This window comes from Crinia signifera, chromosome 7, assembly GCF_055691185.1.
Source record: "Crinia signifera chromosome 7, ASM5569118v1, whole genome shotgun sequence".
NCBI classification, from domain to species: Eukaryota; Metazoa; Chordata; class Amphibia; order Anura; family Myobatrachidae; genus Crinia; species Crinia signifera.
The window spans coordinates 146,059,912-146,279,787 of NC_139223.1; the positions used below are offsets into that span (position 1 = coordinate 146,059,912).

The following is a 219,876-nucleotide window of genomic DNA, read 5'->3' on the forward strand; positions in this document are numbered from 1 at the left end:
GTTTAAATCCCGGCGTTCAGAATCCCGACGCCGGAATCCCGACCGCCGAAATCTCGACAGTTTCTCCCTCCGTGGGTGTCCACGACACCCCTGGAGGGAGAATAAATTAGCGTGCTGAGCGTAGCGAGGCACTGGGCCCGCTGCGTGGCGAGCACAGCGAGCCCGCAAGGGGGGGCGATCCACATCCTCCCCTTGTCGGGATTCCGGCGGTCGGGATTCCGGCGTCGGGATTTTGAACGCCGGGATTTCATACTGAATCCCTTAAAAATGCTTAGGATGAGTCACATTTTTGACAATATACATGTTATATATGTTGCCATTCAAAATGTTGACACCAAAAAAGTCATCATGCACGAGGACGACATTGACAAAAGGTTGATAGAAGCAAAATGTTGACATGGCAATTGTCGACATGCTTTTTTTTGTGATTTTTTTATCTAATTTTTGGGACTTTTTCATACTTGAACATCAATGTTGACTCTGATTGGTAATGGTAAAATGTGCTGAGTCTTGTGGTTTTGAGGCACCTAATCCAAAGCATGGCAAGCGAACCGCCACACGAGGGTCTGCACTAATTGGGGGTCCGTGTGCTCAGGTATCAACATTCACACTAAGAAAAGTGAAAAAAAAAACATGTCAACATTTTCCTCGTGGACCTTGTGCATGTCAATCTTTTGTCAATGTCAACTTTGTGGATCCATGAAAGGAAACAATTAGATATTAGGAGAATGCACACAGGAATGGAAGGTGTTGGTGGGCACCCATTCAAAAATTGTAAGAATGTATTGTGACTTATTGGATTAGTGTTTGTTACAATCTTTGCATAAATGAATAATAGTTGCTGACTTCTTCCATCTATGTTGAATGAATAAAGACTGGACTATAGTATATACACAAATATAATGTATGCGTATGGGAGCACTCACTGCTGCTCAGTGTAGTGAGGCGGCCGCCGTCTTCCTGGCCGGCACTTCCGGGTTGCCCACCTGTGTGTCAGGTAAGGGCGTTGGGCAGGTGAGGTAGAACCGCGCATGCGTCCCGGTGACCTCGCCTTGGCTACGTTGCAGACCCGTCTCACCTGCAGCTGGGTCCAGCACAGCGGAAGTAGGATCAGCAGCGACTTCTCCTGAGCTGTCACCATCATCACCTGTCCCGCTGCCCAGCATCCCGGAGGGGAGTCCCAGCAGCGGCAGCCAGGCATCAGGACGCGGCCGGGGCGGGGAGGAGCCCTCTCTCAGCCTCCCCATCACTGTAAGTAGGAAACTTCCTAAACTCTCTTCCTCTAATGCAGTGTGTCAGTCCCATCCGGGAGATGAGCAGCATAGAGGGTAATGTACATTGCATGGGCAATCACGCAGTAGGAGAGCCTCCAGGGAGGTGTGTGTGAGGATGTGACAGTACAGGACGATCCTGTCTACCTGGCTGTGCAGGGCACTCACTGCAGGCTCTCCCTGCGTCTCTATAGATTCACTCTATATTAACTCTTCCTGTGTCCCCTTCTGAGATCACATAGATTACATAGCACATTGCACTGACTATACTGTATATACTATATAGAACAATGCATTATACTGTATATACTATATATATATATACTACAGAATATAACACATTGCAGTATACTGTATATACTATATAGCACATAATGGTATACTGTATATATTATATAGAACATTGCAGTATACTGTATATAATCTATACCACACTGCATAATACTGTATATACTTTATATATATTCATTGACTTTTCATTAATAAAAAATTATATAAAAGAAAATATTGTATATACTATATAGCACATTGTGGTATACTGTATACACTATATAGCACTTTACGGTATACAGTATATACTATATAGCACATTGTGGTATACTGTATATATAATATACCACACTACATAATACTGTATATACTATATAGCACATTGTGTATACTGTATATACTATATACTACACAATACTGTATATACTATATAGCACATTGCAGTATACTGTATATTTTATCTACCACACTACATAATACTGTATATACTATATAGCACATTGTGGTATACTCTATATACTATATACTACAGTACACTAAATAATACTGTATATACTATATAGCACATTGCGGTATATTGTATATACTATGGAGCACATTGCATTATACTTATAGCACATTATGGTGTACTGTACATACTATATAGCACATTGTGGTATACTGTATATACTATATACTACAGTACACTACACAATACTGCATATACTATATAGCACATTGCGGTATATTGTATATACTATGGAGCACATTGCATTATACTTATAGCACATTATGGTGTACTGTACATACTATATAGCACATTATGGTATACTTGATATACTATATATAGCACATTACATTATATTGTGTATATGCTATATAGCACACTACATTATATTGTGTATATGCTATATAGCACACTACATTATATTGTGTATATGCTATGTAGCACATTATGGGATACTATATAGCACATTACGGTATACTTGATATACCATATATAGCACATTACATTATATTGTGTATACACTATATATAGCACACTACATTATATTGTGTATATACACTATATAGCACGTTACTGTATACTATATGTATCATATTGTCTCCTTGACAGATACAATTTTTATTTATTTTTTTAAAGTGAACGATTAAAAGTGAAATTGAGCCACAGGTTTATTAGCTGCCAATTTCTGTAAGTGGCCAACATCTCTTCTTTTATCTCAGCAATAGAATTAAATGTAACAGTTTTGTGGTTTCTTTTTTTTGCACACTATTAATAATTAATAAAGCACCACATATTAATAGTCAGTATCAAGTATTTATGTAATTTACCTCCTTATGGTTAATGTGGATCATGAACTTTGGCTTCTAAATTGGTGGCAGGTTTTCTCGCTCGCCATTGCGGTGTTGCAGAGATTTGGCAGTTAATCATATTAGTTTTCGGAGCCTGCAGGCATTGTTGTAGAATTATTTGGGCTTTATCTGCGATGAAGAAAACATCCATTGTTATTTGTCTGGTCAGTGTGCCCCAGTGATATCTTCACATTGACATTGAAGACCTGCTTTTGACAATAGGGCTCCTATGGTCTGTCAGGGGTTTTCCATAATGGAGCACCATAGTAGATCTGGAGTGATTCAGGTTTTGCAGGATTTTTTATATACAATATTTTATTAATTATTCCATTTTCTTTTAAAGGCCCTAAAAATAGACAGATCGTATTCACCCAGTACAGAATCTCGGAGTGCCGCTTTATTTCTCTACCTATATCCAGGAGCACTCTGAGGGCACTGGAGCAAGTTTTTATTCTTACACATTAAGTCCTGAGTGACTGGTCCACCCCCCAGATATAGATATAGATATATAGTCTAGTGTCCGTGTGACTCTGACACACTGCCGTCTGTTGTCAGCAAGTGAAACTACATCTACTAGCTTTCAAAGCATTTGCTTGGAGCGGGCTTACAGTACCATCTGTATTGCTTGGAGAAATTTGTTATATCAAAATGATTTAAACAATTTGGGGGAGATTCTCTAAAGCAAGAATGCGGTAAAAACCCTGCTATCTGTGTTTTTTACCGCATTTTGATATGCAGAAAAACCCTCGCTGTGAGGAGTATCACCAGCAAAAGCTGGCAATACCCCATAGAAGCCTATGGGCTTCTTAACGTTACCCACGCCGCCCCGAACGGACCCCCGCCACCTCGCGCCGACCCCCTCACCTGCTGTGTCCAGGCAGCACAGTGTGTGCTGACTGGACCTGTGACCTCCTCCCTGCACTGTATCCTATTCCGGGTGCAGGGAGGAGGAGGAGAGGCCACCTGGCAGCAGCAGCAGCCCCACGTAATGGAGGGAGGGGGGAGCCGCCAGGACCCGCAGCACATCACCGGAAAGATCGCAAAGGACAGCTCTTAACGCAAGAGCTGTCCTTTGCCATAATTATGGCATATGTTACAGCATATGCGATAATTAGGTCTGCGGTAGCCGGCGATGTGCGGCGGACAGGAGGCGCGGATGCTACAGCATCCCGCCCTTTGTCTGACTGACCATTGTCTGTTTTCCAGCATTTGGGAGTAAATTTTTGACTGTCATTTGCTCCCATACATTTCCAGTTTTTTGTAACTACCACAGATTGGACAGATAAATCTGAAGGTGTGTACCCAGCTTTAGACAAGATATCGATGATGGCCTTGGGGATTGCTGGAATAAATTGATCAATTACATGCAAATTCGTTTTAATACAAGCACATTGAATGTTTTTTCTTGCAAGATTATATGTTAAAATGTAAAACCACTTGGTTATTTGTGGTAGGAAGAAGGCTATTACACACAATAAGTGGGAAGAGGCAGTTTGTAATTATTGCGTTACTTCCTTTGTAACTGTAGAAAGAAATGTTATGTTACTGTGTGCTAGTCATCTGCCTTTGTCACTCTGTCGGTTGCAGAAACAAAGTTGCTTGAACAGAGTTCCGTGTAGCCTCAAATAACCTTCATGCACCCCCTCAAGATAGGATTCCAAAATAAAGAGATTTAAAAACAGAGATTTTTTCCTTGCTAGTTTTTGTACTATTGCCGCCAGTTGGCATAATTGAAATAGGAGTCAAATTAAGTCTTATGTGAGAGCTTTCAGAATTAAAAGGATTTTGCAGAAGTCATTTGATCTATTCATACATATTCTTAGAAAAAAAAAAAAACACTTTAAAATAAGAAAAGCAAATTCAACACTAATAATATGGTTATCACTCAACATTAAAACTATAAGGGCGGGATGTATTAATATACATCGCCGCCCAGCCGCCATGATGCTACCGCATATGTACTAACATATGCGGCTAGCATCGGGGTGCAGTGACGGAGGCCCCCGCGATACCTGTTATGTGGTTTGCGGGGGTGTCCGTCACATCCCAGAGGCTGTCAGTGTCCCCGGCTCCTCCTTCCTGTAGCCGGATGTCCTCCCGGCTGTGACACCTGCTGGGGGAGGAGGAGATCGATGGAGGACGGGAGGGGGGGCTCACGCGGACGGCGGGCGGCGATAGAAGCCCATAGGCTTCTATAGGGTATACCATGTCCGGCGGATGGGTAATGGTACATAGGAAAATGTGGTAAAACCCCAGTTTTACCGCATTTTCCCTTTAGTACATCCCGCAGTTAATGCTCAATTTTGGGTGGTAATTTGTACTAGTGTCCCCCAACCTTTTTATATTTTGATTTGGTAGACTTTCATAACCCATATGTTTGTACATTACATGTCCAAACTATTACCACTTTAGTATACAACTGATTGGGCCCTTGGGACTATTATTATTACTGTTCAGAGAATAATTGGCCATTCACATCATTACACGCCCCAGTGGAGCTTATAATCTAGATTCCTTATCTCGGGTGCCTGATGACGCTCCGACAGTCAGGATTCCAATGGTCATACTCCAACATCGGAATCCTGACTGTTAAATGCCCGACAGTTGGGATCCTGACTGACAGTAGCTTTTCTCTCTCGTGGAGGTCCATGACCCCTATAGAGGGAGAATAGAACGTGTGGTGAGCACAGGGAGACACAGCCCACAGCGTGGCGAACGCAGCTATCTCGTAAGGGGCGCCTTAGCACTCGCCCTCCCCTGTCGGGATTCCGATGTATGACTAATGACCATCCCAAATGTCTGAGGATCATACCACACCCACTTATCTCGCATGCATACACGTATTGAAACTACAAATCATCTATTATATACAAACTATTTGGTGCACAGTGTATAGTGTGTGCAACAAACCAGAAGGTCCGATTTAGTCTCTGAGGATGTTGCCTCCTTTCCAGTGATCATTCTAGCAGTGATGCGGTCGATAGGTCGACAAACAAAAGGTTAAGTGTCAATAGGTCGACCACTAATGACTAATTGTTGACACATGGAAACGGTTGACATGAGTTTTTCGTGTGTTGTGTTTTTTATTTTTTTAAACAGACTTGTTCATACTTTACCATCCCAGCATAGAGGGAGAATGTAGATGACTTAATATAATGTTACATATGGAAAGCAGAAGTAGTATAAATTTGTCTCTCTTATGAAGCTGGTATTTGTAACTTAATCTCTATTTTGTCTTTAATGTCGAGTTAATGTGCAGTATCACAGATCAAACATAGACTAGATTACTTGTTGTATCTATTAGATTGATAGGAAGAAGTCTTCAAGGAATTTGAGTGTACCCATTGCTATGGAAACCTCCATCTCTAGGGATGAATGCTACAGAGCATATATTTGGTTTTTTTTAAGACATGGAACTCGCTATACTGTATTATTTTTAAGCTAAACAATAAATTATATTGCTTCACATTTTTGTAAGTGGAATCTTAATACAATGTTTGATGTGATAGCAGATGCGGTACTCTTTACCTAGATGGACGCCAGCGATTGAAATCGCGGGCGTCGGGGGTAAAAATCGCGGGCATCGCGGGTAAATCGGGATGCCCGCGATGACAGCGATTTTCCCATAGGGAACAATGTTAAAAAGGCTGATTGACCGCGATTTTACTGTTAAATGCCTCAATGGACCCGATTTGGCCATAGGAATCAATGTTAAATGGGCCACAGAGCCCAAATAGGCACAATTAACCCTTAAATGTCCCCCCCAATTTTTAACGCCACCCCACGATCCACGCCAACCCGAAGCGTGGCGAGCGCAGCGAGCCCGCGAGGGGCGGCGGTACGCGTCCTCCGACCTTTTCATGCCCTACTATCCACTAGGGCGTGGAGTGAGAATAGAATAGTGTGGCGAGCGCAGCGAGCCACCGAGCCCGAAGCGTGGCGAGGGGACGCGGATACCTTCACAGTTATACGCGTCCCCTCGCGGGCTTCACAGGTGTCCGTGGCGACGCGGACACCTGTGAAGCCCGCGAGGGGACGCGTCTACCTGTGAAGGTATCCGCGTCCCCTCGCGGGGCTCGCCACGCTTCGGGCTCGGTGGCTCGCTGCGCTCGCCACACTATTCTATTCTCACTCCACGCCCTAGTGGATAGTAGGGCATGAAAAGGTCGGAGGACGCGTACCGCCGCCCCTCGCGGGCTCGCTGCGCTCGCCACGCTTCGGGTTGGCGTGGATCGTGGGGTGGCGTTAAAAATTGGGGGGGACATTTAAGGGTTAATTGTGCTTATTTGGGCTCTGTGGCCCATTTAACATTGATTCCTATGGGCAAATCGGGTCCATTGAGGCATTTAACAGTAAAATCGTGTCCATCGGGCCTTTTAACATTGATTCCTATGGCAAATCGGGAGCGTCGCGGGCATCGCGGGTACATTTATGGCCGGCCGCGACGCGACCGACACGATTTCCATGTTTAACATGGGTTTCAATGGGAAATCGCGGGCATCGCGTCGGTCGCGTCGCGGCCAGACATAAATGTACCCGCGATGCCCGCGACGGGCGCCCAACTAAGTAAAGAGTACCGCAGATGCTTGGTGGACTTAGCATGCATCAGACACATTGTGCATGTGCCTATATACCAGTGTTTTTCAACTGCTTAGCCATGGCACACTAGTGTGCCTTGAACTGTTCTCAAGTGTGCCCCCAGATCTAGAGATGCCCAAATCAGCATTTACAGCCACCACCAGTTCAACTGTTATTCACTGGTCTCTTCTTTTCATGTAAAGAGCCACTGTATTTTATTTTTGTTACCTGTGGGGACCAGTGTGATTGTTTTTTTTTATATGGGGGCCAATAGGTTTGGGTTTTTTCCTGTGGGGGCCGATGCGTTTTGTCCTGTTGGGATCTCATGGTGTGCCTTGGCAATTTTAAAATCGTATTTATTGTGTCGCAAGGTGAAAAGGTTGAAAATCACTGCTATATACTGTACAGCTGCAATTACTTATTGAAAGTGGTTGCATATAGGACACACAATTGCTCACTTTGAAGGCCATACTCAGATGGATAATCTGCCCCTAGCATAAGGCTGGTGAAATTTATAATGGTGCTACCGATGGTGGCATCTAAAGAAGCTCATGGCATGATTGTAATGTCTTGGGTGGGGTCTTAATCAATTAACTTAGAAACAGCTTTTAGTATTTAGTGAGAATACTAGGCTGACACAGCCTGGCTGACTATTGAAAGCTGACTATTGATATTTTGTCAGCTTTTAAAGTAGGAAGATTTTAAGTAGGGAAAAAAAGTTACATAGATTAAAGATTGGACTTATTCTGGACTTAAACTGGACAGAAACTGCCAACCAACTTAACATCTTGAAATCAAAGTGATTCAGAAAAACAGAAACTACAGCAACTCAGAAAACCAAGGGACTGCTTTGAGTGAGCTCACTTCATACTCACAACATACTACTCCTGGCTATCTGACTGTTCATCCAGCTTATCACCATTTCTGCAACTGCTAAAACTTTGAGTATCACTGTTAATGCTTGTATTTGCACTGTCTGTTTTGAAAATGCCCAGCTGTACCTCTAATGACTTCACCACTTCTGCTCTTCCATTGATAGTAGGTGTCCCCCATAATTTTATTCTTGGTCCTCTTCTTCTCTATCTCTATATGTCCTCTCTGGGTGAGCTTATTTGCTCACTTAACTTCCACTACCACCTCTATGCTGATAATACTAAAATCTACCGCTCCTTTCCTGATCTCTCTCCTTCCATCCTCACTCATATCTCTAACTGTCTCTCTGCTGTCTACTCCTGGATGACCCAGCTCTTTTTTAGACTTAAAATATCAAAGACTAAGCTGACCTCTTCCCACCCTCCAGCATAAAACCTGACCATCTCTCATCCTAACCTACTGTTTATGCCCACTTCTTTCCCCTTTGTGTCACCCCTGTCTGTCTATCCCTCCCCTTTTAGAATGTAAGCTCTCACGGGCAGGGCCCTCTCTCCTCTTGTGCCTTTCTTAGAATATATAAACCTCTGCCACCCTGATGATTGCTTCAGTGTCCTGTCCACTGATGCAACTATCCATATTAACCATGTACTTGTCCTAAACTGTCTTGTACTGTAATTTGATATATGTTTTTGCTCCTAATTATGCTTTGTAAAGCGCTGCGGAATCTGTGTGCGCTATATAAGAAACTGTTAATAATAATAATAATAATAAATTTGGATGTACACCAGGAAAGGCCATTGTAGTGGCATTAGCATAAAGCCGCAGATGCCACTACAACAAAAAATGCAATGAAGGTCACATCTTCCTCCAACTCAAAATTAGGCCCTATGAGAGTGCGATTCGGTCCCCAGTGATAGATCACACACCCTTAACAGACCCCGCCCAATTATCACTACTTTTAGAAATTTCAGGTTTTTCCATCCCAATCTGCCCCTGCTCAATTCTTTACCATCCATTTTACCCTTTCAGTCTACATATTTTTGGGCTTCTAGGACTTTCTTTTGACTGTAAATTGAAAGAATACGGTATGTGTTCTCGAAGTGTAGTCCTATAGATTGTAACAAATAATATTGCAATAAAAGAAAACCTACTTCACAGAATGAGTTGAGACTTCATTTACCCGTATTAGAGTTCCATAGCCATATGGCTTAATAAATCAACATCTCGGCAGAGTTACAACTTACAAAAGCAAATGGCAATGTTCTTTAAACCAATATATAGAATATTATTTGGCGTGGCGTGAGGTTTGACTGCAATAACTTTTTTTTCCAGTGGAAACTTATTTTTCAAAGTAATGAGATGTTTTTATTATCAGTAATTGGTTGTTGTAATTTAATCAAAACGACTTCATTTTTAAATGAAAATGTACATTGTTTTTTTTTTTTTTTTTTTGCTTTCACCTCCTAAAGTAACATTTAGAACCTCACAGTTGTAATTAGAACACATTTATAGAGAATTAAGAAAATGACATGTTCCTGCAAGCAGAACTTGTTGTCAGCACATAATATGGGCGTTAGTATTACAACAGTCGGACAGTATTAAATTAATAAAGTGTCACTGTGATGGCTCTTTTAATGCAACAAGAATTGAAAAGACAAAGCAAGCCAGGTAATTCTGAAATGGTCCGACTAGTACAGGGCACAAAGATGTTTGGTAGTAGAGACTGGAAGTTTTCTTGGACTTTCAGTGGTTTTTATTTGCCTACTTAAAGTAAGTGCAAGCAACACTGATAGCCTTCTGAGACTATTCCTGATAACACAGGGCTGTATAAACAGCCAGCGAGGAATAGGAGATCCGGGATTACGTTTAAACAAGAAAAACACGGATGCTCATATAATACTGGGGCAGATGTTGACTAATGGCTAAACTAATCAGAGACTTGTCACAAGATTACTTGTCTCTCATTGTTCTGACATTTGATTGGGTGCTGTGGCTTATCCTGTACAGAGGATATTTGTGACATTTCTGTCTATTGGTCTGCATATTTTGTTCATGGAGCTGATTGGTTGATGGTTTATCACTCTCCATTTTATCCCTTTTCAAGGCTTAGTACATCTCACCCTCAAACACCTGCCCGCTTATGTTCGGAATCCCAGCTGTCATGATTCCGGCACAAACATCCTCATTGATGTTGGATTTCCGCCAACTGTCTCCTGGTAGTAGTTGGGATGCCAGTGCAGGTATTTGAAACGCCAGGATGCTGAATGCATCTCATGTTTAGACTCCTTATTAAATTGATAGGCGCAAACAAATCCTTGTTTCAATTCAGCAATTGCACAAAGTGTTTTAGACCTTTAAAACATTCAACATGATAGTTCTTGTCAAACATCTGTGATGGTCACACCTGTTTAACCAACATACTCAGTTTGTACATACAGTAATAGACTTTAAAGTGTCTGTCACACAGGAAACTGTGGTTAGTCTTCTTTTTATTTATTTTGTAAAGTGAATCACTAAAAGTAAAACATTTCCAAGGAAAATTACTTAGAATGTGGAATTGTGACTTAGCCCATTCAAGGTTAGGTATCTTTGTTAAATCATACAAATAATAACAGCTATTTATATAGATATTTGAATCCAATTGCTTTTACTACTGTAAAACTATTCCTACAAATTTTATTTTGGACTGTTGTGCTTATTCTTGGTATCAGAATCAGAATCTTTATTTGTCATAAAATGGCCACATGCAGTGAACATTAAACGAAAATAAAAGAGCATACAGCACATATATACAACAAAAGCATAAAAAAGACAGTGATAGCAGACAACCAAATCGTACATGCCTACATTATTCAACCCCAGGATTTACAGTTATTTAAAATCCGAACAGCTATTGGAAAAAAACTCTCTCTAAATCTCTTTGTCTTACATAAAACTGAACGATAACACCTATGAGATGGTAATAAGGAGAAAAAGTCATTATATGGGTGGGTAAAATCACTCAGAATACATTTTGTCTTCAAAGAAAGTCGACTCAGAAAGATGTCATGCAGGTTTGGCAGAACAACACCCACTGCCCTACCCGCAGTTGACACAACCCTCTGAAGGGACTTTCGATCCGCAGCCGAGCAGGGACCAAACCAGGCCAATAACCCATAAGTGAGGATGCTCTCAATTTCACAAGAATAAAAATTAGTCAGGGTCTTCTCACTCAGACCAGCCAGTCGCAGTTTCCTCAGGAAATACATGCGCTGGTTGGCCTTCTTAATAATGATGTTAATATGGGTATTCCATGAAAGGTCATTAGCAATATTGATACCCAGAAACTTGAAGGTATCAACAATCTCCACCGGTTGACCATTTAAAACCAACGGACAACACATAGTCTTTTTGTACCTCCTAAAATCTAAAATCATTTCTTTTGTCTTGCTCACGTTAAGGATCAAACAATTCCCACTGCTCCAGGACTCTAATTTCAAAACTTCTGATCTGTAAGCCGACTCATCATCATTGGTGATAAGACCCACAATGGCGATGTCGTCTGCAAATTTAATAAGACGGACGGAATCTGAGCTGGAGAAACAGTCAAACGTAAATAATGAATACAATAAGGGGCTCAAAACACACCCCTGAGGGACTCCAGTATTAACTACAAGTGTAGTGGAAACCTGGTCACCTATCTTGACGGCCTGAGGCCTATCAGACAGACGAAGACATGCCTCACAGAAGCAATTTATAAGTAGATTGCTACAAGTATCAGTTTAGCTGCAAAAGTCAGCATGTGCTGGTCATCATATTGCAATGTCAACAGCACAAGTGCCGATGCCGTAATGTTGAATGTCACAATGCCACAATATTGCCAATATAATTTTTAGGGGTTAAGCCTCATACATACTAAACAATATTTCAAACGAAATCTCTCATTTTGGCTCTTCTGAGCTATATAATATCGTAAACAATGCACGCTATCGATATTGTTTGCACGCTCATAATCGTTAACAATGCACGCTGTTAATGAACCCCCATTGTCTGTATATGCAGTTTAACCTTGACTGTGGTCAATGACTACATGTTCGGCAGGGGAACAGATAATGCCACTGAACAATATTGCAATATCGTTCAGTGTGTATGCAGTATATAATTTGTTGGGGAGTTCAAGGGAAATTGTTAACAATTGATATTGGCATTTGAAATCTGTGGCTCTCCAGCTGTACAGTTTTAGAATTCTGTAATAGCAAACCTCTAGCAAGGCATGCTGGGACCTGTAGTTTCACAAAAACTGGGGCTTTAGGGTTAATATTGGTTATCAACATTTTTAAAATGTTTCCATTGCGTCTGTCAACCTTGTATACCTGTCTAATATAATGACTGTTGACAGTGTGATCATTTACTTGTTTTCCTTTTCTTTTTTTAAACAATTGCCTTTGAATACAGTGCATATAATGCTGTACAACTCATTGTGAGGCAAATGTTACATGCTGAAACTGTAGAACTGATGTGACAACTCATGAATAGCCAGTTTGGTTGTTTCTGGCCAAAATTACTTTGTTGCTATGCATAAGGAATCGTATCTGTTTTATGGAACCATGGTGGGAGTTGATTAGTAAGATTATAGATATGGTTGTTCGTTAATAATCTGTGTGTGTGTGTGTGTGTGTGTGTGTGTGTGTGTGTGTGTGTGTGTGTGTGTGGATAATGTCATTAATCAGCTAGACTTTGTTCACATACTGTAGTTATTTTACTGGCTGACTTATTTTTTTTTTCTCTGGACTTTTCATACTGTATGTAGTTAAATTGGTTCGTCTCATCGGTACTTATATGTTAGTTGGGCGCGCACTAAGCTATTTGCTTAGTTTTCCACATCCCCTCGCGGGGCTTGCCACGCTTCGGGCTCAGTGGCTCGCTGCACTCGCCACACTATATAAAATCCCCTCCATGCCGACATGGATAGTGGGGGTATGAGCACACTAACTATAGTGGGCACCCAACTAACATATAAGTACCGTCTCATCATATGGCAACTGTGCCACCCAGTGCATCAGGACATAGATAATCATCCTAAAATGAACCTGTCACCAACATAGACTGAAACGTGGATAAGATCTGACTCATTGGTCATTATTTTTCATATGAAGTCCTGTGAGTGCCGCAATTCTTTCCACTACTGTACAACGGGATTTCCCTGGAGGGCACCTGGGCAATTAAAAAGTATTTTATTGTGAAGTGCCAACACACAACATCTATATTGTAAAATGCCCCAATTACCAGGATCCCATTGCATTCGTTTTTTCATTGGACAAATATGTAGATTATAATTGTATTAGGATGATATTGTGCACTTTGCTGTGCGTAGTTTTTATTGTTTCCCATAAAACAATTGTATAGGTAGGTTAATTGGCTCCCAACAATTGTGTGTAAAGCTGGGCACACACTAGAATATTTATCAATAGGACAAACTAAATGGTTCTTACAGTATCCAGAATACTAGTCCCTTGCTTATGGGGGATATTCAATCCTGGGCCACGACTGTCGGGTTGGCCCAACAGCTGTGACTCTGTCCATTCTCAGCCTGCTCAATGAGAAATTGGCGGGCGGGATTTAATGTCCCGCCTTCCAAACGCCGAAAAGGGGGCGTGGCCACGAGATACGGCCATGGATTGTTGAGCTGCGGTTGGGAACTCGACAATTCCTACTGTTCTCGGCAGAACAGACTAAAATTGGGCCCGTTCTGCCGGGATCCTTTTTTCAATGCTGCCAGGAAAGACATCATTGAATAGAGCCCCGCCGCTATTTTGCCCCGTCCCCCTAAGTCTTTTAGTAGCCAGCAGTCCTGTTGCTTTTACACTTTTGCTGTATATTTGAAAATCATTAACCCTCTGTGCTGACTTTGAAATTCATGTTTTACTAGTGTGTTAGCAGCCATAAAAGAATTCACATTTTTATGGAAATTGAACCCACTGGGCAAAAATACCGCTTTAAAAAAAAAAAATTTCAGATAACCTTATTAACAATTATCCATTACGGCTGTATTCTCATGCTAAGTAACTTTGTTTTCCAGATTTTGGACGATGCTACAATAAGCAAAATGGAATATTTTCCATAGGTACATTTGGGTTTCGTTTGGCTGAGACGCTTCTTTACCAACATGACAAACTTTAAAAGGCTGGTCTTAGGCCAGCGGTTTATACACTGGAAACTTGGGGCAGTGACTCTTATTTTTATGGGTTTTGTGTTTTTAATACAAAAAGAAGTAGTGGACAGAGAGATGGACGAGCTTGCGGCACAGGGAGGTTCATACGTGAAGAGAAAAAAAATGTTGGACATGGTGATGGAGGCTGTAAATAATATTAAAGACGCTGTGCCAAAAATGCAGATTAATGCACCAGAAAGACAGCTTGATGATAAAGATGAGAGACGGTGTTTGCCAGGATATTATACTGCCGCCGAACTAAAGCCTTATCTTGATCGGCCACCTCTGGACCCTAATGCACCAGGAGCATCTGGGAAACCATTTAAAGTGGACAAGCTGACACCTGAGGAGGAGAAAGAGAGAGAAGAAGGAGAAAGGAAACATTGTTTTAATGTTTTTGCTAGTGATAGAATTTCGTTACACCGAGACCTTGGACCTGATACAAGGCCCCCAGAGTACGTATATATCTTGGTTTTGTTACATAGTTAAACACCATAATCTTCCATTGTCAGACTAGGGGATAAACATGACAAAGTAATGGAACAACTAACAATCTACCAATTGCTTGCCATCGGTCATTCCTATACAAGACAGATGTAATATCTATCTACACACCTGTAAGAATACAAAAACATTGCTAGACTTGTCTGTTCCTTTTAATGTGGTAATATTTTCTTTTTGCAATCCGACTTCTGCCCATAGATTTTACAGATTAACCCTCAGTGTGCCAATGCTGCTGTGAGCGGCCCTCAATAACTCCTAAAAATACCAACGTCACTCACATCGACTTTTCTTCTTTTAGTATGAATAAATACAAATGCAGCAGCAGCATAAATACAAATACAGCCAAGTCCATTAATTGAAGATTAGTTAAATAAAGAACAAAAAAGAACAGTCGCTGTGAGCGGCGCTGGCATTTTTAAAGGATATTTTGAGGATCTCCCACAGCAACGTTGGTACTCCAAGGGTTAATAAACAGGTTTGCTTGGTCATTTTCAAACCAAATGTTGACAAAGTTCCATGGCAATCAAATGGCTAAAAATAGAGCCCAGATCATATTTGTTTTTTTTTCTTTTTATATGTATCTTTAGATGTTTTGCCCATTGTCTTTTTACTGAAGATTTTCTTTAAAATGTAAAGTTTGCAGTTTGTAGCTATCTAAAACAATAGAACTATACAGTTTTTAATGCACCTCAAAGGAACACTACATCAATGGCATATCATTTCTTTATATAGAGATCAGGGAGGTAGGGCAGCTTTTTGGGATGATTGCCTACATCACCTAGATAACTCCGTGACTACGGGAGATGGCCGCTCCTGTGGTCGCTGGCGACGGTGGCTTGGTTTAATCTGCTGACATCTCCTGTTTATTGGGTATATTCAATGCTTTTTGCGAGCTGTGACAGCGAGCAGTGCTGACTGCTCACTGTCACAGTTTGCACGGTCAGTATACAACTGACCCTTCATTGCACACGCTGTCTTCACCTCGCTCGGGCATTAAGCGGCGAGTGTTGCTTGTTTTTGGTGATACCCGCCGTTTAACCCCCTCGCCGGCCGTGTTATATACTGCCCAATGTTACTGAGAAGGCTTCATAAAACAAAAGCCTGGAAGAATGGCCAAATGATGATCTATGTAAAACACAGAGGTTGGAAATGATTTCTCTATGGGGGGTAGTTGGGTTCAGTAATGGGACAGCAGGTAAGTTGTGGACACATCACCTTGGTTTGTTCACAAAATCTACGGCAAGTGTTATGTGTTCCCTTTTATTCCCTCCATTAAAATACAGAAAAGGTTCAGTTAATGTCCCTTTGGCCAAAAGTCACCCATAGTTCAGAGAATCTGTCCCTGAGTCAATTTATTTTTACTATGTTACGTTATTTATGTGAGGGCCAGGTGAATGATCATACTGCCACCTGAAAACACAGATTCCCTGGTAGTATTATCCAAAATGGCATTTTACGGTATAGATCAAATTTTCAGTGTTTTTCTGCAAAAACATTTTTATGTATAGGTCTGTGTCATTTATGCCCATTCTTTTTTTCCAGGTGCATTGAACAAAAATTTAAGCGGTGCCCACCTCTGCCCACAACCAGCATCATAACTGTGTTCCACAATGAAGCCTGGTCTACTCTGCTCCGCACTGTATACAGCGTCATGTACACCTCTCCTGCCATCCTCCTCAAGGAGATCATTATGGTGGACGATGCCAGTACAGATGGTAAAATGGGGAATATAAGGAGTCGAGTTTAATGATATACAGTATTGTAAAAATAAAAAGGGGCGTTGAAAGGGTTAATGCAATTGCAGTTTTATGTGTTGCTGCCAATGGAAAGTTTGTATATGAGCAGGCCTCCAAAGGTAAACAGTAGCTGCACTTACCTGCAGGGATGCTTTTTATACAGCATTAAATGTTGAACTTCTTCCAAACATATGTACTTACACCTTTGTAACCAGCAGAAGGCTTAGGTGTCTTTTCAGATGGAAATCATTCTGTTTCACAATGATCTACAGTACTCCATTAGTAGAATGGTAGAACTCTTGTGGCTGCACCTGACATAGGCTCTTATTCTGGTTCACTCGCAAAAGGCAAATTCCTTCTCAAATGGACAAAACCATGTACACTGCAAGGGGAGCTGATGGAACGTGCAGAGAGAGTTAGATATGGGTGAGGTCTCTATTGCAGTGTAAAAATAAAGCAGTCCATATTTTCTCTGCACAGAAACAAAATAACTTACCCAAATCTAACTCTCTATGCACAAGTTACATCTGCCCCACTTGCAGTGCACATGGTTTTGTCCATTTGAGAAGGTATTTGTCTTTGCGAGTGAACAAGAATAAGGGCCATAGAGTATGAGCTGTGCAGGGTCCCATCATGAGGTGTATTCAATGCCACGGCGAGGATCTTATTTTCGGAGAGGAAAAGCCATCCTCGCCATCCAACCCCCTCGCCATATTCAATGTTTTGCCAGAATCTTCACCCTCAGAGGACGGCGAGGCTCCCCTTAAAGCGAGTCTGCTGCATTTTGTGGCGAGCCCCGACCTTTTGATGGCCACACTCGCTGTCTCCACCTCACTGAAAAGAAAATGCGAAGGGGAGGCAGTCGAATAGTCTGACGACGAGCTATCGGCACTGCTCGCCGTCATAGCTTGCCGTTAGAGCATTGATTACCCCCCATGTGAACTTCATTGGCTTCCATATTTCCTCACAGACAGGCTTTTTTTTTTTTTTTTTTTTACTCCCTCGGCCTTCATTTTGCAAACCAAATAACTGAATTTCCTAAAAACACAGGCAGAGTTCATGTCGTAGTCTCTTCTCCAGTTCAATTGGTGTCCATATAATAAACAAGTACAAGCGTTCTACGTTCTTTACGCATTTGGCACATGACATTAACCCATACAGCTTGAAAACACTAGCACAGTATAATAACCCGTAACATCACTTGGCATGATACAATGACACTTTCTCTCATACTGTATAATTACAATGCAGTAGGCAGTAAGTACAATGTCACTGACCGTTTACAGGAAACACTTGGTTCTTTTATCGGCAGAGTATTTGAAGGATAAACTAGATGACTACGTGAAACAGTTTGGGATCGTGAAAGTGGTCCGACAGAAAGAGAGAAAAGGACTTATTGCTGCTCGCTTAGCCGGAGCCTCTGTAGCAACAGGAGACACACTGACTTTTTTAGATGCGCACTGTAAGTACAAAATCACAGTTACACTTATTGGCCTAGGTATAATTCTCCCATTGATTAACTAATTCCATTGTCTGTATATGAAGCTTTGTTACAATAAGTTTCTGCTACTTGTACTTCTATGGCTGGGTTAAAACTAGAAATGTGCAGGTCCGGAATTACACAGATCTTATTGGCTATCGGCTGTCACATGTTTTGGCTCCAAAACATGTGACAGCCGGATAGCCAATAAGATCCTGCTAGAGATCCGGGTAAATACGAACCTGCACATCTCTAGTTAAAACACAGCATACTGACTGACGCTGCACTAAATCACAGCATATACGTGTGTGACCTCTTCGGGAATCGCATTTCGGAACACACACTATTATATAGATGGGTTAAAAAAGCATTTACACACACACAAGTTTGCTTTATAAACGTTTCAGACACTTGAATGCTGCTTCTTTCATCGGGATATCATTATAGAGAGCAAGTTATGCTAGGCTTGGCACTTTTATATCTCATAAAAGTGCATTTTGAACACAAGGCACTAATTATGTATATTTAATAATCCTAATACACACCACTTACCTGAGAGCGTACCTTGCTCAGAGAAGGAAAGATATGTGAGCATGCATTATTTTGTATGTAACCTGTACTAATTCTCCATGTTTTAGGTGAGTGTTACTATGGATGGCTGGAGCCCTTACTGGCGAGAATTGCTGAGAATCACACAGCGGTAGTGAGCCCTGACATCGTCACCATTGAACTCAACACTTTTGAGTTTAGCAACCCTTCTCCATACGGCAATAACCGTAACCGAGGGAACTTTGACTGGGGGTTAGCATTTGGATGGGAGACTGTTCCTGTTTTAGAAAACAAGAAAAGGAAAGATGAAACCTATCCAATAAAGTAAGTAGAGAAAATAACATGCATTATTGGGAAATTGTAAGAATTAAATCAATGAATAATTGTAATAATTAGTGGTTCCTAAACTGAGGGGTAGATGTATGAAGCGGTGATAAGGGAGGAGAAGTGAGCCTGGGGAGAAGTGGCCCATGGCAACCAATCGCCAATGAAGTTACATCTATATTTGCATAATATAAAATAATACAGAGCATTTGAGTGGTTGCCAGGGGCCACTTCTCCTCCCTTATCACTGCTTCATACATCTGCCCCAGATTACCTAGGCATATTTATGGTCAAAGTGATAGGCAACACCTGTTCTAGTGGCTTCCAATATGTGCACAATCTCAAGCACAACTATACACCATCACTGAACCTAAGGATGACGGGTAGAAACAATGTACCTAATTTAATAATTTATCATTAAAAAAACCAGCAAAAAAAAAATAACCGGTTACTCTAGGGCACCTTGATTCAAGAAATTTTGGGAACAACTGTATTTATGCATGTGAGGTATCTTATACGAAATCTACATAGTGTTCATTCTAGCACCCGCTATCCTTGAAAACCCATGCAGTTCCTCTTCCCTGCCTGGGTTGTCACTTTGCTTCTTAATTATCTATTCAATCCACTTGGACAATATAATATGTGTGGAAAAGGAATATGCAAAAGAACACAATCAAAATAACATGCAGATTTTTTAGCTGCATACAGTATGGCAATTGTAAATCTCTGCCTACACATAAAGGGCGGTATTAGAGCCCAGCCACTACTTCCGTCGGGGGGGTTGGGGAATATAGTCTTTTGCCTATTCAATGCTGCCGTTACTGACAGCATTGAAGGCCATTTCCGACAAAGCAGATCTGACGTTAGAGCAAGTCAAATCTGTTTTGGCGGAGACGGCTGCAGATAGTCGAATTCACGGACGTTTTGGACAATCCGCGGCTATTTACGCTGATTTGTATACTAACTGTCTGGTTTCTGTCGGAAGGAATTAAAAATGGCCCATATTCCGACTGTCGTGGTATAACATGCAAAAAGGTTATGTCATGAACTCAAAGTCCCAATTAATTGGCAACAAATCCTAAATATAAAATACTATAGTTTTATTAAAACAATAAAAAATGTGTCCTATATGGTTTTTTAAGTGTTTGAATCATAATTTTAATTATAGATTTATCTGTGTGTTATGATTAATGACAAAGGTTTGCTAATTTTAATCACAGACTTAGAATTCATATGTTGAGATTAACCCCTTGGGTGGTATGCGAGGATATTTTCGTGGCAGGCTCGTGGATGTTCGGGGCGGCTTGGGGGGACTCGGGAGAGTTCAGGGGCCAGAGTCCTCCCGAGCCTCCGCGCGCGAAACAACACCGAGCCTGCCGCCTGTCTGGTCAGTGATGACTGACAGGCGGCAGGGAAACTTTGGCGACAGGGAAGCTCCAGCGTACTAATGCCAGAGGTGAGGGGGGGGGGCCTCCTGTGATCTGTGGTGGGTTTTGGGTTTTGCTGGGGCAGGACAAAGCTGCTCTGGTAGGTTTGTCCTGCCCCAGCAAAACCCCCCACTCAAGGGGTTAAAGCAATAGACTATTTTGATGTTTCATAAAGGAGATCATAAGGCCCATTATTGGTTACATATGCGCTTTATGATCCTTAACTTTTTTTTACCTAAGCAGTTGCTGACCACTAAGTTGCGGTTTCTATACTGTTACGAAATGACTGACTACGTAGTGTGAAGGAGGTTACTGAGTTCTAGAGGTTCCCAGGATCTGCTTTAGCTGCGGTAGGAGAAAATGAGTGTCTCAGGGTCTGTGGAGCCTGTGCTGCCTGTTTCTTCCATACATACTAATAAGCTATTCGCGACAGCAAAAGCTATTCAGGTTTTTCTTTTTTTTCTTTTTTTGTGTAGGATGTTGTTTACTGTACAGGTTACTTAACCCTTCGAGTGCCAACATCTCTGTGAGAGATAAATACAAATAAAAAACGTTGTGTACAAAAATATATATATTTCCTATATAAGGTAAAGATTACAGGTCATTATGATGACTACATTTTTTTTCAAATTTACTTGGCACTCAAAGGGTTAATATCTGTAGCTACATCATACCATTACCCTTGTATTATAAGCTTACCACAATTATTAGTGGAAGTTATCTACGGACAAAATTTTAATATGCAGCAATCCAATATTCAGTTTTAGGGGGGTATCCAACCCGGGATTCTGACTGGTGGAACATCCCAACAGTCGGAATCCCGAGCCATTTTTTTTCGTTCTTCCACCTATAACAGAAGCGGATTTGACAATCCATGTCCGTTTCTGACAATACAGACTCGCTTCCATAGGGAGGCATGTCTGTAGCAGGCGTATTAGGATTGATTACTAAAATACCAATATTTGCCCTGTCGCAAATATCAGCCGTGATTGAATATCCCCCTTATTCTGTATACTGCTCAGTAGTTTCAAACCTTCTTGAATCACTGTGCCCTAGCGTAGAAGCTTTTTTTTGGCACGGAACCCCTAAGATAACAGTTTTTATTGATACCATTCGAAAAAAAATATTAAATTTAAGTGAATTTTGCTTACCTGTCATAATTTAGTTCATTTGTGTGGTGGTGCACAGTTGTCCTTCTGATTATTCACATGTTTTGATTGGCAGCTACTAACACTAGTTTTGCTGATCACTTCTAACAATAAACGCTCTATGTAGACAAGTGATACCCCTGTGCAAGTGAAATGGTATGCTCCTGCAGCAGATGTGTTCATGAAGGTATAAAACTTTTGCTCAGATGGATGTGTTTGGGGTTGGGGATTGGCAGGAGAACATACTGTATGATGCCAAAGTGTACAGTAGATACAGTAAAGCATGGAGGTGGTGGAGCATCAGTGTAACAGTTCAGTAGTGCAAACAGGTGGGGATTCTGAGTACCCAAAATCCCCCCTGACAGAAGAGAGAAGGCAAGCAGCGCCATACACTCACAGAGAAAATAAGATGAGATTTCATTAGAGTTGTCATTTTATGGGGATTATTAATATCAAAAATTTTGTTTGGAAACTCAACCGAGAAAACTCCTGCGTTTGCCCCAGCGTTGGTCACTGTACTAAACACAAAACGGAAAAACAGATCACCTTCTGTTGTCCTGGAACTTGTGGTCAGTTTGCCAAGAAGGGTGTCTGCCGTAAACAGTGCTGACGTCCATAAAATCTTGTACTGTCGATCTATTTGCTGTCAGTGTACAATCCCTTTTGTCTTCACATTGTAATTTGATTTAATCCTGGACCACCAACCCAAGGCATGCTTGCACAAGCCTAGTGCCACACCATTTCGGAACCAGTAGATTAGGTCAATTTATTTAACTCGCTTGGCCCTAATACTTATCCAGAGTATTGTATAGTCAATGGCACTGTACAACTTTGCAATCTGTATTTTAGATTAAATGATCCTTTTCTGCTTTGAAAGTAAAAATAGTTGAAAGTGAATATATCAAGTTGACTACAACTGCATAGTAACATTTTAAAATCAATCACACTACAACAGACCCCAAAATCATATATTTTTTCGGTACTCTTTACTTATCACGGCGGGCATTGAATGCACTAAAAAATCTGGTGCGACGCGACCGACGCGATGCCCGCGATTTCCCATAGGGAACAATGTTAAATGTCTCAATTTACCTGATTTTTCTGTTCAATGCCTCAATTGACCCGATTTTTCCATAGGAAACAATGTTAAATGGCCCACAGAGGCCAAATAGGCACCCTGAAGTGTGAAATGGCCCCCACAATTGTTAACGCCACCCCACGATCAACGTGAACCCGAAGCGTGGCGAGCGCAGCGGTACGCGTCCTATGACCTTTTCATTCCCCCACTATCCACGTCGGCGTGGAGTTGAGAATATAATAGTGTGGCGAGCGCAGCGAGCCACCGAGCCCGAAGCTTGGCGAGCGGACGCGGATACCTGTGAAGCCCGCAAAGGGACGTGTTTACCTGTGAAGGTATCCGTGTCCCCTCGCTGCGCTCGCCACGCTTGTGGCTCGCTGCACTCGCCACACTATTCTATTCTCAATTCCACGCCAACGTGGATAGTGGGGGTATGAAAAGGTCGTAGGACGCGTACCGCCGCCCCTCGCGGGCTCGCTGCGCTCGCCACGCTTCGGGTTCACGTTCATCGTGGGGTGGCGTTAACAATTGTGGGGGCCATTTCACACTTCAGGGTGGCTATTTGGCCTCTGTGGGCCATTTAACATTGTTTCTATGGAAAAATTGGGTCAATTGAGGCATTGAACATGAAAATCGGGTCAATTGAGACATTTAACATTGTTCCCTATGGGAAATCGCGGGCATCGCGTCGGTCGCGTCGCACCCGATTTTTAGTGCATTCAATGCCCGCGATGCCCGCAATTTTTTTACCTGCGATGCCCACGATCAAAATCGTGGGCGCCGTGCTAGGTAAAGAGTACCAGTTTTTCAAATGTGGAACGCTGTCTGACCACTTAGGCAACCGCCTGTAATGTCAAGTTTATTGAGTTTGATTGTATCTTTAGCATTTTTGATAATTTCTTAATTGCAGAAAATAATATTAAATGGTACAAAGCTCTTACTGTATAACATTCAGTAGCATTTCCTTTAAAAAAAAAGTGTGATGCTAATGAGTGACATGCAGTTCCCTATGCAGAAATTTACTTGGTTGATTAGGGAGGGCACCCTGGGCAGGCCCCTCTTCTTATACACATGACATTGCACAGAGGGATTGGTGTAACCAGTACCTTTATGTACAGCATCCAGAGGACACTAAAGACCATCCTGCCTGGGGTGCCCACAGGATGCTTCAGGCATCACTGCAGCAGCTTTACTGCCTGAAGGGTGCAGTACCAGGCACTGTGCCAGCCAGAAGTGGGGTCCATGGGACAGCAACTGTGCCATCCCCAGAGCCCAAAATTCTGTCACCACTCACACAGCCCTAGTTATGACCCTGGGGTAGGGTACTAAATCTGTCAGAGCTATTTCAAATTTGTGTGGCCAAATTATGGATTTTTATCTTCTATTATTATTATTTTTTTTAAATAAATAAACATAGTTGCTGCAATTTGCTGAATTTTTTTTTAAGCTTGAATGAAATGGTGAGGTTATTTTTAGTACCCATTACAATAATTATTAATTTTTTTTTTTTCAGTTTCAATGCTTTTAACCTTTTGGTACTGTATAAAGGAAATGTAGAACACCATTACTCTTGGTGAAAATTTGGAACTTTCCCCTGCAAATGTAATAGGAGTCTAAGAATAATGGAGTGGAGTGGAGAATGAACAAACACTGATGGTGCTTTGTGTAATGGCATGAGTTTGTAACATTATCTCTAAAGCAAAAGTAATAGGAACCACCAGAGTGTTATGTACACTACTGTAATAGGACCCTGAGTGATATTCTGGTTCTGACACTGTGGGCCAGATTCTCTAAGCTTCAAAAGTAATAAACAGCCAGCCAATCAGCTCCTGTTTGACATTTTTCAAACACAGTCTGTGACATGGCAGGTAGGAGCTGATTGGCTGGCTGTTTATCACTCTCCATTTTATCACTTTTGAAGTTTAGAGAATCTGGCCCTGTGTCTTTTTAACATTAGTCAGACCAGTTTGTATTTAGCTGGTATTTGTTACAGAAGTGCTTTATGGATATGTTTATACCTAATTTGTTTCAGATATTTCTATACAAATAACATAGTGAAAAAATAAAGTGTATTTAGTCAAAGCTGGAGGAGATTATTAGGTGTATTCAATGCTCCGGCGAGCACGGCACAGTGTTCACCATTTTTCCTTCGCTGTGCATTCTCCATATTTTCTACCCCTCACCATGCCTCCCGTTCAACGTGTCAGCTGTTCAGCGCCACTGACGGCGAGCATTGACCAATGCAGCGTATGAGGAGTCATTCACTCCATTTGTAGGCAGTGTTCAAATTTCGCAGCTCTATGGAGATAAACGCAAATTAGCCTTAAAAAAACTATTCCAACGCAGATGATTGTGTGAAAAGCTGTGTATCTCCTCAAGTCCAAACTAAGGAGTGAGGAAGAAGAGGTGAATCATGGGTACTAACTGAGGTGAATCATGGGTAGAATATACAGTGAGAAAAAAATGCATCATGGGAAGGGGAGAATTACCACAAAAAAGCCAAAATATATATTAATGTAGCTCTACTAAAGAAACAAAATAGACTTGTAGACACCAAAAAGAAAAGAAAATATATATATTTTTTTAAATACGTAAGTTCAGTTCACCTAAAAAAGATGCAGAGAGCAAAACGGAGAGGCAAGCCAAGAAAAAAGGTGAGCAGCGTTCTCCGTTTTTGCATTGAATACACACATAGCGAGGTACACCAAAAAGAAAGCAATGCGAACAACAGTGATGACCAAGCAGCGAACAGGGCAAAGCTCTCTGTTTTTTTGTGGCAAACTGGGAGCATTGAATAGGGCAAGAAACATTTTTGGAGTGAGTACTGGTCTTCTCGCCCCCCACAAAAAAGCGAACCTCTCCAGAAAAAAAAAAAAGCGAAATGAAAGAGCAACAATCATGGCTGTCTCCTGCAGGGGGAGTGGCTGCATCACAGTTGGTACAGCAAAACCAATATGCTTGATGGGATCCAGACTTTGGATTAATGTGTATTAGGTTGACCACTATTAAGAGTCATGTCGACATGGACAATAGGTAGTCAAAAACAAAAGTTAGTCATGGTCGGCACTTTAAAAGGTTGACATGAGTTATCTTGACTTTTTTTTTTTACCTTTTCAAACTTAACCCTCCATGCGGACCACGATTAGGAATGGAAAAGTATACCATGCACAGAAGTAGGCACCTGGCCCACAGCATGGTGAGTGAAGTGAACCATGCAAGGGCATTGGAGTACACTAATTGGGGGTCCACGTGCTCCAATTTGCACACTGAAACAAAAAAACATGAGTCACGTCAACCTTTTTCCCACATTGACCTTGTGCATGTTGACCATTTGCAGTCAACCTAATTACTGTCAACCCTATTATCCACACTCCAGTGGGATAGATCACTACTATTAGGATGGTTGGGAGGTATGTATCAAGCTGAAAGACAACTTTTTAACTTTTTGGGCATTTATTATACTTAGTTTGCCTTGTGAAAATCTTTTATTAGTCCTAACAAAAATGTATTCTTATTCTTTGCACAGGACACCAACATTTGCAGGAGGCCTGTTCTCCATTTCTAAGAGATACTTTGAGTACATTGGAACTTATGATGAGGAAATGGAAATATGGGGTGGTGAGAATATTGAAATGTCCTTTAGAGTAAGTATATTCATGTACTTTATTGGTGTATTTCATGTTTAACAACTTAACTGTAGATGATTCTTTAGCTACTGCTTATCTGGAGTGATAAAGGGCCTTATTCTGATCGGTGCGGATATTCCCGCATGCGGACGGACCGCCGATGTTGATCGTCTGCGCATGTGCAGAGGTCACTCTGCGCATGTGCAGGCGATTTCGCCGCACGGATTCTTTATACGCCGCACAGGGGGCGTAGAGGGGCGTGAGGGGCTACTTAGCCTCATTACCCTATGCATACGCCCCGCGTTTCATGGGCGTTCCCATGCAAACGCGGGGCGTATGCATGGTAATGAGGCCGTGACGCGTGGGTACGGGGCGGGCATCTGACATCGCCGGATGTCAGCTGCCCGCCCCCATACATGATTTCACACGGACAAGTGTCCGTGTGGTCTTGTGTTGCGGGACCTGGTGGAGCGTGCGGCCCTGCATTCGATGTTCGGCGACTATCGAATGCAGGGGCTGCTCCCAAGACGGAGGAGGCGTATCCCCATCCAATTTCATGCGGATCGCCACATATCCGAGTACGGACGGCAGGTGGCGATCCGTATGGAAGGCGGGGATTCGCCTGCACGGTTGCGGCCGCATATTCTGATCGGGCCGCACCGATCAGAATAAGGCCCAAAGTTACATAATAGTTAAGGCTGTATAAAGACTTGCGTCCATCGAGTTCAACCTTGGTTAGCGTGTATGTTCTATTAGCTTCATCCTTATTATATGTAGTGTATTCTGATATATTTAAAGAAAGATTATGATTATTACCCAATATATATATATATATATATATATATATATATATATATATCTATATCTATATATATATCCCTATTTTAAACTTATTTATTGTGTCTGCCGACACCAACTCTCCAGGAAGAGAGTTCCGCAATGTAACTACCTTGACCGTAAAAATTGGTTTTCCTTCTAAGGGAACAACATCTTCTTTCCTCTAATCTAAACTCATGTCCACATGTCCTAAAGTCCTTCTGTACATAAAAATGGGTGCCTGACAGTTCGTAATTTTGCCCCTGATATATTTGTACATGTTAAGCCTGTCTCCCCTTAAACGTCTCTTCTCTAGCGTAAACAATCCCAATTTGTTCAGTCTGTCTAAACAGCTTAAATTCTCCATTCCCTTTATTAGCTTTGTTGCTCTTCTTTGGACTTTTTCCAGTTCTATCATGTTTTTTTTTTTTTAGTGCGGGTAGTGTTCTGTGATGATCTGATTCACTATATATAATGTGGCAAGAAGTCTCTTCACCCACTCTCTTCATTGGGAAAGTAGTAGGATTGCAGGAGGGCAGCCTATTCACCTAGGAGACTCTGATATTTAAGAGTATCAAGAGTATCCCAGATGCAATATTTTGTAGAAACATTTGTTTAGTCTCCGTAAACTGCTGTGTTTTTATGTTTTATTATCTTAATCCATGGTGTCAAACAAAAATATGCTGAAGTATTTATGAAGTTCTTTGTAATGAGTAACCATGGAAGTTGAATTAGTGCATTGTTAGCAGTTATGGGACAAAACGCATGCAAAAACAGAACTTGTGACAGCCACCTCTGTCATGCTTAAACAATAGTTATGAAAAGAATGTCTTAATCCAGTGACTAGTGAGGCCACACCTGTCCCTTGTTTGATCATTATAAGACTCATTACAAATATGTGGAGACATGTTGGGATATGTACGTAGCAATATCCAATTTAAGAAAAAAAAAAAAGTTAAAGGCATATTTTGATTCGCTTACTGGAAAAGAAAAAAATAAACATCTGATGTTCCTAGTTATGCACACCACAGCAAACTGTCATGGGGTTAGGCTGATCCACTGCAGACAGATTTACAACAATAAAGGCTTGGCTATAGTGAAAAGTGCTATGCAATTAGGGTGGCCAATCTTGGAATCGGGATCGGCAGAATCCTGGGATTTGGCCCCAAAATTGCCGGGATTAGAATCCTGGGATTAGAGTTTCAGATCCCGGGATTTGGGGATTAGACTGCGCATGCCGGGCAGCATCTGAGCACTCACTCAGATGCTGCCCGGCCGCTCCCATCTCGGCTATTCAGCTCTATGCAGCGTGATGTCGTCAGAGGTCACATTGCGTAACCCTCCGGCCGTACTGCCACTCTCAAGTTCCTGCCTCGCCACTCCCACCTGCCTTTTCTCTGCCGCACTTCCCTGTATGTCACTCTTGTGCTCCCGGCACTGCTCTGCCGGGATTGAGCATTTTTCAATCCCAATGCAGCATTACTATAGCAGTATTTAATTGCATTTTAAAATTTGTATAGATTTACCTCTTTGATATTAAAGCATAATGAAATAAGCAGCATAGAGGCATCCGTTAATGATATATTCCTTGTAATTGTCCCAGAATTGGTGCAGTTATATTAAACTAGAAGATTAACTAAAAGCGGGACATTTGGGGAGATTTGCATGTATGATAAGCAGAGATTGTCTCTGTCAGTGACACAACAGTTGCCACGGAGGCTTTTCCCCTTACTTTCTGCCCAGGTACCTCCTTTTTTTTTTCTCCAACTGACTATAATTGTAATCAAACAATAACATTTTGATTCTTAATTGGTTTGCGATCTAACTAGTTGGAGGGCTTTCAGAAACTGAATAGTTTGTATATGTTAGTATCAAATGTTAGTGAACGCTAAAGCAAATTTAATTATATGCCAAAAAGTGAATTGACTCTTAATTTGTAAGGCGGTTGTAATAATAATATGTATTTTGGACCAGGTGTGGCAGTGTGGTGGACAGCTAGAGATCCTGCCGTGTGCCGTTGTTGGCCATGTGTTCCGCAGTAAGAGTCCTCACACCTTTCCTAAAGGTACCCAAGTGATCATCCGGAACCAGGTCCGCCTGGCTGAGGTGTGGATGGATGATTACAAAGAAATATTCTATCGGAGGAATCGTGAAGCGGCAAACATTGTGCAACAGGTAGATGTAACCATTTGTGCTTTTTTCTTTCTTCCCTTTTGTAGGTGTGTAGTTTAGATGTGTTTATGTAATGTGCAGTATATTTAAATTGAATGCATATGTTCTAAGTAGTATAGAAGATGGGGTAATGCTTAAGTTTCCAATTGTGTCTTCCTCTAATCTATCTTCATTCCTATATCATTCTGTTCTCTCTTGTTGTAGCACAAACCTTTTATCCATTCAGTCAGCTACAGTACCTGGCTGTTAGTAAATGGTGAAAAAGCTTGTTTAGTGGTAGAATTACGGGATATATATATACTGTGTGTATATATATATATATATATATATATATATATATATATATATATATATATATATATATATATATATATATATATATATATATATATATATATATATATATATATATATATATATATATATATATATATTCTGTAAGCAAGGACAGTACTTTTACCCAGAATACCTCTAATGGGCAACTCCTTTCCTTGGGTGTATTTGGCGGCAACATGTTTGCAACCAAGTTCAAATCCTTATAAATTATAATACCAAGTTCAAATCCTGCCACTTAGTAAATTTATTTTAGAATAAATCTTGATTGACTTCTTTCATCTCAAATTTGCAGTTTGTAAACTCCTAATTTTCAGTTTGTTTAAAGTGACGTGTAATGGTTACCCATATCGGGATGTTGAGTGCCGGCATATGGACTACATCCATTCTATATAACTAATGTTCACTCTAGCTTCCTTTCATAACCCATGCAGGGTGCTAGAATGAAAGTTAACCACACACACACCATTACAGCTAGACCTGGCGCTCCAGTTCCAAACATAATGATGTTCTGCAAATTAGATTTTATAAAAAAATGTATGGCCATTTTGAGCAGTGGTTCCAGTTGATAGATCTACAGTTTCCAGATAGACAGTCAATATATCTGACAATAGATTGTCTTTGATACTGAGGCCAAACCCATAAGCGCATTTAGCTTTATATTATTTCAAATATTTTGCAGCGTTTTTGTTTGTGATAAGGAAACCATGATGCTCTATTTGAATGCATATTCATTAAAAATGATTATGTTTTGAAACTGTATTTATATTAAGGACATTTTTCTGCGATTTAAGGGACCCCACAAAAATAGTTTTTTTTTCTTCTTTTTCCTCGTCTCCTCTCTTGGCTCTAATAACAATAGATCTTGTTATTTGTTATTTTTAATTATGTGGGAACAAAATCATGACATACTATTTGTATTTACATATGGAAATTGTTATTGTTGTTTTGACAGAAATCTTATGGAGATTTATCTAAGAGATTCAGCTTGCGTAAAAACCTCCAGTGCAAGAACTTTACATGGTACCTGAAAAATGTCTATCCTGAAATATATGTACCAGACCTTAACCCACTCATCTATGGTGATGTAAGTTCTAAGACTCTTATAAATCCATTCAATAAAACAGAATTGTCTCCACATTATACTAAGAAGTCATCAGCCGTTGCCATGCGTTTTTTATGCCATGCATAGTCTTGCAATAGTCATTGATAAAAAATATATATTTTGCTTAATAATAAAGACTGATACACTTAGGAGGCATACACATGGGTGATTTTAGCCCAATTAAGCATGGATCGCTCCATGTCTATGTCCCTGAGGGATAGCGATGCGTGGTCCCGCAGGTGGCTATCACCTACACTATATTCACATGTTAATCTTTTTTTTTTTTCACGCTTCGGGCTCGCCACACTATTTAAAATCAACTCCACGCCGACGTGGATAGTGGGGGTATGAAAAGTCGGAGGACGCGTACCGCTGTGCTCACCACTCTTTGGGTTTGCGCTTTGCCTTTGCATTGATAGTAGGGGTGGCGTGGGGGGTGCATTTAACATTGTAAGCACCCATCAGGGTGCTTGTACAATTACAAAACGCATTGCATCGTATGCGGCTATATGGCATGCGATGCACTGGCGTACGATGGACATCGGGGGCGCAGTGCTAGGAAACAAGTACCTTAAGTTCCTTCATTTTGACAGTCTTGGTAAAAAGTTTATGTAATAGCTAAGATACACTAAGGACTCGCCTTGCAGAGTCTATGCCAATTCAGGCTGTTTTGGCCAAAGGGTGGGTCCTACCCAGTATTTAAACGATTCTAGCCAGTACGTAGTTACCCTATAACATCTCAAGATCATTATGTGGGAGGTTTTTTCTGCATTGACTCACACTGTTATGATTAATATAATGACAGAGTAAGAATGTATTTTCATGCAGCCTACAACAGACATATATTCATTGTCTACTTTTTCTCTTCCTTGCAGATACAAAATATAGGCAAAGGATGGTGTTTGGATGCTGGAGGAGATAATAGCCAGGGGGACAAGCCTCCAATATTGTACAGTTGTCATGGACTTGGGGGTAACCAGGTAAGATATCTATATTAATCTGTTTTTTTTTTCTTCGTTTTCATGTGCAAAATTTAATTTTGGATATTTTTTTTAAATGTGTTTTTAAATCCGAAATAAAGAAAAGGGAGTGGAGGTTGTCATAGAGTTAGGGAGGGTAGAAGCAAATTAACCCCTTCAGTGTTGTTTTTTTGTTTAGGGAGCGCTCCCCACTGGGCGAGTTTTTTCTGGTGAGCACTCCCTATAAAAAAAGACCCCATCACTACAACCCCAGAACTGTCCATTAGCCGCTGTCCGACCCCGCCCCCGGAAACCTGGCTTTGTACGGTGTGAAGATACAAGGTCACGCCACACACAGCTGGGGGATGGAGGCAGGGCTGGTCAGCCGCTGAAGCTGAGTGCGGCACTTTATCTCTGTGCTCAGCTCAGCGGCGCTACCCAGCAAGAGGGCACGCAGGCAGCGGCACTCCCAAAAATTTTCCAGGTTTGCCAGTCTGCGCACTGGTGCAAACCCCGGAAAATTCTCGGAAGTGCCACTGAAGGGGTTAAGACAGGGTTACATACCGGTCACAGTCAATAAATATGAAAAATATGAAGAAATTTCAGGTTTCAGATCATTTTTAACATACATTATGTTGTGTGAATTTTGCACCCATGTTATGGATGGACAAGCAGCTGGCACTTTCAGTACACCCCAGTGCCATATCTATAATGGGAGAAGGGTGTGCGTTGCACAGATCACTGGAAAAATGTTGTCGGACATTTCTGGGGAAAATGGCTGCCACACCGTTTGCCAAGAGATCTTCGCAAAACTCTATCTTGTGCTCATTCATTAAGGTACATAGGAAGGGGCCCGAATGGAGACTGCACATTCATCCTCTCCTCTCAATACCCCTGTGGTGCACCCATAGCTTTAAACTTTGATTAGTAGTTTTATTCTGTTTTCTCTGGGTAACTTAACCAAATGTATCAGTTGGTATATGACATGTTGGTTTCTTTAAATAAAAAATAATATTTAATAGTCATGCTATATTTCTAAACCAGTAAAATGGCCCATGGTTTCCTTAGCCTGTGCCTCAGTAGCTATGGGATATATTACTCCTGCAATGAAGTATGAACATATAGACCCTCCTTCACATGATTGTTTATGAACAATGGCATAACTATCATAACATAATCAGATCATGTAATACTTAAAGGTTTCATAGGCTATGGCAGTGGTTCCCAAACTGTGTGCAGTGGCACCCTGGGGTGCCTTGAAGGACCTGCAGGGGTGCCCTGGATTGGTGGTCCATTAACAATATCAATTATTTATGACCAAAGGTAATAGGAAAATTGTGGACAAACAGAAGTGAATCATGTCCATTACTACATAACTGACCCTAAGGATGAGATATAAAAACAATTGACTTAATTTAATATTTTTTTTGTGATCTTCTCAATGAGAAACCTTTGCACTAGGGGTGATGTGAAATAACATTCTGATAGGCGCTATGATTCAATAAAGTTTGGGAACCACTGGGCTATGGCATGATTTAATTAGCCCCCCCCCCCCCCCCCCCCCATTTGTTTAATTTTGTAAACACATTCAATTTTTGTAGGAGGTATAGATAAAGGAAAGAAAGGCAAGGTAATGCTGCACAGTCAGTGGATTATACATTCCATGTTAAACCAGTAAATAGATTCAGGCACCAATAGACATCTGACCAAAGCATAAATAGACCCAAGTGCTGACATTCAGGATCCCGGCGGTCACCATCCTTACGCCGAAATCTTGACTGCTGCCATTACCGCCAGCCAGAATCCTGATGCACAGGGTCTATTCATCCATGACCCTCAAAGAGTGGGAATAGAACCTTGTCGCCAGTGAAGCGAGCCACCGTGCCCGCAAGGGGCGTCTGTGTGCCCCCCCTTCCCATCCGGCGGCCAGGATACTGCTGCTTGGATTGTGACTGCCAAGATCCCGGTTGCCGGCAAATTATACTAAACCCTGTCAACGTTCCCTATTAAAGAGAAGCTGGTGAGTTGTATAAACATTACTTAGGTCTATAAGTAAGAGGACAGGCCAGTTATTATCATGGTTGGGGTACATGACTTCTCTACTTTTTGTGTAATTGTATGTGTTCAGCACTTAGGAAATGTGCAATCAATGTATGAAATGTTAATGTAAATAGTGTGAATACACCTGTTTTACTTCTTGCACTAGCCAGTATCTAGCACAGGGTTGCCGACTCTCCCGGAATGTCCGTGAGACTCCCAAAATCCTGGGACATCTCACGAACTCCCGGAAGAGCACCCCTTTCTCCCGCAGCTTCCGCGTGTGTGCTCACTAGGTAGCGGATGCGATGACTGAGGCAGATGATGCCACCGGCGGCAGAGGCAGGAAGAAGCGGGGAGTGACATTCCCCTGCCGTGCACAGGGCGAGATCCTCAGCTGTCACTGGAGACAAGTTAGCGCTGACCAGTGACTCTGCCTCATCTGGAGGCTGCGGGGCTGGGATGGAGGCTGCTTTCTGTCTGGTGTGGGCTGCTGGGCGGTGGCTGCTCCCTGCTGGCTGGCAGGTACGTGACGCACAGCAGAGCTACTGTATGCATATGCTATGCGACCAACAGTAGTGTCCCATGCATTGTCCATTGGGTTGTGGGTTGCCGCCTGTGGGTTGCTCTATGCCTACTTTATGGTAAAGTATGCAAATTACATATTATGTCATGTTATGTATGTACCAAACATGTAGCCAGCCAGTTCCCCCATAAAACATCAGATATTTAGCAGGTAAATGCTGGAGGTTTGCCAGAAGGGGGATCTGATTTTCCAGGAGCCTCCCACACCATAGAGTAGACAAGTATGCCTGTAAGTGCCTCAAGCCAACTTAAGGAGCCTGGGCACAACATTTGGGAACCACTGTCCTAAGGGCAAGAGAGTTTTGACATGTGAAAGAAGTGCAGATAAAATTATACAGGTTGAGTAACCCTTATCCGAAATGCTCGGGACTACGAGCATTTTGGATAAGGGAGTTGTTCATATATTTTTTTCATACTTACCTGGTCCCCCTTGCGACACAAGGCCCGCCCCCTGCCGACGCAGGGCCTTCCCCCTGGCTGTTACCTTTCTCCCTGAAATGACTTTTCAAAAGTAGGCAACCCTGATCTAGCATGCCACTAATAATATGGTAGCCAGTGGTATAGTAGGCCTCCAGTCCTATGTTGGCTCATGGTATAGCAGGCTTCCAATTTTTAGCTGGTCAGTCTCTATTAGGCCTTCATTCCTCTGCTGACCCATGGTACAGCAGACCTCTACTCCACTGCTGACCCGTGGTATAGCAGGCCACCAGTCTTTTCTCTATTAATCCTTTAATAGTCTGCTTTCAATTTTGATTATGATATATTGAGTTGGTGTTTTCCTTTTCTTTTTGTGTTTCTGCAGTATTTTGAATATACATCAAATCATGAAATTCGGCATAATATCCAAAAGGAACTATGTCTTTGGGCTAGTAAGGGACCAGTGATGCTCAAAAAGTGTACCTACAAAGGCAGAGGCACATCTGTTCAACCAGAGGAAAAGTGGGAGTTTCGAAAGGTCTGTTTATTTGTTTTCTTGTTTGTTTGTTGCCCTCAACAAATCATCATGGTGCTTTTTCTGTCATTGACAAAAACGCGCAGCTACGTTCTATTAAGACCTCCTGCTAAGGTTGTTTATAACAGGCAAGTATGAAATCTGAAGTACAACAGCTATTTAAATCACACAAAGATGCCACTCATGTTGGTAAGGGTTGATTCTGAGTTACAAGCCTCTCCAATTTGTTGACAGTTGTAAGGACCAGGGTAGGATTCCTGGGAAAATTTACCCTTTTTTTTTTTTTTCCAGTACACCTTTTGCACCAACGATGACCCGGGTCCACGAGGCAAAAACCCGGGTTTTTGCCTTGGTGTAAATGGGGTATTAGAAAGACACTTTATCGCTGAATGGTCACTAAAATGTGCAGTAAAGATGGTGACCATGCTGGCATCACTACTACCCAGTCAATCCAAATTTTAATTAAATTTCCTAACTGCAAGCTGTAACACCTGGGGCTTTTATATAAGAGACACTTTTTCCTGTTTGTTAAATTAAACTGGTTTCAGTCATTAACTCTTTGAATCTGGGATAAGTTCTGGGATTGCAGCACTATCGCATTGGGGGACCTGAAAAAAGTCCCTTTTTAAGTTCTGCTTTCGGGACTAATTGAATATCCACAGGGGTACTACTAGCCCGCGGTAAATTACTGTGGCCAAATTTCCACTTTTGTCTCTTCTGCTGTGCAACAGTATAAAATTTATCTCAACAGCCCCAAGCCTGTTTTCCTCCTGGATAGAACAGAATACGTTTATCAATACACTGCACCTAGACAGGACCATACCAGAATATTATATATGTAAACATTTTAGAACATGATTCTGGCTTGCTGTTGCTTTTTGCAGTTTGAAACTGTATTTCTATGTTTGACATATGATCCCTTGAATATGCAAAGCCCTTCCCAAAGCTTGCAAATAACACTATTGGCCAAATGTAATAGGGTGTGAGAATCAGAAAGTGAGAGTTTCCCCCTTTTTTTTTTTTTTAAAGCAGCAATCATTTAGACTGAAAACAGGTTGTTTATGCCATGTAAATGATTGCCGCTTTAACAAAAAAAAGGGAATTCTCTCCTTTCTAATTATTACACTCTAAATATTGAAAGTAGGTGTGGAGACCTCCTAAAAATTCTTCAGCGGAGGTAATGAGCAAAGTATGGTTTGGTCTTAAAGTGGAATATATAGATGGAGCGCCTCTCATTCAGCGGTGGGGATCGCCAGCAGAGAGGCGCTCCATCTGACTGGGAAGCATGAGCATCTCACAAGCATGCGTGTCCCGTTTTTTGGGCTGGCGGGGGACGGAAACCCTGCCCATCTCTACATCGGAGAGATGGGCAAGGTTGGGGGGTGCAGGGGGCTGCGAGCTCCTACAGGGGCATTCATTTGTCTAGGAAGGTTATGTGTATGAAACATTAATCTATAAAGAAAAAATTATTTTTAAAGAAAAAATTATTTTTAAAGAGTGACTGTTCCATTTCAATAAGAGCAGAATAGTAGTGCTCTACACTGCACACAATGGCCAAGAGTGGTACTAAATTAGCTTTTCTCTGATAGGCTTCAGGAAATGATCACAGCTCATCATTTGCATATGTCTCTGCCTCCATCTCTCCTTAATGCTCCTTTTCATCTGCTTCCATGAGTCATCCATGATATATGAAATTCTTTGCCATGAGTGCCTCTGCATCCCCTCCCCATGAGTGCCTCAACCTCCTGTCTCCCAATTTGCACCTATCATCTCCCCTCCACCTATATACATCTGCCTGTTGTCTCACCATGTATGTCTCTGATTCCCCCATGAATAGGTCTCCTAACTCTCCATGTGCACCTATCATATCCCACAGTACACCTATCATATACCACAGTACACCTATCATATACCATAGTACATCTGCACCAATCCCATGAATGACCCCGACCTATCTTCCCAGTTGTGTCCCCTATCCCTCTCCGCAGGAGTACCTCTCGCTTCTACCTCCCCTTGTATGCCTATGATCTCCACTCCTCCATATGTGCATCTGACCAATGCTGGATTAAACCCTGTGAGCACTGACTTTTTTTGCACATTTTTTGTGGTGATTTAATACACTATTCACTTTTGGAGAGTGCAGTCTCCTGTTTTCCTTTGGTGACATTCTGAAACCATTTTGTAGTTCCCACTATACTTGACTACATCACCTACAACTGCAATAAAAGTAAAGAGTAGTTAATGTATGACTTTCCTTTTGTTCCTTTTTCCAGGATGAGGCACTCTACAATCCTGCATATAATATGTGCCTGACGGGAAATGGCGAGAATCCAAGCCTTATACCATGCAACCCCTCTGACCCTTTTCAACAATGGGTGTTCCGACAAAGCATATAAGAAACCAATGAATTTATCTTTTTAACACTGTGATATAAAAAAAAAAAAAACATGGAAAACACTAAAATCTTATGCAATAAGTAATACTGAATACTTAAACAAAAGCAGAGACTGTTGTTACTTTAGTAATGCTCTGAATATTATAACAACTCCAGATGCCAAAGAATGTTTTAAATCTGTTTTTATTATCTTTGTGTTTACATTATAGTTGTTTTTAGGTTAGATTGAGGTGATAGGGTTTATAATAATATTGTACCCTGAGGTAAAGTGGGTGATTCCAATTTAATCGCTCCCCCACGCATTCCACGGGGGACTCATTTTTTGCTACTCCGCTTGTGCATAGTCATTTATGCGCATGTGCAGCCGCTGTGTGCGAGCGGCCAAGGCAAATAGAATATTTGCCGGGCGCTCGCACACAACAGTGGGCGGCAGGCCGTGGGATTTGCTCATGAGAACGCCCAGCGTTTCAAGGGCATTCCCAGGAAAACGCTGGGCGTTCTCATAGTAATTTACAGATGACGTGGGGGGGGGGCGGGCAGCTGACATCAGAGGATCTGTCCCCCGCTTCCCACACAGGGTACCTGCAAATCTGAGATACTGTACCACAGAGATGTCTCAGATCTGCGAGCGCTGGAGAAATCATTAGGTGGTTGCCGAGCATCAAATTATTTTTTCCCCTGGACCCAAGGCTGCGAATGAATGTTTATGCAAAACATTACGGGGATCACGACGTGCCGGGGAAGGGGGGGGGGGGGGGCGGACAGTGTCTGGTGGACAAGCAAGGCCTTGTGAGCCAACCAGAATAACCTCCAAAGTAAAATAGGGAGTTTTAGTCCTCTGCACACATGGGCCCTTATTCTGATCGGTGCGGTCGGAGCCGATTATGCGGCCAGGACCGTGCGTGCGAAACCCCGCCTTCCATACGGATCGCCAACTCCGTCCGTATGCGGTAAGAAGCTGTCCGAACGGACCGCACGTGTATTTTTCACGGAATACGCCTCCTCCATCTAAGGGAACCTCCCCCATCATTCGATGGTCGCAGACCATCGAATGCAGGACCGAGTGCTCCACCAGCACCCGCAACCTCAGACCACACGGACATTTTTCCGTGCAAAAGCAGAGATCTGGGCGGGCAGCTGACATCCGGCGATGTCATATGTCCGCCCCCTACACGTGCGTCACGGCCGCATTACCATACGTACGCCCAGCGTTTTCATGGGAACTCCCATGAAACGCGGGGCGTATGCATATGGTAATGAGCCCAAATAGCCCTTCACGCCCCTCTCCACCCCCTGTTCGGAGTGTTCACATATCATGCGGAATTTGGCCGTACGCCCCGCTCGCACATGCGCAGAGACGCCTCTGCACATGCGCAGACACAAAACATTGGCGGGCCGAACGCACGCGGATATATCCGCACCGATCAGAATAAGGGCCATGGAGTAGCAGGGCTATCTAATTATGCTTGGCAGCTTGTATATTTAAAAGCAAACTTTGGCAACAGGAGAAAATGAAGGATGTTTTCCTTCAAATGCAATAATCTAGAAGTTGCGCTGATGTGTTGGGATAATTGATAATGTACTCCTGAAAGTACAATTATATTTATTTTATTTTGAAGCCTCTGTTTTACTACTGGTATGAATTTAAGTGTGATTCAGATAGGAGGCAGTTATAATATCATCCTACTGTATATTTATTTATTGGGAGGTATTCGCTTGACTCAAGCAGAGTGCAAAGTATTTTGTTTGCCATAGCTAGATTGTATCCATTGGTTTTGTGCTGTTTATTCAAAAGGCAAGTGTACATTAATCCAGGATATTTGTGCCCAAATCTTGCCCTACAGTGCTGAAGGCAGGTATTGCCTTATAAAGATACTTATCTGCACTACTGCTGGTTTTACCCACATATTGGTACAAATTATTTTTACACATAGTCCTCATACTTATCTAAAGCTGGCCATACACCTGTGTGACATCTGATGGGAGAAATTGCACACAATCCCCCTTGATATTGTTTATACTGTTAACTTGGTACCCTCCTTGCTGCTGCACAGAAAACCGAAAACAAATTCCTAGTATACCTGGCCAATAAAGCCGTTTGCGTTTCTGATTGAACCACCTGGCAGCTTCCCGGGTGGCAGGATTGCATAGGATACCTCATATGCGGTCCTTTTTGCATAGGATGTATTGTATGCGATCCCAGCCAAGCCTGCCTGGCTTGGCTGTGATGTGACCCATCCTACGTGCAGCACTTGCGACCCAGTAGCTCTGATGCATTGTGCACAGGACCATGCATCGCATCGGACCTGATGTCCAAAACGTGCATTTTATGCGATTTTATCACAGCAATCGCATAATATGTGACCAAAGCGCATACATATCGCCCTACTGTATGGGCACCTTTAGTATTATTTTCAACAGTACACCAAGGCATCTATCCCGCTTACCAGAAATCCATGTCAAGCACTTGAAGCCATGACCTGACGGCTTGCTGTATCTCACCCTCCATTGTGAATTGCCTTCAACCTGGGTTCTTATTCAGAGACTTCAAGTCAGGGCTGTAGGTTAGGGTCCCGATTGTAGATTTGCTCTTCTTGAACATCTATTCTGTCATTATCAAAAGCAGTGCAACAAACCCAAACCAGTTTCCGTGATGTTACACCTCATCAAGTTGCCGATAAATATCAACTGCTCATGTGCCCTTAAGACACAGAAATTGGATCACACTACGCCCCTCAATGTTTGAACATGTTTTTTACCAGCCCCGCCATCTTACAGCTGATGTTGGGACAGTATGACTATGAGGCTAATGGTCATGGGAAGCCGTGGTCTACCTGCTATGGTGGGAAATTAGAATTAAATAGATAACATAACACACATGAGAGGTATTGTTACCTTACTTATTATAATACCCTTGTACCTCTGTGACAAAAATGTGGATATACAGGTTCATTATACATTAAATATTGTGCTAATAGCAATCTAGGTTGGGAAAAATGGATGTCGTATGGTGGGTCAATAGTTATCATGTTGACCGACTACATTTCTCATGGCGACATTTTAGGCATCGACATTGTGAACAAGTTGACATTTTGTAGATGTCCGCATGATGCATAACACCACAGGGCCTCAATGAAGTGACTATTTACTAGGAAACTGATAGACTTCATTCTCATTAGTAACCATTTCTATACTTTAAAAGCTTTAAAGGAGTCTAAATGAGGGTTTAGAGAAAGGTTTGTCAGTCGCACAGAGGTAGATTTATTGTAACAAACGGGTGGACCCTCATAGCATAATTGATTAATTGAATATATGTAAATGCGAGGGTGTGCTACCAGAGGCACAGACAGGATATTTTAAGGAGGACAGAAAAGAGTGCCTTTTCTTGGTGCACCTAGAGAAATAATACTTAGTAAAACATCACTTTTATTGAGTTCATTTAAAATAGTTGCGAAGATATAAAAAGGACTGGACAACACGTAAGACAACAAATAGTGATTTTTAAAAAGGATAAGAATCCTCACCTAGCAGGACCCCACTACCCGTTATCACCGTTATTATTTATAATAGATATAGTGTGGCACGGAAGACTTGTTTATATTACCAAAGTCATGTAATGTGGATAAGTCAGGTTTGTAACTTTATCATATACAATGTATCACAATAGTCCTGAGGCTCACTTAGTGCAGCCACCAGCACGTGCTTGAACACGGATGTGATGCCGTTTCAGCGCTGCTGTTAGGCTTGCTGGAGCCAGTAGTTCCACAACCTGCGTTCCAACCGCAGAGCTGAGTCTGAGGTGTGCCTGTGTGCACTCCCTCGCTCATGTGGATCTAGAACAGGCAGGGACACACACGGCTCTGGCGCCAGAGACCGTGTCAGTGTACTGATTGGGGACCGTGTCCAACGGAAACCCCAATGTAGCCAACAACAAATATATATACAGTTTGTAAGTGGGGAGGGGAAAGTGGGGTATTAGACACACTAGGTGTGTAGTTAGTCGAGCGTACGCTTTCGCAAAAAAGCTTCCTCAGGACCACTGGGCAAGCAGCCGGAAGCTCCTTAAGTACCAGTTCCTCCATGCATATTCATGATATGCAAATGAGGGGCAATGATACGCTTGAAGTCCCATTTTAGTAAGAGCGTCTTGAATCTGGCTATGCACTCGTAAAGATATGTTTTCAGATGGATTTTGTACACCAAGGATTGAGCAACAGCACACTGAGGTCTATGAAGCAAACTGTGTGCAATTATACAAAGGGCATTGATTTTTTTGATTTGTCAATAGGGAAACCAAATCAAACAATTTAACCCACAAGGTGTGGGAGGTGTATGTGGGTGTATATATATAATTTGTTTGCATCAATAAAAATTAACATTTTACAATTTTAAATTTCTTTATCTGTTTTTTAATTTTTTTATTTCATTTATTTCTCCTGGTTTGAAATACTTAATAAAGGGCTATAGCTAAGGCACAGGGATTTTCGTATCTTGTATAATGAGAGAATTATGAAGTCTTATTCTATGGTATTGTACTGTATCTGATTTTATTTTTATATTTATAATGTGCTAGGTCTTTTCTATACTGCTGTATAATTTTTTTTTTGTTAATTGTACATGACTAAAGGACTGGATACCTTTTCTACATCTACTAATGAAAATATCTGTTACATTTGTTTATTGACAATTGTGTTTGCAAAACTGAATGTTGAAACAAAAGGGCAGTGGCGTTTTTTGTATGAATTTTACTGGAAACATTTATTTTACATTTGTGGTTTTGAAGAATATTTTAATGGTCACATTGGCCTAATAATCATGTATTTTTAATTTCATATTTTTCACCTTCACCTTTTTTACTGCTAATCTTCAGCTTTATCTTATCATTTTAAACTAGCAAAATATTCTAAGTCAAGCTGGCTTAGCGTTGATTCCTGTTGGTGTTTTAAAACTATTAGTCAAAGCTGCAGATGATTGGCAGTTTTGAAAAACTAACATTTAGTAAATCTATGCCTGACTTTTTAGAATGAATCTATTGTATATGGGGTTTATTTTCCTGCTGTGTATGATAGATTGGTGGAGTAAAGCTTAAAAATGTACAGATTTACAATAAATCATTGTTTCTTTGTGTCTTTATTATGGTGTGTTGTAATTTAAGTGCATAGTGATGAAGTGAAAAGTATTTCTATTTTAAATTTAATAAGTTAGTCTACAATGCCACATCAAAGAATTTCGGCACTGAAAATGTCAACAGGAGGATGACTTGGTTGGTACTAACAGCTGGAGATATTTCTATTTTTGCCAAAGGGGACTCTGTGGGGTGGCACTTTTCAATGGAAACAGTATCTTTGCATACTTGTAGACAAGAGGGTATATATGTATAAATATATAGTGGGCCAGCAGAGTCACTGTTATATTTTTCTGAAAGTCAGAGTCAGAAACAAACAAAAAAGCAAATAAGTTTGTAGAGACTGAGATGTTGTCACTCGCTCAGTACCCCCAAATCTCACATGATGAAAAGTTTGGACCCCCCCAAAAAAAAATTATTTTACAGTTTATTAACTTACAGAATTATCAGCATGTGTACATATATAGTACAAGGGAGGTGTGCCACCACCACACAAAATTTTTTAAATTGAACACGTTTCAAGAAAGAAAAAAGTTGTCAGTAGTGAGGTGCACCTAGAGGATATACAAATAAGTTTGTAACCCGAACATTGATTGTCATATTCAGGTTGGTCACTACTATTGGTCGGTGGAAATATAATGAAATCTGTTTTTTAAATATTTAGCTTGAGGTGACGAGATGACATCCAAGATAAAAAATTCGAAAGGCATTCAGTGACATGGGCCAATACAGGTGGAGACAGGTATGGGGAGGATATATACATTTGAGTATCATCCGCATACAGCTGATTCTGAAATCAAAAAGCTAATTAGATTGCCAAGAGATGTGGTATAGATTTAGAACAGCAGAGGACCTAAGACTGATCCCTGGGGTACAGTGCTCCAACTGATAGAGGTAGCGAAGAGGACATGGAATCAAAGAAATAAACACTGAAACCAACATTTAGATAGGTAGGATGAGAACAAAGAAAGGACTATGTCTTGTAGACTTAATGATTGTAGTGTTTGTATGAGTAGAATATGGTCAACAGTGTCAAAAGCAGTAGCAAGATCTAGAACAATCAGTAGTGAGTAACGGCCTTTACTGAATTAGGATATGGTCATTAGGTCTACAAGCATTGGGTCGACACTACAAGGTCGACATGCAGCAAGGTCAACATGGGTCAAGGTCGACATGACATTAGGTTGACACAAGCATTAGGTCAACATGGGCTAGGTCAACAGTCAAAAGGTCGACATGTGGTTTTCACTGTTTTTCGAGCCGATATGTGCCGACAGGTGGTATTATGCCCTACCATCCAGTAGGGCGTGGTGGGAGAATAAAATAGTGTGCCAAACGTAGCAAGTCACCGTGCCCGAAGCATAGCAAGCAATGCAAGGGGATGCGGTGCACTTCAAACTGTGTCCATGTCGACTGTGTCGACATTTGGGTCAAAAAACAGTGGAAAACACCATGTCGTCCTTTTTAATGTGGCGACCTAGCCCATGTCGACCTAATGTTTGTGTCAACCTAATGTCATGTCGACCTAGATACATGTTGACCTAGAGCCAAGTCCCATGTTGACCTTGCTGCATGTCGACCTAGTGGTGTCGACCCAATGCTTGTTGACCTAGTTGTGGTCAACCCAACGATCCCAACCCACTGAATTAACTAGTCACTGCTAAGTCTACTTTAGTCAGTCTCTGGAGTGTTGTGAAAGAAAGCCTGACTAATGGGGGCCCAGTAAGTTTTGTGTAGGCAAGTCTCTCAAGTAGCTTGGAGGTGCATGAAAGCTGAGAGATGGGATGGTAGTTTGAGAGAAAGATTGGGTCAGAATTGTTTTTTTTTTTTCAGAATTGGAGTAATAACTGCATGTTTGAACAATGAAGGAAATATGCCAGTAGAGAGAGAGAGAGAGAGAGAGAGATTAAATATTTTAGATAAGGTTGAGATGAGCACAGAAGACAGAGCTTTACTTATTTGTGAGGGTAAAGGGTCAAGATGAGAGGTAGTAGAGTTAGGTGGAAGGGAAAAGTGCAGGGGTGTGGTATATTTGCCTGACAGTCAGGGTTCCGACAGTCATTAGTCAGACGTCGGAATCCCGACTGCACAGCGGGGGGAGCGCAATGAAGCCCCTTGCGGGCTCGCTACGCTCGCCATGCTGTGGGCACGGTGGCGAGCTGCGCTCGCCACCTATTTTATTCTCCCTCTATGGGGGTCGTGGACCTCCACGAGGGAGCAGTCGGGATTCTGACGTCGGAGTAATGACTGTCGGAATCCCGACTGTCGGGGCGCCGTCCGGCACCCAAGTGCAGCTACTTCCTCTTCATTTGTGGGATCAAATGAAGTAAATGTGCCAGAGGGCTCAGGAAGGGAGTTGAGCAGATCACTGACAGGAGGAGCATACCATTTCATCTCGGATCTGGTCAATCTTTTCCCTGAAGTAGGAAACAAGATCTTATGCACAGATAGTGACTGGTAGCATGGGTGAGGAAGGGTTAGGAAGTGATTTAAATTTGTTAAAAAGACGTTTGGGGTTAGAAGCTTGAGCAGAGATGAGAGTTAGGAAATATGTATGTTTGCCAGTTTCCAGGGCAATACTATAAGACTAGTAGATAGCCTTATATGTGAGGAAGTCCATTGGACTGCGAGATTTACTGTATGCCATTTACGTTCAACTTTCAGTGAGATATGTTGGAATGCCACGGTTGTCCTCTAGGTCTACGTGGGGTGTGATGGGTAGCTGGAGCCACTTCATCAAGGGCCAGTATAAGAGTTTGTTTAGTGAGTTGTGGATGGATTTGCATCTGGGCAATGATCAGCAATATTTTCGCATGCCATTTGCAGACCTGCGTAGGGCAGGATTTCACTCTGTCGAGGTGGCGTCTATCTGATTGCAATTAAAACTAACAACAAATGAGTGGTTCCAAAAGCTCTGTCCCCTTCTCTAATTCTGATGCCGTTTCAGTATGGTATCCAACAATTAAGTTTATTTGAATGCCATGCATTGGCATTTCTATAATGAATGCAGTGTGAACACGGCCCAAGGGGGTTAACACCCTGCACCCATGTTTTATTACTCTTCAGGAGTTCCACATTAGAGCTGCAGCCACAGTAAAAAATCACAAGCAAAATGGCCACCACTCTTGTGCAGAAGGGATTTTGTCTCCGGAACATAGCATGTTTCCAGAGACCTGCGCATTTGTATAGGCTTTGGCACAATGCCAGCGTCTGCTGCACCGCAAAGAGGAGTCTGCACATGGGCTGCCTCCTCTGGTAAAATGACCCATGGTCGCTGGGACTTGTGATTTCAGACTGTGCTGTATGGCTAAATGCCCATGAGCATGTATCTGATTTTACCAGCTGATACACAACAAAAATACATGGATAAAATATCCTAAAAGAATAATACAAAAAGATTTAATACATAAAAAAAACATGTATTTCTGTGCATTTGTCACTTTATAAGCAGCTCTTTCCTGGTTGAGTTATTTCCTCTCACATCACTCCTTTATGCCCCTTTCAGACCGCACTTTTTACATGTTATTTTGCAGTTTTTTTACCATTTTAAAATGGGAATTTGTGCAGTCTGAATGGTGCAGAGTGAATTTACCGGTTCTATTGAACTGGTATTTCTAAACGGTAGTCCTACCCGTTTCAGACCTGTTTTTTTTTTCATCCACTGTTTTCTATGATTTAAAACAGGTTCAGTGTTGTGAAGGAACAAAAACTGCATTGAAATACCGTTTAAAGACATGCGGTGTGAAAGGGGCTTTAGCTGGCAGCCCCGTTTTTAGAAACGTTTTAAAATACCTGGTCAAAGCCAGTTTTGCGGTCTGAAAGCAGCACAAGTGTCTTTGGCTCAAATAGAACAGTATCTGATTCTGGCATGATTCCAGTGATATAGTTGCTAGATTTAACGAGACAATTGGTTCTAATGCAAAGTCATGGTTTTTTTTTAGTCTGTTATGTTTGAGCTCCAATATCTGTTGGGTTAAATGGCTTTGTTCTTGGAGTTTTTTTTATTTTATTATTATTTATTGTAAAAAAGACCTGAAATATGTCTGTTTTCCTAAAAATTATAGAATAATGAAAATTAAGATCACACTGTAACATATTGAAAATTAGGTACTAGGAGTGTGGCCGGAGAGATTAGACTGCACTGCATTGCAAGCACTGTGTCATTTACATTCTGAGCAAGATATACTATCACATCATATACAGCCTCCCCCAAATAGTAAAATCTTTTATGTTGTTTTTTCTTCTTTGTAATAAAATTGCACTCTGTGGGTGCATTACTCAACCTATTGGGAATATTTTTAACTTCAGGCAAAATTTAAAAAAACCTCAACTGGTGGTTAATGATAGATCTATGCCGTCCGACTATGTTTGAAGTCTACTCCTCTCTCACAGTGACCAGACAGATTTGGCAGCTGTCTTGTGGTTTTCCCACTTTTGTAGCTGGCCACTTCCTCAGACCCTCAGAAACTATTACCACTTTACTCCAAAACATTTGTAACCCTGAAAACAAGTCAAATGTGGAACAGAAGATGCTCAAATTAGAAGTTGGAGATGTTGAAATGTTATGTTTTTGATTTCCTACCACAAAACTAAGTTGGCGAAAATTGTCAGCTTGTGTCTGCTCAGTTAAACCTTTTTCCATCTAACATTTCTTTTTAACCTCAATAAAATAAATATATTGGGGAAAACTATTCTGTATATGTTTGGGTTCATATTAGCAGTATGTTTTCAATTAGTGCTTTCTACTATGTGTTCTATCTAGACAGACAGACAGATAAAACCTTGCAGGAGAAATAATTATATTAATAATAGCATATAGAGCTTCCAACATATACCCACTTTTTTTTTATTTCATATAAGCTTCCTCATCTGTGCCCTCCCCATCCCCTCCTTTTTGGCACCTTTGTCTGTATAGTGGTGAGCGGTGAAATGGTGTTGGGATACCCAGGCCAGAATCTTACTTAGGGCCCTATTATCTATATATCTACCCCTGTCTATCAGACACTCCACCTCCCTACAAAACTTTAAACGGCCTCTCAAGACCCACTTCTTCATTAAACCCAGCCATCTCTCATCCTAACCTTCTGCATCACTCCTGTCGGTCTGCCCCTCTCCTTTAGAATGTAAGCTCTCACAAGCAGTGCCCTCTCTCGTCATGTGCTTTCCTTAGAATATATTTATCTCTTCCACAAACATTGCTTTAGTGTCCTGGCCCCTGGTGCAACTCTTTACTTGTCTTATGTACTTGTCTTAAATTGTCTTGTACTGTAATCATTATTTTTTTTGTGCTCATTTATTGTTAGGTGCTGCTGGACCCTTGTGGCGCCATGTAAATCAATGATAATAATAATAATAATTCACACTGCTTGATGAATGCAAATACAATGTAAGCAGCAGATTCCTGGGTTTCTGCAAGTTGATTTCAGGTAATTTATATGGCAGGTTTCCCCTTTATGAGCATCACATTGACTTATGCGGATATATTGATATTCTACAATCTTAGCACCTGTATATTGTATTATATTACTGTATCAGTCACTGTCAGAAAATGTTGGTAGGTGATGTATCTGATTATAGTCCTTAAATACAATTTCTCATATAAAGGATGGTCCATACGTCTGGAAACAACCTTATAAAAAGGATTTGCATAAGGAATATTCATCCATTGTAGACACATGATACGGAAGTGGGGGGAAATTTTTGTATGGCAACCATCTTGAAGTCAGCCATCTTAGATTCAATTTAGAAGGTAGTCATGGGGCATACTCAAGAATGATTAAAGAAATGTTAAAATGAACACAATTTTTTTGTCTTGTGAAATTCTGCATCTATTTTATATTTCATATGACTACCTTCCTTATTCATAAATTTGAGTTGCATAAGAGATTTCAAGATGACTGCCATACTGGTGACTGACATACCTTAAAAAGTTTTCCTCCAATCCCATGTTATGTGTGTAGACACTGGTTTAATAATGATTTACTCATTTCCTTTTTATAAGGGTGTCTCTACACTTATGGACCTCTATGTATTTCATTACACATTTAAACTGCATCCCATTAGTTAAAGCAATCAGTGTTTTTGCCATGTCCATTTTGCTGTTGCCCTGTGTTGATCGAAAAGTCAGGGCCACTTGATTACATTTGTTTCCCCAGAATAAAAGTTCTGGCACATGCCACGCATTACAAATTAACTGTAGTTCCAATATTGGACCAAACCAATGAAATCAGCATATGCATGTATTTAACGTAATGCTGTGTTACCAACTAGAATGAATTGGCATCCTCCATGCCCAAGTGGCATGGAAATTGATCCACAAAATTTTTATTCCCCCAGGGCACCATAGATGGGCTCACCGGGGCCATCTTAATGTATGGGCTTGCTGGACAGCTGCTCTAGAACCCCACAATTCTAGGGGCCTTCAAGCAGGTTTCTCCAGAGTTTCTCAGAGGCTAACAGAGATTGCTGCTAGCTGCTTTGATTGTGAATTACACATAATCAGAGCTGCTGGGAAACTTTATTTTCCAGCCTGCAGCCGAATAGCTAATGGCTGTGTGCATGATTTTTGCTGAATGGCTGTTAGCAGGTCAGAGACATGTTTTTTTTTTTTTTTAACTTAAGTAAGGGCACCGATGCATTGCCTTGTCTTGGGCCCACAACGCTGTCTCACAGCCCTTGACAAAAATCAGGACTGTCTGATCTTCCAGACTAGGCTAATCAGGCCTCCAGTAGTCTGTAGCTTCTGACTGGTCCCTCTGGTTACAAACCTTCTTCTGCAGCTACAACTTTAGATGATAATGCAGCGTCAAGAGCCTTAAGCGTGCATCTGTAGTCTGACACGTTACATCTCTGTTAGGAGAAACATAATTATCTTCTATCCCGCTGCTATATTCAGGTTTCTGAATGTTCAATCTACATTGAAACAACACTCTGCTATATTTAGTAACAAAATAGATGAAGCTGTAAGTTGAAGTTGCTGAAAAGTCTAAATAGATGGTGTTTATTAAATTGTAAGAAAATTGAACTTGATGCAGTACCTTGGTGCTAGTCATTTTACTTAACTTTAAAAGATAAACTTAATTTATGTATACAGTATGTATAATAAGACATTTTTTTTTTTCAAATTATTTGCGCTGTTGTGATTCAAATAATCCGATGAAGGTAGGTATCCCACATGTAACAATCCAACTGATTTTAGATCATTTACCATTTAAATCACCAATAAATATTGCTATTTTTTTATTTCTGCAATTATTTTAAATTGTTGCAGTTACAGGGGGTATATTCAATCTGGGATTCCGACTGTCGGGACGTGCCGATAGTCAGAATCCAGGCTGTTTTAGTTTCTCTCGACTGCAAGTCGACAGTCGAAATTCAATGTTCCAGCTGTCGAGTGTCAGAAAGTATGGGGAAAGGCAAAAACAGCCACGAATTGGCAAAAAAAAACAGCTGTGTATTCGACAATCCAGGGCTGTGGATCTGTTTTGTCGAAAATTGCCTTCAATGCCAGCGGAAATAGTAGCCGGGATTGAATAGCCCCACAGCAGTGGCGTAACTACCTATTTTGCGCCCCCCCCGCCGCATATTTTTTTCGCATGCCATTTTTCTATGTAATGTATTCAATGCTCTCTGTCAGTGAATACATTACAAAAATCGCGTCCGATAAAAAATCGCATCGTTTGCCATTATTCTAAGGCATGCGATGCGATCAGATTTCCGATTTGACATATAATAATGGCATTTAATGTGCTATACAATTAAATGACATACACACTATATAAAATCCACTCCACGCCGACGTGGATAGTGGGGGTATAGTGGGGGTATGAAAAGCTGCGCTCGCCATGCTTCGGGATGACGTGGATACTAGGGGGCGTAAATAAATGACATTACATGTAATTTAATGGTATAGTACATTAAATGCCATTATAACAGGCAAAATCGCATCTCATCGCATCGCATGCCATACAATAATGGCATGCGATGCGATTTCACAACGTTTGCGCACGTAGTAAAATCGGGCGCTGTGCTAGGAAACAAGTACCGGCCAGCCTTATATAACCCTTTGTACAGAGTTGCAGATTGGGGTGGGTACAAGGAATCATGGCCTGTCAAATGGTCACAGTTACAACTCATAGATGGTGTGCCCTTAGTATGTACAGAAGGGCCAGATATTAAGAAAAAGGTTGTTGCCACACCCCCTCATACTTGGCTTAGGGACTGGTTGTAATGAGAAGAATTTCCTATGTGGAACTTGATATTTTTTGGTATTTACAATACTCTTTTTATTTAAAGCTAATGTTATTAAATCCTAGTTTTACGACTACAATAAAGGGACTAGTATTTATCGGCGTATAACACGCACAGGCGTATAACACGCACCTTCATTTTAAAAGGGAAATCTCAGGAAAAAAAGTAAAATTTCTAAATAAAAACTTTGAAGGCCCATGGGAAGAGCTGCTCTGGGCATGCTCAGCAGCACTCCTTAAGGACCGGCAGCCATCTTAGACACTGGCAGCCAGCCTCCTCGCATAAGTACCGTACAGGCTGCACAGAATCCCGGTAAATATGAGCGCTGGAGCGGGTGCCTTCGGGGGGGCGGGCGGCAGGACTCTGCACATGATGTGCTGGTGTGGCGCTGGAGCGGGTGCCTTCGGGGGGGGGCGGGCGGCAGGACGCTGCACATGATGTGCTGGTGTGGTGCTGGAGCGGGTGCATGCGGGGGGACAGGCGGCTGGACGCTGCACAGCGTCCGGCTGCCTGTCCCTCTGCATGTGCCCGCTCCAGTGTTGCACCAGCGTATTTATTGTGTGCGGCGTCCTGCCGCCTGTCCCTCTGGGGGTGCCCGCTCCGGCGCTCCCTCGCTATATCGACGTATAACACGCACATATCGGCGTATAACACGCACCCATCTTTTCCCCCTATTTTCAGGGGGAAAAAAGTGCGTGTTATACGCCGATAAATACGGTACATCCAAACTACAGAATATGAAAAATGACTCCATACAGTTGGATGTTATGGAAGCACATGGACGCATCTATAACAACCTCAAAATTCACCTGGAAATTAGGTAAGCACAGTTGATAACTGTGACTGAGATTAAATACTTGAAAAACAAAAATAGAATTTTGTCTTCTTCATATGCTGGGCATACACATGATGCTTATATGGCCGATCTGCCCAAGATCTGCGAATCGGCCAGAACTTCCTCCACTTTATCGCTATCCAAGATTTGCTATATAAGCCCCATAAGATCTGAGTGGTTATTTTGTGATACATACATCAGGCCCTTCATGTAATATGTGCATCAAACAAAAGTGTTAGGAGTATAACACGTTATTATAAACAGTACTTTACATTTATTCAGCTATTTCTATTTCAGTCTGTCTCTATATAACTATACAGTGATGCAACTGACTTATAAATGAAACTTGAAATAAATAGAATTTATCTCATTATATGTTATTTATGTGCACCCACAGATACCAGAAAATGAATTTTTGTTTCATAGGAGGAAAACAAAAGGCTTAAATTGGCCACCAGGGGGACCTCTTTCTAAAGCAATTCAACTATTTTAGAAAAAAAGTCTGCATTAAAACAAACAAAAAGTAAGGTCATTATTTACTTCTCTATACATTATTCATATGTCATTGATTCTGTCATTTCTAAAAATCCATTCATACCAGCTCATTACGACAGATCGTCCATGACCATATAAACAATTAATTGTAAATTCAATTTATAATTAATGTCTAAATTATATGCTATATCTTTAACGAATCAATTCTAATCAGGAGTCCTGAGTTGAGGGGAGCAAGTTCTAATTACCAATGCCTAGGCCAGGCACAAATTGGTGTAGGCTAACTCACGTGCTGTGGCTAATTAAACCCAGGGGAGATGCAGGCTATAGGATAAAAAAAAAAAATATAGTGTATAATGGGAATAATTTATAATTTACTTCATACTAAAGAAAACTAAATGATGTTATGGTTCACTGACCTGTATAAAAGCACTTGTTCTTATGTATCAGTGGTTTTCAAACTGTTGGTCCTGACCCCAAAGTCAGGCTGATGACTTTTGTAATCTCAGTCAGGGATTCAAGGATTTTGAAAAATCTGTTGAATTGTCTATTACTTTAGACATTTTGTGCCTCCACAATGCTGCCATGTATGTGCTGCCTGCTGACTACACATGTGATGTGATGACCTTCTGCAGTAACTTGCTGGGGGTCCTGTAATTATTTTAATTGTCTGATGGGGTCCCAGAGCAAAACAGTTTGAGGACCCCTGCTATATATGGATACAACATTCCTCCCTGTCCTTATTGTTTGCTGTGTTTTAGATGGTTTCCCAAAATTCACAATGTGTCCCTTTTTAATCTTTAAAAAGTGAAGCATTAGTTTTGATCTCCTTATGTCAAACCTTCTTTCCTAATCCAATTGAAAGCTTAATAACCACCATCCCCCAGTGTAATACAATAGGTCCCCATTGTTACAAACTCCTTGACTGGCCACACTGACAGGTAGAATTTTTAACAAATTAAAAAATGCCCCAGTTAGCTATATTTCCTAAATTGGTGAATTACACCCCACCCACACCCCAAGATAGTTTCCTTGTCCCTATGGCAATTTCTTACTCCTCCCCCCACCCCTTGGAGGTACCCCCTCACATGCAGAGTACAACAGGGTGTGCCAAATGTTCTCAGAAGGAGACTATGATCCACTGATTACCATTTTGTCTCCAGAATGTTGTCAGAAAGGAATTCTAGGTGATTTTGGCAGTTATGTCAGTGGTTGCAGACTACTACATCACTGCATGAGGAAGGTGGAAGGTGGATCAGGGAGGGTCAGGGAGTCAGAGGAGAGCAGAGGGACACAGCTGGATGGTGTGCTTGCATGAGCTTTTAAACATAACAATTGAAGATTAGCTGGCTTTAGTCACATCCAGTGCAACCATACCATAAAAGTGGTTAATGAATAATGTAGCAGAAATGCACCTTGCAATATTCACTACGGGCTATTTTCTCACTCCATTGAATTTAAGGTCTTAGCCCAACGCTTGATAAGGACATGGACCATGATGAACTTCTATACCTGGCCACATTTCATCACCTCTAGGAGATACAACATTGATCACATTTTCTAGATTTTCTTAGTAAATTTACCCCTAGGAAGGTAACATTAGGTGTAACTTTGGTTTATAATTGCCAGTAACCATTGGTTTACAGACTATTATAGTTGTCAGTTCTACACAATATTAATAATCAGGGAGAACTTATGATAAAGCAGTATATATTTTGAAGAAGGCAACTCTAGCACCGTGCACTTTGCACTGCTCTCTTGGACAACAAGAATGTATACATATGTTATCCAATGTTTTTGATTTTTTAGCACAATAAGCAAATTCATTTCTGTTGCACAAATCTTGCGTCCAATTGTGTATGCCTATATGCCCTTGTATTTTTGTGTATCAAAGAGTGTAACAATAAACATGGAAAATACAAAATGAAGACAAAAAACTCAAAGAAAACAACTTCTACATGGAAGGTTATTTTCAAAAAGAACAACATTTTATCTCAATTGTTTATTACTGTCCATAATTCAGCACACAGCTGTATTAACTTACAATACCAGTCTCCAGAGAGGTGGCCATCTTCATTTGCTTCATTATATCCAAAAAAACAAAAGTTTCCATATGACAGTATAAAAGATGAGCAGATGCAGTCATTTTTTTAACAGCAAGGCAATTCTACATTTTCAAACCAACATATACATAACATATACTTCATATCGATATAAAGACAACAAAATACTGAAACAGATTAAGAGGTTTCATATTGCATTAAAAATGTATATACCCTTGGGAACCGTAGTATGCGGCCATTCGCTTATCATATTTAAAAACCACTTCTTTGAAGTTAAAAAAAGGAATATGAGGTAACGTAAAATGCATTAAGTGCACATTTCAAAATATAATCAAAATTCTACCTATCGGCACATTTCAATTTGCATTTATCCAATTGCTCTTTCACAGTTCTTTCACTGAGGGGAAAATATAGAGTGTGCAAGCAGATATAAGGTATAGTATGGACAGAGGAGGAAGGCATGGGCTGCAGAATCCTTATACAATGCAACATACAGTAGCTGTAGAGTGCCATTGCAGTGAAGTCATACCTCCAAGTAATACATGCTATTATTTAATAAAATAAATAAATTGGAAATAAATAAAACATGCATTTCAAAAGAGAAATGCTTATTATTTAGTTAGTGTATCCAAACTTATTGCACCACTCAACTCAACTAATTCACTAGGACAATGAGTCTAATTCGTGTTTGTAAGTAAAGTTTCAACAAAAAAAAATAGTTTCTGGAACACACCATGAGGAGCAAATACATTTACAGTATATTGTTTCTGTGCAGGGTAAATACTGGCTGCTTTTTTATGTAGCCCACAAATGCTTTATTTGTACACTGCAATCTAGATTTTAGTGTGCACACACCCCAGCCAAATCTAAAGCTCTCTGCATGTTACATCGGCCCCACCTGCAGTGCAGAATGGTTTTGCCCAGATGCATGATATTTCGCTTTAGTTACAAACACGATTTAAGTTCAAGCTCAGCCATCATGGAACCATAACAGTGTGAGTTTTCAAGGTATCCTCAGGAATAATTAGTAACACCTATAGATGTGATACTGTGTTAGTCAATTAACCAGCAAGATGGTCTAGAAAACATGCTCTGTTAGGGTTCCATGAGGGTAGGTCAAGGTGGACTATGTATATGTTACCTTGAATCATTGGAAAACCCTAGTGTGATATACAGTACTGCAGAGTTTCAATGGGGAATGTAATTTGCTTTAATGACATGAATGGTTCCTAGTTCAGTACCAGAAATGCAATAGTGGTACAGTCAACACAATGGCTGTCCTTACAGGTGAAAGCTATTGTTTGTTTCAAATTAGATTTATGTGAAGTGTTTTAATGACGACAAACACATACAGGTTTAATAACTGTCTGATTTCCGTTCCCAGAAAAAGCACACGGCATACAGTATTTCTAACACTGAGGTCATGAGTTTAAATTCTGACCAGAACCTTATGATTTTAGAACAATTTAAAATTGATTTTATTTTATGTTGGACTTTAATCTTAAATCGAATAAATTGATTTAGTAGCTATACCCCTAAGCCTCAAGGGGCAGTGACTGCAGTGAATACAAATATTAAAATAATTGGTGGCACTATATAAATAAACAATAATAATTCTGGAATACTGTTACACATTTTTTACTAAATAGAAGTGCTGATAAATGGCCACTTTGTGCCAGTCTAACTGTTATATTATGGCTGTGCCACAAGCGGGTCTCATCTAGTTGAGTTAAATAACTCGAGTTAAAAAAAACCCACTTGAAACATTTGTTGCCATGACACCAAAATTCTGACTATGTTTTAAAGTTGTATTTCATTTGCATTTCTTCTTACTTTCGATTTATAGCTAAAAAACAGAACTATAGCTTAGGATCCTATAGGGCTGTGACTACAATATTAGTGATCAGTGGAACATTGGCAAGATTGCCACTTACATTTGTTAGTTTGGCCGCGTAATGTGACATGTCACACATTTATTTATTAACCCATTGAGTGCCAAGTGAATTTGCGAAAATAAGTGTGAAAATTGTCAAAGCAAACATTTTTATTCATCATGATGACCTGTAATGTCTACCTTTTATATAGGAAATATAATCTATTTTTACGCAACATTTGTTATTTGAATTTCTATAACGAATGTGAGCGATGCTGGAATTCTTAGCGGATATTTTGAACATCTCTCACAGAGATGTTGACATTCAAAGGGTTGATGGCTATAGTGCCAGATAAAACTCATTCAGGGGTGAATTTATGAAGCTTGGAGAAGTGTTATCTATCCCCATAAAGAACGTTATGTGCAAGGTGATAATGATTCAGCCAATCAGCTACAATATGTAAATTGACAGGTAAGAGCTGATTGGCTGAACCATTATCACCTTGCTCATAACGTTCTTTATGGGGATAGATAACACTTCTCCAAGCTTCATAAATTCACCCCTCAGAGAGATCAATGTGTTTAATCAGGTGTTAGGGAATGTTCAAATCAATATAAACCCTGCCATGTAATCACTGTCTTCCTTATTTTAAAATTTTTACGTTTCATTTACTATAAAGTTGTAGAAGCCAAGATTGCATACTAAACACATACAGTGATGTACCTCATATGTTTTCTTGCGTGTCTGCATTTCATTTTATTCTTTATGTTAGCACATTGTCATCAAACATCTAAAATAGCCAACTCTGTATAGAATTATATTCAGATCCTGGTCTTCCTATGGGCCTAATTCAGAGATGTAAGCTAATGCGGTGTCATTTGCAAATCTGTACTCGCCAGCTGTGAAAAAATATGCAAATGTCACAGCCGCCAGGATTTGCATTGAGACACACACATGAGGCATCTTTAAAAAAACGCTTGCATACATATAACCTACCATCAGATGCACATTGGTCAAACTTGGACCTTCTGAGTAACCCTATGGTCAAGCAACATGGCTGCTGGAAGAAAGACACCAGTGCCATAGTAACTACATAGGAGATACAGTTACAAGCTGTGAAACACCTTTGAAATGGTCACAACATGCCTTTACTTCAGTAGCCATTCCCCCAAACAGTTGCTTATTGTATGGTCAATCATATTGTTAATAAATCCATTCTGATGCTATTGGAATACAATTGAGGCACATGCGCAGTGCGACTTAGATGCACGTGCAGTAAAAATGAATTGCCCTACTGTGTACAACATCATCATTGCGCTCGTCTCTGAATCAGGCCCATTGGTAGAATCAAACACTACAGAGAGTAAAGTGCATAACAGTCAGTAGGACAGAACCGTACTCCATTCTAGAATCAACATGGCTTGAGTAGAGGAACCAGCTAGTGGCAGCTGAGTAGAGGAACTAGCTATTGACATCCTAATTGTTAAAGTTGTCTAAGTATATTAAGGAAGAACTCATTTGAAAAAATGGCAATTTTCAATTTGAAGTTGTTTCTCTTTGAAAATGTATATTCTAGATCTTCCAACCAGGACAAAAACAGATTACGAGGTCTGATGATAACTGCATGGAATGCAATGTGAGTAAACGGGTCTGAAAAAAGTGCAGGCCTGAGAACGCCCTTCTCCAAAGGCTGCTTAAATGCTGAAGGTGTTTTACAGTATCAATATCAACTTTCCACTTATAAAAGTAATTTCACTTCCTTATGTGTCAGCTCTTCTGTAAACATCTAAGAATGTTAGCTGTATTAGGCAGGTTCTGCTATATATTGTATGTAACATATTTGTATCACGTATCATACCGCACTAAATAAAATGTTGACGTTTTAGGAAAAAAATGATGAAATCATAAATTGTGGATTAGAGTAAAACTGAAATTGCACATGCACAATCTTATGGCATTTTGCTCTAATCGATGGATTACAATACGGCTCATGTGAATAGTGGAAATATGTAGGAATCACTAACAAGTTGAGTCCTCCTCCTGAAAATTTATTTTGTCCCAATTTCTCACAAGGCAAATTGGTCAGAGCTTTGTGGTTTGAGGTCTTTCAACAACTTGAGAGTGACATTGGTTTTATGAGGAAGTATCTGGCCAAAACGTGAGTGTAGTCATGTCAGTGGCGTAACAGTAGGGTGGCCAGACTGACAAATGTCCAGGGACCCGCAATGTCAAGGGGTCTACCCTGAAATCAGTCACTTAATACTGTAGACTGCATATGTTATTTGGCAATTATGTGTGTTAAGTACTATCAGTACAATTAGAGTTGTGACTTCTAATTAAATGATACGATGGCCTGGAGGATTGTTCGCGCTGTGTGTTTCACTTAGCTTCTCCTTCCTGTATAAGCCCGTCCCAAGAGCTGTAACAAGCCTATGTGACTTAGGTAACTGGCTCATACAAGAAGGAGAAGTGAAGCTGCAGCTTGCTGGCCCCAGGGGGTCAGGCAGCACTCACACATATTACATGTAAAATTAAACATATGTTATAGATATGTCTATGTATTTAACCAACCCGCCTTCCCTGGGCTAGCAACATCGACTGATAATGAAGCCAACACTGAAAATGACTAGTAGCATGGTACTTCTCTACTTCTAATATGCAAATTATTTTGGTATGATAAAACACGTAGACAGGGCCGCCAATAGGGGGGTGCTGTGGGTACAGATGTCCCAGGTCCCGGCCTCTGGAAGGACCTGGGCAGCTCATTTTGCCCACTGCAACCCCCTCCCCCCAACTGCCTCCGCTGTGCTACCTGCACTGCTCTCAGTGCACTGAAGAAAGCACAGGCTTCTTCAATGCAGGACTTTTCAGGCAATCAGAGTTTGTGTACCATTAGCCAATCAGAGCGGCTGCCTGGAGAAAATGCGCTGATTGGCTCACCAGCCGGTGCTGTATTTTAATTGGCCGCAGATGTCCTGCATTTAAGAAGCCTGTGTGCTTCAGGACCTGCTGCGTTCAGCAGGAGGGAATGAGGGAGCAGGAGTCGGGTGGTAATTGAATGGAGAGGGGGAGATGAGGGGGAGGGTGGAGGGTACTGGACTGGAAATTAGTCCCGGGCCCCAAAATTCCTAGTGACACCCCTGCATATAGACCTATGTTTTTAGAGAAATCAAATTGAAGTCCCACCTTGAAGATTTGTCAGGGGCATCCAAGCTTTTAGTTATGCCACTGAATCTGAGTACAGAGCAAATGGGCTTAGTTTTAATTTAGTTTGCTTTATGTAGATACTCATTGGAGTGCTACTAATGTGTTGAACACACGTTTAAAGTGGCATTAAAGGGATGCCGTTAAAGGAATGTACTGTCAACTTTAAATTGTTTAAAGGGGCAATTTAATTGCATGCAATGTTGGACCATGATGTGTAGATGTACACATTATAGTAGCACAACAGCCTTAATTTGATGCACACATATATGGGGTACATGGCAAAATCAGTGATGATGATGATGGGGAAACAGCTGTTTTATGGGTCTACAGCCTATCTATTCTATAGCGACTACTGACATCACAGAGGTATGGATATACTGTATTTGCTGGCGTATAAGACTACTTTTTCCCCTGAAAAACATGCCTCCAAGTGGGAGGGTTGTCTTATACGCCGGGTGCACTTATATAACAAACTCTATATTTTGAATGGAAATGTTGGGGGGTCGTCTTATACGCCGGCAAATACGGTAAATTCCTTTTCATACAGTCTCATGGCATAATGCCTCATTCCTCTATGATGGCACTTGATCATAGTTGCAACACCAGGCTGCATGTTAATTGATATTAAGGAATATTGGGTCAGTCACAAAATGACAGATATATGACGGAACACTGTAAAAAAACATCTGCATGTAAAAAAACAAAATGTTTTCCAATGTCTCAGACCATAATGGTTCCTTATACATAAAGTGCATCAGTATGTGTAAGTTTTGAAAAGTGCTTTGCACATTTACACCACTCAACGGTCCCTAAAATGCTAATTTAATACTCAATAAAAAATTCACCAGTAACATTTTGAATGTTTTTAATGGTGTTCATTCAGCCCCTAATTTACGGCCTAATAAATACAAAAAGATTCTGTGCAGTCAGCAAGATTACTGGCTAGGTTTGAACAATGACAATTAGGAGCTGATTGACTTGTGCATTATCATCGGGCAATTTATCACTTCACCAGGCTTCATAAATCTGCCCCTGAGTACCTGCAGAGACACAAGTGACTGGATATACCAGTCACCTTACGTAGCCTTGCAATGTCGGCTCTCCAAGCTGATCTGCCAATATATAAATGTAACTACCCTGAATCTGATAGAAATTTGTTTGGTTGATCCGCAATCTCTCAGTTATGGCCCTGCAAGTGTGTGGCTGTATTGGCTATGTATGGCCGGATTCAGAGAAGGATGCCATGCTCATCGCTGCTGCTCATCTTTGAATTCAGCAGCAATAAGACAATATCCTGATGCTGTAGGTGGTGTCAACATGTAAGGCGCTTACAATGGTTGAGTAAACGCTGCCATGGCTGTCTTGCCCTCAAACATCGGTAGCATGTCAATCATGCTGCGACTTTGTGGCACTCTATGCGAGCTTGGCAGGACCCATTCTGTGCATGCACAAAATGTGTCCTGCATGTGTACATGCATAGACCCTCCACCATCTGACTTTTATGAAAACCATTGTGTTTCCATACAAATCCGAATAAGGCCCATAGTAACTAGGCACTTTTATTGATAAAATTGGATAAACCGGCTACAAACCAGCTTGCTATGCAATTTGATTTGTAGGTGACTTAAGGTGCATACAAACTGTACGATTTTTTTTACCAATATTGTTCATTTTGGCCCTTCTGAACAATATTGGTCACAAATATCTTTCAGTGTGTAGGCTACGAACGTTGATGCAAGTACCCGCTGGTTGTTCGTTGACTGTGCAGGCAGCTCAAGTTGGATATCTACAGACTGTAGCTAGATCGTTCCTTCGTCTTTTGTCAAATTGCTCAGGGTGTATGCACCTCATCTTTCGTCCAAGACAATGGGGTAGTTCAAGGGACATTGGTCATCAATGTTTTTCAGTGCATACATTGTCCAGTGTGTATGCACCTTTAGATTTTACCACAGGGGTGAAAAGACTACTTGGCAATAATTAAGAAATGACAAATGTCTTATTAAATGTCTTAAGTCATCTTCAGTTAAATTTAAACTTGTTATACAGTAGAGCAGGCATGTCCAAACTATGGCCCTCCAACTGTGACACTACAAGTCCCATCATGCCTTGCCACAGTTGTGCTACTAGGGAATGCTAAAGCTGTGGCAAGGCATGCTGGGATATGTAGTTTCACAACAGCTGGAGGGCCACAGTTTGAAAAAGCCTGCAGTAGAGGTTACATAATAGGTAATTACAGAAATTGCACATGAGTGAACCTTATGTACTTAAAAGTATGATTTATGTTGGTCTGATAGTGAAAACCTATAAAATGTCAACTTCGCATGGTAGGATTATATCACATACTGTAAGGTAAACTTGCAATTTTCTGTATTATCCAACTATAATCTGATCTGCAATCTCTTGCATTAACCCTGCTAGACTGTTTAAATAAATCATTTAAATATCTGAGTTTGTCATACCCCCAAATGCACTGATTCATTTGTGGTCATGCTGCCCTCTGAGTCACTCTCTCCTTATGAACAGCCTGTCCATCTGTCTTATACCCCCGCCCCCCTCCAACAAAAAATTCCCCAAAGCACAGAATAACAATATGCCACTTTCATAAATAAATCACAGATAAGTATATTATTTTTTATCACAATATCACATGAAGTCTTTTTTTTTTTTTATAAATTTAAGACAGGCTTAGCAGGCATAGCAACCTATGTTTTTCAAGTTGTGGCTAGACTAAAAATCCCCATTAGCAGGTTACACTGGTACTTGTAGTTAAACAACAAGATTGAAAGCCATAGGTTTTCTTGCCCTGACAAAGAATCGTACAGCAATCTTGCACAGACCCGTTAATCAATATAGAAAGTCTTGATTGTGTTGGTTTGGCAGGTGTCACCTTTTCAGCAGAAGGCTACTTTGAATATACAAAGATTAACATATTTAAATTAACATTTCCTAATAAATTTGTTTAAATACTTTTTTTTGTTAAGCATCGTTGTGCAGTGCCATAGTGATCTTGACATAAAATGTAAAACGTAATCAAATAGAATTAGGAGAAAATCGCTTTCCCCTCGATATGGTCAGTGGTTAAAAATTGTTGGGTTTTTTTGTTTGTTTTTTTCCAGTAAATCAATGAATCACAAATAAAGAAGATCATTGAGTTCATGATTTGTCAAGTATTCCTCATTAAACAGGTACGGTCTCAACAACCGGGGACTTCATGCAATCCTCGTGAAGTTTGCCTGTCTCCGAGAGCCCTATAGCATTTTCATTAAGTAGTTCTGGTACATGGTGGCTAACACCATTTAAACTTGATACATATCCTTCAGATGATGGGCTTTTTAAATACGAGCGGAACCCTACCGGTGGGAGACTTGATCGATGATCTGTGTACAAAGAGTTGCAATGGCTGTTGTTGTCGTTTTCTGAAGCACAGCAAACAATCACCGATGGGCTTGTCGTTGGGTAGTGAGAATTGGTGTATCCCTCGCCAGATTGCCTTGAATAGTCCACAAACTGGTCAGGTCTCATGTTGTAAGGCACCAAACTCTGAGAACCATTTTTCACTGCATCTCGTTCCGTATAGCCCTCTGGATTTTGATTTGTGGTGCCAGAATTATGGTGGTCTATTTGATAATACAGCGTTGAGGGATTGGCATAATATGCAGCATTTTTTAAATGATTTTCATGCATTACATTGGTATCAGAATAGCAGAGCACTGAGGGTACTGGTAGATTATCTTCATGGGGTACATCATTAAAATCATCTGATTTGTCACCATCCTCTTCATCCTCTTCATCCTCATCATCTTCAGCATCTTCATCTGACTCACTCTGTGCTAAACTCTGTGTGCTAGAATCAGTCACTCCACTGCAGTAGCTGCTCCCATCATCTTCTTCCTCATCTTCACCATTGTAGTCCAAGTGCTCTGAAGTCTGAAAGTGCATCATTGCAGACTGGGGGTCAGTTTCAATTTCAAAATTCTCTGCAATAGAATATTCTACAGGGTGGCCCGGTTGAACCATAGAGTTGGCAATTGACCCGGCTTCCCCATGGCAACCATTTGCTGCAGCAACCTGCTGTTCTCTGTTCTTCTCTAACTCCAGCTTCATTATAGTGTGCAAAAAGTGTGTCCTTACACGTATAGGGTTAAACTCGATTCGTCCAGCTGTATTACTGCATCCTTCTTTGGAACACCCGCAAGGAAAAGACATACGATCCACCTTTTGGGAAGAAAAAAACAGCAAAAAGTTACATTTACACACATATATTTAATGACCAGTTACACGCTATATCTAATTTCATATATTCTGCTTTGCCAAACCTCCTAAAAACTCTGACTGTAGTTCTTGACTCCTTTTATATAAAATGTTATAAGCATGGTCATTAAATTACCTCATTAGTACACAAGGGAAGAGAGTATAAGGGCCTTGTCAAATACTGGGGGCGAGCCCATAAAAATGGTGGGCATAAATAAAAAGCAGGCTTGTCGATGCCTGCGCAGGAAGGCGGCTGAGTGCTCGCCCTGAATTTGGCAATCTCCAGCAAAGATAAGTCAGTCTAGACTGACTTTTATCTGTGAAGGAAAAAATAATAATTTGATGGTCAGTGTACACATCCTCTCGCATGCAAATGTGAGGATTCATGCAGTGGAGGTAGATGGTGCTCATATGTTGGCTAGGCTGCGAACATACGCAACCTAGCCAACAGATCTGAATCAGGCCCACTATTTGAAGCTAAGGTTATGTGTTCAGAAGCTGAATTTTAAACTATTGTGAGCAGGGTCCTCTTTACACTCTATCTGCACCTTCTCCATTACTATTGTATACCCTTCTTTGTCTGTTTGTTTTTAAGGATTTCTTATGCTAACATTCCATCGCTGTATTGTTTTGTGGTGCCTTATAAGCAGTACTATTTTTCTGGAGAGATAGGTCCAGGAACTCCAGTTCTGGGGGGGGATCAAATAAATAAATAAATAAATATATATATATATATATATATATATATATATATATATATATATATATATATATATACAGGATGCAAATAAGCGGCACTCGGAGGCTCAAGTACAGGTGAAGAGGTGGAAGTTTTATTCCATGTGTCCAAAAGAACTTTTTGGAATAAAACTTCTACCTCTTTACCTGTACTTGAGCCTCCGAGTGCCTCTTATTTGCATCCTGTATATATCCAGAGGATCCACTCCCTCTAGTCTGAGGGCACCGGAGCAAGGATTCCCAGGCTTACATTTGCTAAAGACCAGAGTGCCGGTCATATTGGATTGTATTATATATATATATATATATATATATATATATATATATATATATATATATATATATATATATATATATAATAGAGAGAGGGAGGGAGAGATAGATGTATTTATTGTATTTAGAAACAAAAGCACTCACAGGTGACTTTAAAAACTTATCGGTACTTGTGGAGTATCACGGCTCCCATCGTATGGCATCGTATGCCATATGTAGTGGCATACGATGCGATGCGATGTTTTACCGATTTTTGAGCATTTTTGCTCAAAAATCGTATGCCATCGCATGGCATCGTATGCCATATGTAGTGGCATACGATGTCATACGACTCGATACGATGTTTTACCGATTTTTTAGCAAAAATGGTCAAAAATCGGTAAAACATCGCATGGCATCGTATGCCATATGTAATGGCATTCGATGTCATATGATGCGATACGATATTTTACCGATTTTTGAGCAAAAATGGTGAAAAATCGGTAAAACATCGCATGGCATCGTATGCCATATGTAGTGGCATACGATGTCATACGATGCAATACGATGTTTTACCGATTTTTGAGCATTTTAGCTCAAAAATCGTATGCGATCGCATCGGATGCCATACGATGGCATCCGATTTTGCACTGAAATGCATCAGAATGCATTGAAATGTGTATTAAAGTAGTGAAATGACCCCAAATGGCATTTTTCATAGTGCACCACCCCCACTATCAACGTCAACCCGAAGCGTGGCGAGCGCAGCGGTACGCGCCCTACGACCTTTTCATACCCCCACTATCCACGTCGGCGTGGAGTTGAGAATAGAATAGTGTGGCGAGCGCGAAGCGTGGCGAGCGGACGCGGATACCTGTGAAGCCCGCGAGGGGACGCGTATAGCTGTGAAGGTATCCGCGTCCCCTCGCGGGGCTCGCTGCGCTCGCCACGCTTCCGGCTCGGTGGCTCGCTGCGCTCGCCACACTATTCTATTCTCAACTCCACGCCGACGTGGATAGTGGGGGTATGAAAAGGTCGTAGGACGCGTACCGCCGCCCCACGCGGGCTCGCTGCGCTCGCCACGCTTCGGGTTGACGTTGATAGTGGGGGTGGTGCACTATGAAAAATGGCATTTGGGGGCATTTCACTACTTTAATACACATTTCAATGCATTCTGATGCATTTCAGTCCAAAATCGGGTGCCATCGCATCGCATGCCATCGTATGGCATCCGATGCGATCGCATACGATTTTTGAGCTAAAATGCTCAAAAATCGGTAAAACATCGTATCGCATCGTATGACATCGTATGCCACTACATATGGCATACGATGCCATGCGATGTTTTACCGATTTTTCACCATTTTTGCTCAAAAAATCGGTAAAACATCGTATCGCATCGTATGACATCGTATGCCACTACATATGGCATACGATGTTATGCGATGGCATACGATTTTTGAGCAAAAATGGTCAAAAATCGGTAAAACATCGTATCGCATCGTATGCCATCGTATGCCACATGCGATGCGATGCGATGCGATTTTTAGCATACGATCTGCATACGATGCAGGTCGTGGGAGCCGTGATACTCCACAAGTACCAACTTATCTTATGGAAAGTACACTTTCAGTTCCTGATGATGTCATATTTAATTAGAGGTTCAGGAACTGAGTTCCTGCTGGTTCCTGCTGAAAAATAGCCCTGCTTATAAGTAAATATTTGTGAGGATACTTCAGGGTTATTTAACTGGTGGGTCCATAACCTGGCACAATTATTGAAGCCAACAACCAGCAGCAGCCAATAAGAATCAGACTGATTATATTGCGTTGCTGCTGTAAAACCGCAGTAGGCTAAATCAGTGGTTGTACCAATTGGCTGTTATGTATGACAGCAATAACCAGTATTGGTAGAGGCTATTACATTTAACAGCATTTATTACTGGCACCAGTATTACTAGGGTTCACGCTAGGCATGTGTGCACATTTGGGGTTTGACAATGGAACTTCAAACTATGGCTTTGTAGTCTTTGTAGTTAGCAGTTGCAGTGTATCCTACAACAGTAAAATGTACACATTTGAGGTCATCCTACTTTCAAGGTAAACTGTGAAAGGGGGCATAGCTGTGTGGCATAATGTGTATGAGAGGTTTTACTGAGGCATTATTAAAAGGCACAACAGTTTGATATAATATAAATAAGGAGCTCTTCTGTGCATACTATCAATAATGGGCATTACTATTGCATAATGCATATAAGAGACAGCACTCTGTCATAATGTAAAAAAGAGGCAATATAGTATGGCATAATATGATCAAGAGGCACTGCTATGCATAATGTGAATAAGGGGCACTCCTTTGTGGCATAATGTGAATAATTTAAACTACTCTGTGGTATAATGTGAATAATAGGCACTACTGTGTAGCATAATGGGAATACATGGATCTACTTTGTGGGGCACGTCTGTCATTAGTTGAAAATATGTGACAAGCTGGAGAGTATGGGGACATATGTGACAAATGCTGATGTCCTGTGAAGGAGTCTGATGGTATATAAAGAGACATGTGTGGCTCTGATGTCATATGGCTAGTGTTATATATATTTATTTTACTTATGTTCTTATAATGTGGCTCAAATGTTCAGCCACACAAATCTCCTCAAAGTTTCAGAATGGCCAAGGGGCACTCCTTTGTGGCATAATGTGAATAATTTAAACTACTCTGTGGTATAATGTGAATAATAGGCACTACTGTGTAGCATAATGGGAATACATGGATCTACTTTGTGGGGCACGTCTGTCATTAGTTGAAAATATGTGACAAGCTGGAGAGTATGGGGACATATGTGACAAATGCTGATGTCCTGTGAAGGAGTCTGATGGTATATAAAGAGACATGTGTGGCTCTGATGTCATATGGCTAGTGTTATATATATTTATTTTACTTATGTTCTTATAATGTGGCTCAAATGTTTATGCTGGCCATACATCAGACCAACTTTCCTCCAACCATCCAACTAGTTGGTTGGTTGGACTGAAAATCTGGTACTGTGTGGGGGCAAATGCCAATAAGCAAATTGCTCACAAACTCAGGAGAATAAACAAAAACAATGAAATTGTTTACATCAAATAGGTCCAACTACAGTACATTGTCTGAATGACAGTTGTCCATTTTTGATTTGGGAAAAAAAAATGACATTTGATCCTATCCAGTACCAGGTTTTTATTCCATCCAACCAACTAGTTGGATGGTTGGAGGAAAGTTGGTCTGATGTGTGGCCAGCGTTAGTTGAATAGCCCTGCCCCATGGGAATGAATGCCATAAAATGAAGTTTTGCAGGAGAACTACATGTTACATCATTGGATTATATGTAGGACAGGTGTTGGAATATGTGGGCTAGCAGAGACAAACCCTGTTCCTGCCAGCATTCACTTTTCCCCAACATCAGTCTCCTGTGGTCATCCCAACCTTAACTAATATCAGGAATCTCTCTCTCTCTCTCTTTCCTTCATTGTTAAAACATGCAGTTATTACTCCCATTCAAAAAAAAAACCTAAATTTTGATCCAAGCTACAGTACCATCCAATCTCTCAGCTCCCATGGCCCTCCAAGCTACTTGAGAGACTTGTTTACACATGCCTCACACACTTTCTTAAATCATACAGCTTATTGGACCCACTTCAGTCCGGCTTTTGTTCCCAACGCACTGAATAAAGAAGTGAATAATCTGGTTACTGTGAAGCCTAAAGGCCTTTACTCACTACTTGTTCTGCTAGATCTCCCTGCCACTTTTGACATTGTTGACCATATCATTCTCATACAAACATTAGAATCCCTAGGTCATGCGTAGGCAACCTCTGGTTCTCTAGCTATTGTGAAACTACGGGGTAAATTTGCTAAGATAAGAGTTGTATTTCATATGGGATGTTGCTATGGACAACCAATCAGATTCTACTTCTTATTTATTTAACATTAGATAGTGTCTGATCCCATGTGAAATAGAACTCACATCTTAGTGGATTTATTCCCACAAGTTGTAACATGCAGTGCCACACTTTTAGCACTTCCTAATAGAAAAACAGTAGCAATGCATGCTGCGATGCTTGGCAAACTAATAAGCTCTTTTGGATTTCAGTATCATCTGCACAACTATAACTTACATAAGGCAATAAAAAAATAAACTACACCAACATATCTCCTATATATTTGGCTACATCTGTCACTCAAAGTGGGTGTCTGTGTCTATAACGCTCTGTTCCTGGACTTTCCTCTTAATGTGTGATTGCCTTCATCTGTGCTGAACACCTTTCTGAGAAATTAACCTGTTTAAAACAGGTGATGGCAATCATACATTAAGGGGAAGTCTAGAAACAGAGCATTGTGTCCCTCCTGGAGAGGGTCATGTTGGGAGGTATGTGACAGAGAACCAGCCCAGTGAGCCCACAGACAGTGCCAGACACCCTCTGCCTTCCCATGTTGCCCAGCACTGCTACTCCACAGCCACCAGGTGAGCGCCCCCCTCCCGCGATTTGCGGCAAAACCTCCCCTCCCGCGCGCCCTCCCCCCTCCCGCGGCAAAAACACCCGCTCCCCCGCGACCCCCCCTACCGCGATTCGCAGCAAAAACACCCCCGCGACCCCCCCTCCCGCGATTCGCTGCAAAAAGAACCCCCCCACGACCCCTCCCGCAATTCGCGGCATAACCACCACCCCGCGACCCCCCCCCCCTCTCGCGAATCGCGGCAAACCCTCCCCCGTGACCCCCCTCGATTCGCGGAAACCCCCCCCCCCGCGACCTCCCTCCCGCGATTCGCGGCAAAAAGAACCCCCCCGCGACCCCCCCTTGCACGATTGGCGGCACCCCCCTGCGACCCCCCTCCCGCGATTCGCGGCACACACCCCCCCCCGCAATTCGCAGCAGCCCCAGGATTAAATGGCACATGCAAAACACTGACATGGCTATGGTCGACAATGAAAAAGGTTGACATGAGTTTTTGAAGATTTTTTTTTAATTTTTTCATATTCATTGTCATGTGTCGACATGGACACCAATGAAGTGGCACACTTATGTCAACATTTACATGTGTTGACCTTTCTGTGTTGATTTTTTCTTGTGGCGATTTGCGTCACACCCCCCCGCAACCCCCCCTCCCGCGATTCGCGGCACCCCCCCGTGACCCCCCACCTCCCGCAATTCGCGGCAACCCCCCACCGGAACCCCTGTGAACCCCGCCCTCCCGCGATTCGCGGCACTCACCCCCGCGACCCCCCCTCCCGCAATTCGCGGCACCCCCCCGTGATTCGCGGCAGCTCCAGAATTAAATTGCACATGGAAAACACTGACATGGCTATGGTCGACAATGAAAAAGGTTGACATAAGTTTTTGTCATTTTTTTGTCATTTTTTGAATATTTTCATATTCATTCTCATGTGTCGACATGGACACCAATGAAGTGCCACACTTATGTCAACATTTACATGTGTTGACCTTTCTGTGTTGATTTTTTTCTTGTGGCGATTCGCGTCACACCCCCCGCAACCCCCCCTCCGGCGATTCGCGGCACCCCGGCACCCCCCCGCAATTCGCGGCAACCCCCCGCCGGAACCCCCATGAACCCCGCTCTCCCGCGATTCGCGGCACCCACCCCCCGCAACCCCCCCCCTCCCGCAAATCGCTGCACCCCCCGCGATTCGCGGCAGCCCCAGGATTAAATGGCACATGCAAAACACTGGCACGGCTATGGTCGACAATAAAAAAGGTTGACATGAGTTTTTGAAGATTTATTTAATTTTTTGAATGTTTTCATATTCATTGTCATGTGTCAACATGGACACCAATGAAGTGGCGGTACTTGTGAGTTATCTGGACGCCCGATTTTTTGATTGTATGCCTTAAGTTAAGGCATACAATCAGATGCGATGCGATGCGATATCGCATCGCATCGCATCGCATCGCATGCGACCATCGGATGCGATGACCCGATTTTTCCATAGGAATCAATGTTAAAATGATTCCTATGGAAAAAGGGGTCCTTTTCATACCCCTACTATCCAAGTGGGCATGGAGTTGGATATAAACCTGTGGCGAGCGTAGCGAGCCACCGAGCCCGAAGCGTGGCGAGCGAAGCGAGCCCCGCGAGGGGACGGTATTCCGTGTCCCCTCGCGGGGCTCGCTACGCTCGCCACGCTTCGGGCTCGGTGGCTCGCTACGCTCGCCACAGGTTTATATCCAACTCCATGCCCACTTGGATAGTAGGGGTATGAAAAGGACCCCTTTTTCCCATTGAATTCCATGTTAAAATGGACTCAGTCCATTTTAACATTGATTCCTATGGAAAAATCGGGTCATCGCATCGCATCGCATCGCATCCGATGGTCGCATGCGATGCGATGCGATGTGCCCGATCCGACCCGATTTTGAAATCGGGCGTCCGGATAACTCACAAGTACCGAAGTGGCACACTTATGTCAACATTTACATGTGTTGACCTTTCTGTGTTGATTTTTTCTTGTGGCGATTCGCGTCACAACCCCCCCCCCCCCCCCCGCGATTCGCGGCACCCCCCGTGACCCCCCACCTCCCGCAATTCGCGGCAACCCCCCACCGGAACCCCTGTGAACCCCGCCCTCCCGCGATTTGCGGCACCCAACCCCGCGACCCCCCCCTCCCGCAATTCGCGGCACCCCCCGTGATTCGCGGCAGCTCCAGAATTAAATTGCACATGGAAAACACTGACATGGCTATGGTCGACAATGAAAAAGGTTGACATGAGTTTTTGAAGTTTTTTTTTTTCATTTTTTGAATATTTTCATATTCATTCTCATGTGTCGACATGGACACCAATGAAGTGCCACACATGTCAACATTTACATGTGTTGACCTTTCTGTGTTGATTTTTTCTTGTGGCGATTTGCGTCACACACCCCCCCCCCCCCCCACAACCCCCACTCCAGCGATTCACGGCACACACACACACACCTCCCCCGCGATTCTCGGCACCCCACCCCGTGACCCCCCCTCCCGTGATTCACGGCACACCCCCGCGACCCCCCCTCCCATGATTCGCCGCAACCCCCGCCCCGTAACCCCCCCTCCCGCGATTCGCGGCACCCACCCCCGCGACCCCCCCTCCCGCAATTCGCGGCACCCCCCCGCGATTCGCGGCAGCTCCAGAATTAAATTGCACATGGAAAACACTGACATGGCTATGGTCGACAATGAAAAAGGTTGACATGAGTTTTTGAAGTTTTTTTTTTCATTTTTTGAATGTTTTCATATTCATTCTCATGTGTCGACATGGACACCAATGAAGTGCCACACTTATGTCAACATTTACATGTGTTGACCTTTCTGTGTTGATTTTTTCTTGTGGCGATTCGCGTCACACCCCCCCCCCACCCCCCCGCAACCCCCACTCCCGCGATTCACGGCACACACACCCCCCCCCGCGATTCTCGGCACCCCACCCAGTGACCCCCCCTCCCGTGATTCACGGCACACCCCCTGCGACCCCCCCTACCAGGATTCGCCGCAACCCCCACCCCCGTAACCCCCCTCCCGCGATTTGCGGCAACCCACCCCGCGACCCCCCTCCCGCGATTCTCTGCAATCCCTCCCCTCCCGCGATTCGCAGCATCCACCCCCCCACAACCCCCCCCTCCTGCAATTCGCGGCACCCCCGCGACCCCCCCTCCTGCAATTCGCGGCACCCTCCGCGACCCCCCCTCCCGCGATTCGCAGACACCTAAGTTGCAATACAGGGCATCTTTCATACAATTCTAACCATATTTCTCATATACAAACGTTCACAAATTAAGGGGGCGCAGCCCCTTACGACGGTGTGAAGAGCGCCCGTAGGGCGCGATAAATCACCTAGTCTGAAAATATCTCCCAACTCAATTGCTCTGCTCCTCACAAGATCTATGTTTCTAAGCCACACACAATATTTCCTCCCATTCACAACTGGACTTTCTTCGGTTTGCATCCATTCTGTGAAATGCCCACCCAGGCACAAGGATCTCCTCTAGTTTCCAAACCTTCAAGCGTTCACTGAAAATTCACATATTCAGGCAAGCGTATCAGATTCCAGAACAATTCACATAGCCTTCATAAACCTCTCCTATCACATTCCTAATGTACAGTACAAACGTATCCTCACTTACTTTCTCTTTTCATCCTCTTGACCACTGGCCAACAGAAGCGGTACATCTGTCAGAACAGACTTAGGTCTACAGTCATTAGGTCGACCCCGGAAGGTCGACTGTCCCCAAGGTCGACAGGGTTAAAGGTCAACATGGCTCAAGGTCGACATGACTTAAGGTCGACATGGGCCAATGTCGACATGGTTTTAGGTCGACAGTCATTAGGTTGACATGAGTTTTTCACTGTTTTTTACCCGAATGTCGACACAGTCGACATGGACACAGTTGGAGTTGAACCGCAGCCCCTCGCTTCGCTCGCGATGCTTCGGGCACGGTTCCTCGCTGCGCTCGGCACACTATTTTATTCTCCCACCATGCCCTAGTGGATGGTAGGGCATGAAATACCGCCTGTCGGCACATGTCGGCTCAAAAAACAGTGAAAAACTCACGTCGACCTAATGACTGTCAACCTAAAATCATGTCGACCTTGGCCCATGTCGTCCTTAAATCATGTCGACCTTGAGTCAAGTCGACCTTAAACCCTGTCGACCTTGGGGACAGTCGACCTCCGGGGTCGACCTAATGACTGTCTACCTAAGTCTGGTCTGACAGATGACCATTTCCCTGGCCAACATTGCAGGGTCACCATATCACAGCCCACCAATAACCTTTGCAATCTGGTGGACTTTGTGTATCATTGCCTATTTCCATATGGAACAAATTTGCTGAGCTATATAACATACTGTTAATAAATAATTCAATCTCTTCACGTTTCTTTCCATCATGCTCCATACAGATATCAGCCTGTCCAATTGCTTACTGGTAATTGCTGCTCTATCATTAACTAAATGCAGTAGCTGAAGGAATTTTGTGATGGGCAGGAAAAATCACTTTCAGCTAAAAGGCTGATAATGGCTTGAGGCCCTAGAGTGAGAAGTCACGTCATGGAATGTTAAGGCAAAGTCAGCACAATGGTCAGTAAGTTCCAATACTATGGGGCCTTATTTCGGTTCATTCTTTCTGACAAAATCCTTCTTAGATGGGCAAAACCATGTGAACTGCAGGGGGGGCAGATGTAACATGTGCAGAGAGAATTAGATTTGGGTGGGGTTTTACTTCAAAGTGAGATCTATATTGCAGTGTAAAAATAAAGCAGCCAGTATTTACCCTGCACAGAAACAAAATTACTCGCCCAAATCTAATTCTCTCTGCACATGTTACATCTGCCCCCCTGCAGTGCACATGGTTTTGTCCATCTAAGAAGGATTTTGTCAGAAAGAATGAACCAAAATAAGGCCCTATATGCCAGGTATTGCCCCTCCTGATACCTTACTCCTAGTTTTAGATGAACTGGAACTATTAAGACTGTGTGGGGTATATTTTCTAAAAGGTCGGTTTTATCAATTACAAATCAACTAAACCACAATTTTTTTTAAATGTTAGTAAATGTGTGTTTTAGCCCTGGAGCCCAACATCGATAAAGATTGACTTTAAGTGAACTAAAATCAATGCAAATCCAACAAAACACAGTATGATATAATCGCAGTTTAAGAGGAACATCAAAACCATCAGTCGCGATGCCCATTTGCGACTTCAGCCTGAGTACATCTCACCTTACTCAGGCTGCCTGTCTCAGGGTGGGTTGTAAGGCCAAGGAAACTGCCTTGCAGCACAGTTCTTGGCCTGGCCGCTCTCGAAATGCCGGCTTCCTTTGCCCCCCCCCCGCAAACGCCTCTACCTGCCAATCAGGTAGAGGCAATTGCTTTTTTGCTAAACGATCGCAGGACTTGTCCTGCACATTCATGGTCCTACACAGCTTCCCAACCATTAGAAAAACTGCGCTGTGGATCAAATTAATGATCACTAGTGAGTGACCTGCAGCAGGAAAAGATGCCATCTTATCCCTCATCTGAAGAGAGGGATATGACATAAAATAAATGTATATATATAGCCACAAATACACATTATTTTTATGAATGTACATGAGGAAGTGTTGTGGTGACACCCAGTTATTTACTATGGTCTCCTTTTTCAATATACTGTGCATAATATTTTTGTCCTTTTTTTGTTTACATATCTCCTATGGTAACATAGTTTGAGGTTTGTTTTGAAGGGTAAATCAAAAAAATTCTACAACCGGTTTGGCCTAGCCGCTCACCTGGCATTTTATGCCTGCCAGGCTGCATGTGCATGTTTCTGGATCACAAAATATTCTGCAGTCACAACCACAGTCTTCTCTAGAAAGGCGGATTGCTCGCAGCTCATGTTTCTCTTCCACATCGATCTTCTTTACCCCAGATGCCCGCAACAAGGCTCTCCGCTTCTTTGTTGGCAGAGGTTGTAGAAAGAAATACTCATCTACTTCAGTGTTATCCAAATCAATGTCATCATCTGAAATATCGTCCAGTGTAAGAATGTTGGCTTCTTCAGATTCTATTGTGCCATTTTTAGTTATCTGAAAAAAAAAGCAGAATATAAAATGTTTAAAATATTTAATTCAAATGCTGGAACAGTAAAATGTCTTCAAATATCCTCATTGGTTAAACCATACAGACGTACTGGCTGAGCTCTCTACTCTCTGGGAGAAGTCTATAGAGGAGATGCTTTTGCTGCACCACTTTGAGCAAAGTTGGACTTTCCTGTCATTAGTAACCACCGCCAGCTATTCAAAATGCCTCAATTTGAAAGTCTTTGGGAGTTGTTAAAATGATGATTCTCATAATTTAGTACTGGCGGCTTCTTCCAACACTGTGATTCCTGTGATAAACTCCCAATGCAGCCTGATACACTAAGAAATGTGTGGGATACATGAGATACGCTATATGTCTTGGAGGTATAGGGGACTACCCGAAAAATAAGGAGCGTCCCGCATTTTTCAGGAGAGTAGACAAGTATGCGTACAGGATATGATCTCCGTTATCTCTTATATATTGGGCTACATCTGTCACTCAAAATGTGTGTGTGTCCATAACGCTGGGTGGAGCCTCTGACTCCACCCACACACACTCTCATAGTGACAGAGAACCAGCCCAGTGAGCCCACAGTGCCAGACACCCTCTGCCTCACCATGCTGCCAGGCAAAGACACTGCGGTACTCTTTACCTAGAAGGGCGCCCATCACGGCCATCGCGGGCATCGCATGTACCAAAAAATCGCATGCGATGCGACCGACGCGATTACCGCGATTTCCCATAGGGACCAATGTTAAATGTCCCAATTGACCCGATTTTCCATAGGGAACAATGTTAAATGGCCCACAGAGGCCAAATAGGCACCCTGAAGTGTGAAATGGCCCCCCCAATTGTTAAAGCCACCCCACAATCAACGTCAACCCGAAGCGTGGCGAGCGCAGCGAGCCCGCGCAGGGCGGCAGTACGCGTCCTCCGACCTTTTCATACCCCCACTATCCACGTCGGCGTGGAGTTGAGAATAGAAAGTGTGGCAAGCCCGAAGCGTGGCGAGGGGACGCGGACACCTGTGAAGCCCGCGAGGGGACGTGTATACCTGTGAAGGTGTCCGCGTCCCCTTGCGGGGCTCGCTGTGCTCGCCACGCTTCGGGCTCGGTGGCTCGCTGCGCTCGCCACACTTTCTATTCTCAACTCTACGCCGACGTGGATAGTGGGGGTATGAAAAGGTCGTAGGACGCGTACCGCCGCCGCTCGCCACGCTTCGGGTTGACGTTGATCGTGGGGTGGCGTTAACAATTGGGGGGCCCATTTCACACTTCAGGGTGCCTATTTGGCCTCTGTGGGCCATTTAACATTGTTCCCTATGGAAAATCGGGTCAATTGGGACATTTAACATTGTTCCCTATGGGTAATCGCGTCGGTCGCATCGCCTGCGATTTTTTGGTCGCATGCGATGCGACCGACGCAATTTTTTTTCCTTACGATGCCCAGGATCAAAATTGTGGGCGCCCTTCTAGGTAAAGAATACTGACACTGCTACTCCACAGCCATCAGGTGAGCGCCCCCCCCACGCGCGCGATTCGCAGCACCCCTCCCCCCTGCGACCCCCCCTCCCGTGATTCGCGACACCCCCCACCTATTGCTACTCCACAGCCACCAGGTGAGTGCCCCCCCCGCGATTTGAGGCAACCCCCCCCACGACCCCCCCAACCACGATTCGCGGTAACCCCCCGTGACCCCCCTCCCGCGATTCGCGGCAAAACCCCCCCGCGACCCCCCCTCCCCTGATTCGCGGCACACACACCGCGACCCCCCTCCCGCGATTCGCGGCGCCCCCCCCCTCCTGCGATTCGCGGACCCCCTGCAATTCGCGGCACCCCCCGTGACCCCCCCCTCCCGCAATTCAAGCCACCCCCCCTCCCGGACACCTGAGCGCCTCCTCACACAATTCTGCCCCCCCTGCGCCCCCTCCCTTGATCATGGCACCCCCGCGCCCCTCCCGCGATTCACGCCACCCTCGCACCCCCTCCTGCGATTCACGGACCCCCGCAACCCCCCTCCCACAATTCACTGACCCCCACAACCCTCCTCCCGCAATTTGCAGCCCCCCCCTTCCCGCGACTCACCCCCCCCTCCCGCGATTTGCAGACCCCCGCACCCTCCCGCAATTTGCAGACCCCCTTCCGGCAATTCCACCCCCCAGCGGACCCCCGCACCCACATTTCACGTACCCCATGAGAATGGGGGATCCCGTACCGCCACAGGCAGGTGCCGCCCCAATGTGTGATATCTGGCCCTGGCTGCCGTGCTGCAGGTTCCCCCACTGCCAGAAGTGTCCACACGGTCCTCTGCACCAGCGCCATAACTTTTATCAATGTCTTGCCCACATACCACTATTATACAGCCTCCTGCTCTCATGCACCCCCTTACTCCCTCCCAATGGGAGGAGACGCTCACCCACTGCCAGGAGCTGCATACTGTCACCCATCCTCCTCCAGTTCTAGGGATGCCCATCGACCATCAATGATTTCAAATCATTGATGGTTTATGGCCGACCAGATGGTTTCCCTACATCGATGGCAAAGGAGAACCGATCAAGTTTCACATTTTTTATGGTGCCGGGACATGGAGCATAGCACTGCCCCCCCACACCCGACAGTCCCATAACCGAGTTCTGATTATCCCACGGCCTATTCAGTCAGATATAATGGATGACCATCGATAGCTACAACAATCGATGGTTATCCAAGTAATATTTTACTATTATCGATGGCAGGGTGCAAAATCGCCATCAATGCCAACCATCGATGGCGTCTGCACCAATGCCCATCCCTACTCTGCAACAGGCAAAAACCTTTACTACCCCTCATGCCCACACACCTCTATCACTGCCCTGCCTCCTGTTCTCCTGCCCCGTAACTTCCTCCAGTGGGGACCAGCTCATCCTGTGTGGCCATCATTTCCCTATCATGCTTTACCACCCAGCCTCCTGCTCTCATGCACCCTACCTCCCACCCAGTAGGAGGAGACACTGACTCTAGTCCCCCGTATGCCCACACAACCCTATCAATACCCAGCTTCCTGCTCTCCTGAACCGTAACTTACACTACTGGTGAGTCGCTGACGATGTGTTGCCCACATACCCCTATCATGCCTCATAGCCCAGCCTCCTGCTCTCATGCATCCTAACTCCCACCCAGTAGGAGGAGATGCTGACTCAGGGCCACCGTCCTGTGCTGCCACGCTGGACCCTCACCCACTGGCAGAAGCTGCACAGTGTCCCCCACCCTCTTTAGTCCCCCGTATGCCCACACACCCCTATCACTACCCAGCCTCCTGCTCTCCTGAACCGTAACTTCCACCACTGGGGAGTAGCTGACGCTGTGTTGCCCACATACCCCTATCATGCCTCATAGCCCAGCCTCCTGCTCTCATGCACCCTAACTCCCACCCAGTAGGAGGAGATGCTGACTCAGGGCCACCATCCTTTACTGCCACGCTGGACCCTCACCCACTGGCAGAAGCTGCACAGTGTCCCCCACCCTCCTCTTTAGTCCCTCTTATGCCCACACACCCCTATCACTACCCAGCCTCCTGTTTTCCTGTGTCGTGACCTCCGCCAGTGGGGAGCCGCTGACTCAAAAACACCCTACTATACTATTGCACATACACCTAAACAACACGCACCCCCCCCCACACACACACACACACACACACACACACACCCACAAATGTCACTGTACCCTCCACACTATCAATGTACATTTTACTCTGAAAACTCTTTTTAATTAAACAAAACAATACACACCCCCTTCCACATCATATGCTCTCTATTTAACACATTTCACCTATAACTCAAGTTGCAATACAGGCCATCTTTCATACAATTCTAACCATATTTCTCACAATACAAACGTTCACAAATTAAGGGGGTGCAGACCCTTACGCCGGTGTGAAGAGCGCCCGTAGGGCGCGATGAATCACCTAGTAATGCAATAAATATAGTTTCAATAAGATAAAAAAACACACTCACTTTCTGATTATCACACACTATTACATTTGGCCCCTTGTATTGTCATTATTGTGATACTAGTATTGACCGCTAGCAGTGTTGTGTTTTTTTATTTAAATGTCTATTAAATTTGTAGCACTGATTATTCACTGTATGCATTGTACAGTATTTGGGACAAAGAGCCAATTCAGTTTACACAGTGTCTGCACAGCATCTGGGGCCAACAATTGTTTAAATTTCATCAGTGCTGATGAGTAGATTTCATGTCATAAATATAGGGGTTATTAAGACCTGATCGCAGCCCTGCAATTTTACAAGGCGGGCGATTATCGATAGACATGTGCAAGGTCATTCAGTGGAAAAAAATCCAATTTTTTCTGATTGCAAGCTGTTCGCAAGTTGATTGACAGGAAGCCAACATTTGTGGGTGGTATCCGGCTCTTTTCTGGGTGTGTCAGGCAGGGCCGGCAACAGAAATATTTGGGCCCCATACATATATTTCTGAGGGTACCCCACCCCTTTAAATGCTATCAACCCCCTCCTATGCTGGAACTTAAACTGGAAGCGCTCCCTCACCCCATGGGATGCGGTCATTTAGTCTACAGCATTATGGTCGACAGTCATCAGGTCGACACCATTAGGTCGACCATAATGCTGTAGACCAAATGATTCCAACCCCACGGCCTGCACTATATAACACTGACCCTCACCCTGGGGACTGCGTTCTATTATGCTAACACAATCCCTCACCTTGCGGCCTGCACTAGATCACACTAATGCACTCCCTCGACCTGCAGCTCTATCACACTGATGCACTCCCTCACCCGCGGCCTGTGCTCTATCATACTGATGTGCTCCCTCACCCTGCAGCCTGCGCTCTATCATACTGACGCACTCCCTCATCCCGAGGCCTGCGCTCTTACACTGACATGCTCCCCCTGTGGCCTGCACTATATCACACCAACGCACTCCCTTGCTCTGCTGTTTGTGCTCTATCACACTGATGCGCTCCCTCACCCTGCAGCCTGTGCTATATCACACTAGCGCACTTCCTCGCCATGCGGCTTCTGCTCTATCACACTGATGTACTCCATCAGCCAATGGCCTGGGCTCTAAGACACTGATGCGCACCCTCACCCTGCGACTTGCACTCCATGCAGGCTTTAGCCAAATATGGCTGGAAAATTAGGAGTATCTTCCAGTCATATTTTCTGCTAAATTACAGGATGAATTCAGCAGTATGAATGATAGTAAATGAGCACACCACTATCAAAATCATGGCCATATATGGCCAAGTTGTATCGATGGTGTATTCAGTCGTAAACCAGAACTCAGCTGAGATTGCAGTATAGAAATATGGCAAATCAGCCAAATTCAACATCGAATGGGTATTAATACTTTAATTTGTAAATCTTAAAAAATGTCTTAGATCTTAGTACATTTTCCCCAAAGAAACAAGTGGAAACAAAACTGACCCAGGAAGGTGAGTGCCCAAAATCAGTATGTACTGTATTAATTAGCATGGACTGTATAGTCTTATGTATGACTATGACATGCAATATGACAGAGGATACAGATTCTATATACTAAGCATTGGTGAGAAATAAAGTGGACAGTACCATAAAGGATAAAGTACCAACCAGTTTCTGTCCCTTTTTAAACCGGTAAGGCTTGGGCCACACATTGGATTTTGCCAGTATGCACCTTTTTGTGTTCATGCAATGCATTTTACCAGGATGTCGTTTTTCGCAGTATTGAATTAGCATCGGGCTCTTTTTTTTTCTTTTCCAGTGTCTCACAACGTCGCCGCCAATGAGGGGGGCTCGTACTGCCGCCTCTGGGGGTGCAGACCTCCACCCCCGCTGGAGGACGACAAGGATCAATAACACAAGTTCCTCCTCTGCCGACCATATCTCAAGGGGAACACAATGCTGCACTGCGTGTTTGCCTTGAGATCCGATTATCCTGCCATCTGGTCTGACTCCTACCACAGAATCCTTTGGCTGCGGCCCCGCCACATATGTGTGGCTGGCACATAGGAGCCTGCGTTTTGACTCCTTATGGTGCAGCAGCGGGTCCCGATGAACAGGATCTGTTGCTTCACTATGGGTGGCACCAGCCTAACATGGCAGTTAGGAGCTGACTGGCTGATATTTTATCTCAATCCACTTTTTATTTTTCCAGGGCTTAGTACATACACCCCCAAATATGAGAAACGCAATTGTGCGGTTTGCTGATATTATTTACAACTTACAAGCAGTATCAGATTCTGAAACCTTCAGACTTCTTGTGGAACGCAACTGTATTTGTATTTTCTAAAGTGTTATTTTGTAGTTGCTCTTCTATCTCATTGTAAATTCATATCTCACTCAATGTTTCAAAAGCTATTCGTGGATCTCTTAGGAGCTGACACATATTAATAATAATGAGCCTATTTGCATATGATTGGCCAAAGCTTTTCAACTTCTAATAATGCTGCAATCTGCCTGTTAATGTATTTCCTGAAAATGGTATATCCTCTTTGCCGAGCTGCCACCTCTTTCAATATGAAGTATACTGCAAAACACATTTGGGAATTAATACAAATTTAAAATTAGAATAATGAATGCTTATCTCTGCATAAATCCTTCCATTCATTGGCAAAATCCCTACAATATGTAATGGGAATTCACAAGAATTATAGAAACTCATGTGAACCAGCATTTTATCTTCCTTGATCATTGAGTATGTATGATTTTATAATTTTACCCATGGCCAGATTAACAATGGGGTGGATAGAACTACAGCTCCAGGTGTGTGGGGAGGCACACACACAGTATGCCTCCCCAGTCTGCTCTTTTGAAAACCTTAAAAGTCCTGCTGAATTGGAACCTTCATTTTGGACATACACCTGAAACCTTTGAACTAAGTGTATGTTTGTTATCCACCTACTACTTCCCATGTTTCTCTGCACTACCTTATCACCTGATCCATATCACAGAACAACATTGAGGATAGATTGGAGTGAAGAGAGGGGTTTGACATGGAGGCCAGAAAGTAGGAGATTACAGTAGACCAATCTGGAGATGATTAGTGAGTGGTTGAGGGCCTTTGTAACATCCTGGGTGAGATAGGGCCTGATCCTTGAAATATTTTTGAGGTGGAATGGACAGGACTTTGAGAGGTGTTGAATGTGTGGTTTAAAGGAGAGAGAGGAGTCAAGAATAATTCCATGGCAGCCTACATGGTGGCTAGGGGAGATAGCTGTTCCATCAATAGATAGTGAGATTAACTCCCCTCTCTCAGCAAGTGGCTGTTTATTGGATATTATGATAAATGTCACATAAATATCTAATTTATATTTTGTGCATAACTATTATGTTTTCTAATACTTTCCTCTACTTACCGCCTTAATATTTAAATAGAGACATAAAGTTATTCGGACATTTGTTAATATATCATAAGTGATATAGCAATCTGTTTTGAGATTACAGATTGCTCCCTTTAAACAAGCTGTAAGATCACACACACAATCTATTATTGTCACACAAAGTCAATATAAGAAAAATAATATTACTACCTTCTGTTTTAGAGAATTCAGCTTTTCTTCTCTAAGATGGTCTCTCAACATCTCTTTATGTAACCGATCTTGTTCTACAGCAAACTCTCCCAGAGTGTACTGACGAATATTGTTGTGACGGCTAGACATGCCCAGTGTGCTTCCCCCTTGACTGGGCACACTTGTGAACCCTTGTCTCCTGGTGAAGTAATATACTGTGACGCAGTTGAATCGTACATTCTTGTCTCTCAGTCGTTTCTCTCTCTTCAAAATTGATGATGCTGAAAAAAAAAGGATTTAGGGGTTATTTCATAGGTCAGTCCACCTACAGTTGAACAAAACATGAAGTAATTAAAATGCATCCGTAAGACCTTCAACTCATTTATCAGTTGAGGTTTTGGAGCTTGTATTTGTTATAAATAAATATCAGCCGCATGACAATACCAGTGTTTAGTAGGGCAGAGCTGACCAGGGTTTATTATTTCCAACAAATGTCATTCGAATTTTCTCCAAACATGCATCATGCGATTTTTAACAGAAATGCATCCAAATGCATTGAAATTAGTATCAAACATGTTCAATGGCCCCAAAAGTCATTTTTGAGGCTGTACCACCCCCACTATCAACGCGAACCCGAAGCATGGCGAGCGGCGACGGTACGCGTCCCACAACCTTTTCATACCCCCACTATCCACGTCGGCGTGGAGTTGAGAATACAAAGTGTGATTTGGCACTACTGGGTAAAATCCAGCTTTTTCCAGGACACCAATCACGATAAATAAGGAAATGGCCTCACATGATAGTTAGACACCTTGTTCTTTCTCCTTTCGTTTTTTTTTTTTTCTCTCTCTTTTCCTTTTTCGTCTTCCTTATCTCTTTTCTTTTCACCCCTATTTACCAAGCGCCTTTATGCGCCCAAAGTCATTGATACTTGTGCACTATTATTATTCATACTTATAGTTTTTATTTTCGGACACATAATATAGATAAACACGGAGATGCACAAACCGATTATACTTGAGAACTGCTAACACCCTGTCGATTAGAAAGATACACTTAGTCAGAGGCAATAAGTTGCCAACTCACTTGCACTACGTACGTTACCACTATATGAGAACTGTCTACAAAGTATTGACGGATAAATTCCAGTAAGCGATCAACAATAATCAGGGATAGACCGGGGAAATTTTTTCCCTTTTTTTTTTTTCTTAAAAACGATGGACAACGACAATCCCCGCTCTGGACGGAGCCCACTCTTAATTTCTTCTTTTTCCTTTCTTTTGTAACCCCCACAACTTATGATCCCGGGTCCGGCCCCAATCCTTGCCACCTAAAATCGTGCCTACCCCGGCGCTGAGCAGTACAGTCCACTTTTAGTAAGCCTTTGTTTCCCTCCTTGTTGAGGAATTGGATCGCAAAAATTGTGTAAAGTTATATTATGAATTGTACCATTACATGTCGTATGTTTATACGTATAAGTTTTGCTGGTATAAGCATTGTAATTTGTAAAGTTATATTATGAATTGCACCATTACATGTTGTATGTTTGTTCGTATAATGTTTTGTAACTTTTTTGGGGAAAAAAAAAAGAAAGAAACCAAATAAAGATTTGAAGTAAAAAAAAAAAAATCGCATGCGATCGTATCTCATGCGATGCGATCGCATGCGATTTAAAAAAAATTGCATAAAAACTGCAAAACTCGCATCCCATCGCATGCCATCGCATGCCACCGCATGCCACTACATTCGGCATGCGATGGCATGCGATGGGAGCCATGAAAGTACACAAGTACCGCATGGTGTACTGTATGATAAAAAAAACTAGAATCTAAAAATGTTGTTGTGCTACATGATTCCTCCTGCCAATATTAAAGTAGAAAACCAGAAGCTTCTAGCAGAAGGACCCATAATACACCCTTATGTGCAAGTACTGAATTCAGACTAAATAAAACTGATCATTATGTTAAGGTTCTAATTAAAGTAGTTTACACTAAAGGCCCACATTCCTCTGCAATCAATTGCAGATAAATGTCCCAAGACATTGCAGATGTATGGGGCTTACCAATTGGCAATTCCAATCAAAAAGTAGCTAATCTGGACTTTTCAGTAATAACGTTTGGCGCAGATTTTTTTTCTGATAGGCCACAATCTCTAATTTGTTCTATCAATTGTTATGGGCGGGTCCAATCAAGCATCTACTGTAATGGCAGCGCTGGATCCAGAGGGGTCGATTTGATGTATAGGTTAGAAGTTATAGGTTGATATTTTAGCAAAAAAGATGCGATTTAGAAAATTGGGAATTTACTAAAGGCAGTATTCAATGACATTTATCGGCATGTGCAGAGAATCCTGTTTAGGATTCGCTGCACTGTCGCCGTGTTCCGGAAGGCCGGAGCCTTCGCTGCCACCCCTCGCTGTCACACTATTCAATGTCGCAGGGACTCGCAGCCCCTGACGTCGATTCTCCGCAGGGTGCCGGGGGACGGCGGCAGGCAGGGAGATGGAAGTCTCCCTGCCTGCCCCAGAATGTATGTGGGGGGGAGGATGGCTCCCCGGGACCCAGGCAGAGCTAGCAGGGGACTGGGTAGGGAGCCGCTAGCACTACTCCCGATCGTGCATATGTAATGATTGGGAGCAGTGAATATGTAATGAGCAGCTCTCGGCTCCTGGCCCCCTGCTGACTGTTATGTGTAAAAATATATATATATATTTTTAAATTAAATATATATTCATGTGCTGTAAGCACATGAATAAAAATAGCATGCCCCTTCAGATAATAAAATTCCTGATTTTTTTACACCAAATTTAAAAAAAAAAAAAAGTTTATTTAAAAATCTTTAGTGGTATCATCATGCATTTTGTTCAATGTGTACCCACTATATCATTAACAATGCAAGCTCCTGTGAGATCGTGTCAATGAGAAGCCAGCATTTGCTGCTGTATTCCAGGTGGGGTGTTTGTGTATGTGTCTACTGTTGACAGTCATTTTTGTTAGTGGGGGCCCCTACAACATTGTGTTGCCCATGGTCCCCCATTGGCCCTCCTGCTTGGCAGATACAAAAGTAATTATAAGCAACACATAATTGCAGCCGTATATAATATGCAGTTACACCTAGGCATTTTTGTCTGCTTTTATCAGAAAGTCTCCTAACTTTTTGTTGCAGTTTGTTAATAAATAAAATACTTTTTTTTCTCCATAATAGTTATCCAAATTTCATGTGCATAGTAAGTCAGAGATGCTAAACCAGATGCCTTGGGTGCTATGGGTTACAGAACATTTGTGCTTTTTGAAGTTAACCAAGGCTAAGGCTGGGGCACATTGCAATTTTTGGGCAAAAATACCCTTTTTATGTCAATTCAATGTGGAGTTTGTGTATTCTCCCCGTGCTTGCGTGGGTTTACTCCGATACTCCAGCTTACTCCCACAATCCCAATATATAGGTTAATGGCTCCCAAAAAAAATTAACCCTGGAATGTCTGTGTGTGCATGTACATGTGGTAGGGAATATAGATTGTAAGCTCCACTGGGGCAGGAACTGGTGTGAATGTCCAAATAATCTCTGTAAAGTACTGCGGAATATGTGTGCGATATATAAAAAAACTGTTAATAAAATTAATTAAGCATTTAATTCTATTAATGTATTACAGGTCGAGTATCCCGTATCCGAATATCCGTTATCCGAATTATTCCGAAAACCATACATTCCAGAAAGTGAAAAAAAATTTTTTTATAAAAACTCACTGGGGACATTTGTAACAGCATCACTGGGGACATGATATGTAACTGGCACTATATATGTGCAAGACAATGATTGCTTGGCATTCAAATTCAGTGCTGAGATAGTACACACATTTTGTTTCACGTTTTGAAACCTTGTTTTTTGAACAAATAAAATATATTTGTGTGTATTTTATGTGGTAATAAAATATATTTGTGTGTATATTGTGTTTATACAGCATAAATGCAAGATACTTCAAAATACATCATTGAAATATTAAAATATTCCGAAATACGGAATAATCCGTTATCCAAAATTCTCCTGGTCCCGAGCATTTTGGATAAGGGATACTCAACCTGTATAATATTGGAAAAGTTAAGTAGGGTCACAGTGACAAGGTGGAGCTTTCACCGGAGAAAACTGGCATCACTCTCTTTCCTGGCAATAGTCTATAATAGAGAGGAGCGTTATCTTTTTACCAAAACACCCGGAGATAGGGATTTCCTCTAGTTTACAAATAGGCCAGATAAAGACTTTGCAATGTAATTAGATATTACAAAATTAAAGAATAGTTAATAAAGCAATCTCTTGATGATCATTTTAATTTTAAAAACAGTAATTAGTTTCTGAGTTACCTTGAAGTAATTTGATGACTTAATTTCCCTATCTCAAACTGGATATCCCAAAGCAGGTTAAGACAAAACACAGAAAATGAATATTTAATTTGCTGATTCATACAGTATTGCCCTGTTACTAGCTACTATGAGCTCCATGTGTGATAAAGTGATGTAGAAAAGCCTAAATGTAAACAGTTTGTTTTAATCTCTCACAATGTGCTATTCACAGAACATCTGGAGGTAATAAAGCGTTCAACCATTTTTAAGCCTCTTGTTTCACATGGGTGACTGGATGACTGAAGAGGAAAAAGAAATGTGCACAAAATATAGGCCCTTATTCAGATCGGTGCGGATATTCCCGCATTCTTACGGAGCGGTCCGCACGCCACGGTGTTTTGCCGCATGCGGCCATCGTCCGTAGAAACGCCCACGTGTACTCCGCATTCGGACGGACTCACTCGTTAAGAACAGGGCGTGTTTACGGACGACATACAAAGCATGCGTGTGCGGGAGAAACACTCCGATTCGGCACGGTATCACAGAGTATTACAGAGTATGCTCGGGAATACCGCATCCGAACGGGAGCCAAGCGGTGCTACCGCACGTAAGCGGAGTATTTACGCCAAAAAACCCACTATGAACTATCTTCTGCAAAACATCACATGACCCACTTATTCAATTACCTAGCCTCATAAAAAACAGCTTATTTGGAATTGGAATCAATTAGATTCCAATATATCCTTACAAGCATGCCTAACACATGCATAGCCCACATTAACCCTTACAGCAATGTAAGTGCAATGGTTTCAATTAAAGCACTGACAAGCGTCCTATTAGTGAGTAATGAGTAAAGGAGTAGATTGTATTGGGTTCAGGTGTTAATGGTTGTAGTCATTAGGCGTACGTTCGCCTACCGCATGAACGAGTGGTGTCCGCAAAGCAATAGTACACTTGTGGACACCGCACATTTCAGCCCTTTTTGCTCGCGTGCATTCGGAGTGGTTTCCGAATGTACGCCCCCCAACATAAGTGTACTCCCCCGTGTCCGCCCATGTTTCCGCCCCGTTTTGCCCACTTTGAAACTACGCCCATGTGTCATTCCGCATGACGCCCATAATACGCCCCTATTTCCCGACTGATTGCGGTGACCAGTTTTGGACGGTCTTTGTCCGAACTGGTACCGAGTCAAGGCGTGGCACATGCGCGTAGCGTTCTACACGCATGCGCAGACGCCGTAAAGACGCAATCCGTAAGAACGCGGTAAAGTCCGCATCAATCAGAATAAGGGCCATAGTAAGGTCAAAGCAGGAATCCCGGGAGCAGTAGAATAATCATTCTTGCATAAAAGCGGTTTCATTAATAGACCCAATTAACATTTTTTTCTTTTGCAGACAACATAAAGACACCCTTCAAGAACCACACAGAAGCGATAAGAGGGAGGTAATTAGTGGCCTTGTAGAATGGGATGCTGTTGGCAATGATTGGCTAGGTTTTCCGGAAAGATATTTTTGAAAGTAAAATAGTGCAGACATGTGACTTTAAAGCCCCAAACAGATTCCTGGCACTATTACTTGAAAGCATTAACAGAGCTTCAGAGAGAGAGAGAGAGAGAGAGAGAGAGTGCGAGAGAGAGCAAGGGGGGGGGGGGGTTATAGAAAGAAAGTCTCGAGTGAAGAGATGAATGTAATTAGTTTGCAGAGAATTAAGCACACTGCAAGCAGATCAGCTGAGTTTATTTAAAGCATGTGAGGATGATATGCGTAACATTTGTTTCGGCTGCAGCATAAAAATTTAAACAGATATAAAAAGAATAAATAAGGAATTTTAAAAAATAAAGATGATTAATGCTTCTAGCAACATGTATAAAGGAGTTGAGGATTTCTGAAGACCTAAAAATAATCTGAATACAGCATAACGCTCAAAGCTCTTGAATCTGTGTACCAATGTTTGATCGTTTGGTATTCCTCCCAACTGTCTTTAGGCCTGGCACTCTTGATAATGGATGACTAGGGTGACTGGGAGTAATTGCACTGCGGCACACTGTCAAGTGCGGAGTCTACAAAGCATGTAGCATTGTGGGAACTGACCACGCTTTCAATTTGTCGCAACCATGGTCCCTGACTTGCTGTTGAGATCTCTGAGCTATTCTATAAGGGTTATTTTCTAATACTGTAGCAGCTACAGCAATAATCAGAAGTAATTTCTTGAATCACGAGGCCGTAGAGAAATTTTTATTGAAACATTTTAAATTGTGCCTAGCTGTCATTCCTAGGTTCAGTTATGTAGTGCACAGTTTTACTTTCTGCCGGTTGTCTACGTGTGATTGGCATTCACTTGCACTGGTTTTTCCCTCTTCTGTAAAAAATTTGATTTGGCCACCAACCCGAAGCACCACTGCAAGAGCCTCGTGGATACCCAGGGTGCCTAGGCACCTAGTTTGGAAGCCACTGACCTAATCCAATGAGTTATTTTCTCTGAGGCTCTATTTCTCTTCCAAAAACACAATGACATTGCTGCACACAGCAATGTGGTGAGGTTGCAGCACCCACTAACTAGATCTTTGTTCTACAGAACAGCAGTGAGTGAGACATGATGTCCAGTGCTCCAATTGGCAACTGCAAAACAAGTCTTTGAGATTGAGATATCCTATGGCAATCCAAGGGGTCTGTCCCTCAGGTCATTCCTATTACCTGTGCAGGTACAGACAAAACTGGTACATCATCTATGAAGAAACATCTATTCACCTTTTTAGGGACTATACTATGCACGTTTACTGTTGGATGCCATGGAACATTCATACCACTCTGTATAATTATTTCCTGGCACACATGAGTTAAGTCAGGAAGCCTGGCGCATCATGGCGCATTATAAACTGTGTTAAGGACGTTTTATTTGCACGGAAATGACTGAGAAGATGTCAAACCAGAACTGTCAAAGGTTGATCCCACAGCATGCTAAAATAATATTCCATCATGGACATTCCTGAAGAACAAGACAATTAAACCACCCTTTTTCTTCTTATCTCCCTATGTTCAAACAAAACTAGGAACTGTGACCCCACCCCTTTTTTCTGCTTATTAACCAATCAGCCTATAGCAACATCCCATGCAACTTTGATGAGTGGAATTTTGAATACTTGTTGAAAAGCCAAACAGATTATGTATGAAAATTGTTATATTACTGAATGACAAACTTATAAAATAAATAAGACTATTTGGAAAAGCATTATTGCCTTTTGTTTAAATTGTGCTGATATTTCAACCTTAAAAAGTAAATTGGTCGGTGTATTCCCAGATGGCTCAATTTACCTATTGACTCAAATCACCTTATCCCCAATCTGAGGCAAGACCAGATATAAGACTTTCTTTTTGAAACATCATATTGTCCCAGCCCTTTTTTATAGTTGCATTTTGATTGACAGAAATCATTCTAAAATAAAATTAGATGTTGTCGTTTTAAATTTGTCTAATTTTTTACTTACCAAGAGACAACTTAAGTAAAAAACTGGCTCATCTTACCCCAGTGGCCCTTATACAGCTTACCCTACTCTCCCCTATACCGGTGGCATCCTAAGGCAGGTGCGGGTGTCACCCACCGAGTAATGACAATAAAATGCTGTCTCCTGCTCAGTGACAAGAGGCAGGTGCTGCAATGTAACATTACATGCAGCACAGGGCTCCTATCACCATGTAGGAGCTGGCCCTGCAGACAAGGCAGTGTCTTGGGGAAACTGCATCTCCTGGACCGCCTGGAGTGATCTAAATGGGGGATGGTATGCTTAGCCATGCCCCCTTATGCTTAGCCACTCTGATGAAATCACACCCCTTATAGCAGCTGCAACGTTGATTGTTGGGGCAAGTGACACCACTGCCCTATACGGAAGCTTATGAAGGTATAGCAGAAAATTCATTATAAAGCTACTGTATTTCATGTTCAAAAGAGGCATGATTACGTACTTATGACTTCCTAACATCGCATAGTTTAGAACAGTGTCATAACAGCTCATATTCTTCATACTCTATGCTAAAGCATGGGTCTATTTATAATAAAATCCTTACATACAGTAAATACAATTATTATTATCAAATATTCAATTATTATGGAGTGACATTTTTTTTTTTAAACACAGGTGGTACTAATTTTTTCAATTCCCGGCCATTCTCGGCAGAACATGCCGGACTGCTTGTGAAGTCGAACACGTTCTGCCGAGATCCCTGTTTAATGCTGTCGGGGAAGACAGCATTGAATAGGGTCCTGCTGCTATTTCCTGCGTCGGGAATAGCGGCAGGAGATTGAATATCCCCCAATATATTGAGTTTAGAGACCATCAAGAACACGTTGTTCTGACTATTTTTAGTGTGTAAACCTAATAAATTAAAGACATCTCCTACATATATATTCCATCGGTTGTGCTTACACGGCAAATGCAATATATCTGAAAGAAATGTTGTCAATAATGTGCAGTGTGTGCGGAAGCTTTGAGAGTGTAAACAGAGATACGATTGGTGGCTCATGATTATTTGAACTGACATTCTTTTGATAGGACCAATGATTGTTTAGTGTGTATGTACTAGAGATGTGCATGGACCACTGTGTTTTGGTTTTAGATCAAAATTATCATTGTGTTTTGGTTTTGGCAAAACAACCCTCAAGTGTCTTGGTTCAGATCTAATTCTTATAAAAATCGATAAAAAAACGCTAAAATGATGTAACTTTTAAATCACAAAACCTGACAATATGATTTAAAATCTGAATTCCAAACCGTGGGAAGATCCCAGCAGGGCTTGGTTCAGATGGGTTCTCCTCTAGAGCTTTGGGCCAGAGTTTGGTTCACTTGGAGATCTGGACCAGGTTTTGGTTTGATTCCACAAAATTCTTGTGTATTCAGATTTCTGGAGAGCTGAACCACACATCTCTAGTATGTACAATACTTTAGGTTCTCAAATGTTAGAAAACTCATTAGATAGGTCTGAAGTTACATTGTTTAAGTGGGCACCCTACAGGTAGGGAATACTGGTTTAGAGTAATGTGAAACAAATTGTTCTGCTATGTGTTCCCCAAGATAGCTTTATTTCTTCTAAGCTACCAAACCTCAACTATACTGAACATTCGGAATGCTCTTTGCTACATCTGATAAAAATCCAAGTTAACATCTTGTCACATGCATTAGCTTCAGAAAAAAACCTTTGGGAGAGTAAACTAAAGGTTTAAATCCATTGAGACAAAAATATAGAATCTTGTTAGACAAGTTAGTAATTTGATATAATTTAAGATGTGTGAAGTACTCTTTGAGTACGATCTGAAGACTCCTCTGCAGCTTCCTTTTTTCTATTATTCTGATCATATTTATTAGCCTATTTCTAATCTTTGCAAATGACACAGATATTTGATAAGACTCAGAATCTGCTTTATTGGTCAGGTTTACTTGCGTATACTAGGAATTCGATTTGGATTGCAGTGCAACAGCCAGTTAGGTAACAAATAAACAGTGACAGTACAGATATACGTGTTTATTAAAAAATGTGTCCGTTTTTGTACATTTTCATCTTAAGCAGATTCGATTTTATAACATTATTATACTTACAGTAATTGCTTTGAATTTATTCAATAAGCCCAAACAGATGTGTTATAAAATATGCATTGATTCTAAGGAGAATCTACATCTACACTGGAGGCACTCACATGTTTGTATAACCCAAACATAGTAAAAGCCACATACTGGAGATAAAAATAGAAGTTGTATCACAGCCATTGCTAATTACAATCTGGAATGAGATAGTTTCATTTGATGATAGATGGTATAAAGGGATGGGTATGGAATTCCGGCAGGCAAAATGCTGACCCCAGCACCCTGTCTGCCTAAAATCCAGAAAGGTGCAAACTAAACTAACCCTAACCCTCCTACAGCCTAACCCTAATCCTCCTCTCCTGCAGCCTAATTCTAAACCGATCCTCCCTGCAGGCTAACACCTAACCCTCCTGCCCCGCAGCCTAATCCTACCCATCCCCCCTCCCTCCCACAGCCTTTCCCTAACCTTCCCCTGCATACTCGACAGGTGTCATGATTCTGGCACCGGTATTCTGACCACCAGGATCCTGTCCTTGAGAATGCCAACTCCATCTTTGCATAAATTCCCCCTCAGCTAACTGAAGAAGTCTTGATGAGTAAATGATATGCAATGGGGCTTGTGATTTGGACACCTTTATTTAAAATGGGTTCTCCCATGTTCCACAAGATAGATGGTTTTTATTCATTTTTGATACACGTTAAATGGCTTATGTTTTTTATGGAATAAATCCTTTTTAAAATATACTAGTACAGTATTTTCTTTTCCTCATTTTCATTCTGTTTTTACCCCTTTCCTTCTGCTACCAATTGTTCTTTTCCCTTTCCTCCAATCTCCCGCTGTTCTTTTCCCTGCTCATCCTTTATCTCAAATGTATTTCCTGCTTTCATCCCATCTCCCCATGTTCTCCCCCATTTCCTCCCATGCAAGTGGTGGTAGCAATTGGTGGCGTAGGTCAACTTTTTCTTCTGGTAAAGTGAGAGTGGGCTGTGTCTTGCATCTGCTCTATTGTTTTGCCCAAGTATTGTTCTTCTCTGTCCCTGCAGACCTGCAGGAGGAGGAAATCCAGAGGAGAGAAGACAATACACATTCAGGGGATGACTGCTGAAGTTGAAGGGGAGACCAACAGATGGACGCGATCAACTACCTGAATGAGGAGGTGAAGAGCAATGGATGCCTTTTTGTTTTGGTGGGAGACTGGAGGTGGGTAGACAGGCTGACACATTTGGAGAAGCTGTATCTGAGTAGCTGCTAGTGAAAGCTGTGCGGAGTAGGGGGGACCTCCCAAAAGCTGTCTACTATGCAACTGCTAGACACATGCTTAGCAGTATTACATTATAGATTACAATTTGTATCAAGAACACTTCTGTATCAAGCAATTTATGTAATTTTGTTACTTGTGTAGTTTCACGGCGGCAGCCCAATCTACGTTGTCAGCATAGCCCAATGGTTGTCTAGCATAGTAAGCGTACTGCAACCCTGCGTAGTGGGTTGGGGATTTTTCAGAAAATCACACAAGACTACATATTGCCCACTGGTTTTAAATGGTCAACAGGTGGAGACTGTTGATACTTTTACATTTTTGGGTGTTAATATATCTAAATATCTCTCATGGAGCACTCATATTAATATTGTCATCAAAAAGGCCCACCAGCATATGTTTTTTCTTAGGAAATTGCGCTTGGCTGGTATTAGTAAGAGAACTTTGGTGAACTTTTACTCATGTGTGATTGAGAGTGTTCTTACTTACAGTATTGTGGCATGGTTTGGTCCCTGCTCGGCAGCTGACCGTAAGTCCCTTCAGAGGGTAGTGTCAACTGCAGGTAAAACGATTGGAGTTGTCTTACCAAGTTTACAAGACATTTTTAAAGAGCGGCTTCTCTCAAAGACTAATAGTATCTTGAGGGATCCCACCCATCCGAATAATGATTTATTTTCTTTACTTCCTTCAAATAGTCGATATCGTTCAGTTTTATGCAAAACTAAACAATATAAGGAGAGTTTCTTTCCAGTGGCAATTCACACTTTAAATATTTTAAATGCTTAGGGTTAATCTATGCACAAATCCTGTAGTCAAGTGTTACCTTTTTTTTTAATGTCTCTGTTTGTATATTTGTATTGTTTACAATTTATTTTTGTTTAATGTTCATTGTATGTGGGCATTTTATGATAAATAAAGATTCTATTCTATTCTTAGTGTAGTCACCGTACTGTCCCCGGGAGCTGCAGCTCTGTCCCTGGCAAGCTTAGTGAGCGACTCTCACACAGTGCCGGTAACCGCCAGATCACCTGCGCTGGTGGACGCCGGCGGAGAGGGGATCATGCGGGCACCGGTGGAGAGGCGCTCCACCTGTATGAGACGCTTGTGCGTCTCAGTTCTTGTTCTTGTTCGTCTCAGTTAGTGTTGCCAACATAACAAGTGAAGAACATTCTATTGCTTGATGAGGCCAAGATTGAATTATTTCCAAAGGCCCATATACTCTAGACGATACCAGCCGTGGATGATATTGTGCATACACACTGAAAAGATATCGGTAAACTATATAACTTAGTTCAGTAATGTCACCAGGCCCGCTGATCATTCCAAATTGACCTGCACAGTATGTTCTTAAGACAATCATATTTAATGACGTGCGAGAGCACACATCGATAACGATATTGAGTGTACACACTAGATAAACCCCTTTTTGAGTGATATCTTTCACAATATCCTCTAGTGTGTATGGGGCTTTAGTCTATTGTTATTAAAGTTACTCTGCTGTTTGATGGATACTCCATATGGATCTGCACTCAACTTTGTTAAGTGCATTGTGAGTATACGCTTCATTTTATTTGTTACTGGTTTACCAGTACTGAATTATTTTCTTAATTCATGAAAATGCTAAATATTACATTTGGAGAAGTTCATTTATACCGCACATTTTTATCACTGTAATAAAATGGGAGTTACTGTATGATTGTTTTTACTGAAATTATTGTAAACAAAACACAGGTTCATACTGTACTTGTCCTTTTTGTTTTACATTTTTTTAATGAACAATCATTATCCTAATGATATCTAATGATTACCAGAAACAAAAGTTTTTATTGACTCAAAATCACTTAGAAGTGTTGCACTAACTACTCTATTACTTATCAGAAATTCAAAGCGCTCACATAACAATGGTAGTCCACTGTCTGCACAGCCTACCTGTGAAGGCAGGCAGCAGGCCACCATTTTCCAGCTCCCAACAGATTCGTGAGACATCACGCAGTTGCTGTTAACCACCCTGAAAACAGGCTGGACATGTGCCTCCACGCATTGTTGCCCACCCGGTGCCACATTGACACCCCCGCCGCCACTCAGACTGCAGTTCCATTTTCGAGAAAGCGACTGCAGTTTGAGGCCTCGCGCATGTGCCCCGAGGCATGCACTCATGTGCAGAATAGCGAAAATCTAAAATAGCGATAAATGACTTTCATTATCAAGCGTTGGCTTGGTGTCTCTGCTCCTTTACATGAATGTCCCAATGCTTCCTAAAACTAAACTTTTCTATAACAGAGCATCAACTTCTCTCTCCTCCACCTAACCCTCAAATATAGTTTATTTGTAATAACTCTTGGTGTCACCAACACATTAATTCCCTCTACCATTCAAGTCAAATCCCACCAAGAAATTATGGGGCAGATGTATTAAGCCTGGAGAAGAGATAAACTGGAAATAAAGTGGAGATAAGGTAAAAGGAGATAAAGCACAGCCAATGAACTGTGTTTGAAAATGACAGTTGGGAGTTGATTGGCTGGTGCTTTATCTCCTGTTACCGTAGCTCCAGTTTATCTCTTCTCCAGGCTTAATACATCTGCCCCATTGCTTCCTATCTGTCATCCATATATTTTAGCTTCCATTCATCTTCACAGCAAGACTGATCCTCCTCTTTCACAACACCACATATTTTGCTCCACTTTCAAAATCCCTACTTTGGTTTCTTGAGTCTTTTAAAATCATTACACACAAAGCTCTCAACTCATCCCAATGTCACAAATTTCATCTCAAAAGAATCTCAGTCTAGTTCTCAACTCTGATGAGCACGTCTCACTCCTTACTCCAACACTTCTATGCTGCTACCTACTTATGGAATTTTATATCATGCCCAATTAGACTTTCTCATATATATATCAAATATTTAAACACTCCCAGAAAGTATGTCTTTTTCAAAGCTTAGCCTACTTCCACGTATGCTACACATACTGATAAAACACCTTCAAAGTATTGCAAAATCCTATCCGGACCACACTTGCACTAGCTATACTGTACCAACATCCAAATAAAATGAATGCTTTTTTCATGAGCAGCTCTGTCAAGACACAGGTACTAGTGGACATGAAGGGTTTGGGGGGGGGGGGGTGACACAGGTACTGGTGGACATGAATTGTTGGGGGGGGGGGTTGACACAGGTATTAGTGGACATGATAGTGCTCAATCCTGGTGTAAACGTGAATTGTGTCTAGCAACACTTGGAGGGGGGGGGGGGTGTTTATTGCTTCCATGGGTGTATGGTTATGTGTACCAAAGGAATACAGTGCGGGAGTGGCACATTTACCTTGACTTTTGCTCATATGCTCAATGTGCAAAGCAGTACCTACAGTTTGTTTAAAATGTTGCTTGTTTTCCCAGTTTTATACTGTGATGTGTTCCAGACTGCCCAATGCTGTGGCTCCTTCCACAAACAAAAAAACAAAAATAAAACCAACAAATATTTAATGGCTGAATGCATCATATCCTATGCTCAGGTGTAGAATTTTTTGAAAATTACTGTATTTTTCACTCTATAAGACGCACATGAGCATAAGATGAACCTAGTTTAGAGAAGGAAAACAGGAAAAAAAATATTCTGAACCAAATAGTGTAATGCCTGCTCCTCCCCTCCCCTGGTACTTGTATGCCCGCTGCCTGCTCCCCCCCTCCCTGGTACTTGTATGTCCGCTGCTCGCCACCTCCCCTTCCCCTGGTACTTGTCAGCAGCTCACAGAGGTCCGGGTAGCGGGGATCATGCAGTGTGATGTGTGGTTTGTTCGGCGAATGGGATATCACCAGCTGGGTCCCTGCGGCCGCTGGGAACTACTAGTTCCCAGCGGCCGCAGGGACCCCACCGATGATATCCCATTAGCCGAACAGACGCCACAGCACACTGCATGATCCCCGCTGCCCGGACCTCTGTAAGCTGCTGACAAGTACCAGGGGAGGGGGGGATTGGGAAGCGGGCATAAAAGCAGGGCAGGCGACAGGGGGGGTCAAAGGGGACAACTGTACCGGGCCCCAAGCTTGTGAGGGGCCCCAAAATTTTGAGGGGCTCATGGGCTGTAAGCATTGCTGTGACAGTGCAGTGCCTAGCAATGGTTTATAAAGGCACCCGCCTGGATTTCTGTAAGAGTACTTACCCGGTCCCCCCTCCAGTATTAGTGATTATAACTTATGTTTCTTTTGTAACAATAAAAAAAAACACAATTAATATGCAGTATACTAAAATGTTCTACTCAAGGGCATGTGGTTGGGGGGGGGGGGGGGGCAGAGATATCAGTGTACCGGGCCCCAAGATTTCTGTGTACTGGGCCCCAAGATTTCTGTTGCCAGCCCTGCATGCAAGTACCAGGAGAGGATGTGCCAGCATCCTAAGATGCTGGCACAGCAGCAGCATCCAGGAGTTTTCTGCACGTTTTTTTTTTTTTTTTTGCAGTATTCGCTCCATAAAATGCACACACTCCCCACCCCACCCTTTTTTTGGAAGAAAAACTGTGTCTTATGGTGCGAAAAATACGGTATTGTTTACCAACAGTATCCATGCAAAAGAATGCTATTTGAGTTGTATAGCTATAATTATTTTTAAGGAAAATATTGTGAGAATACTTATAAATGAACTGTGTTGTTTTTATTATTATTATTCTTATTATTATGATTTTAATTATTATGATGTATAGCTTTATTTGAATATACACAATATATTGTGTTTATTGGTAGTCTAGTAACTCTAAATTAATCTGTTTGCATTACATAAAGTAAGAAATCAATACAAAAAATACTGCCAGAGTGTCTTATAGGGGTTTATTCTAGTTCATTCTTTCTGACAAAATCCTTCTTAGATGGACAAAACCATGTGCACTGCAGGGGGGCAGATGTAACATGTGCAGAGAGAATTAGATTTGGGTGAGTTATTTTGTTTCTGTGCAGGGAAAATACTGACTGCATGATTTTACACTTCAATATAGATTTCACTTTGAAGAAAAACCTTACCCAAATCTAATTCTCTCTGCACAAGTTACATCTGCCCCACCCGCAGTGCACATGGTTTTGTCCATCTAAGAAGGATTTTGTCAGAAAGAATGGACTAGAATAACCCCCATAGAGACACACATTGTTCAGAACACATTCCTGGTTCTCAGGTGTGTTATACTGTACTAGAGTGGCTAATTGATATGGCTTAACATAGATTTAATAAAAGATGAAAATGTACAGATGCAAATCATTGAATGTTGCTGTAAATAAAATGTGTATGTCAAAGTTCCTTGGAATCTCCTATAAAATTGGATTACCACTCTTTGTGCTCTAAAGCAGTGCTAGGTTATTGTAAGTGTCTGCTATGACTTGTCATCCCTGTCAAATAACCTCATATTTGCTTTATTCCTCAGGCAAAATGGTGCTATTAACATTCTATTGAAGGCTACAATTACTCCTTTGTGAATGCAGTGCTATTGCAACCAAATCTATGGGCTCATTGATCCCAATGTAAATGAATCAAAGAATGGAAAGGCGACACCAAAAAGCTGCATTCTGTTTTCTAAAAAAACTGTGTACATTGGACACCCATTTACATAGAGATCAAGGGTCCTAAAGTAGCACAGCATGTGTACAAAACCTTGGACTTTTATGCTCTAAAATTTGATTTGCATCTTAACATGTCAATCACGTGTAAAAATGTATATCTGTCAAACAGTAGTTGCTGTTCAGCAGAATACTGGACAATTCTCCATCTGCCTCAATTAATTTATCTGCATTAAAAACATTGGGAAATTAATAGCTTTAAAAAAAAAATAGAGGCTAAATTTGCAAAAAAAAATTGTTTCAAATAAAAGCCAATCCCTATTTCAAAATGTTTTAATACAAATTACAGTATATAATAAACATTAAATTCACATTTTACAGCCAATACTGTGAAACTAAATATTCTACCTTCTGCCACCTTCATAAATAAAAAGATCTTTTATTGTGGCTTTAGTATAAATGTATAATTGAAAATATCCCTGTAAATACAAATTTATGAAGCCTTGTTATGTTTAAAACTAAAAAATAAGCTAATTTATTAAAATAATTAGATTCTGCACCCTCTTAATCAAATACATAAAAGTAGTAGTCTCTCTTTTTGTTAAAAAAAGGAAATCAATAGTTCCCTAACTCATCCCGTATCTTTTCTTTTTCTTGAATATAATAATATAGTCCATTGGGAATTGTAAAAAAATCAATAAACAAATAAAAAACCCACAAAGCACTATAAATAGTAAAAAAAAGTGTCTGGCCAATCAGGAACTGTGTCTTTTCTTCAAGATAAGATAAAATCAGGGGATTATACTTACAGTATAAAAAAATTTAAAAAATTTGGAAGATCTGCATGTGCACAAACATGTGCAGCTTCTTCTTTTTTTTGTGTGTGGACATACCCAGAACAAATATGCATATATTACACTACCCAACTGGGTGTGCATCCAACTTTGGCATCAGGCCCACTGTTTTTGTTTTGTTTGGAATCCTAAAAATATAACTCTTTTTATTAGACTGATCATTTTAAAGACTAGGCGGTAAACTGTGTGTAGTCAGTTAAGTGCTGTTAGTTTAATAACATGTTCACGGGGTCAGCTGTAGCAAAATCAAACTGTTATTATACAGTAATAATCCATAAACTTTGTCCATATTAGCGCTAAATATTTTTGGGGGCTTATATGATGGCACAACTACTGAATGAATGCACAAACACTGCTCAGAAAAATTATATAATATTAATACTTTCTAACAATGCCTAAAAACAAAGGCAGACCTTGAGATTTGAAGAACTGTGCAAACCCTGTTTTTATAATTAGTTTTTTTATTATTCTGTTTTTGGACAGATAAGGCAAGCTATATTTATATACTCATATGGAGAGGCTTTTCTCCAAGAAATTGCTGGCTTATAATACAGAGACTGAGACTATCTGCATGAGCCAAGCTGTAGCGGATGCCAAATGCTGCTTGGCGATTGGCAGGCTGCCACTAAGCTCCGCAGAGAGTAAACTGCCTCACTTGCATTTATAGAAATATTGCTTTGTACATTGCATGTTCCGTGTGAAAGAACAACACCCAGAATCAAATTTTTACCCATTGCAGAGATTAAGAATTTCATATACACAAAAAAGAAACACCTTTAACAATAAAATGGCTCTACGATAGTTGGTCACAGGCCTTCTATTTTAGAAGAGAAAATAAGATATTTTAGATAGACTCATTGGGATACAAAATAAAATAAGTCAATTATTATACAATATTTAAAAAAAAATTGGTTGTATTTTGTCAATAGGCTTAGTGCTCAGACACTGCGGTTGTTGTGGCCTCACAAAGATGCACTATGCCATCTCTGATTTTAATGAGCATGTGATTGAATTGGATGAGGGCACTGTCCATTTATTTGCCAAATTAATGAAAAAGAACACTTTATTGGGGAACCCCTTTAAATGCATGCAAAACTAACCCTTTGGTCAGTATACAATACTGGGGTGCGCTGTGACAGCGAGCAGGGCTGCCTGCTCACTGTCACAGCTCGTAGGGTCAGTATTCAGCTGACCCCCTGCATACATTGTTTCCCCCTTGCTCTGTTTTTGGAGGGTGTGGTATAGGGGTCCGACAGTTGGGATCCTGACAGGCATTATCCCGACTGGCCGGACCCAGACAGCATGGCGAGCGCAACAAAGCCCCTTGCGGGCTCGCTGCACTCGCCATGCTGCGGGCACCTATTCTGTTCTCCCTTTGGACCCCCACGAGGGATAAATAGCCAACGGTCATCGGGAACCCGGCTGTCGGTGTTTTGACAGTCGGGTTCCCGACGTCGGGTGAATGCTGTTGGGACCCCGTCCGGCACCCGTTTTTGAGCAAGGGGGAAACAGCGTATGTGGCTGCTAAAACAGCAAGAATTGCGGCTAAATGCAGCGGGCTCCTTGCAAGCCCGCTGCATTTAGCTGTTTGGGGTAATCCTCCCTGTCCTCTCACAGCAAGGATTCCCCGGAACATTGAATAGGGTGAACGGCCACTGCGGGGGTTAAATAGCGAGGATCGCTTGTTTTCAGCGGTCCCTGCCTTTAACCCCCTCACCGGCCGCATTGAATATACCCTTGTCTTTTGAAGACAACTTATATATTAACAACCATGTTTATTAATTATGAAATATTGATGTAGACAACAAAATTGCTGCCTACACTATGTAAAGAAAACCCTATTGGGGTTCCTCTCGTAATGATCCAATATGCATTCATCTACTTTGAATAAGGAACATTATATGACTATTAGAGGACAAAGCAAAACCCCACATACGTGTAAAATGACTGGAGTTGGATGGATTGACGCTGTCACTGCTGTCTGCACTTTCACTGCTGGAAATGTCATCATCTGATTCTTGGACAGAAGAACACGGTGATGATCCATCTACTTCTTCAAACTTCCTCTTTAAAATTCCACTCATAGCTGCAACACTATCACATCTACCTGGAAAGAGAGGATGCAGATTCTTGTTTTATTGACATATTTTTACCAGACTCATTCAAACATATTTGGCTGCTATGATTAAGGGAATTGATCATATAAACGTATTAAGCAATGCTGTTAAAATTGTTATGTAGAAACAGGCTCGGACTGGCCTGGGGGGGAACCGGGGGATTCCCCGGTGGGCCCCTGTCATCTAAGACCCCGCCCACTTTTACAGTGGGGCGGGGCCTAACGCTTCCTATGCCGCCGGGTAGTCAATAGCTAGCGGATGACTTACCCGGCGGCGGGCAGGCAGCTGGAGGCGGAGGGTGGGGGGCGTGCAGCTGGAGGCGGAGGGTGGGGGGCGTGCAGCTGGAGGCAGCGGGGCGGGCAGCTGGAGGCGGAGGGTGCGGGCAGTGAGACGTGCTGCTGCCAAGTAAAATTCACGTCTCACGCTGGACCGCTAGCCAATGGGCGCTTGCGGTCCAGCAGCCAATCAACTGGTGGCTGCTGGACCGCAAGTGCCTATTGGCTAGCGGTCCAGCGGGAGATGTGAATTTTGCATAGCAGCAGCACGTCTCTCCCTGTCAGTCTTTCCCAGACACAGCAGGGAGCGGGGGACTCAGGGGCCGGGCCCAGCACGCAGCACGCAACACAGGCAGGGGGAGAGGTGAAGTGAGCAGCTAACCGGCGGCTGGCTCACCCACTCACCCTGCTGCAAGCTGCACCCACCCACCCTGCTGCAAGCTGCACCCACCCTGCTCCAAGCTGCACCCACCCACCTACCCACCCTGCACCCATCCACCTACCCACCCTGCTGCACCTACCACAATTAGAGATAGAAGATCTCCCATCCACTCAAATTATTACTAGATCTTCCATATCTTTAAGATAGACCATGTTCTTTAGATTAAAAAAAAAACTTAAATTATAACCAAATCCAGATTGTTTGCACAATTTCAAGATAAAAACCCCACAACGATCCATGTTTTAAAGGGACCATGGACCTTATTCAGGTCCATACACTCCCATGCGAGTTCGCACAGGAGCGTGATGTTTCCTTAAAGCGCATGCGCATTTATGTGCATGTGCTATGTGTGAGTGGCCATGGCTAACAGTCTTTGCTGGGCACTTGCACACAACAGTGCGGGTGGGGGGTGGGGGGCTGCGGGCCGGGGGTTGAGCCCATGGGAATGCCCAGTGTTTTATGGGCGTTCCCATGAAAATGCTGGTCATTCTCATGCTTATGCACCAGTGACGTGGGTGCCGGGGCAGGCAGCTGACATCAGAGGATGTTATTAGTTTTCACATCATTCCACATCATTCGATGGTTGGCTGAATCGCCCTGCAAAAGGGGGGGGGGCAGCCTGTGCGAGCGGCAGACGGGCTTAAAAAGACGTGTAGCGATGCGAAATTCACACCAGAATAACCTCCCATATCCAGGCCACTAACTAGCATCAGTTTTATAGTCTCTGGTCTTTCCGAACAATGATACTAGAGACATTAGGACTATTTACAAAGTACACTGTGCAATATGTACTACTTAATGCTTTAAGTAAGCATTTGTTGGGTCTCATTCGTTAAATTGGTATGTTGGGGAATTTTATATAAACATTACAGTGTCCAGTAAATAATGTCTGAATGCTTCTCTCAGAAGACAAAGAAGTTCTGACATTCATGACAAAGCAAGTTAATGCAACACCCTCTATAACCAGTGCCAAATTAAATACTTTTGAAGTCCCCAGGCAGTCAAAATCTCGGGCCTCGTTAGCAAATTATTAACTCAGCCCCCCCCCCCCCCACACACACACAAAATATTTCCTTATAAGTTTTTAATTTTTCCAACCAAAAGTGTATGATCTACAAACAGAAATGTTAATAGTCTATGGTTTATGTACTTTGAGTTGTTAATGGGTACATTACACTAATACAGTATTATTCCTACAGAGTCTTTAAAGATCAATCAATATTATTTTGATCCCTTGTCCCTGGGTCCCTAAAAGATGCGGGGCTCATAGGCCAGTGCCTACTCCGTTCATTTGGTAAACCACGCACTGGCTAGAACATCAACAATACTAGAATACTTGCTTCAGACTTAATAGTTTCTTGGGGAAAAAAGCAAAATCAACTCATTCACCGCTTAACACGATCCACCAACTTGTAGCTGTCTACAGCTTAAATGAATCAACTATGATACTCCTACTACATAGAATATACAGTGCAGTGGTCATTTTTTATTTAGTTGTTTAATAAGATGTGAGGACCAAGGGCCACTCATTACAATGTCTCCCTGTCTTTCTATCCTGTTGGTTCATAGAAACTCTTCATGTATCGGGAGGATATGTTGACACCATATGGTTGACATGGTCAAAAGGTCAACATGGTTAAATGGTTGACATGACAACGGTCAACACATGAAAAGTTTAGCATGAGTTTTTTAGAATTTTTTTCTATTTAAACTTTTTCATAATTTATCATCCACATGACTCCCATTGGGAATGGTGAACCATGCCCGAAGTATGGCGAACAAAGTAAGCCATGCAATACATTAAATTAGGGTTCATGTACTGAATTTTACAAATTTACACCCCAAAAAACCACATCGACCATTTTGATGTCAATCTTTTGATTATGTAGATCTTTTGTCTATATGGAGCTTGTGTCTGTCAACCTTTTGGGGTCAACTTAGACACTGTCGACCTATTATACCACACCCTATTCTACAGACTGACCTTTAACCCATAGCATCACCCACCTCACCATCTCCTTACCCTTTTCTCACCACTCCCTACATAAGAGCACATGAAATAAATTTCCCGGGTTATCGACTAATTCAGTCTACTTGCGATATCCTTTTTGTGTCCTTGTTATCTACACTTTTTGTATGTAAGTGTATAATCATTATCATGTGCATTAGTTTGATCTTGGACATTTTAACCCCCCCCCCCCCCCCCCCCCAGAAAATGCCAAACAAATATATTCATAACTGCATTAGATAGCAGCTTAAAGTGCTGCACCTGACATTAAAGGGGATAGAAACATGATTGGGTGGTACAGTAGGATCAATTGCAGCAGAAACATCATGTGGCCAGTGAATGTGAGCTGGTCACATGATGTTTCTTCTGGTCCTCATGCCAACTGTTACACAATTTGATGTAGCCAGGGTTTTCTCATCATCTCATCCAAATACAAAAAAAAAAATACAAAAAATTCAATTTCCATGTATTTTGTGTGTAATTAGAGGTAACGGTAATGGTTAGGCCGCAATTAGTGTTAAAGTTAATTTTAGAACAAAAATTGTGGATTTCAATGATGTCAAAATATTTTTTGACATCCTTCATCCTTAATGACATTTTGTGTTGATACAGTGAATGCTGACATATAGGGGGAAATTTAATAGGATAAAAAATTCAGAAAGTGAGAGATTTGGCAAGAAATCTCCAGATTTTTTAAAGCGGCAATCAAACCAGTTTGATTTTGCAGTGTAAATGATTGCTGCTTTAAAAAAAAAAATCTGGAGATTTCTTACCAAATCTCTCACTTTCTGAATTTCCCATCCTATTGAATTTCACGCATTATGTCACACCCAATACCAATCTGAAGGCCCTGATCTAACCCGTGGACTGGTTTGCCTCATGCCGTGAATGATGGAAATGCCCTTGTTATTGCTGCTTATAGCAAAGACTGTGTGAACTGGTGTTCTGATTTGTAGTGAGGTGGTAAAAGGAAGTCTATAGGCCCCCATACACTAGTACAATATTGCCATTTTTCACATGAATTTGACCCATCGGACTGATAAATCTTGTGAAAACTGCCATATCGTATGTGATGAACCTCCAATTCTGATCCGATGCATGGTCCAGTGTGCATCGGATCTGATTCGGAGAAAGTCATGGCTGCCGCAAGAATTTGTTGTATCCTGCAGCCATGACTTGGATCACATACAATACATCATATGCGATACCTCTGCGTAGTGTATGGTACCTACTCTTGGGACCTACTCTCACAAGGTATCTAAATACAAAAAAAGCCAGAGGTTTTCTCACACTCCAGCCAATCAGCAGCAAGTCACTGTGAATGAGTATTCACTTACATCTCAGTTCATTAGGATAAATATTTTTATGAAGCCATTTGAAATTAGAAACTGGTTTCTTTTGTGTTGGTAAACAAATAGCAGAATTGCACTGGTGATTCCTTCAACTATCTGTCCGCTATAAAGTCCATCTACAGGCACCTAATTTATGGCTCTTATTCTGGTTCACTGACAAAGGCAAATTCCTTCTCAGATGGACAAAACCATGTGCACTGCAGGTGGGGCAGATGTAACATGTGCAGAGAGAGAGAGTTACATTTGGGCGAGTTACTTGGTTTATGTGCAGAGTAAATAGTGGCTGCTTTATTTTTACACTGCAAGTAACCCCCCCCCCCCCCCCCCAAATCTAATTTTCTCTGCACGTTACATTCCCCCACCTGCAGTGTACATGGTTTTGTCCATTTGAGAAGGAATTTGCCTTTGCGAGTGAACCAGAATAAGGGCCTAGGTCTATTTCACTTTTGCTGATAAGGCAGATGTTGGAGAATACAGTATATACCAAGATCTGGTATATACCTGCATCCATATATACCAGACACAATTCCACTCTATAATATATGATTCATTGACATTTCATAGCTTGTGCTTACAAAAAAAATGATTGGACTGAAAAAGCAAATCCACTGTATTTCCTTTGTATGATAAAACAGATGCAGGATGCCCTAGAGGAAAGCACTCAGTAACATATGGCACACCTCCTGGTTGGTCTTCTTTCCATAAGCATGTTTCTGTTCGCTGTTTATGGGTCAGTGTCCTTCAGATGGGCTTTTCAGCAATTTTTGATTCTAAAATTTGTTCAAATGAGTTTATATGGGATAAATCTCCTATTGCTGTACATCATAAAAATATTAGAAGTTACAAACTGTGACCAAATAGAAAGCAGCAGACCAAATGGTGGTTTATGGTGTCAACATTTAGACTGTCAACCTTTTGTCAATGCTGACAGTTTGACTGCTGACCTTTTGACTGTCTACCTAGACATTGTCTATGAGCTATACCACACCCACAAATAAGATGTGGGTTATATGTAAACTTATTTTTAAGAACACAATATGGATGACATATGGAACACAAGGCGGTTCTCACAGTTTTTGTTGTAAAGCAAATTAAGTGCCCCTTACACTTGTGAGATTTTGTCGGATTTGACCCAATTCAGGTGTATTGGGCCAATTTATCTGCCAAAATCTGATGTGCCTGATGTGTAGGACCCAATGCACAATCCCGTGCCATTGGGTATAACCAAGAGATTGCAAGAGATTGATCCTCCTGCACATAGGATAAATCTCGAGTCAATCAGGTCCAACTTGTTGGACAATAAGTTGGACAAGTGTAAGGGGGCCTTTAATTGTACTAGCAGATAAAGCCCATCATGTAAGCAAATGGTCAAAACAATGTGTGACATTTTCGGGGCTGCCTTGCACTTTAGTCAAGATCACAAATATACTAATATAGTGTAACAAGTGTGTGTGAGTGTATGTATATACCACCACTAGTACTTTTTATTTTTAGTATTCAGTCCATAGGTCGACAGAGTTGAGGTCCACAGTCAATAGGTCAACCATTGTTGGTCACAGGCAAAACTTAGACACATGAAAAAGGTTTACATGGTCTAAGTCGACATTGACAAAAAGTCAACAAAAGCAAAAGGTCGACAAACTTTTCATGATTTTGCTTTTAAACCGATGTTCTTACTTCAAGTGGGCACAGAGGGATTATATAATAGAGTGGATCGCACAGCAAGGCACCGTGCCCAAAGCATGGGGATGCAGTACATTATTGCAGTGACCATGTTGACAAATATTGACATAGACAACCCAAAAATTGTTTTAGAGAGAAAGAAGCTAAGTACCACTTGTGTGTGTCTCCTCTCGGATATCAAGGAAAGATCTAAAAGTCCACAGTTAGCTCAATAAAAATCAGTCAAATTGTGTAAAAAAAATTGTGTAAAAACACTCCCTTTTATATTGTTACGGTATAGATGGTAGACAACATATAGGTCAACCACTAAGGGTCGACAGTGACTAGGTCGACACCGACATAGGCAAGGTCAACAGTCAAAAGATCTACATGAGTTTTTAAAAAAATATATATATATTTTACATGGATACCGTATATATGTACTGCGTCCCATCACATTGCATGCTTCGGGCACACTATTATATTGCCACTCTATGCCCACTTGGATAGTAAAGTATGAAAAAGCACCTTTTTGAAAAAAAATCATGAAAAACTCATGTCTACCTTTTGACTGTCGACCCTTGCCTATGTCAAACATAGGCTTGTGTCCACCTTTTCTTAGTGTCTTTTTAGGTGTAGACCTAGTCACCGTTGACCATTAGTGGCCAACCTAGGGGGTGCCGGACGGGTTCCCGACAGTCGGGATCCCGACAGTCGTTTACCCGACGTTGAGAAACGTCAAAACGCTGACAGCCGGGTGCCCGACGGCCACCCGCTATTTTCCCTAATGGGGGTCGACGACCCCCATAGAGGGAGAATAGAATAGGTGGCTTGCAAGGGGCTTTTTTGCGCTCGCCATGCTGTCTGACTCCGGGCAGTCGGGATAATGACTGTCGGGATCCCGACAGTCAGAGTCCCGTACCACACCCCAACCTAGGGACTGTCAACTTAGACATTGTCTATCCACTGACCTTTTATATAGGGTGTCAGCTATACCTAAGTATGGGTGTGGTATAGGGTACCGACAGTCGGGATCCCGACAGTCATTAGCCCGACGCTAAGACAGCATGGTGAGTGCAACAAAGCACCTTGCGGGATCGCTGCGCTCGCCATGCTGTGGGCGCGGTGACTCTCTACGCTTGCCACCTATTCTATTCTCCCTCTATGGAGGTCGTGGACCCCCACGAGGGAGAGTAGCCGTTGTCCGTCGGGCACCCGTCTATCAGAGTTTTGACAGTTGCGACCCCAATGTCGGGTAAATGACTGTCAGGATCCCGACTGTCGGGACCGCGTCCGGCACCCCCTAAGTATGAGGTCTAGGTAATGTACTTGTATATACTGACATAGACACCCAAACATTTTTTTTAAAAAGAATATGTGAACGTGAATAGGGTTTCAGTGACCACTGATGTCATACACTTATATTCTATAAATGTACTACAAGCTTATCAATGAACCAGATAAATGCATTTTAAAACTGACCATATTTATTATCAGAAGAATATGTGGACAGACGTTTAAACATCAATAACATAACAGATAAAACAAGATAACAGAGACTGATTTTTAGCTTTAAAAAGTGCAGATATAATAAATAATATAAATAAGATAACTAGAAGGTAGCTTATCTCAGAGGCAGCACCCAACGCGCTTCATCAAAAGACTTCATCATATAATGAAATCTTTTGATGAAATTTGTTGGATGGTGCCTCTAACCTCCTCCAACAGAGATAAGCTACCTCCTAGTAATTTTATTTATTTTATTTCTTAAATCTGCACTTTAAGCTAAAATCAGTCTCCCATCTTGTTTTATCTACAATATTATTTACGTTTAAACGTCTGTCCACATATTATTGTGATAATAAATCTGGTCATTTTTAAAATGCATTTATCTGGTTCATTGATAAGCTTGTAGAACATTTATATAATATAAAAAGTATAACATCAGCGGTTGCTGAACCCCTATTCACATTCATATACACAACCAAAACACCTGTGAAACCTTGGGGGTTATTCTAGTCCATTCTTTCTGACAAAATCCTTCTTAGATGGACAAAACCATGTGCACTGCGGGTGGGGCAGATGTAACTTGTGCAGAGAGAATTAGATTTGGGTGGGGTTTTTCTTCAAAGTGAGATCTATATTGAAGTGTAAAATCATGCAGTCAGTATTTTCCCTGCACAGAAACAAAATAACTCACCCAAATCTAATTCTCTCTGCACATGTTACATCTGCCCCCCTGCAGTGCACATGGTTTTGTCCATCTAAGAAGGATTTTGTCAGAAAGAATGAACTAGAATAAACCCCCTTGTGTCGCCCTGCCCCTCAACAATTTCCTTTTCAACCTTTTGCTTGTGTCAACCTTTTTGTCAATGTCTGTCAAGAGTCAACCTTTTTCATGCATCAAACTATTGCATCTCAACCAATAATGGTCATCCTATTGTAGAGATGTGCAGGCTCTGATTTACTCTGATTTTAAAGCAGGATCTTATTGGATATCAACTGTCAACAACTGTCATGTGATTAGGGATAGCCAATAAGATCCTACTTTGAAATCAGAGTAAATCAGAGTAAATCAGAGCCTGCACATCTCTACCCTATTGACTGTTGTCCTAGACACTGTTGACCTATTAATCCACACCCTTATTTCATTACCTTTATACATTTCTACATCTCTGTTCACGCAACCTTTCACAATCATATGCATAAAAGTAACTTTAATTCCATTACTTTTGCATCAGAATTCTTCAGCCAATAACTGCTTTCCACTAACCAGATTTTTGCAATTTTGCTGCATATAGGAATTCTACCACCTTGCCCCATCATCCATGGTCTACAGACCAAGGTTGCATCAACCCATTCAACTTACATAGACCACAGTGATAATCACTAACAAGCAAAACTCCAAAGCAATAGTTATATAAGCATTACTTTATTTTATTTGTTTACTATATCAATCACAAACATACACATATATATACTCTTTAATATCTATAATAATGTTTCAATGTGGTACTAAGAGAATGAGTCAGAATTCTAAAAAAGCTATTTAGTATTGCAAAGTCCAGTAGAACCAATTATACACTATAAAATGGACACATGGGGATCTACACAATGCCATCTTGAGATAGGCATTCTAGTGGATGTTATAAAAATATATTTAACTTTATGTGGCAGAAGAACATAACTTGGTTTTATTTTTGTGAAAATAACTAACCATGTGAATGCATAATCAAATGCTAACCAGTAATCGCAAGTTGGTGGAGCAAAAATACTCAAGCAACGTATTCAATCTATGTAGAAGATAAGGCAAACCTCCCAACATGATCCATTCCAGGAGGGGCAAGATGCTCAGTTCCAGCTGCAGCTGCTGCCAGTGGCAGTTGCAGAGTTGCAGGGCTGCAGCACAGTCCAAAATTCAGATAGGGGAACCACACCAACTACCACCTCAAACACTACAGTACAGAACTCACTGACAGGTGTGGCTTCTCTATTTGAACTTTGCCAGTGGTGCAGTCCTACCTCCGCAACTGCCACTGACACGCAAGTCAAGGAGCAGGGCATTTTGTCCCTCCTAGAATGGGTCATGTAGGGAGGTATGTATAAGGGTTAGACATTGATGAGGCTCGATTTGTTTAACAGAGAAGTCTAAGAGAATGAGTATGAGGAACTGACTCTTTGGGGTACATTTACTTAGGCTGTGTTCCAAGCAGTGGTGCAAGTAGATTTTTTTTCTTGGTGGTACTGATAGCCTCCACCAAAAATGGGGGTGGCTATGTGTCATGAGGGGGCGTGGTCACACAAAGCTAGAGGAGTGACTAAATGACAATAGTGGCGTGGCATCAGGAGACAGGGAATGAGAAGCAGGGAATGACTAGGGGTGGGTTGGCTCTTGCTTGGGGGAGAGCCAGGCAGCTTCTGCTTACAATTGTGGAGCCTGCTCTTCATGCTGCCGGCGCCGCTGATGCCTATCAATGTGACAGGCTAAATCAGCAGTAGCCGGTAGCTGCATACAGCACCAATCATAACGCTGGGTAGGCGGGCTGCGGATGCATTATATTTAGACTTAAAATAAAAATAAAATTGACAGTGGGTCAGGAGGTAAGTGGTACTGCGTACCTGCAACATATTTCTTACAGGTACTCCGTACCACGCCGTACCCCCTTACTTGCAACACTGGTTCCAAGGTGGAAGGTGGGTGGCTGGGTGCTCTGTGTCTGCTGCCTCCCTGCATGCTGCTGGGGCTGAGATCCAACTCTGGAAGTCAGCATGTAACCCCTGGCAGAACATGTACTGTAACTCCATGACAACGAGCATGTTAACCCCTGGCAAAGCATGTAACCCATGGCAGAGCATGTAAATCCATGGCAACGAGCATGTTAACCCCTGGCAGAGCATGTAACTCCTGGCAGAGCAGGTTAATCCCATGGCAACGAGAATGCTAACCCCCTAATATGCAATGAGCATTACGGTGTGTGGAATAACGTGTAATGGGCATTATGGCATGATGTAAAATATGTAATAGGTAATACGATGTATGGCATAATGTGTACTGGCCAACTACGGTGTGTGGCATAACATCTAATGAGCATTATGGCATGTGGTATAATATGTAATGGGTGTGTGACGTGTAATAGGCATTACGATGTAAATTTTTGTCCCTGTATCCACCTTGGAAGCAGTGGTGTAACAACGGGTCCGAGGGGAGTTTCGTCCGTGGGGGCCCCAGGAAGTTGTTGTACCGGAGCCCAGGATTTCTCTTGGCGGCCCTGTACACATATAGCTCAGTACAATATAAGCTAGTTTGTAGCTTATGTTTTACTAGAACATTCGGTTAGAGATTAATCTACTAAATTTATGACCAGCTATATGCAAAGTCTGCGCACAATGATTTATCTTTTATATCTTTTAGTGTATGGACTGGAAAATACAATTATACTTTCTGTTCTGTTTTTTTTTTTTGCTTTTTATATACTTTTTTATGTAGTGATTGATTAACAAAGGGAAGGAAAAGAAAGGAGAACAGCTTCATAAAGTATATTGCATTAAGAAATCTTGTAAAACTGCTGAAACAGATGACCCCCAGTTAGTTACAGTAGACCTGATTACAACACATTTTACAAGAGTATAAACGTTGCTTTAATGTATTAGTCCAGTACATTTATTGGCAATAAAACTGACGGTCAATGCTGCCAGTATAATGGGGCTATCTAGTCCTGCCGTTATTTGAAATATTTTTTTGTATTTAAGTTATTCCAGCAAATGCAACTAGTATTGGCTTTGCATTGTATGGTCATGACCCTGGGGGTTATTCAGACCTGATCGCAAAACTGCAGGTGAGGCAAAAGTAACATGTGCAGAGGAGAGTTAGATTTGGGTGAGTTATTTTGTTTCTGTGCAGGGTAAATACTAGCCGCTTTATTCTTACACTGCAATTTATATTTTAGTTTGAACACACCCCACCCAAATCTAACTCTCTCTGCACATGTTACATTTGCCTCACCTGCAGTGCAGCATGATTTTGTCCATCGGGCCTGAATAACCCCATTGTCTCAGTAATTACTATTGCAACTGCTTACAGTAATATGTGCTTTTTTTATATTGATTTAACAAAGTGATTGATTTAGCAAACTTGATTTAACTAATTGATTTAACATACTATCTAAAGAGGAAAAGCGGAAGTAATCAATCAGATTCTATCATTTTACATATTGTAAATGTCTTCCTTAGTAAATGGAAATAGGGTACAGATCAACTTCATAATACATGAAGCTATTCAAGATGGTGATACAAAGGACATATTTTGATTGTCATGAAGTTTTATTCCAGATGTTTTTATGGTATATGTGACCAGAAAATATTACATACTTATGGATAATCAAACATACCATGCTCTAAAAATGTGATGGGCAACTGGGTATTTGTCGGGGTCCCATTGGGAATCCCTATATCCTTCAAAAGAGCCTCACAGCACCCTTATTCTCAGTCATAAGTTTAAACGACACATTTAAGAACAAAGACACATAAATGTAATAATAAAACAGCAGGCATTTTAATAAAGCGTTACATGGTATACAGTAAGAAACAAATCTGATAAAAAAAGCAGGTTAATTATCAGAGGACGGTGTGTGGCCCTAATACTGCTTGTTCTTTATAATTATTAAACTCATTTCATGTTATAAACAACAACATTTTTTTTACCAAATACAGCAAATGTCTTGAATGAGTATTGGGGTGCTAAAGGTAGTTTTCCATTGAAAGTTTGGTACTTATGTATTATCTGGGCTCCCATGTTAAATGCACCCCATTTTTTCATACCCCTACTATCCAACTACGCATGGAGTGGATTTTATATAGTATGGCGAGCGCAGCGAGCCACCGTGCCCGAAGCGTGGCGAGGGGACGCGGTCTCATAAGAAAAACGGGAGCCCAGATATTACATAAGTACCGAAAGTTTTTATTATTTTGCTTCCTAAAAGCTAGCACATGTCAAACACCAGTAACAAGTAAAATAATAAAATAATTAAAAAGAACTATCACAGACTATCACAAGAAACAAAACTGTTGTTAATGTTGGTAAAGGAATAAATGCAATTTTCATGGATATTATATCAATTGTGGTAACTGGCAATAACTGATTTAACTGGTTTTGACTGGTTTTAAAGGATACACTTAGATTGAAAGTTGGGGGGGCACCATCACCCCACCCTCATATAGCTGAACAAAACATACCCAGGGGCTATTTGTATCTTGGGGGCATATGTAATAATATAATAATATCTGAATTCGCCAGAGGTGCGGTATGTCAGCTGAACTCTACTTTTTTTAAAGCGGCAATCATTTACAAGACAAAACCATTCCTTGTAATTGACTGACACTTTAAAAAATGGCTGAGATTATGCGGCAACCTGCACCTCCAGTAAACTCAGGCGCTATTACATATGCCCCTTGCAGAGAGATAAAATTGAGCAGATACCCAGTGCAACAATTCACTTTTGTCATTTCCCTATACCATTTTTTTAAATGACCGTTGCAAGCTGATTGGTTGCTTTAGCCAACTACTCTACTTTCTTTCTCTACTGCTTAATACCGCCCACCCTCTCCCATTCCCCATCAATCCCAATTGTTTAGGATATACTTATATTCAATTAGTCCTTGATGCAACATTAAAACAGGTCAAATATAATAGATGCTGAATTATCTAAGCCAATCAAAGCTTATTCAATGGGCAATAAGGACTATTCTATGAAAAGAACATTTCTTATTACACATTATATTTTAATATATAGAAATTAGTCCTCATACACCTTTACTTAATTTGGCACAAAATGCTTAATTACGGGTAAGACTCTCAACCATGAATAGGGATTGGATGGATTCACTTTTTTTCTGCCACAAAATAATTTGTGTAAAGTAGCAGATTAAAACAGCATATCTTAAGAAAAATCACAAGGTTTAGCTACGTATGGGTAAATTCACCATACAGCTTGAATGGGGAAATGTGTATGTGGACAAATCTGTAATTCCTTTCCAGATGCCCCACGGAAATATTTAAATAAATGGGAAATGTTTTACATAACATTAACTGTTCCCATTTAATACTCAGGATTGCTCCTTCTGCATACTGTACATTTTTCAATTGCTTTAAAAGCAACATTACACAATATCACAAAATACGGTATTACAAGTGCAGTCATACCTGTATTCTATTGTCTCAAATGGTAACACAAAGTACACAGAAATATAATTGCATGCTATAGTCTGCAATAAGGAGGCTATATAAAATCTTAAGGCTACTTTTACAACTGCAAATCAGCATATTATCAGTATATCAGTGTGTGCATTTTTCATTCTTTGTTCGGTGTCAAAAAATAGATATCTACTGTATGCCCTTTTTCCCAATTAGCAAGGGAGCTTTTTTGAAGTGGCCCATTATATTCCCTGGCACATTGAAGGTAACCATGTGGATTTTTGGACAATATCTGATTTTGAGCACAGTAGGAGTTTAGCCCTGTAGATGAACTGGGACATTTCAGTGCGGAGTATCCAATGGGAACACAACAGAGATATTAATGGGCAAATAATACCTACTGAGGCATGTTTAGGTCAACCCAAAATTCTAATAAATAGAATGTGATTGCAGGGTACACAGAAAATAAAGTAGGGTTATCTTATCATAATAAAAACAATAATAATAATAATTATTATTATTATTAATATTATTAATATCATAAATACAGAGATATGTATTGAACACAGGCAATTTTAGCGCAATATACTGTAATTTTCATCTAACAGTTATTTTGTCCAATGAACAAAAGAATAGTAGATAGAGGCATTGTAGCAAGAGGTCAAATTTGTCTGAATGTCTGAAGTTCTATGGCATGATCATGTAAATACATGGGGAATTATGTATGATTGTTATGTTGGTCAATTATATTTGAATTCTACGGCTACTAATGTGAATATATTATTACCATGGGCTTGCAAAAAATATTGTGCAAAAAATAATTCCAATCCCTGTTTTGATATATTGCCTTTTACATAATATCTCTCATGTCCACTGTAAATTAGCAGATCATGCATAAATCATTTTTTGTTCTATTTTAAATGGATGATATTCTAACAGACAACAGATATCAGAACAGCTAGATTCAATGGTGTCATGCATGGATGATAAATGCAGCACATCATTATTGTGCAAGTCATAGAGAACAAGCCAAAACTCTGCATCTCTCTCCATTTTAAATTGTACATTTCAGGTGTCTGGTTGCAAAGCTTAGGTCCATGGGAAAGGGTTTTTTATGCCAGATGTTTAAATCTCGTAATTCAATCTAAGGCAATAAGCACCTACTGTATGCGTAATTATAAAAAAAAAGAAAAGCAAAAGAGACAGACGTAGCATGTGATCTAGAACCAAGAGAAAACCGAATGCACATGGAAACATGAATAAAATTACAGAGCATTATTCGGACAAGATTTATTTTCTTGCATCCAGATCTATACGTTGTAATCTATTGATTCACTTAACAATCAATCACCCCACAGGGACCATAACATTATTGATTATTTTATCAGCCTAAAATAGCTCATCTCTTTGTATAGTACATCATTATTGTTCTGCAAGATTTACTATGTAGTACTGATGAAAAACATATTTTTAATAATACAATAACATATTAAGATAATGGGTTATAACATATGTATTATGGATAAAAAATCTCTTTGTTTTGCATTTGTCAGACATGGGAGCAGCCTATGCTTAGAATTTGCTGCTGCGTTAGTGATGGCTAATTAAGGCCCAAGATCTTTCAGTCTACAGCTATAGTACTTCAAGGCAATGTGCACACTCCCTTTTCAGCAGACATTGCAGTAACTTCCAGCATTTTTTCCCCTATTCAGCTTTTCATTAGTACAATGACCTTTGATCTCAAAGTCCCGCCCCCCGTCTCTGCAGCTAAGCCTACTGTTATCTAATTTACATAATGCTAGGACAGTCCCAAATAGCTGAAAGGAATATGATGTTTTAGGATGATAATAAAGGAAACAAATATTGTAGTCATAATCAAATAACAAAATTGCAACCATACAATACTATCTTGTTCTTGGCAATTGGAGAAAAAAAACCACACTGTAGAATTATAATATTTCTGAATGCTAGTTCTGTAATTATGGACACTTGTTTTAGTCAACGGAATAAATGTACAAAAACATGGTTGTCTATTTATTTCAAGATATTTTAACACTTCTAATGTGTTGTTTCCATGCATCTTTGCAGTTGACAAAAAAAATCATTTCCAATTTACATAAATGTTTTAGATTTTAATTATTTTTAAATTGCAAACACAATTAAAAGGAATTGTGAAGTTTAGACCTAAATACAGCTTTACTGATTTCCTCTCACTTTGAATAAATTTGTGTAGTCAGCAATTGTCATGGAAATCCTCACCGAGACAAAGGCGCTTTAATTGAAAGCTGAAAGCCTAATATATAAAATTGAAGCTTTGCATGTGTTTGTGTAGATGATAATGAACTAGTTAAAACTACAATGTCTTGGAAGTCCAGTTCCTGAATTCTAATGACAGTATAAGCAGGGTTTATACAAGCAGAAAATGATGCAGATGGATTAGGATAAAAAGGCAACATTAAACGATGAAAGGAACAATTAAAAAAAAACACAAAAAAACACTTTTAATGAAATAACTTTGCACCAATAATGGAATTGACATTTAAGATTTAAATGTTAAAAATATGCACAATATATGGTTTTGAAATATCTGCATAATTGTAAAAAAAAAAAAAAATCTATTTACAAAAAATCTAAATTTATGAATGGATTGTTTTGAATGGTTTTGAATCTAATATTCTAAATATAAATAAATAGATGTCAATTTCATCACTAGCATATATTTCCCATAATCGGTTAGGCATTATATATATATTTTACAGGCCATTCAAACATAAATGAACATATATCAACATACTACTATAAAACTAGGATTATGTTCCCGTGCAGAATATCCAAATGAGCATAACCACAACAAAATTGATAGAATGAAATCCTCTACCGTACAATATGTATACCATATAAACCAATAGATCCCAGAAAGAACTGACCTGCTCAGCCTCAAACTGCAGTTTGCCAATCCATGCACTCTTGATATCCAGCAATCCTAATTAAAATCCATGGAATGTTGATTACTGAGATTTAAAACACAACACAGTCAAGGTTATTTGTCGTCTTCTGTGTTTGAATAATGCTTTTTTTTCTAATTTCCCAAAGCTGTGTTTTATAGCTGCTAGCATACGTTTTATTGTTCAGCGTTAAGAGCTCCAGTCTGCACAAAGACTCGTTACCTACTGCCTGTAGAACTGCTCCCGTCTCACTGAGCCTGCCTGTATGCTGATCACATGGGAGTCTTGTCTGCAAAAGCCAGGCAATGCATCCACTGCTTTCACTGTCTACAGATATTTTTATCAGCTGCTGAATCCTAGCAAGAGGAAAGTCTAGCAAATCAGCCAAGCTGTTTGAAGTCATTAATCCACTACAAATCATGGAAAATCCTCAAACAACATGTTTTTCAGCAAAGAAAAAAAATAACGGGATCATTGGTGTCGTGAAATCAAGTCTTGTAAATGAACAAAACATCCTTATAAAATATTTTTATGGGCATTTTGTACAAATGGACAATACAGGGTCAATCATTCACATGAAATATAATTTTTTATTTTTTTTGTATCCGTTAAATGGATCTGTAAATGTACCGATGCTAATAGACATGTGTGAGAAATGTATTTTTTGTATAATCAATAAGGGTACTGAAAATTCTAAGTCATTCATTTGTAGATATAATGGGTGAAATTTAATAGGATGAGCGTTTCAGAAAGTGAGAGATTTGGTAAGAAATCTCCAGGGTTTTTTAAAGCGGCAATCATTTACACTGCAAAATCAAACTGGTTTTGCAGTGTGAAGGATTGCCGCTTTAAAAAAACTGGAGATTTCTTACCAAATCTCTCATGTTCTGAATCTCTCATCCTATTAAATCTTCCCCAAGGTATAATACTGTACATAAACAGAAGCAGTGCAAAGAAAAACAACAGAAAAGAACTGAAGACTTACAGTATGTACAATGAAGAAAATGTATAAAAGCGCTATTACCACTGACACAAATGCAGTCATAATGCCACCAAAAGCAGTGTTGGCTGAACCCAGGAGTTCAGTGACGTTGATGGCAATAGGGATGAGATGATGGTAAAAAGCAAAGCATGGAAAACATGTGAAGGAAAAGGGTATTTACTTTAGTAAATACCATTAGAACATGAGTATGCTTTAGAGTATATAGCACAATCAATCTAAAAATGATGAATAAATAATATAATTCCTACAGTATTTGGTTTGATCAGTCATGAAGCACTATTTCCTAGTTGCTACTATATGTTTATTGGTTTAGTCCATAAAATGGCTGCCCCAATCTGTTTAGGTGACAGGAACACTTTAAGGAGATCATTTAATTTAGAGATGTGTGCGGACCCAAGTGTTTTGGTTCTAATTAATCAGTTTTTGTTTTTGGAAAAACTGCCCTTAATGTAAGTGTTTTGGTTCTGATTAGATTTTTGGTTCAATTAAAAATTCAATAAAAATTGCTAATTAGTGATTTAAACACATAGCAGCACAGTCGGTGTAATAGTTAGCATTACTGCCTCGCACTGCTGAGGTCATGGGTTCAATTCCCACCATGGCCCCAACTGTGCGGAGTTTGTATACTCTCCCTGTGCTTGCGTGGGTTTCCTACGGGTACTCCGGTTTCCTCACACAATCCAAAAATATTGTAAGATTGTAAGATCCACTGGAGCAGGGCCTGATGTGAATGTTCAAATATTCTATCTGTAAAAGCACTAGAGAATATGTATGCACTATATAAAATAACTGATAATAAACTGATTATAATGACATATTTGTAATCCAAACTAATTCCAAATCATGGGATGATTCGAACTGGGACTTGGTTTGGATCAGCTCATGGAGATCCAGGCCAGGTTTTCGTTCTGTTTATATCCACAAAGTTAAGGTGGCTTCGTATTTCCGGAGAACTGAACCCACATCTCTAATTTAATCCAGTAAAGTTCTGCCATAACAATTTTGATGTAGGCACTCCGTGACCAAAATCATTGCAAATTTTTCCTCATAACCCAACAAGGTCACAGAAAAGGGAGCCTCATTCCGCTGCTGCTGTGCTCTGCACATTATACCGCTCCCATTCGGATTCCATGTGGATGGTGAAAGGTCCTAAAAATTGGGAAAAATCATGAAAAACTCAGGTGGCAATCATTGCCATGTCCACCTTTTGCGTCTGTAGACCTTTTGGTCACTTCTTGACCTAATGCATTTCAACCTTTTGTCAATGTCAAACTAGTGCGTGTTGACCTTTTGATGTAGACCTATTGACGGTCTACCTAGAAAATGTCTGTGAGCCATCCGGATACGGAAAATATCATTAGTCATTTGCGTGTGGGTGCTCAACGTTGTGGGTGCCATCTCATAGAGTACATGGGAGTTAAAACACAAAACATGTTACAGTGTAGATAAAATCTTGTACTTTGTTTGAACAGAGCATCTGGAATGTGTTCTCCAATCCATTCCCAGGCATATTTACTATATCCTTAATGAGAATTGCAATATAAATCGATTATATTTGACAGAGTGGGGACAGCGCAGGCAATGTCTAAGCTTGACGCAAAGCATCACCATTACTTCACCAATCAGCATTCACATAAGACAAGCAGGCTTTGAGAAAGCACATTGAACCCTTAAAATTAAAATCCATGCTTCTTTGCATCCCAATCACGTTTCAAACAGCCATCGAACGCTTTAGAAAAAAAAAAAAGAAGCTTGTCTGCATAAGCCCTTTCTCTGACCCGGATATTTTTTTTCCTTATGAAAGCTTCTGCTTTCTATTAGATTAATTGCATATACTACAGTATACTAATGATGGGCGCACTCGGCTCGTACATTAATATATGTAGCTCATTCATTTAGAAGGCTGTGGTCCATGTAACATTCACAGTCATGTCTCAGATGAGTACAAATGAACAGCTGATTCAATGTCATATTCCTTATTATACAGAAGATATGTGGGAGGAATTTCTTGCAGAGAAGAAAAAACTTTGAACTGTGTATATACACAATGTATGCATTACTAAAAGCTTTAATAGATCATTTTTATGCATACAAAACAATGCGATACAGAGGTTTATGTCTGTATTTTGTTTCCTTGCTTCAAAAAGGCTTATTTATGGAATGGTTCATTTTACCAGCACAGAAGAACCATCCCGTTCTACGATTTAAGCAAATTTATTTTTCGTTATAATATACTACATACATCCGAGTATGCGGGAGGTGCGTGGTGTTGGATGAACTTTGACATTTGTTTAAAGCGGCAATCATTTACAAGGCATTGTTTTTCTTTGTGAATGATTGCCGATTTAAAAAGATGGTGCAGAGGAGGAATGACGTGCTTACTGGAGCCGGGGGGAAGGGGGGGTTCTAGGGGAAGCAGGCATGGACCCCGTCAGGCCTTTCCAACAAGCCTGGGCCCTGGTAATTAGTACCTGTCCCCCACCCCCCTCTCTCAGCAGGACTGGGGGCTTCAGACTGTGAAATAGTGTGACCGTATTGAAAAGCTAGAAGTAAAATAATTGCATTATTAATCGCTTTTCTTTTACACATCGCAGGCACAGTTCCCTTGACATTTTTGCTATACATTTGGGGTGATACCTTAAAATTATTGCTGCAATAAACAGTGATAAATTTGGAATCATTCAAATTCCTAAAACCCTAAAATCTTGTTTTTGCAGAGGGATGCACACACCATACAATGGCAGTAGTGGGTTCAGGTATTAGAAACGTGAGCAGGTAGTTCAACCATTTATATTACCTGCAGTGGCGGCTCTTATCTGATCGGGGGAGGGGGGCTGCCTCTGGCCGCAAACATCTGTACTGTGCATGCAACCAGCTTCTATGGGCTGCATCGGCAACAGCCAATAGAAGGATCTATGGTCCCGGCGCCTGTAGAATACAAATGACAGGAACCGGGACCAGCGCGTGCCCAGTACCTATATAGGTACTGCGCATGCGCATCTGCCATTTTTGCATGGCAGCCCGCAGCAAGGCGTCCCGGAGAACACCTCCAAATTGGACTGCCTTGGTGACTGGCAGGTTGGACTTCCAATAGGAAGTCACTGCCAGTCACAGTGAAGCCAGTGCAGTCTCACAGACTGCATATGGCTTCACTACAGTGGCAGATTTTACCTGGGGCATGGGGGGGGGGGGGTTGCAGCCCATAGGTAAAAACCGCCACTGATTACCTGAGATTAAACAAAGTGAAGGCCAAATGGGGCTTAACCACACACTTTCAGAAGAACAAAGACTGCAGGAGAATGGATCATGTCATAGGCTATCCAGATACATTCTTATGAGGTCCAGAGATGTAGGGGTACATTTACTAAGATGGGGGTTCTATTGATGATGGGAAGTTGCCCATAGCAACTAATCAAATTCTACTTATTTATTTAGCACCCTTTAGAAGATCCGAGATAGAATCTGATTGGTTGCTATGGGCAACATCCCATCTTCGATAGAACTCCCATCTTAGTAAATTGACCTCATAGTGTTCTACCCTTAGGCACACTCATGCACCTAATCCACACAGCCCTCACTTCTCCCACTGGAGGTTTCACACTTTTGCACGTGAGCAGGACTGAAAGGCATTTTATTTGCACCTAATTAATTAACAGCAATGGGAATTCATGAACAAAACAACAGACAACTCGGTTAAATGCATTGTGAGTGATACAAGACCGTGAACAAATAAAAATGAAAGGTGTAATAATATGTTAGATTTTTGGAGGGGGCTATACAGATTGGTTCCGTTTTATTAGTCTTTGCGTCACTATTTTCTAGCACAAATGCATTATTGATGTATCAAGTGATGATCGGCATACTATATGAACAACAGAAAATAAAGTAAAACAATGCTCGCCATATACAGAAAGAAATATATACAGATTCATACTTCCATTAAAAAAATACACAGCCCCATCCCATGCCACCAAACAACGCAGTAATAATAGTCTCATGTTAAAATATATAGGTTGAGTATCCCTTATCCAGATATCTGTTATCCAAATTATTCCAAAAACCATAGTTTCCAAAATGTACTTTTAATTTTTATTTTTTTGCTTAAAACCTACTGGGGACATCTGTAACTGGCACCACCGGGGACATGATTTGTAGCTGGCACTACTTAGAATTCAAATTCAGTGCCTGAGATACTATACAAACTTTGTTTCATGTTTTAAAGCCTTGTTTCATGCACAAATAATATATATATATATATGTGTGTATTTCATGTGTTTGATACCACATAAATGCAAGATAAATCATTGAAATCCAAAAATATTCAGAAATACGGAATAATCCGGTATCCAAAATGCTTCTGGTCCTGACTCCCGAGCATTTTGGATAAGGGATACTTAACCTGTATAAATAAAAAGGACCAAACAGCATCTGATATGGCACATGCTCCAGTCTTCTGAAAATAATTAGAGACAATGGAGGCGGAGCATTGTGCACCAATGGAATTGGTCAAGTTAAAGGTCTTTACAATAATAATAGCAACTATTGGTGCTAGCACTATTCAATCGCTGATATTAAGCGGAAACATAATGCTCAGTTCATCATTTTGGTATACAATAGGTCCTAGAGAAAATAGTACTATTGCTCAGGTAAGAGGATGTATTTTTATACAGAATATAAGCTTTACGATTTATTTATACTGCTAACTCAGACTGGTACATTTAAATGTAAAATCTGTTAGTAAATTCACTTTAAAAATGAAATGGGCGTTATTTCCTAGAAATTGCATAGATTGTCTATGAAATAAGCTTTTGCTTAGGTCAATCAACATTTGGAGATTAGCTGATATGAGTTCCATAAATAATAAAGAAGAAATTCCACTGGAACACTGTAGAGATGAGAAACTATAAAATGTAGCATTTGTAGAATTGGGCTTATGGGTAAAAGTACGTAAAGTGGGTAAAAAGAACAAATGTGCAGCTGATACCCACAGCAGTCAATTAAATTCTGGCTAATTTTTTAAACAATGTGGAAAACAAACAAAGAAAATACTAGCCCTTGAATAATCTTGAATTAACCATTGGATCAATTGGAAAAATAATTCATCCTAATTTATTAATACCGTACACAGATAAAATAGAATAAAGATAAAAACCTGCAATATTGACACAATGAGGAATATAAATGCATAGGCTCCCTGTTATGGAGATTAGCATCCTGCTTGTTCCTATGCTGCTTAGTCCTCTCTGGGGACAATTGGCTGTAAAGAGAACTCTAAAATGACCTTAGTCCACTGTAGGTGGATTATACACCACCACTCAAGTTGCAAACCAGGTGTCACCTCTGGAGGGTAGTTTATGCTCCGTGTGGTCAAGGGCACCTCACCAGAAGGTCGTTTCTTTGGTCCAAATACTGGTAAATGTGATGTATATTTATATATATATATATATATATATATATATATATATATATATATAGCAAGGTGTGTGTTGACCTGGCACTCCCCCAGCTGGTCAGGGACCCAGGTGCCTTCTGGGACAGTTATATATATATATATATATATATATATATATATATATATAAATGTGCACATATACAGTATATATATATATATATATATATATTATTATTATTATTATTATTATTATTATTATTATTATTTTTTATGCAGGGCTGAACATCCAGTGTTTTTGCACTGCTTCTGTACTGGACAAACACAACATATATAATATGTCAACTGCATCTCCTCTTGCAACCACAAATTCATAAATGGGCTTCAATAAGGTGTTATATATGAATGCTATACCAATTGTCTGAATATGCTACATGTTATTTATTTCTATTTTCTAAGCACCGTGTATGCCTAATTTGCCTTGTTCGAAATACTGCTGTGAAATAAATGCTTGCTTACTTTAAGCATACTGTACATCTACTGTCAGGATATAGAACAAAACATTCACTCCTGTAAGGTTGGGGTGGGGCGACATTGTGATAATTAATGCAGAAATCCCCTTAGTGTGAGAGGTATGGCTTTTGTGGTCATTACTTCAGCAATTCTCAGTCTCCCAAGACATGACATTTTAAAATCATCCATTCCTGTGAGAGCAAAAATTGGCCTCCAATGAGCCAATTATTATCAGTGATGTCAGGAAGATGTGGCTTAAGGCTGAATAACCCAGACAAAGTGAGAATAGAATGTTATTTACATACATACGGTATATACACACCATGAGTGTGATAATGGGATCAATGTAGTCAAAAGTACTACCTACTGTAATGTTATTATGCATTTCTTTAACTGTAATATTTGCTTGTCATCTTTAAGGTGTGAGTCCTCACTATGGGCCAGATGTACCAAGCTTCAAAAAGTGATAAAATGGAGAGTGATAACCAGCCAATCGGGTCATACCTGTCATTTTTCAAACACAGCCTGTAACATGGCAGCTGGTTGGCTGGCTGTTTATCCCTCTCCATTTTATCACTTTTTGAAGCTTGATCTGGCCCATAGTGAGGACACCTTAATACTACTTTCAGACCGCAAATGCCGTTTAGCACACGGGATTAGCACACGGGTCCCATCCCCAGAGCAACACGGCATATGCGGTCTGAAAGTTCCGACACCGACACAGCATATTGCCGAGTTGGTGACGTCACATGAGGCGGAGCTGGGCGGCGGCGCGTCATCGGGGGCTTGGGAGGAGGCAGTACTTGGAGCTGACAGTGCTGCCTCCTCCATACTGTGAACGGGACACGGGTCGCTTGACCCAGGCACCCGTTCACACTGCACTTGACACGGGTCATAGCCGTGTTCAACCCTAGTCATTACCAGGGTTGAACACCTATGTTGCTCTACCCGTGGTGGCCTTTTCAGACCGCACCTTGACCCGTGTTGGGGCCGCAAGAACACGGCAATAACCTGGGTCTAGAGTGCGGTCTGAAAGCGGTATTAGAGATGATGAGCAAACATTACAGTTAAAGAAATGCATAATAACATAAACTCCACACAGTCATAGGCATTCATCCACACTTACACCACTTATCTATGAAATAATGACGCGTACAACTGAATTGGGCTTAAAGGGGACGGCTTATTTATTTTGAGCAGGGGCGGCCTATTTGAAACTAACTGAAATTTACGTCCCTGCTCTAACTAAGGTGGCGGGCAAAGAACGGCATGGCAATAAAACACATCAGCTGGTAAAATAAAAAAGTAATGAAAATAATAAACTCCGGATCCAAGGGCCTCCTGCCCTTTTGCCTAGGACCGGCCAACTGCCAGCGTCCTTGGCAACAGACAACTTTATATGCAGACTTTTCCCAAAGGGCCATCTGCCCTTAAGGCCAGGGGTTGACCTTCTGCCTCTGCCCCTGACCTCGCATATATCACTAAGGCAGAGCTCACCACTCTGCCCGAGCCAGAAAAATTGGGCCACCTGCCCTGACACACAAACTGTCCGCAAAAATTTTGCCTATCCGAAGTAAATGATTGTTAAGGTCCAGATGTGGGCCCACCTGGATCGGTGATGCCCACATCTCGACACCAACCACCAGCTAAATGTAAATACCGCTAGAATTTAAACTACCGTTCTTTCCGCCATATCAGTTTGTCTACAAACTGACCCGCCACCACAATACTTCAAAGCTCCTCTAACACTAACCATCTAAACTTCTCAGAACGTCCATCATATCCTTGAAGAAACAAATCCATTCACCATCAAAGGAGAGATGCAGTCCATCCGACCGATACAGGGTCTCGTTCCTAAAGGAAATGGCCTCAAGCCTGTTGACCATCCCACCTTCCACAACGATTGCCCTGCCGACCACGGAGTTAATCCGTCTCCGTACAAGATCAATGGCCCCTGGACTAACCGCATCTCTCCAGATCCTCCTAGGTATAATCTTTGACCAAAAGAATCTACAGAAAACGCCACTCTCTAATTAAATCCAGCATTAAATTCCTAATCTCAAAACGAATATTGAGACCGGAATTATGCGTGAGGTCGTTGCCCCCCAGGTGAAAGTGTATAATTAATAAAAATGGGGAAAATTTCCCGGGAATTCCCTTAATGGTGATTTTAGCCTTCTATATTAAATTGAAGATGACTAATAGGAAGGTGATTCAGGTGACTTATTTGAACCTAATTTTGGACCCCTTAAATTATTGAAATTCTAATCTAAAGTTATAATTTGGGAGGGGAGAAGGGGGTGGGTCGCCCGATTTGACTTGAGGCAAAAACACAAATCTTTTACCAGCTGGCAACAGCCAAATTTAAGACTGGTGATAACACAAAAATTCCTCAAGGCCCCCCAAACGCTAAAGCGCGTTTGAGCGAGCGGCTACTCCTCAAATGGGCTCACTGGACGATGTCGGCCTGATGTAACGCCTAAACGCACCAGACCGCCATCTCCCAAGTGCTCGTATGTCGACCTGGGACTAACCCGCCGCAGCAGCAGCCGAGGTGGCGCCGATACAGAATGAGTATGTCCCGAAGTCGGCCGGAGAAAGACCCAGATGCAAAATACAGAGCCCGAAGACCGACCAAACTGAACTTTATTAAGGGGTGACCCGTCAATGTGCATTAACCAGGCACCTGGCAATTAGGGTCATAAATCCAAATAAGCCACAGCCGCCACCAGACAAATCCGGCGGCCGCACCCACTGACCCCTGCCCGTTATGTCAGTCTTGGAGCGCTGGATCCCGCACCATATACCGTCGTGGAGCACATAGACATTACGGAATATCATGGGAGATGCTGCCGTCATGGTTGGGGACACCAGTTCTCCCACTCCAAACGCCCCATGGAATCCCATGGCGAACGCCAGCCTAAAAAGCCGAACCTCGTAATCCGATGAGCAAATAATTCTAAATGATCTTGAGGTTCGACGCAATAGACCGGCGTCAATTGGCCGTTTCCTGTCCGGCAAAACTGGACGAGTTCGGGCCCACCCCTTCAGCATCCTGGAAAGGACAAAAGACTTCGGAATGCCTCCTGTCCCCCAAGACGCAAATAGCATGAAAATACCTGTCAAGGAGCGCCCAACAAAACTTCGGGATTTTCCCTCCAAGTACAGGTTCCAAACGAAGGCAATAATAAGCTTCTTGGTGCTCTTGCCCTCGTCCCTGTGTTCAAGGACAAATTCATCCCGGCGCTGCCATGAGGCCAGAAACGCCCTGAATATCCCCAGTGCCAAGGATCGCAGAGCCAACTCTTCTACCCCTCCAGTGCCATGCCATAAAAAAGATGGTCACTGCTCACCATACTTCTGGGCGAAAGGCACAAACTGCCTAAAACGCTCCCATTCAAAAGAGACAGTGCACCTGCTACCTCATTAAGCACCCCGGCGCGCTTGGCTCGCAACGTAAAGTTGTTTGCCAAGCATAGCATCACTATCCAAGCTAAAATGCGCAAAACCGGCAAGGAAGTTGCTTTTGGCGACCAATAGCGTGCACCACTCCTAGGTTGTTGCACCAAAAGACAACCTCCCTGTTACTCAATTCCCCGGCCCAAAGTTCCAAGGCTACCACTATTGGAAATATCTCCAACAACAGCATGTTTTTAACTAAACCGCCTTGAACCCACTGCTCCGACCAGGCATCCGCGCACCAACGCTCCGCATGGAATGCTCCAACACCCGTGGAACCCGCTGCGTCCGTGTATAATTCTAACACGGCATTTGCAATGGCTGGTGCTCGCCATATGCAGATACCGATAAAATTGGGCAGAAAAAATAAATAAATAAATAAATAAAAATTCACACACCTTCATATCTCTCTTCATTTCTGAAGACAAGCGAAGGAAATGATGCGGCTTACGTAAGCCCACAGTCGCTCTCTGAAGTTTATGATAATATATTTTACCCATGGTTATCACTCTACATGCAAAGTTAAACAGGCCCAATAAAGATTGGGCCTGTCTAAGCGCTAACTTGGCCGCCGCCGTTGCATAAAGTATCCTGTCATGTAGACGACACACCCTATCCAACGGGAGTCTGCATACACCGGCCTCGGAATCAATTTCGATCCCTAGGTAAACCAGGCGCGTAGTAGGGCCTACGGTTTTTTCCCTCCGCTACAGGAACTCCAAAACCCCCAAACAATTTAAGAGCAGATTCTAACGACCGGAAGCATAAGTCAGAATCTGAAGGACCTACCAAACGAAAGTCATCCAAATAATGAGTGATGCTAGACGCTCCCTTCACTTCCCGCAAACACCATTGCAAGAAAGTGCTGAACGCTCAAATATGCACCATATATAGAGCAACCCATGGGAAAACACTTAGCTATATAAAAAACCCCTTCCAATTTAAATCTCATGTATGTGAAGGCAGCCTTATTCAATGGTAACAGTCTAAAAGCTGATTCAACATCCAACTTGCACATGAGGGCACTATTACCAAAACTCAGAACAATCGTCAGAGCGTCTTCAAATAATAGGTAATTAATTGTGCATAAATCATCAGCGATGGCATCATTAACTGAAGTCCCTCTAGGACATGAGAGTTGCTGAATCAGCCTAAACTTCCCCTGAACTTTATAGGTACCACCTCAACGGGGGACAAAATCAGTCCCTCCACTGGCGGTGTGGGGAACGGGCCGGCCATGCGACCCAACCTAACTTTGGCCTCTACCTTTTGTTTTATTGCATCAGGATGCCCCATGGCAGAACGCAAATTACCCCTAGACCCCGTGTTAATAGGGCCAGAAACGGGAAATTTAAAACCTACTAAAACCCGGACTGCAGAAATTCTGCTGTCTCCCTATCTGGGTTACGTTCCAGCCATGTCAACACCCTGTCCAACAATATTGGGGTTGGGGCTCTATCCAACGACAGGTGCCGCTAGACCGTGGGTTTGCTTTGGATCGAGCCCCACCCCCATCCCCAGTTGGTGGCTTTGACCAATCCTTGCTTACATGCGTGCCTCCGCATCCAAGACAAAGGTGCCGAAAACGACACCGATCTCCCAGATTACATTGCCATTGTTACATGCAAAATATTTTCCGTGGCCAGACTTGTTCTTTATTCCCCTATTATCATTATTAATAGGCCTATTTCCATATTGTCGAAAACCATCCTTTTCCCTCGGAAGCCTTGAAGGGAGTAACTGATTCAGTAACTTCGAAATAAAGTTCTACGTCTTTTTACCAAAATCATATACCTCCCAGCCATGTTACTTCCTTCTAAATTCCTCGCCATAGTTACGCCATCTGAAACCCATGTACGAGGTGTATAATTTGTGTATTAGAAACTGGTATCTCACCAGGTTCATGTACTCATCGGGATGGCTCTCCAGATAACAGGCCGCAAAATAAGCATGCCCCTTATCCAATTATTATATGTTCGAAAAGCTTCCTCATTAGAGGCGCCCATCTTCCTAGCCCCAATTAGAGCACACCTATCTTTGCTTATTAAAGCAAAATTATCGACATAACGGCCTTTTCGAATCCTATCCCGAGCCCTAGGCCGCAAACCCCGCTTCACAGCGGTGTTTGCGTAATGTAATGCATCGGATTCCACCGATACATTAGAGGAGCCCACGCTATGTGACCAATAAGCCCTACGCCTCTTCCGCTTTGAACGCTGCATGCCCCCATCGGAAGATGACATATCCTCCGATGGTACTTATGTAACACCCGGACTCCCGTTTTTCTTATGAGACCGCGTCCCCTCGCAGGGCTTGCTGCGCTCACCACGCTTCGAGCACGGTGGCTCGCTGCGCTCACCACACTATAATAAAATCAACTCCATGCGTAGTTGGATAGTAGGGGTATGAAAAAATGGGGCCATATAACATGGGAGTCCAGATAATACATAAGCACCCTTCCGATTAAGTGTACGCCAATGAGGAATCATAATCCCTACGCCTGTGCCTACTTTTTCTGGATTTTGGGGACTTAGCCCGTTTCCCTGGATCTGATGACGTCGGACCCCTTGATCCATCATTATTTGACCCTTCAACACTATTGCTGGCCCAATCAGGATCGTTAGAAGACTCACCAGAACCTTACCGCACCAGCGTATGATCTACTCGGCCGAACCCCGGCCCGAGTTGTGACCGCAACATCCGACTGGGCCCCGACCCTAGCCAATCTCCTTCTATCCCAGCGCCTGCCTATTTGCGTTATCCTTGACAGGACCCGCGAAGACGCTATTAACGGCCGAATTGCCCTCAGGTGTGCTATTTTGAAGTTCGGTGCCCCGCAAGTAAGGTGCTGAGCCCATCACCTGACCACTGCGCGACACCTGAACCTCGGTCTGTCGACCACCGCTTGGTGAACTATCCCCGGATATACTATACTCGCTGGACTGTGATTCCCCAGTGGATTACTGTTTGACTGGTCACTCCACATAATGGTGTCAAGGCCCAGTAATTCCCTTTCCCTTTGGGATAGCTTGCTCCTAATGCTGTCAATCATTTGTACCATATAAGCCTGCTGTCTCCTCTGCCACCAGGTGGCGCTGCAGCCTGATTTTTACCAGCAGCACCTCGACTTAACATATCCTGGTGTCATAGGCTGACTACAGCCTACCGCATCCCTTATGCCACAAGATGGCACCACAGGTCGACCCTTGCCTGTGGCACCATTCTTTGCCCTCTCAGCTCTCACGACCCCTGCGGCGGTCCCCTCTAACGGTAGCCGCCGCAACATTGGCCTCAGTGCTCATCGGCACTGCACCCCCCAAGTTATGAGAATGGCGGGCAGCTCGGGACCTTCTGGCCCGCTGCCCGCTGCCCGCCGCTAGCTACAGCCCGCCTAGAAGAGCGTGCAGGAGGCGCCCCGGAGTAAGCCCCGGCGTCCTCCTCCTGCACGCGATCCCATAAAACACTGCTGCCGGGCGCCGCAGCGTGATGCCTGCGGCGCCCGCTAATGACACGGATGGGGACGGGGGACCCGTCCGCCCGCTCCGGCTCTGCTGCCTGAGCTCCGGGACTCCGTCCCCGCCGCACGGGGTTCAGGCGACGCCCTCCATCATCCCCGGACCTGCTAAGGTACTGGCTCCCCAGATTAACCCCGCAACGCCCGTGGAAAGCCCGGGGGGGGGGGGGGTATGTGAAAGGGAGCACATAAGCAAACCCGCGGGAGGTGCGGCAAGGGGCGGCCTAGGTGAGAAAGAAAGTCCCAGCTCACCACCTCTGCTCTGCGGCCTGGCCCTGGCCCTAATTTCCGTGGCAGGCGCCTCACCATGCCCCGCATATCTGGCGGGGGCCCCCGCCGACCGTTTAGGCCTGACCCCAGACATATTAAGATAAAGTAGAAGGGTTTAGATGTGAAAAGAATACAGTGATAAAGTATTAAGTTTTGTTGAAAAGAAAGAGGATAGGTAGTAAAGGAAAAGCTGAGGAATAGGACAGAGATAAGGAAAACGGAGAGAATATATCACATTAAATGCTTTACAATGTCTTTGAAAACCTTAGAACTCAACAGTCCAACGGTTCCAGAAGAAAGAGGAAGAATTTTCTGGAAGCAGGATCATCTATCCATCAATCCACGCCTCTGACTTCAAACCAGCCTATCAATGATCTACATGCAAATCAGCCACCTGCCAATCAAGCAAGCCAAGCCCCCCAGCCCGACTCCAGTGTGCAAGCTAAGGATTCCTGCCATAGCCTGGTGAGTTTATGCTGCTTTCAGTCAGACAAGCTGTCTTCTACAGTCTTTACAGTAGGTAGTAATTTTGACTACATTGATCCCGTTATAATAAATCTTGATAAATCTGGCCCTATATTTTGTTAAAAACATAAAGAATCTATTTACGCATAGTTGAGGCTCAGATATTTTTTTAGTGCCACGTATTGGAACCATAGCAAAACTTTTTATGACCATGTGACTTACAAAATTACACTGAGGAATAATTAGCTCCCGCCGGGATACTGACTGGCATCTGTAAGAGTTCTCTAACTGCTTTGATGGACAGTCATGGACTGGTCCTGTCTGCACATACAGCCTAGCGAACAGGTCAGCGACATCCGCCACACCGCCGAATGCCTCCCCCCCCCCGTATCCCCTTGCTAGCATGCAAGGGGAATTGTATGAGAGCACAGCCCCTCACATGCGGCCAAAGGGGAGAGAATTAATTTGATGGTCACCGACCAGTGCCGCAGGGATCTCTTTATGACCCCAGGTACCCCGGCGCCGCACGGACCCCCCTGCACCCACAAGGAGGGGGAGTAAGCCCCGCCATCGCCGGGGCTGCAGCGCTACAGTTATGCCATTGGATATGACTGATGTTTACTGCTTCACACATGCCTCGCCATGTACAGATGGAGCAGCTCTCATTAGAGCCTCCTGGTAATTCTATCGCCAATCACCACTGCTTGCCATCTGCCAGAAGGGGGCTTGTATGCACCATTCTGAGGTGGCTGCCATTCTCCGCCGCTCCCCCCGCCCGCAGCACCGCACTCCCTGAAGTGAAGACGGGCAGGGAATTTGTCAATATAGGTGTAAAAAATTACCAAGCAAACATTTTTATCCATCATAATGATCTGTAATGTGTAGCTTATATTGGAAATAATATTTATTTACACAACATTTTTTTATTTGAATTTATATAACAAATGTGAGCGACGCAGCCGTTTTTTTGTGTGGATATTTTGCACATCTCTCAGAGAGTAGTTGGCACTCAAAGGGTTAAGTGGAATCTCAAATCTGTGTTTCCACTTACAGAACATTAAACAGTCTTTTATTAGTATGCATTGGGTAGTGGCTGTATAAAGAGATCCCAGCAGGGAGAAATCAAGGATGGCTAGGAGACCAAGAAGCACAGCAGCAGCCAGAGGACTAACAGGCTTGTGGCTAGGAAATGAATGACTATACAGAAACAGGAGACAAAGCAGGTCACGGACTGGAAGCAGTGCAAGCTACAGAGGATGGCTAATGTAAACTGAATGAACTATACACTTAATATGCCTGTGCAGAATTCAATGTAAAACAAGAAATCCAGAAATATATAAATACTATACCATACAGTCTTATTTTCCCAAAATATCCAGGAAACTCCTGGAATTGAGAGTTCTCCTGGACTCCCAATAGAGTAAGGCATCATCCTGGATCCACCTACAGTAGAAGTGGGAGGTCCAGTGGCTCATTGTGATCCCCAAGCTGCACAATACCACAAATGAGGGCGTGGTACAGAAAAAGCTGCAATGACATGATTTACAGCACCTTCTCCACTTCCTGCCTGAGCCTTCCCCTATATAATCTCCTGGTGGCCACTATGGAATATACTGTACACAACCTCAGTATACTGAATACAAGCTAGGTTACAGGAACACTGGATCCAGTATCAGGAATACAAAATACTGATAAGCAGCAGCAAGTATTACAGAGAGCAGGGCCAGCATGAGGCTGGATAATGGGAACTACAAACATGTAGCAGAATACGCAGCATGGAGTGTAATAATGGGGCATTGATTGCAGAGAGAGACAGACTCTTAATGGTCAGGCAACAGGTGCAGCTTCTAAGAAGCAGGGCTCATTAACTATAGAGCTACTAGAGAAGCAAACAAAATGAGAGCACTTCTGGTTAGACTGTGGCTGTACAATCAAAAGATGTAAAATTGGTAGAAATCAGAAGTTCAATTCTTGACAACTTCCAATTAGGAGATTGGACTAAAATACAGCATTTGCTATTATTAATACTGAGCAATGACAACTGTTCCTGAGCTATGTCCCTGCTGTCTTAGCTGCAATAACTACAGTATATAAACCAGTGGCGTAACTACGAACATAGCGCCCAGGGTACAGAGGTGGCGGCAAGCGGCAATGGGGGTTAGGCATGCAGCAGCGCAACAATAGCTCCCGCAGACACCCGGAGCCCACACTTTACTCAGCGTCTCCCTGCCACCACGGGGCCTGTAGGACTATTGTTACGCCACTGGTATATACTACTCACACTTAGCACTACTCATACTTAAGGTGCACCATGCGTTTTGAACCAGATCGCATTGCATCTAGTTCAAAATGCATGCTATGTGATAAAGCAGCGCACATTTTGAAATATGGCCCTTATTCTGGTTCTCTTGCAAAGACAATTTTTTTTCTCAAATGGACAAAACCATGTGCACTGCAGGTGGGGAAGATGTAACTTGTGCAGAGAAAATTAGATTTGGGTGGGGTCTATATTACAGAGTAAAAATAAAGCAGTCAGTATTTTCCCTGCACAGAAATAAACAAACCCACCAAATCTAAATCTCTATGCACATGTTACATCTGCCCCCCCTACCCCCCTTGCAGTGCACATGGTTTTGTCCATTTTTTTGTGTGTTCAGAATAACCCATGCTTATTAGAACATATATAATTAAATAGGCTGAATATAACCAGCTCTAAACAAGAAGGTGCTGTTTAATTTCCCTTTAAATGGTTTCCTAATTTCTTCCCAGGAGTCTCAGTCAGTCGTCCTACCTCTGGTGACCTTCACCCTACACTATGACTATGAAGAAAAGGGTGACGGGAAACAATCTCTAGGGCAGATTCCAATTACCTTTCACAATAGAAATGTTAAGACCCATACAAAGGTCGTGGCAGAGGTGTCCTGCTGTGCAGTACAACACAATGGCTCAATACTCAAGTAGGAACAACAAAAACATGACCAAGAGATTTCACACCCACATTTATTCCTAGCCAATAAGTGGCTATACAGTATATAATGCAGTGCCAATGGCAGTTCTGCTTACAAACTTTATAAGTTGGAAATTAAAATGTGGATAACTTTAAAAAATAAAGCCAACACAATGCAATTAAGTAAATGCAAATAATTATAAGTGAAAATATAAGTACAATATGTAACTTAATTAACATAAGAGGGGGTATTTTGTTTTATCCTATGCGATCCTTACTAAATGAGGCCCAATGTTATTAAATATGGCACACACATAAGATAACCATATCACCATGCTTGCACACACTCATGAATTGAGTATTATATAAATGTCTAAAATTAGCAATACTTTAAAAGGAAAGCTTATTGTTGACAAGTGTGGTACTAAAGGGGTAGAAATTTGGAAAATCAGGGCCTAATTCAGGTTAGCTTGCTAAGCAGCGCATCATTGCGGCTTAGTGAGCGCCTTCAGCCCCCCGGGACACCCAAATCCCTTCACTGACATTGGAGGGGAGGTGTTTGCTAACACCTCCCCTCGCATGCAGTCGCTAGCAGGAGAGTCATTCGATGGACGCCGACTAGCCAATGATTTCTCCTACCTTTGGAAGTAAAAGTCAATCTAAATGGACTTTTATTTCCTCCGCAGATCCCTGAAGACGGGGTGGGTGCTGACGTCATGTGACATCAGCTGCCAGGCCTGAGCAGGCATTGGTCCGTCTGCGTTCCCAGGGGAATGCTTAGTGTTTTCATGGGGACACCCACACCCCCGGGCCTCCATCTCCACAGTGAACAGCCCGGTGAGTGTGTAACCCACCAAAGCTGTTCGTTGCTAGGGTTTGCATATGCGCGCAAAATGCAATCCGAGCCAGAGTGGACGTCAGCAGTCCTCCCTTCCAATGGCCGGGATCCGCCTGCATTCTCAGAAAACGGCGGGGTGCCACCTACAAACGCCAGCCATCTCTCACTCAGGGCGAGATGTTCAAAGCCATGAAAATTGATCAAATGGAGAGTGATAAACCACCAACCAATCAGCTCCTACCTGTCATTTTTCAATGTGACATGGCAGGTAGGAGCTGATTGGCTGGTGGTTTATCACTATCCATTTAATCACTTTTGAAGCTTAGTACATCTGGCCTTCAACCTGCATGTGGCCGGCGATGAAAAGCCATCGCTGGCTTTCATCATGTACAGTACTGTAGTTCGATTATCGCTACAGCTGCGAATTCTCAGCCAAGCAATAGGGTCTGAATTAGGCCCATAGTGTACAGCAAATGAGCATTTGATATAGAGGATGAAGAAACACATTATTTGGAACTGGTGAAAAAGTGTTGACTGTTACTGAAATTCATTGACATACATTTACTGTAGACTGAGCTGAGCCCACTAGAGACACTGAAAAATGTAAATTCAAATAAGATTAAAAGCTAATAGAATGCATAAGCAATGGGGCAAATAGGCTTCCAAGAATATTATTAAAGTCTGTGCCACTAGCTGTTTCAGCTTTTTAATAATTCTGTTTTAAATCAGAAGAGATCATTCCTAAAATCCAAATCCAGAGACTCAGTCGAACATGGAAAGTTTACTCTGCAAACAGAGGTCCATTCTTAGCTGCAGTCCACCCCTGTGTCTCCTGGATACTATTGGAAAGTCGGCTTAAATATTATCACATTGGCAACACCTCTGTTCTAATCCTGTTTTAATTGAATCTTTTCATTCACTGTATTTATTTTGGTTCATAAGATACAAGCAAAAGGTATTTCTTTCTACAACACATTTGTTTAATTAGTGTGATTTCTACTGTTAATACAAGAAAAAACTGGTGCATACTTTATTATTAAATGTAATTAGTCTATTTTATTTCTTTTCTAGAATATACTGTTTTAGGGCTTATTTTCTGGTTTATGAAATGGATGTTTTTGCATACCTATTTTAGCAAATCATATGAGCCTAGAACAGTGATTTTCAACCTTTTTACCTGGGGCAAACTAAATAAGATTTTAAAATTGCCAAGGCACACCATGAGATCCCCACAGGGTAAATCACATTGGCCCACACAGGAAAAAAAAAACTATTGGCCCCTATATAACAAACAATCATACTGGTCCCCACAGGTAACAAAAATACATTGGCCCTTTACATGAAAAGGATGTAAACTGGTTTGGACATCTCTAGATCTGGGGGCACAATTGAGAACAGCTCAAGGCACACTAGTGTGCCATGGCACAGTGGTTGAAAAACACTGACCTAGAACCTATTGGGGAAATTTAGATGGGAGTTCTATTGAAGATGGGATGTTGAGATACTATCTATTATCTTCTAGAAGGTGCTACATAAATAAGAAGTAGATTCTGATTGGTTGCCCATAGCAACCGTCCATGTGAAATAGAACTCCCATTTTAGTAAATTTCCCTATATGTTTGGTTGCCGAGAGTTAGCAGTGATGAACTGTTCGGCAGGGGCGTGACTCCCAGAGGCAATGGAGACTCCAGTCTCTGGGCTACAAGCCCTGAAGGGGCACCTGCATGGAAGGCAGCACCTGTGTGGTGCACCTGTAATTAATTGGCTCTATACCAGGAGCCCTGCTAACATCTGCAATAGGGGATATGATGGCTCCTGCCTGGTACCACTCAGCCTGCACTGCAGCAAGCAATGCTGCTAGACTCTGAGATGTCATGCACAGGTGAATGTTGTCAAACAACATATTTGGGGTGGGGTGCAACAAACTCCAACTTTCTTCCGGGTGAATGAAATGAACTAATGCCCCTGCTGGTGGCTTAGTTAAGTTTTGCTTTAGCTATTTGAAATATAACTACTTTGTTTGGTGTCACCCACCAATTGTAATTACATTTTCAACAGAGTTGCTATAAATAGATCTTTGGACCTGATTCACAGATGCGGTCAAATTTATAGCCTCCGAGTTTGGTGGCCGTGCGGGATGCCGGCAGAACTCAGAGTTTTTTTTAAAAAAGGGTATTCAATAACAAGGCTTGGTTTTGCCTTGTAAATGATCGCCCCTTTAAAAAACCTCCGAGTTAGGCCGGCATCCCGCTTGGCCACCAGACTCAGAGGCTATTACATTTGGCTATTGGATGCAGTTTGTACAGCAGATGCATCTTTGGATGAAGATGCTGTATGAAAATGTGGAAAAGTGGCAGAACGTGTCTTGCGTAAATAGATACATCATGCACCTTTGTGTGATCTACTGCTACATTCAAAGATGCAGCATTGGATCACTTGTGTGTACAAGTAACCTAGCCTCGGCGCGCCAACAAAATAAGGGGAACAATCCCACACTTTGTAAAATGGTCCCAATCACTGCCCCTTCCCTACCCCCAAACTATCAAACAGGCTGCAGGTTAGGTGCACTGCGTTCAACAATGCATGAACCGTTCTTCCCATGCACATTCGCAGTTCTTCCGCTAAGGGTTAGTGCATAAACCAATTAAATCAAGTTTACATACTATCCTGACTCAGACTCTCTGTGCTATTGTTAAGCAGAAACAACATATTGTATACATTTTTATTGTTTTATGTTATTTGTATTTATACACCATATTTTTTTAAAGAAAATGTAATCTAAAGCCAAACAAGTTGCATGTATACATTTTAGTTTCATATACAGTTGTGTAAAGAAAAACACAGAGCTCCACCCTCTAAATGAAATCAGAGGTGATGTCATAACATGACTTTCAATGTGTAAACCTGTAAATTGTGAAGCTCGACCTTTACTAGCTCCTCCTCTATTGGTTTATTGAAATGTATGTGTAATATAGTAGTGTCTAGTGTTATTTTTCAAACTGTGTTGGTTTAGTTATGTGCACAGACACACTCATTTATTTTATTGATTGCTGGTAATCAAGGTATAAAATCAGAGAACACAACTTGTTTTGGAAATAACATATAACATGGGTATGCAGAGGAATAGAAATCTAAAGATACAAAATGACACCTTCTCCCTGTGTGTTGTTGTGATGTTTCCTCCAATAAGTCCTACAGCATTTACTTGCCCGGTTCATTCATCTGACATCCCTACTATGAATATGGATGATTTTAATAGTAATGAACATTATTTTTGTACCTCCATTTTCCTGTATTTAATCTCACCTCTTGGCCTCTTCCTGTGGATGAGTCATTATAATATCCTCGCCTGGTTCTTGCATCTTCTAACACCATGTTCCATGTCAAACATAATTAGATCACTGTTCCTTCATCATTGTAAACTCTTAGCACTACTCTAACAAACCTCTTCATACCCACAGAAATGAAAACTCTCTTCATATTCTAACTCAATGGGCGAGATTCACCAAACACAAAATGCCGTAAAAACCCAGTTTTCTGGGTTTTTACTGCATTTTCATATGCAGCAAAGCCCCACCGCTTCCCTTCGCTTCCCCCGCCGCCCCGCTCGCTCCCCGCCGCATCCCCCTCACCTGTGTCCGGGCAGCCTCCTGCTGTGCTGCACGGACCAGTGATCTCCTCCTGCCTGCACCGCTTCTGAGTGCAGGGAGGAGGAAGAGGAGCCCTCTCACAGCCGGCTGAGGGTTCAGGGAGGGAGGGGGGACCCGCTGCACATCGCCGGCCATCGTCTTTGCGTTAATAATCGCATATGTTACTGCATATGCGATTATTAACAATGCGAGTGCCTACGATGTGCGGCCGGGATTATTAGAGAATCCCCCCCCATAATCTGCAGAATTTTTCTCCCCAATTTTTACCATCTCATGTCCTGGACTGGCAGTACCACTTCTTTCTCAAGTCCTAAGAAGAACAGTCCATGAGGACGAGATCAAGCTTCACTCCAGACCGATCTAATCCATTGAATGCTAAAATAACTTTCATGTAAATTTTCTGGAACCAGTCAAACATATTTTCTTCCCTGTCACTCATGTCTGATATGGTGGCAAACCCCACACATCACTTTAACACATGACAACCTCTCCCCAATTCTACTAAACCAACCCATCAAGCTACCGTAAATCCCTAAGATCCTACTTCATTCCCCAAGGACAGGACTGATTATTTTTGCATTTGATCTCACAAATTGAGGGTGGTATATCGCACCCGATCCGCCGTCTAACGTGATGGGAGATTGTTGGGCAATATTCAATTAATCTATTTTTTTGTGCATATCGCGCTCATTATTATTAAGTTTAGCCATGCAGTCCTGCATTTCTCCTCACCACCCCCAGGCATTCCAAACTGAAATGCAGGTGAAAAAAAAATTGAATACCACCCACCCTAAGGGGGAAATTTACTAAGATGTGAATTCTACTTCACATGTGATTTTGCTATGGGCAACCAATCAGATCCTGTCTACTATCTTCTAGAGGGGGCTAAATAAATAACAAGTCGATTCTGATTGGTTGCCCGAAGTTTGAATAGACCGGGATGGGTGGAATACCAGAAAAGTACTTCAACAAATACTGTAACTTAAATACAAAATATGAATTTATTATACTCCCTGAGTTTGCTGATGTGATTGATGTATATGACATTTGCAGAATTAATCAATAACCCTAGCTAAGCATAATAAATTCATATTATATATTGAAGTAATTAGATGAAGTACTTTTCTGGGAATCTACCCTTCTGGATCTCCTCGAACTTAACCCACCTGAAACATCATCTTACATATTAAATTGGTGTTTCAATCATTATTTCACTGGTTCCACCTCCTCTCCATTTTCTCTGTCAGTTCAAGTACATCAAATGGTTGGTGGTAGGCCCTCTCCTCTACTCTAACTATACAATGGGATAGAGCAGAGGGCCTACCACTGGTGTTAAGTGTGCAGAAGTGGGCCAATGGAAAAGTTGCCCATAGCAACCAGTTGCTTTGAGGCAACATTTATTAAATGCATTCTATAAAATGATAGGTAGAAGCTGTCCTCTGTGTTAACCCCAGTTACTGAATGTAATTCTACCAATTTATCGTCAGCGTTATCTTCTTGCAACATCAACCTCAGGGGTAGATGTATGAAGCAGTGATAAGGAAGGAGAAGTGATAAAGTGTCAGGTACTGTACTTTATCACCCTTTGGTTGGTTTTAATAAAGATCTTCTTATTTGAATGGAATCTACGTTTTGTTTTGAAAATTGACAGAAGACTGCTATATGAACTGTGACTGGTGTATCTTGTCAATATAATAATTTAACTGGCTAGGTGGTACCAAGTCTAGCGCAATCCGATAACCCCCTTCTTCTATATATATTTTTATATACTGTAGCTTGCAAGATTGCAAACAGGGTCCCCTAATGGGGCCTACACATGGGGAGATGTGCTTATGAGCATTCTGAGCGATAATGGATCGCTCAAGATGCTCAGCACACAGAGCTGCATATCGATGTGCCGCTGAGCTATCTGTCAGGGCCAGTGTGAGAGCACTGGCCCTGAGACCGGTTATTATAGATTTATAAAGCATGCCCGATATTAATTGCCGGGCGATAGCGACACGGAGGGCCATGCATCGCTATCGCTATGTAGGGCCATTTTCTGAGCGATCTATTTAAATTAAGTAACATCGCTCAGAAAATGGCCTGAAATCGATATGTTTGTAGGCCCATTACCTAAACATGCTATCAGCAGATGTGTGACCTCTAGCATGTACATATTCGCTTACACCTCTACATAAACTTATCTAAAAATAAAGACTCGGAGACATAGATTTGGCAGATGAATGTTAGCTGAGTTTATTTAATCTTTAAGCTAATTTGAAGTTTGTTTAATTTTATTGGTTATTTTATGGTGGCCAGAAAGAACGGCTAAAATTGTTAAGCTCCACCCCCCAAACTAACTAGCGGAAATCAGCCTAACCCAGAAAAACGGTATCCACTCAACCCACAACATTGACTACCCACCCATCCGGGTGGGTTCGCAGTCCCCGAGCGGGTAATCCAGCGAAAGGCCTAAGCCAATGAGAGGCGAGCGCACCGAAAACCAGCTAACTCCGCAACTAACAAAACTTAAGAAATAATCTAAAATCTATGAACTTGCCGTTCTTTCCCGCAGCTCAGCTAACGCGATTAACACCCAACACCCACCCCCAGAAACCAAACTAAATAGGGAGGGAGGGCGGGAATTTTCCTGGGAAGAGAGGCCGACTCCTCCCCTTTCAACTCCTAATAACCCAGCTAACCTGCAAATCCCTAAGGCCCTATTGGCTACCTCCGAGTCACATGCTTTCCTAAGCCCACCCCTGCCTCAGCATGTTTAATACACTGCATGCCTATGCAGTCATTTCGTTGCCCTTACCTCTTCATAGTTTAATACCCTGTTTTGTTTTATTACTGTATTTGTTAAATGTACAGTATAAATAGATATGAAATAAAAAAGTATACTGATAAAAATCAATGCTATCTAGCATAAAACATGTATAGAATGTAAAGAGAAATGATTCACTGTTTGCCATGCACATCTTATCTATAAGCCGGTTGTTTCAGATATGTCACTGCCAATAACAGGAGATGAAATGTAATGATGGAACATAGATGAGGGACTGCAATTTTGCAGAAAGCTATCCCTGAGCGCGAATCCCCTGATTCCAACCTTAGATTAAGAACTGCATGTCTGCTTCCTTAGCGTTTCTTGGCGTAAAGCCAGGAACAGCATCAATTAAATTATTGCCAACTTCATACAAAAAAAAAAGAAAGAAAAAAAGAATTCCTGACAAGATTTAGAGGTTCTGTCTGTCCTTAACTGCCCCTGTCCTGGAGGATTTTGGGTACTTTTTCATTACAGAAATAATTACTTTTAACCTGTCAGTTCAGTAGCTAACTAATAACATTAGCAAAGAACGCAGCGAAGTTGCTTTCCTTGCCAGCAAAAATCAAACTGTGAGTGACTAAGCAATCTCTGTGTGTATAATTATTCTGTGCTCTTAATGTGTAGGAAAGCTTGTGAGAGCGATGCCCGACGCTCCAGTCTTAATGCTTCCAGGACACTATGTTCTTCATATACATAACCCCATGTTCTATGTAATCCATAAAAAATCTGAAAAGACAATTATAAACGATTGCAGAATGCAACAACAAAAGGAATGTAGAATCAGAAAGCCATAGAACAAAGAAAAGCTTCTGTATTCCGATGCCAGGTTTGGAATGTGCTTTAACACTGTACGTCTGAAAACCATTAGGACCTTTCCTACCGATGGGCATGTGATACTTATTATTACGGCGGTGTTTCAATGTCACTGCAATGGCAGGTGTTTTATAAAGTGCGCATTGATATTCTGGAGATGTACGGTTTTAATTCATTCCGTTACATAGCCGTTAGGCTGTAATAATAAACTGGTTTATTTAATTATATGCTGCAAATATAAAAGCAGTAAAGGGATGTTCTACTCGCCATTATTAGTCTCCAGCTGAGTACATATACTGTATACACTAATAATATCAGTGTCAGTTTGGCAATTTGGTCCAGCGATGTGGCACCAGGATAACTGATGTTTTGGAGAATAATCTGGTCAAAAAGTAATTAGGTCATTGGCATGGTTGAAAATCTGGTTGGCTGATAAGTACAATTTAAAGCCCATACACACTGGGCGACTTTGAGATGAAAGCTGCTCAAAACAGTAACATGCTCTGTATCCATTCCAATATGGAATTTGAGCGGCTTTCAGCTCAAAGCCGCCCAGTGTGTATGGCCCGGTGATGAGCGGTGAGCACTGCTGCGTACTCCCGCATCATCGCCGGGAAAGCCGTTCATCTGCTGGTATTACCAGCAGATGAGCGGCTTTGAGGACAGCTTTGCATAGCACTGCGCTATGCAAAGCTGTCCTCCCCCCCCGCTGATGGTGCAGGGCAGAGGGAAAGCCGCTCAGTTTGTATGCAATTAGTGGCTTTCCCCCCAGTAATGATAGCGAGCATCGCTGTCCATACACTCTGGGCATAATCGCCCAGTGTGCATAGACCTTTAAATACTACCAGATCTATTCACTTGTTCATATTGGAATGGATACAGAGCATGTTATCTGGCAATCAATACAAGTCTTACTTTTGTGTCCTCCCCAAATTCATAAAAAAATATACTCTCTAAGGGCCAGATGTACTAAGCTTGAAAAGTGATAAAATGGAGAGTGATAAAGCACCAGTTAATTAGCTCCTAACTGTCATATCACAGGCTGGGTTTGAAAATGGCAGAAAGGAGCTGTTTGATTGGTGGTTGATCACTCTCCATGTTATCAATTTCCAATCTTAATACATCTCACCCTTTGTCAATCAACTCAAGTTCCACTTTTGAATGTGGATGAATGTATACAACACTAGCTAAGCCTGCTCGAAGCAAAAGCTTTGAAAGCTATTCTGCTACCTTGTGATTGCCTCTGTGTTTCTGTATGTGTGAGAGAGAAAGAGATGTAGTTTCACTTGCTGCCAGCAGATGGCAGTGTTTTGGTTACACACGGGCACTAGACATAAATATATGATAAGATACAGTAGGCTTGTGTGTGACCATTGTCCAACTGCACCAGCCAGTCCTATCCAATCTAAGTGGTGCAAGTGTAAAAAGGCTAAATCGTGCACAGTTTGCCCACATTGTTTATGGTAAAATACATACAATTTCCGCAATCTGATCTGCGCAACTGGTTTCTCTTATTATGGGGAGATGCATCGAGCATTGGACAGAGCGAAAGTGCAGAAGTTACATAAAGCAACCAATCAGCTTCTGAATGTCATTGGATGCTTTGGGCAACTACAGTACTTGGCTTTATTTATCTCTTAGGGCCAGATGTATCAAGCTTCAAAAAGTGATAAAGTGCAGAGTGATAAACACACATTGAGGATGTTTCAGGTTCATTCGCAAAGCACATTGGTTGCTAATGGACTAAACCATGTGCACTGCACGGAGGGGGAGGGGGCAGATGTAACATGTGCAGAGAGAGTTACATTTGGGTGAGTTATTTTGTTTCTGTGCAGGGTAAATACTGGCTGCTTTATTTTTACACTGCAATATATATGTTTGAAGTACACACACCAGCCAAACTTCTCTGCACATGTTACATCAGCCATACTTGCGGTGCACATGGTTTTGTCCTTTGGCAAACCAAATGTGCTTTGTGAATGAACCTGAGCCAGGCCCATTGTATAGATCAAATTGCACATAGAACACATCTCACCATGTGTGGGTACCATAAGACTTCATACAGCTCCCCTTTTATATCATACTTTTAGAGATCTTATAGGCTGGGAGGAAGATAAGGAAATGCCCATCCCCTGCTGTTTAAAGTCATAATTCATAACATTTTACAGAGTGGATATGGGCCATTGTGGCCGCACGGCTACTGTTCATAGCTACAAGAGTTGATCAATTCCACGTGGGAGAATGGAAACTAAGGATGGCCATCGGTGTGGTTGACACTGATAGCAAGAGTGTAAATGACCATCAATGGCAGCATGCCATGGTTCAGAACACCATCAATGGTTTCTCCCATCGATGGTTGTCCATTTTTTTTGACTGAACCGTGTGCCAATCAAAACCTGGGGTGGGGCTTCATGAGTCTCGTGGGCAGAGCTATGCTTCATGTCTTGGCACCCTGGAGAGAAGGGGAGATATTTGGTTGTTGTGCTATCAATGTAGGAAAACTATTTGGTTCTCACATCAATAGCAAAGTATTCTACATTGAGCATAAACCATCGATGATTATGAATCATTGATGGCCAATGGCCATCCCTGCTGAAACCTGTCGGAATGCTTGGAGAACACGCCTACATTCGTGAGTCTCTAATGTTGTTGGGTTGCTGAAAGCTAGTTTCTGATTGGTTGCTACAAGATTCTCATTAGCATGGATTGTATATGCACAACCAGGAAGAGCCACAGGATTGTGAATTGGGTATGTTTACATACATGCCTCTGTTGTATTTGTGTCCCCCAGGAGATTTTAGGGAGAGTATTCAAGTATTCAAGTGCAAGTAATTTGCCTCCTTTGGCACTATGCTGTGATTCATATCACTGTACATGGGGGAGGGCTGGGGGCGCATTGTCATGGTGATGCACTAAAGAAGGGTGGTCATCTCTCCCAGTAGTTCGGAGAACTTCCTGATCAATCTGAATATTCATTAAAGCATTCTCCAGTATTAGCACGAGTCCAGCAACTTTGTCTCACTTTTACAACTTGAACTAAACAGGCAGGCAGCCAAAAGTCTGCAAGAGAACAGTAGGCTGTTTCACAGGTGGTGTGGTAGCATAAGTGATAATTAATGATTTATTTACTTCTAGAATTTAATAGCATGTGAGCAGTAGAAATGCGGAGGAGGCTCAGATGTGCAATATGGATATTTAGCAATGCCACATACATTTTTTTACAATTTGTTGAATATGGTAAGAACATACCCTTCAACATGACCCATTCCATTAGGTACAAAAATGCTCTGTTCCCGGACTTCTCTGCCAGTGGCAGTTACAGAGGTTGGACTCCAGCACAGTCCAATATTCAAAGAGGGGAGGTCACATCAACTGTCAGTGAGTCCAGCACAGTGATGTTTGAGGTGGCAGTACTTGTGGCTCCCCTTTTTGAATATTGGACAGTGGTGCAGTCCCACCTCTGTAACTGCCACTGGCAGGGAAGTCCAGAAACAGATAATTTTGTACCTAATGGAATGGGTCATGTTGGAGGGTATGTAAGAAAGTTCAAGAAACAGCTACAGAACCACTTAGATCCATTGTCTGACTATAGACAGCATTCATACTTAAACCTGCAATAATATGACCTGCAATAATATGAAAACATAATGGGTCAAATTTAATAGGATGAGAGATTCAGAAAGTGAGAGGTTTGGTAAGAAATCTTGTTTTTTTAAAAGCGGCAATCAATTACACAGCAAAATCAAATTGGTTTTGCAGTGTAAATGATTGCCGCTTTAAAAAAACTGACATTCTAGGGTTAATTTGTTCGGAGCCAATTAGCCTACCAGTATATTTTTGGATTGTGAGAGGAAACCGGAGCACCCGGAGCAAACCCACGTAAGTATGGAGAGAAATTTTGCACATGGGATAGTAGCGTGCATACACGAGCCAAAATAGCATCAGAAATACTGTAGCAAAAAAATCTCATTGCAATTTGAGAGACAGGGATCCTGCATTTGGTATACTAACCAGCAGTTTTCTGGGAGTGTAAGAAAAATGTAGGCATGCCCCAGTGTTCTAAGAGAGACTGTGACGTCAGTGCTGGCATCAATCAGCCTCTCTCTGTCGCAGATGTGTGGAAGGGTCAGACTTACTCACAAAGGACCAGGTGCACTGTGCTTCAAAAGTGATAAAATGGAGAGTGATAAACAACCGGCCAATCAGCTCCTAACTTCCATGTCACAGACTACATTTGAAAAATGTCAGGCAGGAGTTGATTGGTTGGTTGTTTATCACTCTCCATTTTATCATTTTTGAAGCTTGGTGCATCTGGTCCAGAGTGAGAAAAATATTAGATGGTGAAAGAATTGCATATGGATGTGTGACAGGATCCCAGATTGCGCAATTCTCTCGCAAATGTATACAGGGCGGGTTTTCTTTCTGTCTGGGTTGCTGCTAACTACTCGCAGTCATCTGCAAATTTGAAGATGAGCCATCAGGTCTGAATCAGCCTTATATACTCAGAGGAGAGCTCTAAAAAACAGTTTTTATTAGAGATGTGCAGGTCCAGATTTACCTGGATCTCAAAACGGGAGCTTATTGGCTATCCGGATGTCACATGTTTTGGAGTCAAAACATGTGACAGCCGATAGCCAATAAGAACCCTGTTTTCATATCCGGGTAAATCCGGGTGAGTCCATATAAATCCAGACCTACACATGTCTAGGTTTTATACAGTATTTTTAATACTTTTAAAATAATTATGGAGCGCTGTTTGCGTTCCAAGGGACAGGAAGTGGGGCTATATGTGTCCTTGGGTAAATGCTCCCGGTTTGTTGAAGAGGAAGTTATGTCATACGGATCCCTTTGTTAAAATGTATGCATCAAAGGTTACACCCGGGAATACTTCCGGTTTTCATCTAGGTATTCACACCCATTGAAGGTTTGCATAAGGCGCGACGCCGTTTTATAGTTACATCAGTGCCTTAAGTTGATTGGTGAGAAGTCACGTAACATCACTTCCGGTGACGTTTCTGCCGACCAATAATACAGTAACCACAATTTACACAGATGCCGGAGGTAACGGAGAACCGTCGGTTATTAGTGAGAGCTCATGAAGGGAATCAGTGACTATCAGTGATACCTCCGGCTATACAGAGGAGACTGTTAATTAATAGCTTTAGAGGGTTGATATTGCCAACTTCATCGTTCTTTCCATAGGGGAACTGATTATCCGGGGATGGTGTGTCCGGATTATTCAGTCCCCTGAGCATATGTTTTGGCACTTATGATTGGCACATAATGTCATATCCGGCCATTATTGATTGTCTAAAAGAGCGCAACATCACTTCCGGTCATCTGACCTAAGGTGAGATAAATAATAGTAATAAATAATAAAAACTAAAGATGAAGTTAATATGTTGATTATATTTTTATTGATAGATTAATTAATGTATAGAGCGCCAATGTGTGCACATTATTTTAGAGATGTCTGTTTATTATGACTTCTGAATATTATTATTGGTGACAAGCAACTCAGTGACCCGGTAATTATTAAGAGGGTCAAAGTCCATTTTAGACTGATAATGCATCTATGATAGGATTTAATGTATTTTCTGTACATATAATGTTTGGGTTTTCATTTTATGGTCTGTCTCCTTTAAAACCTATTGACTTTATTGCATATGAAATAGTTTTTAAATGGGTGAATCAATTAATTATGCTAATGTTTCCCAGAGTATTCTAAGACTCACAGCAGCACACCTTGATAAAGCTGGCGTTGGGTCCAGTGAAACGCGTTGGTGCTTTTCCAGATCCTTGACCATTACTGTTGGACTGATTTGTTGGACTCACCTGCTGATTGATCTGACCACTTGGTCCCCCAAAAATTTGTGGAGGTCTTTGGCTCAAATCCCAGGCACATACGGATACAACTGGCTGTGAGGTTGTAGGTAGGCTCAAAACATCAACAGCCACTCCCTCGTACAGCTTCCAGGATACATCAAGCCGTGTGGACTCCATCAAAATCAGGATTGCTGCTATTGTGGACAGTGCAGGTTATATCTTTCCACTCTTGGGTCATTCACTCAAAAATAAGTGATCTGGATATTATTGCTGCGGATTTTATATATTAATTATTTATTTTTCTTGTTTTATTGATATTATGTTTTATTAAAATTAAAATATATTAATTGAAATTGATTCACCCATCGCTATCATTGAGCGCTGCTTTTATTTCTTTTGTGTACTTTTAAAGTAAGTTTCAGTATGATATCCCCTTGGGACTGTTTATCATGTATTTTCTCACTTCATGTGCATGGCAAAAGTTGCACTACTGTACATTGTACACATGCTTCCTGTTATGCCCAATACCAATGACACCAATTACTACATTCCAACGGGACAGCTAGTGCCACATCAACATCACCTGTATCCACCTCATCCCTCATTCCTTTGCCTTCAGCACCAACTCTTCAAAGTTCTTGTCTGTTTTTTTATGACTCATGTTAGTTTTTGTACTGCACAAAATTGGTAGCAATGACAGATCCTTTGCTGCATATATCTCTTACATGTTACTTTCTTTAATTGTTCAAACTGTACTTGTCATCCTGTCCAAATTGACAGGGGGGAAGTTATCCCTCAGCCATTTTTAAGATTAATCTGCTCAGAATTGATTGAAATCAAGCAGAATTATGCATTTCTCATATAGAAGTAATGAGAATTTGACAGACTGTGGAGAGTAAAAGTGTCAAATGATTTGTATGGAATCCGAATACATTCAACTCAAGTCAATATGAGAGTATATATATATATATATATATATATATATATATATATAATATCTTCAAATTTTGTTATAGAAATTAATTTATTTACTTTTACTAAGTGCTTTAGATGATATGAAATGCCTTCATGGACACCTAGGACTAGGGGCCCGATTCAGAGCTGATCTCATAGCTGCGAATTCGCACGGAAGAGGATTATCGATCCACTTTGCATGCGTACGGTTTGCAGTACGCATGCACAAGGCCGTTCTGCAATAAAATTCTTCAACTATTTCTGTTCTCACGCCATTCACAAGGGGATTGACAGCAAATAGGTGTCTGGTGGAAACCGACCTTTGTGGGAGTGGTAAGAAAAAATGTGTCAGGGAAAACGCTAGGTGTGCCAGAAAAAGTGCTGGGAGTGTCAGGGAAAATGATAGGCGTACCTAAAAAATAAGCTGGGAGTGTCAGGGAAAATGCTAGGCGAGCCACAAAAATGCTGGGAGTGTCAGGGAAAACTCTAGGTGTGCCAGAAAAAATGCTGGGAGTGTCAGGGAAAACTCTAGGTGTGCCGGAAAAAATAGCTGGGAGTGTCAGGAAAATTGCTAGCTGTGCCAGAAAAAATGCTGGGAGTGTCAGGGAAAACACTATGTGACCCAGAAAAAGTGCTGCAAATGTCAGGGAAAACGGAGGAGTGCCAAAGCGTTTTAGGAGGGGGCGATGCGATGACTTGTGCCCAGTGTAAAAATAATTTGGCGGTTACAAATACTTGCACGACTGCAAGTGAATGTGGATGTGAAGCCGTGTACTACACATACATTCACACAGCGATCACATTAATTTGCAAGGCAGGATTTCACTCTAGCGGAATTTAGTGAACACTGATATGGTTAGGTCGCCCTTGACACAAACAATAAACCAACAATGCAATGGTCAACACAGGAAAATGCAGAGTTTTTCATAATTTCTTTCTTTCAGATAACTTTACGATCCATCTGGACTACAATTGGGATTAATAAAGTGTGCCGAGCAAAAAAATAAAGCCCCATGTGGCATAGTTGCCTACCTTCCTGCATTCTGCAGGAGACTCCCTGAAATAGCAGCAATCTCCCTCTCTCCCTCATTAGTCTAGCAATCTCCCTCATGTCACCTAGCCCACATTACACTGTTACATTTTTTTGGGGAAAAAGGAATCGGTACTGCTTTCCTAGAAAGGCGCCCGTCTCATTGATTGTATGCCTTAAGTTTAAGGTACTTAAGGCATACAATCAAGGCGATGGACCCGATTTTTTAATCTCATGGATCTTATGCATCCATAAGATGCATGAGATCCATGAGATGCATGAGATAAAAAATCGTGAGCCCCCAATAACCATTGTTAAAGCCACCAGCACTATCAACGCCAACCCGAAGCGTGGCGAGCCCGCGACGGGCGGTGGTAGGCGTCCTCTGACCTTTTCATACCCCCACTATCCACGTCGGCGTGGAGTTGATCTTATATAGTGTGGCGAGCGCAGCGAGCCACCGAGCCCGAAGCGTGGCGAGCGCTACGAGCCCCGCGAGGGGATGCAGACTACTTTACATGTATTCCGCCTCCCCTCGCGGGGCTCGCTGCGCTCGCCACGCTTCGGGCTCGGTGGCACGCTGCGCTCGCCACACTATATGAAATCAACTCCACACCGACGTGGATAGTGGGGGTATGAAAAGGTTGGAGGATTCGTACCGCCGCCCCTTGTGGGCTTGCTGCGCTTGCCAAGCTTCGGGTTGGCATCAATAGTGGGGTGGCATTAACAATGGGGGGGCCATTTCACCCATGAGGGGGGGTTAGCAATTAAAATTGGGGTTTTGGGGGCTTTTTACATTGATTCCAATGTAAAAATCTCGTCGATCGCGTCGATTGCATCATCTCATGCATCTTATGCCCCACAAACACATAAGATGCATGAGATGCTTGAGATATCAGCCCCACACATACAATCTAGATCGTGGGCGCCGTGCTAGGAAAGCAGTACCAAGGAATCAGACAGATACATTTACATTGTATTATCAGCACCATTTCCCAGCACTTTACCAAGTATAGTAGCTCTTACTAACTGCTTTGGGGCTCATCTACATTTGTATACAAGTCAATTTAAAAGTTTCCTCTCAGATGAAGCAGTACACACCCACGCTTTTAGGTGCCACGTTCACAATCTCTCCATATATGGAACTAGACAAACCCTTTGGGTGGAGCAAGACACGCCCCCTTCAATGGGGCACTGTGCAAAATTCTGCTTCCAACTATAATCTCCCTGAAACTAGTTTTTAAAAGTAGGAAAGTATGCCATGTGGTGGTATGCATTGCAGTAATTGGGGGCCTACAGTATGTTGATAGATGTCATCATAGGGAGCAGAAAAAGTGAAAAACTTATATTGACATTTTAGAACAAAGAATGGGATATGCAAACCAGTGGCGCAAAACAGGGTACTTAGAGTCTTTTTGTATTCGGGCTCCTCTCTCTGATGAGATGGCAGGATGATGTTCGTTCTCAGATGGGTGAGGATTGCCAAATCATGGTGTTAGCGTGTAAAAAAATAAAAATAAAGTACAAATTAGATAACTGTGTCTGTGTCCGTTATTATAAACGCTCAAATGCGTAGTGCTCTTAGTGTGAAGGTAAGTTGGTTCCCTCTGGGCGTACCGAAACTCACATGGGTTTAGATAGTAATCCTCTCAGGATCGTCCAGGAAGGGGTTCAACTTTTCAAAGTGTGTGCTTCTTTACATGTGTGTGATTGAACAACATACATCCAGAAAAATCCGGAACCAAAAACCAAAAATAAAATAAAATAAATTAAAATAAAAAAATATCAAAAACTTTAAAATGTCAAGTATACATACATCCAAGGTTGTGGCTGTTCACTTTCCTCTGGCAGGATCAACGCGTTTCGGTCTAAATGACCTTTATCAAGATCTTGACATTTTAAAGTTTTTGATATTTTTTTCATTTTAATTTTTTTTTTTGGGTTTTTGGTTTCGGATTTTTTCTGGATGTATGTTGTTCATGTGTCCACATGACCTGCCCATGGGACTATTGTAAAGTGTTGTTTTAATTAAACTATATGGAATTTTTTACTTCAAACTGGCTTTCTGGCTCCATGCAAGAACATCAGTGATCAAGGGGGGTTATTCTAGTTCATTCTTTCTGACAAAATCCTTCTTAGATGGACAAAACCATGTGCACTGCGGGTGGGGCAGATGTAACTTGTGCAGAGAGAATTAGATTTGGGTGGGTTTTTTTTTTCAAAGTGAGATCTATATTGCAGTGTAAAATCATGCAGTCAGTATTTTCCCTGCACAGAAACAAAATAACTCACCCAAATCTAATTCTCTCTGCACATGTTACATCTGCCCCCCTGCAGTGCACATGGTTTTGTCCATCTAAGAAGGATTTTGTCAGAAAGAATGAACTAGAATAAACCCCCATATCCTATATATTGGGAAAAAGATACCTTTATGGGCTTTCTGCCCCCTACCAAAAGGGGTGAGTAAGGTACGCCATCTGAATGGTGTATAATTATATATAATTCACACTAAATGATATAAACTCCTCATATTGGGAATTTTTATATTTCATACACTTGGGACACTGGAGCCACGGATGCACAGGTGAACACCACAGCCACCTATGACACTACATAAGGGGGACAACACATGTAAAAAGAAACCTTTATAGGTTTGAAAACCCCCCGAGATATCGTGAGTAGGGGTACGCTTTTCTTCCAGTAAAAGAAACTGCTACATGTGCATTTTCCTTCTTATCCACTGAGATTGCAGATCTCAGACACCACTGTTCTTTTTGTCTTTACCGAGAACATATGGAAGATCTGTGATCCAATCGCACACACGTAAAGAAGCACACACTTTGAAAAGTTGAACCCCTTCCTGGACGATACAAAAAGAAACCTTTATGAGAGGTTTCATGTGAGTTTCGGTACGCCCAGAGGGAACCAACTTACCTTCTCACTAAGGGGTTTATTCTAGTTCATTCTTTCTGACAAAATCCTTCTTAGATGGACAAAACCATGTGCACTGCAGGGGGGCAGATGTAACATGTGCCGATAGAATTCGATTTGGGTGAGTTATTTTGTTTCTGTGCAGGGAAAATACTGACTGCTTTATTTTACACTGCAATATAGATCTCACTTTGAAGAAAAACCCCACCCAAATCTAATTCTCTCTGCACAAGTTACATCTGCCCCACCCGCAGTGCACATGGTTTTGTCCATCTAAGAAGGATTTTATCAGAAAGAATGAACTAGAATAACCCCCTAAGAGCACTACGCATTTGAGCGTTTATAATAACGGACACAGACACAGTTATCTAATTTGTACTTTATTTTTTTACACGCTAACACCATGATTTGGCAATCCTCACCCATCTGAGAACGAACATCATCCTGCCATCCCATCAGAGAGAGGAGCCCGAATACAAAAATACTCTAAGTACCCTGTTTTGCGCCACTGGTTTGCATATCCCATTCTTTGTTCTAAAATTCTGTATTCTGAAGTAAGGGTGTAGCTTCAGGGATCTGTAACTTAAGGCAGCATTGCGCCACGTACCAACTGTCAATTTTCTTCTAGTATCATATTGACATTTACCTGTATTGGCCGTTTCCATGTTGACATATTGCTTATGTCGACCTTTGGTCAATGTCTACTATAATCCAAATGTTTGTGAATATATCATGTACACATTCTCTGCCACCTTAACCTGCATCCCACTGTTGTTTAATGATTGACTACAATCTCTTAAATGTAGTTCCAAAAAATACTTGTCTCCATAATGTGTAGATGTGACAGGTACACCTTCAAGGCAGTGGGCAATTACTGAGGTCTCGGTTCTCACATTAACCTATACTAAGAAGACAAAGAAAGTGTAAACAATAGGACACATATTCTTGGGTTGCTAGGATACAGTAAAAGGACATTATGGAAGTTCAATGTTGCTTTATACATGGAAGCATGAAGAGGCATTTAGAGAAGTGTCAATTTGGTAAATGGGAATGGTATTCAAGAAGGGGCCACAGAATAGGTTATACAAATATCGAGAGTAAATAAAAACTATCCTGTGGGCGAAAACCATAAATGTTAAAAAGAAGACAGAGGCAGAAATATTACAATACATGGTATTGATCATTTGTAATGACAGAAAATCAAATATAAGGAGTTCACTTAACACTGCTAGACAGGCATCTAGGACGCGAGGGCACGAGTTTAGATTAGAAGAAAAAAGATTTTGTTCATCTAAGAAAAAATTTCTTCACAGTCAGAACAGTCAAACTTTGGAACGCTCTTCCTGAAGAAGTGGTGTCGGCAGATACTATAAATACGTTAAAATAAGGTTGGATAAACACTTATTGGTTAAAAACATCCACGGGTATGAACTGCTAAATCTGCACCCAGTTTTCACTGGGTTTCTCTTCTTGAAAAATCCATGAACAGGTGAAACATACATTGGATGGATAAATAATATTGGTGAGACCTGGAAAGTGCACTAGGGACCCCCTATTAGTGCTGAGATGATAATCCTAAGAATTCACTCATTTACCGACAACAACATTGGCTGATTAAAACTCTCATTAACCATCCACTGTTCTAGTGATATGATGGCTTACAGCAGATACAGTATGTCCATAAGGAGCACTTTTCTATAACTCTTGTAACACTGTGTTAATAATTATGCCTAAAACTTGTTTTCTGTGTTCTCTCAGCGAAACAGTTAAAATGGCTTACTGGATATTATAGCCACCAACAGTAGAAACACGCTGCACCTTGAAACAATATACCATTAACCAGGAGAGACTCCAGAATTCAAATTCAAATAGCAGAGCCACACCAACTGCCAGTGAGTCAGTTAGGAATGGCAGTCAGTGTATCTTTTTAGTTTTTTTTTTTTTTTAACTCTTTATTTTGAAAGTAGTGATAGCACACAATATGAACGATTGTACATACAGGTAACAGATAGAAAGGTGCCTTCACAAATTTTTGTATTTAAACACGTTAAGGATACAGATCAAAAGGTAGATTCATTTGTGCTACGGAGGGAGGGGAGGGATGGTTAGAAGGGTGAGAGAACAAGAGAGGGGGAATAGAGAGGGGTGAAAGAGAGCAGAAAGAGAAAGAAATAGATGAGGGGGGCAGAGCGTTGTGTACTAAAAGGAAAGGTCGTATGTGTGGGGCCTAGGTGTCATTCATGGGAACGTTTGTGGGAGGGGTGGACATCAATGATGTCCAAGGATTCCAAACAACGTCAAACTTGTGGGGACAGTCGTGAAGAAAATAAGTTATCTTCTCCATGTGGGCTATGTACCAAACATAATTAGTTAGTAGTGTCAGTGGGGGGGTACCAGGGGACTTCCATTGTTTGTCAATGACCAGTTTTGCTGCAGCTAGGATATGTGAGAGTAATTTATTCAGGGGAGGGTCAATGTCTTGGAAAGGGCAGGCTAGCAGGAAGGTCCATGGATCTAGGGGAAGAGTGAGGCCTGTTAGAGAACTCATAAGAGTACGGACTTCTTCCCAGAAGGGGGTTATTTGTGGACAGGTCCACCATATATGGAGGAGAGATCCCCTTTGGCCGCATTTGCGCCAACAATTCGGTGTGACCGTGGGGAACATCTTGGATAGTTTATCGGGGGTGAGGTACCATCTATAATATAGTTTATATGTGGTCTCCTTGATACGGGTAGATATTGAGCTTTTTGCAATACCCTCGTGGACGTCCTCCCAGAATTTTTCATCTGGTGGGGCGCCTAAGTCCCTTTACCATTCTGATTTGCGGCGAATAAGTGTAGGGGCAGTTGTGTCGATTAATAAGTTATAAATCTGAGAAATCATGCCCTTAGAAAGAGGTTCCGCTGCACATAATTTTTCAAAGGGGGTCATATTACGTAGCGTCTCCGTTTGTGGAAGTGATGAGAGAAAATGTCGGATTTGAAAGAATTCAAACAAAGGAGGCATCAGTGGGGGAAATTTGTTATTTATTTCTGCCAGGGAGAGCCATAAGTTTTGGTTTGATAGATCACAAACAAAGCGTATCCTAGATTTAACCCAAAGTGCAAAGTATGAGGGAGAAGTTACAGTTTGTATTTGTAGAGGGAGTTATCCCACAGTGAGAGGTGAAATTTAAGCGAGGGGAGTGCACCGGCGAGAGCAGTTCTGTGGGATTTTTTAAGACTCCAAATTGAGGCTAGCGATCGGAGGCCTAAGAATTGTGTTTCTAAATTAATCCAAGCCATTGAGCCCGAAGGGGCAAAGGAAGTGGTAATCTGGCTCAGGTGTGAAGCTAAGTAATAATACCTAACATCAGGGAGGCCTCTTCCACCCAGGGACTGACCTTCAGCCCGGGCCCCCAGCGGCACCCCCCCCCCCTTGCGTGCCGTCACCCCCCTTCCCCAATTACTATTACTTAACAGCGGTGGCGGCAGCGCAGTATCTTCTCCCTCCGGGACTCGGAGCACTCACTGCACAGTGCAACCTGCAGAGTGCCGAGCCCCTATGTATCCTAGGCTCGGTGCTCTGCAGGCTGCACTGTGTATTGTGCGTGCCTGGCTGCCGGCACCGGGATTTGTACTGGTGTGTGTGTGTGTGGGGGGTGATGCCGTGCCACTGTGGGTAGCTGCCCGTGCCCCTCCAGAGGCTGGGGCCCAGGACAGCTGTACCCCTGGCACCCCCCTGTCGGCGGCCCTGCTTCCACCTCTCGATCTGGGTAATTTGAGGGAGCTAAAAGCTATTCTCGTGGTTTATTGTTCCATATAAATCTGGAGAGTGAAGTTTGGATAGTTTTAAGGGTTTGGTTGGGAACTTTGAGTGGTAGTGTTTGAAAGAGATAGAGCAGCACCTAGAAATGCTCCTCCATCGTCCAACAGTGACAGCGACTTCCTCATTGACTCCGACGCACCCGATTCTAGTCTCCCTTTAGGGACCCCTCTACCCGTGACCGCTTCACAGGACACCAGAAGAAGGGCAGGCCGACCGCCCGTAGGGGAGGTCAGAATAAGAGAATCCGAAAGAGTCAAAGACAAAAGGAATCGCTGATACACAACCTCTCTAACAGGCAATTCAGTGAAACCGAGCTCAGAGTACTTGATTTGGGCCTATCCTTCATCCCCACCACTCCTTTTGATGCATTAATATGGAAGACCGACATCTACCGATTTGGACGCAAACTAAGGCTGCAAGAATTCTTTCAATCACATCCACCTCCCCCAGTACCCAATCAACATCAAAATTTCATCAGCTCCAGAAACAAATCTACCTTTGACCCCCAGTCCCAGAACGCTTCCATTTCAGCGTACTTAAGATTATTGGATGCCTCAGTGACCCGGTACCAAGAAGCACTGCATCCCACCCATAGCAACCTGAGCCGAGAAGAACGGACAGCCTTGAAACAACTGGCCAACTACAGGGATGTAGTTTTCAGGCCGGCGGATAAGGGTGGGGGTACCGTCATCTTAAATCTAGCTGACAACATTGAAGAAATTGACTCCCAACTGGCTGATGAGACCGTTTACCAAAAACTACATGGAGATCCTACCAACCAGTTTAAATCCGAACTGGATGAAATTCTCTCCACAGCCCATAAGTCTGGCCTGATTCCCGAAAAACTGAAGACAGCCCTCACGCAAGATAATGAATCAGTTCCAGTTTTCTTCACCGTCCCCAAGATCCACAAGTCCCTACAGAAACCCCCTGGACGCCCCATCATCAGTGCCCACAATTCCATTTACCAACCGGTTTCTCAGTTTTTGGACACCATAGTGCAACCATTGATTACCGCACAACCGTCCCATATCAAAGATACCACAGCCTTCCTCCATGCCCTAGCCTCTATACCAACGATCCCAGAGGGGGCACTGCTGGTCACAATGGATGTGACCAGCCTTTACACCAGCATTCCACAGGAGGACGGCCTAATGGTGATGAGAGACTTTTTGTTAGTTAATGATATGCACGGACTTGACCTGGATCTATTCATGACTCTCATGAAACTCACTCTAAAGAATAACTACTTCTTGTTCAATGGGCATTTTTACCGCCAACTTAACGGGTGTGCTATGGGCAGTGCGATTTCTCCATCATTCGCCAACATTTATATGTTCAAGCAAGAGAACACCATGTTCTTTGACAACCGGGACATCAGCCAACATATCCTAATACTCACTAGATATATAGATGACCTATTCATGGTTTGGACAGGAGGTCAACAACAGCTGGAGTCAACCATGGCATCTATAAATAGACGGGAGTCACCTATCAAGCTAACGTATCAATTTTCACCCACTGAAGTGCATTATCTTGATGTAAGGGTCACCCTACAAGCAGGCCAGTTTGCCACTGACATGTTACCGTGGTAACTCATTTCTGCAGCAGTGGCAATAGATCTAAAGGTGCCCATACACGGTGCGATGATTGCACCATTATGGGCTGGATCGCATTGCATCGCACCGTGTATGGGCACCTTTACTGAAGGGTTAAATTTACTGAAACTTCTAAATAAATAAACAAACACACACACACACAAATATATATCATGTGGATCATTCCATGTGACTCACTTTATATTTCATGCTATCTTTTAGAAGTTTAAATCCACCACACAAAAATAAAGGTGAAACTCAACATTTGGAAAACATGCCAATAACATAAACAGTAGGCAGTCATACTTAATGCTTAGAAGCAGAAACAAAGTATACTCTTAGTGGTAAATTTACTAAAGCTTCCAAAAATTTAAAGAGGTGATGTTGCCCAGAGCAACCAATCAGATTCTGTCTAACATTTCTCTATTGCACTAGTAAATATACCCCTGAATGCCACTTCAAGACACAGAACGAGAGGAAATGATGGAAATATAAATGAATGCAATAATGTCATATCCTGCACTATGATCCAGGGACCAGGCTTTCATGTGGAAATAGAAATTTAATTGAATATCTTTGCGTAGCTGTAGCTTGAGAATATGCTGTCCGCCAATTAGAACATGAAAGGACATATATTTCAAAAGAGACTTCCAGGATAAAGGATAAGATACAGTAGTTCTTCTCACCGAATACTTACAGTATGTACTAAACCCAGCAGAGATTTATTCCTTTACATACTTGCCAATAATATGGATACTATGCTGGACCCTATCTGGTATCAATTTCTGTATAATACTTTTATCCTTGCATGAAAATGTGATCTACATAGTAATTGTATGGTTTCTATTTGGGAAACTGTGATCTACATAGTAATTGTATGGTTTCTATTTGTGAAAATGTGATCTACATAGTAATTGTATGGTAACTGGGGGGTAGATTTATTAAGCTCGGTGAAGAGATAAAGTGTCTGGTTTTTATCACCGGCCAATCAGCTCCTACCTGTCATTTTTCAAACCAAGCCTGTCACAATACAGTTAGGAGATGATTGGCTGGTGATAAAAAACAGATACAGATGGGGCAGGTTTCATCCTGGCTGGCGGATCGCCAGAACGTACCCGCTGGCGATCCGCCAGCAGCCTCGCCATCCATCAGACTGAGACGCGCATGGGAGACGGACAGGGTTAGGGGGGGTGCGGGCAGGCGGCAGGGACCCCAGGTTACCGCTGACAAGTCGGCGGGGACCCGGGGGAGCGGATGGAAGCGCCGTCGGAAGGGGATGCGTGCGCCTATCGTGCGCGCATGTCTCCTTCTCGCCATCGATATGGCACTGGTGGGGGATGGCGGCTGGCGTCGCCAGCACCATCCCCTGCCAAGATGGGACCTGCCCCATCTGTACTTTATCACTTAACCGAGCTTAATAAATCTGCCCCTGTATACTGTATGTACAAATGTGTTCCTTTTCCATTTCTGGAAAAGTGGCCGTCGCCCCAGGCAGATGCCTAAAGCTGCCTATTGGTGGCGCCGGCCCTGGGTACATAACTGTAAAAAAAAAGTAGATGCTGGGTTACTAAAGTCCGGCCACCATTGGCCAAAGAATCCCACTGTTCTTGTTTTATTTTTATTTTGTTACTTTCTTAGACTATTTTATTATACTTAAAACATCTAAAAGAGGCTGAGGGCAGAAGCAGAGCATCCCCATGTTTAAAGGCATTTAGAAAAATGTATCACACCAAAAAAAGGTCCCTGGTAAGTGAGTCTGATGCATGCAAACCGGCTGAACTGAGTGCTCTACACAGCAGGAGTCGGATGGAAGCTTTATGTGCACAACACAATTAAACCAAAGGAAAAGTTTCAAATAAGGGGGGGGGGGGGGGGGGAGAGAGGCAGGGTGAGATGGAAATAGATGTATGCACTGTATTTCACCTTTGGAGGGAGGGGGAGGGTTTTTTTACTGGCAAAAAAGAGTGGTTAACTTTTTGTTTTAAGGTAGATTAACTTATTATTAGGGCTATTTAGATTTTTCCAGCAGAATAATACTTTGTACTATTCATGGCTAGTACAGGTTGAGTATCCCGTATCCGAGTATCCGTTATCCGAATTATTCCGAAAACCATACATTCCAGAAAGTGAAACAAAAAAAATTTTTTTTGCTAAAAACTCACTGGGGACATTTGTAACAGCACTACTGGTGACATGATATGTAACTGGCACTATATATGTGCAAGAAAATGATTGCTTGGCATTCAAATTCAATATCTGAGATAGTACACAAATTTTGTTTCATGTTTTGAAACCTTGTTTTTTGAACAAATAAAATATATTTGTGTGTATTTTATGTGGTAATAAAATATATTTGTGTGTATTTTATGTGTTTATACAGCATACATGCAAGATACTTCAAAATACATAATTGAAATATTAAAATATTCCGAAATACGGAATAATCCGTTATCCAAAATTCTCCTGGTCCCGAGCATTTTGGATACGGGATACTCAACCTGTAATAGCTAAACAATGTGAAAATAAATAAATAAATAAAATACAGATTTAGTCTGCACAAATTGGTCCTAATTTAGGCCTCCTAAACATACTGGGGGAAATTTACTAAAATGGGAGTTCTATTTGACATGGGATGTTGCCATGGGCAACCAATCAGATACCATCTACAAGGTGTGTCTATTAAATTCCAGGACTGGGGCTAATACAACGGAATGAATAATAAAAAACAAACATACGTTTAATAGTCCTTAAAATAATCACCTCCGGCACTCACACACTTTTGTGCACGGCGGTACAAATTCTGGAAACACGGTTCGTAGTCCTCTGAAGATATGCTTCGAAGTTGAGCGGTTACGTTTTTCTTTATGTCCTCTACGTCCTGAAATCGATGCCCTTTCAGAGCAGTCTTAAGTTTTGGGAACAAGTAAAAGTCAGGAGGTGACAAATCAGGAGAATACGGAGGATGATTAACCTCTACGATGTCATGTTTTGCCAAAAAGCGACAGCATTCGTCGCCTGTCACGATCGATTGCAGAAACGTAGGATCTCGGTGAGCTGCGTCGAATAAGTCCCCACAAGCTTCCATTCTGCATTGCTTCTGATCGTCTGTCAAAAAATGCGCCACAAACCACGAACAAATCTTTCTTTCCCAAATTCTCCCTCAAAATCTTGTGCACCGTGTCCTTGCCCATATTTAACTTGTCCGCAAGCATCCTAAGGGTCTTTCGGCGATCTGCAGTCACCAAAGCGCGGACTTTTGCGACCTCATTTTCTGTTCGTTTTGTGATGGGTCGCCCACTGCGCTAGTCATCTTCCGTGCTTTCCCTGCCATCGTGAAAGCGTGCATACCAATCGTAAGTACGGGAGCGGGACATAGCAGCATCTCCACATGCAATTTTCAGTAACTCGTAGGTTTCACTCAGCGGTTTCCCAATTTTGAAACAAAACTTGATATCACTCTTTGCTCCATCACCGACCGTGACACTGGCTCTAATGAACCACCTGCGTTTACCTTCTCCAAACCGTAAATGCTGACACAATCACTGCGCATTTGTTCCACCTTCGCGCCTCATTGGTTACGCTATCACATCCGCATGATGATGCGTTCCTACACATTTTCATTCATTAACTACACGTACAGTCCTGGAATTTAATAGACACACCTTGTATTATCTTCTAGAACAGGGGTGGGGAACCTTTTTTGTGCCAAGGGCCGTTTGTATGGGGAAAAAATCCTTCGGGGACCATATGTTTACAAATTCCCCTGTTGGAGCTGTCCCACGCTCCGGCGGCTGCAGCTGAATAGGGCTGAAAGTCTCCGGCTGCTGTTGATTAAGCGGAATCTCGCGAGATCTACCGACCTCTTGTGAGAATTCCCCTGTACTTGACTCCCGGCAAAGCCACCGGGAGGGTGGGCGGGCCACTCAGAACGGCTACTGAGGTTCCCCACCCCTGTTCTAGAAGATGCTAAATACATTTTTGATTGGTTGCCCATGGCAACATCCCATGTGACATAGAACTCCCATATTAGTAAATCTCCCCCACTATTTCCTATGAAAAATCCTAATTGATTTGAAGTGCCTGTTGTTAAGTTTTTGATCCCTGGTGCCATTGACAGATGCTATGGTTACAGCACCTGTGATTGTGCAAGCTGAGGATGTGTGTTATTATGCAAAAAGTCCAGCAGCCCTGAAAAGTACAGAGACTTCCAGTGGAACCATCCAGGTTTGTAGGGGACCAAAGAATCACTGGAAGGCTCCGGTGATTTTTTACCCCATACTACTCTTTGAAGTGGGCGGGGTCTGGCGGAAACTTTTATCCCCTGTTTCCCCCCCGGGCCGAGTTAAAACTGCGCTAAGAAAGTGTCAGGCATGTGGCAGTTTCAATTAAAAAAATGCTACATTTAATAATATAAAACAAATATGACAAAAAAATTAAATAACAATAATCTGGTTGCAGATGTGACCTCTTTAAAGGCCCGGTTATGGAATCACTAATGTGGAAGAGGTCTCCTCATTGGATCACCATTGTGAGGAAAAAAGCATGGATTTCCCCAGTACTGGTGGACACAGAGGGTGACTATCATTTCCTAAAAAATATTCCATTATTAGTGCAAACCTGCAGCCAAAATATTTTTATTTCATATTTTATGTCATATTTGTTTTTTCAAAATCAACCAATGTGTTTCGGCCTTAACTCTCTCTGTACATGTTACATTTGCCCCACCTGCAATGCATATGGTTTTGTCCATTAGAGAAAAAATGTGCTTTGAGATCCAGTATGAATTAGGCCCATAGAGTCTATTTCAGGTTGAGGTTGTAGTTTTGCAAATAATCATAAAACTACATCTTACGGCGTTAGCATGCAGGGGACCAGCACAGGGCAAGACCACCACGCATGGCGGTTCTCTCACTGCGATGCGATTGCAAAACATGCTGCTGTCAGCAGGCCACCAGGTTTAAGATTGCAGCGGCTGTGGTGTGGGTCCCGCCCCCAAATGGTCTGGACACGTTTGCTTTGTCTGGACTGAACCCTTGCAATACCATGTTGACACCCCTGCAATGTCAAGTTACCGCACCACATTGGCCCTTATGCTTGGTACACATCAGGATGATTTGGGCTCAATTCCCCTAATTTCGATCAATTGTATGTAAAAATAGCAGAATTGGGCATGTTTTCGATGCGATTCCGATGCAATGCGCATCTCCGCCGGTCGTTTGGTCACTTTGGAGATTTAACCTGCTGCATCTACATTGGATTTGGTACAGATCGTGTGCAGATCATGTGTTCCAACAGATTGTGCGACCATCGTACGATTTCAAGGAAATCATAGCACATGAAGCCTCCATACCTTAATAACTAGGACTGTTCTATGGTGGAGCCTTGTACAAAATATAATGCACACAGTAGTTGCTTAAATGTACACATTACTAGTCTAGATGACAGATGATCAATATACACACTTTCCTATACTACTAGAAATAATATACAGTAATAAATAATTATAGAAATATTTACACTCAAATATTGCTTGGATTGCTTAGTTATTTTTCTATAACAACATTATTGCATGAATCACATCAGCATTGTTTTTAATTGATTATTCATTGCTACAGTATCTGTTTCCTGCAGTATTGTACTGACTGTGACATTATATTGGGCTAATAATGTTCTAAAATATGGAGATTGGACTTTAATAGAAACACATGTGTATGATCTGTGACATTTAGTTACAGTATACTTTGTGGGTTGGATACAAAATATATAAAGTTCACATTAGACACTTGTACAAACATACAACTGCATTGTGTTCTCGATTTACACAACATTGTTTGAGCGGAAAGTTGATTTTTTTTTTAATCAATTGATTAAAGCGTTCCCAAGCAATAAAGGTCAAACGGTCTCTTTGTAAAGCAGAGAAAACTAAAATAAATGAAAGTGTTGTTAAATTGATATACATTGTACATACAGTACATGCAAACATATACATGTTACACACACATACAGTAAGTGGTTGCACAGACTTGCCCAATTTGAATTTCTCCTCTTCGGGAGAAGCAACTGCAACTGGGTCAGGGCCTAATGACCTGAGAGCCCGGACTACCTCCATTGCAGCAAAATGCAGTGATTTGTGTGGTGTGGATCCTTGGATAGACAGCAACTAGGTCGACAAGCAGTAGATCAACATACATGAAGGTCAACATGGCTGAAGGTCAACATGGGGTAAGGTCGACAGGGTCATTAGGTGGACACAAGCATTAGGTTGACAGTCAAAAGGTTGATGTGGACACCATTATGTAGCACCGCGTCTCACTGCGCTCGCCATGCTTTGGGCACGTTGCCTCGCTACGCTCGGCACACTGCTTTATTCTCCCTGGCATGTGCCGACAGTCGGTATTTCATGCCCTACCATCCGCTAGACCAGGAGTCAGGGAACTTTTTTACCATTTACCCCAAAATATATTTAGTTACGCAGACATTACATTATTTTAGTGTCAGTATTTGTCAGTATTTCAAGATGATATAATGACATATTTGACATCTTGACAGGGGCCTATAACCAGTAAAAGAAACACAGACAGCACGCTGCCGAGATGGCGCAGCAACTATTCAACTCTACTGAAGAAGTGGGCTAACTTGGAGGCGGGGTCCGGAACATCACGCAGGGTGGCATGTTATACACAAGGGCCTGATGCACTGGTCCTTGTACACTACAGTAATGTAACACACACAGCCATCTATATATAGATTCTATATGCAATGAAATGAAATTCCTGGGGGTAATGGATGGTCGGGCTGCCGAGACACAGCCGGGCATGCATGTAGATTCATATGCATGGCCGGCTGTGTCTCAGCAGCATGACTGTCCATTACCCTCAGGAATTACATTTTTACTCCATTTGGCGTCATTTACCCCTGTTCCCTGACCACTGCACTAGGGCGTGGTGGTAGAATAAAATAGTGTGCCGAGTGTAGAGAGGCACTAGGCCTGAAGCATGGCCAGCGCAGCAAGCCATGTGAGGGGGCGCTGTGCTAGGTTACGGTGTCCATGTCGACTGTATCGACATTCGGGTCATAAGTGTGAAAAAACCCATGCTGACATTTTGACTGTCGACCTTCCCCATATTAACCTTCATGCATGTCGACCTTTAGTGGTCGACCTAATGACTGTGGACCTAATGCTTGTCTGTCCTATGATCCATACCCTTCCAGGCTATACAGAAATGAGTGTAAAAAGGAAACTGGTTGGTATGTTCTGCAGAAAGGAAAGTGCTGACAGTAGAGATCAGCGGTTCGGTTTTGTTAAAAAGCGAACACACCAGAACTTTGTTGAACTGAGAACAGCTTGGATCATGTTTGGCTATAGGAGTGGGCGGAATCCTGAAGGTAGGTTCTTCCCTCGAGTTTGGAAAGGACATTTAAAAAACAAACCTGGTGTTTTGCATTGCATGTAAGTTATGTCGATCAGTGGAGTGTTTGGGGGGCAAAATTAATTGAAAATTACTGTAAATTAATGGTCATTGATGTTAAGGATACTATAGGAACAAAAGAAGGCCTAAAATACATGATATTAGTTGTTCTTATAGTTTTTTTTTATTGATTTTGAAAGAAACAAAACCCAAACTCAAAACAGTATAAGGCAGTATTCAATGCTCCCATTTCGCCTTTTTTTCTGGCTAGGACAGCTTTTTTTTGGTGAGAATCCCAGTCCTCTCTCCAAAAATGTAACTCACCCTATTCAACACTCAAGGTCACCAAAAATAAACATAGAGCTTTGCCCTGTCCGCCGCTTGGTCATCGCTGTTGCTCTCTTATGGGAAATTTTGTGTACCTTGCCGTTTGTGTATTCAATGCAAAAATGGAGAACGCTGCTCACCTTATTTTTTGGTATGGCTCTCCGTTTTCCTCTCTGCATCTTTTTTTTAGGTGAACCCAACTCCCGTACTTATAAAATATTTTTTTTTATTGTTTTTTTGGTATCTTCAAGTCTATTTTTTATTATTTAAAGGATCTATATCATTTTTTTTCTTTAGCAGCGCCACATTGCATTTTTTTGTCACTGATTATTCTACCCATGATTCTCCTCAATTATTACCCATGATTCACCTCTTCTGCTTCACTCCTTCATTTGGACTTTGCGGAGATACACAGCTTTTCACACTTCAACTGCTTTCGAATCGTTTTTTAGGCTAATTTGCATTTTTCTGAATATATTGGTGAAATTTGAACACTGCCTACAACACTTGCGTTCCAGCGTCTCCGGCGGCAGAAGGTACATGCGTATCATCTGTTGCTAAGCAGCTGGATGCATCTACTCAGCGTAACCAGCGGTAGTGAATGTACGGCATTCTAGTGTTGTCATAATAACCCCTGCACATTGTGGCGATTATCCTACGAATCAACTCACACTGGGTACACTAGAGAGTGGCATGGGAAAAAAAATAATAAATAGCAAGTAATCTTTAGGTGGGATAATGTACGGGTATTATAAACCAGCCCGGGTGGCCTCACTGATACTGCCAAGCTACAACACATACAATTGTATATACATACACAGTGACATACTATTTACAAACCCTATTTACATATGAAGAAGAATAAAAAAAAATTAAGACATTTTTTGTTTTGGATATTTTAACGTTTTTAGATCATATAATTATAAATATTTGAAGTACTAATTGTTGCCCCATACTGCTCAAGGCGGAAGCCATGGAGCACAGTCAGTAATACTATGTTTCAATGGTGGTGATGGCGCATAGGTACTTGTTCTTTATTTAGATGGCACCACTATAATTAAACTTAAATTAGGCTTTAGCTTAGCAAAAATAATAAAAAAATATATACATGTAAGTAAATACATAAACACATATACATACATATACATCCATATACACATTCACAAGAAGAAAAAAACAAAACAAATGGAACAGCCTGGAGACACCAAGTCTAGCCTCAAAACGCAAGAAAAACCCGAACTAAGAAAAATGGAAAACTCAATCATAAAAATGAAAAAACAGGAAAAAGTATTGGGTTAATATCATCTCAGGAAGATGGATAGCGGGTTTGCTTCATTAAGTCCCTTAAGAGAAAGCATACCCAGCTCAAAGATCCACTTGGACTCTCTTTTTTTGAGCATAGTGTCCCTATCACCTCCTCTCACTGGCTTAGGGATGTGGTCAATGAGCATACATCGGAGGCTAGCCACACTGTGGCCCAATTTAGCAAAATGCTTCACGACCGGTTTATCTGACACTTTTGTCTCAATCGCTGCTCTGATGGTGGTCCGATGGTTCGCCATCCTCTCTCGAAAGTCTCTTTTAGTGAGGCCTACGTAATAAAGGCCGCAAGGGCAAATCAGGATGTATATTAAATAGTCCATCCTACAGTAGAGGCGATGTTTGATGGGGATCTTCTTCCCACTATGCGGGTGGGCAAACAATGGACCTGTCATCAGTGATCTTCAAGTAGTGCAGTCACTGCATCTGAAACAGCTGGTCCTAGGTTGTGGAATCCAGGTGCCTGTATCTCTGGACGGTTGGCTAAGAGGTCACATCAGGAGGTTTTTCAGATTACACCCCCGTCTGTACGCACACATAGGAGGAACTTGGCTCACCCCAGTGAACGCTGGGTCAGTAGCAATTATCGGCCAGAATTTTGACAGTTTCTGCTTCCTTCTGTGCGCACCTGTATCAAACGTGTTCGCATAGATCATCCTTGATCTCTTATCAGACAGAGTTTATGTCGTCTGGTCTGCTGATTTCTTAGACCTTGTTTTGGTGAGGCATCGAGAGAGGGTGATGTCAGAATAACCACGTTCCTTGAACCTGGAGTACATATCTCCAATCTGTTCTTCCGTTGTAGTTACATCAGTATTATTCCTCAAAACTCTCAAAAATTGAGACACTGGAAGGTTCTCTTTGAGATGCGGCGGATGATGGCTAGTTGCATGGAGTAACGAATTTCTATCAGTTTCCTTACGGTATAGTCTAGTTCCTAGTCCATGTCCATCTCTAAAGAGCGTCACATCAAGGAAATTAATCTCAAAACAACTGAAAGAAAAAGTGAAGCGAATCGGTGTCTCCAGGCTGTTCAAACACAAAAGCATGTCCCTCAGGTCCCGCTGACGATATATCAACGATAGTAGAATATATTAACACCATAGCGTGGGAAAATATGTTGTTGCTCATAGCATGCCATATACAAGTTGGCATAGGCAGGGGCCAAGTTCGACCCCATAGCCATGCCAGTCTTTTGAATAAAGTATTTGTCTTTATAAAGGAAATAATTCCTGGTAAGAACTAGGGTCATGAGATCCACCAAAAATTCAGTGGGTGGACCACTGCGTAAATCATCCTGTAGTGTATGTCTAATCACCTCAAGGCCAGCCCCATGGGGGATCACAGTATAAAGCGATGCGATAGTAGTTAAATGGTGGCTCGAGAGATTGATTACAGAATCCATCACTTGAGATTCCTGCCTCGCCTTCTTCTTATTGTGCCCACCCCTTCTTGAGGGGTATCGGGTTCGTCCCCCGGCCTCCCTCTGTTTTTTGCCCGGGTATCCCGAGAAAAAGACCCAGTGGGGGGTTTCTGAAATCTCTGGTTGTTCTCTCCTCTCTCAGAATCAGAGTTAGACGCAGAGGTGGAGGAATATTGTTGTTTGAAACGGTTTTGTCGAAAGCGGTTTCTATTTGGGCCTGGCTCGCCCTTCAGCCACCTATATACTTGATGTGAGCTGTAATCACTGTTAACTGTGGCCAATTTGCGTCGTTTAAACGCTACCAATTCCTGTTCAAAAGTACCTATCTGTTCCTTTAGCTTATCAGTCCACTTATTCTTTTTATCCAACAATAAAACTGTAAGATGTTTGGAGTTAAACTCCTCAATCTCTGCCCTTATTTTATTCAATTCGACTCCGACTTCTTCAATTACCAGAACCATGAGGTCCAGGGCACATTTATTCAGCACCCCACACCATCTAGCGCAAAACGTCAAGTTATTACGCCTGATGGTGGGGGTGTTGGCCACCCTGAAGCCTCTTGGTATTATTTTATTTCTAAAGTATTCGGATAGAAATTGCCCGTGGAGGGTTAATTCCACCTCACGATTTTTTCATTTATGTAGCCTGAAGTATAAATCAGTAGGGGTATCATCGGGTAACTCCACAGCATTAAATAGTACCTTTTCAGCGTCGTCGTCAGTTAAAGACACCACATTGTTCTCAACCTGATGATATAACCCTGAGGGACATGCTTTTGTGTTTGAACAGCCTGGAGACACCGATTCGCTTCACTTTTTCTTTCAGTTGTTTTGAGATTAATTTCCTTGATGTGACGCTCTTTAGAGATGGACATGGCCTAGGAACTAGACTATACCGTAAGGAAACGGATAGAAATTCGTTACTCCATGCAACTAGCCATCATCCGCCGCATCTCAAAGAGAACCTTCCAGTGTCTCAATTATGAAGAATAATACTGATGTAACTACAACGGAAGAACAGATTGGAGATATGTACTCCAGGTTCAAGGAACGTGGTTATTCTGACATCACCCTCTCTCGATGCCTCACCAAAGCAAGGTCTAAGAAATCAGCAGACCAGACGACATAGACTCCGTCTGATGAGACCAAGGATGATCTATGCGAACACGTTTGATACAGGTGCGCACAGAAGGAAGCAGAAACTGTCAAAATTCTGGCCGATAATTGCTACTGACCCAGCGTTCACTGGGGTGAGCCAAGTTCCTCCTATGTGTGCGTACAGACGGGGGCGTAATCTGAAAGACCTCCTGATGAGACCTCTTAGCCAACCGTCCAGAGATACAGGCACCTGGATTCCACGACCTAGGCTGTTTCAGATGCAGTGACTGCACTACTTGCAGATCACTGATGACAGGTCCTTTGTTTGCCCACCCGCATAGTGGGAAGAAGATACCCATCAAACATCGCCTCCACTGTAGGATGGACTATGTAATATACATCCTGATTTGCCCTTGCGGCCTTTATTACGTAGGCCTCACTAAAAGAGACTTTCGAGAGAGGATGGCGAAACATCGGACCACCATCAGAGCAGCGATTGAGACAAAAGTGTCAGATAAACCGGTCGCGAAGCATTTTGCTAAATTGGGCCACAGTGTGGCTAGCCTCCGATGTATGCTCATTGACCACATCCCTAAGCCAGTGAGAGGAGGTGATAGGGACACTATGCTCAAAAAAAGAGAGTCCAAGTGGATCTTTGAGCTAGGTACGCTTTCTCCTAAGGGACTTAAAGAAGCAAACACGCTATCCATCTTCCTGAGATGATATTAACCCAATACCTTTTTCCTGTTTTTTCATTTTTATGAATGAGTTTTCCATTTTTCTTAGTTCGGGTTTTTCTTGCGTTTTGAGGCTAGACTTGGTGTCTCCGGGCTGTTCCGTTTGTTTTGTTTTTTTCTTCTTGTGAATGTGTATACAGATATATATGTATGTATATGTGTTTATGTATTTACTTACATGCATATATTTTTTTATTATTTTTGCTAAGCTAAAGCCTAATTTAAGTTTAATTATAGTGCTGCCATCTAAATAAAGAACAAGTACCTATGCGCCATCACCACCTTTGAAACATAGTATTACTGACTGTGCTCCATGGCTTCACCCTTGAGCAGTATGGGGCAACAATTAGTACTTCAAATATTTATAATTATATGATCTAAAAACGTTAAAATATCCCAAAAAAAAAAATTCTTAATTTTTTCTTATTCTTCTCCATATGTAAATAGGGTTTGTAAATAGTATGTCACTGTGTATGTATATACAATTGTATGTGTTGTAGCTTGGCAGTATCAGTGAGGCCACCCGGGCTGGTTTATAATACCCGTACATTATCCCACCTAAAGATTACTTGCTATTTATTTTATTTTTTTCCCATGCCACTCTCTAGTGTACCCAGTGTGAGTTGATTCGTAGGATAATCGCCACAATGTGCAGGGGTTATTATGACAACACTAGAATGCCGTACGTTCACTACCGCTGGTTACGCTGAGTAGATGCATCCAGCTGCTTAGCAACAGATGATACGCATGTACCACCTGCCGCCGGAGACGCTGGAACGCAAGTGGAACTTCCGGTCTATGTACCTGGGTTCCTTGTGTGTCCGGTGAACTCCGTGACGCGGATGGTACGCATATACAACTTCCGGTCCAGCGGCTGCAAACTTTCTTTAGCGCTACAGAGCGCGATATTGTAATTTGTTTAACCCAATAAATTGTTTCAGATTGTGACGCATATGGCAACCCATGGGAAATGTTATACTCTAGTCTAGTTTGGACATTTGATCAGTTTTGATTGATGATAATGTTGAACCAGGAAGTGATGACATCACTTCCGGGATATGGGTATATAAACTGGCCCGGTGAGGCTATATAGTTGTATCTCCTCTGAGGATGGATACCAGGTTGCCTGTTTGGACATGATATCAGTTACCTTTGTTGTATATATTCCTGATGACAGTCTATACCAGATCGAAACGTTACGTCACGTCGGATGTACTCTTGTTTCTACAATAAAACTTTTCTGCTGAAATAAGACCTTGGTGAGTGCCCATTTCATCTACTACTATACCTTTTGATGTTCATTCATCTGTTGGAGCACCCCCTTTGAAAACTTGCAACATTGAGTGCGGACCCTGTCAATATATATATATATACATATATATATTGCAATAATAATAACAACATTACCTGCCTATGATGCATTATAGATTTTTTTTTTGCCAAACCATGCATGTCATCTATTCCATATTCCCTTTAGCTACATTGCCATGTTGATTCATATTTTATAAACTCACTGTATTAAACCACAGGATTAGCTGAGCTCACATTGTTTCAGCTACAAAACCATGTTATCTTTAGGACCACACATCGCCCTTCATCCCAGCCTTTTATCATGTATAGGCTTGTATGATGTAATCAGACAATTTCCTTTTTCAACTACTTAACTGATATCTCTATCCTTTAATGCTTCATTCATCTACTGCAGACAGCTTTGATTTTATGGCAATCTTTTGATACTGATTTTAAATGCCATCCACCTCCTACAAGGCTTGCATTTCATCCTGATCTCTCTGATAGCGAATCTCTATTTTTACTCCATATGGTTGAAAAACAATGAGAGATTTCCAAGAATTTATATGGTGGGTGGCTCTCTTCCGGATGCTATGATATTAAAGTATACCTTTACTGACACCTTTCTCTCCCCTATGGTTAATGAAGCTCCTCACCGCTTTAGGGAAAATTCAAATTCTTTGGGTGCCGGCAGCCACTAGATGGCGCCCGACAGAGCGCTTTAAATAATTCAGCTGCTGGTGCTGATGTAACTGGTATGTTTTATCATCATTTTGAATAGCTGGTAATTGTTTTTTTTTTTTTTTTATAAACCTAATGAAATACTATGTTGTTCTTGCTTTGGCATTAGTCCACATTAGCAAAACATTAAAAAGCTAAATTAGACATACTGTATTATAGTGTAAACTCTGAAGTTGTAATTGAGAATGTATTTTTGTTTTATTACTAGTTTGAATGCAACAAAAATGGGCCCAGAATCAAAGACAACAGACAGATCATTAATAAATGTAGATTTCCCACTGTATTCAGAATCGGTTGTAATTAGTTTCCTCTCGCCGTAAGGACCTGGGGAGGAGAGGGGGTGGAAAGAGGAGGAGCAAGGTCGGAACGAGGGACCCAAACGGACCCTCACAGGCTTGCTTCACTCGACAAGCTTCGGGCGGGTTGGGATCATATGGTCTACAGCATGTTGGTCTACAAGCATTAGGTCGACATTAGGTCAACATGGGGAAAGGTCGACATGGTTCTAAGTCGACATGGCTTTAGGTCAACAGGTCATTAGGTTGACACAAGCCTTAGGTGGACATGGTCTAGGTCGACAGTCAAAAGGTCCACATGGGGTTTTTCACTGTTTTTTACCCGAATGTCGACACAGTCGACATGAACACAGTTTGAAGTGCACTGCATCCCCTCGCATCGCTCGCAATGCTTTGGGCAAGGTGCCTCGCTGTGCTCGGCACACTAATTTATTTTCTCACCATGCCCTAGTGGGGATGCAGTTTATATCCCGGCGGTCGGGATCCCGGCGTTCAGAATCCCAACGCTGGAATCCCGACCGCCGAAATCCCGACCGCCGAAATCCCGACACTTTCTCCCTCCGTGGGTGTCCACGACACCCCTGGAGGGAGAATAAATTAGCGTGCCCAGTGTAGTGAGGCACCGGGCCCGCTGCGTGGCGAGCACAGCGAGCCCGCAAGGGGGGGGCGATCCACGTCCCCCCCCTTGTCGGGATTTAGGCGTTCGGGATTCCGGCGTCGGGATTTTGAACGCCGGGATCCCGACCGCCGGGATTTCATACTGAATCCCCCTAGTGGATGGTAGGGCATGAAATACTGCCTGGCTCATAAAACATTGAAAAACCCCATGTCGACCTTTTGACTGTCAACCTAGACCATGTCGACCTAGAACCATGTTGACATTGAACCATGTTGAGTTATCTCCATATCGACCTTATGGTGTTCACCCAATGCTTGTCGACAAGCATGCTGTAGACCAAATTACCGTATCCCCTTCGGGCACGCTTCACTCGCAACCAGGTTACTAAAGACAACCACTGGTGGCGTGGATAGTGAAGGAGTAATCATGCGAAGGAAGCATGGTGAACGAAGCAATCCCACGTGGGTCCGTTTGGGTCCCTTATTCCAACCTTGCTCCACCTCTCCCCGCCCCCTCTACCTGCCCCTACTCTACCCCAGGTCCCAACGGCGATGGGAACTAGCCGCAACCATTCAGAATCGTCAGCTGCAATGCAACCATGCAACCATCCATCTGCTGGTGAAGGCATTTATCCTCAGCATGGAGACCTGTCCATGGCGCAAGAGTTCCAACTGAAATCAATTGGATGTTCGCAAATCCTCACCTCCGAATACCCTACAATGTGCCAACCATAAATTTATAATATGTGTGCACTCCAATTGCTGCCTAGTTCCACCTATTCAGGTGCGTCTATTCATGCCTCACAGCGGCAAAAATGGGGTGTGACCTCGCTGAGAGCCACACGTATAGGCCACGTCCCTTTCATTAGGCCACACCCCCAAAATTGGTGACCGTCCCTCCTCCTGGCTGAAAGTTGGGAGGTATGCATTTGGGCCACTCGCAAGGCAGTGTTGCACATAGGTTTTGTTCATCGAAGGGAAGAATGGGGACGGCAGAGGGCCCCTGGTCCCTGCATGTGTGTGTCAGTGACTGTGTGCACTTATGATGTGTGTATGTGTCAGTGTGCCCATTGTCCCCCTCTGTTACTCTTCCCGCGTCTCCCGCTGTCACTGTCCCAGCATCCCCCACTTTCACTGACCCTGTTTCTCCCTCTGTCACTGTCCCTGCGTCGGCAACTGTCACTATCCCACGTCAGCCACTGTCACTGTCCCCGCGTCAGCCACTGTCACTGTCCACAAAAATGGATTCAGTATGAAATCCCGGCGGTCGGGATCCCGGCGTTCAAAATCCCGACGCCGGAATCCCGACCGCCGAAATCCCGACCAGAGGGGGGACGTGGATCGCCCCCCCTTGCGGGCTACGCTCGTCACGCTAATTTATTCTCCCTCCAGGGGTGTCGTGGACACCCACGGAGGGAGAAAGTGTCGGGATTTCGGCGGTTGGGATTCCGGCATCGGGATTCTGAACGCCGGGATCCCGACCGCTGGGATTTTAACTGCATCCCACAAAAATGCCTGTTTTACCTGATACTAAGCTCAGCGCATGTCACTGCTGCTTATCATACACAATCCATGATAAATCAGGCCCTTAATGCTTTAGTTTAGACAAGAACAGTACTTTATTCATAAGACTTATTTCTAATTGTCTCCCATATTCAGGGAAGGGAAAGCATCAGATTAGAGCAGGATTAAGTACACTTATGTGGATTATACACACATGCAGCCTGCTTGGCAGCCACTTCCACACTACAGCGGCCCCTCTGATTGAGCTGAGCACTCTCATCATGGCTGGAGGAAGAAGAGTCAGGGTGGATGAAAGCTGTAGACCGGTACAGGGAGGTAAAACTGGCGGTAATAGATTGTAAGCATTGTATAGTTAGGCCAGCCAACCCCAGTGTGTGACGAGAATAATTCTGTACACTGCCCATCTGGGATTACCAACAATCCAAACTCAGGACAGACTTTCTGATTTCAAGACTGTTTGAAATGCTAAATGTGATCTGCTTGCCGATATCAGCGCGATGCCCATTTATTGCTGTATGTCTGTCCACAAACTGATCCATTAGATAAACTTGGCAGCAAGAGAATGTACCATAACTGTTTACTGTCTCCTACCGTCGGCAGGGCCTAAAGTGGTCAGTTGTTCCCCCTCACTTTAACCCCTGACCGTCCGTATTCTGATGACAAGTTTGCTCACGTGCAAATTTGTCATTATTAGTAGCCACTTCGCTCTCTTGTGCAAGGCCATACAGAAAGATACTGTCTGCAACTTGCCGTGACCTTACCTAAAAGCAATGACATATCCAGACAGGTCTGCCTTCACAAATTGTGGAGCCCAGGGCTAACAAAATGGGTAGGGCCTCCATAGGGTAAAGGTGGGGCAGAAAGGTAGGTGGAGCTGTAATAATATAGGTGTAGCTACAGCGAAGGTGGGACGTCCTAATTATAATTATATAATTCCAAGCTCTAATGGCAATGTGAACGTGGCACTAGCACCTGATTGGCTGCACATCTGCTGCTAGCTCGGGAATCAGCCGTAAAACCCAAGCAGAAAATAATTGGTTATGCTATATTGGAAACTGTTGAAAACATAAATCGTAGCAGTAGTGTGGTGTATGTGTACAGAAAAATGATTTAAAGTGATTTCAGCCAAAAATTATACCTCTCTCTCTTACAGACAGCATGTAGTACACACGTGCACTCTCCCTCTTGTGCGAGTATAATCTTTGAATATTATCACCTGGTAACAGCTCTCCTGGCCATGTTGTCCCCTCCCTTTCCTCAGCATCCGCGTGGGTAATCATTCACTGTGGCTCCTCTCCTCCACATCAGAATGGAGACACAGGTGTGACATCATCTTTCCTAACTGGCCCAAACAGAGGGACTGGAGCGAGAGATAGCTGGTGGACGGGACATCCAGAGGGACGCCTGGTGGGCGGGACAACCAGAGGGATGCCTGGTGGGCAGGACAACCAGAGGGACGCCTGGTGGGAGAGACAACCAGAGGGACGCCTGGTGGGCGAGACAACCAGAGGGATGCCTGGTGGGTGGGACAACCAGAGGGACGCCTGGTGGGCGAGACAACCAGAGGGACGCCTGTTGGGCGAGACAACCAGAGGGACGCCTGGTAGGAGAGACAACCAGAGGGACGTCTGGTGGGCAGGACAACCAGAGGGATGCCTGGTTGGGGGCGAGACAACTAGAGGGATGCCTGGTTGGGGGCGAGACAACCAGAGGGACGCCTGGAGGGCGAGACAACCAGAGGGATGCCTGGTGGGTGAGACAACCAGAGTGACACCTGGTGGGCGAGACAACCAGAGGGATGCCTGGTGGGAGAGACAACCAGAGGGATGTCTGGTGGGCGGGACAACCAGAGGGATGCCTGGTTTGGGGCGAGACAACCAGAGGGACGCCTGGTGGGCGAGACAACCAGAGGGATGCCTGGTGGGTGAGACAACCAGAGGGACGCCTGGTGGGTGAGACAACCAGAGGGACACTGTTGGGCGAGAAAACCAGAGGGATGCCTGGTGGGCGAGACAACCAGACGGACGCCTGGTGGGCGAGACAACCAGAGGGATGCCTGGAAGACTCCTCATGTGCTGTCTCTTATTATTCCTGCAGCGGCAGTGCAGCATGCAGGTTGGGTGGGCTGGCAGCGGAAGGAGGCACGGTGGCTTCTGCTTACATTGCCGCTCTCAGTTCATGGTCATGTTGTCGGCGGGCAGTAGACGGAGACGGGGCAGTTCACATTTCAAATGCAGCCTGAGCCTGCACGTAATCAGGCTGCTGCTGCCTGATTATGGTGGTCAAGGTGGGCGGATGGAGGCTCCTGTAACAACTGTCAAAACTCAGTTCCAGCCCACTTTATCCCCTGCCCGGGCACCATTTCTGTGCGGGCCGGGACCCAAGTACAATCAGACTCTCCCTGATGGCGGCCCTGCATCCAGATAATATTCTACATCACATTACATTGATACATCACCTATATCCCATTACACCTTATCACATTGCCATATCACCTACATCACATTACATTGCTATATCATCTACATCACATTACATTATGATTGCTACATCCCCTATATCCCATTACACCTTATCACATTCCCATATAACCTACATCACATTACATTGCTATATCACCTACATCACTTTACATTGCTACATATTCTACATCCCATTACATCTCTACATCACCTACATCACATTACATTGTTACATCACCTATATCACATTACATTGCTACGTCACCTACATCACATTACATTGCTACGTCACCTACATCACATTACATTGCTACGTCACCTACATCACATTACATTGCTACGTCACCTACATCACATTACATCTCTACATCACATTACATTGTTACATCACCTACATCACATTACATTGCTACATCACCTACAGTACATCCCATTACATCTCTACATCACCTACATCACATTACATTGTTACATCACCTACATCACATTACATTGCTACGTCACCTACATCACATTACATCTCTACATCACCTACATCACATTACATTGCTACGTCACCTACATCACATTACATCTCTACATCACATTACATTGTTACATCACCTACATCACATTACATTGCTACATCACCTACATTATATCCCATTACATCTCTACATCACCTACATCACATTACATTGTTACATCACCTACATCACATTACATTGCTACGTCACCTACATCACATTACATCTCTACATCACATTACATTGTTACATCACCTACATCACATTACATTGCTACATCACCTACATCACATTACATTGCTACGTCACCTAAATCACATTACATTGCTACGTCACCTACATCACATTACATCTCTACATCACATTACATTGTTACATCACCTACATCTCATTACATTGCTACATCACCTACAGTACATCCCATTACATCTCTACATCACCTACATCACATTACATTGTTACATCACCTACATCACATTACATTGCTACGTCACCTACATCACATTACATCTCTACATCACATTACATTGTTACATCACCTACATCACATTACATTGCTACATCACCTACATTACATCCCATTACATCTCTACATCACCTACATCACATTACATTGTTACATCACCTACATCACATTACATTGCTACGTCACCTACATCACATTACATCTCTACATCACATTACATTGTTACATCACCTACATCACATTACATTGCTACGTCACCTACATCACATTACATCTCTACATCACATTACATTGTTACATCACCTACATCACATTACATTGCTACATCACCTACAGTGCATCCCATTACATCTCTACATCACCTAAATCACATTACATTGTTACATCACCTACATCACATTACATTGCTACGTCACCTACATCACATTACATCTCTACATCACATTACGTTGTTACATCACCTACATCACATTACATTGCTACATCACCTACAGTACATCCCATTACATCTCTACATCACCTACATCACATTACATTGTTACATAACCTACATCACATTACATTGCTACATCACCTACATCACATTTCATTGCAACATCACCTATATATCCCATTACATCTTATCACATTGCCATATCACCTACATCACCTACATCACATTACATCTCTACATCTCCTACATCACATTACATTGCTACATCACCTACATCACATTACATCTCTACATCACCTACATCACATTACATTGCTACATCTCCTATATCACATTACATCTCTACATCTCCTATATCACATTACATCTCTACATCTCCTACATCACATTACATTGCTACATCTCCTACATCACATTACATTGTTACATCACATTACATTGCTACTGTACATCACCTACATCCCATTACATTGTTACATCACCTACATCACATTACATTGTTACATCACCTATATCAGATTATATTGCTACATCACCTACGTCACATTACATTGCTACAGTTTTCATTGGAACCATTTGCACCATATAATCACTGTCATTTTGCACACTGTGGGGTAGATGTATTAAGCTTGGTGAAGTGATAAAGGGCCAGATGTACTAAACTTGAAAAGTGATAAAATGAAAAGTGATAAACCACCAGCCAATCAGCTCCTACCTGCCTATGTCTCAGGCTGTGTTTGAAAAATGACAGGTAGGAGCTGATTGGTTGGTGGCTTTTCACTCTCCATTTTATCACTTTTTAGGGCTTAGTACATCTCGCCCAAACTGTCTGGTTTTTATCACCGACCAATCAACTCCTACCTGTCAACGAACCCTGTAACTTCACAGGTAGGAGCTGATTGGCTGGTGATAAAAACCAGACAGTTTATCACTTTACCGAGCTTAATAAATATACCCCTGAATGTAATTCTCACTATATTGTCCTGTTTTCTATGCTTAACATTAAAAAAATTCAAAAATACATATTTGCAGCTCAACATCCTCTAGATGGTTCCACTCATGAACTTCCCATATGTAAATGGAGATACGGTCATTAGGTCGAAAAGCATTGGGTCGACACTATTAGGTCAACATACAGAAAGGTCTACATAGGTCTAGGTCGGCATGGGACCAGGTGGACATGTCATTAGGTCGTCATGGGCAATATCGACAGTCAAAAGGTCGACATGGTTTTTTTCACAGCTTTTTGAGCCGACATGTGCCGACAGGCGGTATTTCATGCCCTAGCATCCAATAGGGCGTGGTGGGAGAATAAAATAGTGTGCCCAAAGCATGGCGAGTACAGCGAGCCATGTGAGGGGATGCAGTGCTACGCTTCAGTGTCCATGTCGACTGTGTCGAAATTCACTTTAAAAAACTGTGAAAAACCCCATGTCGACCTTTCCCATGTTGACCTAATGCTTGTGTCGACCTAGACCCATGTCAACCTTTCTGCATGTCGACCTAATGGTGTTGACCCAATGCTTGTCGATCATTGTGGTGTAGACCTAATGATCCATACCCTGTAAATGCTTAGCTGGAGTGGCCCTTATTAATATATTAGAATATTATGACCATTTGACGCTACCTGGTGTTTTTCAATAAAGCTTCTATCTGTGTTTCTTATGCATCTGTTTATCCTCTGCTGCTGGTGCTGCTTATGAGGAATATGATTAACAGAACAATTCCCTAGTCCCACACAAAGGGTTGGCCAGGCTCCAGCATGTACTGCACGCAGGAAGCCTCAGTCTGCCCTTGCAGATTCCAGTAGGCACACAACATGCAGTTTGATTTTGACAAGCCCTTCCTGTCATCGGGATCATTCTATAGCAATTGTATCACATTCATTAACTGACAGAACTGTGCTTATCCTCCTGATAATAGAAGCGGTCATTATAATTTTATTCTTTAACCCTTTCAATGTATCAGCAGTGAATGTGATGAATATTTTTTTCAACTTCGCAAATGTATCTCTGTGATACTGGATCAATTTTTTTTTCTTGGGGGGGGGGGGGGGGGGGGGGTATTACTACAAAGAAAACAGATATCTCCCAGCCATATGGTAGGTTTTGCAGCTCAGACTCATGGTTGTCATGACAACTGAGAAAAGAGACGAATCAGGGGTTTGAAATGTTGTAATGGACGATATCTGGTGGGAAATCATTGGCTGGCACCAGAAATTCTTCATAGAATTTGTCCCGAAAATCTGTTTTTCTTTTAACCCTTTCACTCCTGTGTACAGAACACAGAAATGTATGTTTAAATAAATAAGTCACTTTATCAATCAGAGTTTCTGTGACTGAAATAATGGAGCTCATTGCATTATTCACATCCCAAAATATTAGTGTGCACACTACAGTACAATATATACCCTCAGCATATATTAGTGTGCACACTACAGTACAATATATACCGTCAGCATATATTAGTGCGCACGCTACAGTACAATATATACGTGCGCACGCTACAGTACAATATATACCCTCAGCATATATTAGTGCGCACACTACAGTACAATATATACCGTCAGCATATATTAGTGCGCACGCTACAGTACAATATATACCCTCAGCATATATTAGTGTGCACGCTACAGTACAATATATACCCTCAGCATATATTAGTGCGCACGCTACAGTACAATATATACCCTCAGCATATATAAGTGTGCACCCTACAGTACAATATATACCCTCAGCATATATTAGTGCGCACGCTACAGTACAATATATACCCTCAGCATATATTAGTGCGCACACTACAGTACAATATATACCCTCAGACTATATTAGTGTGCACGCTACAGTACAATATATACCCTCAGCATATATTAGTGTGCACACTACAGTACAATATATACCCTCAGCATATATTAGTGTGCACGCTACAGTACAATATATACCCTCAGCATATATAAGTGTGCACACTACAGTACAATATATACCCTCAGCATATATTAGTGCGCACGCTACAGTACAATATATACCCTCAGCATATATAAGTGTGCACCCTACAGTACAATATATACCCTCAGCATATATTAGTGTACACCCTACAGTACAATATATACCCTCAGCATATATTAGTGTGCACGCTACGGTACAATATATACCCTCAGCATATATTAGTGTGCACACTACAGTACAATATATACCCTCAGTATATATTAGTGTGCACGCTACAGTACAATATATACCCTCAGCATATATTAGTGTGCACGCTACAGTACAATATGTACCCTCAGCATATATTAGTGTGCACGCTACAGTACAATATATACCCTCAGCATATATTAGTGCGCACGCTACAGTACAATATATACCCTCAGCATATATAAGTGTGCACCCTACAGTACAATATATACCCTCAGCATATATTAGTGCGCACGCTACAGTACAATATATACCCTCAGCATATATTAGTGCGCACACTACAGTACAATATATACCCTCAGACTATATTAGTGTGCACGCTACAGTACAATATATACCCTCAGCATATATTAGTGTGCACACTACAGTACAATATATACCCTCAGCATATATTAGTGTGCACGCTACAGTACAATATATACCCTCAGCATATATAAGTGTGCACACTACAGTACAATATATACCCTCAGCATATATTAGTGCGCACGCTACAGTACAATATATACCCTCAGCATATATAAGTGTGCACCCTACAGTACAATATATACCCTCAGCATATATTAGTGTACACCCTACAGTACAATATATACCCTCAGCATATATTAGTGTGCACGCTACGGTACAATATATACCCTCAGCATATATTAGTGTGCACACTACAGTACAATATATACCCTCAGCATATATTAGTGCGCACGCTACAGTACAATATATACCCTCAGCATATATAAGTGTGCACCCTACAGTACAATATATACCCTCAGCATATATTAGTGTGCACGCTACGGTACAATATATACCCTCAGCATATATTAGTGTGCACGCTACAGTACAATATATACCCTCAGAATATATTAGTGTGCACGCTACAGTACAATATATACCCTCAGAATATATTAGTGTGCACGCTACAGTACAATATATACCCTCAGCATATATTAGTGTGCACGCTACAGTACAATATATACCCTCAGCATATATTAGTGCATATATAAGTGTGCACCCTATAGTACAATATATACCCTCAGCATATATTAGTGTGCAAGCTACAGTACAATATATACCCTCAGCATATATTAGAGTGCACGCTACAGTACAATATATACCCTCAGCATATATAAGTGTGCACCCTACAGTACAATATATACCCTCAGCATATATTAGTGTGCACGCTACAGTACAATATATACCCTCAGAATATATTAGTGTGCACGCTACAGTACAATATATACCCTCAGAATATATTAGTGTGCACGCTACAGTACAATATATACCCTCAGAATATATTAGTGTGCATGCTACAGTACAATATATACCCTCAGAATATATTAGTGTGCACCCTACAGTACAATATATACAGTCAGCATATATTAGTGTGCACGCTACAGTACAATATATACCCTCAGCATATATTAGTGTGCACGCTACAGTACAATATATACCCTCAGCATATATTAGTGTGCACGCTACAGTACAATATATACCCTCAGAATATATTAGTGTGCACGCTACAGTACAATATATACCCTCAGAATATATTAGTGTGCACGCTACAGTACAATATATACTCTCAGACTATATTAGTGTGCACGCTACAGTACAATATATACCCTCAGAATATATTAGTGTGCACGCTACAGTACAATATATACCCTCAGCATATATTAGTGTGCACGCTACAGTACAATATATACCCTCAGAATATATTAGTGTGCACTCTACAGTACAATATATACCGTCAGCATATATTAGTGTGCACGCTACAGTACAATATATACCCTCAGAATATATGAGTGTGCACGCTACAGTACCATATATACCCTCAGAATATATTAGTGTGCACGCTACAGTACAATATATACCCTCAGAATATATTAGTGTGCACGCTACAGTACAATATATACCCTCAGAATATATTAGTGTGCACGCTACAGTACAATATATACCCTCAGAATATATTAGTGTGCACGCTACAGTACAATATATACCATCAGTATATATTAGTGTGCACGCTACAGTACAATATATACCCTCAGAATATATTAGTGCGCACGCTACAGTACAATATATACCCTCAGAATATATTAGTGTGCACGCTACAGTACAATATATACCCTCAGCATATATTAGTGTGCACGCTACAGTACAATATATACCCTCAGAATATATGAGTGTGCACGCTACAGTACATTATACCTGTATACCCTCAGAAAATATTCTCTTGCCTCTCTCAGGCCAAGGAAATGCTCCGTTTTCTTTGCATATGGGTCATTGGATCTATTTAGATCATCATGCATTGGGACAACCAGGTCGACAGGGCGTAGGTTGACACCTGAAATTTTTGACATGGCTAAGGTCAGCAGGGTTGGAAGGACGACACAAGCATTAGCCCGACAATGGCAAGGTTGACAGTCAAAAGCTTGACATGAGTTCACGTTTTGCTGTCATGAATGTCAACATAGTCGACACAGACACCACGTCCCTTTGCATTGCTTGCTATGCTTGGCACAATATTTTATTCTCCCTCCACGCCCAAAGTGGATGGTAAGGCATAAAATACCTCCTGTCAGCACATGTCGGCTCAAAAAAAAAAGTGAAAAACTCATATGGACTGTCGACCTTGCCATTGTCGACCTAATCTTGTGTCAACCTTTGAACCCTGTCGAACTTAGCCATGTTGACCTATTTTAGGGGTCGACCTAAGCCCTGTCGACCTTCAGTGGTCGACCCAGTGCATGTTGAATGTTAGTTGCTATCCATTATTGAGACTGCATTGATGTTGTAGAACTACAAGGCCCAGCATGCAGCTGCAAGCATATTGGTATTGTAGTTACAAAACAGTATGCGAGCCACAGGCTGCCCTTTCTGCTGTACAGATATAAACAAGGCAATACAGCAAGGTTGCCTACTTTCTGGCTTCCCCCTCCGGTAGAGGGCAGCCATTTCAGTGAGGGAGGGGGGCAGGGCCGATGATGGAGCGGGAAGGGGCGGGGCAGCCAGCGGATCATCTGGAGTGGGGGCATGGTCAGCATGATCGCTTCCTCGTGGCCACGCCCCCACCGTGATATGTCGATATTTCAGGCTTTGCACAGCGGGGTGCAGGGCTACATTTGGTCCCACAGTCCAACGGGGGGGGGGGGTTTGGGGGCGGTGTCACGGGAGACTAGCCACATTCCAGGAGACTTGCCCCCCTTTCCAGGTTCTGGGACCCTCCACCCTGGAATACAGTAGGTGCCAGAATATAATTGTTCCCAGAGAGAATTTGCAACTGAGCTGATGTCATGTGTGATATTGTCCTAGATTAAGAAATCCTCGTCATGCCATGTTTATTTCATTTCATTGTAATGTTTATTCTTTTAAGTATTTTAATAATTTCTTAATAACTATTTTCTTATACAGCCTAGAGTCAAACATAGATTGTAAGTATTATATTTGTCACACAGTAGAAGAGCAGTTGTTTTATGGAGTCAAAAGAGACATAACATTAGGACATTTCCGAGGACACATTGTTAGGCGCAGATTCCAGTAATTAAACAAGAGCATAAGAGCATAATACACAGTTGTTGATGATGACGTCAAAGACTAAAAAGATCAGGCAAACTTTTATTATTTGAAAAGCAGCCAAACTGTTTGGCGCTACAGTAAATGAAGTGTCCTTTTCTCCTACACAAATGAAGGCAGCTATTCTGAGGGTTACACACCACTAGCCTCCAAATGGTATATGGTCACTAAGTTGACATTGAAAAGGTCGACAGGCCTTAGGTAGACCCACTCAAAAGGTTGACATGGCTTTAGCTCGATAGGCCCATTAGATCGACAAAAGCATTAGTTTGACATGGGAAAGGTCAACAGTCGACATGGGGACAAGCTGATACGGTGTCCACTGTGTCGACATTCGGTCAAAAAAAAGAAAAGAAAAACCCACGTTGACCTTTTCACTGTTGACCTTCCCAATGTCGGCCTAATGCTTCTGTCGACCGAATAACCATGTTGACAATTTGAGGGTGTCAACCTTCAGTGGTGGACCTAATGCATGCCAATGTTCCTATGGTCGAGCTAATTATTCACACCCTCTCCAAATGACCAATGGGGTATACAGTACATAGCAAGAATCAAGCAGCGTTAAATTTGGTTCCTGGCACCTTTATCACACTACATATCAATAAATTGAACATGATGCTACTTCTTTGTCATCACATGACCTTCACCCAACAAAAGTCCCAGGGCATTGTACTGTACCCTTCCCAGGTATTTCCTGTTCGATAGCATTATTGGAGTCATTTAATGTAAGCTGGATCTAACAAAAGCATTGGGCTATAATCAATAAGACTGGTGCATACACACTGTACAATTTTTTTTGACCAATTTGGTTGAAAGACATTTCCATTGATCCCAGTGTCCTGGACGAAAGATATTGATGACAGACGAACGACGAATGATGATGCGCATACCCGCCAGTTGTTCATCAAGAGTTTTCGTCAACTGTCCCTGCAGCTCAATTTGGATATATTTCAAAAAGAGCCTATAAACAGTAGCTAGATCTTTCGTCTTTCGTCTGTCATCAATATCTTTCGTCAAAATCTTTCATCCAGGACACTGGGTTCAATGGAAATGTCTTTCACCTAAATTGGTCAAAAATATTGTACAGTGTGTAAATAAATATCATTTGAAAGACTTGAAAAACTGAAAGTAAATGAATACAGCATTTGCTTGCAGCAATATTCATTCCATAAAATGTAGAATAGTTTAAAGTTTAAATGGTGCATTGTTGTTTAGTTTGACCTATTTACACCAATTGGTCAGCTCACAAAATGCATCTAAACTTTCATGCAAATGTGTCATTTGCATATGCAATACAACTGGAGGTGTGGCTTGAAGCTTCACTAATAGCCCTTTCAGACATACTACCTGGGATTTCATTCCCGGGTTCGATCCCAGGATTTTAGTGAGCAGGGTCGATTGTAGGTGCTTAGGATCTGGAAGTGAAATCCCAGGTAGACCCTTTCAGACATTCACTAGTCCCGGGTTGATGCCCATATGTCTGATAGGGATATGAGAGTACCAAAAATGCTATAAGTTGCAGCACAGAATGCTTTAATGTATTGGAATTTTAGTGCAAATAATACATTTTGGAGCAGCTTGTGGGGATGTAGCTGTGACCTGAATTACATCAGGCACGTGAACCACTGCTTCCAGGAAGTCCTGATAATTTCATTTGGAATTATTTTATACGGTATTAAGTGTAGATCTCTCAGCTTTCTCTCTCATCTTAACTCTGCACTCTTCTACGTAGCACTCCAACAGCATTCAAATAACGTGCTGAAATGTGCCAAACTGGGGTGAAAGTTAGGGCGGAGTGTACTAAAGCCCCACTAGACCCCTTTTTCTGGCTCTTTACAGCAAGGGCTTTGACACAGAGGGTAAGAGTAAGTGGTGGGGGGCCTCACAGCACATGGCACATCAGGGAGCAACCCAGCACAGATTTTGTGGGAGTAGCGATATTATGCGAGTGCATCACTACACAGCAAAGTGCTTGCACATTACCGGCTGCCCCCTGGCTGCGCAGCCTAGAAGCAAAGCCAAGTGCAGCCTTGCTATTTTTTGGGTCACAGCAGATGCCACCACCCAAAACATCTGGCCATGCCTGCGCGTTGACCGGACTGTGCACCTGCAACACTGTATTACCATCACCTGTAGCAGTCCACCATCACCCCCCCCCACCCCCACCCCCCCCCCCCGCAATAATCTGAATAATTAATCTGCAAAAATTGTAATATCAGGAACACAAATTTTCCTGATGTTTCTACGATCATTTTTTAGGGCTATCCGATTTAATTGTAAACAGTTTTTCCAGGTGATTATTGTGTGTCGGGCCTATGCATGATATATCACCAACATAAATCAAGGAAGCAGATCAACAATACATTTTTATGTTGCAAATACTTAAATTGCTTTTTGATAACAGTTATGCCTATCTAATCCCGTTATTCCCTTCTTAATAAAGGGCAAATGAATACGCCAATACAAAAAAATCAGGAAGATGTTTGGTCATCTGTCTTGGTCTGCTTTCTTGTTCAAGTGGTACTGTATTATATACACAAGCATAATTCAATTCTGTTTGCACTGTATGTACAGTACAGTATGTATGTATGTGTGTGTGTGTGTGTTAGCAACATTCAACCCTCAAAAGCCATCATTTAGCCTCTCAGTCTGTAAATAAAATCCCCAACTGTTAGGATCAGTCTAATAGCTTTTAAATAAAGCTTCTAACAGAACGAGGCACCTGGCTTCCTCCCCTATAGAGCACTTGTGAGTACCTGACGCTAATGCACTGTACAATTCTGTATGGCTTCAGACCTCCGGTTACAAATGCAGCAGATTGATGCTTTCCGACAGCTTGAACATGTATGCTTAGACAAAGGGGAACGCACACACAATCTGCCCATGAAAAAGTCACTTCATATTACCCTCCAATATCAGTCAAATAGAAGAATACAAATATGAAAATGTCGCTGCTATTTCTATTTGTATGAGATTTAATAATTGTGTAACAAAAAGTGGTAAGGAAAAATCTAACATATTGTAACTCCGGATGTGTCTGGTGTTGCAAAATAACATAAAGCAAGAGTAATACATAATTCATGGAACAATGTTTTTGTGCTATGTACAGTAAGTTGTGTTTATTCAGTAGCATCCATTAGTACATCCTTAGCAGCGCATTTATCGCTTGCAAAATGTTGCTTATTGTATTATTTATACTTGCAGTGGGACGCTAGAAAGCAGTTTCTTGAAGCAAATCAAGTAACAACCTGTAATCATCTAACCAATTATTTCTGAAAAAAATAAATAAATAAACCATGGAAATTACATTTATAGGACTAGGTTTTGTTCTCCTTGCATTTCGGAGAAAATGTTCAATTGCCATTTGCACCCATACATTGCCAGATTTTTGTTCCATCCAGCCAGATTGGACAATAAATCTTTAGCTGTATGCTTAGTCTTAAGCTGCGTACACAGTGGCCGATATATATATATATATACAAGCCATTCAATTGAAACGGCCGATATATCGGCCAGTGAGTATTACCGAAATGTCTGTGAACAGCGTCATTCACAGACATATAGCATCAGCTGTGCAATGCATTGTGCTGTGTGTATGTGACCACTCGTACACCCACTCCCGAGGCAGTGGTGATTGACAGCTCAATGGGCGGAGGCATGCTGGTGCACAAGCCCAGTTGTGAAGTTGGTCCAGACGGATCGGGCAGCGTGTGTGGAGAACACGCTGCCCGATCCGTCTTTAACTATTTCCGCGGGTCAATTGATCTGCATATATATCTACTGGGTATGGGTCAATGGGTTGATCCATTGTAGGCCGACACCCATTGGGTCGATAGGGCATAGGGTGACACCTATAAAAGGTCAACAGGGACTTTAGGTCCATATGCCAATGTTGACATGTTGAAAAAATTTTTGGGGTGTCTATGTGAGTAAGGGTATTGCTTCATTTTGCATGGCTAGCTTTGGGCACATCGCCTCGCTGCATCATGCACACTATTTTATTCTCCCTCCACGCTCTAGTCGATGGTACTAGTGGATGGTATGAAAAACTGCCTTTAAAAAAAAAAAGAACTTTTTACGCCATGTTGACCTTTGACATGAGGATCTAAAGTTCTTGTCGACCTATAGTCCATGTCGACCATTTATTGGTGTTGACCTATGGCCTGTCGACATAAGGGTGTTGAACTAATGAATATAGATTGACCCAATGACCGTATCCCTATCTACCAGTGTGTTTCCAGCCTTAGGCACTTTGCACAAAGAGAAATGTATTTACCCGAGCAATTTTTTCAGTTCATAAATCCCCCCCATTGTACCAATATCACTCATGATCTTTCCCTGTCAGTTATACTGCAAGAAAATATTCATGTTTAGCTATTAGAAATTCAGGTACCGTCTATGGAGCTAATGAGACCAATTAATAACTATGTTTTCTGAGTCATAGGTTAGATTCATTCCAGTCACACAAATGGCCAATTTACAGGCACCTTTTATAAATTGGGTCGGAAAAGGAACACACTTTTCCAAAGATATGTTTATATAAACAGTGTATGAGACTGAAAATGGTCTTTGTCCATTTTAAAACGAATAAATCGTTGGCAACTTTTTTAAAACATAAAATATTTGTACATTTTTAATGTGTAATGAAAAAACTTCAAGTATGGGTATGAAATGCAGAGATCAGGACCCAATAGATATTTGAAGAGGTCAATTATATTGTCAACTGGTCCACACAGGTGGTCTTTTCACACGCATGATCTACTGTTATAAATGTGCATAAAAGTCTCTATTTGAGTGCTTCCTGCATTGCAACAAATGGTAAATGTTGAGATCATCGGTCTTAATGCTTCTAAAAGCAGGCTTGAAATAAGTATATGACATTGTGCTTCCTACCACATATAGGGACAGAATGTATGAGGCTAGAAATAAGGGCCTTTCATTTTACATTTATCTGTAATCATGTGGTTTTTAAAAACTAATTGATCAGACAATCTCAGTGTGAACTAAGGGCATAGGGAGAAGATTAAAGATATATTGTGATAAACCTATATAATAAATGGTGTGAAGTGTTAACACACAGATAGATAGATAGATAGATAGATAGATAGATAGATAGATAGATAGATAGATAGATAGATAGATCGGTAGATAGAAAAAAAAAGAGATAGATAGATAGATAGATAGATGGATAGATAGATATTACACAGCTTTTTCAGGTTCAGTAATAAAAATGGAGCTTACAGGCCTAGCCCCCATGCAGCTAGACCGCATGCATATAGGCCCTTATTCGGCAAATTCCTTCTCAAATGGACAAAACCATGTGCACTGCAGGGGGAGATGTAACGTGCAGAGAGAATTAGATTTGGTTGAGATATTTTGTTTCTGTGCAGGGTAAATACTGGCTGTTTTATTTTACACTGCAATATAGGTCTCACTTTGAAGTAAAACCCCACCCAAATCTTATTCTCTCTGCACAAGTTACATCTGCCCCTCCTGCAGTGCACATGGTTTTGTCCATTTGAGAAGGAATTTGCCATTGCGAGTGAACCAGAATAAGGGCCATAGTGTATAGTCCTGTCTCTCTCAGCTCTAGCTTGGGGATGGCCAATGGTGTGGTTAACATTGATAGTGATATGGTAATTGTACATCTATGGTTTCTAACTATACAATAGATGACTATCAGTGGTTACCACAACCAATGGTCTTCCTTGTCCTTTCATTGACAGGCCTGTGGGTCGATCAGAACATGAGGACCCCAGTACCTTTTAAAAAAAATGGCTATGCCATGCCACCGATGGAGTGAAACCATCTGGTTCACCCATATTGATGGCAAACGTATTCTACATTGACCACATACCATCAATGATTATAAATCATCAACGGTCGATGGACATCCCGGTAGATGCAAAGTCAAAGTTTCATGGTCCTCTCTGCAGATTTGGTCCCCTGTGCCCCACTGGACGAGTATGTCCACACAGCAGCCTGACTGGATTCTATAACCCCACCTGGGATGTATACATAAAAAAACAGCCTCACTTGACTGCACAGTCCCTATTGGACTGTCTCCACAGGTAGTGTTGCATAACAGCAGAAATTAATATAATCTATCAAATAAAATAGACAAATAGGGTGGAATTTCTCACACCCACAGGTCCCAATCAAGTCCCAATCAGCAGCCGCTCTGATGGAAGACCACTGATTGGCTGAGAGTGCTCTCAGCCAATCAACGGATTGCATAGTCTTTTGGTGTGTTTTTTTTTCAAATTCTGCTGCCGCTTCCCGCCCTGCCGCCCAGCACCTGCAGCTTCCAGTGGCCTGGCACCCGCCACTGCCTGTCCCGCCACTCACTCTCCTGCCCACGCCACTGCTGCAGCTCCCCAAGAGTTTTACATGTGATGAATTGCATGCAAAAAAGGCACATCAAGTGCCAAATTGTAAGGAAGCCTCCCAGGGAGCTGCAGGGGGAGCTCAAGGGGAGTTTGGTCTGACTTGTCCTTAGGACAAGTTGGACTGGTGTATGGGGGCCTTTAGCCTTTTTTTTCGTTTGGTGGTAACTGAGGTGGTGAAGAGCTTCAATGTACAATATCTTAACATGTGACTGTGCAGCGGGGTCCCATACTGTGTGTCACAAAGCAGTACTATATGTAACAGAATTTAAAAAAATCATTGTTTGATATTTACCTTAAAAATGCAGATCATAGCATCTTTGAAACAGGGAATCCGCTTCTCGCTCTAGGACAACCCAGATTTTGAAGCGCGACAGCGTCTTATAATATTTTCCTGGTTAATGCCCCATTTTCTATTTGACTACATTACCCACGGTTCTGTGCAGCACAAGCTAGGATGGTGAAGTTTGTAGTGTAGTAAAAATATCCACAAACACCAGCACTTGAGTCTGTGTACATACGGTAGATGCCAAAGGGGAATGCAGTTGTTGGCGGAGAATTAGAAAAATGCCATGAAGCAAAGGTTTTCCTGCAGATGTGGGGTTTAGCCATTGTTCAGGAATATAATATTCTATTCTACATATACAAACAATGTGCCGGTTTTCAGTAGTACAAGAATGCATTTGGGAATGAAACACAGGTATGGGTATGTAATTGATTTATATATGTAAACTCTTATGTTGAATTCATAAGTTAATGTGGCAGATAATTGCTTTTTCGTTGTTTTTGCCTGTATAATTAGTCAGTATACATTTGTTTTTAACACTACTGTACAGTTCTCTAACCCTTTTTGTATGAGTGATGTACGTTGCTATGACGACCTGTCTCAGTTCTCAGTGATGGTCATGGTACCATTATTTCTGTCTCTGCAGTACAGAGACAAATATTTCAGGCATGCTGTGTATTGTACTCTACGTATTAAACTCTTAAGGTTTTGGACAGTGGGGTTACATGGCAGCTACAGCTCAGAGAGCCCCCCACCCCCTTTTCTGGATCTTACAGAGCAATATATGCAAGACATAGTGGTATGCGAACGATGTCATACCTCACCCCCTAATGACATAACATACCACTGCAATTTTTCCATGCCTTCAGGTAGTTAAAAGGGGTATACTGGGAGAAGATAAAGGAAACCTATTATTTCTATTTAACTGTAATTATTTATTTAATGCTCTTTTTTGATTTGTGAATTACATGAGAGGAGGGATCTCCTCTTCCATGAGTATTTAAAGATTGGCCTACAGTATGGGCAGTATTCAATGATTTGTGCAAGCTGTAACAGCGAGCAGTGCTGCCTGCTCGCTGCCACGGCTCGCAGGGTCAGTATTCAATTGATCAATAAAAATAACAGGGTAAAGCAGCGCTAAAAAATGAAATTATTATTATTAAAAATGAAACTCACACCGATCGGATTTGATAGTTATTTTCACTATCTCTTCTATCTGGCTCCCTTACACCGCGGCTTGCAAAACATCCAAGCCCTAAACCCTGTTTTTTTATAATGCTATATACAATGGGATTAGGAATGCATGACCTGGAAGTAGAATGCTTCCATCGGATTGGTTTTATTATTATTTCTTTATTGGTTTTTGTATCGTTTTATATAAACGTAACTTATGAAGTCTCAAACAATTTATCCTTATATATATTGTCTCTGAGTAAGCTATTTTTATTATTATCTTTTAATTTAATACAAATAAATCAATGAATTATGCAAATGATCCAGGAAGTAAGTAGGGTATAAAAATGGAACCCATCAACATGGAGGGACACCTTGATAAAGCAGTCAGTTAGTACTGCGAAATGCTTGCTGCCCTCTGGACCCAATTTGGACAAAGACTTTTCCACCTACATCTTAAATCATCTGCCTTCACCTGCTCATTCATCTGATCGCACCTCTTCACATATTGGAAGTCCCTTGCCCTATTCATATGGACACGTGATCACTCGCAGTAGTGAGGACTCCCGAGTCGGCAAATTCCATCTTGTGCCATCCTTTGAGGCCATTACAATTACCACCAGGATACCATAAAGTGGTTTATAAGGACTCCATCAAACATATCACCGTGGATCAATGCAGGTTTCAATATCTACAATTGGTGATTATCCTCATTTGGGTCCATTTATCAATTCATGTACTGTTTTTAATTTAATATAATGTATTTTAATTGTTATTAATTTTTTCATTGATTTATTTGGTATAATTTCATTTTTTAGCGCTGCTTTCCCCTGTTATTTTTATTATTCAATTCCCCCCAAGGGAGCTGACTACTCCCTTAAGCAGCTGCTTTGAGTAGACAACTCACGGCAAGAGCTCTTTACTAACTTCTGGTTAGTTCTTTTTCTCTTTCAGTATTCAACTGATCCCCTGCACACACCTCGTTAGTTTTTTGGAGCGAGGGGGAAACGGTGTATGCAGCAAGGCTCGCTGCTAAATGCAGCGGACTCACTGCATTAGCCGCGAGCCTCGCTGTTTGGGGGAATCCTCATCGTCCTGACAGCGAGGATTCCCCCAGAATGTTAAAAATGGTGAATGGATGGCGCGGGGTTAAAAGGCGAGGATCACTTGTTTTCGGCTATTCCCGCCATTTCACCCCCTCGACGGCCTCTATGTGTGCAGAAGTCTGTGGGTCCTGTCGCCCTTTAAAAAAAAAAAAAAACTGCCACCTATGCAGAACAAAGATTCTGGGAATATTCCATTGCATGCATAGTAATCCAGCATTTCCCACGGAAATAGGCACGTACCACATTTCCAAATATATCTAAACAATATTGGCATGGACAGGCAGGAGGTAATGAAATCGAATTTGTTTATGGTGTACAGTGTACACCGTGCTGGAACCAGGACCCCTTGAACATGGCAAACCCTGCACGCAATATAAATCTGTAGTCAGTATGTGTGGAATTTTGATTTCTTGAGTGCTTCGAGTTTCATGAATATTCATGCATCTGTCTATGTCATTAATATCAAATTGGCCATCTCGGAGAAGAAGGAGAAATTAAAAAATTAATACCTGCATTGTTTAGAATTTGTGCATTGTAGGAGGAAGAATTATTTCTTAGACCTTCTATATTCCTCCATTTATAATTTACATTTAGCGTTTTTTAATTTGATTTTTCATAGACGCATTTTCTGATTGAGGACATAATAGTTTTATTCCTTTGGAATAATTGTTCAGCCGGCTCCCAGCTTGAGATAAGCCAGATGAATATATAAATATCATTGACTAAGATCAGAGTTTGTGATGTCACAGGACCTCTTGGGACCAACAGGAAGCACCAGATTTATTTACATTTACAAATGACTCAATGGAGGGGAATTAGCCACATGTCGTGGTAGTTTTTTAAACATATTAATGTATTTACCCAAACTAATATAATCATTTTAGCTCTTGAATTATTTCTATAATTTAATGTAAAAATTATGATATTACACTTTATTAATATTTTAGATTTTTTCAGTCTTTACTAAATTTATGCCAATTGGTAACCATATAGGATTGTACTGTTTTGCTATTTTTGCACAATTTAGGCAATTTGGTCTAAACAGTAAAAATTTTTATAGAGGTTTTCTTGCTTAATTTCCACTTAAATGTAATTTATTTTGATCTATTAATATTTCTACAATAGACTGGTATAATATTAAGCTTACAAATGGACTTAATTTGATTGTAAATATAGATTTAGAAATTTAGAAAAAATTAATTTCCTTATTCTACATTATAATGACTTCTATTATAAATTTCGATGTTTCAATTATACCGCAATCAAAGTAGCATTTTATAATACATTTACTTAACAAAGTAGTCAAAGGACGTATCAAATCCCATTATTAATTGATGCTGCTGTAAAATTTGTTGTAGCAATCTATATATTGTGACAATCTGTTAGGACAAAGGAGTCTCAAATATTAACAATACATTATTGTCTCATGGATAATTTGACAATGCACATGTCGATTATTACTGTTTATACTACAAATCTATACCAGTTCTCACCAGTCTATACACTAAATTGTCTAGAATCATAAAAAAAGAAACCAAACAATACATCAGGTACACACATATAATTTTTTCTTTTTTTATAAATGAAAACATTTTGTATATAGAATTTAATAACCCTAAAGTACCAATTTCTGCAAGTACAATAGAACAGCAATGATTCTGCACAAAGCATTTCTCTATAAGAATAAAAAAAAACTGACTTACTTATAACAGATTCTCTAGTAGCAACACCAGGGTACTGGTTACCGTGACATAAAGTATTGTATGATGGGTTAAACTAATGTTGCCTTAGCTGTGCCAAAGCATTCTAGGCAGAGCACTGTTCTGCATCAGATGTGCACTATACACAAAAGCTCATTTCCTTCTGACTGTGACATCACAGCCTCTCACTGGTCGATGCCGTCCGCCTGGTCACACGGGACCTGTCTGTAAGAAAGCAGCATCTCTGTGACTACGTAGGTTTTTACATTAGATTGGCAGTGAAAACTACTGGGAGAAGATGAACTATGCATATGGAAAATGAAGGGCATGGGTCTAGGAATAACAGAAGCGGAATTTGCAGGATGTGACAGTTCTAGCATATACAAGAAATAGGAAGCTATTATGTACATTTAATGCTTGTGCAGTTTAAAGGGAAATCCTAAAATTTGGAATTATGCTGGGTACACACTGGGCAATACTGTTTATCATCCATTTGATCAAATATATACAATACCATCAGCAGATGGTCAGCAGGTGTGTGCACCCAATATGTCTGTGAATGACAGCCATGCAGCATTGCCCATTGTCACAGCTGGGTTGAGAATGGAAGAAGCCCATCTTGCTAGAATGTGAGCACCGACATATGGGAATGGGTAAAAACCGGACCCAGACAAGACCCCGGAATGCCGGACCGTACATCAAACTCTGCATTCCAGAGCTTGTAGTGTCTGGTCCTGCGTTCCGGAGTCTTGTCCAGGTCTAGTTTTTACTTAGTCCCTCGACATATCAAGAGGGTGTTTGGTTGATAGGGTTACAGTGGTTAAGTCGATAGTCAATAGGTAGACACCAAAAGGACGACATGCAAAAAGCTTACATTGGCAAAAGGCTTTGAGAAAAGGTTGACATAAGCAAAAGGTCCACATAAAAAGTCAACATGGATTTTCCACATTTTATTTTAATCTTTTGGACTTTTTCATACATAACATCCATTTGGCATCCGAATGGGAATGGTAGAGTGTAGCTCAGATATGCTGAGCTACATTATGAGGAAATAAAAGGCACAGGGTTAAATTTACTTAAAATTCAAAATATGTGATGTTGCCCAGAGCAACCAATCAGATTCTCTCTATCATATCTCTATTGCATCCTAAAAACCTCAGCTCTTTTAATTGTATTACAATTACAAGTGCTACTAAATTTACCCCCACAGTGGCATCCAGAGAGGTGTGGCAGCAGACTCATGCCACAGAACCGGCACTGAGCTGTAAGGCAGGGAAGAGGCTGGGAGCTGGGGTCACTCATACATGCTATATGGAACTTGGTGAGCTGATATCAGCATCTCTCCCACAGTCTCGGCAATGCAGCGTGCAGTATACTAGTAGCTGTTGCTTTAATGCAGCCTGATTCTTATTGGCTGCTCGTAGCTGTCCAATGAGATTTACTGGGTTCCACAGTTGACCGCTTGATCGTAATTGAAGTTTTGACCAGCCCTGTAATAAATTAATGTATACCTCACTATAATGAACAAGTTGCCTCAACATTTACCTATTAATTTGAATCACAAAATTATACATTGTAATTTGTAATATAAGCAACTAACAGGCTGAATCAATAAACTACAGTCAACCCGGACTATATTATGAGCTAACACTGTCAGTTTACTTCTGGGTTTGACTGTGCATCTGTAAATTGAAAATCTTGTGATGGGCAATGGGAGCAGTTTCAGCCCACCGGAAAGGAATCCGAAGATCCCTATCTGGCAGGTATACCACATACTTGCCAACTTTTTTAGCTCCTCTCCAGGAGAAGCCTGAAGAGGAGATGCAGAGTCTGCTTGTTAGGGGACAGTGACGAAGTAAGTTGTTCTCAAGTCCCAGCCCCGTTACATTCAAATGTTGTGATTAGCAGGTCTACAAAGAGGGGGTGTGGCTAAGATGATCTGATTTGTGTTATTTTAGCCACTCCCCCTTTCCAAAGAGCCACAAATTCAGGTATTTGTCTCAGCACAGCAGCCAACAGAGAAATGGAAGGGGGGGGGGGGGGGTGTCTGGGTTGCATGCGGGAAACTTGCCCACCTGTCCAGGGGTCTCCTGACCATTCCATGGTATACTCTCATAGAATCTAGCTGGCTAACGCCTTATATCAATTGACTAAAGGCCCTACACTACACTACATACACTATGCTGCCGGTAGTGCTGTCGGTAGGGGGGCCGAGTCAGAGGTCAGACATGTAGCAGGTCCGACCTCCGACTCCGAACCAATGTGCATGGAAACACGCAATTGTTTAGATTTCAAAAATATTCAGTTTTGCCACTTTTCACCCATTTTCTTGGCCCGAGCCGTCGGAATCATGTAAAAAGAGGCCAAATTGGACAAGTGCATGGGGCCTTTACAGTTGCTAATGGATACAAGGTTTTAGAGCATGTTAAATTACCTCAGCAATGCTATTCACAGAGAAAATTATGGGGACAGCTGCTGCAAGCAATTTACTTGGCGGACAGAAAGAACTGTACAGTATCTTGCAGTATATAGATTAGTTTGTTTCCATAGAAACCATCATTGTAGCATAACTGAAAGAAGACATTTTTGTCTTTTTATGGACGTATTTCTTTGCCACTACTCAATCCCTTTGGAAATATCACATTATTGGGTATATTGAACATAGGTATCAGGCCATGAGACTAGCAAATATGGGTGTTTCACCCTAAACAGCAAGAGTTCCCTCCTAGCTATATCAAAGTATGAATATATTGTACATATTTAAAATAATATACAATAACATATTTTTTTAAATATATGAATTCCTGTATTACATAACTCAGCAAGACTTTAGTGTATAAAGTTTGGTGATATCAGCTTTTTAATACTGCAAAATGTATCAATAAAAAGAGAAATCACCATTGTTGACACTTAAATAAGCCCATACAGTATGTCAATTTTATTTCTTTATAAAAACCTAAGTCTTTTACAATTAATGTTTTAAATGCACTGCAAAATATCTTAGTTTTACATACATTATGAGGGAAATTTACTAAGATCAAATGGGTACGAGTGTCCCATTCCCGGCCGGAAATCCCACATCGGAAATTTACTAGACCGTAAAACCGGGTGATTTTGCACATTTCCGACTAAATTTACAGTAGAAAACATAAGTATGAATCAGTAGACCATCGGTCAAACTCAGCAAGAATTTCAATAGGCACCAGGACAACTTGGAAATTTACTAACATTCGTATGTACAAAGTCAGACGTTAATTCAGCTCAGTGCTTCTGTATGGTAAATTAAAAGAAAGAGTTAAATTTAAAAATGAAATGTGTTTGCCCCCCTTCTTAACATAACCAGCCCTGAACTCTTTTAGCTGGTGCTGGTTCTAAAAGTAGGGGAAAAACTGCCTAGGGGTTCCCATGTATTTACATCAGAAACTTGGACCAGTCCTGGTTCCAAATCACATTGGAGCTGCTCCTGGCAATTCTATCATCATTCGCCAGTTACCACTACCCGCCACCAGCTGACAGAAGGGGGCGCGTGTGCACGAGATGCTTGCGCGCACTATTCTGTAGGAGCCTGCCTAACCCTCCGCCAGCTCCCCGCTGCTCCCCTGTCCTCTCCCGCAGCCCCCCCAGACTCCCCACTCGCCCTGCCCATCTCCCTGAAGCGGAGACGAGCAGGGAATCCGCTCCCTTCTGACGTGTTGACCTTCAGATGGAGCTCCTGTCCGCCAGGTTGCCCCAGTTCAGGAGATCTGACGATTCTAAAGGCTAACTGACAGGCACTCCATCTTTATATGGGAGACAATAGACACAGGGGTCCCCCATATTTTTAAAACCAACAATGGGCTCCACTAGTCAGTAAGAAAAAAAATAATCTTGCAGCCCAGTGATCAGGTCTGAATCGGGCCCAGTATATGTTTTTTCTTTCCCTAAACGCCCGCTTGCTTTTTTTTTTTCTTAAATGGTTACCATGGGTTTCTAAGTCTGGCATACCTGCGGTAATCCAAAATTTGCCACGAGGTTCGCTTTTTTTGTTTTGGCAAGTAAAACCTTGCACCAAATTGTATCCCCCCCCCCCCCCCAGGTAATGTATATTAATGTACAATAATTGCATTTATATGTCATTGTAATACTAGTCTTGCAGCCAAGGAAGGGTAAATAATAATAATAAAATACTTACTGAATTCAATCGCTAGCTTGATATAAGAGAGTATTAGTATTCTGTCTAGTCATGCAATAAAGTGCCTTTGGCATTTGGATTATTGACAGCTTGCTGAGACCTGCATGAAACAGTCTCTCTTTCCCATAAGATATAAGGGCTGGTGAAGAGGAATACAGTAGGTAGAATGTGCAAGGATATATTCTGTAAAAGGTTTCTGCTTATGAAATTACACATCAAAACATAAATCTACAGGAAATAATATGTCTTTATAATATGGCCATTATTTAATATCAAACGTTTTTTTATCTATCTATATATGTGTGTGTGTATATATATATATATATATATAGAGAGAGAGAGAACAAACCGTTGTTTTGTGCTGATGGTTGTTCAAATAGAATATGAGGATGGGCTGCCTCACTTACAAAATCCACTGTTGGATGGGGGATGAGAAAAACATGAAGTACAATTGTAAGATGGCGCCCCTCTTGTTGATCTTACAATTAGATAGGGGTAGGGGATGAAACGCGTTGGAGACTCCTGTTTGCTATCTTCAAATGTTTGAAATACCAGAAAACTACATCAATACTGTCTGGAATATTACCATCAATGTTTGAAAAAGAGACTGTTTTAATACGTTTTTGAACTGTATGGACTTCCATTGTATGCTTCTAAGGAAAGTGAAAGGCTATATTGATCTAATTGTGAGATCAACAAGAGGGGTGCCATCTTACAATTGTACTTCATGTATACATCATTTGTGGTAAATAGCCGGGGTGCAGGTAATGTTTATAATATAATATAATTCTGAATGTACAGCACTCACCGGACTTGAGTGCTGGGTATGGAGAAAGGCAGTAGCGCACGCAGGGGGGGTTTCCAAGTACCCAGAAACCCCCCCAGGAGTCTAAGGGCCCTAGGCTGAAAGCTGAGGGTCTCCTCTTTCCATGAGTACAAGAATTTTTAAAATCGGACCTTGGGAACCGGAGATATCTGACTTCAAAGCATGGTCCCCATCCAGGCATGTTAATTGCTCTTCCCAGTCAGATATTTCAGGTTCTGTCTGACATAGAGTTTTTCTGATGGTATATTCCAAAAACTCTCCCCCTTTGATGGACACTAGTAACTTGTCTCTACTGTTCCCAGAACCAGAGATATCAGCCTTCCAGCAGCTGGTTACTGCTCCAGCTCCACACACCTGGTATGTAGTTTTATATACTCGTTGGCAGATTGCTCTGATCCCCTAGTCCCCAGTACCATTTGGTAGGTGGGATTTTCTAGTTTTTAATTCCATTAAAATCTAAGAAATCTATTTCCGGGAACTGTAGATATCTGCAGTCAAGCAAGCTGTCCTCCCACCAGAAAATTATGAATAATAAGCCCACTCCACTATACACCCCTCCTCTGCATATTAAACATCATCTACCACCCTGGAAGTTATGTATCAGGGCCCCTTCATTCAGCCCAATGCCCCCCTTCTCCCACCCCATCTCCCACCTTCTGTACAGTACAGGGGTAATTAGTGGAAATTACTGATCCAGGCCCTACATGCTGAGCGGTTGATATAATACCCCCTACCACCTGCAGGACATCAAAGCATATACTGGGTCACCTAATCTCCGTGCTTTGCTCCGCCCCTCTGGAAACCCCCTTCTGAAAATCCTGCGTTTGCCCCTGAAAGGGAGTGTGAAGACAGATTGGAGATAGGAGCAGATAGAAACTGGGGATTGGGAGCTAAAAACTGTCATAGCGCAAAGTGAAAGGACATTGCAGAGGCCATCATTTTGACAGGCTTTTAACTAGTATTAGTAATATTGAGTGAAAATAATGGCCATATTCTAAATATAAAGATCTTATTTTGCTATACATAATTACAATCTTATTTAGTAAACTTCTTTTAACATTGAGCCCGAGAGTTGCATGGAGTGCTGATGTTTTGATACCAAGCATGCAGAAAAAGACTAGGAAATACACACTGTACTTGAGATTGTACATGCAAGCCCTTGGTGTATCAGGGTGGAGACAGCAAAGTAGCCCAAAGTTACAGCAAAATATGGTGGTGTCATGGACAATGTATGGGTGTGTTTTTTCCATGTTCTGACATGTGGTTGTGTTCTCTTTCGCAGCACCACAGCAAGATATTTTTAAAGAAAGTTACATGGAAGACTATGTGCCAGCCAGGAGCTGATGAAGAAGTTGATGTTGGTCTGATGGTGCGCCATTAGTGGAATGATCAGATACACCAGCGCATATGCACAGTTTCTCAGTCTGTTGCAGGGAAGAACATAAAAGGAATGTTTAAACTAGGGATGTGCACCGGACACTTTTCGTGTTTTGGGTTTTGGGTTCTGATTACCTTGAGGTTTTGGGTTCTAATGGGTTTTGCCAAAACACCCCCTAAACGTTTTGTGTTTGGATTTTTTTGGTTTTGAGTTCTGATTTGTTTTTTAAAAAGCATAAAAACTGCTAAAATCGCAGAATTTCTGCGTTTGTTTTTGCTCCTACGCTATATTAACCTCAATATCATTCATTTCCACTCATTTCCAGTCTATTCTGGACACCTCACAATATTGTTTTTAGGGCAAAGGGTTGCACCGAGGTAGCTGGATAACTATGCTAAGCCACACAAGTGTGCGGCACAAACACGTGGCTCATGTAAGAGTGGCACTGCAGCGGCAGCCAAGGAGCAATGGGCATTTTGTGTAGCACAGAGTTTGTCTGCAAGTGTGTAACTGTTTTGATCACTTTAACATCCAACAAGACCCCTATCTGGCTTGATTGTGTGATTATGATTATTATTATTAATTAATGCAATCTGATTGTTTAATTTTGTGATTATTATTCATTTATTACCAGTCGGCTCTTAAATCCTTGCCTAATGGGTGGAGGGGATGGGGGTAATCAATTTTAAGGTGGCAGATGGAAGAGTTCCTCCACCTCTCTAGGACCCCTGGGTTGGAGATGTATCACTTTTCAGCAACCGTTGTCTTACTACCTAACCGTACATGTACGGGTAAGTAAGCAGCCAACAAGACCCCTATCTGGGATGTGAGGGCTATCTGGCTGCTACTTCTGTCACTCAATTGATCGCTAGGGTGGATTCAGCTATCTGGCTCGCTAGGCGGGTGTTTCCTTTCCTCCTTCACATGTGCCAGGTGCAGCCCCGCTCCTCTGCCTATGTCATAGGTGGCCGTGTAGGCTTCAATGGCCTTTTGCTGCTCCTCCATCCTCTGCAGTATATAGAGTGTGGAGTTCCAGCGCGTCACCACCTCTTGTTTAAGCTGATGGCAGGGCAGGTTGCGGAGTTTTTGCTCCCGCTCCAGCCTTCGGCAGGCAGTTGCAGAATGGCCCGCAAAAGTGTTTGCAAATTTTGCGGGCCACCGCAAGCATTTCCTGCACGCTCCTGTCATTTTTGATGAAATGCTGCACCACCAAATTTATTGTGTGGACAAAACATGGCACGTGCTGGAAATTGCCCATGTTTAATGCCCGCACAATGTTACTGGCGTTGTCCGACACCACAAATCCCCAGGAGAGTCCTTAATTAATAAAATCTGGAACTAGACTGTGGGTGATCCTTCCAGCATATGCAGAGGGCGTACTGCAAATGGTGGAAGGAGCCACCTCTTCACGCACAGTGATGGGAAGGTCCGTCATCACAACCACCGCCACCCTAGGACTCTCCTTGGGGATTTGGGATATGTCTTTAGAAGGCAGAGTTTTTTCAGAGTTTTTTTCAGAGATTTTTTGAGTCAGTGTCAGCCTAACTCTCTTCAATTTCCTATTGGGCGGGGGGAGAGGAGGAGGAATTTCATCGCCATGTGAAGCTGCACCACTAGTCATGAACTTAGGCCATGGCCTTAGCCGTTCCTTGCCACTCCGTGTTGTAAATGGCATATTGCCAAGTTTAAGTTTCTCTTCCAACGATTTACATTTACTGTTTTTATTCCTTCTACGGAACTTTGGTTTCGATTGTACATGCCTTCTGCTTTCACACTGGGCATCGGCCGTGGCAGACGACGTTGTTGTCATTTCATCGTCTATGTCATGACTAGTGGCAGCAGCTTCAGAACTATGAGGAAGTGGAGCTTCATATTTCCTTTTTTTTTTAACCTCCATATTTTGGATCTCCATAATTTTGGTGGAGTTATGTCACAAGACAGCGCCACTGGAGTGCAATAATACATCAGTAGGTATGCACCAGCAGGCAGTTATTACAGATATGGTAGTACTAGGCACCAGCTAGGTAGATATGGCAGTACTAGGCACAAGACGGTAGATACAAAAGTATTAGACAGTGGGCCCCAGAACAGACAGGAAGATACGGCAGTATTAAGCAGTGGGCCCCAGACCAGACAGGTAGATACTGCAGTATTAAGCAGTGGGCCCCAGACCAGACAGGTAGATACGGCAGTATTAGGCAGTGGGCCCCAGACCAGACAGGTAGATACTGCAGTATTAAGCAGTGGGCCCCAGACCAGACAGGTAGATACGGCAGTATTAGGCAGTGGGCCCCAGACCAGACAGGTAGATACGGAAGTACTAGGCAGTGGGCCCCAGACCAGACAGGTAGATACGGCAGTATTAGGCAGTGGGCCCCAGACCAGACATGTAGATACAGCAGTACTAGGCACCAGACAGGTAGATACGGCAGTACTAGGTACCAGATGGTAGATACGACAGTATTAGGCAGTGGGCCCCAGACCAGACAGGTAGATATGGCAGTATTAGGCAGTGGGCCCCAGACCAGACAGGTAAATACGGCAGTACTAGGCACCAGACAGGTAGTTACGGAAGTACTATGCACCAGACAGGTAGATACGGCAGTACTAGGCACCAGACGGTAGATATGACAGTATTAGGCAGTGGGCCCCAGACCAGACAGGTAAATACAGCAGTATTAGTCAGTGGGCCCCAGACCAGACAGGTAGATACGGCAGTATTAGTCAGTGGGCCCCAGACCAGACAGGTAGATACGGCAGTATTAGTCAGTGGGCCCCAGACCAGACAGGTAGATACGACAGTATTGGGCAGTGCGCCCCAGACCAGAGAGGTAGATACGGCAGTACTAGGCACCAGGCAGTAGATACAACAGTATTAGGCAGTGGGCCCCAGACAAGATAGGTAGATACGGCAGTACTAGGCACCAGAGGGTAGATACGACAATATTAGGCAGTGGGCCCCAGACAGGTAGATACGGCAGTATTAGGCAGTGGGCCCCAGACCAGACAGGTATATACGGCAGTACTAGGCACCAGACCAGTAGATACAGAAGTACTAGGCACCAGAGAGGTAGATACGGCAGTACTAGGCACCAGACGGTAGATATGACAGTATTAGGCAGTGGGCCCCAGACCAGACAGGTAGATCTAGCAGTATTAGTCAGTGGGCCCCAGACCAGACAGGTAGATACGGCAGTATTAGGCAGTGGGCCCCAGACCAGAAGGTAGATACGGCAGTATTAGTCAGTGGGCCCCAGACCAGACAGGTAGATACGGCAGTACTAGGCACCAGACAGGTAGATACGGCAGTACTAGGCACCAGGCAGTAGATACGACAGTATAAGACAGTGGTCCCCAGACCAGACAGGTAGATACGGCAGTACTAGGCACCAGACAGGTAGATACGGCAGTACTAGGCACCAGACAGTAAATATGGCAGTATTAGGCAGTGGGCCCCAGACAAGATAGGTAGCTACGGCAGTACTAGGCACCAGACGGTAGATTCAACAATATTAGGCAGTGGGCCCCAGACAAGTAGATATGGCAGTATAAGGCAATGGGCCCCAGACCAGACAGGTAGATACGGCAGTACTAGGCACCAGGCAGTAGATACGACAGTATTAGGCAGTGGGCCCCAGACCAGACAGGTACATACGGCAGTACTAGGCACCAGACAGGTAGATACGGCAGTACTAGGCACCAGACAGTAAATATGGCAGTATTAGGCAGTGGGCCCCATACAAGACAGGTAGATACGGCAGTACTAGGCACAAGACAGGTAGATACGTCAGCAATACTGGTATATGTGCACCAGCAAAATTTATAATAATTTATTTTATTATTAGGTACTGCTTGGCACTCAGTGGCACACGTCAGTGCACCAGCAGCATGGAATTATTTTTTACAGTCCCACGCAGCAGCACAGGTATTATTTTTTAATTAAATTATATATAGCAGCCTAGTATGTACTAGGCAGGTACACTTAGGCAGTAGCACTGCCAGTGGCAACAGTGGACTGAGTAAATAATACTGGCTCTGGCCTCTATTCAGTGCAGGCAGCACCAGTGGACTATATAATATATAATTAATTAATATATAATTATAAATTACAGCACAGCACCAGAGGTAGGCCCCAGCACAGAGGAGACAGTAGTACTACAAGTACACAGTTAGACTGTCCTGCTTGCTAGGGTGATCCCACCCTAGTAAGCAGAGAGGAGAACAGAGTACACAGCAGCACTGAGGGAGACAGCCCCAGCGAATAACAAAAATATTGCGTTTAAGGTCAAGCTCAAGTTTAAGCCCCAGCAGCAGCACCAATACATCCTCTCCCAACCCACTACTAGACTGGAGTGAAGATGGTGGGCGCGGGAGCCGCTATTTAAAACCTTGCGAAATCCGGCGCCGGGCGATGACGTTTTGCCCACGCGGATGGACCCGAGCCAGGCATGAGTTACGTGTATCACAGAAGCAGGCTTATTGGCCTGATCAACATCATATACAATAGGTACATTACCCTGCAGTATAACCTGTATAATGCCTCATGTTCCATGTATATAATTTCTGCTTTCATACAGACATTGCGGATGCATAACAAATATGAGCATCGGGATGAAGAGCAAAGGTACAAAGTACACAATTTTCAGTGCAACGATATCAGTGTCGATAGCAAAGTGCCGAATGTCAGATTAATAAAGACAAATGCTAAAAAGGTAACATGTGTAACGATTGAATTTGTATAAAGCCCTTCCGCATCATCCTAGTACATTATAATATTTCAATCCGCATATCAAACAAACATTAAACGGTACTTGTGTACAATCACGGCTCCCACGATGTCCATCGCATAGCAAAAAATCGCATGCGATGGCATGCGATGGCATGCGATGGCATGCGATGCGATGGCATGCGATGGCATGCGATTTTTAACAGAAATGCATCCAAATGCATTGAAATTAGTATCAAACATGTTCAATGGCCCCCAAATGTCATTTTTGAGGCTGTACCACCCCCACTATCAACGCAAACCCGAAGAGGGGCGGCGGTACGCGTCCTACGACCTTTTCATACCCCCACTATCCACGTTGGCGTGGAGTTGAGAACAGAAAGTGTGGCGAGCGCAGCGAGCCACCGAGCCCGAAGCGTGGCGAGTGCAGGGCTTCACAGGTATCCGGGTCCCCTCGCGGGCTTCACAGGTGTCCGCGTCCGCTCGCCACGCTTTGGGCTCGGTGGCTTGCTGCGCTCGCCACACTTTCTATTCTCAACTCCACGCCGACGTGGATAGTGGGGGTATGAAAAGGTCGTAGCATGCGATTTAAAAAAAAAAAATGCTTAAAAAATGCAAAAATCGCATCCCATCGCATGCCATTACATATGGCATGCGATGGGAGCCGTGAAAGTACACAAGTACCCATTAAACAATAAATTATAAAGGATGTTGAATGAGAAAGAATTCGCTGCAAATGAAGACCGAATGTCTGGCAATTCGCCGATTGCGATTCGCCGCAATTCACCGGTGGTTTTCTATGGGGTTTTTAGTTGAATTCGCCGAGTGTATTCAATGCTAGGATGGCGAATTGCTTTCTCCCTGATTTTTGCCATGATTCGCCGTTTTGCATTCGACATCTTTTTTAGGTGAACAGGAAAGTGATCTTTTGAAATAAAGGGTTTTGGGGGGGATGTTTGGAGTCAAAAAATCTGATTTATTTTCTAAGAAGGGGCATGCTATTTGTAATCATGTGCTTAAAGCACATTAATATATTTAAAAAAAAAAATGTATACACTTTGGCCAGCAGGGGGCCGGGAGCCGAGAGCAGCTCATTAATATTCATTTATTCACTGCACTCTGGTCCCGATCATTACATATGCACGATCGGGACCACGGAGTGCAGCGGCTGATGATCTCAGCCCCCTGCCAGCTCTGGGGGGCTCTGCCAGTGTCCTGGCAGCCATCCTCAGTGTCATGCGCAGGCAGGGAGACTTACATCTCCCTGCCTCCCGCCGCCCCCCAGCTCCCTGCGGATTCGCCGCCAGGGGCTCGCTGACCCTGACAAGTTAAATAGGGTGACACGGAGGGCTGACAGCAAATGCTCCAGCTCTCTGGGACCCTGCGAATGTGCAGCGAATCCTAAACAGAATTCGCTGCACATTTCGTAAATGTGCATTGAATACTGCACACTGATGGAACCATTAATTTATGTACATTGTTACAGCGCTAGCTGGGCAGCCTAAACCCAAAGTCTCCATCCGATGCCACAAGTATTAGATCTTACATGCCAGGTTTATACCCTTCATTAGATGCACATGGACAGTATCATACCTCCCAACATGACCCTCTCCAGGAGGGACACAATGCTCTGCTCCTGGACTTTCTTCTTAATGTATAATTACCATCAACTGTGTTGAACAGGTTAATTGATGAGAAAGGTGCTTTAACACAGGTGATGGCAATCATACATTAAGAGGAAAGTGCAGGAGCAGAGCATTGTGTCCCTCCTGGAGAGGGTCATGTTGGGAGGTATGTATATTGAATAGCGAGTTCCAGAGAGGGCTCATATACGTGTGTGTTCAGCAACATTACAAGGGGAGCAACATGTGTATTAGCCAAGGGCACCTGGAGCTTTTTATCAGGCCCTGACCATAGCATAGCATAGAATAGTGTCTGCAACTAAGTACAAGATATTGAATGGCTCTGGTTCATCTACAGCAGTGGTAGCCAACTTCAGTCCTCGAGAGCTACCAACAGTACACATTTTCCATCTCACCTTGCAGGTCCACAGGTTCACTCATTACTGACTAACACATTTTTTAAGATCCACAGGCGGAGGTAAATACTTCACTTATGAGGAGACCTGGAAAACAGTCATGCGTAACAGCTGCGTAACTATAGCACCGCAGCCCCCGCCACCGCTGGGGGGCGCTGTGCATGTGAGGGCGCCGGGGGCTGCGGTGCTATAGTAACACCCTCCCCCCCCCCAATTCCCCGCAGACTTACCTATCTGGCTGGTCCCGGCGGCTCCGTTCTTCTGCTGAGGACCACCACAAAATGACAACCCCCATATAGCACACTGTTCTCTGAAACTGTCTGCTGTATGGGGGCGGCCATTTTGTGATGGTCCTCAGCAGAAGAACGGAGCCGCCGTCACCAGCGCGATAGGTAAGGCTGCGGGGGATGGGGGGGGGGGTTTGCATAGGCGGCTGGGGGGGGGGGGGTGTGCCTGGCGGGGCGGGGGTGGGGGGCGCCCCCCCCCCCCCCCAACGGCGGAGGGGCGCCCAAAACTTAGCTACGCCACTGCTGGAAAACATTAACTGTTGGTAGCTCTCGAGGACTGGAGTTGGCTACCCCTGCTCTAGAGTATTTCTACATACAAGAAATGCTAGTTATAATACAGATTATTGCCAATCGACATGTGCTGCTTTCTAAACAGGGAATTGTAACCAGTTTATTAATTGGAATTTGTATTTTACTCCTCAATTATGCAATATAAGTTTAGATTTCTATTTTGAAATGTGTAGCTGAGTGGATCCAAATCTCGCTCTCCAGTTGCTGGAATTGGCTGGCAGGATGTGCTGGCAGTTGTAGTTCTGCAAAAGCTGTAGAGGGTGCCTAATAATCCTAGAAGTAAAGCTAGTTTGTAATAAGATGCAATTATTTTCTACACAGCTGAAAGCTATGCTCAAATTGCACAAGCTCCATCTAGTGGCAGTTTCTGTGAATATCAATTTTGATTCTTGTCAAAAATATTAAGCATTCAGAATATAATGTGATACTGTTAGGGCTGTGCACTGGGCACTTTTCGTGTTTCATGTTTTGGGTATGTATTTCCCGCCGTGTTTTGGGTCTGGATCTGTTCCAAAACACCGCCCTTCCATGTTTTGTGTTTTGTTTTTCGTGTTTTGGATCTGTATTTAAAAAAAACAAACATAAAAACTGCTAAAATCGCCATTTTTTTTCCTCCTCCTACGCTACTATCTACCCCAATAATAATATTTTCCACTAATTTCCAGTCTATCCTGAACACCTCACAATGTTGCTTTTAGGCCAAAAGGCCTAGAGGTAGCTGGATGACTATGCTAATGGAAATTAGTGTGCGGCACAAACATGTGGCCCATCTAGGAGTGGCACTGCAGTGGCAGACAGGTTGGCAGTTTGAAAAACTAGGCCCCAAAGAGCACAAGAGATGCAAGTTCAAATTGTCCTTGGGCCCTCCCATCCACCCTTTTGTTGTGTAAATAGGAGATGCACACTGTCTTTAACAAACCAATCATTACAGCGACAGGGTCGGCAACATGAGTGTGGCTGAAATGATTGGTTTGTTTGGGCCCTCACAAAAAAAAAAGAAGCAATTCATCTCTCCCTGTACAAACCGGCTCTACAGAGGCAAGATGTTGTTCTCCTCCTCTGATTCCTCGCCCCCTTCAGTGTGTACTTCCTCATCCTCACAGATTATCAATTAGTCCCCGCTGGACTCCACAATCACAGCAGCTCTGTAGTCTCTGGAGACAATTGCTGGTCTTCATTGAACAATTAATAATTCAGTTTGATGAACATCCTCTTCTCCACATTTTGCGGAAGCAACTTTCTAGACTGCTCACTGACCAGGTTCCCCGCTGCACTAAAAACTCTCTCGGAGTACACACTGGAGGGGGGACAACTCAGGTAAAATAGAGCCAGCTGTTATTACATTGGTGGATGCTGTCCCCAATGTAATCCTCCACCATTTTTTCCATGGTGAGAGCATTGTATGCAGTGACAGTAGACACGTCAGCAATTGTTGGCAGGTCTTTTAGTCCAGACCAGTTGTCCAAACTCTCTCCTGCCTGCCCTGCATCACCGACAGCCAGACGGATAGGAAATTTGAGCTGTTTCCTCACAGTCACAGGTGTGTGAGAAAATGAAGGAGGAGCTGTTCCCATGTCACAGTCGCCTTCAGATGAAATCCCCTGATCATCAGGTCTTTGCACCACTGTAGACTTGTGTCCGCCGCAAACAGAGACACATACGCTTTAAACCGAGGATTTAGCAGGGTGGCCAGAATGTATTCCTCTAATTTAACAGACTGACCACCCTCATATCCTGGCAAAGCATATGAAGGGCTTCCTCCACAAGAGCTACATGCCTTTCTGAATCACAACGCTTTAGCTCCTCTTTCACTTTCTCCAGCAGCTTCTGCAACAGCCTGATCAAGGGAACTAGCACCCCACCCACCTGTCCCAGATTGTTTTTAATTAGGTTGGAGTCCCAACATTCAAGACTGCACACCTCAGCTTCGCACTATGAGGGTAAGTCCTACTGTTCATATATGCTGAGTGTTGGTCTGTGGGACTGTGTTTGGGGCGCTTGGCTCTTTGGGCTGCTGTTGCTGGGCTGCTCCATGGCATCATATCGTACAATCACCCCTTTAGTTTGTTTAATATATATGTAGCACCCTTCACATTTATTATTACTTCTTACCCAGGTAAGTCCTATCACATATAATTTCCCCTATTCCTTTTACTATGACTTTAATTTCACACTAATGTGATGCCATGGGGTGGTTCTGCTGGGCTGGCCTGGGGGGCCCTGTGCCCTGGACCTGTCCCAGAGTAGTGCTAGGGACTTGTCCTATTGAGGTAACCTGGATGCGGTGGACAAGCCCATACTAATGGCCATTACTATGCTAATAACCTCAAATGCAATATAACAAGATATTAAAAGGTCTAGCATATATATTTAGTGTGCACCTGCAAACTCCTCCTCCTGCTTGCTGCACTACAAGTCTCAGCAGGTAGCACCTCATATGTCCAGGGTGTGCAGTTTAGGGCCCCTCCCCCTATGATCAAGGGAATGACCTGACTCAAGCTGGCAGTGTCGGAACTGACTTCACTTGTGGGAAGTTCAAATGGCTGGAGAACCTTGCACAACATGGAGATCAGTCTCCACTGCACTTGAGTCAGGTGCATCCCTGCTCCTTTGCCTATGTCGTAGATGGCTGTGTATGGTTCAATAGCCTTTTGCTGCTCCTCCATCCTCTGCAGCATATAGAGGATGGAGGTGCAGCGCGCCACAACCTCTTGTCTGGGGTGATGGCAGGGCAGGATCAGGTGCTTTTCATAGCGCTCCAGTCTTCAGCAGGCAGTGGCAGAAGGGCAAAAGTGTCCTGCAATTTTGCGGGCCACTGCAAGCATCTCCTGCATGGCCACCTGTCACTTTTAAGGAAATGCTGCACCACCAAATATATTGTGTGGGCAAAACATGGCACATGTTGGAATTTGCACATATGCACAATGTTACTGGCATCGTCCAATTCCACAAATCCCCTTAGAATCTAAGTGGGGTAAGCCATTGCGCAATGATTTTCTTCAGTTTCTCTAAGAGGTTGTTGGCATTGTGTCTCTTACTGAAACCAGTGATACACAGCATAGAATGCCTTGGAAGAAGCTGGTGTTTCGGAGAAGCTGCTGCTGTTGCTGCGGAAGGCGATGCCTCTATCCAGTGGGCTGTTACAGTCATATAGTCCTTAGTTTGCCCTGTACCACTTGTCCACATGTCCGTGGTTAAGTGGACAGCGAGTACAACTGCATTTTTCAGTACACTGAGGACACTCTTTCGGACGTCTCTGTACATCCTGGGAATCGCCTGCCTAGTGAAGTGGAATCTAGGGATTTGATACCGGGGACACAATACCTCCAACAATCGTTTAAATCCCACTTCACCAATGGCGGATACCGGACTCACGTCTAACACCAACATAGCTGTCAAGGCCTAAATTATCCGCTTTGCTATAGGATGACTGCTGTTGTACTTCATCCTCATCTCAACTGTTGGACGGTAAATTGCTTAGTGAAAGAAGTAGTGGTGTTCCGACTTCCCCTATGGGATGATGATTTATGAATCCCAGCAGCTATAGCAGCAGCAGTAGGTGTAGCACTGTAGGATCCTTCAGAGGAATCATGGGTATAGGAAGAGTCAGTCATGCAGGTCACATGGCCTTCAGAACTACCTCCGATCTGGATCGAGGACGAAATTGACATGGAGGGACTTGTTGGTGTGGTTTTCAGGTGCTTGGATAGAACAGGACCAAGGGATTTAGGTGTCCCTAGACTGCTTACAGGCATATCCACAGTTCCTGAACTAAACAGTGACTTATGAGGTGATGCATAAGAGAGGATGTCCCTAGGTGGCCAATGTCCTTACCCCTGCTTATTGCAGCCTTACATAAGCTTTAATAAGCTACATATGGCAAGACAATTATTGGCCGGATGTAGATAAAAATAATTCCAGACCAAAGAGGTGGATTTTTGGTCTTCTGCCCAGGCATGGCAATGGCTTTTTGCATTCCACAGACAACAACTGTCTCTCCCTGTGCCTCATTTAAGCAAACCACATCACCATCAGCAGCATCCTTCTTGTCAACTTCCTCCTCAGCGCCAGCTACATCAATATCCTCCTTCTGGTGTACTTCAACAGTGAAACCTTCAATATCAATATCAGGAACTGCATTGTGGGTACTCATTCCAGCTTATGCAGAGGGAATGCAAATGGTGGAAGGAGCCACCTCTTTCCATACGTGATTGGAAGGTCAAGCATCGCAACCACCAACACACTTAGACTCTGCTTGGGGATCTGTGATATCATGTTTTTAGAAGGCACAGTTGTTTGCTGTGGGTTTGATGACTAAACTTTCATAAAGTTTCTAGCGAAGGGAGGAGGAGGGCTTAGATTGTCATGTGAAGCTGAACCACTAGTCATGAACATAGGCCAGGGCCTAAGCTGTTCCTTGCTACTCTGTGTCGTAAAATTGGCAAGCTTACGTTTCTCCTCAAACGATATACATTTATATTTTTCTTTGTGTTATTGAACTTTTTGGATTTTACATACCCTCTACGATGACATTGGACATTGGCCTTGGCAGATGACGTTGATGGCTTAAAATCCTCTATGTCATGACTGGTGCCACAGCTTCAGCACTAGGAGCAAGTGGTTCTTGTTCTTCTTTCACTATTTTATCCTTCAAATTTTGGTTCTCCATTATTTTTCTGGAGTGGAATTATGCACCAGTATCACTGGACTGAAATGACGCAGCTGTATCACTGGACTGGAATTATGCACCAGTAGTATAGTATCACTGGACTGGAATTACGCAGCTGTATCACTGGACTGAAATTATGCACTAGTAGTATTACTGGACTGGAGTTATGCACCAGTAGTAGAATTGAACTGGAATTATGCACCAAAAGTATCACTGGACTGGAATTAGGCACCAGTAGTATCACTGGACTGGAATTACGCAGCTGTATCACTTGACTGGAATTACAGCTGTATAACTGGACTGAAAATATGCACCAGTAGTACCTACAGACTGTATACAGCACTATCACTGGACTGGACTATACTACTTCACATGTGATGTTGTTATGGGCAACCAATCAGATACTGTCAACTATCTTCTAAATAAATAAGTAGATTCTGATTGGTTTCCCATAGCAACATCACATGTGAAATAGAATACACATCTTAGTAAATTTCCCCCTCCGTGTCTGGAGTGAAGATGGCATCCGGCCCTTTAAAGGGTCCGGAACTTGCAAGATCCAATGACGTGCTCAGAGTCTGGGTGGGAATTCCCGAACAGGCTCAGAAAGCAGCTCGGATTGGGGTTGTCCGAATTCCCCCAATTCGAACTCACACATCCCTAGTACAATACTCCACCCCTTCTCCACCCTCACTCACTCATCCTTCTCTTTTCTTCTCACTCTCCCCTTTTTCTGTACCTCTCACTCCCCACTTTATCACTGCCTCCCTTCCTACTCCACCCCCTGTCACCTTTTCACTTTCCACCATTGCTTCTCCTCATCCAGTGGCGTAACTATAAATTTAGCTCCCCCCTGCCAAAAAAAATTGTGCTCCCCCCATTCTATCCCATCCCTCTCCTTCAGTAAAACATGATAATAGTAGAATGGTTACCTGGGCCACTGTGCACCGCCAATGTGGCGTAACAGGGAGGACATCCCGTCCACGGTGCTGACATACTGTAGCCTTCCATCACCAGCGGATATTAGTGGAAGTGTGTGCGGGTAATGACACCGGCCGCCAACAGGCACAGAGGAGGTGAGGAGACTGGGGAGGGGGGGTGGGCAGTCACCTACGTTACGCAGCTACAGTACACAGCCGACGCTGCCCACTACTACTGAGTATTCGTAAAGGACAGCAGGTATTTTTCAGTGCGCCCCAAGACCATGGGCTCCCCCAAGCCACAGCTGGGGCTGCCACAACATAGTTACGCCACTGTCCTCATCATTCCTTAGAGGCCAAGAAATGATTGTGATCCACGCCCATTTTTTCGGGGCGCGCGCACAAATAACCCCTCCCTCTGTCATGCCCCCCCCCTTGTTGTTTTGTTCTGAATCTGCCCCTGTGCAGAAGTGTCTGTTTTTATTGAGTGACAGAGGTGTGTATATATTAGGGGGGGGGAGGGCACCAACATTTACCTTTACTCTGGGCAACTGGGATGAACTTACGTCACTGACATCCTCTATTAATATGCCCCTGTCCATGGCTAATTAGACAGGGCCGAATTTACAGGTGAGGGTGCCCCTAGGCACAACAGTAATGGCCGCCCTCACTTTTTTATTTTATTATTATTTTATATTGTACGTATCCTAGGTAAACTGCGATCATGATCTTATGGGGATTATTATTATACCTGAAAGTGCTCCTAAAGTATATATGTTGTGAGGGGATTGGTTTGAAATCCCGGCGGTCAAAATCCCGACGCCCGAATCCCGACCACCAAAATCCTGAAAAGGGGGGGACGTGAATCGCCACCCCCCCCTCTTGCGGGCTCGCTGCGCTCGCATTGCAGCGGGCCCGGTACCTCGCTAAGCTCGGCACACTAATTTATTCTCCCTCTATGGGTGTCGTGGACACCCACAGAGGGACAAAGTGCCGGGATTTCGGCGGTCGGGATTTCGACCACCGTGATTCTGACCGCCGGGATTTCAACTGCATCCCGTTGTGTTCGGGGACATTGTATTTTTCTTTTTTTACATTTGCGGGGCAATGTTTTTTGTTTTGTTTTCTTCCCTGTGGAGGAATACTGTATGTGGGTTTAGTGTTTTTTTTTTCCTGTGGCAGAATATATGATTTTATTTTTTTCCTGTAGCAGACATTGTGCACATTTTAATGCTTTTCCTCTAGGCCAGTGGCGGATTCAGGGGGGGGGGGGCACCCGGGCACGTGCCCCCCCCTGTCATTTATTTTGTAGCTGAGGACCAGGGCTTTCCAACGAGCCCAGCCCCGTGTCTCTAGCCCCCCGGGAACCGGAGATATCGCCTGGCAAACCTGTAACGTTTTTTCCCTATAGGATAATATGGGACCCATCAATTCCGACCACCACCCGGTTCCGAAGGCTGCTAGTTCCTGCCCTGGCATCACAGAAGCTTGTGGTTGATTTCATTCAATTCCAAATCGCTGGGCCTTCAATATGATACCAGGATGGTCCAAATTGGTCAATCGGTTCCAGAGATATTGCGTGTAAACCGATTTTTTTATTTTTGAAATGTAATTTCATGGCTGTTCATGTTCTTTTGAGGGCAGATTACTCTGGAACCAAACGTTCCAGTTTCACTAGACCAAAATCATTCAAAGTCCACTCAAAAGTTCTTCAATATAATACTT

The 219,876-nt window shown here is 42.3% G+C and overlaps 2 protein-coding genes across 4 annotated transcripts; one reads left to right on the top strand and one right to left on the bottom strand.

Moving 5' to 3' along the window:
• The first annotated feature begins 1,102 nt into the window (after positions 1-1,102).
• GALNT3 (polypeptide N-acetylgalactosaminyltransferase 3) lies at positions 1,103-38,082 on the top strand. 2 transcript variants are annotated; one of them, XM_083152064.1, is made up of 11 exons: positions 1,103-1,251; positions 14,386-14,972; positions 16,564-16,736; positions 18,070-18,219; positions 18,876-19,110; positions 26,290-26,407; positions 29,180-29,380; positions 30,666-30,797; positions 31,691-31,795; positions 35,199-35,351; positions 37,622-38,082. In XM_083152064.1, the coding sequence occupies exons 2-11, from the start codon at positions 14,473-14,475 to the stop codon at positions 37,742-37,744; spliced, it is 1,890 nt and encodes a 629-aa protein (XP_083008190.1). In that variant the 5' UTR covers positions 1,103-1,251; positions 14,386-14,472; the 3' UTR covers positions 37,745-38,082. The 2 variants fall into 2 exon arrangements, with proteins under 2 accessions (XP_083008190.1, XP_083008193.1); XM_083152067.1 differs by lacking the exon at positions 1,103-1,251 and adding an exon at positions 1,291-1,328.
• Positions 38,083-54,414: 16,332 nt separating this feature from the next.
• Positions 54,415-199,001, bottom strand: CSRNP3 (cysteine and serine rich nuclear protein 3). 2 transcript variants are annotated; one of them, XM_083153919.1, is made up of 5 exons: positions 198,849-199,001; positions 102,419-102,589; positions 82,951-83,210; positions 75,130-75,426; positions 54,415-63,807 (listed from the first exon to the last, which is right to left on the bottom strand). In XM_083153919.1, exons 2-5 carry the CDS (start codon positions 102,564-102,566, stop codon positions 62,770-62,772), a joined length of 1,743 nt encoding a protein of 580 aa, XP_083010045.1. In that variant the 5' UTR covers positions 102,567-102,589; positions 198,849-199,001; the 3' UTR covers positions 54,415-62,769. The 2 variants fall into 2 exon arrangements, with proteins under 2 accessions (XP_083010045.1, XP_083010044.1); XM_083153918.1 differs by lacking the exon at positions 198,849-199,001 and adding an exon at positions 118,956-119,262.
• Positions 199,002-219,876: the final 20,875 nt, after the last annotated feature.

Excerpts from the sequence above, each read along its gene's own strand:
- GALNT3 (XM_083152064.1), top strand. The coding sequence starts at position 14,473 with ATGACAAACTTTAAAAGGCTGGTCTTAGGCCAGCGGTTTATACACTGG. Across the intron at positions 18,220-18,875 it reads GACTTTTTTAGATGCGCACT|GTGAGTGTTACTATGGATGG; the intron begins GTAAGTACAAAA and ends TCCATGTTTTAG. Across the intron at positions 30,798-31,690 it reads ACCCACTCATCTATGGTGAT|ATACAAAATATAGGCAAAGG; the intron begins GTAAGTTCTAAG and ends TCTTCCTTGCAG.
- CSRNP3 (XM_083153919.1), bottom strand. The coding sequence starts at position 102,566 with ATGAGTGGAATTTTAAAGAGGAAGTTTGAAGAAGTAGATGGATCATCA. Across the intron at positions 83,211-102,418 it reads CAACTCCAGTCATTTTACAC|CATCATCAATTTTGAAGAGA; the intron begins GTATGTGGGGTT and ends TTTTTTTTTCAG. Across the intron at positions 75,427-82,950 it reads TGAATTCTCTAAAACAGAAG|ATAACTAAAAATGGCACAAT; the intron begins GTAGTAATATTA and ends TTTTTTTTTCAG.